Source organism: Microtus oregoni, unplaced genomic scaffold, assembly GCF_018167655.1.
Source record: "Microtus oregoni isolate MIOR12 unplaced genomic scaffold, Mior012 000012F_ref0000307, whole genome shotgun sequence".
Taxonomy (NCBI): domain Eukaryota; kingdom Metazoa; phylum Chordata; class Mammalia; order Rodentia; family Cricetidae; genus Microtus; species Microtus oregoni.
This window is the reverse complement of record NW_024543071.1, coordinates 18,607,210-18,866,901: the sequence shown is the minus strand read 5'-3', so window position 1 is coordinate 18,866,901 and position 259,692 is coordinate 18,607,210. Positions and strand designations below refer to the sequence as shown.

Below are 259,692 nucleotides of genomic sequence, written 5' to 3'. Positions count from 1 at the left end.
TGGGACCAGAATTTAAATATTAAACAATATTTTAATATTTCATTGTTTAATATTTAATATTAAATATTAAACAATGAAAAGGTTTTAGCTAATTACCCCTGAGAAAGTCAGAAAGGGCCAGCTCTGCGGGAGGCTGAGAGCTGGCAGGAGAGGTTGCTTGGAGGTAGGTGTGAGGTGCAGGTTGCCCCTGTGATCCGAGCTAGGCTGGGTGCTGGGCACTGCACACATTGTGTTAGTGCTGGTGACAAGCCCAAGTAGGCACTGTTTTCCTCACAGTAAGATGGTAGTGCCCAGCAACAGTGGGGTAAGCCAGCCCCACCTCCCACAGACCTCCTACAAACTTCAGACAAAGCATGTACCTCTGTCTTGTGTCCTTATGGTCATCATCTTTTTGCTTCCTCTTTTAAGCCAGAAGATAATTTTAAATCATTTTTCAGAGCAGAGTGTCAAAGAGAGCCAGTGTAGTTTGAAACAATTGATGCCTTCTTCTTGACAGGTGACTGTCACTGCTCAGAAAGGCTGGCTATCGGGTGTAGTCACAGATGTGAGAAAATGAGTTTTGCCCTTTCTGTTTCCTGGAGGTGCGAATGAGAACAGGCGAGGGAAGCTGTCTTTAAATGCAGTTCCACTTAGAGAGCAAAGTCACCAGGGTTCGACAGGATATGGTGGCAGTGTCACCGTTGAGTCCATGGTACAGAGAATTCAAAGTCGGATGACAGCTTGCTCTTTGTGGAATTGGCCACATGCCAATTTGATCTTGGGCTTCCAGGAGCAGGGGACAGATAGCCAGGTGACAGTCCTGGCACCTGGCAGGGCATTCCACATGCCAGTTTGATCTTGGGCTTCCAGGAGCGGGGGACAGATAGCCAGGTGACAGTCCTGCAGGTCTGCAGGCCTGGCTCCAGCTCGGCTCCAGTTGAGGCTTCTGTGGTCTGGTGTGTTGATGCCTTTGGGAAATCTTGGCAGACCTGGAACAGACAGGCCATGACTTTGGGGTCTTCTGTAGCCTTTGGGGCTGAAGCCAAATGAAGCCCTGTTTTCATTCTCGTTTCAGAGGTCTGTGTTTCCACATTTGGCTCTGTTCATGGGCCACTTTGCCAGGCAGCGTGCCTCGTCAGTAGCTCAGCTAGTAGCTCATTTTAGTGTCCCACAGCTCCACGGGTTCATCGAATTGGTGGGTGTTTTAAATGGGTAAATAGAGGCACCGGGAGGTTAAATAACCTACCCAACATGGAATGGGGATTGCGCTGCAGGTGTTCTTAGCAGCTTTGGCCAAGAAGCGTGGGTAAAGGTCACATTCTGGGCGGCTCCCTCACATTCTGGTCCCCACTCTCTAAAGAGCTAACCACTGCGCTAACAGGAAGGGTCTGCCCACCAAGCACTGCCGGTGCCCTTCAGTCCCTAGCAGAACAGAGGTGACCTTGTGATGGGAGCCCCTACCTTCCCCAGCACCCAGTGACCCCGCCTCCTGCCAGCAACACCCCAGCAGCACATTCCATTCCCTGGCACTGCTGGTGGCTGGGATTCTGGGTTCATTTGGCCGCAAGCCTTCTTGGGGCTCCAGCACAGCCTGCTGTCTGGGCTGGGACACTGGGCTCCCGCCACACACATTCCAGCAGCAAACACCCCCCACATGAGATTACCCAAGGAGTGAACTTTAGCCAGGATTCCAGCAGGCTGTATAGTTGTGGGATGTGAGCTTGCTTTGTGGAGACCTGAGGCTGGATTACAGTAGGGGTGGGTGGGACCCTCCGGGTGGGTGGGACCCGCTGGCTCCTCTCCCTCTGTCCAGGCCCTTGGCAGTGTCATCAGAGCAACTTCTGGTCTGCACAGTTGTCACAGTTGTTTGTGCCCATAACCGATCTCAGACCCACCTCTACAGAAGGTAGAAGGTAATAAATAGTGGGTTTTTTCTTTTGTTTATTTGGTTTGTTTTCTTTTTTGAGACAAGGTCTCTCTGTGTAACAGCCCTGGCTGTCCTGGAACTAGCTCTGTAGACCAGGCTGGCCTTGAACTCACAGAGATCCCCCTGCCTCTGCCTTCTGAGTGCTGGGATTAAAGATGTGCGCCACCATCACCTGGCTTAGTCCTCAGACTTGTAAACTATAGGCTGTGGCTCCATGTGGCGCCCTGCAACTGCATGCAGGGTTGTGGAAAGTTTGGTAACAGCAAAAGGTTTTTGACGCTGAGCAACCAAAAATTAACTCAAAATCAAACTTGTAAATGAAGATGGAGGTGGCTCTGGAGCACTGTCCTGCCCTGCACTACACAGCATGCGCCCTGTGTGCTGTGCGGCCCCTTGTGCCACACAGCCGTGGAATGACGTCTAGTTCCTGCTCTTACAGGAACATAATGGTTTACAGAAAACAAGGACTTAATATTTGATCCTTCAGTGTGTGACTATCAAATTAATATGTCTTTGGATTGCATTAGGTTGGAATATTTGATTTTAGAAATTAGTGTTTGGGGGCTGGTGAGATGGTTCACCAGGTCAAAGCCCTAGCCACATAGGCTGGGCACCTGAATTTGATCCCTGGAACCAATGTTAAAAAGTCAGATGTGCATCTGTAATCTTAGCACTTCTAGGAGGTAGGAGGAGAGAGGAGAATTGCCCTGGAGCACACAGCAGCCTGGCATGAACCAGAGACCCTTCCTCAACAAGGCTGAAGGAGAGAACCAATTCTCTGGCCTCCACATATACCGTAGCACAAGTAACAATTTAAAAAGAAGACAATCACTAATATCAGTTTCTTAAAAATTGTTTAGTGGATTTTGGTTTGGATCATAAATCAGAATAGAATTTCAAACAATTTATGAAATGTCTTTAAACATAACTTCTGCCATTTTGTGCTGTGTGTGTGTATGCAGAACAGCATTCTCAGCATTGGTTATAAAATCAAAAGTGACCATCTCAGAAAGTGCTGTTCATCCTACTAACAGCCAAGGTTTAATTTCTTATGTAAATGCAAGCACATTTGTTCCATTAGTGAGCAGATTTGCTTTCATCCTTAATAAGCGGTGTGTGTATGCCAAAGGATTATTTTGAAATAGATTTATGGCTTATAAGTAAATGTTTGGTTTATATGCCCATTTTACATATCTGCCTGGAAGCAGCACACATTTCTTTAGTGTTTAAGAAGTCCTAGGTAAAGCAAGTGGTGATGTTCCATTCCTTTAATCTCAGCACTTGGGAGGCAGAGGCAGGAGGATCTCTGTGAGTTTGAGGCCGGCCTGGTCTTCAGGACAGTCAGGGCTACACAGAGAAACCCTGTCTTGAAAAAATAAAGTCCTGGGTAATGGTTAGGATTTTGGGGTCCAATCTAGCACCACCATGTATGTTGTGCTACTGGAACATGGACCTTAAGTAACTGTAGTCACTGTTACTAAAATATGTTACCACTTGCTGGTGGTGACACACACCTTTAATCACAGCACCTGGGGGCAGAGGCAGGTGGATCTCTCTGAGTTTGTGGCCAGGTTAGTCTACATAGTGGAGTTCTGGGCCAGTTGGGGCTATTTTGTGAGATCTGATCTCAAAATTGCTGCTGGAGGGTTTGCATTAGAATGCAGAAGTGTGGGGTTTAGAGTGTTGGCAGCTCTTTCAGAGGTCCAGAGTTCAATTCCAGCAACCACATGGTGGCTCACAACCATCTGTAATGAGATCTGGTGCCCTTTTCCGGTGTGCAGGTGTATATGCAGATAGAGCACCATATACATAAAAACATCTTAAAAATGCAAAACTGCTTTGAGTAGTGCCTGCTACTCACCATGACCTTGGCGACAGTAGGTATCTTTCCTCAATATTGGCTTATATGCCACCTAGGGGGTATATTTTTTATAGTAAACAAACCTCCAAATATAGTTTCCATAATTCTGGCTTTTAGGTAAGAATTATGCTTTTCTCTGCCTTCTTGTCAGTCATGTATCTCAGTTGAATAAAGAATCAGGGGGCTGGAGAGATGGCTCAGTGGTTAGGAGTGCTGACTTCCCTGCCAGAAGACCCAGGTTCAACTCCCAGGACCCACATGGTAGCTCACAACTACCTGTAACCCTAGTTCTAGGGGAACCAAATCTCTCATACAAACATGCGTGCAGGCAAAGCACCCATGAAAATGAAATAAAAATAAATAAAAAGAATTAGGAATTTTACTGAGCATCTATTATGTGCAGGCATTGTTGGGTTAATAAAAATATGAATACCCACTAACGACCATCTACATCTGTGCGTTACATCCAGGCGTCTGTCATGCACCTGACAACACTCTGCCACCCTGGGGAGGAGGCCGTGTACTCATTGTCACCTGGCCAGAACTGGACTGCCTTTCCCTCCCCCACCCTGAGTGTGTGGGCTCCTGTTTTGTAGGAGAACTTCGTGTATTCAGGTGAAAACTTGACTTCCTCTGCGCCCTTGCAAGTAGGTCATATGACTTCTGGCCTGGCATGGGAATGGAAGTCTACCAGCTGGGCCTGCTTGCCTGCTGCTCTCCTGCTCCGGAGGGATGGAGGCTCCTGACTTAGCGCTATGCCTTGCTGTCTGAAAGAGGATGGGAATTGGGAAGAGAACTGTGTGTGATGCCTAGAGCCTTAGACAGCCCCGATGTACACCTGTCTGCCTCAATGATGTGGGATTTCCCTCTGTATGCTGTGATTACCATTGATAAATAAAGGAACTGCTTTGGGCCTATAGCAGAGCTATAGGGGAACAGAGCTAGGTGGGGAAAACTAAGCTGAATGCTGGCAGAAAGAAGGGTGGAGTCAGAGAGAAGCCATGTAGCCTCGCTGGAAACAGACGCTGGAACTTTTCCTGGTAAGCCACAGCCACGTGGTAATTCACAGATTAATGGAGTTGGGTTAAATTAATATGTATGGCTAGCTAATAAGAAGCTAGAGCTAATGGGCCAAGCAGTGATTTAAATAATACAGTTTCTGTGTGATTATTTCGGGGCTAAGTGGCCAGGAACTAACTAGTGGCATCCATACTGTGTGGAGAGGTCCTATGTGCCTGGGGAATTTAGTTCTAGTCATGCATCAGACTTTGCTGGTCCTTGAGTCCAGGGGTGAGATCCTGTCCACTGGGAGGAAAATCATTGCAACCAACAGGTAAAGAAAACTGGCCTGGGCCTTGCAGAAGCTCCCTGGTCTTGGGGAGAATTTCTCTCCATTCCAGAAGAGAGTCTAGGCAGGGAAGAACAGAATAGGTGGGGCACAGGGCCAGGTCCCTTTTTTGGAGTGGTGGGGAGAGCCTTCCTGAGCTCCCTGGAATGGGCTGAGGGAGCCCTCTCCGACCACAGAGCTCAGCATTGTACTTCAGCCAGAGGTGGCCAGAGTCCTGTGTGCTTGGTGGAAAAATAATCTCGCCTGGTGGACGAAAGAAGTGCCTGTAAATATTTGGTTAGAGCAGGAGGCTGGGAGACAAGGGGCAGATTCAGGGATCTGGGCATGCTGGGCAGGGTTTGGGCAGGGTGGGTGGCAGCAGCCTTCTCTCACTGAGGAGGCACAATTAGGCCTCTGCTGCCTGGGCACAGGCCACCTGACTGCCCAGAGGTGATTTATGGACAAGCGGTCAGGCCACCTGCTAGTGACGCCCCTGTGGAGGGCATTTCATCTGGCCCACCTTAGTTCCTGCCAGTGGCCTTTCTGGCCATGCTACCACCTCTGTTTTCCCAGGTGACATCTTCCCTAGGGAGTACACTTCCAGAGCTGGCAGAGTCCTCCTTCCCTGGGTGGTCAGTGCATTAAGAGGAGCAGCAGGCCTCGACTACTTCTGGTGGGAAAGGCTCTCAGGGTGCCTGCTCCCTGCTCTGTGGACATCTGTCTGATCTTTTCACATCTGCTGAGGGACCCCACCTGACCCCACAGTGAGCTCCTTCCAGATGCTGGCCGTTTGCATGACAGTGACTGCTCACCTCTAAGCGTTCTCCCATCCGGAGCTTGGACCTTAAAGTTGCTGTGTGGACCCCAGGCCCCCCCCCCCCCCCCCCACTTAGGTTTCTTTGTCCTGGCAATAGCTCCCAGATCCCACATGCCACTAGGTGACAAAACCCTGTTTTTTTTTTTGGTCCTGTTTACATTGCGTGAGAATGGGGCCCAGTGTTTGTTAACCGCTCTGTAGATGGCCTAAGGTTTATGTGTCAAAATGCAGATTCTTGGGTTTGATCCCCAGTAATATTCTAAAAATAACAAAGCAGTTTCCATTACAGCAAGTTTGGGTGGAGCCCAAGTGTCCAAATTCCCAAGAGAGTACTCTCTCTCTGAATGGCAGGCATTCTTTAGCCCTCTGAGATTCTGTGTTTTCAGCTAGTTCCTGGGTAACAGGTGCTGCTGGCCCCGGGCATGCTTAGAGAAGTGTCAATCTAAAGTATCTGTCACCTGTATGTCAGGACCAGTGCCCAGGAGTATCTGGGAACCCCAGGAGAGAAGTGACATTGTTACCTGTGGCCTTCTTAGACCCTTCTGACCAGGAACTGCCGAGTAGGACTGTCTTCTGACTGTGGGATCAGGTTGGGAAGCTTGGCACTTCTGCCCCTCCTTAGGGACAAAAGGGTGGTCATCTCTGTTCCTTACTTAGTGGTTGGGAGGTGAGGGTGACCTTGCCCTTGTGTCCTTGGGGAACATTGCCTTTCTTAGACTTTCCAAGGAGGTCAGTGGCTTAGGATGGGCCCTCGCTCAAAGTCATCTGAACCTCCCTAGCCCCGGCCTCTTCAGAGCTATTGGATAAAGAAATTACCTGATACAAAACAACAATTTTATTTTATTTAATTAAAAACTTAAGAAAAATATTAAGAACCAAACCTGTAATTTAAAACCAGTGGTCTCATAGCAGTAGCAATAATTTATTGTCGGGTTTGGGACAGAAGGTGTGGGGTGCTGAGGCGAGAGCCGGAGGCAAGCTCGTGGGGCAACGCCTGAAGCTGCTGAGCTGCACTCCTGTCCAGCAGGGCTCCAGAGGAGGAGTGGGTGTGGCTGGAGGACCTGGAGGCCTGTGGTGACACATAAAGGGCCTGTGGGGGGGAAGCTGTCCCCTCAGGTCCCTCTGTTCTTCCTGGAAACTTCCTCCCCAGGCTGCAGGAGGCCCTGCATCCTTCCTTCACATTTTTCTCCTCTCCCTGCTTTCTGGGCTTTCCCCAGAAGAGAAAGTCCCTCCCTTGAGAGTGGGAGCCCCCAATAGACCCCAGGATCCCAGGACTCTTAAGTCAAGGAGGGAGCCTGAGCAAGTAGTAGCTGCACGAAGCTACCTTTGCCAGGGGCTGGGTTAGCCTGGGAGTTGGGGTGGGGCCAGGTGGGCAGGGACAGAGGGCAAGGCACAGATGCCTGGCTAGGGCAAGGAGGACTGTCCTTCAGTGGGGTTCAGCTGCCCCATAGAAAAAAGGGTAGTAGAGCGAACAGGGGTAGGAGAACATGAACTTGACCGCAAACTTCATTTCCTTGTTCTTCTTGTCCCAGCGGTAGATGGCCACAAGCAGCAGCTGCCCCTCCACTTTGCGGCCCATGACCAGGAAGCTGCCGGCGAGGCTGTCCAGCTGTGGGCAGGGGCAGCCGGCGCCGTTCTTCATGTGCAGGACCAGCTTCTTGGTGTCCTTGCGCTTTAAAGGACCTGCCTTGAGCAGTTTCTTCTTCTTCTGGGCTCCAATCAACTTCCGGTCCCCATTGTCTATCTTGATCTCCTTAATGCGCATCTTGACCACTGTGGAAAGGAGGGCAAGGGGTGGTCTGGAAAGTGTCGCCTTTGCTGGGGATAGCAGGAGCCCTAAGTCGATACCAGGACACTCTTGGGGAGCCTGTTGAGGTGTAGGGCTTGGACGGCAGGACTCATGAGGTTACATCCATGTTTTTGAAACTCCTGTGGGCTGGCCTTGTGTGGACATTGTGGCCAGGTTTTTTGCTTCAAAGGACAGTAGGGCGACATAGGCATGAGAAGGGTGTGTTCTGCCTGAGTTCTGGAGCCCAAATCCCATTAAGACCACCCAGCTTCAGAACCAGAGTGCTCATAACACTCATGCCGGGGGGAGGGTCTTCAGAGATGGGGTCCCCTCTCGGGGTGGCAGCTGCCCATCTGGAGAACGTCTTTGTGATGCAGGGTTACTGGTTTCTGCTATCCTTTGGGGGTGTTCTGATAGGATTTCTAGGAGTGTGTGTGTGTGTGTGTGTGTGTGTGTGTGTGTGTGTGTGAGAGAGAGAGAGAGAGAGAGAGAGAGAGAGAGAGAGAGGAGTGTGGGCACAGAATGTATGTTGTGTGTCTGTGTGGAAGTCTGTTGTGGTATGTGTAGGAGTGTGAGTGAATGTTTAGGGTAGGGAGGTAAAGTCCAGGCCTGTGGCTTGAGTCACCATCCAGGTCACTCACAAGTGGCCATAGAGACCCAATACAGCTAAGGTCAGGAATCCTGGCTGAGGGCCTTCTAGCCAGCTTCACGCTCCTGCAGCTAGTCTCCATCTCTCAAGAAGCCAGAGAATAACTCTGCCCACTCAGAAAGGGAATTGGCCTAAAACCTCTTCTCCTTTTTCCCTCCCTGCCCTGCCCTCTGCAGTTAGAATAGCATTTTCTTTCCAAAGAGGCTACCAACATAAAGACTCTCTAAGTCAGGATTTCATCATTGCTCTTTCTCCTATTTTTATAGATGAGGAGGCTAGGACACAAAACAGAACGAACTTTGCAAAGATCACATGCAGAAATCTGTGGCTCACAGTGAGCTTGGTCCTAACTGGCTTAGTTCAGTTGTCCCAGGATAGGAAGGGTCCAAGATGAAGCAATGGGGGAAAGTTGGTCACAACCCATCTTGGCCAGAGGAACACTGGGTATTCAGAAGAGATTCCAGCAGACAGGGGACTCTCCTATCCTGGGGTCCTGTGTCCTGTGAGGGTCCCATCCATCTCTGGCTAAGCTTGCATCCCTTAAAAAGGCCAGCCCAGCCATGGAGGCCTCTCTCAGCTCTCTCAACATGGGGTTGGCTCTGAACCAGGTTGCTGGGGGCGGTGTCGGGGCTGTGGTCCTGAGAGCCCATACTCACCAAAGTCGCTGGAGCACATCTGTTCCATGAGGCCATCAGCACTGTCCTCCATCTCACACTGGGCACAGATCTTGGTCACTGAAGAGAGAGAGAGGAGAGTGGGTGGAATCCCAAACAGCCGGAACGGCACAGTCTCCTTCAACAACCTCCCTCCTCACAAAAGCTGCTCTGTGATTCCTACCCAGACATGGGGTGGTGGCAATGATTGAGTGGCTGCGACAATTCTAGAGATCGTAGAGTGTAGGGACAGTATGGCGAGGGGAGCATTGTTTCCCCATGGCAGCGGCCGCCAGACCATGCACTGTGTTCTGAATTTTATCCCTTCTAATACTCGGCTTGTGAAGTGGATGCTGCCTTACTTACAGCGAAGGAACAAGGTAATGAGTAATGAAGTAATGAAGGTAGCAAAGCTTAGGGCTCATGGCTGTGGTCCTGCTCTATGGCCAGGGCTGATGTGTTGTGGAGGTCAGGCACGTGGGCGGTCAGCAGAGCAAAACAGCAGTAATTTAGAATTTCTCAAAGAAAGCCCACTCAACTTGTTTTTACATGAAGCATCTGAATGTCATCTGTCGGTCACACACACACCTTTCTACAGCCTTTCTATTGTCCAGCCCTGCCCCCATCAGACCTCTGTTTGTGTTCCCTTTTGTGCCTGCCTCCAGGTGAGCAAGCCTCTCAGGGAGAGAGGGTCCGTGGTGTAGCAAGGCAGGGCTAGGCCGGGTTCTGAGCCTAAGATTCCTGATTTCTCGGGCTGTTCTTGTTTGGGCTCCAAAGAACCCGTAAAAGGAACCTGTGGGGACTTCTGGGGACTGTGGATTTCTGGCTCTATTCCTGCTTGCCTGCGACTTTCAGCCTCCAGCACAGGGACTTTCCTCTCCCAGAACTCCATGGAGAGGGAAAAGGAGGAGAGAGAGCATTCTAGGACTAAGCAGTGAACATAAGCTTTGAGAGATGGGGTGCAGGGGTGTGAGGAGGGGCCCAGCTGCTTTTTGGGGAGTAGAGAGAGAAGGAAAAGGGGAATGGAGCTTTGCTTGTTCCAGCCCTGGGGTCTCATGGAAGCTCTTGCTCTGCTATGCTAGCTGCCCAGGCAAAGATTGCCTGCTGGGTGTCACCCAAGGTGGAGTGTTAGGGACCTAGGCCAGTTTGGAAGGGGACCTGCATTCTTGGAGAAAGGAGGAGGAGGTGTGGCCTCCAACCTTGGGGCAGTTTTGAGAACCAGCACAGTGAAAGAGCAGCTGAGATCAAGCAGAAATCAGTCACGATGGCAGCAATGGCACCAAGGTGCCGGCGGGAGGCAGGACTTGGGAGCTCAAGGGTCTGGGGATTTACTGTCAGGGAGAAGAGGCTCAGAAAAGTTAAGTACCCCAAAGATACCCAGACTAGGAACTGGAGAAGTTGGGGTTCCAGGCATAGAAACGAAGGGTTCTCAGCTCTTCCCTAACCACCCGCCTCTTCCCAGTTCCCATATTGTCGGGGAGAAGTGCTTGTCTGGGCGCTCCTGCAGTTCAGGTCAAAGACACCGTCTAGCGAGCGACCACAAGCATTGTATAGACGAGGAAGGCAATAAAGCATTTATGGGGTCGCCCCCAGAACACCCAGGGATTCAGCAGTTTGGGGAAGCGGGCATGCTGTGAGCTGCACGAGGCACTGGTCAGAGTGGGGAGAGAACAAGCCAGGAGATATCCAGAGCCTCAAGTTCATTCAGGTGGGAAGGAGAATTGAGACAATTACTGAGCACGGGACATATGTGGTGTGTGCGTGCGCGCGCTGTGTGTAAGGGCTTGGCACCTATCCGGGCGTGCAAATAAGGGTTTGTGGAGCGGCATCTGTCGGTTCCCAGGTTGCTGCCCGCGGGACCATCTGGGTGCGCGGGGCGGCAGCGGCGCTATACCTGGAGGCGCGGTGGCAGGCAGGTGCCCGAATTGTACCGCGATGCAGAGGTCGTTGTCCAGGGGGAACTTGTGGCAGTGCAGCATCTCGGGCCAGGGGAAGCCGTAGGCCTCCATGAGCGGTGCGCAGCCGGCGCGCACGGCCTCGCATAGCGAGCGGCACGGGTAGATGGGTCGGTCTAGGCAGACGGGCGCGAAGAGCGAGCAGAGGAAGACCTGGGTGTCCGAGTGGCAGCGCTTGGCCAGCAGCGGCAGCCAGCTGCTCGCCTGCTGCTTTACCTCGGCTAGGCTCTCGTGCTCTAGCAGGTTGGGCAGCCGCATGCGCTTGTAACCCACCGTGTGGCAGAGTGGCAGATCGGCCGGAATGTCGAGGCATTGCGGTGGCTTGGAGTAGGAACGGCCGTGCAGCGGCTCCGCCTGCCAGCCATAGTAGTCGTACTCCTGGCCTCGAGCCGGAGCCCCATGCAGTGCCCCGAGCAGCAGCACCAGGGCGGCCGTCCGCGCGCCCCCCACCGCCCTCATGGCTGGATGTCGCCGCCCGCCCCGACGGCTCGGTGCTCGTTACCGGGTTGCCCCGTGTGCTCCCCGGCCGGGATGGTCCCTGCAGTCGTCCCCGCTGTTCGGGTCGTCCAAGTAGGTGGCAGCCTCTGCTCCGCTCTGCTGCCGGAGTGATCCAGGCACCTCCCACCTCGGGGCTCCAGCCCAGACCTCGCTGTGCCCTAGCCAATCTGCAGTCGTTGGTCCCCCCCACCCCACTCTCGCCCGGGGTTGGCGGACCTGGGAGGAACCCTGGAATCCCTCCCTCCGTGTTCCTATCCGGTTCCCGCCCCGCCCCACTGTGCGACCCCGGCCGGTCAACTATTCCCCTGCCGCAGCCCAGACCCATTCCTTGTACCTCTTCCTGGGGCTTGGCATTTTCCTCACCCTTGGCCTCTTCTCCATCCTTCTTATCTCTCTCCGCCACAGTCTCTCCTGTTCCTTTTCTCACTCACTTCACCTGCTTATCTCTCCGCCTGGGCCTTTCCCTGCTCGGCTCTGGTTTCGCTTCTCCAACACCTCCATTGCTCTTCTCTGATACTGAAGTCTTTTGACCATCCAAACCCTCCTGGCCAGTCGGGCAGAGCTTCATCCTGAGGTCTTCAACTATCCACTGAGTTTCTGCCCAGAGCCAGGCACCTTGCAGGCTAGTGGGATAGCAGACCCAGTTATGGCGGTCAAGGGGGTGGGGTGACGGGAATTTTGGCTTCTATTTAATGGGCTCCTACAAAGTGCCATGGACACCGCGGCACACTGCAGAACCTTACCAAGGCCTCTTTCTAATGAAAATTCGCATCCAGTGGGTGCTAACTGTGCCTGGAGACTGCTGTAGGCACATTTCATAAACTAGCTCATTTAATTCCCACGGTAACGCTGTTAGGAGGGCAGGTACCATTATCACCACCACTTTACAGATAAAGACACGGAAGCTGAGGGCAGGCAAGGAATTAGAGCTGGCCATTGGATCTGGGTAGTCTGGTTTCAGAGTCAGAGCACAGAAACAAGCAAGAGGCCTGGATTCTGAGGGTTCAGAGCAGTGGAGGTAATTGTCCCAGGGACGCACAGCTCAGTGCTGAAGAAGGCAGCCTTTGAATTCAAGCGTTAGACTCCAAAGAAGAGGGAGGGCTTCACTGTTGTTTGTGAAGATTAGAGGCCAACCTGGGGCAGGAAACACCACGGGTGAAGGGAGACAGCAGACATCAGAAGGGTGACATCCAGAACCCCACACTCGGTGTCCTTTCTCTTGTCAGTCTGGGTCCTGTCTTCTGTGGCTTTCCTGTGAGAAGAACTGGAGAGGTGGCTTGTGGGAGCAGACTCTGTGGGTCTCCCTTGGTCTCTGGCCTCCCCTCTGGGGAGGAGCCTCTAAGAGGGCTTGGATAGCGGGAGTGGGATGGGGTGGAGCGGGGTGGGGGGAAGCAGAATTGGGAGAAGGGGGCCTGGTTCGACCGGAAGGAGTGCTTCTCCTCAGTTCTCCTCACCTTTTCTCGCTGCTCCTCAGTATTTCCAGGGCTCCTGGCTTCCAATCGGTCTGCCCATGGAGTGGTTGTGGAGAGAGGTGGGGGCCATGCCTTAGTACCCCCAACACATAGAGAGCGCCTGCTATGTGCCAGATATCGGTGAGGTGCAAAGGGCTCTGTCCTGGATATAGCTGATGCAGCTGTGAGAACAAGACACCAGCCAGATAGGGCCGAGCCCACGGTGGGACACGATGCCTCTGATGTGCTGGTTGAGGCAGTTGAGCCAGCTGGGAGCTTCCCTTCCCTTCCTCCCTGCATGTGCAGCACCGAGAGGCCCTGTAGACGACCATTTGGAGGGTGAAGGACTGGGCACCACGGAGCCAAGCCGTGGAGGGCAGTAATGTGCCTGCATTAGAAAGCCAGCTTGGAATTCTGGTCCTCCTCCCCACCTACCCGTGTGACCTGGGGCAAATAAGAGGGATTCTGACCTTCAGTATCCTCCATAAAGTGGATAAACCTCCACTGAAGTTATTGTGATGGGCAAGGATGCAGCGCCTACAAGCACAGAGCAACTGGGGATGTCAGACACCCCCAGAAACGAGCCTTTGCGTTGTTCTGAGCATCCCCTGAGACACCTTGGACAGGACTTGATGTGAGCTCTGAGAACGGCACAGCTCCCTCTGTGATCCACTCCCTGCCTCATCTCTGGCCTGGCCATCTTGTGGTCATCTTGTATGCCATAGGGTAGGTGTGGTTGTGGACACTCACAGTGGCCTTGGGCCTCCCAGGTGGTGTGTAAGGTGTTGGCTCCTGGGCCTCCTGGTTTGGTTGAGCTGTTTTTGGCACTGTTATGGATGACCTGGACAGAGGTGGGCATTGTTCCTCTGGCTGGTTATGTAAGGCCAACCCATGGCCAGAAAGCAAGCCTGTCTAGGCCTGGCAGCTCAGGTTCCACAGGGCAGTGGAGCTGGGTTGGGAGCCTCATTGAAGAGGGACATGCGCCTACTTTACCTGGTGGCTCTGATGTGGGGAGGCCCAAGGCTCCCTGCCATGGGTCTATGATGAGAGCAAGGGGGAGCCCTTTTCAAGGGATGGAGCCGGAGTGCCCTGGACTGCTCAAGGCAGCCTCTTTCTGTGGGCAGCCCTTCCCCTGGCTCTGTGGCTGGGCGATCAAGGCTGCCTTCTGATGTGGCGCTTCTCCTTGATGAATTGAGCCCAGGGCCTAGGCAGCTGGATCCAACACCTGGCACACTTGGCATCTGTCCATCCTGGGATGTATGCAGCCTGTCTGGGTTCATGCTCTTCAGCTGGTAGAGGAGACCACTTGTTCAAAAGGGCAAAATTCCGTGTAGATAATTCCTGCACCCAAGATGCTTCTAGTTATATTTTTTAATAAACTTCTACAGTTTTCTACATTTTTATGTTTTATTTCAACAGATCTCAAAATTGCAAGCCTTTTCAGAGGGTGTACAAAGTCGAAACTGTACATAATTTAAAAGTCAATTTATGGTACAAGATAAATCAATGGATTTTAGGGCAATGGAATAAAGCATTTATTAACAGCTTTCAGATTACATATTACTATAATGAACATATAGCCCATATGTCATTTTTGGGGTGCAATCAAAGAAGATATCCATAATTATCTGCAAAGGCCATTAAAACACTGCTTCCTTTTCCAACTACATTTCTGTGTGAGGCCAAATTTTCATCATATAGTTCAGCCAAAACACATGTGGCAACAAATTGGATGCAGAAGCCGACAGAAGAGTCCAGCTGGCCTCTATTAGCCTGTACATTAAGGGATTTACAAACTCTAAAATAGTGCCTCTCTTCCCAGGGCATTGTGAGTTTTTCCTCTCATTTGAAGAAACATGATTATCTTCATGAAGTTTGCCTATGTTAGCATACAATGATTTATTTATTTTTTAAAGATTTATTTATTTATTATGCATACAGTATTCTGTCTGCATGTATGCCTGCATTTGAAGAGGGCATAAATCCCACTGTAGATGGTTGTGAGCCACCACGTGGTTGCTGGGAATTGAACTCAGGACCTCTGGAAGAATAGTCTTAACCCCTGAGCATCATCTCTCCAGTCCACACAATGATTTATTAACTGAATTAATGAATTTAATTTTTTCTTATCTTAAACTTCAAGTTCTGTAAATCACCCTTTGGGATTCTAAATTGATTAACTGACTATATTATCAGTTGATAATAGGCTCACAGGGGCCGGACTGGCCTTGAACTGGCCATGTAGTAAAGAAGATCGTGAACCTTTTGTCCTCCTGCCACCACCCCCTAAGTGATGGATTTACAGCATGTGCCACGATCCCCAGTTTGGGATTGAAAATGTATGTGCTTAGAGGGGTTCAGAGAAAAAAGTGTTTAAGATCTGTTGTAGCATGGTTAATAAAAACCCAGAAACAGAAATTGGGGTTTAACCTGAAGGTCAGAAAAGCAAAAGAGCCAGCCACTGGCTCTTACCTCTCCCTCAGTCTGAAATGGTGATCCTGCCTCCAGGAATCTCAGGATGAGACTGAGAGCTGTCTCTGGCCTTTACAACCCTGCATCACCCACTGGGGTGTTGTCTTTGTACAGCTGCTGTTCCGTGTGACTAATAGAACCAACAGTGCTGCCAGGACCCGCTGTGCTCCACCCCCATTATCAATAAGAGGAAAACAGAACTGGGTCTTTTGACTCCAGCTCAGCGCATGTCCCCTTACACCCCAGGCTTTCAATTCTGTCCACTGCAAAGCCAGTGTCCATCCAGAGCATCCCAGCTAGGCAGGCCCTTCGACAGAACAGCCCTTGTCTTGGTGAACAGTTTGGGCAGACCTGCTTGTGATTCCTGGGCATGCTAAGAGCAGGAGAATGACACAGAGGAACCTGAGATGGGCTCCCTGGTCACCGCGTCCAGTGGTCCTGGAGGGGTAGCTTCCCCAGAGAGGTAATCAAATGTCTCAGTGAAGAGCAGGCACTCTGAGGCTGGAGTGAGTTCTGATTCAGCAACACCACTTGACTTCGGGTGAATCACTTTATCCTCCTGTTTCATTATCTGTAAAATGGGGATATTAATTTTTACAGTATTACTGAGAAGGTTAATTTTAACTTTTTAAGATGTCTCATGTAGGCTTCAAAGTCTTGAATGTCAAACTCCTGTCTTTACCTCCAAAGTGCTGTGATCGTAGGCATATGCTGGGTCACTCAGCTTTTAGACTTAATTTTAAAAATTGCTTAGAGCAGTGCCCATAGTAGGCGCCGTCTACACAGCCGTTCGTGGTTGAGCATTGGCATGCCAGTGGCACTGAGAGAGTAGCACCAAAATCTGTTGTTCTTTGTTCCTAAATTTCTCTTCTATCCATCCAGGCCTCCTCTTTCCCCTGCCTCCCCCACCTTTTTGGTCTCTTGAGCTCACCATGTGGCTTGGGCTGACTCAGCATCCCGAGTGCTGGGATTCTAGGCATATGACCAGTGCCTGGACACGCTCTCCTCCTTCTCCTCTCCCCCGACCACGTTCTGCATCCGCTCAGTCTCACCATATTTTACTTGCTGGAGGGGAAACACTGGGCTCTCCACTCAGTTCAAGACCCTCTGGAGTGTAGCTCCAGCCTGGCCATCTCTCTGGTGGGCTCTCTAGAATCCTGAGGTGCACTTTGCAATGGGCATTCCCTCGATGGTCCGGTCATCGTGTTTTTGTATTTTTGGTCACTTTCTGGCTTTCCTTCACACACTGAAAGTTCCACTAAGGCAAAATCATTCATTTCTCCTGCGTCTGGGTCCCTGTCAGTCACACAGTAGGCCCTCAGTAAATGTGGTGTGGATGGCTGACTGAATGGGTGCAGTCAGGAAGTGCTAAACCAAGGAGTCTTTGGACCAGAAAGCTCCAAACTGGGGTCTAGAATAATCCTGAGCCCTGTTAGTTCTCCTGGGAAGCACAAGGAAGACCAGGAGAGTCGCATGGTGACTGTGGAAGCAGCAGGTGGGGACCAAGTGGAGTGGAGGAAGTTGAGGGGTGTGCAGGCTGCCTGCCTCTCACGTGTGGAGAGTCTGGGAAAACCCCTGTACTCAGCCTGGCTTCTCTTCACGCTTCCTTTCATGAAGAATTTTGTTTAAGCCTGGTGGTGGTGGTGCATACCTTTAATCTCAGGAGACAAAGACAGCAGATCTCTGTGTCTACAAGGCCAGCCTGGTCTACAGAGTGAGTTCCAGGACAGCCAAAAGAAACCCTGTCTCAAAAAACCAAAAAACAATAATTTTATTTAGATTTATTTTATTTTATTTGAGTGTTTTGTCTGCATATGTGTATGTATGTGTATATGTGTGTGCATGCATGTGTGTTTGTATGTGCATATGCATATGTGTATGCAGGTGTGTATATGCATGCATGCATGTGTGCATGTGTGTATGTTTGTGCTTATGCATGTGCATATGTGTGCATGTATGCATGTATGTGTGTAATCATGTCTGTATGTGTGTATATATGTGTGCATGTGTGTATGCATGTGTGTGTGTGGAATCATGTGTGTATGTGTGTGTATGTATATGTGTATGCATGTGTGTATGTGTGTGGAATCATGTGTGTATGTGTGTGTGTGTATATGTGTATGCATGTGTGTAGTGCATGTGTGTATGTGTACCCTCTTCATGCCTGGTGCCTAGGGATGCTAGAGAGGGCAGTAGATCCTCTGGAGCTAGAGTTATAGGCAGTTGTGAGCCACCTGATATGGGTTCTAGGAATCAAACTTGGGTCCTCTGCAAGAGAAGTATGCATTCTTAATCACAGAGCAATCTCTGCAGGCCACTGCTTCCTCTCTTGAATGCAGTTTAAATGGAAGTTTCTGTCCCACCTGATTCTATAGTCATTCAGTCCCAAAGAAATACACAGAGGTTTATATTAATTATAAACTGTTTGGCCTATTAGCTCAGGCTTATTATTAACTAGCTCTTACAATTTAAATTAACACATAATTCCTGTCTATGTTTAGCCATGTGACTTGGTACCTTACTCATTGAGGCATTCTCCTCTTGCTTTCTCTGCGTCTGGCTGGTGACTGCAGACTGAGACTTTCCTCCTCCTAGAATTCTCTTAGTCTTGTTGCCCCACCTATACTTCCTGCCTGGATACTGACCAATCAGTATTTTATTAAACCAGTACAAGTGACAAATCTTTACAGGGTAAAAGAGCATTATCCTACAGCAACTAGGCAGCTGGCATTATGCTCTGTACTTTCCCTATATGTCCTCATTATATACTTTCCCTATATATTATTTAATTATCTCAATAGCACTGAGAGAAAGATATTATCCCCATTTTATATGAGGAAACAAGCTCAGAGAAGATAAGTAACATTTTCAGAGTCACACAGCTGAGAAAGAGTACTAGGACTCAAACCCAGGGCTTCCTGGTCTGTGGATTCCCGGATGTATGAGAAAAGTTGCTGGAGGATTGATGGAGGAAGGTCATTGGCTAATAAAGGCACTGCCCTGGCCCATTTTATTGGTTAGAGGATAGGTGGGAGGAGAAAACAGAACAAAATGCTGGGAGGAAGAGGAAGTGAGCTCAGAGACTCCACAGCTCTGCTCTCCGGAGCAGACGCCTCAGCAGAGACGCCATGCCCCGCTCCCTGGCAGACACATGCCATGAAGCTGCGACCCAGGATGGACTAGGCTAGAATCTCAACGGTAAGCGCACCTTGGGGTGCTACATACAGATGATTAGAAATGGGCTAAATTAATATGTGAGAATTAGCCTAGAAGAGAATGGGCCAAGCAGTGATTAAATCAATACAGTTTCCGTGTAATTATTTCGGGGCATAAGCTAGCCGGGCAGGCGGCTGGGGTGTTGGGGACGCAGCCCCGCTGCCGTCCTTATTACTTCAGAGGATGTCCTATCTTGTTGAGTCAAGCTGCCTTGCAGAAGCGGGCCAGAGGGTAGCAGACACCTCAAGGAAACCCAACTTGCTATAGCTGAGGTGGTTTGGCTTCCTGATCTTAGCAGTGCACAGTCTGTCTAGAAGGCAGGAGGCCATCGATGAAGAATACATGAACTTGTGATCGTGGTGTAGAATCACTTCCTGGTTGGGAGGAAAGCTGCTAAGAGTTGCCTCTGTGGGAAGGGGAGCAAGTGTGGGCACAGAATCTAAGACCCCTCTCCTTCCAGGCTTTGTTTCTATTGCTTCCAGGCTGTGGGAACTTGGACAAGACCCAATTCCCTGTGCGTTGGTTTCTCTATCAGCAAAACTGATGGGGAGAATTTCTCCGAAGGTTTGTAGACAACTGCTCTGGTGTTAGGTACCAAGGCCTCTGCACAGTCGCAAGCGCAGGGTCTCCTTTCCTAGCCCCAGACACGTGACGTGGGTTGCTGGGGGCCCCACATCTCCACTGTTGCAGTTGAGAGTAATTCTTGATTCTGTCCTGACCACAAGCATCTCTGGAGGCAGGACTGAAAGCTACCAGCCATTCTCCACAACTCCCCAAATCAACACAGACACAGAACGGCTCATTTGCCTGTAAATAAAACAGCGATTTCTGTGATTGGAGCTAAATGACATGCTGTCGGGGCTACAGCTCCTTCCCAGGCTCACAGAAATCAGCTGGCAGCCCTGAGGCAGGGCAGGGGGAAGTGGCTGGCTTTGCAAGGGACAGCAGGTCAGAGGCTCTGGGGGCCCCTTGGTGCTCCGGGTGCAGGAGAGGAAGTCAGCACCCCTGGGAGGGACCTAGGGGCAGGACTGTGGAGGGCAAACCCAGGGCAATAGTGTTTGGGGTTGGGACCAGCTGGGGGAATCCTGGGTAGACAATGGCCTCATTAAGGAGAGGGCGCAGGCAGGCAGGAGCTGGGCATGGCCACAGCAAGGGGGAGAATGGGGGGCACTGAGCCTCCTCTTGCTGGCCCAGCCAATGGAGCAATTGTCCTCTGGTAGAAGGGAGCTGGGGTCCAAGCCTGGGAATGGCTGGAAAGTTGCCCTTGGGGCAACTGAAGCGCTCCTTGCCCCTTTGCTGGCCTGGAATGACTCCTCAGCTGGTGGCAGAGAGTTCAAACCTCAGCAGGGGTTGCCGGGCCTGACGGGTTCAGGGTGTGGGTCCCCACATGAGGCTTTCTGGAAAGGGACTCCCAATTCTTAATGGCCCTTTTCTGGGGAACCTGGAACTGTTCAGGGTGGTATCTGGCCTGACCTTGCTGGCTTCTGTGGCTCTCGTGTGGGACTCTACCCTGCTGCTCTGGGCTGGTGGGTCACTTGCAAAGTGGCAGTTGAGCTGGCAAAGCTTCTCAGCTGGGTGGGTAGGTCACTCCTGCCTGGGTGAGGTGGGGGTGTGTGTGGTCATCAGGATGCCTGGGCTACCCCTTTGAACTTAGTGGACAACATCCTGCAGATCCTGTGTGACCGGAGGTTTCCTGTCCCAAATGCGGACAGAACTCCTGCTGAGATGTATCAAGAGCCCAGGGCTTCTCACCAAGTGACAGAGGTGGCATGGCAGAATTCAGTAGAGAAGAGAGGGGCAAGATAATTAGGGCTGGCACTGAGCCCCAAAGTCCCTCCCAGCTGTGAACCCTGCCCCGGGGGGACACCCAGGGCTTTTTTGTAGCCGGAATGGTACACTGGATGGTTCCGGATGCTCTGATTGGCTAGGCATCTGTTCTGACAGGTCAGTGTTGATTCTGATGGACAGATCGGCTGGGATTGGCCTGGGGCTACTTTGTATTAGCTCCTAGTTCTTACTCCTGGCTTTACCTTTTGTTCCATTCTAAGAGAGGTGGTGGGCAGATCAGGTGTGAAGATTAACTTCCTGCAGCTCTGAACTGTTGCTGGTTTTCTGGCCCTCCAACATGGCTGATTCAGGCACACATCGTAGAAGGGAGAGATTTTATTTTCAAGCTACACAACAAGTGGCCACTGTGGAGAGAAGCTGATCGGAACATACACTGATCCCTGGGCCACTTGCAGAGATCCCAACTCAACACCCGTCACTCGTAGGTACTGGGATACAGTGGGCCTTGGACCAGGGTGAGAAACGCTGGTCTTGGAGGTGTTTTGTGTGCATTGCATGTGTGGGACCAGAGGTCAAACCCGGGGCCCTGTAGAGGCAAATGCTCCACTGCCGAGCTCTGCAGCCCATGACTATCTCGGGAAGGCTTGTGGCTGGTCCTCTGCTCTGCACCACCTCCTCTGCTGGGCACAGCCTCGCTCCAACCTCCTGCTCATGGGCCTTCTTTGGGATAAAGTCAGAACTCTTCTTTGTGGAAGGTTTCATAGAGCCTGGCCTCTCTCCCTTGCCCTGGTCTCTTGTCTCTTGTCTTCGGCGGTTTAGGTGATTTCACAACCCTCTTATTTGCCCAGTCCCCAGCTCAGTGCCCTGATGGATGACAGGGTCAGGGGACAGTGTGTGCCCCACATTAAGTGTTCCATCATCTAAGTGACTAGGCACACAGCGGGGAGGTGTTATCACCTTCCTCCTGTGCGGAAGATAGGAAGACAGAGGTGAAGTGGTCGCACAGTAGGGAGGCTCCAGATGGACGTCCCTCTATGGCTCCTCATTCTGGCCCCTCCCCTCGTTGAGCCTGGTCAGCATTAGGAGAGCCGTCTCTCCCACTAGTGAGGGCATTACGGGGGGTTCTGCTTCAGGAGAGAGTCCCATGAGACAGCTATTGGGGTCCTAGTGAGGATGACTCATAGTAACAAAGGGTTTGGGAGTTGCAGACATTGGTTCCATCCTCAGCACCAGGGAGGCTTCTGCGAACACTCCCTAGTTTGCATTTGAGGACACCGAGGCTGGAGGTTAGCTTCCTCCCATTCGCCCAGTCGGTCTGAGATGGCGAGGTCCAGAACAAAGCGCTGATTCTTTTGCTCTGACATTCTGTCCTTTCCTCACCGCCCCGTGAGTCCAGTGGGCCAAAGTCAGGGAAGCTCAAAGGGCTGGACGGGTCCCTCGGCAGTCCACCAAGGAGGGCTTGTGAAATCAGATTGGGGTTTGCTGGAGACAAGGAGGTTGGTGCCTTGCTGACCTGGCTCAGTGATGAGGCAGCTGGGGTCAGGAAGAGGCGCATTCTTTCCCCTTAGCTCATCATCCAGCCTCTGGCTTCCTGGAATTTCTGTTTGGGTTCCAAATTACTTGGCAATGAGTTCTTTTCCCCACAGGTCCTGCACACAGGAACCGAGCACCCGTGCACTTCCAAACCACACCCTTTCACACCCTTTCCTAAAGAGCTGGCTGAGAGCAGCCTAGGAGGCCAGTGATCGCCTCGGATCTGGTAACAGTTTTCTGAGGAAGGCAGAAAGGACGAGGGCTTCTGTGCCCTAAGACCCAGGGTAAGAGCAGCCACTTTCTGTGCTACTTCAGAGCGCTGTGTCTCCTCTCCCAGGTAGTCTCTCAGCTCTTCAAGGCAAATGTAAAGGCACCCTGGTGAGTGGCTTCACTGAGATCATGTCTGAGGAGATGGTGGATCACTTTAATTGATTAGTGGGAGATCAAGTTTGCCAGAGATTGTGAGTGGAATCTCAGCAGTGGTGAAAACATTCTCTCCTGCCACTCCAAGTCAGTGGTCACCAGCCACGTGTGTCTGGGGCTACAGCCACTCCAAGTCAGTGGTCACCAGCCACATGTGTCTGGGGCTACAGCCACTCCAAGTCAGTGGTCACCAGCCACGTGTGTCTGGGGCTATAGCCACTCCAAGTCAATGGCCACCAACCACTTGTGTCTGGGGCTACAGCCACTTCAAGTCAGTGGTCACCAGTCACGTGTGTCTGGGGCTACAGTCACTCCAAGTCAATGGTCACCAGCCATGTGTGTCTGGGGCTATAGCCACTCCAAGTCAGTGACTTCCAACCACGTGTGTCTGGGGCTACAGCCACTTCAAGTCAGTGGTCACCAGCCATGTGTGTCTGGGGCTATAGCCACTCCAAGTCAGTGACTTCCAACCACGTGTGTCTGGGACTACAGCCACTCCAAGTCGGTGGTCACCAACCATGTCTCTGGGGCTACAGCCACTCCAAGTCGGTGGTCACCAACCACGTCTCTGGGGCTACAGCCACTCCAAGTCAGTGGTCACCAACCACGTGTGTCTGGGGCTATTGAGTTTTAATGTAATTGTGTTTTAGGGAGATGAGAATCATCTAACACAATCTAACCATTTTAAATTTCTTTTACCTTTATCTTTATTTTATGTGAATGGGTGTTCTGCCAACATATGCGTCTATACCTCAAATTGTGTTTGATCCCCTGGGACTGGAGTTACAGTTGTGAGCTAACCACGTGGGCGCTGGAAGAACAGCCAGTGCTTTCAACCCCTGAACCCTCTCTCTAGTTCCGTAGCCATTTTAAAATGAGCAGCCCAGTCTAGGATTCTCACAGGATACACAGCCATCAGCCATCTCTTCGACCTAGTTGTGACCCTGTTGTCAACTTCAAAAGAAACCCTGCCCACTGAGAGTTTCCCATTTTCTCCCACCCAGATCTGGCAGCTGCTTTGACACTTCCTGTATCTATGGCTTTGCCTGGCTGGCTATGCCTCATACAAATGTTCGTCAGTGTGACTTGCCCGACTGGCTTCTTTCTCTTAACTTGATGCTATGAAGTTTGTTCATGTTATAGCATGTGTTAGTCCTCTCTTCTTTCTTTAATGATGGCTGGTGGTTATTGTATCGCACAACAGAAAGGCTGATATTCTTTAAGACAAGAGAGGGAGCGGGCCTCCCTGTGCTGACTGTTCCCTGAGGGGACTCCATGGGACAGTAGAAAGATCTAGAGAATTAAAAGACTAAAAATGGCGCCTGGGCACCCCTCCAAAGAAGTCCAGAGCTTTGCCTGGTGACAGGCATATCGGTCATGTGTGGAAGTCTTACTGAGGCCCAGCACTGGGCTTTGTATGATGTATGTTGTTCTTTTTTAAAAATGCTGCAAGATCCCCGCGGCAGTAGGCAGCAGAAATGCTGTAGGCAGACAGTGGGGCCCTGGGAGCATCCAGTCCCAGGAAGAGACGGCTGCTGGTCCCAGAGCAGTGGTGGCGGGCCATGTGACAGCAGGCAGTGGGCCCCAGGCAGAGACGGCTGCTGGTCCCTGAGCAATGGCTGGTTCCAGGCAGGGAGGCACATGGCGGGCGGGCAGAAGACAGAAACATGGATAGACAGGACATGCAGGGTGAGGTTGAATGTTTATTTAGGGGGTTATGGAGGAGGAAGGGTGAAGAGGGGGACAGAGAGAGAGGGAGAGAGAGAGAGAGAGAGAGAGAAGAGGAGAAAGAGACAGAGAAGGGGGGAAGCAGAGAAGTGGGGAGAGAGGCAGAAACTAAGCTGTCTCTCCGAGAGGAAGATGGAAAAGAGAGCAAGCTCAGGCCGGAAGCTGAAGATCAGCCTGCTTCAGCGGATGGGGAGGGGAATGGGTGTGGCTTGTCTCTTAAAGGGACCAAAACCATAACAATGTAACTATTTAATACTGGCAGAGCTACTTAAAATACTTTTAATTATGTATACTTATGGATACTATATGATTTGTTATTATATAAGTCTTTCTGAGACAGGGTTTTCCTATGTAGCCCAGGCTGGACCCAAGCTCAAAGCCTTCCCAGGAGCTGGGACTATAGGCGCATACGGACACATTCAGCGTCACAGAGATCTGTAGCTAGAGCTTCCTTCCCATCCCTGCTTCACAGAGCAGGAGGGAGACTGAGTCTCAGAGTGCTGAAGTAACTCAGTAGCTCACGTAGCAGGTACATGGCCGGCCTATGATCCTGAGTCTGGCTCTTGCTGAGGCCAGGGATCTTCATCAGAGTGTGCGCCCCTCCACAAAGGGAAACCAATTAGGGACTCAGTCCCCTCCCCCTAGCTTGAGGCAGGGTTTCCCAGCTCCGCATCCTGACAACCTTTCTGTACTCTGATGGGACCTGGGCTCCTTGGAGAGATAGGAGGGGTGGCTCACGGGCTAGGGAGTCTTCTCTATCTCTTTCCCATTGTTTATCAGTGACTAACCTGGCTGTGCCCTCGGAGGTCCCCACTATTAATTGATCCGGGAAGGGGCTCTGTTAATTGCTGACTCAGAATAAACAGGGCTCGGAGAAATGGGGCTGATAGCAGAGCGAGTCCCTCAGCAGCACTGCCCTTTGCCCTCTGGGAAAGGGTGGTGGGAAGGGTGACAGACAGCAAGTGGGAGGTGTGCTCCTGGGAATGGCTTTGGGGTGGGGGATGGGAACTGGCTTCGTGAGACTCCAAAGAGTTACTCTGTATGTCCTTCTGGGAATACCATCTGGCTGGGCTCCCCGTGTGCCATAGCCCGTCAAAGGCTTTGACATGTCAGCCAGCACGGCTCTGACATTCACCTCTTCTCCTCCTCCCTGTATCTGTCTACTCTTCCTTCCTGCCTTTTCTACATCTTTGCGTTTTCCTTTCAAATCTTCTCCCCCTTGGGCCGTTCATGCATTTTTCTGTCTTCTCATTAAGTCAACTATTCTTTTTGTGTTCAATTTATTCGCCCGAAAGCCCGTGTTTTCCTTGTAACCCTCCGCTGTCTTCATTAATCACCATTGTCTTCTCCGTCTTCATCTTTCCTTCCACTGCAGAGTGACCATGTGCTAGGGAAGAGGATGATGGGGTCCTTCAGCCAACCCAGCCATGGGGTTCTGAGCCTGGGTCCTACACAGTCCTGACTGAGTTAACAGTCTGACCTCACACAGGATATACACTTGCTCAAGGTTAAAGTATAAAACTTTATTCCTTTAGAATAGAGACCAAAACTGTCCTAACAGGACACTTTAGTCCTCGTAGCCACCCACCTGGGCCATGAGTGACCTCAGAATGTCTTGGGCAGAGCAGAATGCTCAGCCATCTTTCCTTGGCCCCAGCCTTGATGATTCTGGCCTCTTTGTCTCCAAAGCCAAGACTGGATTTGGGGGTGGGTTACTGAGCAGAGCACACTTCAACATCCGGCCCTTGGTGTCTGACCTTCCTTTGTTACCTCAGAGCCCACACTCCCACATAACGAGAGTTGTCATGTGTGAGAGGATTTGCTACAGCCTCCCCCAGACAGACCCTCACCCCTTAGCCTCAGGTTATTCGGTAAAGTAACACAGAAAGCAAGTCTGTGATAAGATGACTTCCAGGTTCTGAACTCTGTCTGCAGGTGAGGCAAGAAGCTGCGGGAAACAGGCGGGTTCCTGGTCACTCTCTTGGCTAAATGTATGCGGTTTCTTCAAGAAGGAGCAGCGGCAGCAAGAATGATGGAGCCCTTATGAAGAGCCAGACATAGTCCTGGTGCCTAGCCAGTACAGGTGGAAGTGCAAGAGGCCCCTGGGCACAGAGGCCTTTGGGGATCCTAACCTCCTGCTTCTGCCCCACTCCCACCCAATGGCGCTCTCAGGTGCTGTCTGGTTGATTGTATTCACCTGCCTGCTGCCACCCCTACTCCTGAACTGCTCTCCTGGGAGATAAGATAATCGCAGCCCATTAATCAAGGTGGTCTGGCACATTACAGGTGCAGATAAGCCCACTCCCGGACTGGCTTCCAGGGCTGGGCCAGTGGAGGTAGCTGGGGAGTTTGGCCTCAAATTCCAATTATCAAGTGTGTGGAGGTGGGGGTAGAGTCTGCCACGGGCATTGGGATGGTGATATGTTGGGAAAGGCAGGTTAATTGAGAGTCCGGAGATCTGACTGTCCTTGCTCTGTGTCTTTAGATACACAACACCTCTCTGGGCCTCTGTTTCCACCTGTGAAAGAAAGGGAGGAGGGGACAGGGACCGCATGAAAGGTCCTTGGAGTCTGAAGATGCTCTGTGGCCAGCATAGGGTGGTGAGGAGTGGACTCACTTGTTGTAGGAATAGGGACAGAGGGTTTGTGTGGGGGGAGGGCCTGCCTTGGCTAAGGGACAATGTATTGGATGGGATTTATTTTCCTGTCATGGGAAGGGGGTGGATGGTGGCCATACAGGTTGTGTGACAGTGTGACGGGGTAGAGAATGAATAGGTGGGTCGTTGTACACTTTGGAGTCATGTAGCAACCTAGTTAGGTTCTGGATAATGGAGTTTGATAAGGCCCCAGTTCCGCTACTTTTCCTGCACAGACCTTGAGTGGGTCACCCAGCCTCTGTCCTTTTAATTTTCCCTTTTAGGATTATATGAGGATGGTGACAGACTATGGTCTGGCAGGTTGTACCAGGAAGACCAATGCAGCATCCTCAGCGCCATGCCTGGCAGGCTGCGGGCAGCAGGTGGCAGGTGCTCAATAAACACTAGTTTAAAATGCTTTTTATTAATTCTTTCCTTCTTGGCATGGTTCAGGGGACCTGGGCACCCTCAGGTGTGTATTCTGTGGGGCCAGGACTATGCTAGCCCCCCGAACAATTGCTGACCAGAGGGTGCTAAGTTTAAAGTGTATTAGTCACTATTTTTTAAAACTTAGTCTCATGACCTCATCGGTTGTAGTGGTCAGGAGTTCATGAGCAGCTTAGTGGGGTCGTTCTGACTCAAGATCTCTCATGAGGTCAAGGTCAACATGCATGTCAGGGCTGTAATCATCCCAAGGCTTCCTTGAGGCTGGATGTTCTGATTTCAAGCTCAGTTATGAGGCCCTTGATCAGAGAACACGTAAACACCTCATATCCTCCAGAGCATGGGAGGAAGTGAGTGTGGACGGACTGTGGTCCTCTCTGCTTGCTCTGGGGTTGCCAAGCAGCACTAGAGACCCATCACTAAGTCCAGCTCACCCCAGGGCAGGGTACCTTTCTGCACCCAGATGCTGCTCTGTGCTAGAATGGGCATATATTGTCTTTAACCTCACACCTGAGTCAGGAGGGCTACTTTTCTTTTGCCAGTGAGACTTGGTGGTTCAGAGACGGTGAGGGATCTGCCCAAGGCCACCCAGCAGGGATAGCTGAGGTAGTGTCCGGTCCTTAGGGCTTGCCTTATTTGCCCTAGGCTGTTCCCACCCCAGCTGAGCCACATGTAAGGCATCTTGGCTCTGAAAGACACAGGACCAGCTGAGAAAGCGTGCGTCTCCCTTGGTTATGGAATTAGAAATAATAGATGAGGCTCAGGGCAAGTGGCCCGAGGGAGCTGTGCTTTCTCTGATGCCATCACTTTCTGCAGGACGGCTGCCCAGTAAGATGAGGACAGTATGGCGGCATGCATGCTACCTGTTATTATCGGGATGGGACTAGTTGGTGCCAGGGTTGGCTGCCTGTCCTTGGAGGACTCTGTTTTCTTGGCAAAAGCAGTGTCTCCTTTTTAATCTGGTTTCTAGCATTTTTTTTTTTTAAATTTTCGAGACAGCGTTTCTCTGTAGCTTTTTGGTTCCTGTCCTGGAACTAGCTCTGTAGACCAGGCTGGCCCCGAACTCACAGAGATCCGCCTGCCTCTGCCTCCCGAGTGCTGGGATTAAAGGCGTGCGCCACCACCGCCCAGTTCCTTTTCAATCTGGGATCTCCCAGTCAGGCTTTGCTCAGCTAAGAAGACTCCGTGGCCAATCTTATGGTTAAAGGCTGGGACCAAAAGTCTCAGGACAGGAGGTCCCTGACTGGGGTGGGGTTCAGGCCAGACTCCTTTCCTCCCTCACTGCTCATCGTCTTGTCTCTTCCTAGGTTCAGGAGGTGCTTCAGGAGCTCCCTGTCATAGCCTTCTGCGGCTGCCTTCCCAGAGGGCTACTATTGGATGTTCAAGCACTTCCCAGTTTTGCCACCAGAGGGAGCAGCTGCTGTATCTGGGAACTGGGAGATTCCCAGCTAGGGTGCTCTTGTCCTGGAAGCTCTTCAGCCCAGATACTGGCTGGACTGGGGGTAATATATATATTACCACGTTGGTTGCAGAGATTTCACTCAGACCATTCTCCTGAGAGGCAATGCCCTTACCCGCTGAGCCATCTTTCTGCCCTGATTTTTTTTTTTCAGACTGGGTCTCAGGCATACTAGGCTGGCCTTGAACACACTAGGCAGCTGAGACTGACTGAACGTTTGGTCCTGCAGTTACTAACACGTGCCACCATCTTGGTTTTATGTGGTGTTAGGAATGGGACTCTGGGCTTCATTTATGCTAGGCAAGCCCTGGACTCTGAACCTTATCACCAGCCCCAGAGTAGGGGTGATTTGGAACACAGCATTCAGGTGGAGACAGCATCCTTGAAAAGATCAGTTTCTGTTCCCTGGAGACAAGACCATGGGAAAGGAGGGGATGGTGGAGCTTCCAGGCTTGGGGACCTCATGTCTCTGCCCGTGCCTTCTGTGGATCCTGAGGAGAGACAGGAGCCATCAGGTTCACTCCTTTATCCCCTCGGCAAACATCACGGAGCGTCCACTATTGCCAGGTTTGTGTCGCATGGGAGTACATGGTGTGTTCTCACAGGGCTGTGGTCCTCACTGGACCTGTGCAGGGGTGATACGTGAAACGGGGCTTCATTGCAAGTGGAATGGAGGAGGTGAAGGACTGAGAGAGTCGGACAGGGCACCTGGGTCTCTACTTGCTCACTCTCTTGGGGTTTCTACTGCAGTGAAGGGACACGATGACCACGGCAACTCTTATCAAGGAAAACACTGAACTGAGGTGGTGGCTTGCAGTTTAGAGGTTCAGTCCATTATCATCATGGCAGGGAGCATGGCGGTGTGCAGGCAGACATGGTGCTGGTGAGAGTCCTACATCTTGCAAGCAACAGGAAGTCGATTGAGACCCTGGATGGAACCCTGAGCATAGGAAATCTCAAGGCCTGCCCCCACAGTGACACACTTCCTCCAACAAGGCCATACCCACTTGAATAAAGCCACACCTCCGCATAGTGCTATGAGCTTATGGGGGCCCGATTACATTCAAACTGCCACACTCACCTAGAAGGCCTGAGGAGACTGAGCTGGAGCCAGGCAGTGAGTGTGTGGGTGGGAATGGTCTAATCCCCAAAACCCTGTTCAGAGCAGGCTCCCCTTGTGACCCCAGATGCTGGTGATAGCAATAGCAGAGGGGCTGGGGGCACTTACAATACCTGCAAATCCACTGGAGGTCCTGGAGGAGCAGGCCAACGCTGTCACTTAATCAACTGTGTGACAGAATCAAAGGGATTCAGCTCTACTTTTACTTGTAAGTTTTTTTTTTTTAAGACAAAGTCTCACGTAGCCCAGGCTGGCCCCCAACTCAATATGTAGCAGAAGATGACCTTGTGTTCTGATTCCCCTGCCTCCACCTCCCCAGTGCTAGGATTACAGGTGTGTATAACACATCTGATGTATGCATTTCTGGGGACTGAACCAAGGGCTTCATTGTGCTAGGTAAACCTACCATCTGTCCTACGTACAGCCTCAGGCCTCTGAATCTATTCTTAAACCCAGGAGCATGTTGTGCTGTAGTTAGGGACACAGACTGCACCTAAGTCAGTTGAGTGGTCTGAACACACTCTAGGTGCGCTCAGGGGAAGCAAGCAGGAGGCCTTTCGATAAGTGAAGGAATAAGCCACAGCGTATTCACACCGAGGAATACCGATCTGCCAGACAAAACGAAAAGGGATTATTAAACCATGGCGAATCATGGAAGAAACCTAAACACCTCAGCGAGATAAGCAGAAACCAAAAGGCTGCATACCGGAAAAGGCGAAGCCGTGGAGAAGAAAACAGCTGTGACACTGGTGGGGGTGTGGAGGGTGAAAGGGCGGGGCATGGTTATGTTAGGGCCGTGAAACCATTCCGTAGACATGGTTAAGGTGGACACGTGTCACCGTGTATTTGTCAAAACTCAGACTACAAGATTAGAGGGCAGAGCCCTGATGTGAACTTCAGCTTTAAGCTACAGTGCATCGATACTGGGCTGTGAATGGTGTTTGCTATAGTTAGGGACACAGACTGCAGCTGAGTTCAGCGGAGTGGTTCTGAGCACACTGGGCAAGGACTGGTCCTGGATCGTGAACTGCTAACGACAGCCACACTGAAGCAAGATGCAGGTAGAGGGGCAAGTAGGAGCATTCAGGTTTCCTATAAACACAGATTCCCAAAGACATCTTTTTTTGTTTTAAAACGCCCCGTGTAACTAAGACCCTACATGCCAACGGCTGTCCCAGAAAACCCAGGAGCCTTGGAATTAACTGTCACAAAGACTATGGTGCTCGTTAAAGGCTGGGTGTGGGAAGGCGTGAAAAGCTGGTGTGGAAGCTCGGCAGCAAGTGCACTTGTTCAGAGTGGACCCGTGAAGGGCTTTTCAGGCAAGGGACATTTCGGCGGCAAGCTAATTCAGCGGTGACAAGAGAACCTGACTGATTTCTGGATTGTTTCTAAAACTCACTGCCAGGCACTGGGGATGTCGCTCAGTCAGTAGCCAGCTTGTCTACCACGGGCTTGGTCCCCAGTGCTAGGCGTGAGAGTGTTTATCTGTAATTTTAACATTCAGGAAGCAGAGGAAGGAGGGTCAGAGGTTCAAGGTTAAAGGGTGAGTTTGAGGCTGGCTGAGTTACGCGAGACTTTGTGGTAAGAGAACTGGGACTGGAGAGTTTGCTCAGCAGTTAAAAGTACTGGCTGCTTTTTCAGAGGTCCTGACTTTGACTCCCAACACCCACATGGTGGCTGGCCCACAGCTGTCTGTAGCTTTCTTTGTTCCAGGGGACCCCATGCTGTCTTCTAGACTCCATGGACACTAGACGCACATGTGGTACAGAAACATACATATAGGTAAAACACTCATGTGCATAAAAAACCCTGCTGGTGTTCTCCCATTGGCTGTTCCAGGACGGGCCGCTTCACTGTCCCGGACCCACTCCCTCCAATATCTTCCCTCAGTGTGCCAAGGAGCACTGAAGCTCATCTCTCAAGACCTTGTTAATGTCTCCTGTGTCCTAACATTTCCTACATCTTTACAATTCTTTTTAAAATTAAAAAACTTAAATTGATTTTCTTATTTTTGGGGAGATGGCTCATGGCTAAGAGTGCATACAGTTCTTGCAGAGGAACTGAGTTTGGTTCCCAGTGCTCACAGTGGTGGCTTTACAACCGCTGATGACTTTAGGTCTCGGGAATCTGATGCCCCCTTCTGGCCCATGTGGGCATCACACACACACACACACACACACACACAATACACACACACAACACACTCAGAGGTTTAAAAAATTTTTTTTAAAAAAAGAGTATTTTTTTTGTCCATACTAAAACTGAACAGGAAGTACAGAGGCTTCCATGTGTCTCACCCCCTCCGTGCCACTCTGTGTCCCATGACAGAGCGGTGCATCTGTTCCAACTGAAGACCTGAGTTGTGTCTCATTAGCATTCAAGTCCATAGTCTACACAAGGGTCATTTCGTGTTGTCTATTCTATGGGCTTGGACAAACAGATAAGGCTGTGTCCCCACACCACGACAACATGCAGAATGCTCACTGTCCTTTAAATCCTGCTCCACTATTTTCCCTATCTGCCCGTAGCCCTGGCAATGCTGGTCTTCTCTGTGAGTTTGTCTTTTTTCAGAAGTTGATTTTGCTGGAACCATACAGCGAAGTAGCCTTTTAAAAGGCCGCTTATGGGCCCTGGCCCATAGTGGTGCACGCCTTCAATCCCAAAACTTGGGAGGCAGATGCAGGCTGATCTCTGTGAGTTCTTAGCAAGTCTGGTCTATATAGCAAGTTCCAGATATACCAGGGATACATACTAAAAGCCTGTTTCAAAACATGAGTAAACAAAAGAGCTATTTATTATTACTGCATTATTTTATTATTATGTATTTACATTTATATTATTATTGTGTTCACGTGTGAGTACCACAGCACTTATGTGAAGGCCAGAGGCATCTCTCAGATGCTGCTCTTTTTCTACACTGTGGGACCCAGGGGTGGGACAAGCAGCATCTGTGAGAGTCTCCAGTTCTGTTAGCGCTTTCAACCTGGACTTAGTTATTTGAGTGCAGTAATCTTAGTTGTTTTTATGATTTATACCTGAGAACAGCAGCGTTTACCTTGTTATCTGTTGCATTTTACTTCATAAACAGGGTCTTATGTAGCCCAGGCTAGCCTCAATTCGTTATGTAGGAGAGGATAACCTTGACATTCTTCTGGTCTTGCCTCTACCTTGGGAGTGTAGGGATTTACAGGTGTGCATCACCTTATGTAGTGTTGGGGATCAAATTCAGGGCTCTGTTCTGTGTATGCTAGGCAAGTAGTCTACCAACTGAGCTACCCCAGCCCCATATATTGTTTCTTATCTCAGAGTTCGGAATAATATCTTATACCTAGGGTTCAGGGAATTCAGAGAATATTTTTATTCTCTTCAGCTGTGGTCCAATCTCAGGACTGGCTCGTTCAGAGTAAGAATTCAGAGGGCAGGTTTGTGCTCTGGATGGCTGGGTTAGGGCATGGATTCCCTTGCTCACCCTGCCCCCATTCACACACACAGGCTCAGCTCCATGCAGAGTGGGTATGCAGCATCTTTAAGTCACAAGCTGTGGCGCTTTCCTGCTCTCCCTCCAGCCCCGAAGGGACCCCAAATCTAGCCCTATTCTAATGTCTGTTTCCAAGGTCAGCAAATGTCCTTGAGATGGATGAAAACAGCGCTACAGCTCCGTGTTCTTTGCCCAGGTCTAGGAAGGTCTCAGCAGCTTGTGGTTTCCTACATGCTCAAGACGATTTTTGGTTCCTTTTCCTTTCGCTGTCCTCAGTGGAGAAGTGGCCTGAATTCCCTTGTCTGACTGTGTTTCTGGGCGGCATGAACAACTGTGGCCACATTCTCCCGAGGCTGCAGGAGGCTTGCTTTTATCAGGAGGGTCCATGTTCTCTAAGGACAAGGCTGAGCCAGGTTTGGCCACTGCACACTCACTCTATTGGTCCTAGCTGCCTTCTTGTCACAAGCGGTGACAGCCCAGGAGTGGGAGGTTTCGTCTCAGTGTGTCCGTCGCCCTGGGTGAGGAAGTTCCTTCCTGGCTAAGCCTTCAGCCTTCATGTCTTTAAATAGTTTACATGCAACGTGGGATGAAGAAATGTGCTCTCCGAAGATTATCTCCTAAAACGATCCCTGTGAAAATCCGCATCACGTGACCTGGCATATTTAGATACTCACAAATGTTTGGTGACTATTAGTCCAAAGCAGTTACATGGCTCCACCGATTTGGTTGTAAATATTAGAGAAGTCCCCAGGTGACAGAAGCTATGGAGGTCTCCCTGCCCCCCCATTCCTCTGAGGAGGCGTTCAGGGCTGGGTAGTGACTATGTGGTTCTCCTGCCACCTTGTTTTCCCTCCACCCTTGGTGCTCTGCCTCCCCATTCCAGACGCTACCCATGCTGCACCTGTGTTTTAGGCAGCCGCGGGAAGAAGGGAAAGGCCACTGCCCTCCCACACATGGAGACACTTTAGCGATCCTACACAGCGTGCCCACTTAATCTCATGGGTCAGCTCTTACACAGAGCTCACACAGGGCTGCCAGGGAAGCAGAGAATGGTATCTCTAAACCAAGCCGCACTGGGCAGTTCGTAGGATTCTTTTTCTAAGGAAAAGGGACATTGGCAGCGAATCGATTGAAACCCCTTTTCTCATTGGACTTCAGTTTCTCATCTATAGCCATTGGCGGAGGGTTCTATTGTTGAGGGGCACTTGCTTGACTGTGCAGTACTGTCCTATGCCATATGGGATACTTGCTGTCCCTGGATCTGCCTATTAAATAATTGTCACATCTATAGGCATTGTGATCACCCCAGGGGGCCCAGCATCACTCTTGTCCTGCTGGCCCTAGGTGACAATACTTCTCCCTGTTGAGAAGCTGTGGGCAAAGTGATCCTTGGGTCCTGCACTAGTGGCATTCCATGCTGCTCTTGATTCCGTGTTGCCTGGGTAACATACGGGTGAGGGTAGGGCAGTGGATGGGAATGCAGTGTCTACCTACATGGGTCCTCCCTGGAGTCAGAGGGGTAAGAAATCATTGTGTAGGTAAAGAACAGGACATCAGTGGACCTCTTAGTGGTCAGAGAGAGAGAAAGGATGGAAGGAAGAGGCCAAGACAGATAGGAATTCAGGACAGCTGGTCTTAACATAGCCTCCCCTGCTCCTCCCTAAGGTCCTTCACTGTGCCCCTGGTACCAGGAACAGAGAGGGAAGCTGGCAATACTAGCCTTCATCTGTCAAGATGCCTTCATTAGAGGCTCCCATATCCATTGGCAGGACCTCATCAGTGGGGCCCACCTGACCTTTGGGGTGGCAGATACTCTACCTGGCAGACCTGATCAAAGAACTGGGACCAGAAAGCTCTAGACCTGGGCCAGTGCCCAGGGGCTCTGCCTCCTCTCCTGCAGGTCTCAGCCCCTACCAGGGTGGGGATCATGCTGTACATACTCCATGGGTACTAATGAAGCTGGGGAGGACAAGTAAGTCACGCGAGTCACACTGCCTGGATCCAAAACACGTCTTAATGGTGTGAACAAGGGGCACATGCTTTGACCTTCCTGTCTTGTTTGTTGGCCCTTCTGCAAAATGGAGATAATAATAGACCATTTTCATGGGGTCACTGTGAGCTGTAAATAGGATACCCTGGTAGGCTGTGATGAACAGTGCCTGATACACAGTTCTGGCATACGCTGGCTTTCAGGAAATGCTGGCCACCAACTTCCCCTCTTTGTTCTGGTCTCTGGAGATTCTGTGCATGTAATGTGGCTTTCAGGGCTTCTGGAGCTTGCCTGAGATTCCACAGCCAGCCAGCATGGACAAGCAAAGTTCCAGTTCACCACCTCAGGATGAAAACTTGGGTGCCCAGGGAGGAAGGGAACAGCCTAGGGTGGGTGCTCTGCCCAGAGCAGCTGGGATCTCTAGGCCACGAGAGTGATAGAGTTGGTGGAGGGGAAACAGCTTCCCATGCTGAAGGCTTCAGAAAGTCTCCCGAGGCTAGCGAGCAGGCAGGATGAGGGTGCGAGTGCCCTGTGAGGACGGCAGAGTGGGATGGGTTGGAGGGTGGTCCAGCCGAAGCCACATAGCAAGCAAAGTCAAGTGGGACTCCACTCAGAGAGGACACATGCCTCAACTGTGTCACCATAGGTTGGGAATTCAGAGACACCTTGCTGCCACCTGCCCCAGTGTCAACACAGATACCCACACAGACACGAACCTACTTGGGTAGATCCCAGCTTTCCTTTAGACATAAAGATTAGTGCTGGCCGCTGGAGGGACAAGGCGCCTCAGCCTCAGGTGAACTATTCCTGGGGGCAATTCAGGGCAGGGAGTGGGATGAGATGTGGTGGGGTGGGGGTTTAGAAGGTCAACATCAGGCTCCTTAGGGTCAGCCAGCAGCTCACTGTCTAGACACGCTTGCTGCAGGGGAACTCATACACAGTGAGGATGAAGTGGGCTTTCTCTTCCAAGCACACAGCAAGGCTGACATAGTTGCTGTTGAAGATCGCTCATCCCCTCCATGGGACCTCATCTTGTCTGCCCTCATTCAGTGAGCACCGAGTGTGCAGAGGGAGAGGAAGGACCGTGGCTGGGAACAATGGGGGGATTTTGGCTGACATCTTGAATCTGGGGTTAGGAGACCCAGTGCTGGTTCTCGAATGCATTCTTGCTGAGTATATTTAAGTAGCATGATCATAGCAGCGCTCATTAGATGTCAGTGTATACTGAGTGTGAATTAGTGATGACAATAACCTCCTTTTACAGTGCTACTAAAGTACCAGGCATTCAAGTAGTGTCTGCAGGTTCTTTCGTGCTCCCCGTTGACCATCTGAGGAAAGCTCTTCGTATCTCATTTGGAGAAGGGACGCCGCGCTGTGAAAAGGGCTGACGTGTTCGGTTATCCCGCAGGTCTGCAAGGGAGGCTGGGACCGAGTTCTGCACGTTGGCTCTCTACCACCTCTCTGCTCATTGGTGTTATGGTAGTTTTATCATTATTCTTATCTAGGTTATGGCACAGAGTAATGTCACAAGTGTTTCAAGCTCACTCACTAATCCATGAGAAGCCTGTGTTCTGCACTGGCTACTCTTCTGCAGACCAGAGATAGAGCAGTGGGCAGCAGGGTTCGTGCTCTGGGAGCTAGACCACGGCGCGGAGTCAGAGAGACAAACAACCACCAGATCCAAGGATAAACAAGTCTAGGGGTTCTAAGAGTGTCCCGTGTTGGCAGGAAGAGGAGAGGGGTGGATGGGCCACAGTTGGCTCCACATGGAAGCCATGAGCCATCTAATCTGGCGATGAGTGTAGTAGATGCCGGTAGATATCAACCCTGCAGGCGAGGGCTGGAGAGGTGTCACAGGGAATGAAAGGGGGGGGGTATCACAAGTGATAGAATCAGGTGGGGCCCAGGCCGGGAGTCTCGTGGGCACTGTCAGGAAGCTCGGATTCTATTCCCAGGGCAGTGGGAGCTGATGGCGTGACTGTGTTGGTGGGCACTAGAGTGACGGTGGCTAAAACAAACAAGAGCTTGTTTTCCTCACTTGAGAAGAGGGGAACTGCATGACTGTGAGATCTGGCTCAGTGGCCTGGTGGCTTTGCAACTGTCCTCTGGGCTTTCCGCTTGTGCTGCATGTGGTTAAGGCAGCTGTCGGTATCATGTGTCTACTCCAAGGCATCTTCTGCTTGTCTCTTCTCAGCTACCGTAGCTAACCACTCTGCAAGGATGCCTGGCAGAGGAAGCGAGTGTGGGAGCGAGGCTTTCAGAGGGAAAGCAGGGCTGGAGGGAAGGGAGACGACGGTGGGGTACACACTCTGGTAAGCCGTCTGCCTGCAGCTAGGCTCTCCGGTTTCTTCTCTGTCCCTTCTGTGCCTGCCTGATTAAGTTGGCACTTGGCAAACTGGCCCACGGACAAAAATCCAGTTACCACCTGGATTTGTGTGGTTTGAGAGCTAAGAACAGTTCTCACATTTTAAATGCAGCAGGCGAAACAAGACTAGCTAGGACATTTGTTCATTTTGCTTTGGGCCTGTAAAATCTAGAGTATTTACTCTCTCTGACCCTTTGTGGATAAGTCGGCTGGCCCCTGGCCTGCATTAATTGCTTTGGCTCAGACTGAAGGAGACAGTGTGTTCAAGTGTGAAGCCCTCCTCGTCACCGCTGACCTACTTATCTAGCGTTTTAAGTACCTGCGTGTTGTCGGACACAGGAGCGTACCACCCACTGTTCGCTGGCCCTTTGTAGGACTCAGCCGGGTACAATCCAGTCAGCTGAGCGGGTGAAACTGATTAATGCTATCAGGGCACTGTTTACTGGAACAAGTGATTTATTTAAGCACCTAAATTTTAAATGGTGCCTATGTTTCTCGGGAAGCCATCTGGCTCAGAAAATTACCTATTATAAATGCATGTAATAAATCCATTCTTTTGAACCCAAAGGAAAGTATCTGAGTTTTCTATGAAAAAAAAATATCAGTTTCTTCTCATCCTTGCTAAATACATGTTGTGTAAATAATTAAAAACAATGGTTTGAATGGATGTTAAATAATCTGTTTGCCAAAAATGCAATCAGGGCTCTTATTTTCACAATTAATCATAGGAAAAAAAAAATCTTCCTTGCCGGCTTCTCTCTAGAGAGGGCCTGTCTCCGCTCCTAAATGATCCTGGTTCTACAGTACTGGCTCAGGCCTGTGTGCTCAGGGGTTTTTCCAGGATGGGAGCAGGAGACGTTTGTCCTCAGGGCTTTCAATTGTTAGAACTTTTTTTGGGGTGTCCTGTGCTTTCTCATTTACTACTGGGGTGCTCTGGGGTGGTTTTCTTTTCTTTTTTTTTAAATTTTTTAATTTATTTATTTATTAAAGATTTCTGTCTCTTCCCCGCCACCACCTCCCATTTCCTTCCCCCTCCCCCAATTAAGTCCCTCCCCCTCAGCCCAAAAAACAATCAGGGTTCCCTGTCCTGTGGGAAGTCCAAGGAACCCCCACCTCCATCCAGGTCTAGTAAGTTGAGCATCCAAACTGCCTAGGCTCCCACAAAGTCAGTGTGTGCAGTAGGATCAGAAACCCATTGCCATTGTTCTTGAGTTCTCAGTAGTCCTCATTGTCCGCTATGTTCAGAGAGTCCGGTTTTTTCCCAGGCTTTTCCAGACCCAGGCCAGCTGGTCTTGGTGAGTTCCCAGTAGAACATCCCCATTGTCTAAGTGTGTGGGTGCACCCCTCATGGTCCTGAGTTCCTTGCTCGTGCTCTCTCTCCTTCTGCTCCTGATTTGGACCTTGAGATTTCAGTCCTGTGCTCCAATGTGGGTCTCTGTCTCTGTCTCCTTTCATCGCTTGCTGAAGGTTAATATTCAGGAGGATGCCTATATGTTTTTCTTTGGGTTCTCCTTATTTAGCTTCTCTAGGATCACTAATTATAGGCTCAATGTCCTTGGTTTATGGCTAGAAACCAAATATGAGTGAGTACATCCCATGTTCCTCTTTTTGGGTCTGGCTTACCTCACTCAGGATAGTGTTTTCTATTTCCATCCATTTGTATGCAAAATTCAAGAAGTCCTTGTTTCTTACTGCTGAGTAGTACTCTAATATGTATATATTCCATACTTTCTTCATCCATTCTTCCATTGAAGGGCATCTAGGTTGTTTCCAGGTTCTGGCTATCACAAACAATGCTGCTATGAACATCGTAGAGCATATACTTTTGTTGTATGATAAGGCCTCTCTTGGGTATATTCCCAAGAGTGGTATTTCTGGGTCCAGGGGTAAGTTGATCCCGAATTTCCTGAGAAACCGCCATACTGCTTTCCAAAGTGGTTGCACAAGTTTGCATTCCCACCAGCAATGGATGAGTGTCCCCCTTTCTCTACAACCTCTCCAACAAAGGCTATCATTGGTGTTTTTTATTTTAGCCATTCTGACAGGTGTAAGATAGTATCTTAAAGTTGTCTTGATTTGCATTTCCCTGATCGCTAAGGAAGTTGAGCATGACCTTAAGTGTCTTTTGGCCATTTGAAGTTCTTCTGTTGAGAATTCTCTGTTCAGCTCAATGCCCCATTTTATAATTGGGTTGATTAGAGTTTTACGGTCTAGTTTCTTGAGTTCTTTATATATTTTGGAGATCAGACCTTTGTCAGTTGCGGGGTTGGTGAAGATCTTCTCCCAGTAAGTGGGTTGCCTTTGTGTCTTAGTGACAGTGTCCTTTGCTTTAGAGAAGCTTCTCAGTCTCAGGAGGTCCCATTTATTCAATGAGGTCCTTAATGTCTGTGCTGCTGGGGTTGTACGTAAGAAGTGGTCTCCTGTGCCCATGTGTTGTAGAGTACTTCCCACTTTCTCTTCTATCAGGTTCAGTGTGTTCGGACTGATATTGAGGTCTTTAATTCTGGGGTGGTTTTCATGCTGTTCCCAGAGCCCCCTACTCGTAGATGCTCCAGATTCTAACTCAGCTCACTTAGGGACCAGGAGCTATATATCCTAGGAAGTAGTCAGCTTTGGTTCTGTTGCCAAGATCCAGCTGTCTGTCTCTGCAGAGGCTTTGGGTGCAGGATCTGCTGGGGGGAAAGGTGACTGGGAGGGTAGGCTGGGGCTTCATTCTGAGGGGCTTTGGATGCTCTCCCTAGAGGGATCCTCATTCTCAAGAGCCCATGACTGTGGGGGCACTCTAGGGTGTGGCATTCACAAATTCTTCAAGCCAAGCGGTATCCCCTATAGCTAAGTCCTGTACCTGGGATCCTGGCACCCCATGACTCTCTCCGAAGCTGTCTCTGTGCTGGAGAGGAGCACCCCGACTTCATGCCATGTCACCTGCCTGTCTAAAGATCACATTGAATAGCTTCCCTCCTTCAGGTTGCCTGTGCCACACCTCCTAATTTAGGAGCAGAATCCATCAGCACCTGCTTCATGCTCTATCTGGGCACGTCAAGCACCAGGGCAAATCCTTGAAGCCACCTCGGCATCGGTTTGCAGAGATGTTTGCACTTGCTCTGGGCATGCAATAGGTGTGCAAAGACTTGTCAATCAGCCAGCGCTATTTTAGGAGAATGAGGGTCACAGGGTCCCTTCTTGTCTTTGAATGCTACTGTGCGAACACGGGGTTTGTTAAGGCCTCTTATGGTCATGTTGGGTAAAGCCAAAGTCATGTCAGAGAAGACAACCCAGCTCTGATTTTGTTGAACCACCGAATTAACACAATCTGGAAGTCTCTTGCCTCTACACTTTGTCTTTTTTCTTAAAATAAAGTTTTTGCTTTACTTATGAAATATTATTGCTGATGCCCACATGCATGTGTGTATGATGTGGGGGTGGTGGCGTACTGCCCTGTGCTCTTGTGCAGGTCAGAAGATAACTTTCTCAATTCTCTCCTCCACCTTTATGTGGGTTCTGGGACTGAACCCAGGTTGTCAGGTTTGTGCCATCCTGTGGCAAGTGATGAGCCACCTCACTGCCCCCCCCCACTTCTTACAAGAAGTAATAAGTGTGCTTTTTGATGTGAGTGGTTTCTAGCAGCTCTAAGAATGCCCTACATGCCTGTGGTCCTTAAAGAGCTCCCAAGGTCACTGGAGAGGGAAGGAGTACCCCCAGGTATCACGAGGTCACCACATGGCAATGGTGGACAGTTTGGCATCAACCACTTGACATGGTTGTACTGTTCTGGAAAAGAGAGCGGGGTCAGCAGTAGGAAGGGGAGACCCTAGTGTGGGCACATGGAGAAGGCAGGCTGTCAAAGGCCCATGGGTGATTTTTCCTGAGACACGAATCATTGGCAGGAGCCCGGCTGCAGTGATGCTTCTACCATGTGTCCTGAGCCAGCGGAAACACTCTCTTTTCTCTGTGTGTTCAGGCTAGCAGACAGCGACGGACTCTGGCAAAGGCTTTTCTTTAGGAGGGGAGGGAGATGCATGCTATCCATGCATGAGGACCCAGAACTCATGGAAAGAGTCGGTCATGGTGGTCTGTCACTATAACCCCAGCCTTGGGAGAGGGGAAGGGCAGAGACAGATAGATCCCTAAAGTTCTCTGGCTGGCCAGCTTAACTGAATGGATAAGCCCTGGGCTCAGTGAGACACTCCTTCTTAAGTGGTGGAGGGGCTGGAGAAATGGCACCGCTGTGTAGTGCTCTTGCAGAGGATGCGTTTGGTCACCGGTACCTATGTCAGGCAGCTCACAAATGCCTATAAGCCTAGCTCCAAGGGACCTGACACCCTCTTCTGGCCTGTGTGTGTGTATATACATATACATAATTCAAAATAAAAATTAATATTTTAAAAAAGGTAGATAGTGATCAAAGAAAGATTTCACATCTGCCTTAGGCCTCTGCACACACGAGTACTCAAATCATATACATATATACATTCACACACACGTGGACATATGTATTCACACACACGTGGACATATGTATCCACACATGCACAGAGATGCACACACATACACACACAAGTACTAAGTGTATAAGCACATACACATGCGCACACACATATGTATACATACATGCATAGAGATATATACACATATATACACACAAATACACGCTTTCTTTTGGCTGCTTCTTGCTTGTGCTATGCTATGTGGTTTTTGGTTTCGGGGTTCAGCTCTACCCCAGGACACAGACTTCTGCCTTCGTACTGATCCTGAGCTGAGCCAGAGTCTGTAAATCCTGGCTGTGAATTTGGACTCCCTGGTCTTGCGGCTCTAGGGAGGCTGCTTGCACACTGGGAGGACAAACCCTCTCTGCTGATAGATCCGGTCCAGGAGGCGTGAACTGGGCTTCTCCCGTCTCTGCCCCCACAGCATGCCGGCAAGAGTAGGAACATGCTTCAGGCCCGCTGTAAGTGAGAGTGGAGACTGAAGCTTTGCGTCTGATCTTTAATTCATGGGATTTCACACATGCTAGCTTGAGCAGGTTACACAGAGGAAAGCATGCCTAGATCTGTCAGGGCCGCCCTGGAACCAGCGCGCACTCTACAGCTGCAAACGGCGGCTAGGTCTTCATAGCGCCTTGGTGTTTACAGTGTTTTCTTCTCCTCCCTGACTGTCATCTCCGTCCTCCTCTCCCTCTTCCTGTACGAGGAGGCCAGAAGTCCATGCGGAATGTCTTCCTCTGTCACTTTCCACTTTGTTCAAAATTAATTATTTAATTCTGTGTGTATGTGTGTTGTGGTGTGCTTGTGGTGGTCAGAGGATGACTTGCTCGACTCAGCTCCTACATTCCACCATTTGGCTTTCAGGCTGGGCTTGGCCAGCATCTTTACCCACTGGGCTATATCACTGGCCTACCTTTTGAGACAGGTTATCTCACTGAACCTTGAGCTTATGACTTTAGCTTGGCTGGCTGGCCCAGGCCAGAAAGCCACAGGGATCTGCCTGTTTCTAGCTCCTCAGTGTTGGGATTGTAGATTTGTACCATTCTGCTGGCTTCTCACATGGGCTCTGTGGATCCAAATCCAGGTCCTCAGGCTTGAGTGGCAAGGGCTTTATTGACTGAGTCATTTCCCAAATCTATCTTCATCATCTTGACTTGTGGATCTGCAGAAGGGTCCTTCCTCTCCTTTCAACACTGCTTTCTTCTCTGTCTATCCAGACGAAATTTACATAAAGTCCAGAAATCTTTAAATGTACCGTAAAATTTAGGACTCTTTCTATAAGTAGACATCTATGTGAACACCATCACGGTTAGGATGAGGAACATTTCTATTGCTCTGGAAGCTTCCTCAAGACGCTTCTCATCAGCTCCCAGTCCCTGCCTCCCATCAGCCCAGCTTGTCCCAGGAAATCTTCACGTGGTGTGGCCTCACACCGCACGAGCCTCACTTCTCTCCTGACTGGTTTCAGACCTGTTAACATCATCATATTCTCTCGGTGGACCAGGCTTCTCCCTGCTGCACATCACCGGTAACAGTCTGTTTCTGCTCTCCAAGAGGGGCCAAGCCCTTAGCTGTGGCTCTGCTGGCAGAAGTTAAGCCTCGGAAACCAGATGGAACCTTTCCCCCAGGCTGGCTCTGCTAGCTCTTGTTAGTAGAGGAGTTCTTGAGGAGCTGGAACAGGCGGAAGCATGCACCAAGGCTGAGAAGTGGCCTGACAGAGACCAAACAGAGGGATGTAGGGACAAAGTGGATCAAACTGGAGACTCAAGAGAGTCTGTGGTGAATCTAGTGCTCATAGACCGTCCAGGGTAAACCTGGTGCTCTAGACTACCCAGGGTAAATCTGGTGCTCTAGATTGTCCAGGATTCTGGAAGTCCCTGACCAGGGGTGCTTGAGTCAGGCATTACCTTTGACTTCCACTGTGAGTGGGGGAGGTGATACCTGAGGCAGGACTCGGACCTTGCTGACTGACCAGGCTGGCCTCAGGTACAGTCATCCTTCCCCACAAACTGTCCCACTCACCTGCTAGCTGGCAGCATGTTCCCAGCTTTGGGGAAGCCCCCTGGCCCAAGAATGACAGAGCCTCTCCTGTTCCAAGAGGCTCAGTATCCAGACTAGATTGCAACAGAAGCTGCGGGCAAGTTCCCCGGGTGCTGCCAAAACCACGCAGGTACAAGTCTAACCCAGAGGAGTCGGGGCTTAGAAATTAGGGCCAAATATAAACTGTGTTTCTAGGGCAAAGCCGAGGACCTGATTCCACCACCTGCTTTCCTGCCAGAGCCTCGTTCTGAGCGCCTCCCCTTGGCATACCTCCACCAGGCAAAAGGCACGAGAAACACCTTCTCCAGCCTTCCAGCCCCTGCACCTGGAGGAAAGGTCATGGGTGCCTTTGCCAAGGCTCATCATCTCCTGGAGTCTTTGAACTGCTACCCAGGCAGGGGGCCAACTCCTGGGTGGGACAGTGGCAGCTGGCAGGTAAGAGCCATCTTGTCTCCTTCTCAGCCAGGTGGCTTGACAGTTGCTGGGCTCTGGCCAGGAGGCTGGCATCACGGCTCTGGGCGGGGACATAGGACTTGGGGACTCGTATGAAGGGGAAGTACTTTCCCGAGTCGGCTTGGCAAGACAGGTTGGGGGGTTTGGACCATGGCTGTTGGGACTTCAGCTATGAGACACATGAGAAAGGGGGGTTCCAGGGCAGGGTCTACAGAGTGGACGTACATAGGAAGTCCTATTACCCTCTCTGTGTGTGTCTCTGTCTCTCTATGCGGTGCTGGAGATCAAACCCAAGGCCCACCATGTACAGCCAATGAACTGTGCCCCCAGTTCCAGGAGGCCCTTATTGGGGTGATACAGCGAACACAGGTCGTAAAGTGACCCTGAAAACGAAAGCCTCCTTGAGAGCAGACTGCAGAGGGAGCAGAATCCACGAGCCCCTGAGCCCCTGGGCGCTGGCTGCTGCCTGGGCCTCACAGAGGTGCTGGGACTGCAGGCGGAGGAGAGGGTGGAGCATAGAGGACGTCTGCAGACACTCAGAGAAGACCCTACATTCTTGGCTGGACCACACATGGGAGGGCCTAGGCAGCTTTAAAATATCCTCATGGCCCTGTTCTAAACACTGAGATCTCGAGGAAGTATTCCAGGGTGCAGGCTAGAATCTGGGGTTTATTGAAGTTGCCTGGGGATTTGAATGCACAGTGGTAGTTGCAAACTTCTAGTCTTTTTTTTTTAAATAAAATCTTTATTTATCTTAATGTGTGTGAATATTTGCCTGCATCACATGCACAGGAGGCCAGAAGAGGGTGTTGGATGCTCTGGAACTGGAGAATAGGCACTACTGTGAGCCACAGTGTGGGTACTAGGAGCTGAATCTGTTTAAAGAAAGAAATTGGGCAGAACAACACACACACACACACACACACACACACTGTATTTTGGTAATATTCATCAGTTTTCCTTTTCTTGTACCTCTTCCTTTTTCTTCGTAGCCCCCCATTCTACTCTCATGGAGATTTTTGTTTAAATGACCCAGTGAGTTTTATTAGGGTCACCTACAGGAGCGTGGTTGAGGTTAATTGAAGAGTGGAAACTTTGCCAGAGACTACAAGAATCCTCAGGGAGGACTAGGGTCTCATGAGCCCCCGACCCCATAACCCCCACAACACCCCGGAGTGTTGTGTTTGGGGAGGCAATCTGTGCAGGTAATCATGGCTACTATGGCTTGAAGGATGCTGTAGTCATGTCCCGCCTGGAAGCCAGCATCCCTACCACTCCCCTGCCCTTCCTCCAACTCTTACATTCTTTTGGTTCTCCTGTTCCGTGATGTTCTCTGAGCCGTGAAGGGGGTGATATAAGCTGCCCCTTTATGACTGAGCTGAGCATTCAACCAACCAAGGGTCTTTCTAAGGCCAGCTGCCTTAGTGTGAGAGGAGACCTCCTCTTTGCAAATAAACCAACGTGTACTCCCGCAAATGTGTTCTCACACACGTGTGCATACATGCCACAATTCTACCAATGAGGTTATTATAAAAATGGAAGATCTTCATGAAGGGACAGACACAGGAGACTGTTCACTCAGTACACTGGAGAGTGGCTGATGGAGAGAACCGGCAGGGAGCCAACTCAGGCATCCTTGACAGATCCTAGCATCCAGGCAGATAACAAACTACACAAGAACAGACCACAGCGCTTCTGAAGATATATATATATGGAGACAGAGACAGAGGCAGAGACAGAGACAGAGACAGTAAGGCGAGCTTAAGAGAGTGCTTAGTTTGGCATAACAGTTAAATTATGAGAAATAATTGTCAAGCTGACTTCTAAAGCAGGTGACACTGCTGAGAGGCTGTTTGCTGTGGTAGTGAAAGTCTGTCTTATTTTTGCTGGTGTGGGCTTTTGCTCTCACAGGGAGGTTCCTGCAGGAGCAAGGGGGCAGGAGGAGAACACTGGGTTTGGCTGGGACACCAGATCTAGTTCCTTCTGACTACTTCCAAGCTGCTCAGCCCTGGCTAAGGGACTTCGTTTCTGAGTCCTGGTGTCCTCATATGCATGTCGGCCGGGGGTGGGGTGGGGTGTCAGGGCTTCTCTAGCTGTGAATGAGGAGGAATGGAACTGGACTTGCCTGCTATCTGGCAACATTTGGAAAACAAATAGACAACATTCTTGGAGTAATGGTTTTGAAGATGCAGAACCCAAGTGTTAGGATTCAAGGTTCTGGACCTCAGAGTGTTATGATTGTCTCTGATTACTGCTTGTCACAGAGAAGGAAACAGGCCAGGATGGAAATGGAAGGGTACCACTGTGATGTTTTACACACTGTGAAGTGTGCACCATCACTTGAGGGTAGGCAGTGAAAGAAAGTGGTGCAGACGAGAAACTTGAAAGTGGGAAGTAAGTAGTCAGCTGGTGAAGACCATTGGAAGCAGCCTACAAGGAGCAGAAAGGGGACTAGAAACAGAAAATAATCAGATAATGTCACACCTAAACACGCAGTGATCTTATCAGACGGAAGGAGTTTGAACAGTTATAGATGGAGAAATGAGTTAATGATTCACCACCTTGCAGAAACATCTATTGTGACACAAATATGCTCCAGGTAACCCATGAAGGAAGATACTGTCACCAACATTAGTCAAGAAGATGATGGAGAAGCGGAATGCACGTCAAAGTCTATTTTAGAACAAAGGGGATTAGCTGCTAGGTCTAGATCTCTCAGCTCTGGTCCATGGCCATACTGTAGAAAGCATCAGTCCATGCCTTGTGGGATTTGGGAGAGTCCCAAGTGTGGTAATACCTAGGAAATGGCCCCAGATGGTAAGCCAGAAGGTGTAATTGGATCTTAATAATTAAAAGTGGAATCTCTGAACCCTTGTGAAGAACCAGGTTGTTAGGCCTGGACTGTATTGTTATCAGGAAAAATTAAAGAAAGAAGAGATGTCACTATGGTTGGTTGTCACGGTGGCATTCAAGATGTCAGCCAAGAGCTTCCAAGTCACCGGCAGGGATTGAATTTGCCACAGACAACCAAAGGTGGGAAGGTAAACTTTGCTAGAAGAACGAGCCATAGGTTGTGAGAGGGCTCAGTGGGTAGATACTTGCAGTGCGAGTTTGAAGATGAGCGTAGATCCGCAGGACCCACATAGAGGCATGGTGCACTGGCATCTGTCTGTAACCTTTTAGCTGACAGGTGGGCAAGACAGGTGGATCCCGGGGGCTCTCTGGCTAGCCAGCCTTGCCAAAACAGCGAGCTGCAGGGTCAGTGAGAAACCCTGTCTTAAAAATTAAGGTGGAGAACAGCAATAGAAGGCACTAAAAGTCAACCTCTGGCCTCCACACATGCATTCATGGATGAACACACATGCACACACATGTGCATAACACACACATACACATGTTTAAAATTTTTCACATCACTCAGAATACCTTATACCCTTTTGTTGTTGTTTTTGAGACAGGGTTTCTCTGGGTAGCCTCGGCTGTCTTGGAACTCATTCTGTAGATCAGGCTGGCCTCAAACTTATAGAGACCTGCTTCCCTCCTGAGTGCTGGGATTAGAGTTATGTGCCACTGCCTCCTAGATATCTATACCCTTTCAATGATCACTCTTTTTCTCCTTTTAGCCCCTGGCAGTCTAATCTGCTTTCCCTTTTAGTGAATTTACCTTTTAAGGTTTTTTAAAAATTAATGAATTAATTTGTATTTTTTAATTGAACATTTAAAAAAATGTCTTAAAAGTAATTTATCCGGATGTGGTAGAACATGACTATAATCCCACACTCAGAGGTGGAAGTAGAGAATTGCAATTTTGAGTTCAGCCTGAGTGATCTAGTGAAATTCTGGTTCACGTATGATTGGGATGATGTCCATCTGTATATGTGTTGCTCTTATTAATTGATGAATAAAGCTGTTTATAAATGTTTGTTTTCATTTAAAGGGGGTTGATTATAAATTATTAATGATCACAGTCAATTTCTTTTAAAAATGTAAGGAGGATATGATGTGGATATGAATACTTTGCATTGGTATGGATCTTGTTCTATTGATACAAATTTAAGGTCAATTTTGTTATATGTATGTTTTTACTCTTGTTTAAGGTATTATGTTTATACAATTCATTTAAAAATGTAATGTATATTAAAATTAAGGATTTATAGATGATCATAATAGTCAGACTTGTAGTCACATTAGTTAGGCTTTCTAGATATGCAGAGATATATTTCAGTTAGATAGATAACCTTCAACACTTCAAGACGTACAGAATATGGCATTTAAATGTTTTAAGAACTTTGACTTTTTTTTAACAGTGAGACATGTCTGCTTCTGCCAGTACCAATTACTTCAGAGAGGTTGATGGGCATTGAAGAAACTCGTTGTAGAATTTGCCTTCAATGTGACAAGGTTAGCCGTTTAGGCAAGAAACCGTTCTTGTTTGGACTGCTTTATGGTATGCTGTATGAACTGGACATGCAGGACCCACACAAAAGTGACTGCTGAACTTTTCAAAAGATGAGATGGTCTTTCAGGGTTCCTGCTTCATGAAAGAGTCTGCCAGACATTCTGCAGGACACAGAAGAAAGCAATTGTCAGTACAAGGCAGAGCAGATCTTCACATTTCCTGCTTCATGCAAAAGTCTGCTGGATACTATGGGTCTGCAGGCTGAAGATGGATGCCCCAATATTACAGAAGAACTTTGGGTGACTGTCCAGGTAGCAAGATGTCTCTGTCAAGTCTAGAGTTTTGCTTACAATGCACTTCCTGTTTACTTAGGTAATATTATATCCTTCTGGGGTTTTTGAAGTGTTGAAGACAGATAGTTTTATAGTTTTCTTTAGTTATGATAAAGGATAAATTAGGTATAAAACTTTAGACTCACAAAGATAGAATAGATGTTAGAGTATTTTCTTTAATTTGCCAAATGTAAATGGACTAAATATTATAACTATAATGCTTGCTGGATAACTGTTTTGTATATGTAATTTTACTATGTTAAAGTTAAAAACCTTCCTTTTTATTTATACTGAAAAAGGGAGATAATGTGGGATGTCCTTCTGTATTTGTGCTCCTTTTATTGGATAATGAATGAAGCTGTTTTGGCCAATGGCTTAGCAGAATAAAGACAGGTGGGAAATCTTAACAGAGATTAGAGAGAAAGTAGGTGGAGCCTCAGAGAGGACATGAAGGAAAGTAGGTGGAGCCACAGAGAGGACATGAAGGAAAGTAGGCGGAGCCACAGAGAGGACATGAAGGAAAGTAGGTGGAGCCACAGAGAAGACATGAAGGAGAAAGACACTGGAAACCTTACCCGGTTAGCCACAGCCTCGTGGTGATACACAGATTCATAGAAATGATTTAATTTAAGATATAAGAGCTAGGTAGGAATATGCCTGTGTCATTGGCCAAGCAGGGTTGTAATTAATGTAGTTTCTGTGTGATTATTCGGGTCTGGGTGGCCAGGAAACAGTCTGCTCACAAACAAAACCAGAGCTGAAACTCTGGGTGGAGGACTTCGTTGTAACTCTGTGGTGGAGGGCTTGCCTAGCATCACAGGTCCTAGATTAGACTCCTAGTACTGTGAAAGTGGCGAAGTTTTAATTAAAAAATTCTGAAACTGGTGCTGGAGAGATGACTCAGTAGTTAAGAGCACTGGCTGCTCTTCCAGAGGACCCATGTTCAATTCCCAGCACCTACATGGCAGCTCACACCTGTCTGTAACTCCAGTTCCAGGGGATCTGACACCTTCACACCAAAGTACATAAAACAAAGTTAAATAAATTATTTTAAAAATTAAAATTCTAATATATATGTATATGCACATGATTATTATAACAATTCAGATAAGAAATCTCTAGGGAAAAAGTCTTTTATTTGTTCCCTCTTCCCTCCCCAAGGCTGACTCATGTTTATGCTTTAGTGAGTGCATTTAAAAAATTTGCAGCATAGTCAAGGTGGTGCAGTGGCGCGTGCCTTTAATCCCAGCGCATCTCATACACCAAGTCAAAGCGGAAAACACAAATTTATTGCAATTAAACTGCTAGTGACCGATCAGGGCCACAGAACAGACTCGGGAGCTGAACTGCGGCCCTCCCCACCCCACAGAACATTACAGCGCTACCCCCAAACCACACACATCTGTGCCAAGTTACATTTTTCACCAATCAGGATTAGGGATAGGGGACTTTCCTAGGCACGCTTCCCTGTGTGCTCCACTTATCTCGTTCCCATTGACTGGTTTATTCAACCGTGACAGACGACTGGCCTCTCCTCCCCCCACAGTCATGTCTCCGCTTGCCTGCCAGGATGTCAGTTACCCATGCATATGTCTCTCTCTGCCAAGCAGGAGGCCAGTTACCCAGGCAGGTCTTGGGAATTTAAACTTTATTTGACTCCTATTTAACATGGAAGTTTTATTCAAAATGACTTCCGTTTGCTTCTTTCTTACATTGGGAAGCGGAAGCAGGTAGAATCCCTGTAAGTTCCAGGACAGCAAGGACTGTGTAGATAGACCCCGTCTCAAAAAAAACAAATAAGAAAAATTAAAATTTTAAATATTTATTTATTTTTCTGCAGTACTAGGGGCTCAATGTAGGGCCTCTTGTGCTAGACAGGTGCTCTACCACTGAGCTACATCCCTGTCCACTCCTTTTCTGGGCTTCAATATCGTTTTGAATATTTTCCCATACATATGTCACACTGTGCACATCATCTTGCTTTGAAACCCTTCTGCCCATGTCTTATGAGTTTCTGTTTTTCCAGACCATTTCACAGCCAGGCTCATGGTCCTCACGCTCAGATCTGTCTGTGTTCCATGTGATAATGTGTGTCGGTCCCAGCCTCAGACTGGATATAGCGTGGGATAATGAATAAAGTACATTATAATTTTTCTTTTGTCTGCATCGACAGATTCTTTATAAAATGGACATGAACTACTTTTATAAGAAAAAAGAAAGCAGGCTGGAATGGAGGGACTGCAAGCTCTGTGCCCAGCCTGTTCCTTAATTTAGTACTTGCTTCATTCTTCCTCCTGCATAATGAATTGTTTATGTATTTGCCTTCCTTGGGGGCGGTTGGGCCCCCTGCTTATTCATCTCCCTGTCCTCCCCACCTCTTCCCACAGAGCTGAGCCCAGGGCCAGGCATACAGCAGGTTAGTGGAGTGGCAGGCCGCCCCTCTAGCTTGTATGGAGGCTAAAAAGGACAGGGTGGTCTTAGAGACCCTTATTTCAAGCTCACAAAAGGGTGGGTGTAGAGTATACTCATGAATCTAGAGTCCTGATCCCAGAGGCAGGCCTAGGGTGGTCACACTCTCTGCCCGGATATGGGGGTCTGATCTCCCTGGGATGATAGTGTGAACACAGGTGTATTTGTTCCTGGTGGTTTCAGTGGGTGGTGGTGGTGGTGGTGGTGGTGGTGGTGGTGGTGGTGGTGGTGATGGTGGTGGTGGTGGGGGGATGGTGGTGGTGGTGGGGATGGTGGTGGGGATGGTAGTGGGGATGGTGGTGGTGGTGGTGGTTGGTATGGTGGTGGTGGTGGTTGGTATGGTGGTGGTGGGGGGGATGGTGGTGGTGGTGGGGGATGGTGGTGGTGGTGGTGGGGGATGGTGGTGGTGGTGGGGATGGTGGTGGTGGTAGGGGGGGATGGTGGTGGTGGTGGTGGTGGGGATGGTGGTGGTGGGGGGATGGTGGTGGTAGTGGTGGGAATGGTGGTAGGGGGGATGGTGGTGGTGGTGGGGGGATGGTGGGGGGATGGTGGTGGGGGCATGGTGGTGGTGGGTAATGGTGGTGGGGTGGTGGTGGTGGTGGTAGGGATGGTGGTGGTGGTAGGGATGGTGATGGTGGGGGGGATGGTGGGGGGGATGGTGGGGGGATGGTGATGGTGGGGGGATGGTGGGGGGGATGGTGGTGGTGGTGGGAATGGTGGTGGTGGGGGATGGTGATGGGGGATGGTGGTGGTGGGGATTGTGGTGGTGGGGGGATGGTAGTGGTGGTGGGGATGGTGGGGATGGTGGGGATGGGGGTGGTGGTGGTGGTGATGGTGGTGGGGGGAATGGTGGGGGGGATGGTGGTGGTGGCAGGCAGCATCCAGCTGAGGAAGTAATTAGCACCAGGAGAGGGAAGGAAGCAGTTATGCTGGGGGCCCTGGCTCCCTTTCTGGAGAGCTATAAATATGCTGGTCTCTGGGAGGTGGAGAGCTGTACACTCAGGAATCAAGGTGCGAACTGCCAGGGTGGGGAATTGGGGTGCAGGCTACCTTCGTGGCAGGTCTGTCAGTCTGGGTGGGGAAACCACCACCAGGGAAATGGTACTACTCAGGAAACGGGCCTGAGATCTGTGCCTAGGAAGGTGTCTGGCTAAGAGGCTCCTCTCCCCCAGCCTGGGGCTTCCCATCTGTCCCCATAATGCCTGTCAGGACTCATGTTCCTGCTGGCCTCAGATTGCTATTGGGGGCATGAAGATGGCTGAGCAACACAGGTCCCAAGCTCCTACCTGCCTTTCTGCAAGGAGCAGGCTGCTGGGGTTGGTGGGAGACCAGAAATTTACCCTAATTATAGCATTTCCTTTGAACATTCCCTGAGGTGCTGGGCAGCGTGGGCCTGACTCATCGGAAAACATGTTATAAATAACCCAGCAGGGTGGGGTGGCAGGGGCTGGCCACCCGGAGCTTGCCTTTAAACACCCAGGCTTGCTGGCTGTCTTCCACAGAGTGCATGTACCCTGGTGGTGGTGAGGGTGCTGGCAGGAGCTTTGTCAGTCCTGGAAGAGGCTCTAGAGCAGGCCAGGTCCTCTCAGCCATGTGTCAACACCATAGCTCTCTGTTGGGAACCCCAGGGCTCCCTAGCCAGGCAAACATATCATAGGTGGTTCTCTGGGTGGCCTAGAATGACTCTTTTCTGTGAGGTCTCAGAACCTCACTGGTAAGAGGAGAGGGCAGAGTGTGGTGAACAGCAAAGCCCTGTCAGGTGATAGAGTTTGAGTCTCCTTGGCAGGTACAGAGTGACGTTCCTAAATTAGCCTCCAGGGTACTTACTGCCTGAGTTGTATGGGAGGCATATTTTAACAAGGCTCAGCTGGTCAGTTGGTCTATTGTTTGGGATGTTTGCAGACCCAGCGATACCGGAGGGAGGTGCATGAGGACTCTCCAGAGTACAGCGGCCAAGTGTTGCCCTTTAGAACACCCCCAAGACACCCCTGGGGTGGGATTGGTCACTGGTGTGGTGAGGACACTGCATTTACACTGTCTCTAGCTCTTTCTGAACTCACGGGGGAGGTACAGTCTGGGCCAGTGTCACGCGCCCATGCCACACCGCAGAGGGGAAGTGGAACAGCATTGAACTTGGGTCTGGTGACCCTAACCGCACAGGAATCTCTCAGTACCACACTCCTCCCTTATAGATATCAGTCTCCAATTTTTATTTAGTTCTTTTTCAAGACGGGGTCTCGTTGCATAGGTCAGGATGATCTAGAATTCAGTGTGTAGCCCAGGCTGGTCACCAGCTCACGATCTTCCTGCCTTGGTCTCCTGAGTGCCAGGATTACCACACCTGACTCGTGAGTGTCACTCTTTGAAAGTGTGTGAGCCGGGCGGTGGTGGCACACGCCTTTAATCCCAGCACTCGGGAGGCAGAGGCAGGCGGATCTCTGTGACTTCGAGACCAGCCTGGTCTACAAGAGCTAGTGCCAGGACAGGCTCCAAAACCACAGAGAAACCCTGTCTCGAAAAAAACCAAAAAAAAAAAAAAAAAAAAAAAAAAAAAGAAAGTGTGTGGCACCTATGTACCCAATGCTCTGAGTGTGTCTGCCCAAGGTAGGGGCACACACACAAATGTACCTGAAGGAAGTATGAATTAGGATAAAATTGCACTAGGGAAATTTGAGAAAAACCTAAAATAATCCAACGGGATCAGCAGGATTTGAACCTGAGATTTACCTGAACCAATTGTGTGCAATCAATTGCTGGGGAAACTGAGCCAAATATGCGCTGGCCTCAGCCTTCAGCTCCTGTTGTGTGGGAGGCCGGCCATGGGATGGATGCATTGCCTCTCATTTCTGGGGTGGGCTGCTATTGTGGGGAGCTATTGGAGAGGAGCCCCAGGTAACAGAGCTCCAACGCCCTCTCAGAAGATGGGTTGAGATCTAAGAGTTGGGGGTGCATATCTATAAAAAGCTTCCAGGACTGGAAAGATGAGTTGGGAAAAGAGAACAGTTCTCTGAGAGGGTGGGGGTAGGTGAAAGGAAGTGGGAGAGAAGCTATGTGGCTGGACAGCTGAGCAGGTTGGATAGGGGAGGCTGGATATGTGTGTTTCTTTCTGAGCTTCACTGAGTCTGTTTCCTTAGTTGGACAGTGGGAAGAAGAAGCTCGCCTCTCTGTGGGGCTATGGAATTTAGTCCGGATCGCAGCAGTAAGCAGGAGCAAGGCACCGTCACAACAGTGTGCTGCTATTGAATATATGGGTTCCTAGTTTCCTTCAGTCTGTTCCCAACACCGTAGCAGGTGGGAGTGTCACACGCGGTGGGTAACGTCCCTTTGCTCACAGGTCTCGGGGTGACCTTGTAACAGTCCCCGCATCGGCTGCAGCTGTTTTTTTTTGCTCCGTTCCATCCACACTGACCTCCGGGCTACACCTTGAACTCTTCCTGTCTTGGGGCCTTTCACTTGCCGTTCCCTTTGTCTCTGGCCATGCTGTTTAAAATCATAAACAAACTTCCGCTTGTGACTGACACACCTCATCCCGGTTCCTGCTTTCTCTTCCTTCTCAGCATTTCTCACGTTTTAATACATTATATATTTTATTTTTCAATCGCTTGTTTCTCAACACTAGGATAAAAGGTCCATGAGGGTAGGACTTTCTCTTTTCTGTCTCTCTGTATACTTATCACCGACCTCAAAGTTGGAGTTCAGGGATGTGTGCTGTTGATTTTTTAATTATTTCTGGAGCCCAGAGGAGAGGCTGAACCAGCTTTTTTTCTGCTGCACAAGGTTGGCCCTGTGTCCAGGGCCTTAAGGTATCTCCGTTGCTTCTGGAGGGCATTTCCTCCAGGCCCCCCATCACCACAGGAGCTGCGGGGAGCTGAAGGGAGCTGTGGGCAGCAAGCTGACAGCCTCCTGCTCTGCAGGTATTCCTGAAGATTTCAAAACATAGCCCCTTCATTCCCTTCCAAGCTCCATGAGCCCTCGGGGTGGTGCCTGGCAGCCTGTGCTCCATCTCATTCCTGAGGAATTTCCCCAGATCCCAAAGCATCTGGGGGCCCGGGAGTCTCCTGCCTGGGTGGCCTGACAAAGCTGAGGGAGCAGGGCTGCAGCAAGGCCGCCTCTCCAGCTGGATCTCGAGGGGAGCACTTAGGCCAAGCCTCCCGCATTATGCACCCTACCTCTGGAGCTGTTCTTTCCAGACCTCTGGGTTATGTCCAGGGCAAAGCACAGTCCTGTGGTCCCCCTGACTGCTGGCCAGAAAAGCACCACCCAGAGTCACCGGTGTCCTGGAGATCCCTTGCCTTCCAAGAGCTCCGGTCAAGCCCCCAAAGCCACACCCCAATGCATATTATCTGTCCTGCTTCCCAAGTCCTGTGTCCTCTCTGGAAGTTTTTAGAGACCCAATGCTTTGTTCTAAGGTGTGGCCAGTTGGCCTATGGGGGAAGGATTTGGAGAAACTAGCTGGGGGTGGGGTCGGGAGATTTGCTGAATTCATGAGCCAGAACTGGATCCTAAATACACTGCTTCGTTTAATCACCCAGTAACTCGGTCGCTCGCCTGTAAAATGGGTACAGTCAAGGTGCCACCTCCTAGGAGTAAGTGAGACACCATGTCTGAAGCCCTTAACTGGGCCTGGAACAGAGTAAGTGCCCAGCAAATGGAAGGAGCAGTGGTATGCGAGCCTTGGCTTCTCCTGAGAGCTGAGCCATCGTCTAGCTGCCCAGGCCTGTCTAAAGCACCGCAGGCAAAGGAATCTGCCAGAGGCACGAGGCAAGAGCCCCTCTCCCCAGGCCTGGCTTCTCTGGAGCTCTATGGCTCTTTGTGAAGAGTCTTGTCCTTCAGTCTGTCCGTTCCTTCTCACCAATCAGGGCCCTGGTGAAGTGGATCACCCTGGAACCCCAGGAGGGGATCCCTGCCCATCGTACTGGGTAAGCCCTTAGTTGGTGGGGGGACACTCAGCTTTTCTGGCTTCCTAGAGACTGCTCAAGGATTCTGAGTTCCTGCTGTCCTGGGTATAAACTGCTCTAGGAAGGGAGTCATTCAGATGAGTATGAGGAGAATCTGCAGACTGAGAGTGGGACCTGGGGCAGCCTCTAGGGTTGTGAGGCTTGTATTCTGTTAGTAGCAGACGATGCAAGGCCCAGAGAGGCCTTGGGACCACAAAGCTAGTTAGAACGTAAGCCAGATCTTGAACCTGGGTTCCTGCTGCTCACCTGTGGGTCCTCCCATGGTTCCTTCCTCACTAGTGTGCTCGTAATGTCAGGACTAGCCCGACCCTCACTTCCTGTTGCTGGGTTTTGACCTATTCTCGACTAGTTAGACAAGTCCCAGGAGAAGATAAAGTTGCCTTTGATTCCAAATGAGCCCATGGCAGCAATACTACATGGCCTGTGCCCACTCTGTCCCTGGCAATCACATTCTCTCCAGCTTTGCTGTCCAAACACCATCCTCATCCTTGAGGGTGCTCTCCCATCCCTCCCAGAGAAGGCAGGCTGTGAGCTCTTCCCTGTGCCCCAGTTAACATTTTGATTTTGCTGCTTTGGGGATCCAAACTGTTTACGTCTTAGAGGATGGCAGAAGGGCCACCACCTCCTTAGAGAAGTTCAGAAGTCAGGTCAGTCTCAGAGGTCACAGGGAGTGGGGAATTGGGGTCACCTCTGTTCCCAGCTGAGTTTTCAGAGCAGGCCTGTCTACTGCTGAGCCTTTGCGGGCTGGCTGTTATCCTCCTGGCAGGTAGGCCTTGCTGGCTGGCCATTGTCCTCCCAGAAGGTAGGCCTCGCTTCTCTCCTTCACCTTCCTGTCAGCCGCACTCTGTCTACACAGAAACCTGCCAGAGAAGAGCTTATCTCTGGAATCTTAAAAGAAACCTTTCTTTTTTCAGTATTAGGGATGGAACCCAGATCCTTCCACATGCTGAGAAAGTGCTCTGCGTGTGAGCGTTAATAGATACTGTTGACCTAGGGGTGGCTCTCTCAGCAAGCCCCTTACACAGGCTCCTAAGCAGAAGCTTATCTGCAGGAGATGAGGCTGGAAACAGGCTCTGGCCCTGCACCAAGGGGCCCGCTGTCCAGTGAATCAGCAAAAGACTACAATTTGGTTGGTTTCCACTGCCTTGAAAGCAAAGGAGGGGAGGATGCAGGCCCTCATGGCCGGGTTTTCCTGCTGAGCCTTCTGTCTCCCAGAGCGTCCACAGCACCACAAGGCTGTGTTAGCTGCATTGGAATGCCACCTACTCCATGCCCACATGGAAATATAGAAAATGGCACCTCAGAGCCTATTGAAGCCCTGGGATTCTATGGCTCCAACTCTATCCCCCTTCTAATACAGATGGAATCCCAACAAGATCACTATGTGTCTCCGTTCAGGGTTTAGAGCCGAGACCTAATGTGTTTTCCATTTACCCGCACTCTGGCATGCACTGACAGGGGTTATTGCATTTGCTCCCCCATGTACCTTACAGCATCAGTGCTGTCACCATTTCCCAGATGCAGGACTCGAGGTCGCAGGCTCCCGAACCTCACACCCACAGCCTCATGCCATAAGGCTGGCAGCTGGGAAGGAGTCGGCTCTCTGATTGAAAGCCTGTTTGAAAGACCACCATACTACCCCACCACCAAGTACTTCTGGCCAATACTTGGCCCCAGCCTTTTGGAATGAGGCTGTATGTTCAGTCTCTGGATCTGGCTCATAGCGGGCTTAAGTGCCACCAGGCTGGCACCTACTTCTTCCTTTAGAACTGTGTCCAAACTCAGAGCTTTCCCTGGGAGGAAATGGTTCCTACCACTAAGCCTAAAATTCCCAGGGATTCATTTTGTTCCATTTCACATAATTCTATCCTCATCATCCCAAATGCACCTTCTCCCTCGGAGGGCTTCACACCCTTGAAGGTCTTGGATGCAATTATCTGATCCCATTTAACTTGGCAGAAGCCAGAGTGTGAACCTTTCATCTGCTGTAATTATTCCATTCCCCCTGTCCACACATTGTTTCAGATAGTTCATCCTTGAACATCCTCCAATTTGGGGGTATCTTTCTGGAACGGTGGCTGCCAAGAAGCTAATGGAAAGATCTCCTTAGGAGTGGGGGTGGAGGTGCATGCTCCCACTGAGGGGAGCCATGACCTGTCAGCAACAGGGCTGCCTGGAAGGCCTTCCTTCCTGTATTCATGGCTGTCTGGATATCAGGCTGAAGGTGAAGAGGGTTATGTGCCCGACTGGGCACAGAAGAGGTGGGTAGGGGTTCTAAGCTGGGACTCGGGTGGAATCTGTCCACCTGTCTTCATATTTATCTGCCTTTTGCAAGCTGAGTTCAGATTTTTATTTATTCCATCAAGTTAATCAGCGCTTGCCACATGCCTGACTAGAGAGCTTTGCGATGCTCTGTTGAGGGACATTCTAGGATGCGATGCTCTGGGGAAGAGCGAAGAGCTTGTGGAGAACTCAGAACAGCTTAGTAACATGGGTAGTCAAAGCCGGGGCAGGGCAAGGGGCAGAGCTCAAGCAAGGAGAACAGCAAAGGGCCGTGAGTGAAGTGGAGAGGCCAAGAAAGGCCTCCTAGAAAGTGACATTAATGTTGAGACCTGGAAGTAGGCAAGGCACTCCAGGAAAAGATATGCAGTTTCTGGGATAGAGGAAGGATGTTAGAAGCCCTGGGTGGGAGAGTCTATTGGGTGGGATATGAGGAGGTCATTGTGCTTTCGTTGAGGTTGGGGGTTCACGGTCTGAGACCTGAGTGAGCTATTTGGTTCAGCTCTTGCCTTCTCGCTATTGGAAAGGAGGCATCAGTGCCCATTTCTGAACTAAGCAGGAAGCCTCAGTGAGAGCGACCAAAATGGTTGAGCCTGGATCACTAGGATGGGCTTCAGGGTCTTTTTCCTTCTTCTCACATTTTTATATTTAATTTTTATTGATTTTTATTGAGCTCTGCATTTTTCTCTGCTTCCCTCCCTGCCTCTCCTCCCCTTCTACCCTCCCCCAAGGTCCCCATGTTTCCAATTTACTCAGGAGATCTTGTCTTTTTCTACTTTCTATTTCCCATGTAGATTAGATCTATGTAAGTCTCTCTTAGTATCCTCATTGTTGTCTAAGTTCTCTGGGATTGTGGTTTGTAGGTTGGTTTTTTTTTTTTTTTGCTTTATGTTTAAAAACCACCTATGGGTGAGTACATGTGATAATTGTTTTTCTGTGTCTCCTTCTTTTCACTTTTAACACCCCAAGGAGAAGCATCTAGATCCCCTGGCTCTGCCTCCATCCACCATTGCTCCTTTCCCCAAATGTGGAGCTCCCTCAGTCCACTGGAACCAGATAAAACCAGTCAGACTTCAGTCAACCTGGTCTGTAGCTTCTGGGCTCTGCAGATTTTAGACGGTGCAGGAGAAAGTGTTTATAACTTTAAAATAGACTGCACCTGTCCTCATCCCACTTTGATGTTCTATGTTCTTTCTTTTAATTATTGTAATTATTTTTTCCATGAGTACAAAGGATATGTCTGGGCTATGCAAACTATAAGGAATAAGAATGTAACAAAAGCCTTTGGGCCCACACTGGCTTAAAGAGGTTTTTTTCCTATTTGGAGTCCCAAGAACACTTGTCCCTGTTGGCAGAGCTTCTCTGTGTTTTGGCAGTCATTCCTAAATAACCATGATTAATTACAAATGCTTAGCCAATAGCTCAGGCTAATTACTAGCTAACTCTTACATTTTAAATTACCCATATTTCTTATCTGTCTTCTTTCAACATGGCACCTTCATCTTGCTTTTCTCTGCATCTCTTGAGATTCCACTCTTCTTCCCAGCATCCTCTGCATCTTGCTGTCCTGCCTATACCTCTTACCTACCTACTGGCCAGTCAGCTCTTTTTTAAAACAATCAGAGGGTGCTTTGGCAAAGACACATCTTCACAGTGTGCAAAATGATTATTCTATAACATGTCCCCAAGCTCGCTAATCATTTTCTGGAATGTGGTGTGTGTGTGTGTGTGTGTGTGTGTGTGTGTGGTGTGGTTTTCCTTGCATTGGTAATTTTAAACTCATGTTAATTTTTTTTTATCTAAGTAGCATATTGTTTTAGCTTTTGCATTGTGGAATTTTATATATTAACCACACTGGATAAGCTCTGCCAGTTTGCCTTTTCTGAACAGTGTCTTCTGGAACTAATGCAATGCACGTTGCTGCTGCTATGGTGTGATCCCCAGTGACTTCACTATTCACAGTCCAGTCTCGAGATATTTTGGTTGTTTCCAGCTTTATTATTCTTTTACAGGGTGTTGCTGTGAATATTCCCATCTATAACTGGACGCACATATGCAAGGCTGTGAATCTAAAAGGGGAATTTGGGCTATGGCTGGTTTTCCAAAATGGCTGAGGCAGCTGATGTGCCCATCAGCCAATGGAACAAAAATGTCCCCATCGCCTCCCAGTGTCTGCCTTGTGCGTCCTTTGAATTGTTTGTTGATCCAGAGACTGTGGCTCATTGTGCTTCCTGAAGCAGCACCTTTTGGGTTTTGGTTTGGTTTTATTTTGTTCTGTTGAGACAGGGTCTCCCTATGTAGCCTAGGTTGAACTCCCCATCCTCTGTCTCCTTCTTGATTACAGGCGTGAGCCACCAGAAATGAGTTTCTGGCTCTGCTGAGGTGAAAAAGCACTACCTTCTCTTTGGAATCCGTTTCCTTGAGCTGGGGAGAGAGCTGAGTGTGAGAGGAGCTTGCCAGTCTTCTAAGTGCCACAGCTTGGTTTTCAGAATCTGTTTCTAGGCTCTCCTTTTTGCTCACAGTAGAGAAAGAGACAATCCGCTCTTCCCTCCAGCAGGGGCCCTGCCCACTCTTCTCTCCAGCATGGGTCCTGCCTCTCTCTTTATGGACCTCACTCCCTCGTCCCTTCTTCTGTATCATCTTCAGTGTTTTGGTCCTCACACTTCATATCCAAATAGCATGGCAGATAGTGTTGGTCACATACCCAGTCTGGCTGTTTTCAACCTTTTTTTCGTGTCTCCCTTCCGTTCTAGAGTTTGATAGTGTGTCCTGGCTTCATTGGTACTAGGCATGGGCAATGAAACAAGCAATGTCTGATAGGAAGCTCCTGGGAAAGATTAATTCCCTGAGAAAAGGAACTACTCTCTTCCTTCCTGCTGTCGATGCTTGTAAATTGTGGCATTTGCCGCAGCAGCAGCTGGATTGCAACTCTGCGTGGGAGAAGCCAATTGTTCAGGATTTGGTAGAAAAAGGATGGAAAAATCCTGGGTTCTTGGGGACACTAGTGAGCCACTGGGCTAATTTTGGAAGCACCACCCTCCAGACTTCTTATGTTAGTTAAATGTCTGCTCCGCAAATGGTGTTAATAGGACAATCTATTTGCAGCCCAAATGCCCTGACTGGTGGAGTTCCTCTCTCTCTCTCTCTCTCTCTCTCTCTCTCTCTCTCTCTCTCTCTCTCTGTTATTCTGTTTACCTGTTTCCTCTCCTCTTTCTCCTAATTGCTCTCTCTCTAGACTTCACAATATAATCCCTACCAATTCAGTTGCTCTTGAACTTCCCTTGAGATCTGTCTCTGTTTTTCTGCCCCCCTCCTGGGGGATTTATCTTTCAGCTTCTGTCACTGTCCTGGGCTCAGGGTCCAGCTGCCAATCGATTTCTTCTTACTCCTCACCTTCCTCCTCCTTTGCCAAACACCTGCGATAGGCCAGGAGCCAGAGCTGGCTCTCCCCAGAGCTCCTGTGAGTTATCTGTTCCTGATGGAGCTCCAGTGACTTAGGGAACATTGTGCCCGCATTACTTAAGTGAAGCTGGGCTTGTAGAGGTTAACTGACGGCCATCTAACTAGAGGGTAGCACAGGTCAGGCTCACACAGAGGCATCATGTGCCCATCACTCAAAAGCCAGCCCCTCTCACAGTTCTGCTGACCCTTCTACAATGACCCATTTTCATGGCGTTAGCTATAGCAGGAACACCTGAGTTTCAGCGATGCTCTCACAGGTGTGTCGTTTTTTCTTTTTCTTTTCTTTTTAAAGATCTATTTATTTATTATGTATACAACATTCTGCCTCGATGTATGCCCGCACTCCAGAGGAGGGCGCCAGATCTCATTACAGATGGTTGCGAGCCACCATGTGGTTGCTGGGAATTGAACTCAGGACCTCTGGAAGAGCAGCCAGTGCTCTTAACCTCTGAGCCATCTCTCCAGCCCCCTTTCTTTTCTTTTTAGTCTCGTATGTGGAACACATAACATGAACCAGATCTGACTGGAACTTACACAGTAGCCTGGATGAAGAGAGGTGACAGTTTTTGGTGATGGACGCTCTGGGGAAGGAAGACAGGGAGGAGTGATGCGTGTGAGGTAGAGAGCCGGCGCTGGCTGGTGTAGAGGAGAGAAGGCGCTGGCTGGTGTAGAGCGGGCGCTGGCTGGCGGAACATGGAATGCCATGGAGATGTTCCAGTGCAGGCCCTCCTTATGACCTGGTCAGTGACTAGAAATTCCGAAACCACATGACAGGGGTCAGAAAGCTCTGTCTGTGGGCAGGGTGACTGAAGAAAGGCTTTGGCTTGGCAGACTTTGACAACGGCTACAAGGTGGGAGTTCTAGTGTTGACACAGCCATCTCCCTTTCCCGTCTAGGCAACGGGAACCCTGTCCTGTTCTGTAGAAAACAGAAAAAGGTTCCCAAAGTTAATACATGAAGAAGTAGCACCATGAATCTATATCTATCATCTGCTAGCTTAAAGATGAGTATTTGAGTGTTTGTAGAATTTTAAATGGAAATCCTTGAAAGAGTGAAACAGTCTTTTCTTCTGGTTATAGGGTGGAAAGATGTGAGAAAGAGTGGGTCGGACCTCTTACCGTTTCCCCCAAAGCCTTCTGCATGTTTGGGTTTTCTTTTCTTTTCTTTCTTTTCTTTTTCTTTTGAGACAGTGTTTCTCTATGTAACCCTGGTTGTCTTGGAATTTACTCTGTAGACCAGGCTGACCTTGAACTCAGAGAACTGTCAGCCACTGCTTCAAGAGTGCTGGAATTAAAGGTGGTCTCCACCACTGCCTGGTTTAAACATTTGGATTGTTAAAGAAGTGTGTTCGTGTTATGTCAGTGATTAAAAAGGACTGTTCTACAGAGCCTCGGTGGGGAGTGATACCTTGGCAGCTCTGGCAAGGATGAGGGGGTGAGAGTGCGGGGTGGGGTAGGAGAGCAAATGAGTCGTATCTCCCTTTATCCAAATCCACCTCTTTTGTTTTTTTTTTCATAGATCTTTTATGTGAGATTGTGTATGAACAAAGGGTTATTCAGTTAAAGTTGCTTTGAACTGCACAAGCCCTGCTGGTTCTTGAAATTGACAGTGTTTTAAAATCACATTTTACCCTTCCTGCCCATGCTTTTGCTTCCTGAGAGCTTGCCCTTCATGTAGTCAAGTCTCTCCCAGTGGCTGTGGTTTGCAGGGGTGGCTGAGTTTGCAGCCAGTCTACTTGATGTGGACAGAAGGCCCTGCTGTCAATCACTCAAGACTGACTCTCTGTCAGGAGTCTCCAGCACGGTGGCTGTTGTAATGACGGGCAGATGCTTTGACCAATAGCTTCTGGTGCTCCCCTAGTCTCTGTGTGTCCTGCTGAGGGCTATAAACTCTACTCGAAGACCTTCCCTTCCCACTCTACTTCCTGGAGGAGAAGGGAGGGGGTATAAAAGGAGACAACCCCACTCGGGCTTAGTCACCTCCTAGTGACTCCACGTGCAGACATATGTCATGGTCTGCCTCCTCCGGCGCTATTTTTAGGGCGGTCCCCTCATTCATGTTTCTGGAGACTTTATAGTTGCCCTTGTCTCTGCTTGGCTGCTGCTTTATCCAGTCTGCAGTTCTAGAGACTCTGAGTCCCCAGGTACTAAGTGAGTATTCTTAGCTTCTGCTGCCGTCTGGAAGTCTGATGCTAACCATTGAAGGAACTGCTCAAATTCCACACACCTTTATGGGCTCCACCCACCCATCAGGCTTTCTTTGTCTTCATGTTAGCATTTATCACAGACCCTGGTTTTCTCCATCTTTGTTTGGCAGCAGGGTCTCTTGCAGACCAGGTTGGCTTTGAACTTGGTACGTACCTGAGGCTGACCTTGAACTCCCACCCCACCTCTCAAGTGCTGGGAGTAAAGGTATGCACTCTTGTCTTCTTAGTCTGTTTTTGCTGCTATAGACACATCACAGACAGGGTAAGTTACAAAGAAAAGATGCTGATTTTGGAACATAGTTCTAGTCTGAGGTGGAGGTGTCTTTGCTGGCAAGGTCTTGTGGCAGCGGAGTATCGTGTAGTGAGAGATAGGGATGTGGAGAGGCCTTGTCCGACTGGTTTTATGGCAGATCCATTCTTTTTTCAATTATTTATTTTTATTTCATGTGCACTTGTGTTTTACCTGCATGTATATCTGTGTGAAAGTGTCAGATCCCCTGGAACTGGAGTTACAAATAGTTGTGAGCTGCCATGTGGGTGCTGAGAATTGAACCTGGATATTCTGGAAGAACAGTCAGTGCTCTTAACTGAGGAGCCATCTCTCCAACCCTGGGCAGATCTTAAGATAACTCACTAGCCCATTAATCCATTATTTTGTTACATGCATGAGCCTTAACAACCTTTTAAATTCCCACTTGGTCTTCTTAATACAATGGGGATTAAATATCAACATAGTTTTTTGGTGTTTGTGTATTTTAGGTATGTGCATATGCGTGTATGAATAGGTGTGTATAGGTGTACATGTGTGTCCTGTCTACCTTATTCCCTTGAGACAGATTGTTTCACTGAATCTGGGCTCGTCATTTTCCTCTAAGCTTGTGGCTAGCAAGCCCCGGTGATTCTCCATCTCTACTCCCACCCCCAATGCTGCAGTTACAGATGTGTGCAGCCATGCTTGGCTTTTGATGCTGGTGCTGGGGTTTTGAACACAGGTCCTCATGCTCATGCAGTGTGTGAGTAAGCAAGCGCCTTACCCATTGTGCCATCTCTCCAGCTCCTCACCATGCATTTTAGAGGGAAAAAAACATAGTCAACACCATACCCTTGGTCATCACTGATGAAATTCGGTGCTCATGTAGGGGTGGGGAACACCCCAAGGCCATCTTTCTGGCTGGTGGGTAGTAAATGCTCAACCTGCTGACTGGGAGAACTGACGCTTGACCGTGTCTATCTTTTCTGTGCTTTAGGAAGTCCTGCTGGGCCAGGAAGAAGTGTCACTGACATTCCGTGGGATAGCCACATAAATCTTTCCCCGTTTTCTTTTCAAAGGCTTGATTTGGAAGTCAGGTAAGATCTAGAGAAAGCTTCCTGTACTTAGTGGCTTCTAGTTGGAAGGGAGAATGATCACATGACTTCACAGTAAATAACAGAGCCAGAGGCTACATCCCATGCCATCTGGCTCCAGAGACACTGATTCGTACCACACACTTCCTCCCAGTCTCTGGTGCTTCTGCGCGATGACACCCCTAAGACTTTCCAGGCCACAATTTCCCCTCAAGCACTCATGCAGTAGCTCTCCTCCCAGGCCCATCTTTCCTCCCCTTTCTCCCCTGCCCCATGTTTGCCAGCGCGTTCCCTGGCTCCTCTGCCATCTCCTCTGCAGGACTTGTTTTTCCTCTCATCTCTTTCCAGATCTTTCAGTTGGTTTCTCTTTCTGGCCACGCTCCTCCTTTTGGAGACTTTCCAACGCAGTCGCAGATTGGAAGATGATAACAGTGAATTAGTTAGTAGCTTGTCTTTGATGTTATTTTGTGGGTGAACTCATTAATTTATGACAAAAACATCAAAGACCCAGGCTCCTGCATGGGACGGGGCTGTCTCAAGGCATCTGGATGATAACGATTAGTCAGATTAAATCTCAAGGCCTCTATGCCTCTAGAGTTGCAGCCCAGACAACTGGAGTGTGGGAACATTCCATCCTACAGTGTCTTATCCTAGTCTGAGTTAGCATGATGTGATGCTGTCTTCCTGATAGGCCTTCCGTTCTGATGCCTCCAAGCCTTGAGGGCTATCAAGGCTGTTAGACCTACACTACAGGCAAAGCAAAGAAGTGGGCTGAGGCTGGTAAGGTCTCTTCTTGCTAAAAAAGTTAGATGTTGAAAGGGACCTCCTGTGCTTGCATCCCTCAAGGCCTTGGTGTCCTAGTCCTACAGTGTCACTTGAAAGTACTCCTAGGAGCGAGGCAGCATCACACACCAGCTCTCCATCCACCTGTAGGTCGGATGGACTTGTTGCCGTAAGTTCTTTACAGTAGAATATCTGATCAGCTTGTACCTGTGGTCACTGGCCTGGGTCCTTCGCCACCAGTGGTAGAAAGTTGACTGCTCCCTACAGTCCCGCCCCCTGCATCATCCCTTCGTTTCTCTCTCTGCTGGTCCTGCCAGGTGTAGTGACTCATCAGGTCTTTAATCTCAGCATCCCGGAGGCAGAGGCAGGATGATCTTTGTGAGTTCAAAGTTTGGTCTAGGTAGAATGAGCCAGCCAGGATATATAGTGAGACCTTGTCAAAAAAAAAGGGGGGGGGAGGAAAGGTAGGTTTGCTGCTGAAATTGCCTGCTCTTCTTCTCTGAGCCCTTAATGTTCGATGCTTCCCTCTCCACCTGACTTCCGGTCAGTGCCCATCAAGTTCTAGTGTCGGCATCTTCAAGAAGACCTTCCTGGGCTTCTCTCAGACAACCATGCTACTTTCAAGTTTGTTACTTCCCGTCCTCCATTCTAACTCCCAAACTCACTCTAATTAAGAACACACCATTTCCTACAGGTAGCTCTTTGAAAGGTCACCAGAGGTTTCTCTGATGCCAAGCCAACGGTCAGGCCTCACTGCTTCTCTTGGGTTTGGTGGGAGCAACATTGGGCAGTGGTGAGTAAGGCTTCCTCCCCAGCCTTCTCTGCTGGCATCCAGGGTGTCTTTCTCTCACGTCTTGGACTCACCGTGTCTATCTTTTCTGTGCTTTAGGAAGTCCTGCTGGGCCAGGAAGAAGTGTCACTGACATTCCGTGGGGTATCCACAGAAATCTTTTTAGTCTTTTCTGTCCTGTAGCCTAGAAGTGGTCAGGATTAGTTCTTGACAGATTTTCTGGCTATACTTCCTCCTTAAATGAGTTTAGCTAGTCTATTGTATTTTTAGGGGTTGTGGAGGAGGTTGAGACAAGTTTTCTCTATTATGTACCTCTGTCTGTCATGAATCTTACTGTGCAGACAAGGCTGGCCTTGAACTGACAGAGATCCCCGGTCTAGAAGTTTTCTAACTCTTACCCCTCTCCTAACTCCTAAATGTCTTCCCATCCAGTCTATATTATGTACATCAAACTTCAGATCTAATTCAGCAAACACAAACTGCACCCCCTATCTTCAGGGCTTATTCGGCCCCTACTTTCCCCTCTGTCTCTTCAGCAGGTGGATGCACTTCTCTTCAGGATGACTCAGGTCTCCACACTGGGATGATTTTGGACTCATTCTGATCATACATTTAAAGCTCTGCACACACTGCCACCACATGACCTTTGATTGCGTCTGGAAAGACCACTCACTACTTCCGGTGTCCTGGGCTACCCTAAGCTGTCTCGTCTATCTCCACTCCTTGAATGAACTAATTTAATTGATCTCAAAACTTTCAAACTTGCCTCTCCTATAACCCCAGCATCCAAAACAAAATATAAAAGACTTAAATAATGCCATGTCTTTACCCTAAACTTTATACAACTTGCTAGCTCACTCCCTTGACCATGCTCCAAAGTTCTTAGCAGGACCTTTAAGGTCTTAAAAAAACCTAGGTACTTTCCACTTAAAAAAAATTCCTATCTTCCTTTTCCTTGCTCTCTGTTCTATGGACACTATTTTGAAGCTATTTTTAGGCACCTAGGCTCACTCCTTTTCAGGGCTCGAACTCTGTCTTTTCTGCCATGTTGCTCTTTTTTTAGGTGTGTATATTCCTAGGTGTGTATATTTCTCTCTTTTTTTCCCCAGACCTCTGCCCAAATTTGACCTTAGTAAGAAAGTTTCCCCTGACTGTTCCTTCAGAAATAACCTCCCTCTGTCACTAGGTCCATATCACAACTCACTTTACATTCTAGCAATGACCACAAGTGTGCACTGAACTTATTTTCTCACATGTTGTAAGTAAGAACAGCCTGTGCATTTAGTCATTGCCATATCCCAAGTCTGTACAGTCTAGTACTCAACAAAGATACGATGAATGGATTTGTTGAATGGCTTCCTTCTAGCCACTGGGTAAACAGGATGGTTTCCAGATGATTGCCAAGTTAATATGACAGAAGTCAAGCGAGAGAGATCGTGAGGACATGGACACCACAGGATGGGCTCGCTTGTTAGCAGGGACCATCATGGGATTTGCAGCTAGTACTGGTTTGTACATTAATGCCAAAACACTCTTAGAGCTATAAGGTAGACCAGAATATCCGCATTTAGCTACTTTTGGCATGTCACGTATCCTTAGAGACCCAGTGTGCTCTTAGGAAAAATTGGTAGATGGCGATGTTGGTCCTCTGCCAGCTTATGGTCTGCAAAGGAGGCAGGGTACTTAGGGGACAGGCCACACACGGCCTCAAGAGCTTGACTGCCTTTGTCTAAATCCTTCTCCTAGGAGACCTAGGGCATCTGATTCGGTTTCTCCCTGTGCAGAGTGGAAATGGAAGATTACTATAATGTGGATGGGGCTGGGGAGAGGGCTCAGTAGGTAAGGTGTTTGCTGTGCAAGCCCAAAGAATGGAGTTCATATCTCCAAGGTCTATGTAAAAAAAGCCAGATGTGGCATCCCCAATGCTCATATCACTGGTGAGATGGGCTAGCTGGCCTAGTGTTTGCAATGGCAAACAAAAAACCCTATGGAAAGTGAGGACCCTCAAGTTTGCCTTCTGACCTCTTCACAGGCTCTGTGGCATCAACTCACAACACAAATTTACCACACACACACATACACACACACACACACACACAGAAAGAGAGAGAGGCAGAGAGAGAGACAGACAGACAGACAGAGACAGAGAGAGACTTAAACATTTTTAAAAGAACGTTTAACTCACAGGGGTTACAAAATAAATATGCAGTGTAGAACATATCATCTGGTACACAGTAAGTGAGCCATAATGTTTGTTATTAAAAATAGAAAGTTCTGGAGGAATTGCTATTAATATCTCTTTTGGGCAACCAACTGTTCTAAAATAGCAGGGTTACTATGGAATTTTAAAAGAGATGATAATGATATTGTGATTAGATAGGAGGATGTTATTTTGTTTTTTGAGACAAGGTCTCATGAATCCCTGCCTGCCTTAGCATCCTGAGTGCTGAGATTAAAGGCATGTACCATCACACCAACATGCCTATGAAAGTGATCTTCACCCGAAGGATTGAATGCTGAAATTCTTAAGGAAAATAAAAAAAATTTATTATTTTCTAATAAAATAATAATCTAGTCAGATTATATATATCCTTGCTTCTATTTCTATCAGTGAAGCAAACAAATCAAATATAAAAATACTATTCTGGAAGCAGATAGTATAGTTTGTGACCCCCTCCCAAACGCTCCTGTATGTTTGGAAATTTTACAATAAAAATATGAAGGAAGAAGGAAGAACCCTTACTATAGGCTAGTGAAGGTCAATAAGTACATTCTGCAGAAAGAGAACCATAAACTCAGAAGGCAAGACAGTCAGTCACTCAACGCTGGAGGTCAGGAAGCCTGAACTGGAATCAGGTCTTCTGGCTGGCTCCCCCATGCGTGTGGCTGCTTCTGCTGACCTGTGGCAGCCATGTTATAGAGAGTGGTACCCAGCTTCCCTTGGAGACAGACCTGGGGCTATTATAGGTGTGTTCAAGGGCATCTATGTTGGGGCTTCCTTACTGCTTATTAAGTAGATAAGCCATTTGATTGGAAGGCCTGAGGCCAGATCACCACTTTGGACAGTGGGCATGCCGGTTTGGCACTCTGCTTGTGGTTTTCGACTAGTGGTGGTAATGGGGGTAATGTTGGAGTGTGTTTAAACTCTGGAATGGCAGAGTGGAGAGAGATGAGTAAGGTGTGGGGCCTAGGGCCAGGAGGAACACCAAGAAAGGCTGGCTTCCATCTAGAGCTCCTTGAAAGAAGGGACTCCAGGGAAAAGCTGGGGATGAAATATGTGCATGTATTTAAAAAAAAACAAAAACGACCCTCTGTGTTCTACAGCATTTCCCTCTTGCTAAAGTGGAAAGCAGAAAAAAGAGGGGGAAATGTCCACGTAAGGCCAAGTGGTGCTTGGGGAGTGCATAGAGATGAACCAGGCTAAGAGAGAGAGAGAGAGAGAGAGAGAGAGAGAGAGAGAGAGAGAGAGAGAGAGAGAGAGGAGGAGGAGGCAGCCTGGGGTAGGGTGGAGGAGGGGTTAGAATCTGATATTGGGGGAGTTTGGAAAGGTTGAGGCCGGTCGGGACCTCCGTTCCTGCAGGCTGGAGTGTGTTGCGGCAGAGTCCAGCCTCTCTCTTCCGCCTCTGGAAGTCCCGGGAGGCGGTGATAGCTTGCACCGAGCTCTAGGCTCTTCTGCAGTGGGAGGGCAGGCAGGAGAGGCGGGGCGCTGGGCGGGGTCGGGACGGGGCTGGGCGGGAGAGGAGCCGGTGACCACGGGCGGGGCTCCTCTCCGGCGGGTGCCGGAGTCTGGGGGCCGCGGCTTCCCCCTCCCCGCCCGCCGAGGCACTGGCCCCTCCTTCCCCCGCCGCCCCCGTACCCGCCGCTGCTGCGCTGTCAACCGGGCCGTTGCTTGCAGGAGCCCTGGCAGCAGGCGATCGGGCGGTGAGGAGCCTAGGGCGCGGCCTCGCCTCCCCGGCCCGGCTCCCGCAGCAGCACCGTGGACAGCACAGACACCCTCTCCGGGACCCTGCTGCCCGCAAAAGCACGCCTCGGGCTTCGGAGATCTCATCAGCACCGAGGACAGCACCCAGGCCCTTGCTGGCCTCGGCCAGCCCACCCGCTCTCCGAGTCAGCACCGCGGACAGCCCCTCGGGACCAGACCTCGAGTCACCTAGGAGTGGTCAACACCCTCTGAAGATGGCCACTGAGGTAGGTTGACAGCACCCTAGCCCGCAGTCAATGCCGCAGGGAATGATTCCCCACTAGGGGCAGACTGGGAGCAAGGAGAAGGCGGAGGCGGGTGGGGGTAGGGGGTGTTTCCCGGGTTCATGGGGGCCAGGTAGGGAGTAGCAGGGCAGAAGAACAGGACTTTGGGTAGTGGTCCCCTCACCTCTGGCATGTCAATCTTGCCCATGCCATCCTGAGCCCTGGAGAGTCCACATGTTACCAATAGCACCAAGTCCCAGCTTAGGTTGGGATTTCCCCTTCTGAACACAGGGTTCTGATTCCCTGGAGGGTTGGAAATCCCTGTACGCTTGTGTAAGGGGAGGGAGGGTGGCCTACTGCTGTTGTTGCTATGCGGCACAGTATTCTGCTTCTAACCCAAAATACTTGACTAAGGAAGACAGACCTTCCTCTATATCCGCATTTCCTTAGGAGGAGGGCATGGACAAAGGCATCCTCAGGCCCAGGACCCAAGTGGTTGGTTTTAAGAACTTCCTGCACCAGCCCCCACTTTTGAGAATCACCATGCCTTGCTTTCCTTCTCTGCTTGAGTTGCTGGTCCCAGAGTGCCCACATTTGCCTGTGTGTGGAGACGGCTGCCTTCTTCACGGTGTGCCTAAGGACCAAGGGACCTGTTAGCTAAGGGCAAACTCTCTTTGCAATGCTTAAGAAATCAGGATTTTTGTCTCTGCTCCTAGGGGTTATCCCTCTCCCTCATTTTGTGCTAGAGATGTGAGCTCTTTGCACATGCTAAAGCTGACATATGGAAAGAAGGATCATTGGCTTGGTCCTCACACAGATGCTAATAGCGGAGCTGAAAGTTTCTCTGAATTTTCAGAGTGTAACACCGCACACTGGGTCTCCCCAGTTCTGCTACTGTCTTCTTTTGTGGTGTCTCCCCATTCCCAGCCTAGCTGGAATGCTGCCAAGGAGGAAATCAAAGGCCTGTGGATGATCCTGTGCAGTGCCTCTGGGCTTCCTGGTGAGTGGCGAGGTAGCTGTCCCAAGTGCTGTTGCCATTATTCCACTGAGTCTCCCGCTGTTGCTTGGCTTTGTTTGCATTCTGATGTTATACAGGTTAGCTAGGAGGGACTCACGCTCTCCCAGACCCCCATGTGCAGGCCATGTGCAGGCAAGCCTGCCTTCTAGAGGAATGCAGAGTGCTTCAGAAGTAGCACAGAGATGGAGAAAAATGTGAAGGAGCCAAGGGGCTGCTTGCCTCCCAGACAGGCCTGCCGGACTGCAGCAGCAGTTGCTAGTGAGGTCTGATGGATCTGGAGAGGCCAGGCTCTTTTAGTGTCTCTTTCCTACAGGTCTGCCGTGGCCCATTCGTTCTGCCCACAGGTTCAAAGCTCCTGGCTGAGGTCAGGTTTCCAGGAAGCTGTTGGTAGGCTTGATGACTCTCCCCTGGGAGAGGCTTGCTCATAATGCCTCTGTGGATACAGCACTGTGGCACACAGAACGCCTTTGAGTGTTTGAGCAGCTCTGTGAAGTGGGCAAGGATGGTGTTATTATGTGCAATTAGCAGATGAGATGACTGAGGCATGGAAGCTTGCTTCAGCCTGGAGAAGGCGTCAAAGGCTTCAGCTGCCCATTTTACAGATGATGCGACTGCACGCCGAGAAAGTAATTCATCTTGCCTCCTTGACTTTTTTTTTTGCTTTGCAACCAGGATAACATATCCAGTTAGCCAGTATGATGCTTGCTAGAGAAGAGTGCTGGGGTCTTGGGAAGGGGCTTTGAGTTAGGAGCTATGGTATGTCAAGAAGAGCTAGAGCAATGGTTCTCAACATGTGGGTCACAACCCCTTTAAGACCATTGGAAATATCAGACATTTGCATCACGATCCATAACAGAAGCAAAGCTACAGTTATGAAGTGGCAACGAAAATAATGATATGGTTGGGAGTCACCACAGCACTAGGAACTGTGTTAAAGGGTTGCAGCTTTAGGAAGGTTGAGAAGCACTGAGCCAGAGACACTTAGGTTCCCTGACTGGCCTGGCTGGTCATCTTGAGGACAGAGGGACAGAAGAATATTTAGGATGAACGGGAAAAGTTTTCAGTCTCACAGCTCGGTCTTGGCTGGACCCGGCTAGCTGTACTGAGGAAAGAAACTCAGGCTCTGCCAGGGCACAGGGTGTATGGTGTTGGGGCTAGGGTGAGTCATCCCCTAGGCTGTTTTTCACTATTAGGACTGGATTGAGATTACCAGGAAAAACCTGCTGGGGAAAGGAAAACCTCACTTCAAGTTTCCATGGTCATTTCCTTAGCATCCAAAGAGGGAGCTGAGCTCCAGGGGAAGACTCGACAGGAGCGTGTGGGGAGAAATATGGAGAGGAGAAGAGGGGAGGGGAAATGGCTTTACATGGAAATGATCTTTTTTGCTTTCTAATTTCTGTTTAGAAGTTAGCATTAGGGGAGGGATGTGTGTGAGGGGGAGGAAGGTTCTTGAGTGAGGCCCTGACCTCATTTGGAGATCTTTCCTGAGTCCATTTCCTGAGCAACAGGCCTTTGTGAATGTGTGTCTGCCCAGGAAGCAGTCCAAATGGCCAAGAGCAACTGGCAAGTATCTTTTGTTGGAGGGGCTTCTCGAAGTGGGTTTTGGCACATCAGAGATGTTCTAAGTGCACCCAAGTAGCATTACCCAGGCGGGATATGTGGAGGTCTGATCTCTGAGTCACTGGCTTGAGCTTGAGTGTAGTAGGCTGAGAGGAAGGGTGGCCCTGTGCCCAGTTTCCCACCCTCAGGGCCTACCTGGCTGCCAGTGACTCCCAGCCCAGCCCAGTGTTGGATCATCATATAGATCCCATGATTTATGAGCTCACCTCACCTGCACCTTAAGGAATGAGATGGTTTTAAGTGAGGATGGATCTGTGGACCAGCTGGGGCCTCCTGTTTGTCTTGGGCATACCCGACCCAGGAGCTCATTGCTTTCCAGAGATTGCTCCGTACCGGCCCAGCCTGAAGGACTGCCAGGTGTATAGGGACACACTACGTCACCTGCTGTCTACCATCTCTAGTATGTCCTTCAATGGCAGTGGCCAGCTGGCTCTCTGGCACAGGTCAAAAGCTCTCTTATTAGCCACAGGCTGGATCCAGCCCACTGTTTTGCCTTTGGAAATGTTTATGTTCACCACTCCTGATAAGGCTTCTTTGAAGTCAGAGATGGGAGGGGTGATGATTACAGGTTCCAGTTTAGCGTCTTTGAAGAAATGGGGGCCAGAGAAGAGCAGACTTTTCAAGGATCCTGTGGCCCGAGATCAGGCAGATTATCTTCCATAGATGGAGAGGACCAGGAGACGCTTTTTTGCCTACAATCTTACTCTACACCGACTGTGCCAGAGCCTGTGGTATGTGGGCCATGTAGGACTGGCACACCAAGGTGCTTCCATGTGAATGTGTCTCATCTCCTCTATAGACTCCTCACCGCCTGACATACATTCTCCAGGGGCGGAAGCGGATGCCTGGTCACTTGTAGCCATGACAGGCTCTCAGGTTTAGGATACTGCTGTGGGTAGGGAGGGTGCTGGTCCCTCCCACTCCAAGAACTTGAGAGTGAATAAATCAGTCAAGAGGAAATAGGTCTGTATTACGTGAGACAGCACCTAATGTCTTAATAATGGAGGATTACTCCCTTCTCAGTAAAGTCCTGAATGGGAGGCTCCCGATCAAGAGGCAGATGTCCTTCAAGGGGTCATTCAGGGACCCAGGCCCTTTCCTGTTGCAGTCTTCAATACCTGGTTCCTCTGGTTTTGGGAGAAGGGAGGAGTTTCAGGTCTGTATGAGTCAAATAGGATATTCATCAATTTCACTCGCTTTGTGCAGCACGTGCCCACTCCAACTTGCAAGGAGGCCTTGGAAAGAATTTTGTTGTATTCCTAGGAGAAAGAAGTAACAGCCAGTCACTAAGAGACACACTGTCATGGCTCATAGTATCGCCTACATCTATGTATACACAGGTGTATGTGTAGGCTCAGACAAAGGATGTTGCCTCTGGCCGGAAGCCAAGTCCAGGTCAGACTGCTTGAAACATTGTTTCTGCCTTTTTTCCTTGCTCACCACCACCTTTTGTGGTTTAGCACTGTTTTATTTTAGTCCCGAACTATGACAAAAGGAATCCCTTCCAGCGGGTCCCTTAGGCTTACCTACTGCTACAAAAGTGTCAGAATGAGCCTTGCAGAGCTGAACGAATCCATAGCTGGCTCCTGTACTCTGGTTTTGGAAGGGCAGGGAAGGTCACAGTCCTTTTCCTGTCTCATGAAAATGCATTACAGCGAAACCATAACCAGATGGAGCAGAGGCATTGATGAGAGAGTTAGTTATATTACCCAAACATGTTGATTCTTTCAAAATTATCCTAAGATCCTAGTAGATATTAAAAGGGGCATCCCCCCACCCCCCGAGACAGGGTTTCTCTGTGTTTAACAGCTCTTGCTGTCCTGGAACTTGCTCTGTAGACTATGCTGGCCTCGAACTCTTGAACTTGCAGAGATCCAGCTGCCTCTGCCTCCCAAGTGTGGAGATTAAAGGTGTGCATCACCATGCTCAGCTAAAAGGGAACCTTTTCAAAGAAGATCCTGGCTAGTGGAGTCAAGAAATATTAAAACTGGAGGAGCACTTAGATGCTTTTTAATTCATGCCCAAAACTTTGAGATCAAAGCTCCTGCTTGAAGCAAAGTTTACCTTACTTTAGAATAGCCTAGGTAATGTTCTTGGATTGCTTCATTTCTAAGACCTTGAAGACCAATCATCCAGTCCTTCTGTCTTGTCAACCCTTCTCTACTCATCCCTCAGCTTTTTGTTGTCTCCACCTGCAGTCCTTCCTGTTGGCAGAGACCCGTCCTATTTGTGATCTCACCCTTGACTGCAGTACATCTTCATTTCCCACTGATTGTATCTGCTCTGCAAACCAGCTTGCTAAACACTGCCTCAAACCACTGGAGCAGATCACGATCTGCTGTCTTCATTACTCCCTTTCCCAGGGTCACCCTTTCCTCCCCTTTCGACTTCTGGTCAACCTCCCCCATAGGACTCAGTACAGTCTCCAGGAAGCCTCTGTGAATAAGCATTTCTGGGTAACTGTGACTTTGTTTCAGCCATCCATCACGGTCTAATTCATTACACATTTACTCGTCTTCCTCCCTGGAGCCCATAGACAGACTTTTGCTCAGCATCCGGAGAGCCTGGCACTAGCAGGGACTCAATAAATAAGAGTCGAGTGACTGAACGGATTCGGCTTAATTACACAGGACGAACTGGCTGTTTCTTCACTCTGCCTTCAGGGCCTGGTCTCCATGTGGCTCCAGTGCTGGGCGTATTTCACCAATGAGGTGTTTATTCCCAGTGCGAGCAACTGAGGCTGGAGAGGTAGAAGAAGAAAGAGACCTTGTTCTTTTGCAGAATAGAGCCCACTCCCCTCAAGTGCTAGGTCAGATTGTATGGACAGACAAAAGTCATCCCAGTCCTTCTTATCAAGAAAACCTTTTACTTCAGCTTTTGGCCCCAGTTCACTTTACACTGTTACCTCTCGGGAAATAGCCATTCCTGGGTCCTTTTCTGGGGGTAAGAAAACTAATGTGGGTGTTTCCTGACCTTTCAGAACTTGGCCTGGACCTCAGTATCCCTTGGAGTTCACGAACACATAAAGGTTTCCTCTCTTCCACGTGCCTCACTCCCCAGGCTGGAAGGGTCTAAGGTTTCCATATTGGTCGGTGCTGAGTTCTCCAAGGACAGGGCTGGCTGCCATTGCACCTTGCTAGAACTCATTTCTGTTATGATTGATGGCTCTGAGTGTCTCATTTTGGCCCAGCTTTCCTCCTGCTACTTTTGCAGACTGGTGATGACCTCAGACAGCTTCTCATGTAAACTGCACCGGGCCTGATTCTCAAGGCCCCTCATGGAGCCTGGCGTGTGCCGGGATTCATCAATCCCTTCGTATCAGTACAGGGAGACAATGGTCTCCTGAGTGTGTGCCTCCCGCCCATCTCCTCAGGTCCACAATCTCCAGGAGCTCCGGCGAAGCGCATCGCTGGCCACGAAGGTTTTTATCCAGAGAGACTACAGCGACGGTACCACCTGTCAGTTCCAGACCAAGTTCCCCCCAGAGCTGGATAGCCGGGTAAGGACACCTTTTCTAAACACGAGCTCTACTTCCATGGTGGCACGGGGTGTTCTTAGAACGTATTTTTTTCTCTAGTCTTCTGTGACAAACAGTACCACAAATGCATAATTTAGCCACCCTGAATGGAAGAATGATAAATCCACTGCAGTCTTGCATCTCCACACAGAAAATTCTCTGAAAAACAAAACAAAACAAAACAAAACAAAAAAAAACAACTCAGACTTGTTCCAGTCCAGCAGCTCAAATTACCCTTGCATGGGAATCCTCTAGAAAACTTGTTAAACAAATGTAAATTCCCGAGTCCTAGTGTGTTAGACTGGGTGTCAACAGACTTGCTGACTCAGTTGCGGACCTGTGGCTTAGGAATCCCCACTTGTTGACAACTGTCCATAACCTTGGCTTGCACACTAGAATGTTCTGGGCAGCTGAAAAAAATCTCAGTGCACCCCAAAGCACTTTTGTCAGAGTCTCTGGGAGTAGGCATTGTTTTACATCTTAATTTGCAAATTAACTTTTAAGTTAACTAAAAATTATTATTTAAATTATAATTATTCACACTTCAATCTTTAATGAGGAATTCTCAGGTGAGCAAGAATTGAGTGGTCCCTAGATCCTGCTTGGGTAGTAGCTTGCTGTCTAGTGTGGCGTCTCTTCCCACTCTTGACTGGATTGGGGCCACTTATGAGCTTTGGGAAGTGGGGGACAGACAAGGCATCTGCTTGGGAAGGGAGAGTGACAGTAGTGCTTGCTGCTCTGACCTACCCTCCCCTTCCCAGACTGTTTCAGTCCTCACCTCTTGAGGTTGAGATTTGGGTGTAGTGTTGGTTTTAAAAACTGTCCACATGGTGTTAGCGTGCAGTCCGCACCGAGCACTACTGCTAAGCCCTTGTTTCAGAATTGTGCCCTGTGGCTGACAGGGTCAGCACCACCAGAGAACTCAGACACCATGCGAGGTTCCCAGCCTATCTCAGAGCTCCCAAATATGAACGTGTTTTAACCAGATCATTACGTTGCACCACACACACAGCTTCAGAAGCAGAAGTGTCCTTCAGGGCTAGAAACAGGAAGTGACTCACCCAAGTTTTTAGAAGGTACTGGAAGAGCCAGGTGTCTGCCTTCTCTACTTTCCCACTGGCTTCTGATGTTCATACTGACGCAAACGCATCCTTAGCAGGTGTGGATGAAAGTAGATACCATGTGGTCAGCTATGGCAGGGAAGCTTAGAGACGCAGAGGATGAGCTGGGGGCTGCTTTCATCTGTCTTATAAAGAGTGAGGAGGGGGCCTGATGTTCCATCTTCATCTGCTGGTGGCGTCTAAGGTGGTCAGCCAAGGGTTGTGATCGCCTCTCTTCCCGAGGGTGTACAGTCCCTACCAGGGGCTGCCTTAGAGCTGATTTTGGGTTGAAGGATGGCAGAGACCCAGTGCTGCTCTGTGTTGTAGACCAGGCTGATGTGAGGAGGTTTGAAAGGTGGGGCACGGCTGGTCTTTGCTGACTGAATCCCCAAGACCTCTCAGAAAACCATAAGCATCCCATTCTCAAGAAAGCACGTCTGCCCTTTACAGGGAGTTAACAGTGGTAGGGACTGGGAGGTCAGAGGTGAGGCCTCAGGGTTCTCGTGGTCTCAGGGGCAGAGCCATCCTCACCTGTCAGAGAGTGGAGGTGGCAAGAATGCTTTTGGGCTCATGTGAGAGTTCATAAAAGGCTGGTGTGTAGTTCTTAGTGTTTCCTGTTGTTATGGTTACAGGTCAGCTTCCTGTATGCACACATACACACACACAGACAGAGACAGACAGACAGACACACACACACACAGACAGACACACACATAGACATAGACACACACAGACACAGACACACACACACACACAGTCGCTGGTGTTAGTAACTTCTTAGCTGGGAGGAAAAGTGCTCCAGGAGTGGCTCTCCAGAGCTCCCTCTGTCGGTCACAAGCAGCTGGAACACTTTCCAAATCTGGAGATTCTGCTTGTGGGAATTTGTTGTTGAGCTCTGGCACAACCATTACAGTGAGAACTGATGTCACCAGAATACTTGTCTGAGCTTCTGCATGAAACATCCGTGAAAGTGGGTCTCAACCCATAGGATTTTGTGTGTGTGTGTGTGTGTGTGTGTGTGTGTGTGTGGGGTCAGCTGATCTTTTCACAGATGTTGCAAATCAGATATCCTGCACATTAACATTATTCTGAATATTTTAAGGTTTGTAACAGTAGCAACATTGAGGTTATGAAGTAGCAACAAAAATTTTATGGTTGGGGTCACCAGAGCATGAGGACCGTACTAAAGGGTTGTAGAGTTTGGAAGGTGGAGAAAGAACCACTGATCTAGGACATCGTGAGTCTCCTGTTCCCAAGGAAGGCCAACAGTCCTGCTTGTTCCCATCCCATGGATGAGGAAACCCACACAGCACGGGCAAGCCACTACTGCAGGGCCACACATCTAGCTCAGGGGATAAGTCTCAACTGGACTCCTGGGGGTCTCTCCCCTGGGCTCTGTGTGCTCTGCCTGCAGCTTCCTGTTCATGTCCGTTTGCCAGTATTTCAGCACCTCCCACTCATGCGGCACCAGTGCTCTTATCCGTGGCCCGACTGCGATTGTCCCCACTTTGGGGAGGCTAATAGTCTACCTCTCTCCCTCCAGATCGAGAGGCAGCTCTTTGAAGAGACCGTGAAGACCCTCAATGGTTTTTATGCAGAGGCTGAGAAGATTGGGGGCAGCTCCTACCTGGAGGGCTGCCTGGCCTGCGCCACAGCCTACTTCATCTTCCTCTGCATGGAGACGCACTATGAGAAGGTGGTGCTTCCCCATCTCCCCTCCTCCAGCTCCATTGCCACAGACTCATCCTTATGGACCCCTCTTTCTGCAGGTTCTCAAGAAGATCTCCCGTTACATCCAGGAGCAGAATGAGAAGGTCTTTGCGCCTCGAGGGCTCCTGCTCACGGATCCTGTGGAACGTGGGATGAGGGTTGTATCCTTCTGGGATCTTCTGTGTGAGGGCACAGAGCTATCTATGCAGTGGGGCCCTTGAGGATGTTACTAGGAAATAAGAGCCTTGCTAGGGTCCTTCCAGGGTTCCACACATCACTGGTCATAGGTGCCCCTCCCCTTTCAGTTATTGGAGCCGCTTGTGAGTTTCGGGCTTTATAGTTATTGCACTGCATGCAACTAGAGCTTAATATAAGACAGCCAACATGTGAAGGCTTTGAAAACTACAATCTCAGATGATTTTCATCGCATGCCCAGGAGTTGGGCCCATCTTACCCTCGTGTCTGTACCAGGACCAACCCTGAAGGGAAACTGGCTGTCCCTCACCCTCAAGCAGCAGATTGTTAAGTCAGGATTCAAGCCCAGGCTCTCTTATCCTGCAAGGCTGTCTGCTCCTCAGAGAATCTGCAAGACTTCGGTAATCTCATTTAATATTCCGTGTTGAGCCCCACCACCCCCTGAACACAGATGAGAAGAATGAATTCCAGGATGGGGATGCTCCTCTGGGGTGGCTGTCTTAGTGACAGGCTGGCAGGGGCTGGATGACAGTTCTGATGACCCCATTTGGAACCGTTGTTCAGGGGAACAGTGCCCCTTTCAGTAGTCTAGAAACACACATTTGCCCATGCTTTTTTTTCTGCTGGGCCCTTGTGTTGCGCTTAGCACCCAGATACTCCATTAATTTACACAGGAGTCCCAAGGCTCTGTTAGAGTCGCCAGTTTGCAAATGTGAAGGGAGTGGCCTAACTTGGGTGGGCCAGTAGCTATCAGCAAGTGGAACTGCTTGTGTTTAACACCATTTCCCGGCGCACCTGTGACTTGGGATCCCATAATGCATTTCGAGGAAGACCAAACTCGACATGGGATCCCATTGTGCACTCAGCCCCGTGTTCTCTCAGTAAGAGTTAGCTGAGGTTTGGAGAGGATTGGGACTTCAGGCCTTCTGGTCTCTGTTATTGGGCATAGCGGGCTTCAGTTACAGGCCTCATGCTGGGTCTGTACGCCCTTTCCCAATCAACAGCTGGGTGCTCGCAGCTCCTTAACCATCGTCCCAGATCGAGATTTCCATCTATGAGGACCGGTGCAGCAGCGGCAGCTCCAGTAGTGGCAGTAGCAGTGGCAGCGGCAGCAGCAGCGCTGGCGGTGGCGGGGCGGGGGCTCGGTGACTGGCCGAGAGTCCCCGCAGGGAGGTGTATGGCCGGAGCGAGGGGCTGGCAGATCTGCGGAGGCTGCGTTACCAGAGTACCCGCTTCTGAGTCTTTCTCTGGGCCCACCCTGCCTTGTGGAGCGGGAGGGAGGGTGATTACCCGGTGTCCCGTGTTCACAGTCCTTTGCCCGTTGGCAGGATCTTCCCCTTTCTGACCCTGGACTTTACTTTCTCCCATGGGGATGGTCCGGGTCATCAGAGCCAGGCCTTCCTTGGGAAGTCTGAGGGCGGGGGGAGGGGGGAAGCCAGCTTGGATGAACCCTCTCTTCCTGGCCTTCTAACCCCACTCTAAGGAGGACCCGGAGAATCCCCCCTCCCCTGCATGATCCTTCACCCTCAAAGCCCCTGTCTACCTGGATTCTGCTCCCCGGGCTCTAAGGCCCAACACCACCATGGGGCTTGTCAATGATTCCACCTCCTCTTTTGAGATCTGGGGAGATGGGTACCCTGGGAGCTATCCAGCTTCTCCTAGTCGGAGGCTTTCCTGTCCTTCACTCAGAGCAGAAAGTCCTCTCAGCCTTGCCAAGAAGCACCCAACTCCGAGACTTTGCACCCCACCAGGAGCTGGTTATGGGTGTTCTGCCTGGGACTCTGAGGGAGGGGGGTTTCCACTGGGGTATGGTAAAACCCTGTGGATGAACGCAGCTGGACAGCGCCTGAACTCCCGGACTGGAGCCAATTTGTGTATTACGTGTATACTGTGTGCTCAAATGTATGTGAGTTTATGGGTGTGAAGCATGTGCTCGTGTGCGTTATACAAGTGTATGAATGCGGGTGTATGTGTGTGACTGCACAAGTGAGTGTGAGTGGGTGTGTGCACATGTGTGTGTGTGAGAGAGAGAAAGCATGTGTGTAGAGAGAGACCACTCTGTGTGTTCTCTTTGGCTGCTGGGCTAATGATTACCATGTCCTGCCCTGTCCTGTCACACAATGGTCTGCAGCAGGAGGTGGGTCCCTCCTGGACTTCTACAAGTCGGTGTCCTAAAGCTGGGCTGCTGCTGGACTGTTGCTCCTGGCCTTTCTCCCATCTCTGGCTCTATTGTGCACATTCTGATGGAGAAGAGCTGGGATCCTAGGGGAGCAGAGCCAACGTTTGGGTGGTTTTTGGTGCCCTTCTTCCAGCCCCTGTGACATAGTGGGGCCACAGATGCTGCAAATTCAGCCTGCCTAAGTGTCAGAGCCCCGAAGTCCTGCAGGCGAGGCTCCCTGGACATTCAAGGCAGTGTGCCTTGCAAGGGAAGAAGGGCTGACCAGCCAATGGTGCTGTGGCTCTCATGGGGAGCGAGTAAGGGGCATCCTGGGGCCTGAATAGGGACAGGAAACAGGCTGCCTACCTCAGCGGACAGGAGGTGCTAGAACTGGACAGGAGACACCAGCCACTATAGTAGCTTTCTAGAGCAGAGAGGGCCTTGTTCTCTGCTGGCCACAGCAGCAGCGTGTGATGTCAGGAGACTACGCAGAGAGATGGAGAGGGCTGGCCAAGCCCCTGAAGCCTCAGGGAGCCTGAGCCTGCAAGCCCTGGTTCAATGAACCCCTTCTTCCCATGCTTCAGCCCCCATCCCCGGCCCAATTCCTGGCAGAAGCCTGTGCCCTCCCTAACCTGCTGTATGACCTTGGGACACTGACATTGAGAAGGTTGAGAAGAGGCAAAATGAAGACCTTTCGTTTTATTCTTTTTCCAATAAAAAGGACTTGCCAGCTTGAGGCTCCATGCTATTTCCACTAGTCCATGGTGATGGGCTTAGTTCTGCATCCCAGCTCATGCAGAGATGCTTGGCTGAGTGTGTACAGGAGAAAAAGCAGATGACACAGGACTGATGATCTCTCTCTCTCTCTCTCTCTCTCTCTCTCTCTCTCTCTCTCTGGAGCTTGTGGGTCAGTGGGGAGGTGGACATCCTGCCTTTACCACTCCTTAATCCTTGGTGGATTTGTGGCTTTGTCTGGAGACAGTAGGCTCAGATGAAAGCTAAGCCAAAAGTAATTGATCAGTGAGTTAGGTAGGGCCTGTTTCTTGAGATTTTACTCTAGGTCAGGCACAGTCTGGGTCAAATCACATGGGCCATTTGTTACTGAAGGCTAGAATGGACTGGCAGGGTGGCTCAGCTGTTAAAGTACGTGCCACGCAGGCCTGACGACCTAGGTTTGAGCCCTGGAACCCAAGTAAAGGTGGAAGGAGAGAACCAACTCCACAAAATTGTCCTTTGATCTCTACACATGTGCACCATGGAACATGCACAACTCCCCATCATATGCGTACAGTAATTTTAGGGAAAGATTAGAAAGCAGATATTAGAAATTGGCATAGCTCTGTCTTGGAAATCATAAAACTAAGCATTTATTAACCACCTACGGAATACCAGATACTTTACTAAAACCATATTCTAGGGATAAGAGGGATTTAAAGATTAGCTGAGTCTTCTCAAAAGTCTCAGGAGGTTGAGTAATGTGTTCCTGGTCAGAGAGGTGGTGGGTGAGTTAAAACAGGATTTCCTCCCAGATAGGAAGTTGCCTGGGGTTGTGGCGGGGCTGGACCACACAGATCTTCTGGACAGAATCTGATCCAGAGAGGACCTCATTAGGTCACAGGGACCACAGCTCTGGTCCTGGGGTTGGGGCCAAAGCGGAGGTGGTCTCTGGGTGGTGTGGACTAGAGCTCCAGGTAGCTCAGAAGTTTCTGCTTGCTGCTTCGAAGGGACACCTGGCTCTGCACCTGAGCCCTGGGGAGCCTGGACCTTTGCCTCTGCTTAGTCTTGGCATGTGAGTGAGTGGGTTAGGAGCTGCCCCGGTGGCAGGGAGGGTCGTGCTGGAGTTCTGCCTGGGTGGGAAGTTTGCTGTAGCCTAAACTTGAACCTCAGCCAAGCTATTTAGTGAAGAAGCCACAAAGAAAGAAGACTGGGGATTTACGAATTGGCGAAAATTCACCCAACACCCCGCTCCCAGGGCTTGCCTGGCTGAGAGGCTTTCAGCTCTCCCACGTTTAAATGGCAATGGTCACGGTGATAAACAGTGATAACTGTGCTGGAGAGATGGCTCAGCAGTAAAGAGCACTCCTAGAGGACCTGCGTTCAGTCCTCAGCACCCACATGGCTGCTCACAACTCTAACTCTATCCCCAGGGGACCCAACACCTTCTTCTGGCCTCCTCTGGCACTAGGCACACACAGTACATAGATATATGTGCAGGTAAACACACACACATACTTAAAGAAAATCTTTTTTAAAAGGAAGAAAAACGGTAGCTAGCATATGCCTAACGTTTATTGTTTGTCGGGTCCTAGCTAGGCTCAGCCACAACCTCCTTCATGCTTAGGCCTCCTAGTGAGCTTTCCACGGTGTGAACGTCTATCCCCATCTTACAGATGAGGCACATGCACGGAAGTTCAACTGCCCCAGTTTACACAGGAAGTAGCAGAGCTTGGTTTTAAGAAGAAACCTGCAAACTGCAGAAAGGGTCTGGGGTACATTCAACTCTAAAGGCCCCCTAGTTACCCAGAGACTGGAGCTGCAGATTCCCAGGGAAAGACCTGGGGCTGTTTGGGTCTGGGTTCTGAAGCAGGCCTGGCATCTCCGTGCCCCAGTAGCGCAGGATTCTGAGTGGGCTGTGCTTACAGGCATGTGGAACCCCCAGGGACAGCCCAGTGAATGGCAGCGGAGGCCTGACGGTGCAGATCTGATAAAGTGTGGCTTTCTCTGCTGCCTCTGTTCTTAAAGCCAAACAAAGCTTGTTCCCTCTGGCTGGCTGCAGCCATATCACTATTTCCCCCTTAACAACCAGACACAAGACCCCAAAGGACAGGTTATTCCTGGTTCCATTTGAAGGGGACAACCATCCTGGCACACCCCATGCACGCTTTTGGTGCATGGTCTTTCCTTGCTGTATGCTTTGGCTTTCTTCTGTTGGTTAAAGACTGACTTCTTCGCTTTAGTTAAAGATAGGGAGGGCCCTTGTGACAAGAGGACCACGGAGTTTATAGAAGTTCGAGGTGCCGCCAAGTGGTGGGATCACGTACTGCACCCAAGAGCCAAAAGGCTGCAGAAAAGCTACAAAACTTCCTCAGCCACCTTAGCTAAACCAGCAGCTGTTGCTTGCGGCTTCTATAGGTGTGGGTCAAGGGAGGCAGCCACTCTTTCCCTCCGCAGCCGGTTTCAGCTGCTTTGGGAACTGCTGGTCTGGGCACTCCTCTCATATCCCGTGTGGTCCCTGTAGGAAGCACCCTCACCTTGCCTTTGCCTTCTATTCCCCTCAAGGACAAGCTGCTGAAGATGTGGCCCCAAACACGACCAAAACTTTGAGCTCTGGCTTACAGGAAGCCTCAGTTTCCCCGGCCATCAAATAGGAAAACGCTTTACACGATTATTCAGACCCAAGCCTGAGACCTGGATTAAAAACACTGGCTCCACAAACGCAATCAGACACAGCCTGGAACAGATTCAAAGACAGACACAGTTGTCTATGAAGAAAGAACTGACATGGCTGTTCCTCGCTTGAGGGGGGTGGAGGAGAGGGGGTCTGGGAACTCTTGGGCTCCCACTCTTCTGCCTCGGGGCCGGAGAGCTGGTAGCATAGGGATCTCACCTCTTAGAAATTCACTGTACTGCACACACGAGATCTATGCATGTTTCTCTGTTTTATTGAATTAACCAAAGAAGTTTATTGGCTCCAAGATAGGAAGAGAAAGCACAACAGTGGGATTCATGTTTTATTGAAGATCTATTAATATGCTTCATGTCAAACCAGACAATTGCAACTCAGCATGACCTATGTATACACACGTGTGCATGGCTCCCGTTTGCTGTGGGTTGTGGATATATACAAAAGTATTTGTTATGCTGAGAGCAAGGCTGTGAAAAGAGAAGGTCCCTGGTGCCTAAGAAAACCTCACTATGGTCTCACTATGTAGCTCTGGCCATCCCGGAACTCACTCTGTAGACCAGGCTGGCCTTAAACACTCAGAGATCCACCTGCCTTTGCCTCCTGAGTGCTGGGATTAAAGGTGTGCGCCACCACCGCCCAGCTACCAGTCCTTCACTTAACCTCTACCTCCAAATCCTGCACTTATGAGTATAATCAGTGCCTTTATCGGGGAGACACAATCCATAGCTCTCAGCAGATTCTCAAAGTACATAGGACCAACCTCAAAAGGTTAAGGATAACTGGTTTTGAAGAATCAGAAAATGGCTAGAAATACGCCTTGTGTGAAATAGGTGGTCTGTAATGTCTCTCTTCTGGCTTTCAGAGTGTGGCCTTTGAGGGTTCCCACATGTCTCTTCTCAGGTGACTCTTAGGAGGCTCTATTTTTCCAGGCAGAGCCAAGGGCAGAGTACGTTGTGCTTGCAGCTCTTCTTTCAAGAGGTCCTTCAAAGGACCTGTCATTTCAGCATCTGCAGGATGCAGGATGCAGGGCATAGCATCCTGGGGTAGCACCAGGGCTTGCTTTTGAATCAGGGACGATAGAGGAGATGAACCACTGTGAAGGTATCAGAGGGTGGCCCCATCCAGGGACCTCCCACCCTGACCCCCAGCCATTCCCTTAGCTTCCTTGGGTCTACGCTTGCTCCTTTGTAAATCAGCAGCTATACAAGAATGCATCGTTGTGATCGTTGTGAACGGTAATTGGTTTCCTCATTGTGAGACGCGAATGTTATTATGGAGGTGACACTGGGACCTCACTATGCAATGAGCTGGTGACACAGGTTTCAGATACTCACGTGGAATGAACGGATATTTATCCAAGGCTTCAGTGATTCACTCCCTCATACATGCAGGAATATTCCTGAGCCTCATTACTCCGCTTGCTTTTCTAACACTCCGGTGGGTGTTGTACTCGGGATCTGATTTTATACACGAGGAAACCGATGTTCCAGGTTGTTATGGAGCTTGGTGAGAGCCCACAGCTGAACTACTCAGAGCGAAGATTCCAATCTAAGTCCCCGACTCCGAGCCCTGCTGCATTCTACCTTAGCATGCCATGGTCAGGTACGCGATGCCATTCTACCTGGGCTGACTCGTAAAGACAGATTCCAGGCCCAGGGTAAAGCACATGGGCAAACGCATACACAGAAAAAAATTAGTTTTGGAGCGGGATGGAGGTGCTCGTTATTTTGGAGTAATTCAAGTTATTGATTTCTGTAATGGAAAAGTGATTGGGGACCAGCTACCACCTGAGAGCAGTGTTGCTCGATGCCTGGGAAGGAGGAAACATTACACATATCTTACAAGGCCTCATATATAGTGAAGTTCCCTTCCCTGCTACCCCCAATTAGTCAGTAAACCTTTCAAGTGTGGGCATCATGTCTGACTCAGGCCTGCTTCTCCCCTCTCCGCCTCAGGTGCCTGTCACAATGCCTCGCCTCTGGCACTGAATGGGAGACACAGCCCATCTCTGGCTGGCGGGAAGAGGGAGAAGATGCAGCTTGTGCAATCTGAAGGCCCCTGGGCACTGGGCTGCTGAGAAGCCGTGCAGATAGATACAATTGAACTGCAAATGGCCACCAAATAACTCAATTAAAGGTAGAGGCAAGGGTCTGGCCTCTCCCGTGCTGGCAACAGCTCTCAATAAGGTCACCCTGGCTGTGTTCTTGTGGCTGTCTTCATGATCTTCTGGGAGAGAGGGAGAGGAAAAATACATTCTGCCTCGACTCAGTCATCACTCATATTGCCTGAATGTCAGGACTTCAAGCAGGAAAAATCCTTTCGGACTGTCATGGTTTCTTTCTGGGGGGCGGGTGTGTGTCTGGAATTCTAGGCCTAGGTCTTAAGAGGGTACAGCACCATGGGATGAATGGATGGATGGATGGAAGGATGGACGGAGGAAAGGTGGATTGACAGATATGTGGTTGGATACAGAGAAGACGGCTTCAGGGAGATGACTGATGGATCAGAACGGAGTGAGAGGGCTGTGGGCCGGAGATGGATGTTTGCAGACCCTGGAGAGGCAGGAGAATGGATGAGTACTGATTGGCCCTGTGCTCCCCTGAGCTGTTCAAAACACAGGCCTGGACTCTTCAAAGCAAAGACTCAGTGTTTAGCCCATTCCCCAATGAAGTCAGCATTTGTAACTGAGTGACGGATGGGTCTTGCTGGGAAGGAGTCTTACAGGTCTAGTGTGGCTTGGTTAATGACTTATGGATTGTTGTAAAATCAGGGCCTGCGAGAAGTGAAACCAGGAGTTGGAGGGCTTGGGACAGATTTTATAACCAGCCCCACATTCCATCGGTCGGTTGTTGTGCCAACCTGGAGGGAGCCTCGCTGCCCTTCCTCAGGGCTGTTACTCCCGCCTTTGTCTGTGGATGAAGAACCCGAGGCTCAGAGGGGAAATGCCTTGCTTCATTTCAGAGTGTGGAGGTGGACCGCCTGGCATGAACCCGAGGCTTTGATCCCAGAGTCTCTTAGTGAGGGGAGAATTTCAAGGATAGATGGGTAGAAGGGTCACTGGGTCTTATGCTAGGTCTCTAGAGTAACATGGCATCTGGCACATGGGAAACCTTCGGCATGGGCTGAGGTACTGTGACTTTCTAATGATTGTGTTCTGGAGACAGTCCCAAAGCCCTCTCTCTCTCTCTCTCTCTCTCTCTCTCTCTCTCTCTCTCTCTCTCTCTCTCTCCTGTTATCTACCTGGAACAGCAGGGTTGAGTTGCACATCTGATTTGCACATCTGGTTTGCACGCCCAGTTTGCCTTCCTCCATTTGGTTTGTGCCTGTTCCCTTGCCATGCAGGAGCATCCGGGAGCTAGGGTGTGTTTCTCCTTCCCCAGCAGCTCCACAGAAGGAAGGAAGTCGGCTCTTAGCTTGGAGAGGCATCCAACCGCTCTGAGGTAGGATTCTTTGTGGTTGCTCTGGGGAGGGCCATACAGAGGGGCTATCTTTAGGGGAACGACTGGCTGCAGTCGGGTTTTCTTCTTTCCCACAGGCTGGGGCGGCAGTATGGCACCCGGGTTCTGAGCAGGGCTTCCTAGGAAGTGATGGCATTCTCCTCACTGGCTCCTTACTCTCGGTCTCACGGTGCCTCCTGGCGTGGGAACCTTTTATCTTGGGTGCTTGCAGGATGGCGTGCAGGACTCTTTTTTTTCTGCCTCTTGATGGGAGGGCCCAGCACTACCCACTTACTCCCCAAACTGTGGCCACATGCTTCTGATACACTGGAGCTTTCTGGGAAAGGAAGTGGGGAGTGGCCTGGCCTGAGCTCTTCGAAAGAGCCATGGGCAGTGTGGCCCAGAGCTGGAGGACTACCAAACAGCAGAGTCTGTGGTCCTTGGCCTCTCTGCAAAGAACAGGGCAGGACTAGATGACTTCTCGGGTGCCTCAGCACCAAACGCTTGCGGAGTCTCTTAGTGTTGATGGAGTATGTCTAGAAAAGTCCGTGGCTCTCAGAAACCTCTGCCCTGTGTGGCACAGTTGACTTCATGCCCGCTCTGCTTCATTTACCTTATTGTATGACTGTTCTCTTTGGGAATGATGCTGTGTGAGCACTATGCCGAACCTGGCATACCTTAGGACCGGGGAGGTAGGCTTTGCCCCTTGATGGCCGTTTGTGGTCCTGCAATCTCTTTCTCACTAACCTGCGAGCATCCTGGGGTAAGCCATATCCAAATCTCCACTTGCACACCACTGGGTGTTCTAGGTGGGGAAGCATGGGAGTTTTGGCATCAGATAGAACCTGGCTCCATCATCGATTTTGGTATTTATTAATAATCAGATCTCTAATTTATTGGAGGCATACTCCATGCCAGGCACTGTGCCAAGTTTAATACAATAACTGAGGTATTGGTTAGTGCTAAAATTCAAGTTTAATAAATAACTGTCAACTTCATACCCATTTTACAGACAAGAAACTGCGGTTCAAGAATACTCCACCTACTTTAAATTTTTTTCAAATGCCTTCCCTTCCCCTCCAGAGGTTGAACACTCTGGCCCACCTTACTTAAAACAACAGCTTGCCTCTACCCAGGAACTCACAAATAGCCTTCATGCCATTCATCTTCCCTGACACACTTGGCATTCTCTAGTGCACAAGAACTCCCTCCCCATTGCCCCCTACCTGTGTTTATGTGAACATGCCTTGCCGTATGTCCCCTGTTGTCGTCACAGATGAATATCTGAAGCCACCAGAATCATGCACAGCACTTGGTGGGTGTGCAGTTGAATACAAGTGAACAATTGGTTACATGACTCCCTCAGGCGCACATTTCCTGGAGATTGGCAGCACAAGGCTGGAGAACCCAGGCTGCGGAGTAGAGAGTCTGGGGTCTCCTCAGCGAGCTGTGACTTTGTGTACCTTCCTCCTCCTGAGCCTCAGTTTCCTTGGTAATGGAGTAGGCTAGTAGAATTTGCCTTGTGGGATGGTGTGAGGATTGATGGAGACATGCATGTAAAGTTCTTGGCATATAGTGAGCATTCCGTAAATGTTAGCTTCTCACCCGAGGAGGTTCTTGTCTCTTCTTGCTTCTCATCCTTGGATGGCCTTCTCTCCGATCTCTTCACTGCTCAACAGCAGTGCTTAAGAGGACAGAGCTGCTAAGGGTGAGGGACAATGGGATTATCTCTCCTGTCAACTAGCCCGAGCTATCCTTCTTTCTCCTTCCAGGATGTGCTGTTGCCAAGGAGACACAACATCAGCCCCTGGCAGGTTTCTGACTCCCTGTGGCTTGGCCACTAGCTTCACAAAAGGAATGAGACACTGGTGACCGTAGGCAGGGAGGTAAGGGGAGGGACTTGACTGTCCTCCTGGGCTGGACGTCTGGTAGAGTCTGGAATCTCTGGTACTTGGAGATAATGAAGTGCTCTTTCTCTGCCTCCATGTGGTTCTTGGAGGCTGTGATGGAGTTCTTGCTCGGTCCAGCAGCATTGGCCAGGATGTGATGCCCAAGCCCTGGGAGGGGGCCATAGCAGCCAGAGTGACTCATAATCCAACTCCTGGCCCTCAGAATGGCACCTTCCCAGAGTAGGGCCAGCGACTGTGGCGATAGAGGTGGCCTGGTGTGGGGTTCTCCACGTTGCACTGGAGAAAGTGCCAAGCTGGCCTGATGAGGATGCTCTCCACATGGGTGTGGCCTGCTCTTCCTTCAGGCTTTGGTGTGACCTTGGTACGACTTCTCCAGATCTCAGCTCTCTGGGGACTCTTTCTCCCTTCCCACCTGACCCTGACTCTGGGAAACATGTGGCTTTTGCACAAACCAGTTGGCTACCTGGACCAAGTGGGTAGGCATGGCAGGTAAGCCTGCAGGTGGGAGAGTCAGACTGCCTGGGATGCCATCCCACCTTTGCCTGTCCCAGCTGTGTGAGCCTAAGGAAACACTTAACTTATCCGAGTAACTGGGATAATTATAGCACTTTCCCCTAGGGATTGCTGCAAGGATTAAGCGAGTTGGCTCTTGTAAAGAGTTTATATCTGCCCCAGACACATGGAGCTAACTCACTGAAAGCTCTTATTTCATTCTGAGGGGAGACATTCCTGGAGGAGGCTTCACAGACAGAATAAAAGTGGTAGTATTATTGCAGTTATTATTTTGGGGGGTTCTCTTGAAAAAAAATGGGGCCTGGCTTAGTTGGAGGACATCATGAGTTATTCACTTGCCCTGAAGGTCTTGTCTATTTTTTAATTTTTACAAATTCCACCATAAACTAAAAAAGATATCAGGAACCTAGGTGGGCCTATGGGATGGAAGAAAGATAGATGAGTGTATGTGTGAGTGTGTGTATGTGTGCTCAATATAAGAAAAATAGGTGTGTGTGTGTGTGTGTGTGTGTGTGTGTGTGTGCGCGTGTGTGCGCTCTCAGATACTCAGAAGGGGACAGTGAGGATTCAGATGCCATGAGTCTCAGGAAGAGGAACCAGAAGGGAAGATGGGGATGGGGGATGGGGGGTGGGAGTGCTGGTCTGGCCAACATATCTGTGGCTGACAATGCCCAGGCAGCAAAGGTCTGGAGCCAGAGGTACCTGGTTCGAATACCTGGATTCCTGGCAAGTGGTGGGCCCTGGGCTTGGGGGCAGGCCAAGTAGAGTTTAGCCTTGTTTTCTTTTTCCCACTGAAATCATCTTGGGTGTAGAAGGCTTGACCTTCTCACTGGAGGGAGCTTGTCATCTTTCTCACAAGAATACCCACGAGGGTCTCAATAAACACTTGCTGAATGAACATGTGGATGAATGAATGGATGGAGTTTGTTTCTGCGTGCGGTAACCCGTGAATCTAGTTAGACTTTTAAGAAAGCCCCCCTCCCACCCTGATGCTTGGCTTTTCCATCTGGCTAGAGGGAAGGCAGTGTGTGTGGGGCGTATCAACCGTGTTATCTTTACTCACCATTATAAACCTAGAGCCTTGCTCAGGCCCTATTGTAGAGCAGGGGTTCAGACAATAGCTCCTGAATGCATGTACCCCATGGGATACCTTCTAACTCTGCATTCCCTTAACAGCTAGGGAGCCTGGGACGCCCCTTTGTGACTCATCTGACCTGCCCACAAGGTAGAGCGACCTGAAACGCAGTGTGCCAGGCAGTTCAGGCAGCCGCTGAAGTTAGCTGGCACTCGGAAGCTCCTGGTGTCCTTGGCAGGCTGCCTCACTAGCTTTTCCGACCCCCACCTCCATTGCTCACGCTTTTGTGTGGGGGCAGTCAATGGAGCGTGTTATCTTGTTATTTCCTACAGTCGCTGCCTTTGCAGCCAGTCTGCGAGGCCGAGGGCCTTCCTCATCTCTATATCTTAGATCCGCTTGCTCATTTCTGAGAAGGCGGCAGCTTCTGGGGAGAACATGGAAACGTCTAAGCAGCGAGTGCGTGCCACTCACCCTCAACAAGAGGTGGGAAAGGTCCGCAGGCCTGGCATGGGGACCAGCTGGCTCTGTGACCTTGGGCAGGGCGACCTCAATCACTTCATCTCTCTGAGGCTCATGTCTGGGCCCTTTCAGATCTTTAATTCTCTGTCGATACGCAGGGATGGCACCGGTGGAAGTGGAGTGATTTTTAAGTTGTTATGTGCTTCCCAGGGAAATTGTAGCGGTTTTCATTTTAAAACTTTTCATTTAAGCTCTGGTTCCGAGTGTAAAAACAGCACGAGCTACAAGGAATTCATATTTTGTGATTTATTGGGAGTATTATTACGGTATCAGAAACGGGTAGTTTTTTGCTAAATATGTTTTTAAAAGGCTTGCTGCATTCTTAAGCATGATTTTATTATATCTTCAAGCGACTTTTTCCCCCCATGAAGAATATATCTGTGATTTACAATGTGCCCTCACTACCAGAGCTGGTGGAGAGAGAGCATGTGCTGTGGTATTACATCACCCCAAAGGGTGCTCTGGCTACAGGCGCTTCCAGGTTCCTAAGCATACTGCAAAAGCTGGGTGGTTAGGTTCTTTCTGAAAACCAGGACTGTTGGAGATTAGCCACACCTATGTACGGTGGCACAGGGAGGAGCTGGGGAGGAAAGGAGGTGAATGGATACACTGACCCAACTCTCTTGCCACTTATGAAAAGGGAATGGAGACCCAGAGTGGAGAAGCGAATGCCCCCAAGTGAGCCGCCGAGGACACTGCTCCTGGGTCTGCCCTTCGCCCACCCCACACTCCTTGCCTGGTCCTCCAAGTGCAATGCTGTTTCACACGGCTGGTGCCAGGACCTGGTGCTCCCCTTAGGTTGTGGCTTGTTTTCACGTCCCTCTTGGTGGAAGTGGCCCAGTGAATTCAGCTTTCCAACCAGCATGTTCTGGCTCAGGCGCCCTGCCCCCACTAGCTAGGCGCTAATATGTAGCCGAGAGTTTATTGACATAATTTCTCCAGAAAAGAGGCTGGAAGACTTGGCACGTTCAAACTTAAGCATTTTTATCAAGAGCCCCAAAGGGCCACCCTTCCCCTTCCCATCACCACCACCAACGCAATAAGGCTTTCATAATCATAGGAAATCAGGTTGTACAAAGCAGCAACAGCACAGGCCAAAGGAGCAGGCACATGATACATCACTGAATCAACTGAGCAAGCAACCGCCTGGGAGCCATCTTTGTTAAGGGCAAAATAAGAAGCTCACAAAGATACAGAAATGACTGGACTGTCCTGGTTCTTCGGAAGGAACGAGGGATGGGGTAGAGGAGACACTTTCCTTTTCTGTTTTCTCAGAAAACATGCAAAGAAAGGCTTCACAAACAACTAGGGTCACGCCAGCATTTCCCAAACTTCCCTTCTCAAAGATGGCCACCCCCACTGTCCACTTGAAGGAGCACGTGGCAGAATCTATTGGGTGTGGAGAGAGGTAGGCAGCAGGAGAGATATAGTTTTCCACAAAGGTTGTGAGTTTTGTTTTTTTTTCCTTTATTGATGGAATTTAAAGTGCATATAACTGAAGGTAAAGTCCAAGGCCTAGCGAAAGATATGAGGCTTGAGAGAGAGGCTCAGAGATTCTAAAGGCAGCCGAAGAATACCCACCTAAAAAGGCCACTTGAGCTGCAAAAAACGAAAGGGTGGGGAGGTAGAAAACGGGGGAAGAGAAGAGGGTTGGTTGGGAGGAAGGAGGTAAGACAAACACCAGTTCAGAAATTCTGCCAAAGGTCACTTGGATGAGCTTCCACCCCAGCTACGAGAACACCGGCTGACCTCCAGGCCAGAACACTTGCCTCAGGAGATGTGAGGGGAGTGAGAACCACAGGACCAGGACCCAGCACCCCGGGGCCCTTCAGTGGAGCAGAAGTGAGGGAGCCTCTCCAAGCCTGACACGGTCTCCCCTGGAGAGTGAACGTGACTCTAGGAGCCTCTATCAGTCCAGGGGGAAGCAGGGGCTAAGGACCATGGTCTGGAGCCCACCCGGAGAGCCCTGCACTCCCAGGGACAAGGCATGTTTTCTTTGCTACGGAATGTGGCCAGAGTTCCACTCACCCACACAGGCGGTGCCATCTTCATTGGGCTCATAACCCCGATTGCATCTCTTATTGGTCCGGCACCTGTAGCTCCCATAGGTGTTGACACACACGGGCTTGTCTCGAGGGCATACGAACGGGAACTGGATGCATTCGTTGGTGTCTGCAAGGGAAGGAGAGCCAATCACCAGGGAGAGGTGGGCAGTGTGTCCTTCCTTAGGATCTGTCTGTCCGCCTGACCTGTGATCCCGGGTATGTCCCTTTTCCTTGCTGGGCCTGTTTCTCCACGTCAGTGCTCCTCCTGTCCTTGAGTCCTGCATATTGGGAGCGCTCAGGCTCGGTCCTGGGTCCTTTCTATAGATCACACTTTTTCTAGATAAACTCTTTAAATGTGGACGACTGTAAACTTCCTGCCTCCAGCCATAACCTCTCCTTTGGGCTCCACGCTTGTGAATCCAATCACCAATGGCCTCCATGGCAGTTCCACCTGGATGTCTAATACACACCTCAGACTGATCATTTCCAAAATGGAACTCTGATTTCCCTCAGCCCCTAAGCCTCTTCTGTCCCCTCTCCATCTTCCACAGTTCTGTCAATGCCACCACCAACTGCTCAGCCACACCAGCAGAAATCAGACTTATCTCCCCAGCCTCCCGTTTCCTCACCCCACGATGCAATTTACTCTGCCCCGAAGCAGGCCTCTCATCTGTCCACCTTCCTCACTGCCACCACCCTATGCCCAACCCCCACGGTCTCTTGCCTGGATGTCTGCAGCGGCTGCCTTACTGGCTTTCCTGGCTTCCAGGCTTCCCTTCAATCCAGCCTGCAATTCAGCAGCCAGAGTGATCTTTTCAAAACGTGAATCCCATCAGGTCACTCTCCTACTTAGCTCCCAAGGACCTAAGAACAAAGTCCAGACTCCTTCTGGAATCCTCAAGTCCCCCCTTGACCTGTGCTACCCTCTACCTCATTTTAACCATAACACCACCTCTGACATCTCTGTGACGAGCTTGTGCCCTTGGCCTGTGTTCTCCCCTCAGCTCCTTCTGGGGCAGGTACTTCTAATCCTTACGAGCCCCTCACCAGTGGCTCTTTACAGACTTCTCTACTGAGACAGTCCCTGTGCTGCACCTAGCTGACAGGGTCCCTAAACCACTTTCTAACACCACGGAGTCCTGTGTCTGAGGTCTGACCCCTCCACCAGGATGAGAACCCCTCAGGTAAGGAACTAGACTGCATCCCCAGAGCCGGACACGGTGCTTTAGTACCATGTAGGGGACCTTCTGGGTGACAGAAAGGAAGAGCTGCCGGGCCAGTGATCTCAAAGGGTCCTCTCAGCATGTAGAAAAGACTCCAAAGTTTTATGTGCCTGTGCTGTGCATTCTCATGTGACCAGAGTGGCACACGGGCAGTATGGGGGAGTCACGTCTTCCCCTAGGCACCCATACTTCATTCTGTAGTCCTGTGCCCAGGCAGTATTCTCCACGGGCGCCCTGACCCCTCTTTCTGTGGCTGTCCTACTCATCGTCCCCCAGGTTCCAGATTGACCCCGATTTCTCTGTCTGCCACCTGGGATCTACCCCAGATGATTAACACTCCCTTTGGCGCCTCCCAGCGCATGTCATCCCTGGCCCACATATATGGTCGTCAGCTGTTTGTATGCAGGCCACTCTGTTTCCTGGCTGTGAGCTCCACAAGAGTGGGCTGTGTCTATTTTCTCTGGGTCTGAGGAAGAAAGAATCCACGCCCAAAGTCCTCGTTACAAATCAAGACGTAAGGCTTTGGGTTGGACATCTTATGGACCCTGGGTTGCTAGATGGCCCCCCCCTCATAGCGTAATTGGGAGACTTGAGAAAGTCATGAGACCCTCACTGACCTGGCATCTGGAAGCTACCAGCCTTCCCTGTACTGTACCCGGCTGCAGTCTCCTGTCTACACGGTGATCACAGTCCACACCCTGTTGTGCCCGAATGCCTCCTACAGTTAGCTCCCCCTCCATGGGTCTGTCAGCCTCCTGGCTGACTGCTCCTCAGTCTGGCCATAGAATGTTTCTGCTCTGCTTCTGGCAGGGTGAGGCTTATCCATCGCTGTCTGAGTGTCTGTGTGGCAGCGTGTGCCATCCGCAGGTTTGTTCTCCTGCTATTCATGGCAGGCAGGGACTGCCAATGCCCAGCAGCGGAATGAGTCAGCCTGCAGTTGTTAAAGTCACTCTCACCTCGGTGAGGTATAGGGTGACTGTCTTGGCAACTGGATCTCTAAGGACCGATGGCACCTTCCTCTCCCTATCTCTCTAGCCACTGTCTGTGTCTCGGGCCTTGGTAGGTCAGCCTGAGAGTCCCCAGGAAGATCCCAGCCTCTGCCCCGTCCTCTGATGCCTATAGGCGACTCACCCGTGCAATGGCCATTGTCCTGCTGGGAGAATCCTTGTCCGCACTGCAAGGTGGCAGAAGCAGAGACACTTGTGAGTTGAGAGACCTCATCTCAGGTCCTTGTCACAGCCACACGGTAGCTGTCTGTCACTGCTCTTAGCCTGAGCCTGAGGGCAGCCCCTCCTCCCTCCCTCTTATTCTGCCTTACACTAATGGATATGTTGTTGAGGCGGAGGGCAGAGCATGTCATTCAAACTCTCCCTGCACCTGACACAGACCTGAAGCTGGACCAGGACCGTACCCTCAAGGATCCTAGTTTATGGTCTGAGCCTCATCCAAGGACAATAGGAGGTCTCTTCAGGTATTCAGGAAAGACAAGGGCAGCAGGAGACTAGGGATTGGTTCTCAACCCACTGCACAACTGGCTATGTAGCTTTAGCTGGCCTTGGCTTTGCTTTCTGGGCCTCTGGTTTCTTCCCCTGTGAAATGGGTGCAAACCCCGCTGCCCTGCCAACCCTCCAGAATTCTGTGAGAAGCTGAAGAGGTGTGGGTACGGCAGGTTGTAAAACTACAAGTGGAGCCTTCATCTCTCCCATTCTAGAGAGCGAGTCTACAGATTCACCCCTAGGATAATGGGTGGTGGTGCTGCCCCCCCCTCATATATATATATTTGACTCTGAGGCCCAGAGGTCTTGGCCCACCTCTAGTGGGGCTGTGTCCTGAAGTTTGTCCTCATCCCGGGGATAGAGGATCTCCAACACTGAGTTCATCTCCCCGCTGGCCACACTGCGGCTGACCATCTTGCCGTCTGGCCATGTCACCTCCACGCTGCTGGCTTCATCCCTTCCTGTTGGAGGAAGGAGAGGGGTCAGGAGCAGAGGAGAGAGGGCCTCTTGGAGTACTAGCAGAAGCATGCTAACAGAGAGAGTGGCTAATGCACTCTTTCCAGGGCCGCGGGGAGGAGTAAGATAGATTTGAGGAAGCTCCTCCTCGGGGCCAGACCGTCCAATCGACCACTCTGCAGTGATGGAGTTGGCCTTGTCCAGCTCACTAGCCAGTGGCCACATGCAGGATGGGAGTGACTGAAGAACTGAATTTAACATTTTACTTAATTGAAATTAATTTACAACTCAACAGCCACATGATGCTAGTGGTGGCTGTATTGGAGAACTTTTATTCTAGCCAACAGGTCAGGCAGCAGGAGGCTGAATTCAGGGAGCTGTAAGGCTTGATGGTAAGCAGGATAGCTTTAGAGCCAGGGGTTCAAATCCTGGCTGTCACTTGCTTGATAAGCTGCAGGAACATGATGAGGGCCAGGTGGCTGGGAGTCCTGGGGACAAGTCCTAGCTCTGCAGCTAACTCGCTGTGCCCTTCTGAACATGCCTCTGATATTTCTATTGATGGAGCTCTGCTAGGAGCCAAGCCTTTTTTTTTTTTTTTTTTTAAGTCACTGGGAATGTCCCCTCATGGGTTTCCCTCTCCATCTGGGAGGCAAGCAAACAGACAAACAAATAAATCATGTTAGATAGTGCCAAGCTTTGTGATGAAAAGACCCAGAGACTGGCCAAGGTCCTGTTCAGTGGTCCGGGACAAACTCCTGGGGAGGAGCTCTTGAGCTGAGCTGTAAGACCCAGGAAAGATGGGGTAGAGAAAGGCTGCTCTGCGGATCTGTGATCCTTACAGAAGATACCCAGGAAGCCCGGACAGTGTCCCTTGTGAGTTCGCCACGCACATCCTGAGAGCAGCATGCTGTAACAATGGCAAAAACTGGGCTGGGAAGATTGGTCAGGTGTTCAGGCACTGTCTAGGTGTGCCCAGCTCCTGCCTAAGGAAGCAGGCTAGCCTGTGGCAAGATCTGGCTAAAAGTAATGATGTGGGGGTGGGGGTTGATCGCCCTCACCTGTGGGCCGTTCTCAGGTTACCAGGGAAGGCAGGCAGTGCTTGGCAGTTGTGGGCGGAGCCCCGCTCCTCCCATAGATCCACTGGGTGGACCGCCCCAAGTTTCTGTCTAGTCAGAGGGGGCTGCTCAGGGGCCTGACTGCTGAGTGCCACCCCTACTCCTAGAGCAGGGGTGGGAGAGAGACTGAAGAGGGCCAAGTATAGATTTTCTGTTTTGAAGCCAAATCGTGAGGCCCACGAATCTGGCGTTTTTAGGGTGTGCAGGGCCCAAATTAAGTGGCTCATGAGAAAAGCAAACGTTTTCCATTAAAAAAAGGAGACAAAAGCAAGTGTTTCTCACCTATGCTGACAGAACAGCTCCATGAATACATTTTACAGCCTGACTGAAGCCACAAATAACTCAAAGACTTGAGGAATATTCATAGACTCAAATTTGCAGCCCCCATGGGGCACGTGGCTCTGGACCAGGTTCTCTCTCCCTGAATACGGGGGAGGGGCTGTTAGATGAGTAAGCCATCCTTTCTGGGACTCTTTGTCTGAAACTTAGGGGTGCAGGCTCAAAGCCCCATTGTCCAGAGAAGCCCAATGTTTCCCCCCTTGAGTCTGAATACTGCCCCACTGATGACTCCTGGCTGCATCAGCTCTTACACAGGTCAGTAGTAACAGTGAACACTGACAGCATGCCCAGACCAGACCAAATGCTTCATGGTGTGAACAAACCAGCTCCCCCCGTGTGAAAGGTGTTGTCTACACAATCTTCATCTTGGAGAACACTGAGACCTGGAGAGGCTAGGGAAATCACCCAGTCACTCACCTAAGGCCTGTGTGACCCCAGAGCCCCTGTCTGCTCCACTTTTGTTATACTGCCCTTCCCGTAATGCTGGGCAGGGATCTAGGATTCAGCATTGAATGAAAAGGACCCAAGCAAGTGGGACAGAGCTGGTTGCTATGGGATTAATGAGCAAGGTGAGGTCATAACAAGTGAGGGAGGGGCTGTGATGGGACTGGTCCACTCGGTGGGGACGGTGGGGATGGTGGGGAATGGTTTTCTGGGGCAGAGAAGAGAAGCACTCAAGGCAGGGGAGTGAGCTTGGTGAGGCCACCGGTGTGAAAGCACAAGTTATGTTTGAAGATGCAGAAGTTCCAGGTTGGGGAAGCAGACTGGAAGGATGCTATTGGGTGGGGTGTGGGGAGGCAGGAACCTAGGGGAGCCCTTTGGAGACTTTGCACCTGCAAGGTGGGCATTTCAGGCCCATTCTCTGGATTTAATCACTGAGGCTTGGCAAGGTAGGAGGTGACTTGGGGACATCTGAGCTAGTGCTGAAACCCAGACTCGGGTCCTTGGATAGGTAGCTAGATTCCTTGGCTCCAGGCTGCTGGCTAGGTGTCTCCAGTATTCCCAAGGCTGTGCAACTGCAGGGCCTGGCTCCCTGCCTCTGAGGTGAGGTAGCCACACTGCCAGGCTTCTGTACCGGGACAGTTCTGTCTGTGCGGGAGGGCCATTATCCAGCAGAGGTGTAGGTCAGGAACAGCAGGGAGTGGACTCTGGCAGCTTTGAAAGGACAAAGGCCAGGGAGCTGCGTGGCACCGTGCTTTTCAGAATTACAAGCAAAGCAGATGGTGGGAATCCAGTTGGTGGAATATTTTTGCACTTCAATAAAGCCATTTTTATGTGGGCCACTGAATTTTCCTTCCCTAAATGAGCACCAGCCGGTTTGGAGGCAGCTCTGAGTCACTTGTAAACAATTAACTGAAGGGGAGGAGTGTGGGGGTGGGGGCGGGGTGGTATCCATGCGTGGGGTTGGGAGAGCTTGAGTGGGTGACCCCAGTGGGGGCACTGGGGGCCAAGTGGGTTAGCAGTCCTTGTTTTTACCTGCTGGGTTTGGCTGTACACTTGTTTAGCCCACTGGTACGCAGGAGATGCAGCGGCAGCCCTGGGGGGCTGGGTGGGCAGTATTCAGCACCAAGAACAGAAAGGGTTATTTATGAAGCCAGCAGGTGGTCTGCACCCAGGAGGGGTAGGGCAGCTGCGCAGGAATGGCACAGTGTGGTTAGGGTTCCTCGGAGTGAGGGCAGGGTCTGCTGAGGAGGAGCAAGACTCATAAAGCCCTGCATAGCTGAGTGGGTCCTCAGGGGACCCCTGGAGAACAGGGCTAGGAAAGTTCCTGAGGTTTTTGCTTCCCGGTGCAACACAGCTCAGGTTTCTAGGGAGGGAGGTGAGGAAACACATACGGGTCTGACTGTCTGTCTGTCCTTATAGCTCTTGCACCATCTTAGTAAGGCCTGGAGCATTCAGAGAGGCAACTGCAGGCAGGTGTGCCTCAGCCAGTGCAGTCTGGAGTCTGATGCGCCCTGTGTGGACGGGAAGGAGTATGCACACACGTTCACACCAGCTCCCCACACCTTGCAGCAACATCAGAGAGAAGCAGCGGGGAGTGATTCATGGAGCGAGAACCACCAGGGAGCAGGGTTGCTGAGCTTGGGCTGGAAGTGTACGCCATGAGGGATTCTTGCAACCCCCTCACCTCCAGATCTGGGCCCCTGGACACAGCCTCACCCCCTACTGTGCTTCTTGGCCCCACAGAACCCCAGGGCAGATCTCTCTTGAACATGTGACCTAGACAGCCCCCTTTGCACCTCCAACTGCACAGACCTGAAAACAATCTAGCTGTCCATCAACAGGGGACTTGGTAAATAAATTATGAATGCCGCCACACAGCGAAATACTCTGTGGCTCTGGAGGAAAATAAAAGAGATGCGCATAGACTTGGAGGCATGGCCCGGCTTTTACTGTGCAGGGGAGGAAAAGAGCAAGCGGGGGAAATGCCATCATTTTTGTTTTGTTTTTTTAAAGAAACAAAGCTAAGTAGTGTGTGCATCTTAAATGCGTTCCTGTGTGTACTGCATGGGGTGAAGGCTGATTAGGAGCTTGGCCTCCTAGCTGGAAACTGCTGCTTGTCCCTCTTCCTCCCCACTCCTAACTCCCTTCCCCTGCTTGGCGTTTTCTTTCTTTGTGGCACCTAATACAATCTTCACATAGTCTATTTCGCCTGTCTATTCCGCTCATCATGTCTCCCGTGCTGCCCTTCCCACTGGAATGCAGAGGTGCTCAAGGCAAGGCCCTTGATGCAGATACTGCCGGGGGGCTAGTAGGTGTTCAGTGAGCGTGGACTGGATGGAGTCAAATGGCGCCAGAGTGAATGAGGAAATGTTTGTTTGTTGTTTTGTCCTTTACTTAACATTCCAAGCACTGTGATGAGATCGAGGGTGATTTTTACTTCTTTTTATGATTTGTTGTATTGTCTCGCTTTCCTATAATCAATACACATTGTTCTCACAATCAAGAGAAATGTTTGAGAAGTGTTTTAAGAGGACTCGAAGAACGTGAGCCGTGGGGCTGCTGCCCTGCACACATCCTCTCTCGCCTCAGCTCTGGCTCCCCTGGATCTGCCCGGACACCCCCTCTGTCCATCAGGCCCTGTCTAGCCTCCCTTGGAGACTTCCCCAGCTCCCGCTTTCCAAGCACTGTTCCCATCCCTCCAACTGAGTACTCCCACCACTGGGTCTTGGTTCATGCTAGCCTGGCCTCTGGAATGTTCTCAGCCCTGCCTCCCCCATGTCGTGCCCCCCCTCCCTCCGCGCGCTTCTAAGTTCCTACTATTTTGCTAGCTCTCCTCCTAGTCACCTCCTCACTTGGCAAAGCTGTCCAGGGCAAGGATGATTTCCCTTGCTCCCTCTTCTCAAGGCTCCACGTTAGTGCAGGATGCATGGGGACAGGCCTGCATGAGACTTCCTTGGTTTATCCGCAGCCTGGCAGCAGCATTTCTTCCAGTCTCCTTCCCCACATCTCTGCCTCTCTTGCCTTCTGCTTCTGTCCTGTTTCTCTTCCTTTGCTTGTTTTCCTCAGTCATCCCCGACACTTGGTTTCCCCACTGTCTCCCTCTCTGCCCTCTCTGTGCTCTGTCCTGTTGCTGGCTCCCCATAAGTTAGGAAGGACAACTATGCTTAGCCCATTAAGATCCTGCTGGGATCCTAAGGGGCCCTGAAGAGGCAGGGATGGAGTTAGCCTGGCCCACTGTTTGGGTTTCTGGTCTGGTCCACGGAGCTGCTCTGTGGTCACTGTTGATCTCAGGCAACTAGCAAGGGTCTGTTCCTGAGACTAGGCGTCTTTCTAGTGTCCCCCTGGAAAGGGAGCCTCCAAAAGAGGAGCCCGATAGGGGCAGGGTGGGGACCCTTACAGCAATTTGGTTTAAACCAACAGCAAATCCCATTGAAGGCTGCTATCAGGAGGGTCCCCTGACCAGATGCAGTGTGTGCTACATTGGGTGTTAGTTTACTCCTGAGCACCCTGAATCTCATCAAATGACCCTGCATGCTGCCTAGTTGAGGAAGCAGGCTCTTCTCCTGGTGGTGACAGATTCTGGAGAGGAAAGAACCCAGAGATGCCCCCTAATACACAAAATAGCAGAGACAGTCCACAGGATGTGGGGCCAGACGGCCTCAGCCCAGCTCTGCTGCTCTATTCTGGGAGCCTCAATTTCCTTTTCTGTTCAGCGGGGCTGACATCTAGCTTGATAAACATTTCAACTTTGAAACCACAGTGGCCACCTTGGTGCTTGAATGGCTTTTCGGGATACCCATAAGCTGAAGGGATACTCGCATCAGGAAGAAAGAGACAGAGAAACCCTGGGAGGAGTCACCAAGCCCAGCAACTCAGTTTCCAAGGAGGGCTCCAAAGCCAGCCAATCCCCACCTGGAGCTGTGAATTGGTCAGTGTGTTAAAACATCACCTCAGCGTTCTGGCCTGTAATGTAGAGACTGTGGTTCATAATTCATCAAGTTCCCAGGAGAACTGATGAAGAATTTGGGCAGAGCCCTGCACGCTGGAAGCATACTGTAGGTGTCGGCTACTGTTAATTTGCAAGAGGGAGAACTCCATGTTTAAAAGTCAGCTTGTACCCTTAGGGCCAGTGTAGCAAATGGCTGCTCTAGGAGTGACAGATGCCCCAGGCTCAGGCTCACCCCATCCAAACCAGGGAACAGGCTCATATAACTAGGCTCTGGGTCCCCTAAATATTTATTGCTTCTTTCTCAGACTACATAAATATTATGTGTTCCCTATAAAAACCAGAATGCGCACACATATACTAGAACATATGGTAGAAAATACAAACCACATTTTCAGGCAGGCCTGAGTTTGAATCCCACCTCTGCCATTTGAGAATCATGAGCTCATGGCAGGCTTCCCTTAACATTTGGATCCAGTTTCCAATTTGCAAGATGGAGATAGCAATGCCCACCTGAGGGTACTCGTGAGGATGAGTTCATGAGAACTGGGTGCACAGCACTGTGTCCAGCATATGCTAAGTTCCTGTAGTAATTTCGTCACTCAGATGGGATGGTTTACGCTCTTGGCATTTCTTTCCTTAGTTTTTTTTTTCTTTGTGCAATACGATGTGTGCTTAATATTAATGCTTCTAAATATTTATTGATTAGAGAACATACTGTCTAATCTTTTTATATTAAAATCATATCACCTCACAAGGCAATAGCACACAGGAAAGCATCTGGTGAAAGCTGGGCAATCTTTGGCTCAAATGCTTTGACTTGTGGTCCACCTCTTCCTCAATGCTCCGCTGTCTTTTCCCCATTAATTGTAATCCCTGCATGCTCCCTGACGAATTTTCACATCTCCCTATAACCTCCACATTTTAAAAAAAAAAACAGCTTATTTTGATATAACTGGAGAGCTAGCAGGGTTGTGAAGACAGCGTGAAGGAATCCATGTAGGTAGCTGTCCCAGTGCCTATGGCTTCACGTATGTAGCTGCCAGTGCCTATGGCTTCATGTAGGTGGCTGCCCCAGTGCCTATGGCTTGCTTCATGGTCATACCACATGGAAATCATGGGAACCTTGCCATGGGAACAGGTGTGTGAACAGTTCTTTGTCATGAATCACACATTAGATTCGTGTAGCCACTGCCACTGAGACACTCACTGCCCATCGCTGTGGAGATGCCCCTCATGGTTTACCTGCCCTTCAGTGCCTCCAACCTGAACTGCCCATCTTCAGCTCTATGACGTGGTCATTTGGGGAAGGTGACTTTGACAATGAGACTTCTTATTGCTAAATCATATTCTGCAGCATCAACAAGGCAAGTGTCCTTTGCTTCTGTTTTTGTTTTGTGATACAGGGTTCCTCTGGGTAGCCCTGGCTGTCCCAGAACTCACTCTGTAGACCAGGCTGGCCTTGCACTCAGAGATCCGCCTGCCTCGTCCCCTGAGTGCCGGATTAAAGGTATGCACCACTGCCACCACACAGCACAGCTTTTCTTTTATAAAAGAATCTACCAAGCAGTCAGGCCAGTGAGATGACTCAGCAGGTAGAGGCACTTGCCACGCAAGCCTGGTGACCTGAGTTCAAGCCCTGGGACCCACATAAAGGTGGAAGAGACAATTAACTCCATAACATGTCCTCTGACCCCCACATGCATGAATGCCCCCCCCCACACAAAGAATAAACACACAACTAAAACTATGATTGACCATGCCATTTTCAGGATGGGAGCGTATGCCCCACAGCAGCAAGAGAGCCAGCTTCTCCTGTGTCTGGAGGCTGCCTAGCCCCTAGCAGCATTTTTTTGGGGTATTCTAAGAGGTGGGTAGTATAGCTCAGAGGCACCAGGGGCATGCTGTTGGTTTGCTTCTGGGGCGTGTGGAGACTGCAGTTTTTAAACATAAAAGCAGGGTTTTTTTTTTTTTTTTTGAATCCCGTCCTCCACTAAGATCCAGCCTTCACCCTTAGGGTGACTTTGTGCCCATTGAAAACTCAGGGCTCTAAGCCTTCCATCCAAGGAAGTCATCAGCACCCTAAATACTGAGCTAGCTAAATCAGGTCAGGGGGCAGCTGCCCTGGACATATTCGGTGGAGATCAGTGTGTGAACAAGTCTATGGCCTGGGCAGAAGGAGAATTATGTACTCTGACCCCGAGGTGAGCTAAATCCACAAAGGCCCTGGGGTGGGGGCTCCTGCAGGCGAGGGGCGACCTTCCCCCCATTCCTTTCTTCTGAGCATAGACTCACAGTCAGCATTCCCTGTGATGCCATAGAGAAGCCGAATCTCACCGCACATGGCAAGACACATTGCAGAATCTGCTACCATTCCCATGGACCCCGACTCACCCAGGCCAAAATGTGCCACAGGCTCCATCTCACACAGGTAACCGGAGCCCCCATCAATGATCCGTAGGTGCGCCCCGCTCTTCTTGGTGTAGAGTACAACCTTGGCACCCCTGGCGAAGGCCCCAAACCGGGTACGGGGCACCACACGTAACCAGTTGTTGCTGAAGCCCTGGGGGAAGGAAGGTGGTGAGCATCAGTCAGGTTGGCATAGAGCAGGGTGGGAGGGAAGAGGAGGAGGAGAAGAGAAGGAGGAGGGGAGAAGGAGGAGAGGAATGTGGGCTGCAGGAAGGGGGAGGCCAAACGATTGTGGGGCAAGGTTTAAGGCCAAGAAGTTCCCGTGGCAGAAGGCAGAGGGCTGAGCAGGGGATTCTCTTGGATGTGGTACTTCCGGCTGGGAACATATGGGCTTCCGGTCCGAGGCTTTTCAGTTCCCATTTCCCATCATGCTGGCTAGCAAGCCCAGGTTCCTTGTCTTCATGGGCCACTGAGAGCACACCAGGATGGGAGCTAAGGGCCCTGAGATGGTTGCACACCTGATTTCCCCGGAAGACAGATAGTGGCTGAGCCATGGACTCTCCATGTGACAAGATGAGGTCCAGCATGCCATCTCCATCGAAGTCGGTCACCACGCCACCTACAAACAACGCAGATTTCACCTCTAGCCATTAGCCCAGCCACTAGACTAAGGGGGAGGAGGGGCTCCCTGGTGTGGTGACTATAACCATGAGTATGAAAGACAAAAAGAGAAAACAAACAGGCTGGGGCAGGAACAGGGCTGCAGGCCCATCTCTCTCCTGTCCATCATCCAGCTCAAGACAGGAATTCACAGACAAGCTTTCCTTCCTTTCCCTGAATGTCATGGATGGGATGGGTCTAAGCTACGATCTGCTTTTCTTGTGGTTTGAATGATATACCTCTTTATTTACACAGTGGTTTTTGTTTCTGTTTTTCAGCTTCTCTAGTGTTTGTATAGGCATGGTCTATTTTTGGTTCTCTCTACAACCCAAAGACGTGAGAAAGGCAGACGCTCTCATTTTGTGGAAAACAAAACCCAGAAAACAAAGTAACTACAGACCTGGGTCCCAGGATTCCCAGTCAAGTGCTCTTTATCTGGCTGATTGCCAGGAGGGGAGGGGTCAGACCCATGATGTCTGCCAGGGAACAGAGGGGACTCATCCCTCAACCCTCCCATCTCTACACAGCAAGGCATGGCCAGAGAAACAGCAGCCTCCCCATGAACCCTGCTTCTCCCCAGCAGGCCTGGGGACAGAAGGAGGGGTGGTCTCCTTCCCTGACTCCTGCCTTTAGGCCCATGGCTCTCCTCCATTCCCATCCTCCTCTGGGATCTCTGGGTGGCAGGTACACCCTGGCTGCCTGACTTCTTGCTCCTCCCTGCCCGAGGGTATGGGTTGTGCTGAGCTGGGTGGCCTTACCTGTACCTCGTCCCTCGGGTTCTAGGGCGTCACCAGGATTGAGCTCCTCGATGAGGGGGTCTCCATGCTCCCTGCGGATAACACTGTAGAAAAGACAGACTTGGTCCAACAGGGCCCTGTGGGCTCCCTAGACCTACTGGCCCAGCCTTCGGTTCTGTCCCTTGAGTATCCCCAACGCTGTGCTCTGATGTCCACGGACTTTCTCTCTCTCACAGCCTCTGACTTCACTACGGCTGTTCCCTTCTTGCGCTTTAATTTATGTGGGTAAACATTGATTTTTCCTTCTCTAATAGATGAATTATAGACAGCCTGGGCGGGGCAGGTGATGGATGGAGGAGGGCAGAGGCGCAGCTACCTTCAACTGATCTTCACGCTCCTCCAAAGGATGCTGGGTTCCATAGCTCCATCTGTTGCTGAGGGATTAACTCTCTGCAGGTTCTCCCGCCTCAGCCTACTTGCCAGCTTGCCCTCCACCTGTCCTGAAAGTCATCCCTGATGCCTCTGCTGTCTTTATTGCTCTCCTGTCCTTTATCACTTTCTGTCCATGGTAACACTGCCCAGGGCATCTTATCTTTCAAGCCGGTCTATGAGCTCGCTGTACGCTGGGACCTTGTGTTAGCCATCTTGGCTTCTCCCACAGCACTGAACACAGGGCCTATCTCCCAAGTCAGCTCCAAGCACAAGTCTGTGGGGGAGTTGGAGTGAATTCCTGAGGCAAATAGGAAGGGTCCCTTTAGGTTGTGAGAGCCTTTCTGTGTATTTGGAATACTCCGTCTTGTCCCTGAGCACTTCTGAGACTCTTCCCATGTCTTGCCCTCTCCATATGAAGAGGTATGTGGCTGACAGCGGTGTGAGCTTTCCTCCCTAGTTTCCCTCACTTGTTGGATTCTGTAGCTGTGGATGGATGAGGAGCCTGGGGCAGGGGGAACTTGTACTCCTCCTAACCATACGGTCTGCTCAAACCACACTGTGTCCTCAAAGCTGGAGCCTGTGGTGACTGGATGCGGACTGCCACAGACGTTCAGGCACTTGCAGGGCTGTAAGGATGCCCGTGACACATCCTCCATTCACCTAGGGCATCTAGGTTGAGCACGCCCATGTGTACACATGGGTGGCACACAGTGTACCTGGGAAGGGTGCTGTGCTCACGCACACATGCATGTGCTAGAGGTGAGACTCTTTGGCTTGTAGATGCACACTGTCCTGTTGACTATTTGTGGGCTACAGGCTCTGCTGCAGCTGGATAGACGCAGAGGGTGACAAAGGGAAGAGGGAAATGGCCAGACTGGCATTTCAGCAGGTTGCTATGCTGGACTAGAGGCCAGGGGAGGGCTGTGGTGGGCACAAAAAGCCCCACAAGACCAGAAAGTGGCACTGAACTTGAGACCAGACCAGAGGTATTTAGATGCTTATGTGGGAGGCAGCCCATGCCCCACTAGGCCTGGGAGAGTCCATGCTTGCATGGCCATCACGGACTCCTATCACTGGGGCGTGTATCTGGTTTGGGTGAAACACTGATTGAAGCATCATTAAAGGACCATGAGGCTTTGGGTCCCCAGTGCCCAGGCATGTTGCAGGAGAGACAAAGCTCCAGGGACTGGTCCCTTCAGTGATGGTAACAAGCTGGCACAGTACAGGGCAAGTGAGGGTTAAACTTTCAAGCTGCCAGCTGAGCAGCCGTCCAGCTGCAGCCCTTAAGCTGTGTGCTCAGGACTCAGCCATCTGCCTCTGGGACTTGAGGCCCAGCTGTGTACCTAGACAGTGGCTTCTGTTGCCCCTGAGTGGAAGCAAACTTTGCCCCAGGGGGTGACCATGTGGCGACTGCCCACTGACAATCCAGGGCCAACCATTCTTGGGCAGCATGGGAGCTGGGAGGTTGGAACAGGCCAGGAAGGTGGACAGGCAGAAAGGTCCCTGGGTTCTTGGGCTACAGAACTAGAGCCCTAGCCAAGTCGCTGCTCAGGGCCCTGGCAAGTGACACTTTATTAGCCAGAGAAGGAAGGCAGCATCTCTGTTAACGAGCAATTGATCTTCTGCAATTAATCTAGAAGTTGTGAATAAGCTTTTTGCAAGGCACCTAATTAGTAAATCTGGTGCCTTCAGGGGGTGATTACATCCAGTCAGGATTGATGCTTGGTTAATAATTATATTTTAAAACATGCTTAGTCACAGCTTGCGCCTTTTATTAATAGTTGAGCACCCCCTGAGAGAGGGAATAGGGACATGGAGGGCCAAGCAGGTGACCTGACCTATTTCCTGGCTCCAGGACCTTTGCTCCACCTTCTCTCCTCACCCAGCATGTCTTAGCGACATCCCAGACCACGTGAGGTTTGTCCCCATAGTGCTTTTCAAATATCTGTGTGGTAAGAGTGGCTGTGTGCCTGCTGCTCTCGCTAGGCACTCGGAATCCTGGGCCTCCACCCTTGAGGCTTGGCCTGGACGTCTGAACACAGCCCTTGGGAGATTCCTCCAGTCCCCTCAAGATGTGTCACCCTGGAAATTTGTCCCTTTCTCTTTAGAAATGGTGCTCAGATGCTAGGGGACTCAGATTTTCTCTCCGTTCTCCACCTTAACTGTTGAGGAATGATCTTTGTGTACACTGTGAAGATGTGTCGCTCGGATTGGTTTAATAAACAGCTGAATGACCTATAGCTAGGCAGAATTTTTGGGGCCGAGAGGACACTGGGAAGATGATAGGTGGGGTTTCCAGGAGATGCAGAGGGAGCAAGACATGCTGAAGGATAGGCAAAGCCATGAGCCATGGGGCAATACGTAGATTAATAAAAATGGGTTAATTTAAGTTGTAAGAGTTAGTTAGCAACAAGCCTAATTTTATATATTATATAATAACCGAGCTTTTATAATTTATAATAAGTTTCTGTGTCATTAGTGGGGAGCCAGAAGTCCCGATGAAAAGGTCCAACTACACTTAGCCATCTCTTCCAGTGTTCCCCAAAAATGCTCTACAGAATATCCAGTCTCTGAGAAACATCTCTGAAAGATGTGTCCTGGGGCCAAATCTATTTGAGCACTCAGTCTATCTTTTGGAATGGTGGAATACTCAGTGGTTCTGTTACAGGTGCTCAGAAATCTCCAGTAAACAAGCCAGATCCCCTTTGCTTAGTCCAGGTTTACCCAACAGACTTGACCCTGGAAGCCTTTCTGAGGCTGTGGGAGTTGTTCTACCTCGTGGGGATGGAGCTGGGGTCTCTCTGGACCATAGCCTCACTACCCACTTTCCAGCCACAGCGAGGGCTGACAGCTAACTCAGGGTTCTCTCTCTATCTTGCTTGGTTTCTGTCCTCCCCTTCGCTCTCTTTCTTAATCAAGGACTATCCCCTCCTTGGCACAGCCTCTCTGACCCTTGGACTTCAGCCCCCGTGGCCTGGATACAGTACCGGAAGAGGCGATTGGCTGCCGAGCTGCGGTAGGCGATGTTGTTGAAGAAGACTTCCAGTTCTTGGTCGTTGTCGAAGTCTGCAACAATGACAGTTCGGACTGGGGAGGGCATAGAGAACTTGGGCGAGGCAATGTCCTGGAGGAGAGAGTGCTGAGGGTCAGAAGAAAGGAGGGTGGAAACAAGCCCACAACCCTCTACTGTGTGACTATGCGCGGAGGAAACTCAGCACCTCTGTTATGTCCCCTCTCTTATGACCTGGAGTGGTGACCCTTGGGATGGCACAAACTTCAGACTGCCTGCAGATCACAGAAGGTGGAGTAACAGCTGCAGCTCACACCAGCTCACGCAGGGAGCTCTGAGATGGTTCCTGGTCCCAACCACACTCAGCCCTCCTGCCAGTCTCGAGCGGCCTGACGTCAGCGGTCCACATTACAGATGGGATAACTGAGTCTTGAAGGGGGGTGATTGCTAACGATGGGGCCAGAGCCAGAGCCACATACTAAAGATTCTGGCCTTCCTTCTCGAGTGCTGAACCAGAAGCTGGGAAGGCCCTAGGAACCACCTGCTTTTGACTCCAGCCTCAGCACTGGCTTGACCTTCGGGGGAGGTCACTCAGCACTTGGGCTGCATCTCACTGGGGGGAAGGCAGCAGCCTACATTGTGAGGCCTGCCATGTCAGGCGCACATTACAGAGTGGCCAGGAGACAGATCACTGGCAGTCTGTGATGCCTCAACCTTGTCACCGGCTCCCCATGAAAAGCCAAACCTGTAAGCTGTGCCCCTCATTGCTCCTACTTCCTCATTTTGATTCTTGGGAGTCTTCGGATTTTATTTGAGACACGATTTGAAGGAGTGTCATTATCATTTCCCCAGGACTTCTGGGGAGACTCTGGACCCAAGACAGCCAAGCTGGGAACCCTCCCCGCAAGCGCTGGCAGTCTTGAGAGGACCTGGCACAGGGTCCTAGGTGTGGGATTTGCCTCTGAAATGGAAGAAGAGCTGTGCAGATGGCCTTTTGTTTCTGTGCAGAATACTCCCATTGTGTATAAGTTGTCCCTTGAAGACATTCAGTGGCTGTCCAAATTTCACTGTGTAGGTGAAGAGAGTTGGGAAGGGCTGAGCTGGTTCTCTGGGAGCCCCTGTCCTTGGACCAGGCCCTGCCCTCCTCTCCTTCTATAGCCTGCTTTGGAACCACAGAAAGGAGCTTTCTTGGCTCAGCTGCAGAGACGCTTGCTCCTGGAGTCAGGAGAGGGTGACAGTCCTCATCAGCACCGTAATGAGGTTGATTAAGAGCCTGGCTGGCTGGTCAGGGTGGGATGAGCAGGGTCTTCAGAGCTGGGGAACAAGGAGACCTGAGGATCTCTAACTCATTACTGCTCCATCGATCCTGTAAAAATGGAAACTTACACAGCCCCCCTGGGCTTGCCCCTCTGCATGCCTGGGTTTCCAGATAATCTATGTAAAGCTCTTATCAGGGATCCTGGTACGTGGGTGGCACGTGATAAATGGGACATTTGTTGTTATTGTTATTGTGCAGCTCAGGGGCCTCAGAAGGCCAGCATGTTCTCTAACCTCAGCACAGGACATCTGAAGCCTTTGTACTGTAAGCCACGAAGTTGATAATTTTATAATGGGGGCTGTCCTGTGTATTGTGCAGTGTCTGCAGCAACCTTGCTGGCTTTTGTCCTTCCCAGGTCAGGCAGGACAGTTTAAAATGTTCCCAGACATTGTCAAATATCCCAGGACAGGGAGGGCAAAATCATTTCTTCTGTGTGTTGTAATAGGAGCGGCAGGCTACGTTTCTGGTGCCCGGCCGCCCGCATGGCTAGCTTATGCCCCGAAATAATTACACGGAAACTGTATTCATTTAAACATTGCTTGGCCCATTAGTTTTAGTCTCTTACTGGCTAGCTCTTACATATTGATCTAACCCATTTCTAATAATCTATGTAGCCCATGAGGTGGCTTACCAGGGAAGATCTTAACCTGTGTTTGTCTGGAGTGGGAGAATCATGGTGATTCCTGACTCAGCTTTTTTCTCTCAGCATTTTGTTCTGTTTACTCCACACACCTAAGGGTTGGCCTATCAAATGGGCCTAGGCAGTTTCTTTATTAATTAACCAATGAAAGCAACAGATTAGAAAGAAATCACTCCCACATCATCTGTGAGTCTGTGCTAGAACGCGGGACAGAGAGGGAACTTGCTCAGATTCCAGGATCAATGTCCTAAGTTCTAGGCAAGAGTCCTCTTCTTCAGATGGTCTAGAGTCTCAGCAGGGAAGGGAGCACGGAGACCACTTTGGGTGGGGCCTCTTCATGGTCACATAGAGTTTGGAGATCCTGGATAATTCTCTGTGTTCACAAAGTTGGAATACTATAACCTTCCATTTTCTATGATGATGATGATGATTATTTACCAAGTCCTAATCTGGCTTCTCGATATTGGCTTCATCAAATCCATACTCTGTCATCTGTTGGGAAAGACCCAAACTCAGGCACATCACTGTTACCCAGCAGCCCTCGGGGAGAACACTTGTCATTATATTCTGCCCACAGCTCAGGCAGCAGGACAAGGGTGTGTGTGTGGTTATCCTACCCTTTATTTGACTTTAGGGATAACCAGGGAGCTCCCTGGCCTCAACTTCTTTCCTCTCCCATCATTCTACCATGGACCCCAGTTAGCAGCTACTGGTGGGGTGTCCCGGGAGACCCAAGGAACAGTAGTTGCCAAAGAGTGAATTTCTCTGACAGGGTTCCTGCGGGATGCCTTGGAGACTCCTCTTTCTCTGTAGCCATTGTTCTCTGAAAGCCTGCACCTGGCTGAGGTTGGTGTCCTTGACCCTGCATGTCGCCTTTCTTGGGATCCCACCCCCAGCTCTGGAGAGGCCCATGGAGGCACAAAGCAGGTTTCTATCTCTTATGGTCTGCCCAGATGCCATGCAGTACCTGGCTGTTCTTACCCTAAAGCGGACCTTCCCGTGAGCACTCATCTGCAGATAGAGGCGGTGTGGGCCATTCCAGTTGCCATAGACGATGTCCACTTTGCCGTCACGGTTGAAGTCTGCCAGGGCCACACCTCGCCCATGTTGGTGAGGGTCATCTACACCTGGGGAGGAGAGGCAGGAGCTCCAGGGTGCTATCCCTGGTGTATCCCATAAACATTCGCCTCCAGCAACAAGAAGTGATCTCTTACAGTCCCTGTTCTTCTGGGAAGATGGGGAGGCCCAGCGGAATTCAGATGTTCTCATGGGAACAGGAAGTAGCACAGCCATCCCCTTGCATGCTACCTGGACTTGGCTCAGGGCATCATGGTCCAGGAGAAGGAGAGTGATGGGCATTCTGGGGGACCAAAGCCTTTCCCACCACTGTCACATGGCCACAGGGAGACATTGAATTGATCTCGTCCCTCTTTGCTTAACTCTTGCAAGGGTTCACCAGTACTTCGGGTCAAGTTCAAATATCTGCCCAGGGATGGCAGGCTCTGACTTACGGGGCCCTTATCTGTCTTTGTTGTGTTGTACTGACTCTTGACTAGCTAAGCTCTGGTTACCATAGTCTTTCTATTCTCTGAGTGAACCAAGTTCTTCCTATGTTTCAGTTCTTTGCTCTGGTGTGTCTTCTTCAGACGACTCCCTGGCCCCTGGAAACCTAACCTCTTAGGGAGCTTCCATGGCCTATGCCCACAACACAAGCCAGGTTCAGGAAAACAAACACTCCATGGTTTTTTGTTTGTTTGTTTTTTTGAGCAGGGTTTCTGTGTAGCCCTGGCTGTTCTGGAATTCACTTTGTAGATCAAGCTGGCCTCGAACTCACAGAGATTCACCTGCCTCTGCCTCTGCCTCTCTAGTGCTGGGATTAAAGGTGTGTGCCATCACCACCTGGCTCATGTTTTCTTGAATATGTAAACTCCAGGTTTACACACACACACACACACACACACACACACACAGACCCACATACATATACACAGAACCTGATGTGAAAGTTGAAAGAGGCTTATGAAGGAGGAGGCCTAAAGGTGCAGAGAGAAGAGGATAGGAAAAGGCAATAGAATATCTGTGACATGAAGGCAGAAAGGGACAATTTGGAGGTGAGGGGACAGCAAGGATGATGATGGGGCGGGCAGCGTGGAGGTGACTAAGAACAAAGCATGAATGAAGACATCACAGTAAAACCATTGCTTTCTACATTAACTAAAAGAATTAATAAAGAAGACAAAAATGCAGTTCCGACAGAAGCCCCTCCCACCCGCCCTCCTCCTCATCTTTCTAATCTTCCCCTTCCTGGTGCTAGCCTTTGGGGGCCCCACTCTCCCCGGTGGGTCCCGTGTGCCTCAGGTCTACCTCAGTGCCTGTGGTTGCGTGGCAGCGCTCAGTAAGTACTTGCTGAATGAATGAAGAGACATAAATAATTTGACAGCAGGCAACGTGGGGATGCAAGTGACAGCAGAGGAAACAGAGCAACCGTGACAGAGAACCCACAGAGGACCTGGGAGCACAGGAAGGGAGGTGCCTGGCTGCTCACTTTCGCCATCCACCGAGGAGCCCATGCTAGGAGAAGGAAGTAGGGACAGCCTGGGCATAGAGGCAGATCTGCCTGCTCCTGGCCCAGGTGCAAACCTAAGTAAAGGTGACACTTCCAAAGGACAAAGAACTGCAGGTTGCCCTGGGTACAGGGTGGTAGAACAATAGAACAGAGGCCGTGGGCAGACTCCAGACTGCTGCAAACAGGGTGATCCTGAGAATGGGGGTCAGGAGAAGGCAGGGGTGGGGACTCTGAGAGCCTTGGAAGCAAGGTGTTATTATGGGGGGGGGGGAGCCCCGGGGCTGAGCAGTGATGGGAGAGGAAGCAGCCACTCAGATGGAGAGGGTGGGGTTGAAGGGAAAGGGGACAGTCCCCAAACCCTAGGGCTGACGGTCCATTGCATTCTCTGCAAACTCCCTCTCCTAAGTGTCGGGTCGGTGGCCTTCTGAGCTGGCCCGTTTCTCTCCTATCTGTGAGGCACCTTGACAAGGAGCTGGTTCCTTTTCACGGGACTAAGCAGTGCCAGGCTGCATTTCACAGCAGCATCTGTTTGGGTGATGAATGCCCCCTTGACATGTCTTGTTAAACCCCTGCAATCACTTTGACTTTCAATTACGGGCCTCGCACCTCGCATCTCCTCCTGCCTGATACCTTCTCCCACTCCAACTTGTTCGCTCACCTCTGCTTCCATCTCCTTAACACCTCATCAAACGCTTTCAGTTTTCTGTGCTACCTCCTTCCCTTCATTCCGTGATTTCTCAGCGGCGAGATCGGCTGCTGCCAAGTACAACTCAAGCAGGGGATGGGTGCAGAGGGCAGAGGACCACACCCTACTATGCCAGGGAAGGAGAGACGCTGGGCTTGGGTGCAGGATGACAGGCAACCAGCTGGGGTAGGTGGTGATTCAGCTGGGATGGGAGGTCAGGAGGCACCCATGGGGAGACTCCTGAGCAGGAAGATGGACGGGGAGACACTCTTGTATCAGAGAGAAGGGATGGGCTCGTGCTTGGGCTTAGATGCTGCTGTCTGCAGAGCTGGTGGGACATAAGATCTACGGGTTCAGATCCGCAGTCATCTTTCTTGTGCTCCAAGGAAGAGATGCATCGAAACTGTCATTCTTTCTCAATATGGGAGGGAATGAGGGCTGAGGGAGGGGCTGAAGGGCACCCCACATCCACAACCTTTTCATAAACTATTCATTCTGTCATCACCTGGGTGCCAAGAGAGGACAGTACAAGTCCCTGTCCCTGTAGATCACACAAGAACAATCACAAGGGCAAAGCAGGAACCTGAGAGGCAGGCACCTGCCAGGGGGAGTGGAAGCAGAGGAGGAAGGCAGGAAAATGCTTCTCAAAGGTGACTGGGCAGGATGTTGAAGGGCACGTGGGAGTTCCTCAGAGAACAGGGAGGGCAGTCCACAAAAGGAATGGTACAAGCAAAGGTCCTGAGGTTGATGGGTGACAACCACAGGCAGGAAGGGGAGCAGGGTTGGAAGCTGTGATGATGGGCCGATTTGCATTTGATCCTGCTCCTTATTAGAGCTGGTCATGTAGATGTTTGTTTTCTTTCTAACTGTGGGGCGGTCTCGGCCTTATTCAGGCAGGCATTCCTAGCTCTCAGCAGTAGTCAGACACTTAGCAAAGCTTCTTGACATGGTGGTTGGTGGTGTACATCTTTAATCTCAGCACTTGAGAGGCAGAGACAAGTGGATCTCTGAGTTAGAGACCAGCTTGGACTATAGACCAAGTTCCAGGACAGCTAGGGCTACACAGAGAAACACTGTGTTGAAAAAAAAAACCCAAACTGAACCAATAATAAACAAAACAACCAACCATCCCCACCAAACAAAACAAAATGAAAAAAAATCAAAACAACAAAACTAATTTTAACAATGGCTGGTCTACTTTGTGGCCCATGCCATGAAAGCAAGCCCATTCCCAATGCTGCCTAGATGACCACAAATCAGAGGCTGGACAGCCCAGAGATCTAGAGTAGAAAAAATGAATAAAATGATTCCTAGTGATATTCTGTTATACTCATAGACTGGCGCTATACCAGATGTCATCAGAGAGGCTTCCTCTAGTAGCTGATGGGAGCAGACGCAGAGACCCATAGTCAAACATTAGGTTCAGAGAGATCCCAAATTGGAGCTCTCCATTGGGTCCCTTCCCTTGGAGCTTGGTGAATCCTGCGGAAGAGGAGGCAGGTGGAAAAGTGTAGGAGCCAGAGGGGTAAGGACATCAGGAGAACACAGTCCATACAACCCACTAAGCAGGGCTCAAATAGGGATCACGGAGACTGAAGCGGCAATCACTGAGCAGTATGGATCTACCCTAGGTCCTCTGCAAGTATGTTATGAATGCTAGCTTGGTGTTTTGTGGGACTCCTTACAGTGGAGGAGGGGTGTCTCTGACTCTTTTCCTGCCACTGGGACCCCTTGTCATCTGGGTTGCCTCGCACAGCCCTGATAGGAGGTTTGTGCCTAGTCTGATTGTAACTTGTTATGCTGTGTTTGAGTAATATCCCTGGGAGGCCTGCTCTTTTCTGACGGGGAACAGAGGGGTGGTAGATCTGGGGGAGAGGGGAGGGATGTGGGGGAGATGAGAAGAATGGAGGGAGGGGAAACTGCAGTCAGGATGAAGTTTAAAAAAAGAAAATTGTTGTTGGATTAAACTGAATGTTTATGATAAAAGAGGGAGTGGGCAAAGGTGCGTACAGTCAAGACTCTTGACCCGATTTCAAGCCCCAAGAACCACGTGGTAGAAGAATGGCTTTTGTAACTTGTCATTAGACCTCTAATTGAGTGCCTTAGCACACACATCCACACATGTACACACAGTTACGTAAAATGTTAAAAAAAAAAAAAGGAAGATAAATGGGGAGAGGCCAAGTCGTGGAGGGAAAGCTTCAAGAATTGTGCTAGGAAACAAAAGCAGACTCAGAGGTTCATAGGCCAGTGCCATCTGGGCACAGGCAGGGCCTGCCAGGGGCAGGAGCCTCCCTGCTTCATCAGCAAACACCCTTGTGGCTTGAGGGTGGCAGAAAAACCCACAGTCCCCTAGGCCCAGGGACGTCTGGGGCCCAGGAGAGGTCCGCACTTACCAGCGCCAGCTGCAGCATCCACAAAGGTGCCATTGCCTTGATTGTGGAAGAGGAAGTTGGGTCCGTTCTCATTGTCACAGAAGATATCCGAGGCGCTGTTGCTGAGAATGGGGCCCACGCTGACACCCCGGCCCGCTAGGAGAGGAGGTACGCCCACAGTGAGTGCCAAGCGCCCAGCCCTGCCCCGCCACCGGAAGGACTGGAAGGCTGAGGACCCAGGTAAACTGCTTTAAGGAAAAGCTGAGCGATCTGAACTTTGGGATGCTTCCCTGAGCTGGACAGAACTCGGCTCCCAATCTCCCTAACTCTGTTGGCACCGAGGCCGGAGAGGAGCTGGGCGGGGTCACTTTGTGCCAAACGCTTCCTCCCGTGTCCCAGGAACGCAGGGTGTGGTCACCACACACACCAGTCGAATCACAACACATCTAAACCCAGCTCTGCCCCTGCGAGCACTCTCCTGTCACGGGACCCTCAGCAGTGCCTCAGTCCCAAATAATCCCGTCCAAACCTATGCATGTGTTCTTGGGTTAAGAATCTGAGGAAGTCAGCCCTGCCTGGCTGTTTGTCTCAGCTGTAGGCCCAAAGATGCTTATTTGGCTGATACACTGAGCAGTTTTGCTCCCTGGTAGTGAACTGGCCTAACAGATTATGGTGCATCCATATGGTGGATCATTCCGCAGCTACTGAAAGGACTGTGTAGATCCATATGCACTGACTTGGAGGAGTGCCTATGATGGTTTAAAAAAAAAGTATCTTGGCAAGTAACGGTATTGTGTGATCTTACATTTATTAAAAAAAGGTGGGAAATTCTTGGTATTTCAGAATATATGTGTGTCTAAGCTAGTTAGAATTTGGAGAAAAGTGGAGAAGGTCACACACTAACTAGCTGCATCAGGACCGACCAGGGAAAGGAGAGCGATGGTAGTTGGCCTTTTCTTTGACTGTGTCCCCATTTGTTTGGCTAGAGGCAAGTCTCGCTTTTGTAATTTGAGAGGAGACTCTCCAATGGAATATATATATATATATATATTATATATATATATGTTGTTGTTGTTTCTCTTTTGTTTGCTTTTTAAGACAGGGTTTCTCTGTGTAGCCCTGGCTGTCCTGGAACTTGCTCTGTAGACCAGGCTGGCCTTGAATTCACAGAGATCCTCCTGCCTCTACCTCCCAAGTGCTTGGATTGAAGGTGTGTGCCACCACCTGGCTTACATTTTTTTTTTTTAAAAAAAGACACAGATCAAGCCAGCTCTACATTAGGCTTTGAGGACTATATCAATTTTGAGCTCCCCATATGAAGAAGTCCAACCTTAATGCATCCTGAAACAAAGTAACCCAAACCAGAGGGCTTCAACTAGAGCCTTTGTTTGCTGATCCTCACCTGCTCCCGGGAAAACCCTTGCACCTGGAAAGCCTTACCAGCCACGGCCCCTGGATTCTGGAAAACTATAGCCCTACAAGGAGTGGTTGCAGATTCTTACAAGAGGCTGACTATAGACAACTTGTTATCCACTAAATGTCAGTTTTTTCTTATGTTAAATGGGGATTTTCTGAGTTGCCCTTTTCAGTCTTTATAAAAATCATACAAGTGAGAAATAATGATGGGTCAAAAGTGTCCAACAGGAGGGAGGGAAAACGAATCCCTATACTCTCTTGGGGCAAATATAAATTAGTACAACTCCAAAGCAGTATGGTATACCCTCAGAAAAATAAAAAAGAAATACTGCTACCATATGACGCAGCAATTTTGTGGCTGGGCGTACACCCTCCATGGAAAATAAAGTCAGTAGGGCCCATTATTTCTGCACTCCTGTGTCCACTCCAGGACTATTCACTGGTGTCGATGTGAAACCACCCTAAGCATCCGTCAGAAGACCTAATAAAGAAGTGTTACCAGCCTTACGAAAGAAGAAGATCCTCTCATTTGTGGCCATATAGATGAACCTGGAGGACAACATGCCAAACGGAGCTGAGACACAGAAGCAGCGTTTCCCTAAGCTGTGGAGTCTAGAGAGTCAAGCTACAGAAGCAGGGGCGCAGAGTGAAGTTGCAGAGGTCTGGGTGAAGGGGGAAGATGGTGAAGGGCTGACAATGACAAAAGGGAAGGGTTGAGCAGGGGGCTAAGTCGAGAGAGAGGCTATTGTACGACATGATGTGTACCGTTAGTACCACATGCTGCTCTTGCTGGTCAAGATGGTGGGTTTTAAGTGACCTCGCCACAAGTAGAAAGTAATGTGTCTCAGTCCAGCTATTGCACAGGGCATTTATATTTCAGAACATCATGGTGTGTATGATAAATAAGAAGTTTCTGGAAGTTTATTTTAAAAACATGAGGCAAGAGAGAAGGAGGCTTTGTGACGCTTATAGTCTTGGTGTGCAACCAGGCCCGTAGACCGGCAGTTGGGCTTCTCAGAAGTGCAAAATCTCAGGCCCCACGGAGTCCTGCATGCTGACAAGACCACTGCGTGGTTTGTATGACTAAAGGACAAGACATATTGTTGCAAGGAACTGGCTATCATGACAAGAGAAAATCTGGAGCTGGAATTTTTAAGTAAATGCCAACTTTGGCAGAGCCATGTGACAATGGCCAGGCCCTTGGCCACCCACCTCTGGATGGATCCAGGGGTTTGTGAAGTGACTGAACTCATCTGAGAAGAGGGGTCTCAGGCTCCTGTGGTCCTTCATCCTGGGAGATGCTCCCTGACAAAGTACGGGGCTTTGTTCCAGGACAGAGCTGGGCAGGGCTCCATAGTGCCTTTATCTCTTTCATTATCTGCTAACGCTTGTTGGGCTTTTGTGTCCTGGAATTTTTCTTCCCAGGTAATCAGATTACATCTCAAAGGAAGAGTCCAGTCTTGTGAAAATGAGCAACGAAATCCCCATCACCCCTGGTGTTCCTCCTTCCAGGAGGTATCACACAGAATGAAGACCATAAAGGAGGGTGGTGACTTCCTGGTCACTTTCCATAGCCAGTAGGGTGGATGCTGAGACATAACCTAGTCACCGCCTCTGCCAGCTAAAAAGAGGAGCCGGAAACTCCAGCCCAGGGAAGGGCTTCCAGGAAATTCCAGGTGGGACTCAGGACTTGCCACCATGCAGCTCAGTCCTTCTCTCTCTGTGGCGTCCTCCAGTTTCCTTTCTGCCTCTGGCTCCCAAGCTGTGACACATTCCCTTCATTTTCTACAAAGCAGGTTATTTCCCTTTTGGACAAATTTCTAAATCTTTCTAATTAACTAATTGGGTTGGGTTGAAGCCTTGCACCATTTGTAACCTGTAATTACTAGAAAATTGCCATGGTAACCACACTACTAATTAGCAGCAATTTATTGCCATAGCAACCGGACCATAACAGAGATATTACCCACAACTCCTTCTTGGCAAGTTGGTCACACAGTTGGGGAGTAGGTGAGCCCACAGTTTAGGGATCCAGGCTTTTGGGGCTCATCTCTATAAGCTTTAGGATAGGGTCCAAACTGGGATCTAAGGCAGAGCAGCCAGGCGCTGCACCCCTCGCTGATGCCACAAGGGAAACTCTCAAAACCAACGGAAACCTCCCCTTCAGACTGCCCTTCCATGCCTCCTCTGTGGTCCATGGCTCCTCTCTGGGGGTCAGTGGCAAAGGCAGCAGCCAGTCTCCCAGGACCCGTTTCTCCTTTTCTTCCTGCTTTGTGACACCCACCCTCCCTTCCTCTCCAAAGGTTTAGCATAAACCATATCATACAGGGCTACCCAGACAGTGGCTAGGGACATCTTGTTTAGTCTTGCAGAGCAACATCATGATGGAGTCAACTCCACCCTTGTCAATGACTTCTTCGCTGTGTGAAGCCAGCACCCCCTCCCCCAGACACAGGGTCCCCCAGATGAGCCTGTAGTGGTGAAATGCCAGCCCTCAGCACTGGTGTTCCGCCAAATCCAAGGTTGAGCTATGTGACCTTGGGCATACCGCTTAACCTTTCCCAGCTTCTGTCTTCTCATCTATGAAATAAACTGGTAATAATAATAGCTCCTTCTCTGGGGCGTCATAAATATTAAGTGGGATGAATTTTGGAAGGTATCTTGGAAAATGTCAGGTGCCACATAGTCATTAGCTGGGACTATTTACCACCTGCTGAGTGACTAATATCACTTTATTTTTGCCCAGCACTTCAAGCTTCAAAGGCCCCTTTGTTATGCTGTGGGGCGTTGAATGATTCCGTCTCCCCTTCCTTCCCAAGGACATGTGCCACTCCGAAGTCTGTCAGAGAGGCTGGGAGTTCCAGGGTTAATGGCCCTCTGAGGTCTCCACTTCCCCTTGCCACATTTCAGGCTTCCCTGTTTGCTCATCGGACCCAATCCGTATGGGGAAGCCTTGGCTATTCTCAATACCTGCTCCTCCAGACCTCTGACCCCTGGCACTTGGACAGTGCAGGCTCCAGTGTGATTCTGCACAGGGGTTCATCTCCCAGCTCTGAGGGGCTGGATGGAGAGGGAAGGGCAGAGGCTGTGGATGGATAGTACATTCCGAACTGTTCCAACTATGGACTGCTGACCCAGGAATGGAGCAGCAGACTGGGATCCAGTTTCTGAGGAATGGCCTTTGAGTTATTTCCTGGGCCATTCTCTTCCTTTGGAACTTTGGAAGGAGACCTCTAGGTACCAGTCACTGGCATTGCAAAATGCAGGGGTGGGGGCAATGAGAAGACTCTTAAGTGTCTACTTTTCAACAAATGCATCCTCCAAACTGGACCAAAGGATAAACATATTGGAAGCAGTTTCTCGTCCCATATCTCACTGCAGTGGAGGCTCAGGGGCTCCTCACTGGAAGGGTATGGACCTGTGACATTCCCCTACTGGAATCTCGTAGTGTTCTTATGGACACCAAGGCCCATAGGCTGCCAAGAACATCCAAGATATCATAAGAGTTGGTCTAAGATGCTGGAAAACGTGTGAGGCAGAGGGATGAAGGGTGTGAGCTGGAGAAGAAGGCAACAGGTAGGATGGTAATGGGGTCCCCCTTTGTAAGTGTGTTTCAAATGGAGGCACTGATGCTGTGTCGGTGTGGGGAGAGCCTGCTGATGCCAGACAAGGCTGGACTGTGAGGCTTTGGGAAGTGGTACTGTCGGACAAGGACACTCACTCAGCTCAGGTCTCTCCAGCCCGTGGTTCCAAACTGGTCACCAGAGGCTATAGGAAGAAGGACCAGCATCGAGGGGCCAAGCAGAAGCTGCATGAGGCCAGCGTGGGTAAAGGACTGGAAGGAAGAGCCGGTGGCTCTGACCTGTATGCTGGGTAAGGGCACACACATCTCGCGTTAAGTTTCATGACACCTGGAGGTGTGTCTCCTCAGCACCACTTTCTCAACTGAGAAATAATGAATTGCATATGTTTATCACATACAACATGTTTTGTAGAATGTATATGCTATGCAGTGACTAAAACGAGCTAATTAACATATGCATCATCTTGCATATTTAGTTTTTGATTCTGTGAACCTTTAGAATCTATTGTCTTGGTGTCATGCAGGAATACAATGTATTGTTATTAACCATGGTCACCATAGTGTACAGTAGAACTCTTGGATGCACTTGTCCAATGGAATGAAAATGTTATTTATTTTAGCTAATACCTCTTCAATGTCCCCAATTCCCTCCACTTTCCAGGTGAGGAAACTGAGGCTTACATAGAAGCAACCACAGTTGACCAGTGTTAGGGTCCCAACTCAAACCCTTATGCTATCTCCTCAGCTTGATTCTGATACTTCTCAGGCTCCCTTTCAACAGAAAGGGGATTGGTACTGGCACCTTGGGGGGTGTAGCCGGGTGCAGCTGTCTCTTGAGACAGCTGAGAAAAATGTGTGTAAAAATTAAAATTTTAGTTTATCACACATCTGTTCACCTCAAAACAAGGGCAGACCTCTCTAACCTCCACCAAACGCACCTGACACCTTAGGAATGGTCTCCCTGTACCCTGAACTTTGGGAACTCCTCTAGGGACCCCTCTGGAGCTCCTGGACCTGGCTGTCACTCTAGCCTTGCCTGGTCCTAGCTGCTAGATCTGGCTGAGCTACTACTGGAAGGGCTGCCACCCACCTGGGACCCAGGGAGGCTCCTCAGCCCCCACCCGGAGGCACCAGTCATGCTACTGATGGGAATCTGCCAGAAGGGCTCAGCTGGGCTTTGGGCCTCTCCGTCTCCTCCAATAATGACTTCCTATAAATCAGATCTGCCCTCCGCTTTGTTCCACACTGCTCCCAGCCAACGGCAGAACTCTCCACCCAACATCATAAATCCCCCTTCATTTTCTTTCCAAATTTCCTTTAAGGCTTCTTTAATCACCACCTTGCAGCCTAGGCAGATGCTCCCTCAAAGGGTGAGGCCTGAACACAGAGGTCCTGGAGAAAGGGAAGAGTCTGGGCAAGCCTGTGTGCAGTGGAAAGGGGGACGGAAAGCTGGACTCGATTCGGGGAGGGGGTGAAGATGCCTATGTGGCGTCCAAACCTGAGGACACAGCCTTCAGGCCTCCATGTCAGGTAGGCTGGTTCTCTCAGTTCCATTCCTGAGTTTAGCTTGAGGCGCCCAGGAGATGTCCGGCAGAGGACCCAGGTGCCACTGTCAGAGCCACAGGGCAGGTGTGGGTCTGTGTGACATGTTTGCAGGCATTCCCCGCGTTTTTTCATTCTCCAAAACACAGTGAAGGTGGAATTTGTGTTGGGAGAGGTCATGGCTTCCTGTGGCTCCCTAGGCAGGCAGGAGGGCGCAGGTGGGAGGTGCAAATGGCAGGCTGCTCCCTTTAGCCTCTCTGCTAGCTGGCTGGGTCAAGGTGCCTGGAGACATACCCTGGGACTTCGTGACTTCTCCCTCTCTCCTATGCCAAGCCCTCTGCAGGATGGAAGCCACTTCTCAGGGTTCCCACACACCTCAGCTCCCAGCACTTTCTGGACCCCAGAGGTCTCTGGGTTGGAGAGGTTGGGGCTTGGAGTGTTCAGAGAGGCACAAAGGGACAGCAGGCTCTCTATTGCTGTTACTCCGTCCTGGCAGCCCCTGGTTCAGATGCCCTCCAGGGGCCCTCGGTCCCCTGAGAGCAGGCATTTCAGCCGCTAGATGGCACTGTGACCCAGCAGAGTGGCAGTGGATGCCAGAATTGATGGTGTCTGGAGAGAGCTCCCCTCCCCCTCCTGCACAGCATAACAACCTGTGTATGGTTTGTGTGCCATTGGCCCCCGCCACTACAGCCTGCTGTCCTGAGTACCCCGGGCCAGACAGCTGCTTCAGCCTGACAACCTGGGTACACAGTTCAGGGCCTATCTGCCAATGTGTGCCCAGTGGGTGAGGGGCCTTCCCTTTACCAGCTTGGAGCAGGATGCTCAAGTTGGAGGTCATTAAAAAGGCCAGCTGCTTGTGGCTGGTTTGAGCATCAGGAGCTAGGGAAAAGTGCTGCTTTTCTATAAATCTCCTAAGTGACCTTGGGTGAGTCCTTTCTGCTCTTTGGACCTAGTTTGATCCCTTGGCAAATGGGAGGACCTCCCAGGCCACATGGTTGCTCCAGAAAACGGGGGTTGTGTGGCTTGGCTGCAGAGGCCCTGGATCCCTGAAGCACATCTGGCCCCCGCTTGCTTCTCTCCAGCCTGCTTAGGCCTTGCTGATTCCTCCTGGCTTCTCAGACCCCTTCCACTGTTCTGGCGAGGAGCACTGGCCACCTGCCCAGAGTCTTAGCCATTGGGCTGGGCTCAGCATAGTAGCCCTTACATTTGGGGTTCATTCTTAAGGCTCCAGGGAGCACTCAGGGGCTATTTTCCGGCCAGATGTCCGTGTGTCATTAACCGAGTGACAAGTGGGGGTTGAAGGATAGTGTTGGGGGGCTGAGGAAGGCGGGCAGACAGAACTGTAACCTGGCGGGCCAAATTGGTTCTTGCCAGCCAAATGGCTTTCTGGAAGTCTGTAGAACTGCTCTTATGTGTCCTCTGGGCATGCCAGCTGCCCTGGCCTCCTCCATGCCTCCACAGAAGCTGCTGCCCGAAGCTGCTGCCCGTGCCTTGGGTTGCCCTATCCTTCCAGCATGGCCGGCACAGTTGGCTGGGGCTCTCATTGCATCTCTGTTCCTCAGCTGTCTTTGCTTGGCCCCCCTTTCTCCCTCCTGGGTTCTGTGCCAGCCCAGCCAGCGTGAACAATGCCCCCTTCATGCTCCAGCCTCCTGAATTCTTCCATTCTGTGTGGAATGCACTCTCCCGGTCCTTGCCTCCCTTCCGTCTCATCATTTTCAAGTGTTTCATCCCCCAGCCCACACCCCTCCCTCTCCTGCAAGATCAAGGCACTTAATTGCCAAGCCAGCCCAGTACACAGAACTGGGAGCTTCCTCAGAAAAATTGACTGTACCAATCTAGGCTGAAGCGCCTCATGTTTATTCTCCTTCCCAGGGAAACGTGGTTTATTACTGACACTCAGCCTTTCTGAGGCGCGTTCACGCCCAGGGCTCTCAGGCACTCTGATGGGGCTTGAGCCACGCAGACTACTTTATTGTCTAGTCATCTGCCCCCACGAAATTTGTCAGATAGATCAGTATTAATCTCCGTCTTTGACGGAGGTGGCAAGTTGGATGGGTTAGGGCACCATCAACTCCTAGCAGGTCAGGATAACCTTTCCTGGGTGGAGCTTTGAGAGCTGCTACCAGCCAAGTGTCTGGAGGAAAGGTGATGCCCACACGATGCCCCATGCCCACTTTCCATCTCCACGCTTCCAGCTCAGCCCGGCTGCAGCTTGGGTGGTGTCTGGAGGATAACTTGGAACAGATGTATGGGGAAGGCTAGCTAACGGGAGAATTTCTACACCCAACTGCAGGGCGGGTATGAAGGAGGGTGAGTTGTTATGCACAGCCCTGGCTTCCTGATTTTTTGGCACCGAAAACAGGAACTGGATGGCTCTGCCATCAACAGCCTATTGGCAGATTATCAGAGTTTAGTCAGCATCCCTGCTGGAATTAGAAAAACAGCCTTCCCTAGAAAGAGCTCCTGTCAGAAGCTCTGACAATAACCCCCATCCAGAAACCGGAGGGGGGAGCGCACCTTCCATAAAAAGTGCTGGAGAGGGTTTGGAACAAGAACACAATTCTTTGAACTCAGTTATCCGAGACGGGACCCAGCCGAAGCTTAGGGACTTAGCGCTCAATTCCTGGCCGCTTATGTGTAAGTAAATAATTTCATCTGCTGTTGGGCAATAAAGAAAGCTTTAAATCTCGGTTCTTGTGATCTGTCAGTTTTCTCCAACGCAATCTGCTCACTCATCGCTGGGGTTAGAGCAGGGGAGGGGGCAAGAGGTTGCGGGGACAGGATGGCATGGTGTTCTTTTCTTTTCAGGTGTTGGCAAGCCCCTCTGCCTGTTGTACGGTGCTCCCCAGCCCCCCAAGCTCACACTTGTCAGGCATCTCACCTCCCCTTGGAGGAGCAGCATTTGTGGTGGGAGGGAATGATGGCTTCACCTCTGCTCAGTGATTATAAACCTTCTCTGTCCTGGTTGCTGATAAACTAGACACAGCTCTGCAGGGCCTAAGACCCCAGTCCCAGCCCCTCCACTCCAAAACATCAATAAAGTCTGCATACCTGTGTACTTGCTGACCCCTGCCTCAGCCGCCACATTCCTGAGTGCCAGGATTCCCCGGGACAGGTCACTGGCCTCAGGGTCCATTTCAATGAGCGCATCGGGCCCCACATCACCATAGGCATAGTTAGCGATATAGATAGAGTATCGTCCGGAGCCCTGAGGAGGAATGGGAGGAAGGAGGGTGAGAAGCCCCATCTTAGCCCTGGCTTCCCTGCCAGTTTTTCCTGCCCTAGGGACCATAGCTTTGTCAGTGGGTTGAAGTCTGTGTGGGCTACAACCCCAAGAGGTGCTCATGACAAAGGCTGTGTTGTGAATTGGTGCTCACTTCCCGAGCCAGACAACAAAGCAGCCTTGCTTGTTCTATCCTGTTCCAGAAGAACATATCTCTCCCTCTCCCCCACAACCACCTTTTTATAGACAATTTTCTAATGTGCCTCCCTCCAGCTGAGCTCGCTCCAGCTGCCAGCCAGGGTAGCTGCTCAATAAATATTTGCTGATTGATTGATCTACCAGTTCCCATTATTCTCCGTCTCTCGCTCCCATTCAAGCCCACTCCAGCCGAGATGACAAGCAAATTCCTGAGCCTGCTCCTTCTCCTCCTTGCAGGAAAGGCGCAGATCCATGAGGTCTTCCATCCTCCTTCCTTTCCTGTCTCCCCGTATTTCTAGGAAGAGATAGTTCACTGGTTCGGCCTTTATAATCCTACCCCCTTTCTTTGTCTTTGTATCTCAGAGAAGCCCCGGGCACTGGCGTCTCCTTCAGCGGCCATTCTCTTCAGTAGTCTAAACCCTGCTGATAAAAGATTCCTTTCTGCCCGTTATTAGAATGGCGTTATTTCTCTGGTGGATGTCTCCTCCTTCCCAGGAGATACACAGTTTCCAAATCTGTCCCCAGCCTCCATATTATCTTTTTATTTTCATCACCTCCCTCCGGAAGTTATTCCTCAAGCCCTCACTGTTTATGAAGTGTTCTTTGATAAATTCTGAGCTCCCTGTCCCTGTCCTTAGGTGGCTTAGAGTCTAGTGTGGGCGGCCAGCCAGAGAGAAAAGAGAAGCAGCGGAGCCTCAGGTGGCAAGCGGATGCTGTCATCCTATTGACCTCTGCTTGTTTATTCTCCCATCCCGAGGCAGCGTGACCAGGACCATCCTGATCACTCACTTCACACCTATTTTTGGACCATTTTCTTTGGTGGTGGGGAAGCTGACCCAGAGACACTCAAGCAAGGGTGACTTGGTGGGTGGGGACATGGAAGGAGCTTAGAGTCTCCAGGGGACACAGAGGTGTCAAAAGCACACAGGTGCATGGCAGATGCAGGCATAGGGTTTCCTGGCTGCTCAGAAGAGAGGCTCGCAGTCTGGAGGCGGGAGTGTCACTATGGGAACTTTAGAAAAGATTTTTCTAAGAGGGGTCCCAGCCAGTGAGGCGGAGGGAAAGACCTTTGTGGGCAGAGACAGGAAAATGGTGCATGCACAGAAAGCTTGACTGCTGGTCCGGTTTGCCAGAGGTAAAACACAAAGCAGGAAGGAGTAGGAGATGAAGTTGGAGACTTCACCTTTGGCGCCCCTTCTCTTTGGGTTATCCGAGTCTCAATCTGTTATCTGTCAATCAGTGCTTTATAGGTCCCATTACTCAGAGTGGTCCCTGGGTCAGCACCCCAATGCCGTTTGGGAGCCAGTTTCAGAACTGTGGAATCTCACGGCCCACCCCAGACCTGTTTAACAAGAACCTGTAGTTCAGTAAGACCCCCACAGGACACTTAGGCAAAAGCGAAGTGTGGGGTGCTTTACAATCCACTGGCGTCTCAATAGCGGAACCTTTGAAAGGTTCTCACTCTCATCCATCCCAGGAGCTCCATATGCGTTTGTGCAGGGTCTGGACGAAGCGAGAAAGAAAAGGGCCAAACGGAAAAGTGCACCATGGTGAACCATTCCTGACCCCACCAGCTGCTAGCACGCTCATCGACAAATGGGCAATTAAGCCCACATGGGCTTGAATGCACTCTGCCGCAAATTAGAAGATTTATAAAATTCAGTTATACCTAGATCCTTACTTCAATTTACCTGGGTGATAAGACAGATAAGCATAGACAGGCGTGTTATAGGTGTAGACGATTGTGGAAATTCACACGCGAGCCTGACCACAGTAATTCTAAGAGGGGAGATGACACCAGGCATGGGAGCTGTCTCTGGATGCAGGGTCTAGTACAGGGCACAGGAGAGGAGGTGTTTCTGGTTGTTGGATCTAGTGCAGGGCACAGGAGAGGAGGTGTTTCTGGTTGTTGGGTCTACACCAGGGCACAGGAGGTGTCTCTGGATGCTGGGTCTACGTCAGGGCACAGGAGGTGTTTCTGGATGCTGGATCTACACCAGGGCACAGGAGGTGTTCCTGGATGCTGGGTCTAATGCAGGGCACAGGAGAGGAGGTGTTTCTGGTTGTTGGGTCTACACAGGCAGTATTTATGGATGCTGGATCCAGCGCTAACATCAGAATCACCTGGAAAGCTTGTTGCCACAGACTCCGGGCCCCATTCCCGGAGATTCTGACTCAAGACATATGGAAAGAACCTGGAGGATGTGCGTATCTAACAGACTTCCAGGTGATGCAGAGGCTATTGCTCAGTGGTCCAGTGGGTGCCCAGCATGAATAAGGCCCTCGGTTCAAAGCCCAGAAGTACTAGGAAAAGGGCAAGGGAAACAGATTCCCAGGCTATGTTGCTGCTGCTGCCTAGTGACTCCCGACTCTAAAACACACCAGTCAGAGGCATTAGCCAAGTCTGGTCTAGCCTCAGGCCCTGGATGACTCTTCAGTCTTGGGCACATCCATCAAGGGCTGTAGGCTGCCTCTTGTGTGTGCTAAATGGGGAGCAGACTCCCCCTGCTTCCTGGCAGCGTGATTGAGAAGATGAAATGAGACGACGTCTTTGAGAAGATAAAAATGCTATGTAAACATGAGGCATAACCGTTATTGACCAGGGGACGCTTCTTGTAAGAGGTCAGCATCGAGCTCCATCCAGGAAGGTGAGTGTGTGCGGTGAGGCAGCTGGGGCTAAAGGGCAGGATGGTGCTCCAGGTTTGGAACTGGCATGAGTAAGGGGTGTGTGGCTGGGCTGGGGTCATACTCACCTCAGCACACATCACAACCTTTCATAGGTCCCCCTGAACTGAACTGTGTCTTTGAACCTTACCCCCGGGCGTTTCTGATTGAGGTGGTCTGGAGGCCAGCGCATGCAGAGTCCAGAGGAGGAAGTCGTGTGTCCTGTTCTATCACTGCCTACCATAATCTCCTGAGACAGGAGCTAGGTTGGTGGCCGGTAAGTCCCGTAGATCCTCCTGCCTCTAACCCCACAGCGCCAGGATTACAAGTGCTTGCAGAACCATGCCTGGGTTTTTAATATGGCTTCTGGGGATTTGAACTCAGGTCCTAAAGCTTGGGCAGCAAGCACTCTTACCTGCCAAGTCATCTCTGAACCTTCCTTCCTGACAGTAGGTATGCCAACAATAGTCTGGGGACCACACTTTCAGAACAACTGACCCGCCAGGGCAAACACCCCTAGGTGCGGGCTGTGGGGCCAAGCCTCGCTTACTGTCTATCTATTATCACGGTACCCAGAGCCAGGGTAGCGGAGGGATGAAGAGGTGTGTGCTGTTTCCAGGCAGGCAGAGTTCAATTCCCAGTTGTTTTTGCCATTTATTGTGTGACCAAGGTCAAGTTATTTAATTGCTCCAAGCCTTCATTTCCATATCTGTAGAAGGTGATAATGGTAGCTTGTACCTCGTAGGCTTATTGTAAAGATTCTGGACGAGGAGGAGTCCGGTGCAAGGGACTTCAAGCTTGGTTAGTTGCCCGAGCATGAGCTGCTTTTGTCTTTTGTCCTTTGCCATTGCTCTGGCGTTTTCTCTGCCACGCTGCATTCCTGTCTTCTGGTTTCCACCCTGGCCTGGACCTCTCTCAGCTCGCTCCTCACAAGGTGGTGGCTGCACTCAGAAAGCACCTTTCCCCCCCGTGGTGACCCACCGAAAGAATTTTGTCCAGTTCTCCAAGGTCTGGGAGGATGGAGTGAGGCCGGGTGGGGAGCAGGCAGCTTCTGAACATCACCCACTGTGCTGAGGTGCTGGCCCCTTTCCCTTTGCCTCGCTTTGGTCCTGTGGTTAAAGCCGTTGTGTGGATGACCTTGCTGGGACGTAGACAGCAGCTCTGTGATTGACCTCTAGCTCCTCCTTCCAGTTCTGGGGGAACTTCCTACTTAGGCCAGTGTGGGAGGCTTAGTACTGACCCAGGGAGGCGGGAAGCAGGAGGCGGGTAGACAAGATCCCCAGCTGTGACCAGACCTGACACTCAAGGTCCTGCACACTCTCAGGGCTGTTCAGGCCCGCCTCATTGTCCCCTCCCACCAGGCAGGAGTCCAGGTGGCACTGATTCAGGTCAGGACTAAATGTGGCTTCACAGCCCAGCTTGTTAAGAAATAAATATTTATACCTGGCACCTGCCTTCTCTCAAGGCTTGGAGGCCCCTGCTGCGAACATTCACACTGAATCCCCAAAGCCTCTGTGCCATCTCAATCTGAAGTTGGAACCCACCCCTTCAGCCCCAGAACTGGGGCCAAAGATGCTCTGTGGAACAGGGCAGCAGCTGGGACGCTGGTGATTGTTGTTATAGAGCCAAGCAGGTAGGTGACAGGAGGGACAAATCCCTTCCTCAGAAGCCTCTGTCTCACAGGGACTTAGAGCTCTGGCTCAGGTCACGGCTGGCCACTTCTTTCCCGACTTCTATTCAGCCAAGCCTCCCCATGTTTAGGGCTGGACACCTCTGGGTAGGATGTACGAGGAAAGTGTTGGTGGAGCCATTGTTTGAACTACGGATCTAGAACATTCAGGTAACCCTGCCTCGACCACTTCTGCACTCACCTGTTGCACCTTCAACATCCCATAAATATGTCCAGGAGGTCACGTGACTCAGGGCCTGCCTCACGGAGGCAATGCATGTTGAATGAATGAGTGAGCACCCCATTTAGTATTGGACCCGGTTCCATGTCCTAGGCATGTCACCGATCTATTCTGGGTCCCCAGTTAAGCCTTTGCTCCAAACTGAGCCTCAGCCTTTCCCTGAGAATCCGATATTCATGATGCTGCTGCCCTGTGTTGCTTGCACATGGGTCACTGGGAGGGTTGCACAAGAGAAGGATGTGAAAGATATATTTTCACTTGCCCCACAAGCCTGGGCTCCTAGTAATTTGCTTCCACTGTGTGGGACGTTGGCAGCTACTAAGGTGGTACAGCCCTGGGCTCTGTCCTCAAGGTGGCTGTCACTATTCGGGGAGGGGTGTCTACCTGATGAGTCCTCTCCTGGCTCTCACATCCAGGGTTCCTCTGCTTCCTCCCAGGCCCGCAGGTGCCCCTGCACTCACCGTCCTGTCCACACAGGCCACGGAGCGTCCGGCAAAGAGGCTGGCCACTCCACGGGCCACATTGACGTCGTCACTTAGGACATCCTCCCACCGGTTATTACGGAACTTGAACAACTTGTCTGTGTATGTGGCCACACCTGGAGAGAGGGAGAGAGAGAGGTGGGTGGACAGTGGGCAGGGGACCAGGAGTTTCTGTCTCCTGGCATTACCATAAGGTGGCTGGGGCCAGAGGTCAGGTGGTTCCATGCACGGAGGCCCTCTGCAGGTAAGGTTCCTTTCTGCTTCCAGTTGTGAACTTGACTCTGGCTGCCCCCAGGAGAGAGCCTCAGGCTGGGGGAAGACAGTGTGGAGCAGTGATTATAAGCCTGAGGTTTAGAATCAGTGAGCAAAAGTTCCAATCTCAGACATAGATTCTAGACTTTGGGCAGGTTCTCCGCATCTCTAAACCTCACTTTTCTTATCTGTAAAATGGGGATGACAGTAACCCCATTCAGGTTCCCTATGAGGAATGACGGAGATGCTGAACTTTAAATGATTGGCACAGTGTCCCCTAAAGGTAGCTACTGTTAGGCAGAAATGATTTCCCTATTTTAGAGATGAGCTACTTGCAAGATCCACACTTCATGGGCTTGGTAGTCAGTGATTCTGGGAGAGAGGATGTAAAAGCAAGTGTGTTGGCATGAGTGTGTGAATTCACTGCAAGCATGAGAATGGGTAAGTGTGCAAGACTGGGGTGTACAAGTGAGATGAGTGAAAGCGGGTGTTCAGGTGAGCTTAAGTCAGTGTGAGCGTGAGAGCATGTGCAGTTGAGTGTGTGAGGACGCACAGGAGCAACGGTGCCCCGGTGGGAGACTGAGAATGGATGTGTATGAGGGTGTGTGGGGGAGTGTAGATGCATGTGTGAACACGTGCAGGTGGAACACTGTGTACACAGCCCACCAGGTGGCTCCCAGCACACCCACGTGAGGGACCAGGGAGGGTCACTAATAGACGTGCAGTGTTTTCAGGTGGGGGTTCTGAAGAGCCACAGACACAGGCTTGCACAAAGCTGATGTGTCTTGGGAGGGACACTGGTGTGTGTTGTGTGTGTATGTGCATGTGTTGCGTTTGTACGTGTGTGTATGTTCTGTGTGTGTATGGGTGTGTATGTTGTGTATGTGTGTTATGTTCTGTGTGTGTATGTGTGTTGTGTATGTGTGTGGTGTTTATATGTGTGTATGTGTGTGTGTGTATGTGTGTGTTGAATATGTATGTTCTCTGTGTGTATGTTCTGTGTGTGTGTTGTGTGTTTATGTTGCACATGTATGTGTTGTGTGTGTATGTTCTCTCTATGTATGTGTGTTGTGTGTGTATGGGTGGTGTGAGTATGTTATGTATGTGTGTGTACATGTGTGAGCGTGCATGCATGCGTGTGAAGTCTAAGGTTCCTTTCCTGGCCTCACTTTCCTCATCTGAGAACGACAGGTGACAGCTGTCCTCACTCACAGCGTCACTCTGGCACTAGTGAGAAGACACACATGCGGTCAGGTCACAGATCAGACAGGATGAGAGAGCACAGTGACAGCTTCACACCCCTGCAGGGACAGAGCCCTCACTGAACTCCCTGGGGAGCCCAATGTGTTTAGAAACCTAGATTCTGACTTCAGCTTCTAGGAAGGAAACATGGTACGAACACTGTTGATTACATAACACCCCCAGCAGGGACTGGGGGCGGCACCCCATAATTAAACACATTAATATTTCTGCAGTGAAACATGAATATTCACATTAAGGGGGATAAATAAGGCTTATAAATAGCTCACATCAGCTCAGGACAGGGTTTGTTATCTAGTGAATTTTCCACAAACTTCCACAAGGTGCTGGAGGCTTCCAGAGTGTTCTGGATTTCAGGTCTATGGAAAATGGCTTAGACTGTGGCTGCCATCACTGTGATATGTGAGGCAGCAGGAAACTTGCCGTTGCTTCTAGATGCCCGGGGTCTCTAAAGGTGGCCCCTGCAGGTCTCCGGCCTTCCTTAGCTGAGAGCAACCCTTGTCCATCTCATTCCCACTGGGGCCCACTTAACTTTCCTACCCACATTCTGAAATGACACCACAGGTGTTCCACCAAAACTTGGGCAGGGCAAGCCTGGTTTGCAGGGCAGCCTGGAGCAAGAATTCCATGAGCCTCCATGTTTGGGAAAGATTGTATACTTGCCCAACCTTGGAAGCCTCTCAATAGATATCAACTAATTAAAACTTCAAAATGATTGCAAAAAATTGTCTGCTTAATTTTATTGAGCCCAGTGTCTCCCAGATGTCCTTGGTCTTGGAACCCTTCTTTGGAGACTGCCCAGTAGCTAAACTGGCTCTGGCTTCGCAGGTCACCATTTAGGGTGCTCAAGTCTGAGCAGGCTTTAGGCTTGTAGTCAGGAGTTTGGGTATCTTGTATTGTTGGTCCGTCCCTCTCACTGGTCCTGTGTGGCTTCTGGGCTCACCAGAGAGGCCCAGAAGAATAAACTAATTAAGGTAAAATGTGAACAGCGATGTGGAGCCTTGTAGATCATAAAGGGGAACGGCAAAATCAATGGCAGCCCCTCTGCAGGCAGAGGCCTGGAGGCCTGGGCGACAGGAGGGTTGGGAGCCCCGTGATTTAGGAAGAGCAAACGCGCTGGCAGCTGCAACCTGGGTAATTAGGTGTGTCAGGAAGACAGATAAACAGCAAGCTGTGTGGGTCGATGGCACAGGCAATAAACACCCGGCACTGGCCCCCGGCCCAAGTTGGTGCTGAAGTGGGCCTTACCTCCTGGCTCCTTGTAGCTGCACTTTGCCCCAGGGCCCCACACCAAAGCAGGCTAGTACTCAGAAAGAGGAGAGGTTGTCAGTAGCATGATCAAAAGATGCAAAGATGCTCTCCTGAGTCCCTGGAGGAGAACAGAAAGGATGGGGCCCTGGAAAAGGACGTCCAGGGGCAGGGAGGGAATCTCTGGAGGTCAACATCATAGAGGTAAGTCTGGGAACTCTTAGGCAGGAAGGTTACCACCAAACAGCTGGTGGCTGCGTGACAGCCAGCAACGTCTTGGCGAGCCGTGCACTCTTAGCTATGAAATGGGAAGATGGGAATGGCTACCTCTCAGTCAGGCTCTTCTGTGCAGATGTCTGCAAAGTGCTTCCAATAATACCAGATACAAGATAAGTTCCATACACAGTAAGATCATCTCTGTCCACTGCTTCCCTGTCCTCCTGGGAATTATAGCATATGACCAGGTCAGTCCTCAGCAAACCACATCCCAGGAGTCAACCGTGGACATTAAGTTTCAAATGCCTCTCAAGGCTCAGTCAGTGGAGAGCCAGCAGAGCGGTGATGGCCCCAGGGGAGAGAACTAGTTCAGTCATAGGATGTGTTTAAAAAGAATGAACTCAGGCTCACAGGGGCCCTGGTAGAATTCCTGACCTCTTCTTCCTCACTCTACCCCAGAATGAAGAGGGAAACTCTGCAGGGCTCCTCTGCCAGCATCCTTCGCCTCCTCCAGCATCTCCCCAAGAAGACTCAGGACACACAGGCAAATTGGGGCTCGGGAATCAGCTCCTTTGCCTGAAGTTGCACAGCTGCTGCCGGATGGCAATGCCCAGCTCCAAACTGGCACAAGGTGGCACAGCCCTCTCACTCAGTGTTACAAGGCTAGCGGGTCCTTAGCTAAGACCACGGCGATGAACTCCAGAATCCAAGATCCGTGTGCGTTTGTGTGTGTGATGCATGTGTAGGTCAGAGGGCAACCGGGCCTCAGTCCTCAGGGGCTGTTCACCTTGAGATGGGTTTTTTTTTCTTCTGGCTTGGAGCATGCCTAGTGGGCCAGGCTGTCTGTCCAGTGAGCCAGCCCCAGGGATCTGCTTGTCTCTGCTTTCCTGGTGTTGGGATAAGAAGTGTGCTATGGAGCCTGACTTATTTATGTGGCTTCTGGGGATTGAACTCAGAAGTACTCTACTGATTCATCACCCCAGTCCCCAATTTTTGTTTTTGAAAACATTGTCTCATATAGCCTAGGCTATCCTCAAAATTCACCGTGTAGCTAAGGATGGCCCAGAACTCCTGATCTTGCCTCCTCAGTGCTGAGACCACAGGCAGATGTCACAACACCTGGATTTCCCACTCTCTGTGGTGCAGCCCTGGCAGCCTCTCTCCAGGCATGCTGCTCATTGGCCACGCGGGATGAGGCACAATACAGGCTGGCCAGGGAGTGAACAGTTTCTGAACTCATCTTTGAAATGGGGCCAGGCTGGGACAGCTGAGAACCAGGACTCCGGATCTAAGGGAAAATAGGCTGGGGATCCAGAGGATCCATTTCAGGGTCTGAGGAAAGGGTGGAGACTCAGAAATAAATGAGATGACATCCATTAAACTACACCTTGGGCTTCACAGGGCACAGGGAGCTCCTGGAGATGGCAGTGCGGGTTCTGAGCTAGCAGGTGTGGGGGAAAGCTTGCGAGAACTTGCGCTTTTTTCTGAGTTTCCAGCTGGTTCCAAAGCTGCCATGCCAGCGTCACACCCCGGGGAGTGAGGTGCAGGGTCTCTGGGTGCAGCTGCAGTCAGCCTGGCTGAAGGAGCTGCCGGCCAGGGCTGCATCTCTAGAGAGCAGATGGCCCATCTGCTGTGTAGGCAGGGGAGGCTGGAAGTGCAGCCGGCCCAGAGCTTCTTTCTTCCCTCTAGTGTGGTAACTGACACCTTGTCTCCTCTCCGGGAGGTTACGAGTGTCCCTGTAAAAGGCCCCTGCAGGTGTGACACAGCTTACGAACTGCCAAGTCAGAATCCCAGTGTGTAAAAGTGAAAGTTTTCTCCATCACAAAACCCACTCTGAGCAAAGACAAAAGAAAAATGACAAACCGGAGGACTTGAATGTAACGTGAGTCTCAGACAAAGGGCTAATTTTCCTAATTTATAAAGAGGTGTTCCAAATCAATAAGAAAAAGACCAATAGTCAATAGGAAAAAAATGGGCAAAGGCTAGGAGAGGACAAGAGAGTCAAATATGTAAAAATATTCTCGGCCTCACTCATTTAAGAAAAATGAAAATTAAAGCTACACTTGGAAATCAATTTTTTCCTATCAGATTGGCAAATACTGAAAACAAAATTGATGAAACACGGTGTTGGTAAGCTCTGGAATGTGTGTGCTCACTGGACACGGGAGCAGTGTGGCAAGCGCTGTCCCCAGGGAAGGCAATCTCGCACTCTGAGCTCCACGTGTATATTCTTTTGACACAGTCACTGTGTTCCTGAACGCTTATCTTACAAATATCTGCGCAATCATGGGAAATGGTGGAGCGTACAAACTCATTCATTAAGTGACATTCTCTGTAAGGAGAAAGGAACTTCCAGCAATCTCAGTGTCCCCCATAGAGGAGTGACAAATCTATACACGGGAGTACTATGCAGCCCTCCAAGAGAGTGAGCGCCTTCTGTATGTTGTGAAGTAATATCCGAAGTATGCTGAAAACAAACAGCAGAAGTATGAGCAGGGCATGCTGTGTGCATACGAGAGGGGAAAGTCTATGAAGCAGAGCTGGGGTTCAATAGAGACATTTTAATATAGGGTTAAGCATAAGGGTTGAAATAGAGGTCCTCAAGGGAAGACAAGACACACCCCAAGAACATGGTTGAGAACTTTTCAAAGAGGAGTCACAGAACAGGGAGATTCTCCTGGACATGGACTGCAATGGTGTCTGCCCTGCACACAAAAGTGCTATGTTCATCACTGAATGAGTGAAAAGAAAATAAGCCCTCGGTTCACAGTTGATGCTGACCCACCTATCAGCGTGCTCCCCGTCAGGGCCAGGTGGTGAAGTGGCCAAGGGGAGTCAGGGTGGGAAATCCATGGGGAGGAATCTGCCCAAGAACTGAAGGAGGTCCCGGACTCTGGCTGCCTCTTGTCCCCTCCTTGTTCTGTGCACACAACCTGGCTGACCCTTTTCCAGGTCAGTTCAGCACAAGTGGGTTTCCAGGCCTTGCCCTTCTTGGGAGGGTGGTTAGTTCTCTTCTCCTGTTCCCTCTCCAATTCCCAAGCCTTGAGCCATGCCCAGCTGGGACCCCCATTTACCACAGCATCATCCCGTGCTGCCAGGGTTGTTTGGCAAATGCAATGCAAACCAGATTCTCTTCACCCTTTACTCCAGCTGTCCACTCAAGAGTCTCTATTTGATGCACCTCTTTGGGTTCTGGAGTACAACAGGGAGTAAGACAAAGCAGGAGAGCTGGACAGAGCTAGCACACAACCCACTTCCAGACAAGAGTCAGCGGCAGGAAGGCAGATAAACCAGTTAAAGAAAGGAGGGCATGACTTGAGATCAGGTGCTCAGAGAGACCTTATTTGAAGCGTGAGCCCTGGGATATCAGCAGGAAAAGCAAGTTTGAACTTCAGGCAAAGCTGTAGTGAGTGGGAGAAAGGGGAAAAGGGTGGCCCAGCAATCTGGCTGCACCGGGAAGGGTGGCAGGTAACCCGAAAGGACCTTGAATATGGTCTGCAGAGTCGCTGAAGGCAGGAGGGTTTGTAAGGTCCATACGGTTTCTGTTCTATAGAAGAGGGAAGACAGAAGGGTCAAGATCTCATCTAAGGTCACCCTGGACTGACTCCCAGAGGGCGTTGCAAGGTCCCAGGCACCTCCACTGACTTCGCTGCTAACACCCTAAAATCTGGCTGAGGGAGAGACACTGTCAGCACCCCAAAGGCCATGTGACTTCACTGGCTGGCTAAGGCTCCCAAGGAAGCTCTCATGACCGCCACAGAGGGCAGGGTGGTAATGGCTGAGTGCTGTCTGGGCTGGACCCCAGGAGTGCTGACAAGCACAAACGTCCCTGCTTCATGCCACCCCCTGTTGATGAATCAATGGCTCACTCAACTACAAAATTAACTCAAACCCACAGACATCCCTCAAACCCACAGAAGGTCACCAGGAGGTGCGCACTCAGGGCTGAGGCTGCTGGGCACTGTTGTCCTCGCCCCTGCCCCTCCGGGTGGCCTGGGGCCTCTCTCCCGGAGCCAGGTCTTTTGGCTCCCCCGACATCTCTTTTGGCTTTCCTCTTCTTAGGCAGTGGCTTGCTCACCTTTTCTTCCCGAGACTTATTTATTCAATTTTAATTAAGCTCCCGGGATAGTAAAGGCCTGGCTGGGCCACTGGGAGTCACACAGTAACCAATATAGAGGTTTTCTCTCGTGGGCCTTGGAAATTAGGGACTGGGAAAGGATGTCAGGGGCTGCGAGAGACTGGGCTGTACCGGGAAAAAGCACAGACCTCTGGAAGAGTGACTTCTGTGTTCCACACATTGAGGCATCCTCAGTGCCTAGAACAAGGCTGACACACAGTAGGTGGTCACTAGCAATTTGTCCAGGAAATGAGTACATCAATGGGAGACACTCATTGTTTGGCTGAACGCAGAATTGGCATGGTTCCCAGGGAGTGACCATCGTCTTGGGCTGCGGTGAGGATTGAGAGTTGAGTGTCACAGTATGATAATGGGGTCCTAGCCTGCTTCCAGCCTTCTTGGCTGTGGCACCACAGCTGGAGGCTACCACACCCCCTTCCCTAGGAAGCTGCACAGAGCCTTTCTCTGCTCTCGGATTCACAGCGAGCACTCTAAGAGCATGGCGGGGCTGCTGCCTTGGAGACGGCCCTAGGGTCTCCTCCAGGTGCTGTGACTTGGGGGAGGCTGTCCCCTTCTCTGGCATCCTGCCAGCAGAGTCCAGTTAGGGCGGTCATCCCTGTTCCTGCTTCCTAGCCATCCAGGGCCTTCCTGGGGACTCGTCCCTTCTGCAGGCATCCTAGGCTCTGCTCTTTTCCTGACCTTGCCCCACATTAAAGAGTGGATCAGCCCATCAATTAATCGCGCCCTAATCCAATCTCGGCTTGGTGGAGAGAGGGCAGTAAATCCAGCTGGGTAATCATGCCCTGATATTTGTGTTGGGATAATTACCATCTCTCAGGCCTCACTCGGTGGCACGAGGAGATGAAAACCCATAAAACACCACTCGGGGCTGTGGCTCGTTGTTTCTTGGCGGCACAAGACTGGCTACCAGCCAGCCAGCCCGCCCACCCCAGCCCCTGGCACAAGGCCTCAACCTCTTCACCTCTCATTCTTGCAACTGGCTGAATTCAAACTCCAGGGACAGCCTGGGCTGGATGCGGGATTGGGACTGGCAGCTGGGGAAAGTCTGTGTGTGGGGGTGAGGGGTGCTGGGGGCGGGCAGGGTCCCATATGAGCCTGGCACTTTGCAGCCTCCCGGACCTTGGAGAGCCCAGGACAGCGCTTGTTTGTGGAAACATGAAGGACAGATTAGAGCAAGTCTGCCGCCATCTGGAAGGGGCCCGTGCATACCCAGCCTTACCTCCAGGGGGCACTGTGGTGGAGGATGCTCTAGGATGTTAACTAACAGCCCTACAGGAGTGGGTTTATTAGTGAGTCCAGTTTAGGTCTGAGTAAATGTGGGTCAAGGGTAGGGGTGATCTGCAGTCCCAAGAATATAGCCCCTAACTTATGAGATGCTGTGTGTACACTATAGCCAGGCTCCCTAGGGAAGGAGGGTTGAGAAGAGCTATAGTGTCTCGATGCGAGAGACACTGGGTGGGACCCTGGGTTTGAATCCTGGGACTTGAAGGTTGCCAGGTTTCGGTGAGTGAGCTATACCCTTAGCATCCAATTTCTTCAGTATAAGACTACTAATGCATTCCTAACTGTGCTCTGAGGGTGGGATTGGCGAGGGGGGGGGCAGGGCGTTCTTTATATGAACTACCACTAGGCTGATGGACATCAGTTTCCCTGCCATCTCTGGGCTGTCTGCACCGGGTAGCCCAGGAGCAGTCAGGAACACTAGGCTCACCCGAGACCTGGGGAGCCAGAATTCATTAACACAGACCCTCAGGGAGCAGGGATGCAGGTGGCAGAGTGAAAGGAGCTGGAGGAGGCTCCGAGAACTCAAGGTCAGCCTCCCTCAGGGTTGCAGCCCCATCACCTCCCTGACACCCAGAGGCTCCGTCTGGCACACAGGAATCTGTGGGAGAAATTCTTGCAGTGGTCTAAAGGGAAGAGGCAGATGCTAGAAGGACCGCAAAGCATTTGAGAAAGGCCTAGGGTAGCATGGGAATGACCCAGGGACACTATTGATTTCAGAGGTAACCTAAGGGAGTGGGGATGAGATGGAGGACCAGACAGAAGTGGTGGGATGGCAGGAGGGGAAGAGAGGAGGAGGGCAGGAAGGCGGGGAGGAGGATGTCTTAGGCTGCAGGAGAAAAGGGTGGCCAGTCTTTTTCATGCCCTTCTGCCCCTGCCCAGGGAACCGAGGATGAAAATCCAGTCTCCATCACAGGAGATTGAAGGGCCATCCTGGGGTCTCTGCCCAGCACAGGGAGATCCTGGAGGCAGCAGAGAGTGGCCTGAGCAAGGACTGTCAGAGAAAGGAAGATGTAATCGGGGCAGGAAGGGGACCGACAAACTGACCCTCACCTGAGAAGGCGTTATTGGTGTTGAGAAAGTAGATCTCCTCACGGCCATCCCCATCGATGTCACAGGCTGTGACCCCAATGGCGTTCCCCTGCCGGTCCCTCAACGCGTAGTAGGGCGAGCTGCGCTCATCCACCGCAATGTTGACTAGCCGCTTCTGGGCTCGATTGTACTTCAAAACCAGGTTGGGGCCGTTGTACCTGGAGAAGGAACAGGGAGAGGATTTTGAGGGTGAGTGGCTGGGTCCACTCAGCTCACTGGAGCAGGGCAATGGGCTCAAAGTCTATTGCAACGCAGAGTAACTTGGCCCCAGGAAGGAGTCTTGCACCAGGAAGCCCTGGACCAGAAAGAAACTGAGGCTAGAGAAAGTGGATCAGAGCCATGTAGAACACAGTTCAAGGAGCAGGCTGGTTGAGGGGAGTGGGCAGCTAGGCGCAATCCCTAAACTAAGGGCCCGGCTGAAGAAAAATCTCCCTGACATTTACCTTGTGTATTTCAACGTAAAAGGAAATTTCCCACTAATGACTCCATTAACTTAAACAACAACCTGACATCTAACGAAAAACAAAACCAAAGCAAACAACAACAAAAAAACCAACCCAGGTGAGTCTGGCATGGGAAGCCATGCTGCTGGTCACTCACTTCACAGAGGAGAAACAGATGCGGACCGTAAGAGAAACTGCAGCTCAGAGAGAGAGGCTTCCTGAGGGCTAGCAGTATCCCGTGAGGGTGCCTGAGCCCGGACATCGTTCTGCTCTTCCAAGAGCACCCTTGTGAGTGGTCCCTGGAGGAGCCTCTGTCACCGAGAGTTGAGGCAACTGTCTGCTAGTAGGAAACACAATCTCTACAGCACTTGGGGTGAGGCTACCAGTGCACCTGGGGGTTACCAGCAAACCTACTGGATCTTTTGCCAGGGAACTGGGACAAGAGTTGAAACTGCCTGTCTCTCCTGAACCCAAGCGGCCTCCTTGTCACGCCAAAGGCCGCGTGTCTGTCTTAGGGACTTTGCCCTCGCTGCACTCTCCAGGTGGGATGCTGGTCCAGACAGCCACACAGCTGGCTTTCTCCCCCCCCTCCTTCAAGTCCTCCTCATATCTGTGCCATTTACTCTTTCTCCACGGTCCCCCATCTAGCCCCACAGCTCTCCTAGGGTCTGTCTTCTTGCCCCCCTCCCCTGCTCGCTCTGGTTCCACCGGAACGTTGGCTCCATCAGAGTAGAACCCTTCCTCCATGTTGTGCCCATGGCAGGCGCTCAGGAAATATTTGTTGAGTGAAATCTCTGAGCTCGCACCCACGTCCTGTGTGCTGTGGGATTTCATTCGGCCCATAGCCTTTTGGGCACCAGCCTGTTAGGGCGTGGTCTGAAGCACTATATATGGACTGATAAGCACAGATGGGAAGCATGCTCGCTCTCAAGGGTGAGGCTGGAGTTCTGTTCACGGCTTCCAGCGCCCACAGAGCAGAGGACCGCGGCTCTTTACTCTTATTGTGAGGTCTTTCCCAAGTATTTGTTATCCTTTATTCTGGGTTTTAGTGGACTTCCTTAATCGTGTTTACGCCTGTGGGCTCAAGTGTTCCACAGTCAATGTCTTCCTATTACCTTTCCAACTGTGGAAATTGAGGATACCCAAGATTTTCCCAGGCAGCACGGCCAAACACGATGGTCCTGCTTCCCTAACAGGGACCTGCCAGGGTCTCCAGAGCAACCCACATACTCCATTCACCAGGACCTGCCCGCTGGCCTGTGTTTGCTGTTGAGTGCGCCCACCCTGAGCCAAGTACAGTGCTGGCTTAAATGACCCAGGGAGGGTGGACAGCTCACCTAGGTATCGGGAGAAATCTTAGTACTGAAACAGATCCAGCCTGGCCTTCTCCTTTGCCACCAGAAGAACAGTGAAGTATGGGGGATGCTGGTGACTGGCCAAGAGACTTCTGGCACCCACAGAGTGAAAGGGGAGATGGAGCTCAGGGGGGCTGAGTCAGCGTCCAGCGATGGGAGGGTGCGCCTTAGACACCTTGATGAAGTGTGTCTGAGAGCCGAGCATCAAGGGCGCAATGTTACCTTTAGAGACAGGTCGAGGGTAGGAGAGACAAAAGGCTCTGGCTCTGGCACCGTCAGCAGCTGGCTCCGACCCCCAGGGACGTGACTTTTTAGTGTTAAATACGAGTCCTGAAAGTCCCAGGCCCTCCTCTCTTCTGTCACACTACGCCTGCCTTATCAGACCATGGTGCTCATCTGGTGTTGGCCTCGCTAAGAACACAGTCATTCATTGTCTTGCTCGAGCTCCACACAACCCAGAACGAAAAAGGTAGGGTGTGTTTCTGAAAAAGAAACTGAGGGTCAGAGAGGCCAAGTGGGGTTCAAGGTCGCACGACCTGTAAGTAGCCTTGGGGCTTCTCTCTTCAGGGCAGGAAATCTATGTTCTTTCCCTGCTGCCGGATGCAGGGACAGATGACATGCCACCGCTCAGTCCTGTGCATGTCTGTTTATCATCTCAGATAGTGGCTCTCAGGAATGCACATGAACTTCAAGTAAGCGTTGAAGGTAACAAGCACCGTACGCTGCAACCGCACTTAACAGTTTGCAGAGTGCTTTCCGCCCTGTGATCTCTTCTGCCTCACGGAGGCCGTAACTCTGCCGTAGTTCGGGTGGTGGCTTGGGCTCTAGACTCTGCTGATCTCTTCTGAAGGATGGAAACTGGACCAAAGGAGGAGACCACGAGTGTGACTCTGGGGTCATGCGTCTAGTCCCGTCCTTGCACATTAGACCAGAGCATTTCCACGTGGATGCTCTTTATCTTACGCCTCACCTTCCAGGAACGGTGAGAGAGTGACCCCCAAGCAGGAGTAGGGCAGCCTGCAAGATCTGTGGGCCCAGGGGTCTGACTAGCCTTACAAGATGGGCAAAGCCGGTGTCCTCCCAGGGTATGGTGGGGGCAGTCTCCACATAGCTGGTACCCTCTTTACCCCGCTGCCTCTTGGGTATTCCAGCTGTTTGCCATGCCCTGGAGTCACCTGCCGGGAAGGGAGGGAACATGGCCTCCCCACATGTTGGAAGCTAGCCTTTTTAATCCCAAATCTGCTTGGCTGGGGTGGGCTCCTTGATCCTATGAAGTGACCCTTGCACATCTCTTCTTGGAAAATCATGGGGTGCTAGTCTCAGGGTGCCTACTATGGGGAATTGTGGGGAGAAGTAGACAGGTTAGGTCAGCCTTGACCTACATGGGGCATGGGAAGATGTCTGGCAGTCTGGTCACATCTCCCCGGGAATTATGGGCATGGAGTCTGTTCTGAGGTGGGGTTCTGAGCAATCACAGGGCAAGGCTGGGTTGGGGCAGTGCTCCCAGGGGCCAGTCTTTCCCTCCATCAGGCCACCCTGGGCTGGCCCTGGAGCACCAACAGCTGTTGTTTCATGGCTCCCACCCCCCAGGAAAGGCCCCCACCCCTCTTCTCCAGAGAGCCGCTGTTGCAGCTTGCTTCCTCACCAGCCCCTGAAGATGCGCTGCCCTTTCCAGCTGCGCCCATCTTTGTTCAGCTGCAGTCGCTTGCTCCATGGGGAATGTCCTCCCACCCTCCTAGCCCCTTCCTGTGTTGAGTCTTCCCTACCAGCCGGACTAGATGTGACCTTCTCTCTTCCGGATACCTGCAGTGTCTTGTCTTGGCTTGCTCTTGAGAGGGCAGAGGTGTCTGTTCCCCATCCCTCCCCTCATTAAGAGCGAACTGCTGGTGTCCAGGCGGCTGTGCATCTCTGCGTGCGTGATGCCTAGAGCATACTGCAGCAGAAGGTGCTCATAAACAGAACACAGAGATCCGGGGTCAGTGGAGAGGGGACAGAGGGATGGGGAGTGAGGTGGGGAGAGGAGGTGAGCGGTGGGGATGGGAAGGTGAGGGGTGAGCGATGAAACGTGAGGGAATGAGAGGTGGGGGTGTAAGGATGAAAGTGATGGTGTGTGTGGTTAGAAGGGTGGTGAGAGATGAGGGGGTGAGGGGTGGAGATGGAGGGTCAGGGTAAGATGGGAGGGGGTAAGAGAAGGGAAGTGAGGGGACCGAACGTGTGAGTGGAGGTAAGGTAGTAATGGGGATCAAGGTGTGTGTGTGTGTGTGTGTGTGTGTGTGTGTGTGTGTGTGTACGCATGAGAGGCGAGGGAGGGGACTAAAGTTGTGTGTCCCTGACTATGTATGGAGATGAGGGCATGAAAGTGGATGTGCAAAGGTGAGGGCGTGAGGGGTAAGGTGAGGAGTGAAGCAGGAAGGAACACATCAAAGCTACGCTGGGCAGCCTTCTGAGAGCAATCTTCATTTGCAAAATCTGTGCCAAGCACTTTTAAATCCCACGGCATCTTCATGACAAGCTGGGGCTGCTGGTCCTATCCGCAACGCCATTTTACAGATGTGAACGTTAGAGGAAGAGGGAATTATCCACAGTCCCCACCCTGAGGAACCTGGGCACATCATGGCCATTTCATGTTTTCTTTCTCTGACACTTGCTGGAGAGAATCGGGTATTTGTAGAAGTCCAAGGGGCTTTGAAGCAGTTAAACAGAGCCGGGCAAAGGCAGCTATGGTGTCTAATATCAAGGCTGTGCCAGCCGTGGTTAGACCAGCTTAGCCTTGGGGGTGCATCCTGGCTCTGCCCTTGGGCTTGTCACTCAGTTCCTCTAGGTTTTCAGCTTCCTCATCTGTCTCGGTGCTGCTCACACCTCAAAGGACAGCCTTGAGGAGTGTCAGGGTGTGTGTGACAACACTTGGTAAACTGTAAATTGTTACACAATTGTAAGATCACATCATTTAAAAAAAATCACAACAAACCCGAGGCAGGACCTTTCTCTCACCAGCAGTCAAGTAGCTGGTTTCTCAACACTTACGATTTCTCAATCCCCAAACATCCCAACCTTGGCTGTTCTGCCTCCGTGTGTAGATTTCTTTCTTAGTACCCCGTATTGCTAAAGTTCTCAACAGATCTGTCTTTATAGGTGGTCTCTACTTTCCCATCATGCATGTCATCCTCCCATCCAACCTTGGTCCATAAGGCTGCTCTAGTTAGCGTCACTGGTGGCTCTCATGTGGCCAGATGGAGGGAGACCTTTTCTGTTCTTACCACCTTTGTCCTCTTGATGAGTGGCATTGTGGCCACCCCCAACTGACCTCCACTCTCCCATAGGACAGCCACCTCAACGGACTTTATGCCACTTTATGCTGTCTTATTTTCTTCTCTCTTCAGCCCCCTCCCCCCCACTGTTGGGTACATTTCCTATTCCTACCCTCTGGTTGCTGGAGTCTCCAAGCCTGGCCTTTAGTTCTGTTGTCTTCTCTCTCTTTTTACGAGCTGATCATATCCATTCCCGTGACTGACAACACCTAGATTCATATCTCCAACTCAGGCTCAGACTCATATATTTGACTGCCTACCTGACATCTCCTCTCATGCGCCGGAGATGGAACACGTCCAAAATGGAGCTATTGATTACTCCATCTCTCCCTCTCCTAAACGGGGATCCAGGCACTAAAAACAGAAGCCTGGCATCAGCCTCGGAACTCCCCCCTTCGTCTTCCCATCAAGTCCATCAGCCTATCTCCTCATCTCTACCTCCCAAAATACCTCAGCTTTATTCCTTGCTTTCCTTCCCGACTGGTTGCCACCATCCCTGGGGTCGGGGTGGGGCTCTGTTTCCTCACTTGCTCCACTGATCTGATCTCCTCCTACCACAGTCAAAGGCAACTTTTTTAAAAAAAATATTTATTTATTTAATATGTATACAATATTCTGTCTGTGTGTGTGCCTACAGGCCAGAAGAGGGCACCATACCCCATTACAGATGGTTGTGAGCCACCATGTGGTTGCTGGGAATTGAACTCAGGACCTTTGGAAGAGCAGGCAAAGCTCTTAACCTCTGAGCCATCTCTCCAGCCCCCGCCAAAGGCACCTTATAAACATGTAAGTCAGGTCGTGCCAGTTGCCCACTCAAAACTTGGGTAGTTGTTGTGGTTTGAGTCTGAAATGTCCCTCACAGGTTCATGTGTTCAAACTCTTGTTTCTCAGCAGGTGGCTCTGTTTTCAGAGGCTGTGGGACCTTTGGGGTGGGAGGCATGGCTGTTGGAGGTGGAAGTGGGTCTTTGAGGATTAATCCAGGATTTCTTTCTGGTCTTATTTTCTGCAACCCCATCCACTGAAATGTGAATAAGATGCTGGGCAGTGGTGGCACACTGTTAATCCCAGCACTCGGGAGGCAGAGGCAGGCGGATCTCTGTGAGTTCGAGACCAGCCTGGTCTACAAGAGCTAGTTCCAGGACAGGCTCAAAAGCTACAGAGAAACCCTGTCTCGAAAAACCAAAAAAAAAAAAAAAAGTGACCAAGCCTTAGCCGTTCTCTCCTGCACCGTAAAGTTGCTCCACTCTGTCGTCTCTTCCATGACAGACTTTATTCTCTGATACCATGGCCAAAATGAAATTTTCTTCCCCTAAGTTGCTACTGTCAGGCATTTTATCAATGGTGAGAAAAGCAACCAATCCAGCGGCTTTCCCTGTGCCCAGGCCCCTTTACTGCTGATGCTCTCTGCCTAAGACACTCTCATTTTGCTTCCTCCTGCTGCGCTCCACAGCTGGCTCATCTCTTTTAGGTCTCATCTTAAAAGGCAACTCCTCAGAGAGATCACCCTTTCTCTGTCTCCCACCCCTGCACCCTCCTTCCTGTAGTTATACCCATTTTCTTATCTATTGCTTGTTTCTCCCAGTAGACCGTGAGAGTCAAGAGGGCAGGACACGTCTATTTTCAGAGTAGACAGAGGGAAGGGGCTAGGGAAGGCACCAGATTATCTCCTTATGGCTGAACAAAAAGCACACTGTGCACAGGCTCCTGGTTTGTCTTTGACCCTTCTGTTTTGGTAATTCCCCAAACATACGTACAAACAGAGCAGCGACAGAGAAGATGTGGACAGCTGATAGCCTGGGTAGAGGTAAGAAAGAATAACCAAATATTACAGAAGGAGACAGAAGATCTATTTTTTTTGTTGCTGTTTTGTGACCTGTGTGAGGGGGAAAATCACTTAGAAAGTCACCCAGATGGAGAAGAAAATGCATGCAACCCTAACTATTTACCGTGTGCCAGGTACTAGGCTAAATAATTTACACGTCTTATCTGTTTTTATATAATAGAAATATTTTTAGACTTGAAAGGTATGTAACATATCTATTTTGAGAATTTAGAACAGAAAACTTTTTTTTTTTAAAAAAAAATCTACCTGACATTAGTCAAGAGAGAAGCAGGGGCCCTGGCATGGTGATGCACACCTTTAATCCTAGCCCTTGGGAGGCAGAGGCAGGAAGATCTCTACAAGTCGGAGTTCAGCCTGGTTTACAGAATGAGCTTCAGGACAGTCAGAGTTATATAGAGAGACTGTTGTTTCAAAATACAAAACAGACAAACAAACAAGAAAAGTGGAGGGAGGGGGGAGGAGAAGAGAAGGGTATGCACACACAGAGGTTGAATCCTGGAGACGACGCCACAAAGATGGATGTGAAAGTCAACGAGCCTATAAACAGAAACACACACGGAAACACAGATGAAGGGGTGGGACTCAGACAAGCAGAGATACATGGAGAAGGGGAATCAGTCAACCTCTAGACTAGAGAGATGCAAAGTGCGATGATTAATTAGGCCTGACTGTCAACTTGATTGGATTTAGAGTCACCATGAAAATAAGCCTCTGGGCCTTCCTATGAAGGAGTTTCTAGACTGGGTTAGCTGAGGTAAGACGCCCCACCCTAACTGTGGGTGGCACCATTCAAGGCGCAGCCCTGAACTGAATAAAAAGATGCAAATGAGCAGAGCACCAGCATCATTTTTCTTTCTTCCTGACTTTGAAGCAGCTGCCGGAAGCTCCTACCGCTATGACTCCTCCACTGTGGTGGGCTGAGCTCAAACTGGGAGCCAGATAACTCTCCCTTAGGGTTCCGTGTCAGGTACTTTGTCAAAGCAATGATGGTGATTAACATTTTTATTTATTTTATTTTATGTGTCTGTTTTGTTTGCATGTATGAATGTACACTGCGTGCATGCCTGGTGCTCAAGGAGGCTAGAAGGGGGGCATCCGATCCTGTGGAACGGAAGTGACAGATGGTTGAGAGCCACCATGTGGGTGATGGGAACTGAACCTGGTCCTCTGCAAGAATAGGAAGTTCTCTTAAGCACTGAGCCATCTCTCTGGTCTCTTGAAACAACGATGGAGCTAAGTAATATAGCATGTCACCAGGAGGCTAAGACATTGCCACAGGGACGCAGTCCCATCTGGTGACTACTTTAGACACTTCCTGTAAACATGTTTTAAATATGTGTTGCATTTTCATGACTATGGGTATAAAAGGAATATTTTATTCTTGGTTCCCATCAATACACCCAGTTATAGGTTAAAAGAAGTGAGTTTCTGATAAAAAGTGACTAGCTAACCATTAGGAAAAAACCTGAAAGACAAACTATCTTTTTGGTACTTGTAACATGAACGGGGGCTAGCTTGTTTTTGGAGTTTTTTTTTTTTTTAATTATTTATTTATTATGTATACAGCATTCTGTCTGCATGTATGCCTGCAGGCCAGAAGAGGGCACCAGATCTTATTACAGATGGTTGTGAGCCACCATGCGGTTGCTGGGAATTGATCTCAGGACCTCCGGAAGAGCAGTCAGTGCTCTCAACCTCTGAGCCATCTCTCCAGCCCCGTTTTTGGAGTTTTTTGTCCTGCCTGGTACCCCCAGCTGTTTAGCCCCAAAGAAAATCACACATAGATCTCTATAAGTTATAAAGCTAATTGGCCCATTATCTCTAGCCTCTCACTGGCTAACTCTCACATCTTGATTAACCCATTTTTCTGATCTATGTTAGCCATGTGGCTCAGTACCTTTTTCAGTGAGGCAGATCACATCCTGCTGCTTTGGTGGTCTGGGCAGGAGTGGGAGGAATCAACTTCCTCCTTCCCAGAATTCTCCTGTTCTCATTACCTCATTTCTATTTCCTGTCTGGTTTTCCTGCCTATACTTCCTGCCGGGCCAATCAGCGTTTATTTAAAACATGATTGACATAATACAGACAATTCCCCCGCACCAGGTCCTGAGCAGTAATTAGCAAACTATGGCCTAAAAAACAATGTGTGACCACCTGCCTGCTTTTGTAATAAAGTTTTATTGGAACACAAGCATGCAAATTCATGTATCATGTATAGCTGCTTTGAGCAAAAGATGGGACTGGGTAGTTGCAACAGGGGCTGCATGGCTTAAAAACTGAAAATATCATCTGGCTCTTTGCAGAAAGAAAACCCTGTCAGCCCTGGTCAGAAAGGTTAGCTGTATATACTATCACATATATAACTTCTTATATATATGATTATATATATTGATTTCTTTCAAAAACTTAATGGCTTAAAGATGATGTAAAATTCATCTTTATATAATAATTATATATATCTTGAGTCTGGTATGGCTTTATGATTTGCCTGGGTAGTCAAAACATGATCAAAGTAAAGATGGGTCAGTTCTGGTCTTAACCTTTCAGAGGTCTGTTGGCTTCCTTCTGTCTCTGAGGAAAGATGGCTACCATGTAAAAAAATCTGATGTTCATAATATATACATATATGTGATATCACATGTAGGATTTTATATATATATAAATGTATAAATGTATATATGTATATATATATCCCTTGTATATTACCATCATAATTAAAAACCCAAAAAATTTAAGTAAGGTTTATTAAAAAATTAATTTGGGGTTTGGCATTTGGATTTACATCGACAACAGGACAGTGAGGTCCATGTCATGATGCTGTGTCCCAGGACGGAGACTGTAGCATAAGAACTTTGGCAGAACGAGACTGTATAGAGCAGCTAGGAAGGAGAGTTGATTTTTGTAGATGACCTCTTTGGGACCAACAATGAGCATGTACATGAGCCCTTTAAGAGAGGCACATGATAGAAGGGATGTGGCAGGTGGTCTCCGCAGGCGGCCATGACTATTTCCTAGCTCCTTAGCATGCACACGTCACTCCATCCATCAATGGCCGAAGCCTATTCTTCATCCTCTTGAGTGGGGGATGGCTTTGTGATTTGCCTGGATGGGCAAAGTATGATAAAAAGTGCTGTTTGGCTGGTTCTGGTCTTAGCCTTTCGGAGGCCCATCAGCTTTGATTTGTCTCTGGCAAAGCTGGTTACCATATAAGAAATATCTGATGGTCACGAAACTATCAGGAGCTGCAGAAGTCAGTCAGCCCCGTGGACTAGTGGTGAAGCTGCAGGCAGGTAAGGAAAGACTCCTCAGGCCTTCAGCCCAGCCTGCTGAAGCTGGAAGCTGCAGAGTGAAGATACGCTGGCATTGTGTAGAACAGAAAAACTACCTCAGCAGGTTCTAGACCGGATTCCTGATGCATGGGATGGGAGGAATTATAAATCATCTTTAAGCCACTAAGTTTTTGGAAAGAAATCAGATAACGATGAGCTATCGTCTCAGACCGAAGGGAAAGAAAAATGTATCCCTGGAAAGTAGGAGAAAGGATTACCCATAAATCAGTGGAGTTCGCTAGGCGAACCATTTGAATTCACAACCAGCATGTCTGTCCAGTGGAAGTCTGGATACAGTTGGCTGGTAGCTGGGTCTCAGGATATCTGATCGTCTGTCCAGAGCCCGCAGACGGAAGGTAACAAGGAACACAGGAGCCAGGCAAGGCAGTGCATGCCTGTAATCCCGGTGTGTGGGAAGCTGAGGCAGGAGGAACACCAGCTGGAGGCCGGCTTGGGTTACTCTGTCTCAAAAAAAAAAACAAACAAACAAAGCCCCCAAGAACAATCCGTCTCCCACAGGGATTCCAGACACCACCCATGTCTGGGTCCCTGCTTTCTTCCTAGCGGCTTATAGTGTGGGTATGAAATACTTCTCATATGCTCATGGGTTTGAAGCCTTGGTCTCCAGTTGATGGCACTGGTTTGGAAGGCTGAGATGTGTAACTTAGTTAGAAGAAGAAGTGATCTGCCAGGGACAGGCCTCTCATGCTGGCCCAAGCTTTCCTCTTCATGTTCTGCTACTGTGTGGACAAGCTGTCTTGCCAGCTCCCACTGCCATGGCCCAAACTGTTGCGGCGGCCATGCCTGCCCCTCTGTGCTGGACCACACCCTCTGAAACTGCGGGCCAAGGATGTGCTCTCCTCCGGAGCTGCTTCTCTCGTATGGGACCACAGGGATGAGAGAAGTGACTAAACACAGCTATAGCTAAATGTTTCCCTTTTTTAAAATGCACATTTTGAGCACAGATGATCTCTTTGGAAATGTACGTAATGCTCCTTTCCGCTTTTCTCATATTTAATTTGTTGAAAGCCACTGACGTTAAATAGGATCTGAAAACATAAGGGAAGGGCATTCAGACAGCAGATTCCCAGATTGCATTCCGGAACAGGATCTGTGTGGAGACTGAGATTCACTGTGAGAGGGTGGGGGCTTCAGGGATGGGAAGTTGCTGGGTGTGTCCAGGCTCTGGGCAGGGAAGCCAGCTCAGCCGGCAAATGGTATCCAGAAAGAAATGGCCAAGCTGATTTGATCTTGATTTAAGAGTGGGTCAGGGTGAAGAAGACCTCGGGAAGACAATGCTCTATTGAAAACAGTAACTAAGATCAAGGAAAAAGCCCTTCTGTCCTGAGGGGTGGACCATTCTCCAAGAAAGGGATGTGTGGTACTAGAAGGTGAGGCTATTCAGCAGTCACGAGTGTCTGTGTTCTGTAAAAACTCCACATGGGTTGATTGATGTGTGTCTCATTCCAAAAAAGCTCTGTGCTCAGCATGCGCATGGTGCCCTTGGAATTTCCTGTATTTTGATTTGCACAGAAGCACCTGGAAGGCAGAGACCCTCACTGGCATTTCTGTCTCCCACTGTTCCTCAGACTGAGCAGGTGTGTTCGCTCACATTTACTGGATAGACAGCGATGGTGAAGATGAACAAGACCATGACTCTATTCCCCAATGTATTTCCAGGAAAAGAGGGAGACGGAGAGGCAGGCATTGCAGAAGCTATCAAAGCAGGGATTCAGGGACCAGACGGAAGCCGCTAGTCGGGGCTCTTTGATTGTGTGTGTGACAAACACTCAAGCTGACTAGCTGAGGAATTTCTAGGCACAGATTCCGAACTGTAGGGCCAGCAAGGGTGTAAGCTAGACCTGCAGCTGACTGGAGTGAGGGTTAGCAGCCAGGAACCGCAGGGCTTTATCCTCTTCCCCTCTTCCTCCTCTCACTGCTGGCCTCATTCTCTCACCCCATCCTTCTGTTCAAAAGGCTTGAGCAGTGACAGCGTCCTAGCCTCCTATATGAGCTCCAGTCTCATCTTGAATAGAAGACATTTTCTTTTTTTCCCCTTTTCTTTTATTTATTTATTTTTTTGATAGACTATTTAGTTATTACTTTATTTATTATTAGTGTACATATGTGATGTGTGAGCAGAGTTTGCACATGCCATGATGGGCATGTAGAGGGCAAAGGACAATTTTTTTGGGAAGCCAGTTCTCTCCTTTCACCTTGCTGAAGCAGGGCATTTCTTACTTCGGCCTTACTGTGGGCTCCAGGATAACTGGCCCATATGCTTCCAGGTGATTCTCCTGCCTCTGCCTTCCAGCTTGCTATAGGCATGCTAGGATTAACAGATGCAATCCACTGTGTCCATTTCTTTAAAAATATTTATCTTTATTTTATGTGTATAAGTATGTTGTCTGCCTGTATATATGTCCACCATGTGTGTGCCTGGAGCCTCTTACATAAAGAACATGTAAGATTCACTGAAACTGGATTTGCAGACAATCGTGAGATACCATGTGGGAACTGGGAATCAAACTCAGGTCCTATGAAAAAAATAAGTTCATTTAACCACTGAGCCATTACTCTTGCCCATCCTTTTCTTTCTTTCTTTCTTTCTTTCTTTCTTTCTTTCTTTCTTTTTTAAAACATGGGTTCTGGTACTCAATCTCATGTCAATAGGCTTTGTAGAGCAAATTTTCACCCACTGAGCCATATTGCTGACCCACGATGCTTCCATTCTTAAGTTCCAGCAGGACAAACTTCAGAGAAGAACTATGATTGGCTCAGTTGGGTTTGTGTGGCAAAGTCAGAGCCAGGAGATGGGAGCCTGTGATTGACAACTTTCAACTAGAAACTGTGTGCCGTTGAGAAGAGAAGTGTCTGGAAAGATGAAGAATGTGTCTCTAGGTGACAGTGACTCATCTAGTCTGTTTTGGAAACATACTCCTCAAGGCGTCCTGAAGGAAGGCAGAGCCTCGCTGGCTCCACTGCATCCCTGTGTCCTCAGAGACCTCGCGACTCTTCCACCTTCCTCCAGATACTGGAGGAGGTCAGCCCCAAGCATGGAGCAACAGTCTGTCTCACTTTGTTCTGGAAATGGGTCTTGTTTTAGATTTCCTTGCAGGATCCTCAGGCATGTGTCCAGAGGGCAGATCTGGGCTATAGACACCGAGTCAGTAGCCATGAGACCAACAGAGAGACTACTTTCTTGGGATTTAGGGAGACCATTAACTGCTTCGTAATAAAGTATTTTAAATACTTACTCAAGTTTTATGGCATGCTATAACTACCCAGGATCTGCCACTTCGAACTGTTGGCCTCTATCAGTTAAGGAGGTATGCCCATTTAGGTCACAATGGTGGGCACACGGCCTGTAGATGGTTCCTTTTCTTTTTGGAGCAGAAATGATGAGTCAACCATTGACATCATGCCACCCCCCTGCATTGGGATCCCATTTCTAGGCTGGGCCCACTGCTAGGTACCATGAAGGATATCTATGGCCTTTGATGTAAGTCTCTGCCCAAGGTCTCAGTCTGGTTTGTCTAAATAGGTGACCCACATCTCTAGTGTTCAGAAGACGGAAAGGCCACTTACACTGGAAATAAAGACGTCATCAAAGTGCATTTGACCTATAAATTGAAGCCTGCATGGGATTTTAATAAGAGATGTATAAACAAAGATTTGTAGAAGAAATGGTGCCGGCTAAGAAACAGATCTGGGAATAGGAAAGTTGTTTAGGGAGCTGGGTAGGCTGGCTGGACAACATAACAGTGTGTGTGAGATGGTGGTAGAAATAACAGACAGCAACACGCATGGAAGCTAGGTTGGGGGCACCTGCAGCATTCCACCGAGGCTTCGGCTCTTTGGTAGAAAACGGAGGCTTCTAAGAAGAGTATACCATTATCCCACAGTGCTATATCAGAAAGCATTGTCTGCTGATGATATACATGCAGAGTTAGCCAAAGGAGAGAATTAAAACAGTGCAAGCCAAGTATGTTGGATTAAACATGTAATACCAATACTTGGGAGGTCGAGGAAGAAGGATGGTCATAAATCTGAGGCCAACCAGGGCCTACATGATGAGTTCCAGGCAAGCCTGAGCATTATAATTCCATGTGGTTCTGCAGAATGCTTCCAAAAGGCTCTTCTGGGCTCACTGAGATTTCTGTTTCTTGCGAGCAAATGATTTCTGAGACAGAAAAGATTAGACATCCCCCCCTCCCCCAAGAAATCAAGATTTAAAGCAAGAGGTGTAGTCACCAGTGATAAATACTTTAGGATCAAAAATGCCAATGATTGGGCCAGCATATGAGTTTGGGAATTTAGAAGCCATGAGTGACCTTTAAGATGGCTTTTTCCTGAGACAGGTCACAGGGGACTTCTTGAGGCTGCAGTGTAGACAATTCATTGAGGATAAAGGGCTCAGAAAGGCCCAGAACATGGCCAGGAGACACAGAGTGATCCAGTGTCTCACTATGCTCCGAGTTCTGGACATGTGTGTGGCAGTGGATTGCCAGGACGCCTGGGCAAGGTGAGGAGGAAGCAGAAGAAACAGGCATCAAGTGCGTTAATTTGCTGGTCCTGAAACTGTGAGGAAAGAAGCCAATATGGGTAAGGTGTGAGGGAGCGATCAAAAAGTGATACCTGAAGACCTCGGTCTCCTCATTGGCCAATGGGTGAGATTTCTCTTTGAGAAGAGGGAATGGCAGCTAGCTTGAGGAAGGGAGACCTGGGACAGTGAATAAGACATGATCTCAGAGGGGGACGTTGGACCACTGGAGTAACGGTCAGCTACAGCGCATCAGGTATGGACTTCAGCCCCACTAAGATGACTGACTCTATCCTGGAGAGGGGAAGCCCACGTAGGGGAGCCAGAGCAAGATGGGCTCTGTGGAGGTACCACCAAGTGACAGGGAGAGCACTGGACTTGGTGACACAAAATACAGGCTGATAGAGCTGAGGAACTCAGAATGGAAGGGAAACAGCCTGAGGCAGCTCCCCAGTTATGTGGGGGCTCTTTCCACCCACCAATGTCCAGCCTCAGCACCTTGTAAAATGAGAATACCAACGCCTGCTTGCATGCTGGGCAGGTGTGCTTTGGACCTCCAAGACGGTTGTACTGCCTTGTGGCCCAGAGCACATGCTTGGTAGACACTGGTTAGCAAGACCATCTTCTGACCAACACATAATGATAGCCCAATAAATATTTCTGAAAGGCTGAATTATTATTATTACCAGGCTAGCCTTGAGCACAGGAGACTGAGCTCCACAGTGTTCTGGACCATATTTTATTTTTCTAACCCCAAATACAGGCTTGATAAACATCCTGCTTATATGCATTGCATGAGGATTCATTTTCCTCATCTACAAAGCGGGGCTAATAATATTTGGTCTACCTCAAGGTCAAATGAAATAATACATGTAAACAATGATACAGCCATTGGTTTTTATACACACAGACACACACACACACACACACACACACACACACACACACCCCTTTTGTCTACAGCAGAGGCAGTTGCTTGAGCCCTTCCAGGAGCTCTGTCTCTTCTACCAAGCTCAACAGAAGAGGACAGATAGGATCTGTGGGCTGTAAGAATGCCCTGGTTAAGAGAGAAGATAGGCATTGTTGAGGACCTGGTCAGCAGGTGGCTAAGGTTTTCTCTCCCAGGGTGGAATCTGGGTCTGGGCATAGACTGGAGATGGACAGGGGCTGCTGTAAGCCAGCCTGTTCCGATGTCTGCACTGGACAAGCAAAGAGATACAAAGTCAGAGGCTTTCATAAGAGCCAATGAGTGTACAAGTTTTGGTAAAGAGTAGGGCCGACAATGCAAAGACAAGGATTAGTTAAGCTTATGTTAATTATAGCTCAGCAGGGAACTGCAATGGCCATCTTCAGATCAGAAAGCGCCTGCCTTCGGGCTTGGGGCTCTGTCAACCAAGGTCCTGGACCACAAGCTAGCTTGATGAAATTCCCCCATGATGACCTATTTGGGATTTGTAATATAAATTACCGTTCAAGTCCCCAGTGTCTGTCAAGACACACGGACCACACTGCATTGGACTCCATCTTCCTTCACTTGCTGGAATCTCTATAAGCTCTGTCCATACTTGTGCGCATCTGTTTGCTCGCCTTCCCTGGCTACCCCATCTCAATAGGGAAATCAAGTTCCTGCTAGTGTTCCCTCTCATGCTGCAGCTAATGGGGTACGCCTGGCTGTGTCTTGAGAAATAATGGCTGGAGGAAGCAGCGAAAGCCTTCTAGTTGCTATGGAGTGTTAACTGATGAATTCAGCTCTTCATTTTGATTGGGAGGAAATAGTTCTAGAAGAGACTCTCGCTTTAAAAAAAATATAGAGCTGCCAACAACGAAATGTGTTCATTCCGAGGGGTCTTTGTTGCCAAGCTGGCTTCAATTCCCTTAGCCATGCATTAACACTAATCAGAATCTGGCTGTTGGAGAAAATGTGCATTAAAGTTTAGGGGGAGGAAATGTTGTGTGTTAAGTATTAGGGAGAAAGTACCAAATTGGACCCAGAGACTTATTTCTTGAAAGTGCTTGCTATATAAAAAATTACCTACCTGACTGGCAGTTAAGATAAACAGCTATGCTAATTACAAATAAAAGGTACAAGACTATAATCTAAGATATTAGGTCAACAGGCATTTTATGATTGGAATCCTCCATTCAGAATAAAAGCCTCACTAGGTCTGGCTGAGCTTTCCTAACTGTACAAAGTGGATATGCACCACCTAACGTGTAGGTGTGGGGACTGGAGGCATCATTTAGGAAAATGTTAAAGATATAATGGGGAGGGGAATCCCAGCTCCTTAAATAAGAGTCTATATTTTAACAAGGGTGTTCATGTGCACATCAAAATTGCAGAGGAGCGGCTGAAGAGATAGCTCAGTTGGTAAATAAAGGCTTGCAGTGCAAGCACGAAGACCCGAATTCAATACCTAGAACTCTTAAAAGGCTGGGTATGTGACATGCTTGTAATCATAGCGTCAGGGAGACAGAGACAGAAAAACTGCTGGGACTTGCTGGACAGCCAGCCCAGAATAATGAGCGAGAGCCAAGGAGAGACCCTGTTTCAAAGCAACAAGGTGGAGATGACACTTGGGGTTGAGCTCCGGTTGCTCCCCCCCTACATGCATCCACACAAATGTGACCTATACATACATACTCACACATGAAAACACACAGATTAAAAAAAAATAGTTGAAAAAAATTAGGAGGGCTGATATGGATCAGTGTACCTCAGAGAAGAGACTACAGACGATTACATTCGAAATTCCCAGGAACTAGGAATGTAAATCCCAGAGCAAGTGCCAGTCAGCCAGCAGCGGACTCTGTTTGGAACCCAGGTGACTTTCACATTCATCAAAAGGTGAGCCCATCTCCAGTCCTTCCCATCTCCTTTAAGAACCAGCTTACACGGGTATTCCCAGGCCAGCGTTAAGAGGACCCGGATGGAGCTTGTCTCGGCCGTTTAGGCATTTATAGCAGCAACGCTGCAGTTGAACACATTGGAAACAAGCTGTGTGTGGCGTGAATAGCCAGAAGGATAGTATTGATTAATTCACTGTGCACAATGGACTTGAGCTTCCCTCCCACACTTGTGAATATACGTCCTCCCTGAGGGTAGAGGACAACAGATGCATTGTCTCCATCCTTCCCAGTCCTGGAGAGCAGCAAATTCCCACTTGGATCCACTATTTTTTCCTCTGAGTCACTGGATGGAGCCCAGGCTGAGAGCAGACACCCTGGTGTCCCCACTCTCGGCAGACAGCAGCCCTGTGACTTATTTCACGAGCCTTTTCCTCTTTGTACCCACCAACCCTTTCAAGGACCGTGTGGACCTGTGCTTTGAAACTATCCCCACATCCAGATGCCATGGTTCAGTAAGGGTCAGATCAAGCCTGGGCATCTGCAAGCGCTCTGCCCTTTGGGACGGCACATGCATTCTTCTCCTTGTGATGTGTGCGTTTAGTTCCTTTGGAAAGAAAAGGATTTGGACTACAGCACTCGTTTAGAGATAAGAGAAACCAGCCGGCATCGTTTGAAATTCAGTGTGTGACAAGCAGAGACGGGACAGCATAGAACAGAATCCTCCTGGACGTCTCTGATGATTTGTAGCCTCAACAAATGGCCAGAAGCAGCAGGCCCCCAACAGTGGCCCTTCAGTGGGATGGCGTCTATTGTGGGATGGCTCATCCTGGCCCTGAGGTTCGACTTTCAGAACCAGAGGCACCTGCTATCCTCACCCCCTGAAGGCCCAGGCAGGCCCTGGCATATCACTTAGCTTTCCCACACTGATGGCTTGGTTCTCTCAGCAAGAAAGCTGAACCATCATTTACCTCCCTACCTTAAATGTCAAACTAAGCCTGAGGTTAGTCATGTGCCCAAATCTCACAGCTAGGAAGTGGCAGGCTGGTGCTTGGATTTGGTTCCTTCAGCTCTCAATTCCAGCTTCTTCCCCCAAGCCACCATGTCTTCTTTTCTCCCTGCTCTGAAAACTAACATTTTAACTAGATCAGGGATTCCTTTTGGCAGAGCTTTCTCCACATTATACCGGTGGGTGCAGAGGGAGCACGTGATACCCGCTCAGCAGGTGCGGTCCACCCCCACCCAAAAATACCCACAAAAGCCGAGTTATGACTTTTTTACGGTGTGCCTCCGGCAAATTCTCTGGAGGTGTAGCTGAAAAATCGGAGCCAGATGGCTGTTGTGGAGAAGTCCCCAGTCCCCACAGCTCGGAGACCAGGCAGGCGCCTTGGGAAGGGATCTCTGCGGCCGAGGAATACCAACTACGCTCTGGACCTCAGTCCTCTGCAGCTCCTGGCTGTAATGTAACAGCACAGTTCTAACCTGGCACTGCCCCCACTCCCCAAAAAGGCTGCTAGGGCGTTTCTCAGGAGAGGACCTGTGGCAGGCACAGTGTCTAGGAGGCCTTGCTGCTCACCTGGAGAGTCCCCCGCGGGCCCGGATGGAGATGGTGATAAAGCGGTCTGTGTGACAGCGCAAATAAGGCTCCTGTCCATACCATCATTAGACTCCACAGATAAATGCGGCCCTGTTGTCAGAAATGACAATCTGGGTGTTACAAATAACCGACTTGCCATCGTGATTGCTGGGGCTGAGACTGGAAGGAAAGTGGAAGACCTGAGCTTCTAGAAGTTCCGAGGGTCGCCAGAGAGCAGAGGCGGGTGGGTCCCTGCCTGACCTTGCTTGCCGTGGGAAGGAGTAAGTAGGCACCCTTGATGCTAGTATTTCAAGAGCACTGGCACATTCCCTGTGCACGCCTCTTCATGTGGAGAAGTCATACAGAGCCTAGGGTTGGGCCACACGGAAGCAGGGACTGGTACTAATCTGCTGGCCACTGTAACCAAAGACCACAATGGCTCAACACAGAAATGTTTCCTCTCACCACTCTGATGACCAGATTCTGACAGTAAAGGGGCTGACCATGCGGTATTCCCTACCAAGGCTGTGCCTGTTCCCAGTCCCCACCCCACCCTGTTTTGGTGGCTGTAGGGTTGCTTGGCTTACGGAAACATCTTCCCAAGGTCATGAGCTCTGTCACACTTTTGCTCCATAAGGTAAAGTGAATGGGCTGCATGGACCAGGAAGTGGACGGAGATTTGGGTGGTTACCAACCACCAACTCTGGACGAACACTGATTTCCTAGAAAATGTATTGGTGAGGCTCCTAATAGCAGCAGCTGGGTAGGAGACGCGGCTGCACAGGCTTGTTGGGTTTTCCTGGCACTTAGTGAGTCACTCTTCTCCTTTCCTCAATCAGGAACAAGCCCCAAAGGTCCACACTCCTCCTACTCTGTGTTCTGTGCACCCGTAAGACTCCCAGATGCTCCTCTGGACCCCAGGCCCCGAGGAAGATGAGATGGGCTCTAGGTCCTGGACCAGCATCCATCACAGTATCTCCTCCAGAGCCCAGGCCCCGAGGAAGATGAGATGGGCTCTAGGTCCTGGACCAGCATCCATCACAGTATCTCCTCCAGAGCCCAGGGCCCGACGAAGATGAGATGGGCTCTAGGTCCTGGACCAGCATCCATCACAGCAGCTCCTCCAGAGCCCAGGCCCCGAGGAAGATGAGATGGGCTCTAGGTCCTGGACCAGCATCCATCACAGTATCTCCTCCAGAGCCCAGGGCCCGACGAAGATGAGATGGGCTCTAGGTCCTGGACCAGCATCCACCACAACAGCTCCATACCCCTGATTTGTTTGTAAGATTTTCTTTCTGTTCCAAAGAATTTTACCGAGAGACTGAGGTCTGCAAAGCACAGTTCTCTGTACCCCACTACTCGAGGCTGTTGGGGCAGGAGCCCCATCTCTGCAGGCAGAACACTGAGCTTGGATCTCCTCACTGTCCTTTTCCCCTTCCATGTCCTTGAGCAAGTCACTTGACATCTCTGAGCATCCTGTTCCTCAACAGTGTAATGGGATATCAATAATCACCATCTCGCAGGGCTCTTGGGGGAAGTGGGTGAGACAATGCACCTATAATGCTTAAAACACACTCGGCAAAGAATGGACGTCATTTCCCCCCTGTCTTCACTGTGCATGCCCCCACTGCTCAGCTCCCATGATACTCCATCTGGAACTTCTGGGAAGTGATAAGATGTTCATCCAGAACAGGTGTCCAGCTGTTTCCCTCGCTACAGCCTCCAGAAGAGACGGCTGGCAGCCCTGGGCGACGATGTGCAACGCCACTCTCCCTAGCTCACAGATGAGGGTTCTGCCATCCAGACAGTTACCCAGAGGGTCCCCCATTATATGCATGGGTGTGTAGTGATGTATCCAAGCTGCAGCCAAGGTCTCCAACAGGATCCCCCCAAAGGCTGTGATGGAGACATGTGACTTTCTGAACATCTTTGATAACTGCAGATGTTTATTTACGCACATCTGTGGGCTTCTAGTGACCTTGTAATAGGTCGCTGCAAGGACAGTAGCCAAGCACCACTCACCAGAAGGGGCCACCCACCCAAGTGGCAAAGAGTTGCAAGCATGCTTCTGCGAAGGACCCCCAATTACCCTTGCTTCCAGATTAGATTCAACCCATGAGCTCCAGGAGGCAGGCTGACTGACACCGAACCCTCCGCTCTACTCCCAAACAGCTGCTTGGAGCACAGATTCTGATTGAGTTTTAGAATGCATCATAATGACAGCTTAGCATGTATTGACTGCTTACTGCCTGCCAGGCATCGGGCTGAGAACTTCATATGCATGTTCTCACATTCCCCCAAATGAACCTATTATCCTTTTTTACAGATGAGGTATAGGAGCTCAAGCGACTTCCAGAAGGTCATTTAGCTACAAAGTGACAGTGCGTGGCTCTGGCTGGGATTTGCATTTCTCTGGAGGCTGTGCACCTCATCCACGCAGAGTTCCTCTCTAGAGCTCGTGGGAAAGGATTGTGACTGACTCAGCTTTACATCTTTTTTCCTCTTTTGGGGGTGGGGGAAGGGGTCAGGGCTTTATCCTCACCATTAATCATCAGTGTACTAAATAGCAAAAGTAGTACTTACAACAAAACTACAAAGCCCACCATCACTACCACCACAACACAAAGGAAACTTTGTGTCCGATTCCATGGTTAGGCTCCTTAAAAGGACAAAGCTAATAGGATCTCTACATTTTGCTCAGAGACACAGTGGTGTGCCAGGGTGGTAGAAATGAGCTCCAATGGAGGAATCCCACGGGAAGAACTGGGTACTCAATTCTAAGGGGAGAGGGGAGAGGAGAGAGGTATCTATCTGGGAGACACCCACAAAAAGCAATGTGTTTGCTCATTCCTTCTTTTCTTTCTGTTTGAGACACAGTCTCTTTAGGTAGTCCTGGCTGTCCTGAAATGTGCAATGTAGATCAGGCTGGCCCCAAACTCACAGAGATCTACCTGTCTGCTTCCTTTCCACACACTGGGATTAAAGGCTTACATCACCACACTGGGCCCCAAAAGGCAATGTTTCAAAAATGTCTTGGGACAAGAAAGTATGTAGTATCTGTGGTTGTGTGTGTGTATGTGTACTGTATGTACTGTATGTGTGTGTGTACCGTGTGTACTGTATGTGTGTATGCATACCGTGTGTACTGTATGTGTGTATGTATACCGTGTGTACTGTATGTGTGTATGTATACCGTGTGTACTGTATGTGTGTATGTATACCATGTGTACTGTATGTGTTAGAATTCTTAGAAGCAGGAGAGAGATAACAGAGGAGCTGCAGAAAGGGGTGATGAGGAATGATTCTTCCACTGTGGCCCTGAGAAAGTCGGATTCCTCCTCCTGCTGCTGCTGCTGCTGCAGCGACACCAGCAGCATCAACAGCTGTTGCAACAGCAGTGGCTGATAATTCATGCAGACCTACTATGAGCCACTGGCTTCTACCTGAATTAACTCATCTAATTTTCGCACGTGGTAGGGTAGGAGTCATTCATTATTCGTCTTTGATTTACAGATGAGGAAGCAAGGCTCGGCACGGTCCGATAACCGGGTAACGTGATGAGGGTGCACAGCTGAAAGGGAGCCCAGTTCAAACCACCACAGCTTTCTTGCTTTTCCTATCACCCGGGTGTTACCTGCCTCGGTCTTCTGCAGGCGATGCATTTTTGATGCAGGGAGGGCTGACCCCGGCGTTGTCTGTGTCTACTACGTTAGACTAAAACAGGCACTCTGTCTGCCTCTAGGAGTATGCGTTTGGTGGGTGAGTTATCAAAGGCCCAGTGAGTGTACATAGGTGTGATGGTGGGCTGAGACACCAGAAGTGGTAATGGTTACCATTTCCTATGCCAACTAGAGGTGGATTTGAAGTCTGGGGTCCCAGGGCAGGTCCCCTAAAGTCCCCCCTGTGTCTACAGCACCCTCAAGGTTACAAGGCCCTTCCTCACCTCCTCCACCCCCTGTCGGGACGTTGTTGCCATCCTAGTAGAAGAGAGTCCTCTGGAAGCAGGATGTCCACTGCAGGGTCATTTTTACCAGAAACCTCTGGCTCTCTCAGCCTCACTGAATTTTAGGTGAAGGATGCAGCTCCAAACAGAACTGGGTGTTCTGTACCTTCTCAAGCTGCGGAGAAGATGAGCCCATCACTTGCCAGTTGGCAAAGGAAGGGGACAATTTCTTCTCCCACAAAGATATTTCAGGGCATTTACAGAGAGCGAGGGAAAGAGGAAAGGCGTTCAGTAACGTTAGAAATTAGCCACCTTTAGAAACTGTCCCTGTTTCGACGGCTCAATGTGCAGCCCCAACACACACTTGGGGGGTGGGCTACAGCAGGCCTTTATTTAAAAATATATCTCATTCTTTTGGAACAGTTTAGGTTCACAGCAAAACTGAGCAGGAAGGCCATAGATCCTTGTCTGTCGCCCCCCAGCCCCAGCCTCTGTCATCCCATCCGTGGCACATTTGTTACAACCATGAGACTACACTGGCATGCCATTACCAGTCAGAGCCCAGGGTTTGCTCTTGGTGTTGCATGTACTGTTTCTTCTGAGAGGGCAAGAAAGGGTGACTGGCTGGTAGCCATCAGGTAGGGCAAAGCCTAGGCTGGTACTCAGCCCTAGTCCCTATCAGTTGGTACACCCACATTTTCTTTGCTAAAAATACAATGTCTTGGTCTTGGGGGCAGCGGATAACAACAGAGAGGGGCAGGAGAGATCTGCTAGGAAACCAACAGAAATACGGCCAATGGACTCCGAAAAGCTATGACTGCCTCCCCGCTACTGCTGTGAGTGGTCTGTCCGGCAGTTGATTTGCATTCTTAAAGACGCTGAGGTGAGTGGGGGAAACTCAGAAGTCTGAGGACAGCAGAACTCTCTACTTAGGTACATGAAGAGAGTGTCAAAGAGCAGCAAGCCTCTAGAGGTGACATGAAGTCTGGGGAAGACGGCCCTAAGAAGAATGCAGCTGTTACACTTGTGAACTCCGGCGGTAGATATCTGTACAAGACCTACACAAGATGAAGCTCTCCCAAATTTCCACACAGCCCAGGGAGGAGCTACTGGCAGTCGATAGGGCTGGGGAGGAAAATCGTTCTTCTTTGAGGGTGTGGCCAGTGGTAGGTTTCCCACCCTTGAGTGGATAGCTCTGCATCCATGTACATATGGGCCGTGCTGACAGGGCTTAGTGAGCCATCAAAAAATAAAGAAGTTGGGAGATAGAGAGGTGTAGGGTAAATCTGGAGGGAGCTGAAGGGAGAAATAGGGTGTTTATGATTACATTTCATTATATACATGTGAAATTCTCCAGGAATAATAAAGATGTGTGTGATGTTGGGAGCCTGTGGCCAGGTGTTTCTAAGACCACTCCAGGTCCAGGGATTTTCTGAGAGGCCACTCAAGACTCAGCCTAGAATCCCACTCATTGCTAAGATGTGTTGAAAAGATGCAAAGCAAAATGAGCAAAGAGAAAAGGCACGCGGGTGAGCCTGAGGTTACCAGGCACCCGCTTCCAAGCGTCCTCTCCCCGCAGAGCACACAGACAGCGCTTAATTTCCCCAGCAACGAGTTGTGACAACATGTGTGAAATGCTGTCCGCCAGGAAAGCTCATTAGAGACACGGTGCCTGGGGTTTTTATGGGGGGCTGGTCCCACAGGCACCCTGAGCCTAGCACATACCAAGAAGACTGTCTCCCAGAAGGAAAGCGAACCTTCAACATAAACCACAGTGTTTATATCAGCAGCTTAGTTAGGCACAGTGAGCCAAGCATATCTGTTCTGGGGATGGTGGGAAACCGCCTCAAATCCAAGTTCCCAGATACCAGCCAAAGGCCAACCTTGCTGACTGGTCTTTCTAAGAACAGCAGTCTCGGGCCTGCTGCGGCATGTTCTGCACAGCCTACTTGGCTGCTTGGCACATAGCAAGGCTCAACCATCTTCAGCTTTTATTGTCACAATGTCATACACTCAGGTCTATCTCTGCAGCAAGGAGAATCCATCATATCGTCTCTACTATGCCCCAAGTCAAAGGAGGTACCCAGTCGGAGAACGGAGAACAGGTGCCTCGATATACGTTCAGGTGTGCTACCTGCATCTCTAGCACATTTTCATGATGGCTTCCGTGCACACAAGCATGTATCTGAGGTAATAGGAGCGCTCACACAAGCTTGCCCTTTCTAATGTTGAACTGCTATTCTTTAGACTCAGATTTAGTTTGCCATTTTCCATTTTGATGGCCACGCCTTCCAAGTCCAGCTGAGTCACTGGTGCAAATAGGTTCAACGAGGAACGGCTCTAGTTTGAGCGCTCTTTCTAGCTCATAAATCAACCTCTGGGACAGGATTCTAGCTAAGAGAAAGATCATTTGTGCTTATAGGCCAACATATTCAGTGTGATGAAGTATGGAAAGACTGTTAACTGCTTCACTAAAATTAAAGTAAACAAGAGCATTCTGCCAGCCCACTAGCCAGATGCCATCTCACAGGAAACAAAGGAGTGGAGAGTAGATTAGCCTTGGCTGCCCAGTGCTTGCTGCAATGACACTACACGGAGCCCTAACCCTTTAGAAGCCATTAGTTTGAAGCCACTGACTGTTCTTTAATCTTTCTGTCTGTTCCCCACTGCCCTGCTTGAAATACTTTGCCTGTTGTCTTTTTGACTGTCTCATTTTTCTGGTCTCGCCGTAGGTTATTAGGAGCACAGTTGCACCTTGTTTTGGAGTTTTTTTTTCTTTTTTTAGATGGCCAGGTGTGCCCCTCCTCTGTTTTCAGCTGTGCTTCCTGGTAGGCAGGATGGAAAAGATGGAGGGCATGAGGAACTGTAAGCTCTGCCTTCACTCTCTCGCTCATACTGTGTTCCACCGCACAACCACCTCCCCCACTTTTCATTCCCTCTGAAAACAGGTAGAATAACAACACTGAGACGCAAGACTTGAACAATTAGTGGAAATTCCATGAGAGGTCTACATTCCTAGGTTATTTCTATGCCGATGAACCAATGTATACATTTTAGCTATCTAAACTTTTCTGTATATGTATGGAATCAGACAAACAGTATCTTAAGTATTAAAAAATATGAATAAGCTGTCTGGGTCTCAGGTAGGGGAGAACAGAGAGAAGGGACTTTGCATGTAAGGTAAAGCACAAGATCATGTGGAAATTATTAACATCTGTGAGGACTTCTAGGTCCAAAGCCCAACTGCACTAGAAGTACCCAGCTCTTCCTCCTCCCCCTGTGGTGATGGGAATTCTCATGGCTGAGGAGGTAGCTCAGGTAGCAGAATACTCTTCTAGTGGACATGAAGCCCTGGGTTTAGTCCCCAGCACCATATAAAACTGGGCATGCGGGTGTGTTGTAGTCATACGTTGGGCGCCGCCATCTGTCATAGCCACATGTTGGGGTGACATCTGCCGGGGTCCAGCTTCTGTGGATTTGTACATTCCAGGGGAGGGGTGTGTGGATTAGACATGTTAGGTTGAATAGACAGAGAAACAAAAAAGATACAGAGACATAGGAGAGTACCTGGAGGACAACTCAGTGAATGTACCCATATGATCTTTAAATAGCCCAATCCAAAAATGGGGAAGAAAGCAAAAGACTTTTTTTTTTTAAAAAAAAAAAATCATGATACAAGGAACAAAGTGATTACCATCTTAATACCCAAAACATCAAGTAACCATACCCTAGGTCAAGAAATCTTTGTTAGCAGCCACACCTTAAGTTAAATCTTCCATCAATATCCTTAAGGAGCAAGAATAGGCTTAAACTCTCTGACCATTGGTCAAGGTGGAACGGATCCGCTTCTATGGGCCCCCACACTAGTGCACACCTGTAATCCCAGGATTTGCTCAAACTACATACAAAGTAGGTTCTAATACTGTCTGGGCTATATGAGACTCTATTTCAAAGACAAAACAAAGTAATTGCAGAAATAGAAAAGAAAAGAAATAGAGAAAAGGAAGAGAGAATCCTGTTTCAGCAGGGATACCAATGTTCTAGATATTGAAACTGCCTTCCTTTGAGATAAAGGTCTGCTCCAGGCTGCAATATAATCTTAAAGATGCTGGTTAATTTCCCTACTCAGTGCTCATGTGTTCTTTATTTCCATCATCATGTCTTATGGCCACCATCTTCGGTAGCATCACTCAAAAGACAGAGGGCACTTTCCAGAAAGTCACGGAACATCACTGAGCTTGGGAGAATGCCCCTTTCCGGATGTGGCATCTTTATGTTTGCTGTTTCCGATGCTGGACAGTACACTGGCTTCATATCACAGGGTCTGGGTCTTGCTGTCCACTCTCTAAGTGAACTCCCTAGGCCAGAGAAAGGGAGGAGAAGGTCGGTGTCTTCAAGGCAGCATGCCCCAGCAAAGTGGAAGTGGCAGATCATAGCCAACTTCCTAGGAGAACTTTCTGCTGCATGGAAAAGAGGACACTGCACCAGTAGGAAAAACCAAGAACCATTTTTCAAAGCTAGCAGCTGTAAAGGAATTAACGTAGATCGCCATTTAGTGCACGCACGCTCATTCCTCCCTCAGAGAGCTTCACGGTCATTATTAAAGGACACATCTCAGAGCATAATATTATTAGGCTATTGATTGGTGTTTGTTTCGATGTTTAATTCAGTAACAACTTGGGTTGTGGGGAGCTCTAAATGAAACGGATGCTCCAAAGACCTGCATAAATGTTCTAATTTTCTCTTGGGCTTCACAAGAGATTTGGCCATGCCATGGGGATGGGGACTCCAGGGTCACGAGTTTCTATTCAGGGGCTACCTGAAGAGCTGGGTTCTGTGGCCTTGCAATGCAGAAAACAGAAAAGACAGAGAGTCGCACATGAATCCAAACAACATACAACGCTCTCTGTCACCACGCAGTAAATGATCCGGGACCAAAATTCAATACACACTTGGGGCACTCTTGCGGAACGGTACCTGCGCATCTTGGTGCTATCAGTACCCCCAGGAGAAGAGAAGAGAAGGGGGAGGAAAAGGGGGGGGGGAGAGAGAAGCTTTCTCTGGACAAGCATGGAGAAGAAAGAGACTACCCCAGGAAGCCAGTCCCAGCTGCACCATAGGACCAATTCCAAATGTATGGTCAGGCCCACACTATAATACCTCCTGCTTTGTCCACAGGACCCTAAAGGCATGTGGGATACTCAGGGACAGGCACACTTGGAGCTCAGTCTAAGAGGCAGCTGAGCTCTGGAGTCCATTCTACCCTGAAGCCTTGCTTAGCACTGGTGTTGGTTCCTCTCATGTCTATGGCTGCCCCAGGCATCTGTGGTCTGGACAAGAGATTCTCAAAGTGGGGTCCATGATTGGGTATAAGCATTGTGTTAAGCTTGTTACACATCCACATTTCTCATCTGGGACTTCTAGAACCAGAAGGTCTAAAGACAAAACTGTCTAGTCGAGAAGTCCAGGGTGGACCCTGAGAAACGTGAATTTGAAACAAGCTCTTGGAGCACTCCTGATACACAGTCAGCTTGGAGAACCATTGGTCTGACCAATCACAGCAGCGAGCAATGGTCTCTTTCCCTCATCTCAGCCCCTCCCGTCACGGACACTCATCGTACTTTGATGCTGGCCCAGCATGTCACATAGTAGGTGTACAGTAAATACTACAGACTGAGTAAGTGAGGTGACCTTTCCTTTAAAAAACTAGCAGCTACTGGTGACCTGTGAAAATAGAGCTGGGCTGGGCTTGGTGACAGGCTGCAAGGGCCGCAGCTGAGGTGGGACAATGGGGAGTCTAAAGCTGGTGTGGGCTGTATAATGAGCTCAAGGCCAGAGTGAGCAACTTAGTGTGATAACTGCCTCAAAATAGAACATAACGAAAGAACTGGGGATAGAGCTAAGTGATGGAGCAAGAGCCTAGTATATGAGGCCCGAGGCACTGAAAAAAAAAGACAGTTCTCAATATAGTAGGATAATATTCGTCTGATTATTATCTGTTTATTGTTGGCACTACTTTTTCTAGTACCTAGGCCAGTAGTTCTCAATCTTCCTAACATCACGACTTCTCAAGCTGTGATGACTCCAACCATAAAATTAGGTTCGTCGCTACTTCATAACTGTAATTTTGCTACTGTTATGAATCGTAATGTAAACATCTGCTATGCAGGCTATCTAATGTGCGCCCTCTGTGAAAGGGTCATGACCCACAGGTTGAGAACCACTGACCTAGCATCACTAGGGCATTTTTCCTCACTCCAAGCAGTTTGGTAAACATTGGGAACTTTTTCTTTTCAATCTCTATGAGTAGGTAGCTTCTCTTTGGAGATGAAGACATAGAAGCTCAGGGAGGCTGTGCTGTGCAAATCTGCCCCGGAACACACGGATGTTGTATGAATAATGAACTGAGATTCAAATCCAGGTGTGTGCCTCCAGGGCTCATGCAGTCCTTTTGTTTTGGCTTTATTCATTACTTGTGTGTATGGGTCTATATGTGTATGTGTGCATATGTACAGTGTGAGTACGCATGTGTCATGGAATGCACGTACGTGTGGAGGCCAGAGGACAACTTTGGAGAGTCAATTCTCACCTTCTCCTGTGGGATCTGGGCTCAGACTCAAGTGGCCAAGCTGGGCCATCTCACTGTCCCTGTCCTTTCAAGCCCAGATCTCGATGCTCCTACTGTACCCTTTTCACTCCCTGAGCCTCTCAGGGTTCGACTGTCTGGCCTAGGTTAGTCCCTCTTGTCAGCATGCCCTTCCTGTTCTCCTGTCTGGAGAATTGACATTCAGAGTATCTCTGTTTCAGACTCATGGCAGAAACAAAACAAAACAAACAAACAAAATCCCGTTGCTAGTCAGACTAGTAACCTGGTATTGTGTATGCGCTCCAGGCTTAGGGAATCTCTCAGACCTCAAGTTACTGTGTCTCTTGCATCAGACTTAAGGGTACATGAGAAATGTAGATCCCACGCTGTGCTCTCCCAGCCCCAGTTCTAACACAGCAGGCTTGGATGCTGGTGATACCTCTTTCCCAAGCACTCCATCCCCACTGATGAGTCTGCACAGAAAGGTTTTCGAAGCGCTGCTCCAGGGCCTGTGCTGGTCTTGCACCAGTTGCCTGCAGAGGATGGATGCACAGGGCTGCGGCTTGACAGACCATTGGAGAATGGATGAATGAACCCTTTTCTCTGGAAAGGATTGAGGTGGGGTGGGGTGTCCCATAAAATACTCATAAGAGAAAAGAAACCACAGTACAAACAGCCTTCCCAGATGTGGCACCAGCTGTTGGCACGTAAGCAGCAAGCCTGAGTGTGAATAGAAGACACATGTTCCCCGCCACAAAAACTTGACGTATTGACTTTGGCAAGCCTTGTGGACCATGCCGTGCTGATAATGTTATTAACGCTGAATGTATTTGCCTGACCTTATCAGGCTATATAAAGAGCGCAGGTGTCTAATTGAGTTCGGATGCCAGCACCTCTAACTCCTTTTTCGGTAACGACCGAGCCCATCATTTGCCCTGGCGCTCCTGAAATGATCATCTTTAAAACCAGAGACAGTTGGCCATTAGCATTTGCAAGGCGCTTGCTTGTCGTGATTTGTGGCGGGAGGAATCTGGTGTTCGGAGATGGAAGCTGTTGCATCCCTCTTGGCCTGACCCCAGCCCACCTGGCAGGAGTCCTGCTCTGTCCCCACATCGCACTTGCCATCGGGCTCCTCCCTTCACCTTTGTCCACTGAGTAGTCACACAGATGACTCGGGAGGGGACCCTAATGCCCCCACCTATCAAACGGGCAGATGACATAGAGTTGAGAGAGGAAGCCAACAATGGGTATCAGAGCTGATGCTCAAAAGGACCCATGAGTCAGGAGTGGGTTTTGACAGGCTGATAGAGGCCTTCTACTGGGACTCAGGACAAACACTAAAACAATTGGAAATAGTAAATGTTCATATTGAACCTACTAGGTGACGCAAATGTGTGCACATATGGGCTCATTAAATCCCCAAATCTGCAGTCCACCATTATCCTCATTTTAGAGATGACGAAACTGAGGCAAAAGCAGGTAAGCACCCACTAGGACAATAAACATTGGACTGAACTGCTTTTCAATTCTATTCAAGTCAATTCTGTTTAGTTCCAAGTCCTCCCTTTCACTGTGGCTGCCAACAGTACTCAAACACTTCCAGTGTTGGAGTGCTCACTCTTTCCAGAAAATTCCTTTCTCCCCTTTCTTTCCCCACCCCTCTCTTTCTTTTCTCTCCTCTTTAGTCCTCCTTTCTCCCAGCCACTCTCTCCTTTAATTCCTGCTAACTTGACTCAGAGTATTGTGTTTGATTCCGGCACCTCAGTGACTCTAGGTGGGCAGATTCAGGTTACACAGGAGCGCCGATCAGTGAGAACCACTAAAGCAGGCCTCAGAGGATCTGGTGAAGTAGCTGGAAAGCCCCGACTTGGAAACTGGAAGACAGACGAGGCAAAGAAAAGGGGAATCTGAAGGCTGCCTCAGGGGAAGCATCCTTGAAGGACACCGGGCTGGCCAGTTGTTACAGTTCGGAACTTAAGTGTCCTCCAAAGTCCTGTGTTTTGAAGCCATGGTCTCAGGAGAGGCAGTTTTGAGAGTTAATGGAATCACTAGGGGGTGGAGTCTAGCAGATGTTTAGGTCCTTGGGAGTTTGTCCTTGAAGGGGCTTGTGAGACTTAGGCTGCCTTCTTGTTACCCCACCTCCCGGCTGATGAGGTGAGTGGCTTTGTTTGCTATCTGACCCCAGCATACACAAAGACCCAAGCGACAGGGCCAGTCAATTATGAATAGAACCAAAGTGTGAGGCACATAAGCCTTACCTCATTGTAAGTTGATTATCTTGATTATTTACTATAGGAATGGAAGCTGAGGAACACAGCTGACCCCAGGGCACTTCTCCATTTTTATAAAGCAGGACCAGACTCAAGACCTGCATGTAGGTAAGGAAGGCTGATTTTCTTTTTCAAATAATTTCTTTTTAGATTATGATAGTCTTAGATTTATAGAAAACACATTACAGAGGATTCCCATATGTCATATTCAGTTTCCCTTATCACTAATATCTTACATCAGTATGCTACATTTTTCATAATTACTGAACCAATAGGGAGCTACTATTGTTGGTTAATAGTTAGAATTTATTCATATTTCCCTAGGATGCACCCAGTGTCCTCAGGATCCCATCAGGGCATTGTATCACACCACATTTAGATGCCAGGTCTTCTTATTGCCCCTTCACTGTCACAGGTGGTCACCATCCCTGGTTCTGATGAGCTAGCCAGTTTTGGCTGGTACTGGTCAGGCCTTTTTTTTGGAATGCCTCTTGATGTTTATCTCACAGGTAGATTGGTAGTAATGGGTTGGAAGACGGTGACCACAGAGATAACCTGTCATTTTCATCACTCCATGTCTGAGAGCTCATGACTTAATTTTGTGGATGTTAACCTTGATCACTTGGTGGAGCTGGCGTCTGTTGAGTTTCCCCGTGGTGTAGACAAACCGCCCCCTCAATGTCACACTCTGAGGGAAGTCACTGGGCAGAGCCTACATGCAAGGATCAGAGGGTCGGTGCTTCATTTGCTCAGAGGGGAAGCAGCCGCATGAGTCACTTTGAAGTCTTCTATGGGAGAGATTTATCTATCTTTTCCCATGTATTTATCTATGCAATCATTTATTTATATCAGCCGAGTTCCGTTGATATTTATTTTACACTTCAGGGTATAATCCAATACTTCATTTAGGTTGCTAAGCAGAGTGCTCCAGCGTCAGCTCTTGGGAGTCCTTTGGGTATCTTTGGTTCCTCTGTGATGCTGTGTCTCCTTGACACACTCCTTCTGTGTAGATCTTAAGTACTTCCTTATATTGTTACTTCCATATGCTGCTGGCTCATCTCATGTGTTTCTTATTATAGTTCTAGACTCAGTCATCTCTCCAAGGATCCCTAGTTCTTTTATTGGAGAATAGTATGATAAGCCAAGATCTGATGTTCTTGGTGCTATTGGGGTGTCAGTTGCTTTTAGGGTCTCTGAGATGACATAGTAAGGAACTACACATATGTATACTAACCCACGCTTATGCACATCTAAATATTCCTAAAGGTAGCCATCTGTAGCAGCAGGTTGCTTGTTGGTTCCTGGCCACTTTGCCCCAAAATAACCACATAGAAACTGTATTACTTAAATCATTGCTTGGCCCATTAGCTCTAACTTCTTATTGGCTAACTCTTACATTTTAATTTAATCCATTTCTATTAATCTGTGTATTGCCGCGTGGCTGTGGCTTACCAGCAAGATTCTAACCAGTGTCTGTCTCCTGCAGCTCCACGGTTTCTCTCTAGCCTTGCCTTTCTTTCTCCCAGCATTCAGTTTAGTTTTCCCTGCCTACCTAAGTTCTGCTCTGCTATAGGCCCAAAGCAGTTTCTTTATTCATTTGTGGTAATCACAGCATACAGAGGGAAATCTCACATCAGCCATCTGTACTTATACTAGGCCAAATGTGAGCTCACATGGATGTCTCCAACTCCACTACCCCATGATCAGTCTACTGTAGGAGAGAATTCTAACCAGCATGAAAGGGAATTCTGCTAAGTTGGTGCTGGTTGCCTCTAGAAGTAGTGAGTCCTCTATAACTAAGAATATTCAAGAAGGTCAGGGGGAAAGGGAAGAGATGGTGGGCAGAACTGGGGAGGCAAGTTCAGTTTAACTGTGTTCTCAGTCCTACCAGCCCTCTAAAGGTTGCAGTAGACGTACTATATAAGGAAAGGAACATATACACCATCCTTGTCTTGCCAGGAGGATTCACGGTTTTCTAATTTCAAATATCTAAGATCTGTGCAAGGAGAAAGAACTGGCACTTGGGGGAAATGAAGGAAGCACCGCCAACAGGTAGAAAATTTACAGCATTTGTAATCCAGAGAAGAGAAAACAGGCTTAAAATATAAATGACGCTCAAAAAGGTTTAAATTCACAGATGACAGCCAGAATGGATTATGGAAGGGGAATGCTGCCGGCTGCTGGGAGGGATGCTTGCAAGGGTGCTGGTGTCTGAGGAGTTAACTCTGCTATCTCGCTTGGTAAGAGTCTTGGGTATGCACAGGCAGAGGGACAATTCCCTGTGCTCACTGCTGCAGCTTAGAGGGGACGGCCGAGACATCAGGGAAAGAAACATGGGATAGACAGTCCTGAGCATAGAGAGGCCAGGTCCCCCAGGAAGGCTACACGTGTCAGAAACCGGGCCACTCTGCACAAGACAGGACACCCATCACCCAGTGGTTCTCCCTGAGAAAGCCTTGCCCACAAATCACAGCCAGAGGAAAGAATAAAGATGGAGGACAGAGAACTCACCAGGGTGCACACTAAAAACGCAGGCTGCGGAAGCAGAGAAGACAGCTCTGCCATTAACGTGCTTGTCTTGTGAGCATGAAGACCTGAGCTTGATCCTCAGGGCCCACACAAAACTTCCGGGTGTTGTGATATGTGTTTGTATACCTGGTTCTGGAGAACAGGAGACAGAAGGACTCCCAGAGCTCACTGGCCTGACAGCCTAGCATGATTGGTGAGCTCTAGGCTAACAAGAGGCCTGTCTCACAGAAGGTGGATGGTGTTCTTGAAGAAGGGGCCCAGTGTGCATCCTTATTCACATGAACACGCACATGCATGTACACACACACACACACGAAACATTCAGCTGTGGATCGCTGGGAGGTGAGGAATCCAGTTTTTGTTTTTAACATCATCTCCCTAGGTGACACTGATACCAGAATTTCTCAACCACATGTGGAATACCAATGGTCGTTTTAATGTTAGAATTTGCCTGGAAAGTCTCAGTTGACGTGGATGCGGGTCGCTCTGGAAACTTTAGAGAAGTCCCCTCACAACCCCCAGTGTCAAAAGCATTCTGGATTGGGTAACAAATTATGCGGCTGTTCTTAGCATGGGTGTGTATCTATGCTACAGGGAGACATCATGTCCTGGTGGGCCCTGCTCAGCTACTTAATACTACTAGATCCAATCTGAAAGATAGTATTATTGAAGGTGAGTGTTCTCACTGAGGCAGGAGAAGGTTCGAGAATCTCCTGGGCTCAGGGGTCTTGGGGACTAGGGAAAATAAACAGACAGAGCTTCCCAGGTGTTTGATGCCCTTTCTTCCTGTAGTTCCTTAACAGTTAGGGGAGGGAGCTGGCAGAGAGGCACGGGGATGCCACTGCAGCCCCCACCCTCTGATGGGCCTCTCCCTCCCTTTCTCTTTCTTTCTCCCAAGACTGCGTTTTCCCCTGCCAGTATCAAAGGGCTGCTGATGTGCTCCGCCCTGTTGGTGATGAGTCTTGAGATTAAAGAGTTGGCTGATCTTTGGTCAAATGTAACCATGGAAATCTGAGACATTAACCATTGCCTGCTGGGGAAGCCCTGATAGGAAGCACTCAGGATTTTTCTGTGCAGAAGAAATGGGATAAATGGATGGGTCTACGAAGCCACTGATCTGAAACGAAAGGTCTGATCGCATTTTTTCTCCTCACCCATGACACTCCCAGCCTGGTACCCTTTAGTGTTCTCAAACCACGCAGAGTCCAAATCTCTCCTAATATTGGCAGCTGGCTCAGTCCCTGGGCAACTATCTCTGCTCTTCTATGCAGTCCCACTCCTTGGTGACCTCACACAGTATCAAGGCTTTAAATACCAGCTATACACTGACAACTCCTAAATTTATATCTCTACCCCAGACCTCTTCCCTGAACTCCAGACTCATATATCCAGCTGCCTACCCGACATCGCTCCTGAATGTTTAATAGACATTTCAAACTTAACTTGTCAACAACTGAGCTCCCAACCGCCCATCTGGATCCACTCCTGCTGTCTTTCCTTCTTCAACTTCTGACTTCCAGGTGCTCAGGCCAAAACCTTGAAGTCTTTTCTCAGCGCCCCCTCCCCCCGCCACCCCGCTGCAACCCATAAGCAAGTACTGTCCAGCCTGCCTTACAGTGTACACTGGCTATTTCCCGCACACTGGGTCTGTTACCATTTCCATCAGAATCACCGAGAGAACTCCCCAACAGGTCCCTCAGCTGGCTTTCCTCGCCTTCCTTCAGCCTATTTTCTTTCTTTCTTTTCAATTAAAACATATTTATTTATTTTCTGTGTATGAGTGGTTTTGGTTTCCCTGGAACTGTCATGTGGCTGCTGGGAATTGAGCCTAGGTCCTCTGTGGGAGCAAGTGCTCTTAACCATTGAGCCATCTCTCCACCACCCCTTCCGTCTATTTCCAGCCTGAAAATCAGGATGGTGACTTTAAAGTGGGTCACTGCGGGCTCAAGATCCCTCCCCTCCAGCCTTTTTCTCACCAAAAGAAGGAAGCCCAAGTCTGAGCAACCTGCACCGCTAAGGTTTGTCCCCTCTGAGACTCACGCCTTTGTGGTAGGGTGGGGAGGTACAGTCATTAAATGGATTACTTCCTTCCTCCTAGTCATTAGGAGAGCGGCTGTCTGCACCCTGCCCTGTGCTGGCCTCTTCCTCTTGCATTGTGCCCTCTTGCCTTTCTGCTTTCTGTCATGAGCCCTCACCAGATGAAGCTGTCCAATATTGGACTCCCAGTCTCCATGTAGTGAACAAAAAGGAGCCTCTTGTCTTTATCAAGTGCCTCGTCGCAAGTATTTTGTGAGAGCAGTGGAAACTGACGAAAAAGTTGTCCCCAGAACCAACATGATCTGAGGTCCTCCCATTCTCCCTCATCCCTACCGTCTCACTGGGTTCAGCTTGAGACAGCCCCTGTGTTCCTGCCTCCAGGCCTCTATTAGGGATGTGACGATTTCTTCAGACACTCTCTGAGAATAACCATAGGTTTCCTTCCTCCCTTTTTTTCTTCTTTTTAGGGGGACTTTCTCAAATTCCTCTGGGGATACCCACTCCAACTACTTCCTCTCTATTAACTCCTGAGCATGCACACCATCTAGCACATCGCATGGGTTGTTTAATGTCTCTCTTCCTTACTAGGATACAGCCTCCAAGAGGACAAAGCGCTTATCTGACAGTTCGAAGCAGTGACTCCTTTGCCTAGACAGTGCCTGGGACAGACAGGAGGCACCGCAAAAATATTGGTGATCGTTTCCCTAATCATTCATCTATAAAGAGGGCATCTAAAGCAATAAGGAAAACACTACATCTTCGATAGAAGAGTGTTCAGAGGACATAAAAAGACAATTTATAAAAAGGACACTCACTGCAGCTAATGGGTGTATATATATGTATATGTGTGCATATAGTCACCTTCATTAGGAATACTCAAAGAAGTGCATATTAAAACAACATCATGCTATATTCTAGTAACCAAATAACAAAAATAACCAAATCATATTGAATGCTGACATGCGCACCTAAACAATAAAAGTGGTACAGTCCTGTAAAAAACTTTGCCAAACATTTTTACAAAGCAAGTTGGAGCCCAAACTTTTTCATACCTTTTGATTGATGACTAGCAATCTATTCTAGAGAGCCAAAAGCCAGACAAAAGCTTGTGATAGACACGTGAAGGAACAGAACGTGCTGTACACACCAGTGGAGTCTTAGCCTTAAAGAGGAAGGAGGTGGGAGCACTCACCACAACCCGGATGGGCTCCGAGGACATTGAGTAAAGCGAAGTAAGCCAGTCACAAAAGGGGGACTACTATATAAGTACACACATCACAGGTACCTGGAATAGTCAAATTCATACCGAGGGGAATGGTGTCCTCAGGGGCTGGGGCAAGGGAAGCGATAAGCCATCAATTAACCACAGTGGTTTCACTTTGCTAAGATGGAAAGGGCTCAGCAGATGGCGGTGGTGATGGTGGCTCGGGAGAATGTACTCGATGCCCCCAAACTGAATGCTTACAAGTGGTTATGATGATAAACTTTATGATGTGTATCTTACCACAGTTTATAAAAAAAAAAGCCACCAGATTGGGCACAGCCACACTTAAGCCCATCAACAGCTTACGACAAAGCTCAGAGAAAGCATAATATACGGTTCTCAAAGATGAATCGTATTCCATAGTCAATGATTAGCTTGTAGGATACATTTACCTCTGGGTAAAATATGAAAAACAACAAAAAATTTATGTACACCATTATGCACATTGTACACAAAGATAGAAAAAAAAAGCCTTCCGTTGAAAGGAAGTGATTGTGCAAACTGCAGTATCCATGTGATGGGGTGTTACACAGCTATTAAAAACCACTGCAGGGTGGGGAAATAGCTCAGAGGGAAAACGCTTGTGGCACAGGACTTTTAGACACGATGTCTTCCTCAGTCAACCCCTGGTCTCTATAGGCACACGAGTATGCACGTGGGGTGTACACACACATGTGCCTATACACGTGAACATGCATATACACACAGACATACAAAAAACCCTATCTTTATACATACACTTTTATAACCTGGAGAATTCTGGGGTATGATTGCAAGTAAAGCAAGACAGGAACTGTGAAGTATGACGAGAATTCAAGTTCAGAAAACGTACACAGCCTAATTTAATCAATTCTAAGACGCAGATCCCGTTCCCATCACCACATTTTCCGCCCACCCAAAAGGGGACTGTCTGTCTCTGGTAGAAAGGCTTGTATCAAGCCCAATTGCACATTCTTAGTGGCACAAAAACTTAGGCTCTGCTCCCAAATGAGGGTGTCTTTTGATTTAATGAAAGCATAGAGAAAAAAAAAAGGCTAACGGAAGTAATATGACAAAATATGAACAGTAATTATGTGTTTGTGTTTCCCTATAATTATCTATATTTTAAAGAGAATCCTATAATGAGCTTCTATGACTTTTAAAAACAGAAAAAATCTGGTATGTTAAAAAATTCTTCAAGGCTGTTCGTCTCCTGACAGGGTGAAGCGGCAGCTCCTCAGCCCCTGTAGCTCCCGTTCACGCCTGATTTTTGGTACCGTCTTTCTCCTACCCCTTCCCCACATACTCCAAAGGATTATCACTGAGTCTCCTAGGCCGCCATCTCTGTGAGAGCATGCTTCCCTGTACCCACCACACCTCCCTGTGCCTCCCTTTCTGCCTGGTGAATTCTCCCTTAGCTTTCAACAGCCCTTCTCTAAATCATCCCTTCCAAGGAGACTCCCTTCTCTTCTCACCTGCTGAGCTAGTCTCTATATAGGTTTTGCAGGTCTGCTCTCTACTTCCCCCACCAAGTCACCTCCCGGCCTGGCCTTGAAAAGGTTGAAAATGGTGAAAACAACTTGCTTCTCTCCTGGCCCAGACTCTCCCTCCCTGACCAACACCTTGCTGTCTGGTTTAATAAGTATTTCTCAGCTCTTGTTCTCGGAACCTTCTAAGGCATCATTTTCTCCATCCTGAGCTCCTTTTGGTCTGCTGCAGCAGTGACTTTTCTAGACTGTTCTGTTCTTTGAGAGCTCTTTCTTTTGAGGACTTCTAGGAGTGAGCAGAGCAGAATAGCTGCAGCCAGAAGAGGGCACCAGACCTCATTACAGATGGATGTGAGCCACCATGTGGTTGCTGGGAATTGAACTCAGGACCTTTGGAAGAGCAGGCAATGCTCTTAACCTCTGAGCCATCTCCCCAGCCCGACCCAAGATCTTCCTAATCATTACCACTGAATCTTCCTTTGGGAAGTCACTTCCTTGGTCTCAGGGCTCTTATTCAGAGGTCAGCAGACCTGTAGATAGGACTTCAGGGTTCGTGAATTACCCCTCCCCCCCCCCACACACACACATAAGTTCCAGAATGACAAGGTACTTATTGCCTGGAGAGACAGCCATATGGCTGTCCCATAAAGCCATTCCCAGGCTGGAAAGACGGATGGACAGTGCAGACTGTCTGATGACCCAAGTCCACTCCTTAGAACCATGTAAAGAAGGAAAGAACTAACAAACATTACAAAATTATTCTCTGATCCTACTTCCCCGGCAAAAAATAACGTTTAAAAAAATTGACAATTCTCCTCCCCCCACAAGGTTACAAATGTCCTCCCTGAATCTTTTCTAGTGACCTCATCACTTGACTTTAAGATGCCATCAGGTTATGGTGGTACCCGGCTTTAGTACCAGCACTTGGGTGACAAAGGGGATCTCTGAGTTCAAGCCAGGGCTATACAGAGAAAACCTTTCTCTGAAAACAAAACAACGTCCTCCCCGCCAAAAATGTAATACAAATTATTGCTTCTGTTTTAAATCTCTCTTTGAGGAGCTTCGAAGCCATGGGGCACTGTGTGAAACATGCAGGAGATATTTTTTGCACGGAGGAGGTGTTTCTCTTAAGTCTCACTCAGTCAGTTCTGCCTATACGTGAGGAAGAGAAGTAGTCTTTAAGACGCCCAGGAAGCCGGTACCAGTGTGTGGCAGAAAGGAATGAGCCAGAGCTGCCACAAAGCAGGACCTGCCAGCAGCTCCCGCCAGGCACCCCCTGCTGGGTAACAGGCGACTAACTTTGTTGTACATTTCTAGTCACAACACCAGAGTCTGCTCTTCCCGTGCTCAGCACCTCTGGTGAACGCTCCCGGCTGCAAGGTCACCTCCCTACAACTCAGAAAAACAGCAGACAACATTGCTTAGAGCACCTGAATAGAATTCTGACTCCAGGGCTGGCACCTCGACCTCTTTCAACACTTTCCAATTTCCTCAAAAATAAAGGAAAAAAAAATATTCATCTAGAGGGGGAGAGATCGCTCTGGAAGAAATGTTTGAATTGTATTCTTCTTGAGGTCGCCAGAGCAGCTTAACTCCTTGAAGATAAAAAAAAAGTGCATTTCATTCCTAATTCTTTGGAGTCCGGTGGCACTTCTTACCCCACCCGGCTTTATCCCTTCCCTTGGTCTGGGGTCGCTACTGCTCAGGAGCTGCGGGCAGGACTCAGGAGCCAGGCTGCCCTGGGCTACCTCCCATACGGGATCAGGGAGCAGGAGCTGCGATCCTAAGGCCGGCATTTACACTCCCTGCTCAGAGATAGGAAAAAAGACCCTTTTCTTCTGCTTGATATATTTAGTAACGACCTTAAAGAGTCTGCGAGGCTGAATGAATTGGTGCATCTCGCTGCATTGGAAGCAGCTGCCACAGCTCAGACAGGAGGAGGGAGAGGCTGGAGGGGAAGAGGGGAAGGCGGCGGGGCGGGAGCCGTTAGGGAGAAAGAGAGCGGGAGGCCGGGAGAGAAGCGAGGGAGAGAAGGTGGAGACGGTGGGGAGGAAGCCAAGATGAGGCGCTGGAAGCGCTGGGTCTGGCCGGGCTGCTGTGTGCGGAGCTGAGCCCCTGGCTGTCTGGGCGGCGGGCTGCCTGGGATCGATTCCCAGTGACTGTGAAGGGTCAGTCCGGGGTGGGGTGGGGGTGGGGGTGAAGGTGGGGGCGGCGGTGGCCAGAGTCTACCGTTAAATCTGGCTAAATGGCAGCACTTAAGAGCCCTGTGAAGGAATCCAATTTGCTCACAAGGATCGTCTACAAATTTATATGTCGGCATTTAACACAAAATGCGCCTGGACCAATCCCAGAGCAGAGGGGAACCTGGCCTGGCTCATGGATCCGCCTCGCCATCCCGTGCCAGTCACTGAGTGGGGGTAGGGGAGGGGGAGGCCAGCGCCTGCCCCCACATGCCTGTTGACTGCAGGGTTTGAAAGGCTTGGGACCCCCTAGGTCTGCTGTGCCCAGATGTTGAGATTTCCATGTAGGAGATGAAGGGGGCTGGAAGAGCCCTCTTTTCTCTTTTTTCAAGAGGGTGGGAATTGGGGGAAGGGATAACTGAAAAATTCGAGTTTGGCACTCAAAAAGAGGAAGCAGATGAACGCCTAGAACTTTGGCCCCCGTGGGGATGAAATCCCAGCTCCACAGACATGACTTCGCCTCATACCACCATTGCGATCAACACTGTTAGCCATATATCTTTGACATGTGTATAGATAGACCCTTCCTCCAGGCCTGCAAGCCTCCTGAAGCCAGGTCATGACTGGATTTGCAGCCACTACTCACAGAGGCCCTGTCTAAATGTCACACTCTCATACCTAGACAGAGAAACACAGGGCAGAGCTTGCTCAAAGACTGGCAGGCAACAGACCAGTATGCTGCCTCTTGGGACTGTGTGGGGTCTCAAGCCCTGAAGCCAGTGAAGAAAAAGGAACGGGATCCCTGATGTATGTGGGTCCTCTGTAACACAATTTACATCAAAGACCCCTAAAAGGGCACTGAGGCAGGAGCCCAAAGACACAGAGGGAGAGACAGGCTGGGTTGGCCTCTGAGAGCCCCTAAGACTCTCAGGAGTGGGGAGCTGCAGCCTGAGGAGCCTGGGCGGGCTCTCCCAAGCTCCTAGAGGCAGGCTGCTGCTGCTCACTCTCATCCAGGGCTCCACTGATTAGGTGGCTCAAAAGCCCTCGGAGAGGAATAAACAAACATCTTCAGCAGGTCCTCGGTGCTTACTCTGCTTCTAACAAAGCTCAACAGAGCTGATTAGCAACTTAAACATGAGGGAGAGAGAAAAGAAAACCAAATGTCTGTACAGAGAGGCGGAGCCCTTTCACAGTTAGCAGTTGCGGCACTGGCTCCAGGACACCTAAGTTCAGATCCCAGCTTCCTACATGGTATCGAGAACACGCAGGTGAGGACCTGTCATGATGACAAGTAGCCTGCCAAAGGGCTGAGAGAACCTGTTACGGAAGATGCCAGAGCGGAGGCCATTTATGAATTAGCTTGGGCCCTCTTAGTTGTCAGGGGCCCATTCGGTCCCTGGGACAGCTTACCTGGCTTTCCTGGCCTTCTCTGGTCTCATGTGTACCATTTCACACACAGAAGCACCCACATCACGGAGTGAACAGATTATCAGATGAGCTAACCCTTGCAGAGCACTTAAGACAATGCCTGAGACACAGCGGAGCTTAATCCTCAATGATAGCTGTTAGTTTCACTAAACATGCTCATTGCTAGGTTCAAATTCTATCTGTTCTGTGGGCAAACCAGGGGATCACGCCAGACTCTCCAGTTAGAAGCAATTTCCCCTCTCACCCAGCCCCCAGCCTCACTCCCATGACGTGCATGTAATGGGGAGTTTATCGCATTGTATTCTTTGCGCTAGATATTGGTGGATATGTCCGTGGGCTCAACGATAACAGATTCTCATCCCCTTGAATCAGGACTACACCTTATACATCTTTGTTTCTTCCTGAGTGGCTGGCAAAGTTCCTTCCTACAGCTCAATAAGTGTTTGTTGAGTTGAATACAATGCAGGCGCACAGAGCCTGGCGCAGTCGTTTTTGTTCATTTAGGCCCGGGGATCATCTTTACTGAAAAAAGCCCAAGCTGGATGCTCTCTCAGCGCCTCAGAATCTTTGCTGGACTTTCAGGATGTCGTAGGAAAGGGAGGCATGCTTGCCAAGCGGTTCTAAGCACTTGGTATTCACCTGTTGTCTGCTGGCAAATTAGCACTGGGCTCGCCTGGAATGCATGGCTATGGTTTGAACAGCTGGACCAGGTGGGCCCTGACAGCTAAGAGGGCTCAAGGTAATTGATAAAGGTCCTCCGCTCGGGCATCTTCCGTGACAGGCTCTCTAAGTCCTTTGGCAGGCTGCTTATCATGACAGGGGCTGAACTGTGTGCTTGGGATACTACAGCTGCAGAGGGGAACCACGGCTCTAGGTTTACTGTCTGGCTATAAGCAAAAGAGGGGGAAAGAGGAGAGTCGTAACTGCATGTCAGTGGGTATTTTTTGAGATTGGGGTGGGGGTACCATGAAATGCCACCCCGAATCAAGTGGCGTTCGTCTTTTTCCGTCTCTAGGTAGCAATGACTAGTGTGGTGATGTATCTGTTGTTGAATAACAATCTATCATAGCAGTTCTCCTGGGTTCCAATAGGACCCCGTGCCTGCAGGACCAGACTGGAGAGGGGTGGCAGCTCTGAAACCCTGAGAGGAACAAGATCTGGTTGGCCAGAAACTGGAAGGCAGCTAGGTCACCCCTGGAAACACAACCAAGAAGAGAAACGCTGGTTTCATGGAGTTGGTTTTTGCTATCAAAACTGAAACCTAAAATAACTCAACAAGTTCCCTATTGGAATTGATGAGCCCCTCCTGAGCGTAAATCAGAATGGCAGGGAACCAATACACTGCCATCATCAGTATGTATGGCCTGATCCAGGCTGCGCCTAAGACAAAGGAAGATTTTTACACCAGCCTGGGCTCCAGCCTTTGCAGTGTGCCTGAGGGGGAGGGGCAGTCCCTGCTGCCTCCTGCGGGGGCATTTTATCAGTGTCTGAGGGTTGAGAGATGCTAATTCCAAGGACATAGTCTAGCTGGTCAAGTATCCAGAATATGAATAATCCCCATCCTCACCCCCCATTCTGACCGAACAGCCAAGGTCAGCATCCATGATGACCTAAGATCTTTTTACTCAATGTGCGATCCATGGACGAGAGGGAGCTTGCCAAACATTCAGAATCTCAAGTCCTGCCACAGACCCTAGAGACAGAATCTACCTTTAAATCAAGTGCCTAGTGATCTGTGTACACAGGAAGCTGGATAAACCATGATGTAAACTCCACCATTATCATTCCCAGCCCTGTCCCTTCAGCTCTCAGCTTGCCCACCCTCCTTCTATACAAAAGCCAGCATCTTCCCAGGGGCCATCAGGTTGATGAAAGCAACGGTATCATTGTAAGAGCTCTGCCACTTGCTAGTAAGTTTGACTGGATACAGGGAGCTCATCCTCAGGCACCACAGATGAGGATGGTACCCACTCCTTTTACATCAGGGACTGCAATAATGGATGTGAAGAGCCTCGCAGAGCTTAGGAGCACGTGACTGTGGTGTACACATCAAACTCCGCTTGCTCCCTGCTCTTGCCCTGAGAATCACTGCACAAGCTGCGCACTCTGCCCTGTGACTTTTGGTCATCTTTGACGCCCTCATTATTTTTAAGGACCCAGTTGCAATCATCTTGTGTGTGGAGGTGGGGTTCTCTTCTCTCGGTCCTTCAGGGCCTACATCATTTTAGCATTCAGGTCTCAGCTCCACCGCACTCCACTTAAGAAGGCCTTCCTGCCCCTCAGAACCTAAAGCTGTAATCTCTGTTTCTTACCCCAATCTCCCCATCTTCACGTCACCATATCTACACCCTTAAACCACTTGTCACTGGGGGACTTCTGAGAGCTGCTTGGTGAGAGGGTCTGGTGTGGTGGCCTGCCATCTTTCACCAGCCATGAGGACACTACTAGGTAACTGCGGACATCGCATATGCTCTCAGGAACTGTCACTGGAGTCTGGGGTATGACTGGGAAGAAGCTCATAGGTGTGGGTGCTTTAGGGGTGTTTCCTGCAATCAGTGTGGCCACAGGGTCTTACAGAAAGCTCCCTCTTCCTACCGACCTCACCCTTCTGGTGAGAACACCAGCATAACAAAAGGAGGTCTCCTCCCCGTAGCATCAGCCCCCCACCCTCATCCTAAGGTGTCAGAGCAGGAAGAAATGGAGTCCTGCCATCTGTTTTAACAAGCTCTCTGCGCGGTTCTGATACACCCTGTGGTGTGAGAACATTGTGGTGAGAGACAGGAGCATCCCTTGTTCCTCCAGCCCTATCCTTCCAACACCTTAATTGCCCTGGAGCTTCCCTCAGAGTTCAGTCAGAAGCTAGGGCTGTAGGGAAAGCAAGGACTGCTGTCACACCCTGCTGGCTGCTTGGCTTTACCCGCTTGTCTCTCCACGTCCCCCTCCAATTGCAGGGCTGGAAGTGGGAGACAGCTGGCCGGCACCGACTGATTCTTCTTTTCCCAGTGTTTTTGTAGAGTAAGTCAGGCTGATTTAATTTTAATCAGCCGAAGCAACAGAGCGGTGGCTCTCTACACGAAGCACCTGGAAAGCTCAAAGATACCGAAACCCGGGTCCCCTTCCAGCACGATTAAATCAGAATGTCCCAAGGTGGAGCCGGGCACCGGTAGCTCTTAAATGCTCCCCTGACAATTCTAACTTGCAGCTAGGGCTGAATGCCACCGACAGCACTAATGTTGTTCTCTCCCACCAGCTTGGCAGAGAAGAACCACCAGGGACTTGGTAAGATCACCAGCGCCAGCCCCACCCAACTGCCTGGGCAGAGAGGCTCCAAAGCTCGGGGGCTGTGGCTTTAGCAAACACCCATTCCTGTCTTCTTTTGATCAAACTTGGGACACACTGATTCAATGGTCTGGGCTCTAACTTTGCAAATTCATGAGACATAGCGAGTGAAGCCGGTTTCCCTATCTATGAAACGGAGGGACTAAGTACAGCTCTTGGGACGGTGACTACATGCGAAAGTTGATGCAAAGTGCTTGGCATGAGGTTGGGTACATAGCACAGGGACTTGGTGGCCACAGGTTGCCACTCAACCCTCACATAAGATAGGTTCCAGGAAGCTGATTTTGTGTCAGTTTGGGATAGAGATTTGGGTCTTGCTTCCCTTTAAACCCCTGACTGTGTGTACCATTTGCTTCGAGCCCCTAGTGCTATATGCTTCACCCTAAGGGCTTCATGCCTGCCCACTTAAGAGGGGTTTTAATCCTCTCTTACTGCTGTGATGAAGTCTTGGGGTTTCTCACATAGAGTACAGCCACGGGGACCTGGGGAATAATGGTGGGGTAAAGATAGTGAAGAACAGCTACTGACATTGAAGGAAATCAAACTGGATGTAAAGACAGCTCAGACCACATCACGCCTTCATCACGGCAGAGCTGGACACCTTCACTTAGGAGGTCAGGAACTGAGGCATCTATACATAAAGACAAAGATAAGGTGCAAAGAAGAGACCCCCGCCCCCCAAGACTCTAAGGTATCTAGTTGTCCCTCAACATTTTAAGACATACAGATTTAAGTACCATTCGTAGATGACAGAGTCAGCAGTTCCCTCTTACTCTTGGACAGTGAGCTATTAATGTTTTACAATGTTGGGAACCATGAGTGTGTAGCTGAGCTCTGGGAAGAGACTTTCGGATACCCCAGTTAGGACCATTACCAAGGAACACATTTATAAATCTGTCTTGTGACATCAGACAAAGTGCTGCAGCCTCCCTCTGACTCCCGACAAGGTACAGAAAACTCCCAAAGCAGCTGAGAAAACACAGTGCCTACAGCCAACAGAGTTTCTGCTAAAATTCCCCAGATCAGACAAAGAGAAACCTGGTGGTTCTTCCTGGTCCAATCCTGAGCGTCTCAAACTCTGAGGCCAAACAATTGTGGGTAACTCTTTGATCTCTGTGACTATGATAAGTTTTTCTATACTATAGAAGAATATATGGCGACTTAATCTTGATTGCCAACATCTGGGTGTGTTTTCAAACCTGTTTCTGGAGCTGCTTCGATCATGACGGTTTTGGTGTCATCAATTTAATCCACTGGTAGATCTAAAACTTGGAAAGACCACTGAGAAGTGTTGGGATCATGGAAAATGGGCCTCCTTGGGGGTAGTGTGCGACCGGGTTGTGCCCTTGAAGAGCCCTGGCCTCTTCTTTTTACTCCTCTTCATTTCCTAGCTGTGCAGGAGCTGCCATTCCTTTTCCTTCATGATGGCCTGTCTTTCCTTAGCCCAAAGCAATGGAACCGTCCAAGTATGGGCTAGGACCTCTGAAACCATCAACTACAATAAAGCTGCCTTCCTATAAAAGAGCTTCTCTCGGGTGTTTGCCACAACAAAGAAAAGTTTGACTGATGCACATGCCTTGCAAATTAAACACACACACACACACACACACACACACACACACACACAAACCAGAAAAGCATAAATAAAAATTACCTCTAAATCAACCACCTGGAAAACTTTGTAATATTTTGATATATTTCCTTCTAGTCCTTTCTATGCACATTTAAATGTTTTACAATGTTGGGAACCATACTAGTGAAATTTTATATTATACTTTTTTCCTTTAGTTATGATATCATAAATTTTTTTCTCATGCCCTTAAATATTCTCTAAAGAGAATTTTAGCAACTGTATAGTATTTCATCCCATGGGTGTTCTGCAATTTACATAAACGTTTTGTTATTAATGGATATTAAAGTTGCTCCTAGTTTTTTTTTTTACTATTACAAAAAGGTGAAACAAAGCGTCCTCCACATAAATTTTTGACCACGTAGCTCTCTTTCTCTGAGACAGATGAGAAGAATTATAGAGTCAAAGAATCTGCATACATTTAATCCTTTCTCATTTTTTTCTTTTAAAAATTGGTTTCCTTATTTTTATGTCCCACTGTTAGAACACTGCATCTTTACCAACACTGAGCAGCCCAGTCTGCCTAAATTTTCAACAGTTTTATGACTGAAAATTAAAGTCCGATTTTATGCCACATTTTAAAGATTCTTAGCTGAAACTGTATATATTCTGTGCATCTTAACTTGTGAATTATTTGTTGCAATTATTTTAAGAATTCATATGTAAAAGTCAATAGCACATGCCATGTTCCAGGAAAGCCCTGCCCGTGAGTGGCCTTCTTTCTCATCCCACTGGGACATTAAGTCATCCAGACTCAGGCTTATAAATGGCTACGTTCACCTCTTGCCAGTGGCAAGAAAAGCTCAGGAACGATAATCTTGTTCTTTTCTCTTTCCCTTATCTGATTTCATGAAAGTGCCAACTCACTGGGATGCTAGTCACTGCTGGAAGAGTCTCATCACTACAAAGCCCACCCCAAAGTGCAAACAGTTATTTTTCTCTACTGTGCTTTGTGGGCAGAAATCTTTGGTAATGTATACATTTTCAGACCTTTCAAGGTCAACACAAAAGTTAAACAAGGTTGGATCTCATTCCAATGCTCCTTGACATCTCTTTTGCTGATGGTAAGTTATGTTGCTAACCATCTTCCAGCAAGAAGTTAAATCAGTCGATGGACAGTAAATCTCTGCCGACTCTGGGGGAGAAGTAAAACCCACTCTGATCTAATCAAATCTAATCATCAAGCTCAAAAATGCGGCTGCGGCGGCTTTAATTTCAGTAACAGATCTTCACACAACTGTCAACATCATTACCAAAACACATCAGAAAATTGGATGAAAGCGCAACACGTAGACAATCATAATCCCCGTCATCAATCTCTAAAAGGCCCCAGTTGACAATTCAGATTAGGAGGTGAGCCTCCAGGGGACACACTTTGGAACACAACTTCACAAGAATAACATTAACTCCAGAAACACCTCGATTTTGTGAACTTGGTCACTGGACAATTGAGGATCAGGAATGAAAAGAAAATCCCAACACTTGAACAAAGTTTATAATCTAGCCTCTTTGTTGTGAGGTGACAGAGCACAGTCAGCTGTGGGTTGAAGGAAGTTGGAAGTTGTTGCCCATGAAAAGCTTCTCAAATACACAGAGTGGATGAAGAAATGACAGAATTCAAAAGCACTGAGCACTGGGCAGGCGATGGCATTTCTATTGGGTACACCATGTAGGTGTTTCATTCTAGAATCCAGAGAGGCATCAGCTATCTTATCACAGCGAAAGAGCATGCTCAGAAAAATGTCAAAACCCATGTGTTTAAGACTAAGTGCCAAACAAATATAAAATGTGCCAAAGAGCAAAGGCGATGGCACCCGGGAGAGAGCCCACCGTTGGATTGTCTCCTCAGTCAACAGGGAGGCTCTGGGGAACTGGAGGTGAAAGTCTATCAGAGGCCCCCCGATTCACACTTGCGAAGCACTGTAGCACCGTTTCAGGCCAGGCACTGGCCTTCCATTCAAGAACATAGGTTAAATAATTTGTCCAAGGTCAGACAGACAGATAGTTAAAATCAAGTCATCCACAGAGAAACTAGCATTTCAATTTTTTATGACAAGAGATAGAAAAGGAATGTTGGACAAAAATGAGTTACAGAACAAATAAATAATCCAAGACTGTCTCAGAGCCTGCCAAACGCAGAAAGAGTCTTCTTCCTTTCGTTGGGCTGAGCCTTTGATCACGAGCAGACGGAAATGGCGAGACATCCAGAGACAGAAGTCAATTGTGAAAGCTCACTTCCCCTTTGTTTCTTTATCAAAAGACACATCAAGAGTGACCACCTTTCTTCTGCCCGCAGCCAGAAGGTAGAATTCTTCAACTCTCAGAATGGCACAGGACTTTGCACTCAACAATGGCATAGGAGGAAACGACAGAGGATATATCTATTCCTCCGTCTGGTGGTGTGTAGGGACAGCCAGGAGACCATGTCAAGGTGTGGGTGGGTAGTAGGTTCCACTTGCTGGAATGTTTCAGTGGGCATCATTCAAATATATAAATATATACATATATGTGTGTGATATGTGTATACACAAATATATATTCAGATATATTTGTGTGTATATATACACACACACAACATATATACATAAACACATTCTCAGTCTCTCTCTCTCTCTCTCTCTCCCTCTTCCTTTCCTTTTCTCTCTCTCTCCTTCTCCTTCCTCTGTCTCCCTCTTATTTTGGGAAGCTTAATGTCAAGTCTTTCCCCAGTCTAAGAGAAACTTAAAAAGGCAAGGAAGCATGCTGCCAACAATATCAGGAGCTTTAAAGCAGGGTTTGCCAGCGGATGTTCCACGTTCTCCTAATTCAGATTTGCAGCTCATCCTTGGGCAGGGGATATACATTCTGCTTAAGAACAACAGATAATGGCCGCTGCCTGTTAACCTTTATCTGCTTCCCATGTGAAGAGGAACGTCCTTATGTGGCCGTGGGTTAGGGGATGGGATGCGGAAGGGTCTCAGGCTGCACATGGGAGATTTTCCAAGGGCTCATTAAAAAGCCAAACATCTAATTGTTAGACTTTGGAACATGACTCTACCAGGCTGTGTCTTCTTGATAATGAGATGGGCTATTCAGTAAATATATCAGAATGTGTCCATCCAAATGAACATCTCTCCTCCTAGGCTGTCATCAGAGACGCCGGATATTTATCCCAAGACTGTGACCATTGTTTCAGACACTTTGGGGGCTCCCTGGAGAACCTTCTTCAAATCGATGCCACATTATTTGGAATAAGCACAATAGTGGCAGATTTTCATCCTGCGATGCTGGATTTTATTTTTGGAAACAGTCAAGAGGCTTTTTGGCATCTGTAGCCAAGCCCAGTGAATAACCAGCTGATAGAGCTGGTAATGTTATTCTGGGTCCAAATCGAAGCATGGTTAATATGGTGCCATGTTCTGGTATGGTGTGGAAACAGGCTCCCAAGGTCATTTTGGATGAAGATGCCCTGTACTGCTGGACCAGGGACATGGCCTTGCCGGAGCCCCTATCAAGAGGACAGTACAAATTTGGGCGGGCAATGCTTGCTGGGTTCTTTGGTTGTTAAGCAACAGAAGACTCTGCCTAACTCAGGTGACAAAGACTTAGCCTTGTAGGTTATGGGGTAGCTTCTGCTTCAAAGCGGAAGTCAAAGGAAAAGGCTCAGGTCAGCTGCAGAAGAATCAAGAATCCCATGACAGAAGAGCTCAGAAGCTGCAGCTAAAACGATGAAATTCCAAACTATCCCTCCATGAGGGAATTGTTCAGTCCAAAAACCAGACTTGGGGGAGGGGGGACCTTCCAATGGATGAGCTTAGGATCTGTGTCCACCTCTTGGCTCTATCCCTCAGCATCTGATGGGAGACCCCCAAGAGATCCTCTTGGCTGCTGTTGAGTGAAGGCAATAGTCCTTGATTGCCACTTATCCCAAACTGCCCACATAAAAGGAGAAGAATGGAAAAGGGGGGGAGCATTTAAGAGAAGAGAGTAAATGGAAATGAGAAAAAGGAAAGAAAGAAAATAGGAACCACAGATAAGTCCTGTTATTCTTCCCAGTACTGTATAACGTTATGTAAAATGTTACACTTTGCTCTCCTGTCAACATTGTTCTCATGTTGTGAATTACACTGGCCTCATTAGCCATCTCCAGTTACATGAGCTGACGGAGTCTTTCCTCTCTATCCTGCAGCTCTTAAAAAATACATTGGTCTGTGGTTTGCCTTTTCTCCAGGAGGAAGCAGACCCTGATCCTTTTCTTTAGCGCACTCATGGAAGCAGGGACCAGCTCTGTTCTTTTCATCTTCCTAATGAAGAGCACGGGGCTCCCTGTGTCTCTGTGTACCTCTGCCACAGCCACATTTGGCAGCTGTACTGTGTGTCTGTCATTGAGGAGGAGCTGGGGCGTGAGTGACAACAGCACCTTGTCAGCCAGATGTGTTCTTGTTTTTGCAAAGTGCCAAAGTACTTATGAACACCAAATGTGTGTGTGTGTGTTCTCAAGGAACCCAGTCACCAGCCTGTTCAGATGAAAACCCTTCTCTAACCCCCGTACACAGAGCGGAACGTCAAGTGCATGGACCAAGCCTGCCTGGCACTCAAAGGAGATGTATTTTTATTTTTAGTTTCTGCTAACTGAGAGATCTTTGGGGAATTCATTTGACCTCAGTGTCCCTGGGTGGTAAGGAACAGAAGCCATAGTTCTGTTCACAGTTTCCCAATTTTACTCTCTGGGAAGCTAGAACACCGAAAAGGGGCCATAGGAGCAATCCAACAGTCTCTTACTTGCTGCTTACAGGGCCTCTGAGAGCCACTGTGGGGCTGGACTCCGGGAAGGAGGCAGTGGGCTGGGAGGAGTGATACTCAGTGAGATCCTCTGGGTGTAAGCTACAGAAACCAACTGATTGCCTTTTAGAATCTGACTGGCAGGCATACGGGGGGAGCTCTGCTTCAAAGGGAAGGTCCCGCTCAAAGCCTCTTGAGATGGCTGCTTGGAGTGGACCGCATGAGGGTGTGGGAGCTTTGGCTTAGAAGTAGTAGGCCAGAACCTTACTTCCAAGGATCCTTTTCTCAATCTATAAAGCTGGGCTATGACCTTCTGTCAGCGGCGTGGCCTATCCGAGGTGATACAAGGTGAGACACTGAGCGTCATGGCAGCCACTCAGTGAATGCCAGCTTGGAGACACCCATGTTACCTAGAGCAGTGCTTTCTAGACGTTGAGATCTTATGGACCACACACTTCTGAGCACTTACACACGGCTGCCTACTGTCCAACTAAGGACAATTGCAAACAAAAGAACTGCCACACATTACCGATGACAATATGACTGTTAAAACACTCTTTAATACTCCCCCAAAGCAAGATGGATACGATTTTAGAATTGAGAAACAGAATTGGAGTAGAGCATTTCTTTCAGCATCATGAAAACAATTACATTATCTTTATTTAGGTTATTTTGCTACAAAACAGGAACCTCATTCCAGGTCAGCCTAGATAAGGAACAACAATTGGGAACCAGGGTCCCAAGCAAGCCATGGTCCCCTCACAGCTCTGGTTTTTTACTCACCACGTGATCTGCAGCATAAGACTAGGCTCTCAGGTGCTTCACTTTCCTCCTTCATGGACCAGAAACAGCAGGGCACCCCTCGTCAGTGAGAGCGTGTGTGCAGGACACAGCGTGGAGTCTGGTACACGGCAGGAGCTCACCAAGTGCTAATTACCGGGACCTCCCAAGTTTGAATGAAGACTGGGTCACCTCTAAGTTCTAGCTGGGACTGTCGTATGGACGCTTAGACTTAAAACAAGCTTTCGTTCTCATGAACCTATCATGATGTTGCTTAAACAACAACAACAAAACCCGAAAAAATGTCAAGGCAGGGTTGCCAACGCCATTCACATAACTTCAAAATATTTGTACTGGAAAGGAATACGTGAAACGTTCTCATACAGGTACAATGGCTATATGTACAGCCTCATAAATTCTACATTTGTGAGAACGGACCCTGGTAGCACCTTTGTCCCAGCAGTAGGCCCTGGTTGACTCTGGTCTAAGCCAGGGTTCTCACGGATGACATACTCAGAGATACCAATTTCGCTTGTCTTTCTTCTCCATTGTTTTCCCCAGTCTGGGCTCATGAGGAGCCTTATCCCCAACCTCAATGCATAATTCTGAGCATGCGGATTTGGAAAAGCTAGCTGGTGTCTTCTGTGCCTCACTGGCTCTCAATAGGTTTCTAAAGGACTAAAATGGAGGGCTAGAGGGAAGATAAATGGCTGCTGAAGTGGATGATTTAACTGGAGGATTCCAAGGCAACCGAGGAAGAGCAGGGCATCGTGCTGGAGGCCCCTGCAGGTGGTGATGTAGGCATGCCAGCACAGGATCTTGGAGGGTTTCCTGTAAAGTGTACATATATCTGTGATGTCTGCATGCAACAGTGTGCAGCCTGATTCTCTACAGAAACTCAGATCTCCCAGGCACCTGTTTCCAGCGCTGAATCCAGGACTAGGCCAGCAGCAGATGCTCAGCGAACGCAGAAGTGACTGTACACACCATGACTGGGTGTCTGCTCGTCACTTCCTTTTGATTTAGGGACACAATCCTTCGCATTTGGGGAGCCACCCTTCCCTTTTCCTAGCCATACAGTTCCTTGAACCCCCTGGGACAGGCACGTGACCAGTCACAGTCTTTTTCTTGTAATTGGAGCTTTCTCACTGGTGTTCAGCCTGGAAGATTTATGCCCAGAATTACTGGCAGTTTTGGTGCCAGAATCACAGAGAAAGATACTCTGAAATAATTAAGCTGACAAGCAAGGCATAGATACAGGGACAAGAGGCAGAAACAACAAGAGCTATCCCGGCTGTGGTTGGTATCTGCTTCCTGTCAGTCCTGATGTCGCCCTCATGTCCCTCTGACTGCTTTCATAGGCTCAGCTGATAAGTCTGCCTTACATGAGATGCCTCTGTCCATCTCCATAAGATCTGCTTGGCACCTTTGAAAGGGAGAATGAGATAACAAAAGGTTACTTTCTACTACAACTAGAAGTTCTAACCAATTCCACTTATTAAAGATGAGATGAACAGAAGGCAGCAATCAGATACTGGCTTACAGGCAAGACTGAAAGAGCTCAGGATGCGTGGTGGGGGAGTAGGCAACAATGGTCACGCTGATGAAGAACATCTGAAGACTTCCCAGATGTTGAGCACAGAGTCTAGTAGTGTGTGTGTGTGCGCGTACACACACACACACACGCACATGTAAAAGCCAGGGGACAACTCCGAGTGTCATTCCTCAGAAGCTGCCCATCTTGACTTTTGAGGTAGCATCTCTTACTAGACTGGAGCTTGCCAAATAGGTTAGGCAGGCTGGCCGGCAAGCCCCAGAGATCTGCATGTCCCTGCCCAGTGCTGGGATTACACCAGACCTGGCTTTTTAAGATAGGTTCTAGGGATCAAATTCATGCTTGCACGGCAAGCACTTTTAGCAACTGAGCTATCCTCCAGTCCTTGCATGCATTCTGCTTGATGGCTGTCCTGGGTGATTTTATGTGTCGCCCTCAGGAGGCCATGGACTACCCAAGTCAACATTGCTTCTTGTTGTATCTGTGAAGTGTTACCGAATAAAATTAGTATTTGAAGGGTGTTCTTTCTGCTGTGTTAAGGATTGAACCCCACGGCCTTGTGCATGCTAGGTAAAGGTTTCATCACTAAGCTATTTCTGCAGACTTCCTTTTATTTTCCGTTTAGAGAGGGGTCTTATTATACTGGCCAGGCTGGCCTTGAACTTGTGATCCTCTCTCAGCCTCTCAAGTAGCTGGGATTACAGGTATTAGCCACTACACTGGTTGGTTGAAATTAGCTCTTGAATCTGTAGAATGCAGCAGAAAAAGCCCCATCATTGGAACCACTGAGGTCCTGAGCAGAATCTAACAGGAAAATAGGAGTTTTTCTCCTGTCCTGTCTGTTACCGAGCTGGGACCCCTTATCACAGATCTTCCTATCTGATGATCTACATCACCATTTCTCCTGGTTCTCGGGCCCAGCACCCCCCCCCCCCAGGGTTCCTTAAGCCTCCAGCTTGCAGATAAAAGATGGCAGGAGTAGGTTCCATAATCTCCCCAACTTCTTGCCCCCCTCCCTGCCTCTCATTTCCTTTCTCCTACTGCTGACCTCAGTACAGCTGCTACAAAATGCTATGACATAGGTTAGGAATTATTGTCTCTGCAGATGGGGGAACAAAAACTCAGAGAAGTTAGAGAGTATGTTCCAAGGCCTCCCATCTTGGGGAGAAGCAGCCAGCTGGAGCAGTTCCGTGAGACTGAATTTCCTTCCTGCGCCTTTGTCCGTTTCTCCTTTTCTCACCCCCCGACTCCGAAATTTTCTCATCTTTTATGTCTAGCTTAGGTCTCCCATCGCCTCTTCTGTCAGCGACCTTTCCTGGCTGCTCTTGATCCCATTTTCATGACAGCCCCAAAAGCATGTATTTCGAGACTGTGGTTTTCAACTCTTTTCAAGTATGAAGATACCTTTTAATATTAAAACAAAAACTCCAAATAATGGTAGCTCCGCGCATAGGTATTGATAAAATGCCCACACACAGATGGCTCCTCAGATGCCTTATAATAACTCTGTGACCTCTAGGTTGGCATTCACTACTTTAAAATATATGGGGGAATCCATACAGCCATCACTCTTCCTGCTATCTGCTTGGCTTGTTACAATATAGAAAAGGCTCATAAGCGCTATTTCAGAGCTCTCTTTTGCTCGCTGTCTGCCTTAAGGCTACTAATTTCTTCTGAAATGTGGTCTTTTTGTCCCTTCTTTAATATGCTTAATTATTTAAGAAGCCATGAACTATGATACTTGCATTTTATATATCACCTCTTGATTATTCAGGGGCTGATTAATTCATGGATTGCCCAAGTCATGTCCTCCTCCTCCGTATCCCCATTTTGTTTTATCATTCTATTTCTTATTAGCGTTTTTAAGTCAGAATGGACAGTGGGAGTGAGAAATGATTCTGGATACAAATGATGAATTCTGATGAAGGATTTGGTTGGAGGAAGGTGAAATTATTTCCCAAAGTAAGAATTTCTTTAATTCATCAGGCATATTGATTCTCTCTGAGCTCTGTGAAGGCAGGGGTTGCTCTTGTTCACTACCAACCTCCAGGGCTCAGCAAGGTGCCGGGCACATGGTAGCTTAATAAAAAAAAAAGGTAAAATGAATGAATAAGAGCTGGCTAATATAATAGGGCCAAATAAACTTTCTCCCCTGTGAGACATTGATTTATAGGACACCAAGTAAAATGCAAGATATCTTATTTTAGGGTTGCCTGTCTGCAGACAACACAGAATAACAATGTTTAAAGGACAGCGTTAAAAATTAACAACAGGAATATACAGTTCTATTAGAAAACACAATACATGTTATCCTTCTGCCAATGGAAGAGGGGACAGAGAGGTGGTGAAGCTGCTAAGGGAGGGGTCAGTGCAACCAAATTCCTCCTCTTACAGTAGCGCTAAATAGACATATTCTCCCAGACACATTAAGACCTGAGCACTCCGTATGTGTCAGGTGCCGTCCTGGGCACCCTGCGTGCCTTATCTCATTTGTCTCCTCCACGATGTTGGAAGCAGTATTATCTGATAACCATTGGAAAGTTTCCAGTATGACTAGAAATTTTCATAAGCTCTCCAGCTTTTTGAAACAGGAATGAACTTGTCTTCTTTTTTGCTTCCCGGTTTTAAAATTAAAGATTTATTTTCTCATGAAATGTTAGATGTGTTTGAAAGATTAATTTATATTTTACATATCGCTCTGGAAGCTCAGACATACCTGGTCTCTCCCTAGCTCTCGCCTTTTGGTGTTGAGGAATTTTCTCGAAGGGAAACTTTTATAATGAGATTTCCCAAACTTTTCCGTCTCTCTGACTTATGGGAGCAAAGCTGTTTGCCTTGGGGATGCATGGTTTCTAGGCATCCCTGGCTCTGGTGCTGTCCAGGACCCTGGTGCTGAAATTTAACTAACGCCTTCCCAGGTCAGTCACAAGGAACAATGACTGACAGGAGTTGGAAGCATGCCCCTGGGTGTGGCAACACCTTCCCAAAACAGCGAAGCAACTTGTGAAGGCTCCTGGAGGAATCGGAAACAGCCCACCTTACTTGGAGGAGGAAAAGAAAATGCTAGTGCTCTCCCCCTCTCCGGTCTGCTCCTTCTCTCATACCTTGCTTTAGGTTGGAGAGAAAGGTAATGATAATAGTTTATTGATAATAGGTATTCCTAAAAAGGAAAAGAATACCAAGACTAATGATGGAAAATGGTATAGCATTTCCTCAGGAAGTTAAAAATACGACCCAGTGATCCCACAACTAGGCTTGTATCCAAAGGGAGAACAGGTGTATGTCAAAGAGGTTTCCTCACCCTGTACCCATTGCAGTACTTTTCACAGGAGCCAAGGTCTGGAGCACACTCATATCTAAGTGTCCACCAATTGGATAGATAAAGAAAGTGTGAAATAAGCAAGGAATGGAATATTTGGGGTTTTAAGACAAAAAAGACAATCCTGTAATTTGTGACATCATGGATAAGTCTGGAAGACATTATGCCAAATGACGTGAGGCACAGAGACAAATGCCAATTGTGCCCACTCACATAGTGAATTTAAGGCTACTAATTCTTAGCGCATAGATGCAGAAAGTAAAAAGGCAGTTACCAAGACCTGGGGCCACAGGCAGGGAGAACTGGGAACACCATGGTGACAGGACACACAATCTAAGTTAGGAGGGGCTAGTTTAAGTGATCTATTATGTGTCATGGGGCTTACATCAGAAAACAATATACTATGCTCCTGAAAATTGTCGGAAGAGCGCGGGCTGCAACTGGCCTCACCACACGAAGGAAGTATGTGAGGTAATGCATGTGTGAACAAGCTTAGCCGAGTCATTCACAAGGGGGCAGGAACCACTCTCATTCAAACCTCCAGGGCTCAGCAAGCATGGCAAAGCGAGCATGTGCACAGCAGACGCAGGCCATTTTACGTTTTCAGTTCTGCACACACACAGCCGGGAAGTGGTTCATTCTGGAGAGTTTTACTACAAAGAGAGGAACTAGAAACAACCAGGGCTGGAGGCTCGGGGACACTGCCAGTCCCTTGGGATTACTCAGTTAACAAGTAATTATTGTTGTTTAATGAAAAGGAAAGGAATACAGAGACCCTGGCTGCAACTGCAAAAGATCAAATCCAAAACATCAGAGAGAAATTCCACAGAGGGGAGAAAAATCCACAATACAACTTCAAGTGAAATTCTGTATTTCTGAGAAGCTGGAGTATCTATCTACTGGGGACACGAACCCCCTAAGTGTATTGAGCAAGGATGAATATTTTCTCTCAAACACTTGACTTCCCCTGTTATTTCCAGACATGACTTATCTCTCCAGTGACCATGACGATTTATGGGACAGGATCATATTCTTGTATTTGCAAGAGAACCAGGCACACAGCTATGCACACGATAGGTAGGCAGAGAATTTGTTTACCCAGTTGATTGATGTTGCTCTCAAGGCGAAGGCCCTTGAATCAATCACTTCTGAGTGTAGCTAATGTTTATTATTTTCATTAGTTCCCTTACTCAAGAGCCTCCATCCATCCACAAGACCCCTGCCTATTTCATTTCACTGAACGCTGACTATGTCCTAGGTGCTGTAGGCACACAGACGAAAAACATAAACTTCCTGTCTTTAAGAGCCTGCAATTATAGAGAGAATTATTTATTGCATGTATCATAATATATAAAGAATGTTTACTGATTAATTATATAACATCATATTTTGGCTTAGCTTCTTTTAAAATCTGGTCCTACTAGCAAAAACCCATGTTTCAGAAACATTAGTTACCATTAACCTATTGTATAGCATGGTTTTTAATAGTTAAAAACAATGTATTATGTTCCTGAAACATATATACACATGTGCATACATATATATGAAGACAGACAGATTCCTAAGACTCTTCACTATGACTGAACAGTCACAGTTTCTCCTTCGGGGCTAGAGTTATGCTCTGGTCTGCAACACAGCACCTGATAAGGGGCTTGCTCTGGCTTGCCCTTGTCTGATTTCTATCATGGATTTGGTATTAGATGATAAAAGTAGCTCTAGAATAACAGGAAGGTGAGGAAGATGTACTGAGAGTGTGCAAAGGTGCTTCAAATCTGAAGCAGAGTTAAGGGAGACACATAGGTCTGGACACCTAGGGACAGGAACCATGGCCGTGATGGCCACCACATTCTCTCTGAGTGTTTTCATTCTTTCGGGTTCTTCCATGAGTCAAGGAGCAGAGTTGGTGGTAGTTCTGGCATGTACTTATATGTATGTATAACTCATAACCTGTGAGCAAAAGGAGAGCTTTTTTCTTAGAGTCAAGAGAGAGAAACTGGGTGGAGACATTGATTGGGCAGCCTTAGGTAACAGGGAACCTTAGTAAACTCCCAGTGGACAATGGGTTGACAGCCCCCACAGGATCCTGGGACTGGAAGTTTTCTAAAGGATGAGGACTTTTTGTCACAGAAGCTATAAAGTGCTGTGGAGTCCATGCACCAGATTCTGCCACCGTGCTCTGAGCAAGGAGCTCCCCGGTCCCATCCTGCCCCCCAACCAAAGCAATGCCGCTCTCCAACAGTGCTTCCCACAAGTGGGATCTTCGTTAGCCTGTTCATCTTTCCACTCATGAACAGCATACAGAATGACTACAACATCAGTATATGTCAGAGAGCTGACTCTGTGACTTCATAGGCTATAAACAGCCCAGAAACAGCATGGGAAGATGGCTGCTGGGAGTGGGCCTTGATGTGCATGGCCACATGCTCTGTTCTTGGCTTGCAAAGTCAACAGCAGTGACACAGGCTGGTATCATCTGTCCTAGCAACAGACTCTGATCGTGACTGTTCTGTTTTCTTTCAGAGAAGTACAATCTAAGGATCTGGTCTGGTTACATGAGTGTACAGGGCTCACTGAACATGCCTACACACACACACACACGCACAGGCATGTGCACACTCACTCACACATACACACACTCACATACACTCATACACACACTCACACACACAACACACACTTACATTCACACACTCACGCACTTCCTTGTCTATGTTACACACCTGAGTCTTCCATGCTGCAGGGCTCTCTCTGTATGAGGAATGACTTTGAGCATCTCTGAGAAGCTAAAGAAGGTGAATCTTAAATATGACTTCCTCAGCTCCACAAGCTACCCTTTATATCTCCTGAGTGTCATTGAAGCTTTGGGGATCCCAAGTCTGTCGGGAGTTCCAGACCCCTGTTTACATTTGTGTTGAGAATACTGAAGAATCCTCCCAGGACAGGACAAGAATGAAACAGATTTTAATAGACACAGAAACTTAAGGGGAATCTCTAAAAGTACCCATACTCATGGATGGAGACTGGAAAACAAGTTGGAAAGAGGACCCCAAAGCACCATGGATTATATTACTAAATTTTGATTTGGCAGCAAGGTGTCCAGGAAGGTAGAACATCAGAATCCTACACTAAGCCAGGGCCTGTGGAAAGAACCAGTGTTCCCAGGTCAATAGGACCTGTGGTCCTCAACGGAGGTAGACAGAAAGCCTCTCCTGGCAAAGGCGCACTTAGTTTAGATCTGTACAGCTCCTATATTCTAAGACCAAGCAAATGTAATTAGAAGGCAAGCTGCCATGAATAGGCAGAATTAAAACCAACCACAAACACATTTAATCCCTAAACATTATAGATAACAGAACTGTCAAATATAGAATATAATCACGTGAGAAATATTCCAAGGGAAACAGGCAGAAACTCATAAAAGCAGGGAGCAGTAAACACCATCAGGAATTATTAGTGAGATTTGAAAAGGACAGCATGAAACTCTTAGAAACAAACAAACAAAAAAAGTTTGAAATTAAAACTCAGTGGTAGCTCAGATGCAACTGAATGAAAAAATCATTGAACTGGAAGGAATACTTGGGAAATCACTCAAAGGTAGCAGCACAGAGAGGCAGGAAATGAAATACTACGAGAAAGGTTATGGATTTGGAAGGCAGACCGGAGGCCTAACATGTCCAAGTGAAGTTCTAGAAAGACAGGGTAGAGAAGAGAACACGGGAACGCTTTCCAAGATGAAGGCAGAGAACTATTTGGAACTGACTTGAATCTTCAGATGCAAAAGCACAAACTTTTTTTTTTTTTAATCTTAAATTTTTCAAAAGAGACTTTGGCTATGGAGATGGCTCAGCGGATGAAAGCACTTGCTGAAGAAACATGGGGACTCAAGTTTAGATCTGGAGCACCTATGTGAAAGGTGGGCATGGCAGCACATGGCTGTGATGCCAACAAGGGGCTGGTGACATGCAGATCTCAAGCTGAGCGGCTAGCTAGTCGAGTCTGTGGTCTTTGGGTTCAATGAGAGACGCTGTTTCAAAATAATAATAATAATAATTTCTTATTAATGATAACAATAATAATAATTATTAATGATAATAAGAATGTGGAGAGTGATGAAGGAAGGCATTTTGTCATCCTCTTTCCTCCATCCTCTGACCACCTGCACATATGAACATTTCCATACCACACACTCCCAAAAAAAGATTCATGTTTCTACATGTGGTTGTGAAACTATAAAATGCAATAAAGGAAGGAAAAAGCAAGCAGCATATCACCTAGGAGAAAATGTCATTACTAGAAACAGGTATCCAAAGTAAATGATGGCAACTGGAAGACAGTGAGAAAATTACCGTTGGTCTGAAAAACATCTTTCCAGAACGGAGACACAATAAAGATATTTTTGGAGTCAGCAAAACCTGGGCGTTTACCAGCTTCTGGCACTCGGGAAAGAACATCCAAAGGGGGTAATACCGGGGAAAGGGGGAGAATAATCCCAGAAGGCCTTTCTGAGATGCAAGCGGGATGATGGACAAATAAAAAGTGAGAATTACTGTAACTAAAAAACATGACTCTTATGTAATAATAACAGCATTAATAATCACGGTAATGGGCAGGGTTAATAAGGAGCAGACTAAAGCACTCTCCCATGCTAAGAGGGCACACAGACAGAGTGCACGAAGGCCCTGCATTGTTCCAGAAGGAGGTTGGGATAATTTTAGAGCCTGCACAGTTAAAATGTATCATAAAACTTCAAACTAAACCACAAATAAAACAGAAGTAGAGGATATTGACCCCAAATCAATAGGCAAAAATGAAAGATTTAAAAAAACAACAACAAGAACCTCTGTTATTGTCAATTTTTAAAAGGCCTTTAATAAATAAAACATTTTTAAAAACAGTCTTACTGTATAGCTCAGGGTAGCTTCAAACTCAGGCCAATCCTCTTGCCTCAGCTTTCTGGGTGCTGAGATTACAGGCACGCAAGCATCACCTCACCTAGCTATGGTAGTTCAAAAAGAAAAGAAAAACAGCTCTAAAAAACATGGAAATGAACAAATAACAGAAACAAGTCCCGAAGCCTAAACAGCTTGATGCTCCCATTATATAGAAGAAGACTAAATTCATAAGAGACAATTCGATGTGACCAGTTTAAAAACCCAAGCCAGAAGTACCTGCCCCGGATAAGAAACACACAAAAACCCCACATAAAGTCTATAAAATGTGCACAGTCAAAGTGTGAAGCGCAGTGTACTTGGTGATATAGTTTTCTCTCACTACGACAACGGAGGGAAGCAACTGACGGGAAAGTTATTAGGGCTCACAGCTTCAGAAGTTTCAGGGGTCCACCTGTTGCTCCTGGGCCTGCAGGGAGGCAGCACACCATGGGGGAAGCGTGGTCAAACCAGACCTGTTGACTTATGGCTGAGACATGAAGAAGAAGAGGGAAGACGAGGAAGCTGGAAGCCCCACCATCTGCTTTAGGGACACGTCCCCAGTTACACGTCTCAAAGTTCCCATTACCTCCAAAAAGTGCCAAGCTTAGAGCAAGTGTTTAACACAGGGGCTGTAGGGGACATTGGACTTCCACACAAGGGAACCTGGCATACACTAACCAAAAGAAAATTCAACAGCTATACTGTTAGGCCAAATGTGCAGTTTAGAGATGGATGAAGAAGTCACTTCATAACGATGGATCCACTCACCAGGAAAACACGAGGATTGCAAACTTGCACCTAATAAATTCACACCAGCATATAGAACACAAAATTAACAGACTCAGAAAACAAAATGGACCACCACAGTAGAACACTACAAAACAAGTTTCTCCATTATTAATAAAAGCAGGAAAGGGTTTGATAAAGATTATGATTGGGCAACCCACAAACTGGCAATCCGATGGAGTTGTAGAGAATGGTGCTTGTATCTTTCACTACCCCATGACCCTGAGATCTCAGGAGCTCAGTTTCCTCATCTGCAAAGTGGGGACAGTTCTGTGTGGTTTGTTTTGTTTGTTTGGTTGGTTTTGTTTTTGTTTTTTTTTCGAGACAGGGTTTCTCTGTAACTTTGAAGCCTGTCCTGAAACTAGCTCTTATAGACCAATCTGGTCTTGAACTCACAGAGATCCGCCTGCTTCTGCCTCCCAAGTGCTGGGATTAAAGGCCTGTGTCACCACCGCCCAGGCTGTGTGGTGTTTTAGTCCAGTCTGAGGCCTCATTTGGCAATAAGGCTCAGAGCTATTTCATGTATCTTTAGAAAGTAAGAGCTGCCAATTCAATACAAGCTGCCAATTAGAAGTCACACGCCAGTTTTGGAGATATTACGAAGAATGTAACTTGGAGTCGATGACATGCTGTGCCTTGTGTGGGCCGCTGTGGTGGCTAAAACAGGAAGAAATTCCCTGTCGTGTCTGCTTTGCCTTCAAAACTGGTTTACAGGAAGGTACCAGCAAGCCAGGGAGAGCATGCTTGAATTCAGAAGGAGGCATGCTTGTTTCTGGGGGCTTTGAATCTTTGTGTATTTAGAAAGCAGTAAAACTACCTGCTTCCCAGGTCAGGGGTTCTTCAGAGAAGGGGTGTACAAAGACAGCCCCAGAGAGGAAGGCTGGGTCAGAGGCCTCCTGCGCCCAAGTGAGCCTGGAAGGCCCGTGATGCAGGGCTGCCAATGGCCATTGCGGTTCTCCTCTGCCTTGCAATGGAGCTGGGGTACTAAGAAGACCCTCGGCTGCCAGTAAACCATTAAAAATGGGGGAGAAGAGACGCTTCAAGGCAAGTGATGGGAGGCACTGACTTTCTGAATGGATGAAAAATTCAGGTTACTAAAAGTAGCCTTGCCGTTTGCGGCAGAGGCAATTTTAGTGTCTTAATTATATTACTATTTTTGAATGGCTTTTTATAAAAACTCTTTATTTCTTTGCAAAAATCAGGGTTTTTTTAATTGTTGTTAACATGCCTCTTAAAAATAAATTTTAAAACAAATAAATGACAACAAGTACGTGTGACTATCTTTGACCTGAGAGGCCTATGTCCTCTCATCAGAGACCCTCGGGCTACCTATCCTCTGCCCCTCAGATGCTTCATAAGCCTCTGGAGGACCTCTGACCTCCAGGGGTGCCTGTAGCTCTTGGATGGTGACCTCCAGGGGTGCTGTGTCTCATGAGTGACACTGGCTACTTGGGATCCTTCCCAGTTCCCAGTTCGAGTGCCCTGAGTGTGTTTGTCCCATTAAGGACAGTGAGTTCATTACCCCTGAATCCCTTCTCTGCCCCCAGCCAATTGGAGCACCAGGAACCAATCAGCGAGATAGGGTGAGGTAATCTGAAGGCCTTCAAGAAACAAAGTGGTTTTGGGGCTCCACAGGTAGGAAACCCCCAGAACCCACATAAAGGTGGAAGGGGAGAAACGACTCCAAAAGCTGTCCTCTGACCGCCATGGTGGCCGGGATGGTATGCATGCCCCTACCTCGAATAGTAAATAGTTTTTTAATTAAAAAAAAAAAAGAAGCTCTTTCAAAACCATACGTTCCCATGACAGGTACCTGACACTGATTTTGAGAGGCGCGTTTGTTGGAGAGATACATTCCTATTGTTGTGAAATTATAAAGATATCACTGTTAAAATTCTCTGAGGTAATGGCTGACACCTCTTTGAAAAATGATACCAAGCACTTGACCTTTTACCCACTGTATTTGGTTCCTGTGGCTGCTGTGACAAATGACCCCAAACCTAATGGCTTAAAGCAGAACAAATTATCTTACCATTGTGTGTATTAGACAGTCCATGTTGGTCTCACTGGGCCAAAATGAAGTGTTGGCAAGGCTGTTGCCTTCCAGGGATGCTCGGCGATGCTCCTTCACTTCCTGTTCCTCAGTAGCACCTATGTTCCTGGCTCTTGGCCCTTCCCTCTACCTCCAGGACCGGGAGGGGAGGCCGAACCATTCCTACATGGGATTACTCTCACCTCCTCTTCTACCTCCCATTTTCCGGTTTAGAAACATTGTAATTACGTGGGAGTAACTTCCCCATCTAAAGGTCATTAAGGTGATCACATCTGCAAAGAGCCTCTGCCATGTAAGAAAACATATTAATAGGTTCTGAGGTTTGGAGCACAGGTCTCTTCGGATGGCTGTTGCTTGGCCTTCTGTAACTCCTTCTGTCCTTTCTGCGGCTGTGCCTGGGGATAGAGGCCAGGGTCTTCTGATGGTTAACAGAGTCTGTCATCTGTCCTTGTTTGTGGTTGCCCAGGCCTGCAGAGCAGGAGGCATGCATGAAGCAATGAGATATTTCTGGAAAGCCTGCCACACACTGCTGAAAGCTCTTCTTAGGGAAGTTAAGAATGGGGTAGAAAAGGCTCCTGCTCCAACAGGATCTTCTGGCATTCAGCAGCAGAGGCCGACCAGGCTACACCACAGCTGAAGACTCAGCACCCGTGATCATTCTTCCGTGATATTGATGACAATGAGTCTCAGGGTTAAGGGTGACCCATTTAAAAAATACTTTTCTTTCCCCCTCAGGGGAGGTTTTAGAGGAAGTCCTCTTTGCTGTTTGAATTAGAAAGTATTGAAGTCCCTCTGCCTGGGTTTTAGCAGCAGCAGCTTCTGCTGGTGGAGAATAGCCTCTTTCTTTCTTGTAACTGTTAAATCTAAATTGATAAAGTTCAGATCCTGGGTGGTTGTACATGTAATAGGGGCTCGAAGAGGTGTTGAACTAAATAATCCCCAAGCTTACTTTTTGCTTACAGCCTACGAATAAATAGAGGAAGATCGAAACCAGAGGCAGTTTGGTGATAACCATTAAACCTTAAAACATACATTTCCATAAGCCAGCATTGTTGCTTCTTCTTGGTATCTACCACAGAGAAAAGTTTGTGTATCACTATAAGGATGATATGCAGTGTATCAATGCCTGTCATGGTTAGAGATGAAAAACAACTTGTAGCCCACTCGAAAAAAAAAACCAAAACGAGGAAATGTATATGTACGTCTGCACTTAACAACTTTTTTAAAGATACATGCATGTGTTTGAACTTGTTACACAGTGAAAAACAAGTGTGACAATATGTATTACAGTGACTGCTCCCAAAATGATGTATGTGTTTTCATATATATGGAATTGATATCTATCCATCCATCTATAACACATTGATTACTATCTAGAAACAACCTAGAAACCATCGTTCCTCTGAGAGTAACTAGGATAGGCTTCGAGTAGGGGGCAAGAGTTGGAGAAGATGGATTTTATCTTTATCTATATTGTCTGATTTTCTCTGCAATGAAATACATTTAAGTGTAATTAAAAGAGAAACATACTTTGCCTTAGAAAAAGAAACTGGGGACAGGTGGCAGCTCAGCTGATCAAATGCTTGCCACACAAGTACGAGGATCTGAGTTTGGGTTCTCGGAACCCACAGCAGCAGGATCTGTAACTCCAGCTCCTGAGTGGGGGAGCACGTAGATTCCTGGAGCTTACTGGCCAGTTGGCCTGGCCAAAACAGTGACAGCCAGATTCAGTGAAGACCTGGTCTCAAAACTAAATAAATAGGATGGGAACAATCAAAGAAGACACTTCATACGACCCCCTCACCTCTGCATGCTCACGTCAGACATGTCCGAGTACACTTGGATGCAACGACATATACAAACAGTACACCACACACACATACACAGAAACCCAGTGGAGTGACACCATCAAAACTGTTGACCAAATCTAGGAAAGTGTTGGTATTACTTTTGTGTATATATACTAATGCTTATGTGTGTGCAGGTCCAGATGTGTGTGCAAGTGCATACGTGTCAGAATGTATTTGAGGTCAAAACAGTCTCCACCATTCTCCTCAGGCACCACGCACCCTGTTTTTGAGACTGAGTCTCTCACTGGCCTAGAACCCAAAATGTAGGCTAGGTCGGTCCGTCAGTGAGCCCCGAAGATCTGCCTGTCTCTGCCTCCCCAGCTCTGGGCTCACGAGCATTTCCACAATGCCAGCACTTTTTGCCTGGGTTTTGGAAATCAGACGCAGAGCCTCATGCTTCAAGACAAGGACTTTACCAGTTGGCCTGTCTAACCAGCCCTGAAATAGTATTATTAAAAAAAAGGGGGGGAATCGAAAGTTCAAACATGCTTATTCCTGTTTTGTTAAAAGCATGTGTAGCTGTGTGTACATCTGTATACATTTAGACATGCGTTTTAACATAGTACATAAATCTAAATGCATTTCTATGCACACGGAACCTATTATTTATGGCAGCTGTCTATTCCTAGCATGTATATGTATGCACAGCAACCACACATATCTGCCTACCGTTATAATACCATGGTAAGTGCTGATTTGGTTAAATCATAGATAAATATCCCATTCTTTTTCATTGCTCCTATTATTTTTAATGGTATCTTCTATATGATCATGATTAATCAGGTAATTGAATACAGTTTGCCTTTTAAATAATTCAATTAGCTTTAGTAAATTAAAAAAGTTTCCTGACATAGTTGCAAAATTGAGAGGGAAAAAAAACAAAACGCGGCTTCACAATCTGCAGCATCCTTTAAATGAAATCCTCCCGAGTGTGAAGAACATGCTAAGGTTTTGCCAAATGAATGCTCTTTGTGTAGAAAAACTGATCTAAATCATGGTTTAAACTTTACAACCACCACAGTCTCGCCACTGGAGCCAACTCCTGCTGGAAACTGAGAGGGCAGAGGGGTTATCTCAGAGCTACAGGGATAGCCCTTACAGCGATGCTGTTGTAAGGGATTGCGCGGCACTGACACCAACAGGAATCCCTCTCCAGACCCTGTGAGACTGGAGATTGGGTGTTTAGTTCCACTGAGAAAAGGGGAAGCCACTGGGCTTTCCATTTGCCCAGGGAACAGTCCCGAAGACCCTCAATGTCCGTGCGTGTACTGCCTTCTCTGGGGGTGATCAAATCCTCCCCTCACCCGGCAGGGAGGCAGCTATCTGCAGACCTCAATCACGCACCTGCCGGTTAGCAGATAAGCCCTCCATATGCGCAGGCACTCGCCCAGCTGTGGCGGAGGAGCGGTGAGCCGCCCCTTCCCTCCCCCATCCCCACAGAACAAAGGGCGGTCATTTTCTGCTCCTCCCAGAGTCAGAAGCACGCACACGCCTTCCATCACAATTAACTCGAGAATCCGAAACACAACACAAACCCACCCGCGACATGTGCAAAATCAATGCTGTCAATAGCCAGAACGAGGATACTGAAAAAGCAAAGCAAAACAAACCTATTCAAAGAGTAAATACTCAAAGTAACAGGGCTCTGGTCAGACACACAAGGTCAACAAATCCAAGGCAACTTCAAGTTCTAGTTGCCTTACAGACCAAAGAGCTGGTCATTATCCCAGGGGTTGCAAAAGTAAACGCATCCAGGCATCAGCTCATAAAAAGATCTGTACGATAATGGGTGGGCCTGCCACCACCAGGACCCAGGTGCCCCAGGTAAAGGCATTCCAAATCAATTTTTAGAAATACCAACTCCCGCAACAGGCTTCTTAAACAGAAAGCCTACAATCAGACAGAGCAGAAAGCAGAATGTAATACGGGTACAGGGCAGATGAAAGGGTAAGAGTCTAAATCAGAGCCGCTGCCAAGGAGTCAGCAGGATGAGAGGCAGGGCAAGGATCCTGACTGTCTTTACGTGAAAAAATGGTGGCTTTGTGTCTTCAAGGCAGCCACGAAACAAAAGCGAAAGGAAATGGCCTATTAAGCTCTTCTGTGAGGGATTCAGATTAGTCAAATCGCTTCTGATTTAAGTATCAGAGCTGGGCTGCAGAAGGATCAGATTCCCTTGGATGGCGCTTAGGCTCAGTACACGGAGAATCCACACTCAACAGGACTGGCCTTGTTGGGAGGCAAGAGGTGGACCAAATGACCTCTCAAGGTCCCGATTTAAATACGCCTGTGTAGTCAACTCTTGGTTATCCAGCCCAAAAGAGAAGACAATGACAAATCATCCTGAGCTGAAGATAATAAAAGTTGTATTTGCCTTTGGAATGGATGTGGGTACTTAAATTAGAATGTGTCTTTCTGATGCTCCAAGAATTCACAATTCTTTGCAACAGCCACAAAGAAGCCCTGACCTGGAGCTGGGAGGGTGCCCGATTTCTCCATTTTTACTTCTCCTATTCCTCCTGTGAGTCTTTTTCCTTTGGGTGAGCAACAGATAAGTCTTTCAGGATGGCACACAGAAGCTCCGGCTAGGCAGTAGCTGCCTGGGAGAGAGGCAGAGAGTGAGGGGCCTAGACTGTATGATCCAGGCCTTGTTTCCAAAGGGTAATTCCCTCAGCCTACCGGATCCAGGCCTGTGGCAAGCTGGACATGGCGTATCACCTACTCTACAATGACTATTAGTGACAGCCTAGTTTCTCAGCCTTAGAGGACACAAAAGCGAAGTTCTTGAGCTCAGTGGAAGAAACAAGGTCTTGGGAAGAGGAAGATGAAATGTACAGTCATTGCTCAGAGGGAAGACGCTGGATGCTCGCAACTCCCTGCACACGGAAGGATGTGTGGAATGGAGATGCCGAGAAGCCATATTTAAGCTGGGGCTTGGGGATGCAACCCAATGGGTGTATGGGGGCACGGGCGCTACCTTTGACCTAGTAAAAACAGAGACACTGATATCTGTACCATCACACGTTTTTCCCCTTTCCAGACCATGTCAGGATGAGCCTGGGGGCAAAAGTCTTCCTGTTACCTGCTGGTTTTGCAGCGGGAAGATGAACCAGGAGCAGGGTGTGCAGGCTGGACTACTGTGTCAGCATGCCTCGGAGAGAGGGGCCAGAGAAGAGGCAGAATGAAAGGAAACCAGAGAGGCCCTTGCACCTGTCCCGGTGGAGTGCCTTGCTCTTCAAGGCATATTTCATCCCCCCGTGGGGACCACAGGAGGACAACAAAGGTCTCCTGAAGTGGCCGTGCAGAGCGGGTACAGGGTGGAGGGAACACTGGACAGATATGGGGGACATGAGATACTGAGGCCAGAGGCAACCTCTCTGTGGAGACAGTGAGAAACTTCCTATCTGTGGAGCCTGGCAGCACTTATCAGGAGTCCCCAAAGGGAAAGGAGGGTGGGGAGACTTTCTGTTCACAGTGCGGGCCTTAATATGTTCTTTCCCATATTAACTTGTAAGACTGCGAGTTCACACCAGGGTCTTATTTGAACAGAGAACATGCCCATGATGCTTAGGGGTGGGGAGGGTCAGGAGGGAAGGGCTGTTCTCCGGCGTTCTCTGTCATCTGGCCCCAGGGTCCATAGGGGAAGACTGGGCTCACCTATCAGGAGTCAACCAGAGCATCTCAGGCCAGCACGGGGCTCTGGGGATTACACTGGGTGTGGCTCAGCTTCTCCCGCCTTCAGCTTCAGGGGACAATGGGGCATTGCAGGCAGGGCACAGGTGAGCCACAAGGCTCCCCACCTCACCACAGGAGAAGAGAAGCCCTGGGGCCCTCCATATTTGCACTGTTCTATCATTTTCTGCTCTTTAAGCAGAACTGAGCTGCCTGCTTGAAATGCGGCTGTTTGATCAGAATTAGAAATTCAGTTCCCCGAACTGGGCATGACGGGGCATGTCTGTCAGCCCAGTACCAAGGTATTGCAGGCTTTGGGCCAGCCCAGGGTACACAGCAAAACACTGTGTCTGAAAAAGGTGGGAAAGAGGGAATTCAGTTCTCTGACCAAATTGGCCATACTTCAAGTCTTCATTGTCACATGTGCCTAATAAACACCACACTGGGAAACACCACCTAGCAAGCATCCAGAAGGCCTAGCACCGAGTGGCTCACATCTTCTCAGGGAATGAGGAAAAAAAAATTCCCTTTAAAACTAACTTTTCTATATGTCTTCATCGCCGATCCTGAGCTCGATCCTGTTAGGTGGGTAGGGTAGCGCTCAGTGCCTCTATTTTACAGATGAAGAGCAAAGAGTTGGAGCACAAAGATTGGCAGCTCTTGGGTCGAATATGGCAAAACCTAAAACCAGCTCTTCACTGTGAGTTGTGACATACATGCCTGTAATCCTAGCACTGGGGAGGTGGAGGTAAGAGGAGCTAAGGGCTAGCCTCAGCTACATGGCAAGTTCAAGACTAGCCTGGAATACTTGAGACCCTTTCACAAAATGTTTAAACCCAATGGTCTGTCTCTAAGACCCACACTTTTTACTGATGAATATGACGGCTACAGATACCATCACCCATTAGGTACTTTGTTCTGCGTTACCAAAAAAAAGCTCAGACCTCCTAGAATTAGGCAGAAGCCCCTGCAATGCTTTTATTACTGACTGATGTTTGATGAAGTGATGACTGAGCTTTGTATGGTATAGCTTGTTAACTCTAGGATACCTTAGGAGTCAAATCCTGACCCATCCATCCATTTAACTATTTACGCCACACAAACAAAGCTAATTATTGTCTTTTGTTTGATTTTCTGAGGCAGAGTCTCTAGCGCTCCTCAAGTGCTGGAATCCCAGGTGTGTACCACCAATATGTGGCGGGGGTGGGGGGTGGGGACTGAACCCCGAGTGTCATGCACGGTGGACAAGCATCTCCAGCTAAGCTCCCTTCCCTACTTCCATCCTTTTCAGTTCTTCGCCTCTGAAGGGGGATGCTAGTATTGTCGGGAGGATAAAGGAGATGAATGTGAAATACGATGTATAGAGCCTGGCACACTGATGCTCCATAAATAACAATTATCCGTGGTGATTGGCAGAACTTACAATGCACTATCATGTGCAATGGCCTAGCGAGGCTTCAGGACAAGTCTTTACAGCGATCCCTCCCTTCCAGGCGATGTATGGGAATCTCAAGGTCATGCAACTAGAAAGCTGTACACCTAGGGCACCATCTCAAGCCATCTAAAGTCTCTGCTTCTCTAGCGACAACACAATGTTCCTTTTTCGGAGGAGGAGGAGAAGGAGGAACAAGAACAGCAGCACGCAGCATGCCTAGCCAGGGGAGGCTTCACTGTCCCTCTTGATTTCCGGCTTCACTCTTCTCTGAAATGGGTAATTAACGTTTCCTTAGGCTTATGTAAAGTGCCATGAGAGTCAGTGAGCATGCAGCAACCCCTTCTACGGACTAACACTTTTATGTCCTGCCCGTGTAGAACCTCGCTGGGGAGGAAGTAATACCGTCATGACCAAGGAGGCTGATATGTGATAAGAAGCCGTCTTGAAAAGCCTGCAGATTCTATGGCTTTCTTTGAAGCTGCCATGTGTCTCAAGCCCCTGCTGTAGCAAAGGGCAAAGCCATGGCACCCCAGAACTGCAGCTCAGCCCGCCAGGCTGGTGCTGACCACAAAGGACAGCAGAGCCCAATGAGAACAGGCATTGGTCACTGCACGGTGTTTTGCAGTTACTGTCACGCAACTGTATCACGGCAAAAGCTGATTAATATATCTGTCAAACCCAGGGTGGGAGGCACTTACCCTGCCACGACGATCTCAAAGTCCCCATCGTGGTCCACATCCGTCACTGCCACCCCGTAGTTGAGCTGGGTGGGGTTGCTGTCATAGTCTGGGGGCAGAACGGAGTTGGTGACTGCAGTGAACATGGGCTCAGCCCTCTGGGATCCCCCAGCGAGAGGCAGAAGCCACAGTGGCAGCAGGAGCAAAGACATCCTGAACATCTGAAAGCGAAAGTTACAAACTTTACTGAAAGGTTCCAGAGCCAAGCAGCCAGGCAAATTCAGCCCCAGGGAGGCCGTGGGGGCATTCTCCCCTACCTCCGGGACTGTAGGACCTCTGGGTTTTAGAAATGCCACCTCTGCTATCCTGCGTAAAACTACAACTTGCGTCTGCCCCAGTGGGGCCCTGGGTTTTCTCTTCTTCTGCAGCACTTACCACTGCACTACACGCAACAGGATTTACTACGCATCACACTTAGTTACTGCCGGCTGCCCTCTGCTGCAGTACAAGATCCACTTTGGCATGGATATTTGTTTTATTTATCTGATATGCACCAAGCTAAGGACAAGGTGCAGTGAGCAGTCTGTACGTATTTGAGGAAGGGATGAAGGAAAGAGAGAAGGAAGGATCTCCGATACTCTGGGAGGATAAAGAAGAGATCTCAATGCAGAGGTGGGGGCAAGACCCCCACAGGTTGCTGGACCTAGAGTAACAACAGAGGTGGTGAAGGATGGCTCTCCTGTGGGACATACCCCAGAGATAGTCTGGCAGGTTCCCCAAGCCGAGATTCCTCCCAAGGGTTGGTGGTCACTGCCTCCAGACGAAGAGGCAGTGAAGGGATGCATTCCAGCGAGGTCTGGCGGGTAGCACATCATTCACTTGGAGAAATTAAACCATTGCATGCTTGTTTTATTATAAATTAATTATGTATAATGCATTGTATAATTCATTATAATATCTCTAACATAACTCAGGGTGTTGCCAAGCTGCCTGGGGCCATGGGAGCCAGTGGCACTCACCCAGAAGACAGCCGAGAATGGCTGGGGCGGTAGAAGAACCCCACCTGCTCTGAGCTAGAGCAGAAGGCATTTTGAATGCTGGAGATAGCACCACTCTAAGTCTCTGCCGTAGGCAGAGCACTGGACCTCACAGAATGTCCCAGAGACTCTCTTGGAATTCCAGAAAGCCTGTGCAGGTCTAACCCACTAGGAAAGCGCTACCCTCCTGCCTTCAGAAGGCAGCAAAGCTCCTCCTGCTAGAACTTGGCTGCTTGCTTGTCAGCGCATCTGGCAGCAGCGAACAAGGCTGAGCCGGACTGACATCTTAATGAGGGAAGAGCAAAGGAGATCTGAAGACTGTCTCCCCGTATGGAGACAGATGCTCTTGCCAGCAAATGAGCTTGTGCTCCGGGTCAAGGGCCCAGAGGCCAAAACGGGGGGTCCAAGCAATGCCTTTAGATCCAAACAAAATCCAAAACCTCCCTGATGTCTTGCTGTAGAGAAATGCAAGGACAGAGTTCCATCGCAGGGCAGAAACTATGTAGGATCCATCCTTAAAGGAGGTGCATGTAGTGTGTTCAAAGTGCACGAATTCAGAGTCATGGTATCAAAGGAGGTCATTCCAAATTCAGAGTACTCTAGCTAAGACAGTGTCTTTCTACCGGGATGTCAACTCACTAAAGACAACACGTTATCACAGTTCTTCAACTTTGCAGGAGATTTGGTTGGAGAAGGAAACCCACAGCCATCTTTATAAGTAGCCATGGGGTAGATAAAGAGTATTTAATAGGCAGGGTGGACATGAGATGTAGCATGGGCCTGAAGGTTACTGGACTTTTATTTTATTTTATTGATAGTATGACCTCTATTGAAGAGACAATAGTGAGCTCCAACTTGAAAACCAAACCAGCCTTTTTCTTTTGGGTCACCAGCCATCTCCCAAATCATGACACACAGACTTATTATAAATTTCGAATGCTTGATCTTAGCTTGGCTCTTATTTTAATCTGTTTCTCTTTATCTATGTTTTGCCTTGGGGCTTTTTACCTATCTCTCTCTCTCTTCCTCTCTTCCTCTCTTTCTTTCTTCTTTCTTTCTTTCTTTCTTTCTTTCTTTCTTTCTTTCTTTCTATCTTACTCCCCTGCTGTTTCTATGTCTGGCTGGCAGCTGCCTGGCTGCTGGCCCTAGGTGGGTCCCTCTCTTTCTCCCTCGTTCTCTCTGCCTCTCTTCTTGAGCCTAGATTTCTCCTCCTATTTGTTCTCTCTTCCCACCAGTCCCGCCTATCCCTCTCTCTGCCTCCCTAGTGGCCATTTAGTTTTTTATTAGATGAATCAGGTACCTTAAGCAGGCAAGGTGAAAGAGCAACACATCTTTCGTAATTAAACAAATGCATCATAAACAAATGTAACACACCTTTGCACGGCTAAAGAAATATCCCACAGCATAAACAAACACATGTAACACATCTTTACATAGTTAAAAACAATTTCCACAACAAAAGATATATCTAGTTGGACTGGCAGTGGCTGGGTTGAGCTTACAACTCCTGCAAGGAGAATTGCCTTCTAGAAGCCCTTCAGTTCCTCTCAGGCTTTACAGCTCTAATTTGGATCACACAGCAGGGGTCAGACCCTAGGAGGGCAATGGGTTGATTGACCTCAGCATTGAAGATCTTTTTTTTTTTTTTTTTTGGTTTTTTGAGACAGGGTTTCTCTGTGGTTTTGGAGCCTGTCCTGGAACTAGCTCTTGTAGACCAGGCTGGTCTCGAACTCACAGAGATCCTTCTGCCTCTGCCTCCCGAGTGCTGGGATTAAAGGCATGTGCCACCACCGCCCGGCTAGCATTGGAGATCTTGACAAGTTCCAGTATCACAGGTTCCAGCTCTCTCCTTTGAAGTGCAGGTTTTGGAAGAGACCTCTAAGGAGCCTTTTTGGCTCCAAAATTCTATGATGGTAGAAAAGAATATTTTTAAAGGAGATATTCAGAAGCCTCCGCCCCATGTCCTGCAACTGCTTCTGCAAACCTTGTATCAGTCTGCATGGCTCCTTCCCAAGGACATTAAACCCACTTTAAAGAAAACAGCTATTTTTATATCCTCCAGTACTTCCCTCCAGGGTGGAGAGGAGTAGACTGTTAATAACGTAGATCCCAAACTTTCTGAGCAAAGTGGACCAGTGAGTGGATCACTTCACGTAGAGGGATATGCTGGAGAGCCAGGCTTAGAGTTTGTGTCCTTTGGTTTAATTCCTCTGCCATTCCAAAGGTACCCCATACAGCCACCACTGGGGTGCTCAGAACCAGCTTTGGGAAGTGAGGTGGTTAAGTACTGGGCTATCCTGATGGTGGATCAGCAAACAGTGGTAGCTATTGAGGAGCTATAGCAACTAACTTTTCTCAGGACTTGGGTGAAGGCTGCCATGCTCCTCTAGATGCTGGCTCCTCAGAGGAGTTCAGAGCAGCAGAAGGATCACTTAGGAGTCTATTAGAAATGCAGAATGTTGGGTGCCACCCCAGACTTAATGAATCAGAATATCTATTCTAACAAGGTTTAGGGTGATTTGCATGTATGTTAAAATTTAAGGAACATTGCACAATCTTGGCTATATTGAAATCACTTGGGGAGCTTTAGAAAATCTCCGCGCCTGACAACGATTTCTTAGATAAGACACCAGGAGCACAGAAGACAAAAGGAAAATTAGATAAGATGGGTTATATCAAAATTAGAAACTTCTGTATGTCAAAGAACACCACCCAAAGAATGAAAAGTCAACCACAGAGGAAGTGTAAATATTTGCCAATCATACACATCTGATAAGATATTGATAGCCATAGTATATCAATAAAACACACCTATAACACAGTAACAAAAAAAAAAAAGAAAGAAAAAGAAAAACCCTGACTCAAAGTGGATACAGGACCTGGACAGACACTTCTCAGAGATATGCACATGGCCAACAAAAGCATGAAACTCCACTAATTATATAGCAAATGTCGATCAAAACACAATGACATACTTCACTCTTACTGGGACAACTACAGCAATAATAAAATTCCATAAGATAACAGACGATGGTGAGGATGTGAAGGGCCTGGGACCCTGTGCATTGCTGGCATGAGGGGAATGGAACAGTGGTGTTAGAAGACGGTATGGTGGCTCCTCAAAAACCTCATGATAGAATGATCTAGAAATTCCACTTCTGACTGTGTACCCCCAAACTAAAAGAAGAAAGATTTTTAAAAACTTGTTTGCATTTATTTTATGCTGAGCTATCTTTTTCTTCTGTGCACCCCCCTTCTGACTTAGCAACAATTCGTTCCTTTTCTGTGAGAAGAGTCTCCGTGTGGCAGGGGAGCTCATGCATGGGCTAACGAGTTCTGGAGGTCTGGTGGCCCGCCTTGGGTGCTCTGTTCACCCAGACATGTTGAATGGCTACAGAATCCACATCTAACCTCTCAAATTCGGCATTTTTAAGCCTGTGCAGCAGAACTCAGCTCTCTTTTTCGGGCCATCAGCCTTGTCCATAGTCACCGTGTGGCCGGGCATACCGACTTCACCGTTGAAGCTCTGGATGATTCTCACTGTTTGTGTGGAGTGTCTTTCAGATGCTTGATGACTTTGGGATATACGCACACCCTGATTCAGGTCTGGGCAGTTTAACAGGTGTCCCTAAACAGAACACAAAGATGTGGACCTCTCGATGTGTATGACTTTGTGGCGTTTTCTGCACCAAGGGAGTAACGAACTCCTTTCACAGGTCACCTGAGGCTGCTTATTAGAAGAGTGAGAGCAAGGGATTCTGGGAGCGTTCAGGAGACATAGATATCTGCGTATCTAGGTACATAGCAGCAGTAGTAATCCCAACAGTCAGAAGATGAGAGCCACCCAAGTGTCTGTGAACATATAAAGAAGACATGGCACATACCAACAGTAGGATGTTATTCAGCAAGGCAGTTCTGGCGCATGCTACAGTGTGGATAAACCCTGAAGATATTTTAGCAGGTAAAGTAAGTAAGTCGTAGGAGGACAAACTGTGAGATTCCATTTGTTTGAGGGACCAGGAGGAGCCGGACACATGACAGAAGGTAGATGCCATGGAGAAGAAGCAGGGGGAACTAGCGTTTGATGACGATAGAGTTTCGGAAGACGAAAGGGTTCTTTCTGCAGAGGGACGGTGTGATGGCAGGGCAACACCTTGAGGGGGCTCTGTGCCCCTGACCTGGATTTTTGGTTGTGAATAAATGGTGAATTTTATGTCCTGGATATTTTATCACAGGTTAGGAAGTGAAGATGCATGAATCTTATCTCGAGACCTTCTGACTTAATTGGCCTAGGATGGAACCTGGGCATAAGAGTTTTAGAAGTTACCATGTGAATTTAATAAGCTGGAAAGTTTGAGAAACACTGCTCCACATTAGTGCTTCATCCCTCTGTCTTTAAAGTGTCCACGAATCAGCTGGCGGTCTTGTTAACATGCAGACTCTGGCTCAATAACTCTGCCACAGTACCCGAGATTCTGTATTTCTAGCAGGCTCCCCAGCGGCTTCCATGACGCTGGTCTATAAACCACACATTGAATAGTAAGGTTCTATGCCGCGGCTCTCAGAGTGGTGAAACCAAGCAATGTACTCCACTGAAGGTCTGGGCTTGATTCAAGAACCTTCTCCTTTGCCTAGATCTGAGGAGTAAAATCTACCACAGGGCAATACAATCCCCAGGATGACCCGGGCTCAGTTCATCTGTATGTAGACAAGGCATCAGCTGTCTTCGCTCATGGTAAAATTACATAACTGGTCGGAAGCAAGAAGGATCTCAACTCTGATGTCTGCACAGAGGTAAGAAGAGGGGAAGGGGTCAGGTCAAGGAGACGAGAGGCAGATGCTATCGAAGGGCAGAACCCAGAGAAAACGGGGGTAGGGAAGGTAGAGACTTGTGCCAATGAGCTCCCATCACAGGAGGTGTGTTATTACTATTATTAAACGAAGGAAAGGAGGAAGGAATACATTCGCGTGGTAAGATGTATCCACAGCAGAAACGGCTTGCAGCTTGTCACAGGTGTCTAAAAGCTGTTCTTCCTCCAAAGCAGCGCTTCTCAAACTTCAATGTGCTTGACAATCACCAGAGTCCATGCTGGGGCAGGCTCTGGACCAGGCAGTCTGCATGTTTGATGAGGCAATGTCCAAGCCCCTGGCCTACAGACTTCACCTCCAGCAGCAGGGCTCCCAGCCAGTGATGCCCAACCCTGCTGCCCCTGGGAACACTGTGCCGAGACGTGTGCTGCTCGGTGTGATTTCACTGGTCTAGGGTCACGTCTGGATGCTCTGCCTTTTTAGGACCTGTCCGGCTGATGCCGGCGGGCAGTCCGAGATGAGAAGTGCTGCCCCAGACTCACGGTCCCTTGGTGAGAGTGCTCACTGCCACCTGATTTGAAGTGAAAAATGTTTCTCCTCCTGAAATTCATCATTGGCTTGCTGAAGTATGTGAAGAAAATCCATTTAGTTGAAGAGTGTCAATGGAGGTAGAAGATATGAAGTTTGTGGAAGAAAGCAGAACAGGCTGATCCTGCCTGAGGGAGAAGGGCAGGGGGGCCAGAGTGACCTCACGTTGGATATAGCTTGCTCAGGAGTCTCCTGTTACACTACTGGGAACTCTGAATCCTTTGGGGGAAATGTAGATAAGTAAAAACAGATCAGAAATTGGGTTAAGAAGGGCGTTTTTGTTTTCTTAGGTGCTTGGATATCGACCATCTGCTAGGCCTTGTTCTGGTACTGTGCCTGGTACTCACCAGCGGGAGCAGTACTCAGATGGGGCCCAGGGCACTGCAGAGTATTACTGTACACAATACTAGTACTCTAGTACACAGCAGACAGTACATCTGCTAGAGATATATGAGTTCCTTGAACCAAAGATGAACAAGACCCAGTTCTTCCCCCAGGGAGCTCGGCAAACAGGCAGTGAATGAAGTATGCCGTCTGGTGTCAAGGCCATCTGCGGCTCTCCAGGGGCAGAGCCGATCAGAGGAGGAGCTGAACTCAAAGGCAGAACAAACTTTGGCAGAGGGGTACTGGGCCAGAGTGCATGGTGTCTTGGCAGGGAAGAGCAGTTCTGCACGGTGGTTGTGGGATAAAGACAAGAAAGGTTAGTTAGACGGTGGTGGCCCATGCCTTTAATCCCAGCACTCGGGACAGAGGCAGGCAGACTCTGTGAGTCTGTGAGTTCGAGGTCAGCCTGGTCTACAGGAGCTGGTTCCAGGATAGGCTCAAAGCTACAGCAAAACCCTGTCTCGAAAACCAAAAAAGAAAAGAAAAGAAAGGTCTCCGTGAGGACCCCAAGGGCCCCTGGGTTTGTGTTTGGGGCTCTGGGAAGAATAGCATCACCAGAATAACTTCCTTAAAATGCTCCATAAGCGAACTTTTCAACAGTCCTCAGCGAGATGGAGAGAGGGAAACAAAGCTCATAGTCAGCGACCCGGATCTGGACGCGAAGCCCAGCACAGACCAGCTAGACCTTGGCGTGTTCTTCCAACTTGCTGACCTTGGATGTCCTTGTCTGTAATGTGGGGTCACTTGATCCACGGTGATGAAAGGTTAAGTGAGCCACAGGGGAGGTCTGGCAGGAAGCCAGGTGGAGAGCAGCTTGGTGGCCCACAGTAAAGGTGGGGAGTCTTCAGACGCTGGCTCTCGGTCACAGGCAGAGAAATCAGTTTTCTCAGTTTTCTGTGGCCTCGGGACTTTCCTGAATTGGGTCTGAAAACTGGTATCTAAGCAACCTGGCTTCTCTGCAGTGGGGTCAGGCAGCTGTGGGAGAGGCTTCCAAGGGCAATTTCCAGGGCTCGCAGTTCTTCTGCAATTATCCAAAGTGCAAGGACACACCCCATGCTCTCACAAAGGCAAGAGGCCCAAATGGTGGAAACAGGCAGAGAAAGCAGACCCTTTCAGACACTTGTCAGACAGCTGAGCTGAGAGGGAGAGGGGACATGGCAGCTGCAGGAACATTCTGCCCCTCACAGACTGGCCCATCTGATCCTCAGAGACCCACAAAAGAGCTTTGGGAATAAAAACACCACTGGAGAAGAGCTGACAGAGCAGCCCTGGCAACACTTCCTGTAGACCCAAAATGAACCTGGCCTTGAGTGGGGCACAGAGGTTTCACCATTTGTTGTATGGGGTGAGGGGTGCTGGGAAGGAGGGACCACAGAGAGACCCGTGTGATACCCTCAGCGAGCTGGGAGTGTTCCCAAGGGGGACACTGCCTGCGCTGGACTTCAGAGGATGTAAAAAGAGAACGGAACAAAGAGAGGCTGAGGAGGAGGGAAGGACAAGCAGTGCAGGAAGCAGACATCTGCAAAGGTCAGGGGGACCCAGCTGTCACCCTGCCCTGCCCTGGGTTGCCTGGATTACGATGTGGGAGGCAGTGCTCACTCCCCACTCCTGGACCTTGTCTGGAGGCCCTGCCATTAGAGAGGTGCTCCTCAGTGGGGATGTCAATGTCTCAAAACATTTGAGTAGTAAAACCAGGGAAGCAGTTGCTAATGGTATCCTGTGGGTACAGGTCAGAGATACTGCTGTATGTCCTTCAGAGCACAGGACAAAAGCATCTAGTCCTCAGTGTCAATTGTGGTGATGGCGAGAAAGCCCACACTGTAACAGTGTCCCATCCCCCATCAAACTGGACCTTTTGAAAGACTCTGCTTGGGGAGTCCTCTGGACCTGGTCCCTGTGAAGGCAACTTGCACCGCACTGAGCAGGCAAGCTAGCCTGCTCTACCCAAGGGAACCTGCATTGGACAGGGGCAGGGCACCAGTAAGGCAGCACCTACAAATTAGCTGCATAGGTGACAACAGTGGCATTTCATTCCATCTGTTGAAGCTGTCTCCAGCTTCCACTGGTACCCAGCTAGGTAGGGAAGTAAGATGTTATTCACTGAATCTCTCCAAAACTAACACCATCATTAAGGTTGCAATTCTGGTACCCTGGTGGTTCTTGTTGCTTCATTCTTCATGACCCCTAGGTCATGGGTCAAGTCTCCTTGCAGATCCCTCAGGGCTCCCAGCGTCTGCATCCTGACCAATGGGCGATTCTCCTCTTCATCCTCCATTCCTGCTGACTCCTCTCCTCTTACCCTCTCCACTGCTTTCCTCTCTGCCTCAGAGCTGGGACTCTTCCTGTGCCAAAGCAAACCGAGGGAGCCAAAGTGGACAGTAATACTGATGGCAGCATGTACCTCTGGCTATGCCATGCTCTTGCCGTTCACAGAGGTGACTCATTTACTCCTCACTGGAAGCCTGGGAGTTAGTGTCCCCATGTTGCGGACATGGAAGCTTGAGCCCAGAAGGGTTAAGTAACTTTCCCGGGGTTATATATTACCACACAGTGGGCCCATGATTTGCATTTAAGCAGACTAGCTTCAGGATCAATATTCCTAGACACCACACGACATGGTTTCCTTCACTTCACCAAACTTGCCTTAAATCAAGTAAAATAGGGACAGAAGGCAAGGAGAGACACAATGGAGAGTTAACTACAGGGACAGGGTGGGGATGTGTCTCAGGCCGGGGAGACAGTAGCATGGTGGAGGTTCAGGGTTCTGTAGCACAGTGGGGTCTGCATGGTGGTGGCAGGGCATGTGGAGGAAGGATGCTGGGAAGCAGGCCTACAGAGACTAGAGGGCTTATGGGGGCCAGGTCCAAAGGGTGAAGGGGGTCCCAAGATGGACAACATGGGGAAACAATAGAGTAGGGCTGGAGATGTGGCTCAGAGGAGAGTACTTGCCTGGGATGCACCACATCCTGGCTCCCATTCCTAACACTTGGGAGAAAATTACAGGGCAAGAAAATTTTAACATGAAAGTAGGCAGGAGACCAAGAGAGGGCTAATTAAGAGGGGAATATCAGGGCTACTGATACTTGCTCATTTGTTCATTCATTCATTCATTCAGGATTTTTTTTTTTATGAAATTGCTATATGCTCTGTACTGGTCACCAGGAAAACACTGAGAACAAGAGAAAACCCTTGTGTCATGGATTGTACATTCTAATAACAACGTCTCCACTCTAATCCCTCTGCTGCTCCCCTGCATGGCCAGCAACTCTAGACCTCACACACACACACACACACACACACACACACGCACGCACGCACGCACACTCGCGCACACACCCCTCACCCAAGAGGCATATATCCTATGTATCTTTCCTCCCTTTGTGGAAGTAGGGATGGAGCCCAAGGCCTTGTACGTGCTTGGCAAACACTCGTTCCCTGTGGTCCTGTCCTGTGCGTTGTCCCCAGCATCAGTAAAAAGCACTGCTTGCTCCCATAAAGAAAATGCTCTAAACAGTGTCTGATACAGAACAAGAGAAGAAAGCTAGGTCTTTTCCAGAAAACTGGCAAAAGAAAGCCTAAGAGACCCAGGCTAGGAAGTATCACAGAGTGTACTCTGCTAAAGAGACAGTGTTTGTAAAAGAGATGCATGGGGGGCTGGAGAGATGGCTCAATGATTAAGAGCACTGGTTGCTCTTCCAGAGGACCCAGGTTCAAGTCCCAGCACCCACATGGCCGCTCACATCTATAACTTCAGTTCCCTAGGATCTGACACCTTCACACCAATGCACATAAAATAAAGTTAAAATAATTAAAAAAAAAAGAGCTGCATGGAGACTACTGGCCTTAAACCCACGGCAGGGTAGGATCTTACTAAAGATTACCAGTGGCTCGTCCTTCCTGGACTGTAAAATGGAAGACAGGCTTGTAAACTGTGGCGAGAGTGGACTGATGTGAATACATGTTTAACTTCTGAGCATGGCCATTCGGCATAGCAAACGCCCACACAGGGTAGGCGACGCTAACAGTAATCACACTATTACTGCTAGTAATAGATGCTTGCCGCCTGAACAAATGCATCTCAGGAGAAGGGACCAGGCACACAGGTGCCCCTTCCAGGAGCAGCTGTCAAATGTTGAGTGGAATGCTCTGGACTGTAAGACTTTGAGGAATAGGCTTGCCTCTGTTACTAATTTGTCTGGGGACCCCAGAGGAGTTCTTTGGCTCCTTAAACACTGCTTTCCAAACGCAGGAGCCCTCAATACACTTAGATACACACACTCATTCTTCAAACACACAGAAGAAGCCTACCTACCAGGTCAGAAATGACAAGTCAGACATAGTCCCTGGACTCAAGGAGCTGGGTGTGCACACAGCCTCATGGGTTAAGTTCAGAGCAGCAACAGGTATAAGAGCTAGAGGAAGCTGGTAGGAGAGAGGGGCTAACTAGTGAGGTGGGTGGGGAGGTCATAGAGGGGAGGGTCTCTGCAGCAAGTGAATTGGGATTGCAGGTGGCAGAGACCTATGGATCAGAAGCATGCATGTGAGACGGATCCATGCATGCTGCAAATGCAATTGCTACTCCCAGAATGCAGAGTCTGGACACAGGGTGGAGGGAGATGGGAAGGGAGAGGAAGTGGAGAATATGGCATTATGTGGAGGCTGCAGCTGGGGTCTGCCAGAGCCTGCGATGCCAAGAGAAGGAGCCTGGAGTCACACCGTGGGCAGGTTTTGAAGTAAGGCCAAGACATGATCAGACTTGCATTTTTCAAAAGGGCACTCAGCTTTGGGGCAGCCGTGAGCAGGACGTTGACTGTGTTTCTGAGTAGTGTCCCTGAGGAGATCTGAACAGCCTGGGGTGGGGTGGGCCACTGGATGACCTCCAAAGTTCTTTCCAGACCTAAGTGTCTATGGGTCAGTATTTTTTTTTTCCGCCGAAATCATTTAAAATGCATTAGTGAACCTTGCTATTTAAGAGCCTCCTCTCGGGAAGGGTTGTGTGAAACAATGATTCATTCCCTGGTTTGTCTGCAGCGGAAATCCAAATTTTCATCTGTTCCATGGGCCCAAAAGCAGGGTAAGACTGCTTGAAGGGAAGCATCACTGAAGCTAGTGGGGTGGGGGAGGGGAGCTGAGGGAGAAGCAGCTGTGGATGGTAACAAGGAAAGGAAACAGCCTTGCTCCAGGCTCACAACAGCTGACCAACACCCTACCGGGTGGACCTTGCACAGGGTTCACGAAGCCTGCTGATCCACAGGGGTCTGGAGGTATGCATGGCCCTGATACCAAATGCTAACTTTGAGGAAGAGGTAGCATGGAAGCAGGCCTCACTGACTGAGTATAGTTTGGAGATCCACCTTAATGCCAGAAGCCATCTCGGCATTACTGAGCATGACCACCTCCACCCCCCCCCCTTGACATTTTTTTTCACTCGGCGCTTGATGAGCTCAGCAATCCATCAGGTGCTGTCCTAGGTGCTGAATCTGTACCTGAGCACGAATGATGCTCCATCTGTCCACAGGGCTGCCAGGGCAGCATCTCCATGGGCAAAAGCATCTTGGGACTATGGAGTATAACAGAAACTTCTCTTAGAGGCCAGGGTGAAAACTGAGCTCACTTCAAAGAGAAGGGGCCTAGCGGCAGGGGAAAGAGCTTTGACCCAGCTTAGATAGCTGACTTCCTGAGATCTAGGGCTCAGGGCCCCCAGTGCATTCAGGCAGGGGTAGCAAAGCCTTATTCTCCAATACAGGCAGCCAGGGGTGTAACCTTAGTCCTCTGAGGAAGTCCTAAGTGACTCTCTTCTCCAATCCTGATGCGGGGAGCGAACCACTATCCAGCCTTATGTGGAGAACATGAGGGGAGCTGTTACTGCCTAGCCTATAAGAGCTTTGCAGCTGAGCTACAAGGGAAAATCCAGGCACCCAGGCTTGTGCCTCTCCCGAGAGCTCCAGTGAGCTTTGCCGGACAAGGTGGCTCATTTAAGACCGATGCGACAGAGGAAGCTAGGAGGCTCAAGCCAGAATCCCCCACTGAAGTAGCAGCTTGAGCCAGAAGGAAACTGGTGTAAGAAAGGATAAAGGTCCCTGTGGTCCCTCCTCTGGTCACCAGGACAGTCCCCTAGCTCAGCAGGGATTCCATGACCTTGTCAGCAGGCTTGTGCCGTGCAAACAAAGATAAGAGTAACTGGAAACATCAGTAAGGGTCATTTTACACTCTCTGCTCTCTCCATTCTTCTGTGGCTAATTAAAGCAATATGTCAAAACGTCCCTTGGAAGAGATCTTTAAGAATATGTCTGTTAAGTAAACAAGGTTTTACTAATTAATGCCCCGCCTTCCATCCCTCACTGAACTGCCCTATAGAACTTCCGAGTGCCAGCTGCCCCAGCAGAAATGGTGGCAGGGAAGTCACAGTCTCCCCTGCCCCAGGGAATGGGGACAAATCCAGTTGCCTGTCATTTGTGGAGCTATCAGTTTTTCCTCCGGATGTTGATCAGATTTCCTGGGCTGGAACCAACTCACAGGGCCAGGAGACTGGAATTTTTCCAAGAAGTAAGCGTTTGTTTCACACAAAGTCTACACGATTTCTTTCAAGGAAAAATTTTAGCCTTTTTTTGTGTGTGTTTTTGTTTTTAGGTGCTTGCATTTTTGAAGGGCAAATCTTTGGACTTTTCACAAGCCATAAGGATTCTGATCATGCCTTTGGTCAAGACCACTCCCTACCACAGGTGAACACGAAGCGGGCATAGGGCTCTAGGAGCAATTGGCTCAATGTTATACCATGAGTCAGCATCACAGAAACAGAACTTTCCAAACCCCCAAATTGGTAATAATAGCAGTATTAATAATAGTCTCCTTGTAGTTTTCTAAGTGTTTTCACAGCTCATATTTATTCTCCATGACAACTTTGAGGAGAGTTCGGGTAAATCAGTCTCAAAGAAGCAGATGTAAGTTCCAGACTAGCTCTGCCATCCACTTGCTGGAGGACTCTGCCTGGCTCTCTCTCCACTCTGGATCTCAGTGTCCTCAGCTACAACAGAACTGGGTTACAATATTTCCAAATCTCTGCCACCTGTGTGTGCTGCTGTGCTCCAGTCTTGGTCCCATTGACATCTGGGGCCCCACACGGGGCTTCCCTCTGCTCTGAAGAATGTTTAGTAGCATCCTGGTTTCTCTCCCACAAGATGACGCTTGTAGCACCCTTTCCTCCAACTGTGACAATACAGATTATCTCTAGATACCGCCAAAAGTGACCTCTCCAGGCACTGCTTGGGGGCTTCAGTGAGGCCAAGAATGCGAGTAGCTTGGTGGAGCAAAGGTCTTTCTACCATTTCCTCTTTTCTAACCTATTCGCACCTTTTTGTAAATGTTTCAAAGCCAATCTCACAGTCCTCTGCTACGTCTTATTTCTTAAACGCCGTAAGTGGTCCTGAGTGTGTTCCATGTGATAATAAACCAATTGATTTCATACTTTCTCCTAAGGAGAGTTCACAGGTTTATGCCCCCTAAGCAACCAGCCAGACTCTTCAGAAATCCAGAGCGGAGTCCAGGCTGGCCTGGAAGCCTATCTGCAGCCTGCAGGAGGCTCAGTGAGCATGGGTTTGTCAGCACTCTTAAATCACTGGGCTCTGAGGAAGGCTTCTCCCAGCAGAAAGATCCTTCCCCAGGAATCAATAGCTCAGGGCCTTCCATCACATTCAGAATTATCCGGGGACCTGTAAAATTTCTTTTCCCCAAGCATGGCCGAACCCCAGCTGTGGGTCAGAGAAGAAGGCAAGGGGGAATACCTGCCAGTCAGACTGTGTTCATCACTCTCCACGTCACCATGACCAGAAGCTGATGTGCAAGCTCCACACTTGGCCTTAGCGATAGGGGAAAAAGATCCCATGCGGTTCCCAGTGATCCAGCACTAATAGCCCCTTCTGAATGACTAGCTCTCTGCATCACACCTAAGGAGATGAATCCCAAAGACCATTTCCTCCACCTCTGCTCCCCTACCCTCACAGGAGGATCTGACACTCTTCCTATACTGAGCGTAATCATACTACTCCAAGCTTATCTAGAACCAGACCAAGACTGAGAACATGGAGGATGTTTCTCCACTTAAATCAAGGTGACCGACGAGGTTCTCAAGTACCAGTTCTTAGAATCCCAACTAAAGAGAGGGGCTGTGGCTCTCTGGTGGCCTACACTATCCTCCCCCCCCCCTTGTATAGATGAAGACCTATCTTGTCTGCGTGCCCGGAGAGATGAACAATTGTAAGTATTTTCCTTGACAACAAGCATCCATGGTGTGAATCTTAGGGGCAAGGAAGGGTTATGCTTTTCAGAATTCTGGATTGACAGTAGGTTTCTTCATGAAGACAGGCCACCAAGTCTGCCAATGCTCCACAAAGAACCCCATGAGGTTGATATGGTATGTCAAGAAAGTAGGTGGTAGCAGAAAACAGAGGGTCAGCTATGGGCCCCCCAGATCCACAGAAGGGCACCAGGAATGAGAGCATCGTCTTAGGTGCCCCAGGTGCCAAAAGAGGAGGGATTTATTGAGCCCTGAGCCTCGAATACTCTGACCTTGAGTTGGGAGCAGTAAGGATGGAGGGCATTGGGAGATATTCTTTGGAAATTCTCTAGTTCACCCAGGATCTGAGTTTGAGAGGTTCTCTCAACAGAGGTTTGACTGCTGGACAGAGCGACCCTGTTCCAGCATGTTTTAGAGGGCGTCTAAACCTTGATTTACGTTCTAAGACTATCTGGGGATGGCCTGAGCATTTAAAGTTCCATTACATGGAGTTGCTTAGCTTTTGCCTAAAGACTACTTAGAACAGCAGGACAAGACTGTGGGGGAAGGAGAAAGGATAACTTGGAATTTTTACAACTTGCATGTGTTTATTGTGAGAACTTTTATCTTCTCTTGCTTCCTTGCAAAGAAAATTTCCCTAAATTTACTAAAGCTATTAGTATACCCAAGCCTGGCCTGTCAGTAATTACCAGTGCCTACTGTGTAGAGAACATATGTCCATTTTCACAGCACAAGAGAAGCAGGTCACTAGAGTGGAGAAAGCTCCAAACAGGGAACTAGCAATTGTGGGGTTTGTCCCCATCTCTTCCACCAAACAGCCAGGTGACCTTGGGCAAGACACTTGTTTTACTTCAGCTGTATTATCTGTAAATACAGTGTAGTTGGGAGTGTTCAGGCTGGGCGAGGTGGACTAGATGCCCCTGCCCAGGCTCCTTTCTCCTAGTCTTGATATTCTTGGGTCCCCACAATTCAAAGAATACATGGATACTAAACAGAAAACAATAATCTCAGAGAGCAGGTGGACCTATGTACCAGTTCTGTCTCCCAGGGATATAGTACCTTACCCACCCCACTGCATCTGGGGCTACAGGACTAGCCGGAGTCCACAAAACACGTGGTAGAAGGGCCCCACTCACCACAGTCCTTAACCACAATGGGTGATTGTTGGGGGTTGTGGCCTGAGCTTGCTTAAAGCATTACTATGGCCAGTGAAGGGTAAGAAGCAAGAAAGTCACTAGTTCTGAGCGAGGTGCTTTTGGCGCCCCCTACTGGATACCAAGGAGCCTGTTGCACCTCTAAGCTTCCTGACTTGGCAGGCAGCAAGGAAGCTTGAGGACCAACTCAGGTGATCTCAAGCTGTGTAACAGAACTACTTCCTGGTTGGTGGTCCATTCTCTCTAAAAGAGTCTATGTTTCACTCCCCCGCATTACACAAGACATTGGTCTACTCATTCACACCGGCTGCACTGTGTAACCAAACAAACATCCCAGTGCCAAATAATAAACGCCAGGGTTCAGAACACCAAGTGCAGGCAGCCCAGATGGAGAAAGGAAGAAGGAGCAACAAGCAGGTATCTCACTGCTCAAATCCCTAGCAGAAAGAAGGTCTTGGGAAATGCAGCAGAGACATGTTGACTGCAGGCAAAGGAATGGTGCTAGGGAGGTGGGGTGGGCATGGAGGTAACCCTCATATAAAATCATTGGGCTAAGACAGGTATCCAAGGAGTTGAACACCCCGCTCCCCATAGATATAGGTTGGGGTATGGTGAAGGATACAACATCAACCCATCAGCCTCAATCTTCTCCAGAGTCCATCAGCACCTACTGGAAACTAAAACGTGTAATCTTGACCCTCTAGGTCAGCCAGCACCAAAAACTAACCTCCCTTCATTGCCTACTAAATTGCTTAGAACCTGCCCCCAGAAGGGGTTTTTTAACCAAGACAGAAAGAGAGAGAAAACGGCTTCCTTGAAGACTGTATTGGGACAACTGCCATATTTCCACTTTCCACCCTCCACTTCTCTTCTCTGCGCCCAAGAATGAGGGGAACTATTCAAGCCTCTGGATTACTCAGTGGGAGTATTTCCTGTCCCAAGTTATCGTGGTTTCAAAACTGGCCTGATGGCTTTTCCCCAGGAGTTCTTGCCGGGCTCAAGACAGCACCAAAGAGCTGTCCCCTACTCTGGGAATCTTTGCTTTCTTTTCCACCTGGCTTCATCTGCAAAGTCCTGTGCACCTATCCCAGAAGATATCTCAAGTGCCACTCGTGAATGCTGCCAGGAGGGCTGAAGCTTCCTTCTGGGAGGCACAGAAGCCACGGTAGGTTAACCCACCCAATAGCAGCAGTATACATTAGTCATTCGAAGAGAAAACCCCCACCTACACCCCTAGGGAAGCTCCCGTCCCGATTGGGATGACTTTGGATTCTTTAGTTGGTTTCTGCAGAAGCGGGACTAACCCGGGCTCTCAACTACTGTACTGCAAAAGAAGCACGCTGCATTGCTGGACTTGCCCCCAAGCCTGCCTGTCGCCCCACCAAAGCCCCTATGTGCTTCCATGAGATCAAAGGGGACCCTATGGTTCCCCTAGAATACCGTAAAGAGCTTGCCAGAAACAGCCCTAACCAGAAAGCTAGACCACACCTCGGTCCAGCAAAGGAGGCTGGTAGCTACACCGTGCACCGGGCTGGCTCCGGGAGCACTCTGCCACTCAGCGCTGTGCAGGGGAGACAGCTCGGCTTCCCCGGAGAAGAGCTATGCCCCCCGGGGATCTTCCCCCAACCTGGAAACATTGGCAGGCAGCCGAGGCCAGTAGCTTCGTCGGCCCCAAGCTGAGCTTGCCTGGCTGGGTGACTGCCCCCTGTACCCCCTAAACAGCCTTCACCTGCTCTACCCCCTCCTAGCCCCCTTCTCAAACCGCTGACCTCCATCCACTGTGCCCCTAACACGTTCTCTGCCAACTGCGGGATGTCACCCCCACACCTCTGCTCCCATCTCTTCCACCACCTCCAGCCCAGCTCCCACCTCGCCCCCAGCCCGCGGGGAGGATCTGCGCGCCAATCGAGTCCCGCGCCTCTTGGCAAGTTGGGAGCAGTGCCGCCGCCTCCGCGGTCCTGGTCTTCCCAGGTCCCCAGCTGCACCCCTGCCACCCCTCGGGGCGTACAGGGAGGGGCGTTGGACTGGAGAAACTTTCTCGGCCGGAAGGGGTGGGGGCTCCGGGAGCCGATACTCACGCCCGGGTCTGCGCTCGGAGTCATCCTCTGGCTCTCTCAGCCCCACCGCCTGGGGGCGTCGGAGAGCTGGGGCTCGATGCCGCCTCTGCCGCCGGCGCCGCCGCCTTGCAGCGCCCAGCCCTGGTCCCGGGCTGGCCTCGAGCCTCCCGCCCCGACGCCGCGCGCTCGCTTTATACAACTCCACTCGAGCGCGCCCGGGCTTATGTAAAGGCTGGCGGAGGCCCGCAGCCAATGGCGCGGCAGCTGGAGCCGGGGCCCAAGCTTGGGGGGCGCACGCGCGGCCAATCGCGGCCCGGGGAGCCCGGGGAGCCGGGTGGGGGAAGGGGCGCCTCCCCGCGCTGATTTAGGAGCCGGGATTGCGGTGGCAGCAGCCGGCAGCCAGGCTGGCCCGGCGCGGCGGGCACTGGGGTGGGCGGCGGCGCGGGCGGCGGCGAGGGCGGGTGCCCCCCGTGCTCTGCCGCGCCCCGTCGCCGCGCCGCGTAACCTTCAGAAGGCAGCGGGGCCTGGCGAGTGGGGAGAGGGCGCCTTGGAGGGACACTGGGGATCGGGAGGGCGGGAAGCAGATGCCCCTAGGGAGGTAGCGCGGATAAGGTAGTCCAAATGGGGGGAGGGGAGGCCGGCGAGCCCCAGGACCCCGCAGCCACCCTGCGCGCAGGGCGGGAGTGGCGGCAGCGCTGCCTTCTCTCTGCCTCCCAGATAGCGATCTGTCGTCTTCGGGGCCCGGCCGAAGCGGCCACGCGAGCCACGCCGATGGCGAGATTTCTCGCTGCGGAGCGAGCTCCGAGTCGATCTTTATCCAGCCTGGGGACGTGTCCGAGCGCCTCTCCGGGACTGCTCAGTATGGGGAACAGAGCTTCACCACGGTCCCAGCGGGCGGGGAGCAGGCGAGCACGGCTCGGTGGTCAGCCGCAGCGGCCCAGGCGACTGCGGGCAGCGTCTGCTCCCCAACATCCGCCCCCCCCCCACGGGCAGAATCCCCACCCCACCTAGCTCGCGCTCCAGCAGCACCCATGAGCTTTGCTCACAGGAACTGTTTGTTCTCTCTCCATTGCCACTAGCTGGCTCAGCTGGGTGCGATGGCTTTGGTCTTTCTGACCCAAGGGTAGTAGTGGGAGGGCGACTGAGACGGAGAAGAGTGACTTGGTCAACAGCACCCCAAATACTGGTGTCTGGGGCAAGAAGCTGGCTTAGCTCAACAATGACAGGTTCCTTCTTTTACTCCCACAATAGAACCAAGCACATAGTAGGTACTCCGCAAGTACTTAGTGAATTTTGACCTATGAATAAGCCTGTGGGTTTCTGAGAGTCAGACACAGGTCTTCGGAGGAGGAGGATCTGGGTATCTACTGGCCGAGGGAGAAGGAGCTGAGACTGTTTACTCAGCTCCAGGGGCTTTTGAGACCACTATGGACTAACTAGCCTGCTTTCTGTGTTTGACTCTTAAAATGACTCCGATGAGGATTCTGCTATAGAGGGCCTTGCCAACCAGATCCTGTCTGGACTCGGTTACCCCCCCCCCCCCAATACTGAGCAGAGCTGTCAGCCCTGTTTGAAGGTATTTGTGCTCTCCTCTTAAAAGCTGTAGCTAAGCATAGACAAAGCTGGTCTCTCTGGGCTGCTGAGGAGCTCAGGTTCTTAACCCTGAGCGGCGGGGAACCTTTGAGAACCTGGCAAAAGTTACTAAAGTCTTTTTCTGGAAAAGTTGGCAGACATTTACATGTGAGTGGCTTTTGAATACAATTTCAGGATCTTTAGGAATTCTGAGCCTTTGGGTGCTCTGTCCATTATCCACCTGTTTCTCCGGGGTTTATAATTATCCTCTAGAGATCAGAGAGCGTTCTGAACCCTGGGAGAAGCCGATGAATGTGTGGATGTGCTTCTCAGGAAGATGCTCTCACATACACAAGGGGGTGTGAGAATTGTTAGAACTTAATCCAAGGCTCCACATTCACATTCTTCATCCAGCAGCAAGTAGACTCCCTCCCAAGGGCACTTCTGGTCCTGGGCTCTCTCCAAAAGGACAGCAGAAGGCTCTGCACTCTGATGGATGACACCATCAGAGGACATCTGTATCATGTGGCTGTGGTCCTGGCACTTGAGAGACTGTCTCCACACTTGTTCTCTGCGCCTTAGTCCCTATCACCCTCTTTACGTGGAAACAAGTAGCAGGTTGTCAGATCCTGTCTAATCGGCGAGGGTTCCTTAGCCAGAAACTCCAACTCAGGGAGACAGCAAGCGACTGGTAATTAACCAGTCTCACTCAATCCCAAGCATCTGAGCACACCTTTCTTGATTTCGTTCTCACCTCTCTTTCCCTCTCTGCCTGGGAAGCTGTGAGCCACAGCCACAGCTGTGGAGCCTCACCTTACCTAAACCTGACAGATTTAGTAACCAGTGAGGTAATTATGAGCATTAGCCATCCAGATGTGAATAGGTTGTCGGTGCAAAACAACTTCATAATGATCTCGCATTTCCCACAGCTAGGCAGGTAAGGAGATAGCTGGGCAGAGGTGCGGGGAAGGACAGAGAAATGGAAGTGACAGGTGTCCTACTCAGGGAGTCCTTCAAGAAATGAGCTGGGCAGCTCTGGTTCTAGAATTTCTCATTCTTTTAATGCTGTCCATGTTTGGAAGCCAGGGTGTTTTAGAATTCAGAGAGGTGTCAAGCTTGTTGCGCCATCATGTGAGGTCTGGAGTCACATCTGAAAGTCAGACACATTCATATTTCCACAGTGAGATGCCGGGGCTTCTAGAGTGAGCATGAGGGTAAAGTGGTTTTGTGTTCGTTTAGGGCAGCATTTGTCTCCAGATGAGCTGAAGCACCAAACTAGCAAAGCCCCAAAGAAATCCCAAATATTTTTGACACTTGGGGATTTTGGACACTTGAAACTGCAGACAGGGACTGTGTTTAAGATTGCTGGTTCCCAAAGAAATGAATTCTTTGTGGGAATTGCGGGAGCAGCAACAGTGAATGGGAAACCGCACACTGTGACAGGCATTTCAGAGATGTGAGGAAGAAACCCCCTTCTCAAAGCCAGGCACTTCTCTGTGTGGCCCTCTTTTCTCAGGGAGTGGAGACATGTACCACAGTCAACAGCATGCTGTGAGTGACGGGAGGGCAGAATGGGCTTTTGTCTGGAGTGGAAATACACAGGGATTCTTTCTTGTAGAGATGCTTGAGCCCCTGGTGGACAGTTTGTTTTAGGGGTGTAACTGTGGCAGACACAGAGAGGAGTCTTCCCAGCGGCCAGTGTTAGCTCAGAACACCTGGAGGACAGCTACAGGCAAACTCTTCCAGGCAGGGTGTCGGCCAGAAAGATGGGCAAAAAACAGGGAGATGCTATTGAGTCCTGGGGACAGCTAGGTGTCAAGAGCAGAGCTGCTTGGGACGGAGGAGAAGCCTGGGACAATTGGAGGAGGCATCTGGTCACAGTGTTCATCTGTGCTTAGGTCCTCGGTGCTCACCTAGCTATGTGTGGAATATGCTTTGGGCGTTCCTCCATGTTGTGGTTGAAATGGCTCTGCAACCCAAGGGGCTGGATGAGAGTCTGAGGCAGGGAGCAAGATGGAGACAGGACCCTGTTCCAGTTGCTTAGCCACAGAGGCTCCCCCTCCCCCATGTCATGGGGCTCTTTGGAGCTCAAAGTCAGCAGTAAGTTTCACATTGAATTTTAAGTTAGTCTGCTGGCCTGTAACCTAGGCCATAGCACCTGCGAAATATCCTTTTCTTCCAGCAGAGTTCTACTTGGTACCTGCGGGTTTAGTAATTGGAGCTCTATGTCATTCTCTCTTTCTGGTCCTCAGGTTAAGGATTCTGAGATCCTTTCCTTCCTGTGGCCGACCGGGTCTTTGCCACCTGCTGCCCCACGTTTTTGACATCAACTTCCTTCTCACCTTCCGTGAACTTCCTCATGCCAGCTTTCTTTGACATCCTCCAGCTTGGCCTCATCTCCTCTGCCGTCAGCTGCCAGGAACTCCTCTCTCTTGTGGTACTTTGGAGGTCAGATCTTGCTCCAGGCTCCAGCCCCTTTCAGTCTGGAGTCTTCAACTTCCAACCCAGCCAGATTTCTGGCCAACATGAGCTCGTGATCCTGGTTTAAAGAAGAAAGGCATCCGTTTGTGGAAGCCCATCCTCATCCTCACCAAACACCAGGAGAGCTTCTGGGCTGGGGGCACCTTTGCCAGTTTCACCCAGCAGGAGGAGAGAGAAGGTGGAAAGTGAACAGGAGAGGAAGGGAAAGGAGGAGAGAGAGGAGAAGAATCAGAATAGAGAAAGGAAAGAGGGACTCCAGCCGAGGGAAGAGGATGTTTGAAGTCTTTTTCCAATGTCTAAACTGGGCGAGACTTGTGAGCAGCAAAGGGTCAAGCGTTGAAGATGAAAAGGAGACCCAGTGGGTGTGTGAGTGAGAGGAGGGGGCATAGGAAAAAGAGAGGGGGAGGACAGAGCTGATTCTGCGTGAAGGGCTGAACGCAGGAGAACAAAAGACCGATGTCACCTCACAGAGGAACCTGTATTTGATATTCACATCGGTTACTTTCTGGTTACTCTGCCCTGGGCTCTCTAACCGGGAGCTGTTGAGTACCTTTTGGTTCCTCTCTGATTTGTCCTGAAACCCCATCCTCTACTTGGCACAGATAGGATGAATTGTGGAGAAGTTCTGTCCTGGGCTATGAGGTTGGTGTGGTGTGTGTGTGTGTGTGTGTGTGTGTGTGTGTGTGTGTGTGTATGGAAATGTGTTATAGCCTGCCAGGTGCAAGGTCAAATAAGGTTATAAGAGCTTTGAAAAGGGACATGTCAGGTGATGTGTGCACAGAACTCAGCAGAGCTCCTGGCACGTAGTGGGTGTGCCATAAATGACAGCATCCATCTTCTTCCATTCTCTTCCTCTGCTCTCCGTGCCCACGAGTCCCTTCCTCCTGCCTTTTCTTCCTGGGGAAGATGCTCAGTTTCCTCCCTTTCTCCTCAGCCTTTAAGTGTACAGTATTCTCATTTTTCCAGATCAGGGGCTGTAGGTCTTTCAGCCTTCATATATTCCTATCCCAATCTGCTATAACCCTTTAATTTAAATGACACTTTACAGAATAAGACAGTCCTCATTAATGCGTACCTGTGACAAGGACACATAAACAAAAGCTCAGAGAGGGGACGTGCCTTGCCCAGAAAAGCACAGCTAATGAAAGATAGCTGGAATGAAAATTTGGTCTCTCGAGTCCAGATCAGTACATCCTGCACTGTCCAGAGTTGAGTAAGTAATTGATTATTTCATGGTGCTATTCTTGAGGGTAGAGACCTGGGTTTCTATTTCCCATAAACATCTTCAGGGCCTGGCCCACAACAGGCTCTCAATCAGTGTCAGTCGGTTCACGTCTAGGGACTCAAGGGAGCCCTGGCCACCCTTGCTCAGCCTTTTCCCTACACGGCCACTTCTGCCTGGATGCTACCCCCTCAGGCCTCAGAGTGGCAGCCCACATCCTGGTAGCCAGCCTGTGCACACTGTAGGGGATAGCTGCCCAGGAGCCCAGCCCCTGGTCCACGTTCTGGCAAGGCAGGAGAAAATCAGGAGGCATTAGATTTGTTTATGTATAGCTCAGACAGGTAGAAAATAGAAGCAACTCCGCTCTCATTGCGACAGAAAGGAGCCAAGACTTCGTGAAAAGCAGGCTTTCTTCTCCCTGAGAGTTGAGATGTTAGAACAAGACTTCCTGCAGAGGTTGTAGAAATGGCTCCCCTGGAGGTCTTTAAGAGCTGGAGAGTGACTGGCTTTCTAGCTGGATGTAGGCATGAAGGCAATCACAAGTGTGGGACCAGGACGCAGGCAGCTGGAGGAAGACTCAGCATGCACCAGTCCTGACCCAGCATCTCCAGGGCTGAGGTTAGAACTGAAAGGTGAGTGGTAGGGCAGAGAAGGCCAGGGAGGAGTAGCAGACCTAGTGAGGCAGGTCAGAGGTTCAAACAGCAAGAGTCTCCTAACAGACTGCCGGGTTCCTGGTGCACACAGCCCAGGCTGGTCATTGATGTGAGTGGCTGGTGCCCTGGGGGAGGCAGCATAAGGACAGAGCACACATTCTGGGCCCTAGGGTTGACTGGACCTTCAGGGACAAAGATCACTTTTTTTTTTTTTGCAGAGGAGATGCAAAAACTAGCCTTTAAAAATGTTAAGCACAGGCCACTGAACCTATAGAGTGACCTGGGTAGTGGTATGCATGCAACCCTAGCACCAGAGAAGCTGGGGCAGGAAGATAAACTCAAGGCTAGCCTGAGCTACACGGTAAGATCCTGCCTCAAAAACAAACACAGAAGGAATCCCAAATAAGCCCGTGGATTGGTCTTGCATAGTCTCCTTAAGCATGAACACACTTCAGGAGCACAAACTACCTCAGGTAAGAGTGCCACAGCCTCCTGGGGGCCTCATTTTCACCAAATTTACTTCTACTATGTGTGTGGGGTGAGCAGGATGTGTGATGGGTAAAAACTAAAATATGTAAGTACACAAAACTAATAAATGTAAGTGCACCATGCAGGTGCATATGAAATTGTGTAAGCAGGTGACAGACAAAGCATGGTCCTCGAACAGAGTGACCCCTAGATCAAGGTGGGGATATGCTAGTCTTCCCAGTCCAGAGCACTTTTTGCAGGAAGTTGCTTCAGAGCTGCTCTCATGGATACAAAGCCACATCCCAGTAGCCCATGTGGTTATTCTTCAAGTACCTGCACACCTGTGTGTCAGGCACGATGCTTTATGACAAACATGAGGATGTTTATATTTTTTCTGTGGCTGAGATGAGGAAATGGGCTCTGAAGGACCGCCAAAATCCTCACATGGCTAGGCTGGGCTCCCTTTTGCCAGGTGTTGTCCCTTCCCCCATGCAGGCTTTTTTTTTTTTTCCCCGTGCTGGGCCGTCCACCCCCACGCTTATTCCTTCCGTTCAGCAATTACCCAGCACCCATGCCCCACCTCACCCTCCCCAGGGACTCCCTGGCAGGAGGGGCAGGTTGCCGGCAAATGGGAAAGTCAGGATCATCATCAGATGTACCGGTGCCTGCCTGCCTTTTCTGGTGCCCACTTTTACAAGTAAGGACATCAGCACGGAGTCACCAGCATCCCCAGGTCAGGAGGCAGAGCATCCAATTCCAAAGCCGGCCAGTGGAGTTCCAGCTCAGTGCATCGCCCAGGGTCGCCTGGAAAGTAACCAATTCGGTGAATGGCCTAGGATGGATTGCTCACCAGTAAGCATCTATCCAGGGCTTGTTAGGTGCAAGCTCCGTTAGGCCACGGGGGAACAAAGATAAATAAGACCTCTCTGCCTTCAAGGAGCTTACAGCACAGCGGGGAATTGATGCCCAAATCGTGCTGAGAAAGAGATAAAGACTAACAACAGGCTGGGGAGGTGAAACTCAGGACTCTCCTTTTGCATTTTGCAACCTCCTGCCAGCAGGGGCGCTGTGAAACAGGTCCTGCTTCTAGTAACTTGTTCCCCTTCTCACCCTCAGTCGTCTGTTCTTTCCCTGCGGCTCCCCACAGTCACCTCAACCAAAAGCCAGCCCAGCCTGGGTCACCAGTTGACCCTTCCCTTGCAGAGCGTGGTAGCCCTGAGAGGCTCCTGGGCACACACTCGTCTGCTTTAATGCTTTAATTTGCCCCACAGCCCTGTGATTCTGCTGTTGTATCCATTTCACAGAATAATAATAATAATAATAATAATAATACTGACTAAAGGAAGCCGCACGTAAATAGAAAAGCTGGGAAAGTCCATCCATCCCACTGTAGCTGTTGCACACATAGTCTCTACCGTGGGCCTTGTGACCACCTGGTGTGTTGATCCGGAAGCTGATATCTAGGAAGGCTGAGGTTCCGCTCTGCTGGTTTGTAGTGCAGCTGAAGCTAAGGCCCAGGTCTGACACGGGGCTCGTCTTCATCCTGGAGCATTCACTTTGGAAACCACACAGGCCTTGCTGTAACTTTCCATCCACCTGTTTCGTAGGAGCCTTGGGTCACACTTTTCTGCTGTGTGAAAACAATGGCAGAACAAGTCTTGACCACACTATCCAGAAAAGCTCAAAAGACCGCCACCTGGTGGCTTTCTGGGTGGTGACTAGGGACCTGGGCTGGTGCTGTGACCTTCGGTGTAAGAAAGTGACTTTATGGAGCCCCCACAGTGCCAGGTGCTGTGCCAACCACTTGGCCTGGCTCCTCTCATTCATTCTTCACACTCAGTACATGAACTTGGCCCCATTACAGCATCTTTCCCATTTCAAAGGCAAGGACACTGAGGCTCAGTGGCTAAAGGGCCTCCTCAAGGCCATGCGTCCTAGGGTCCCCAAACTAGCATTCCAGTCCAGGTTCTGACAACTGATCCGCCATCTTCTCACCCTCACGTCCCCCTCCTGACTCTCCAGGCCTCACAGCCTCAGGCCCTCACACCTCTTTTGTCTCTCCCCTACCTGCCGCAGCCCTGACCTCTTTGCATTCATTAGTCCCTCTATCTGCAACATTGTCTCAGGTTCACTAGTCTCTCTATCTGCAACATTGTCTCAGGTTCACTAGTCTCTCTATCTGCAACATTGTCTCAGGTTCACTAGTCCCTCTATCTGCAACATTGTCTCAGGTTCACTAGTCCCTCTATCTGCAACATTGTCTCAGGTCTGCCCATTCCCATCACTCGGCACACTCCTCATCTAGGCCGCTCCCTTAAAGAGGCTATTCCACCCAGGCTTCCAAGATGCCCACTGTCCAGTCAGCCAACTGCGTTAGCTTCTTAGGGCTTAATGTTCTCAGAAGTTGTGGATTTTGCCTTCCCTGGGGCAGGTCAGCTGAGATCAGGGAATGCCTATCCTTGGAGACTCCATTCACTGGATGCAGGATTGGAAGGCAGAGGCAGGAGAGAAGAGGCCCCATGACCTCTTCTTATCCATTTGTCTCTAGGGCCTTCCCAGGCCCCCTGTGGTTTCCCATCACCCTTGATCCCCCTCCTATCCCAACCCCCCACCACTGATGCCTCCAGGGCCAGTCATGAACTCTATCAGAGTCAAGGCTTGGTTCAGTGTGGTGGGAGAGCTACATAGAAAATCTAAGTGAGGTGAAAAAGGATAGGCTCACATTTGGTATCCAGGTTTGATGTAGTTTTAGTGCCTGGGCTTTTTGGTGGGGTTTGTTGTTAATTCTGGTAATTAGCTTGTATCCTACCAACATCGCTCTTGGTCATTTAGAAGGGGGCTTAATTGGTCATTCAGGCCTGGACCCTCTTCTGTTCTCCAACTTTATTACTTCCTCTACCATGTTCAGAACCTGGAAAGGTAGATTAGCATTTTGGGATTATAAACTGCCTGTTCTCACTCACCCACACTTGGACAGGCTCCAGGAGCCAGACTCTGGCTCTCATTGGAATTTAGAGTCCAGCTCTTATACAGAGAAGGCAAGCCCAGGCTCAGTGTCTGGGACCTGCTGGTAGGAGGGGCATACTGCAGGCTTGCACAGTGAGTCGGTGGCCATGTGGCCACGACAGGAGGAGGTAATAGGCATCACGGCCAAACCCATGCCATTGCGAGCGTGAACAAAGGCAGGAGAACTGGGCTGCCAGCTGAGCCATGGTGAGGTGTCGAGTGAGCCTCCCACCCTCTCATTAGACCTACCATTGTACTGTGTTTCTTCCTGATTCTGGGGAAAATCAGCAGAGCCGTGTGATGGCTAACTCCCGGCAGTGCTGTTATTCCAGGCCTTTCTCTGGGAGTGGGTATGAGAAAAGACTTGAGGAAAGGAGGTTGTTGTCCACCGAGCAGGATCCCGCTGGCCTCAGGTGCTGAGCTGGGCACATGGCCACGTGTCTTCCCAGCAGCTGCACTGGGGGCCTCTGGCTGTCGGGAGAGGAAATGAGGGTGAGCACACACAGCCAGAGCGCCTGGAGAGGAGCAGGCCAGTGTTCTCTCATTTATCACAGGCAGCTGGCACCTAACCCCTTTCCTACCCTCTGCTCCAGAAAGCCTTGTCCCTCACTATGGCTGTCCCTTCCCGTGGAGCACCAGTTCAATCCTCACAGTGACTTAGATAGGGCAGCTTAGCTGGGGATCAGATTGGTTGGTTTGGTCCAGACTGCCACCGGCTTCCTTGTTAGACAGTTCAGAGGCAAAAGCTGACCTTGGTGTAAGTAATGGGCAGTGGGACCTGTGTCACAGACTGGCCCTATGGGACAGCATAAATCTGTAACTACAGCATCCACTGTCTACCGAGAGCTGCATGTGTGCGGAAGCCAACAGCAACAGCAGCAAAAGCAGCAGGAACAACTGGCTGGGCTCCAGGCACAGTGACACTCCTGTCTGCGCTGTCTACACGGGGAGTGAAAAGAATACTTAACCTTTTTTTTCCTGGCTATAGAGGCTGGGTCTCCTGCTCCTGAAACAATGAGACACATACCCCAAGGCTGAGCTACCAAAATGGACAGGCATCTTATGCTGGGAAGATAGTAACTCACCAGACAAGACAAGAGGCTGTATTTTTCTCAGTGAAAAACTAGACAACATGACCTGGCCCATTGGTTCCTGGGCAGAACCTTGTAGGATCAGGAGCAACTGTCAATACTGCTCTCAGGGCGACCTTCTACTTCTTGGTGCCTTTCTGTTTCACACTCTCTGATTATCGTGTTACTGTCTGGCTACCCAAGACCCTCCCACAAAGGTTTATCACTCAGACCCATCTCCCTCCAGAGTATCCCACGCTCCAAAACTGTCACTTCATATCGACACCCAAACTGACTCTTTTTAGGCTACATCATCCTTTCCTCATTTGGGGGAAATTTTAACAGCTGATTGGTACAATTCACACTAAGATGTGAGTGACTGACAGCCACCTGCAGTGACAGATGTCTTCCTTTTTAAAGATGCTAGCTGATGTCTTACTCCCAGGATCTCAGCTGCCAGGCTCGGTGGGGCTATGCCCTGTGGAACTCAGTAGAGAGAGGCCACCCTCCGCAAGGGACTGTTTTCCACAGGGAGGGGTTTTATCTGATCTTGCTGGTCTCTGAACAGAGCCCACGGGATAGAGAGAGCCCATCCAGCACCTTTCCCGTTGGCATCACCTCACCTTTCAGAACCCCCTCTTCAGTGAGAAACCATTTTAATAAGGCTGTAATTTTGTTACAGAAGTTTGTAATTAAATATCCTTAAAAGAAATGAGGTTGCGGGTCCCTATCTCCCAATTTATCATAGACTTAATGCCCCAAGTTACACACTGTTTAATTAAGAATGTATTCCCGTTGTAACTGCATGCAGCTTCCTGGTCTTGGAGATAGGCAAGGCTTGGAATTTATCATGAAGGGTGCTCTCTGTTCTTGTTGTCCTGTTTACCGAGAGATCCAAACTGAGGGTAGCCTTCCTGCTCAGAACCGGTGGGCTCTTCCTCACCTCAACCCCGCAGAGCCTCTCTCTTCAGCAAACCCAACCTTCAGTCCTTCAGAATCTGAAGCACAGTATTAGCGTCTTCATTTAAGGAACCAACATGCTCCCCCTGCTGGCTGAGGGCAGCCAACACACCTGTGTGCTGGAAAACCATAACCTTGTCTTTGGTTTCCCCAGTAACCATGCTTATAGAGCACCTACTGTGTGCTAGGAAACCATGGTAGTATCACCTACTATGTGCTACGCGCAATGCTAAGGGATATAAGAAGGACCAGGCCCCTTTCCCCAAAGAACTCAGAGTCTGATAGGAGAGACAGGATGTACATACACATACCCAATGGGCTAAGATCTGCTAATTACAGGATCACAGAGGATGGAGAAATTACTTCTTCCATAGAGGCAAGAGGGACTTTGCGGGGAGGCTAGCATCTGACCTGCATCTTGGAACTGCTATGTTTTATTTATTTATTTATTTAAGTTTTTCGAGACAGGGTTTCTCTGTGGTTTTGGAGCCTGTCCTGGAACTAGCTCTTGTAGACCAGGCTGGTCTCGAACTCACAGAGATCCACCTGCCTCTGCCTCCCAAGTGCTGGGATTAAAGGAGTGAGCCACCACCGCCCGGTCCAACTGCTAGGTTTTAAAAAAATTTACCAGGGAGAGGATGGTCAGATAGGAAGATGCTGAAGACTCCTGTGCACAAGACAGAAAAGAGCTTCAGCAATGTGATGGTGGTAAGGGCCGGATCAGAACCTAGAACCCACATTTTCTCTTGCTAGCTCTCACTCACTCAGAATTATAGGCCGAGAGGGCGGGGGCTGGGGAGGGAAATGCAGATGTCTGGGAAATGGAGGAAGGAGCTCGCGTTGCTGCAAGAAATCTAATCCCACTTACTGAGGAAGTGAAATGGTCTGCTTAATTTAATTTCCTAATTAGATGGAAGTTCTGTAGAAAGCTTGCTTTGTTAGAAATGTGGAATTTTAAAAAACTTCCTACAATGTTTTATGCCGCTTTCCTGCCTTAGTAAGTGAAGCAAAGGCACCCGTTCAGTCACTGATAACCCTGGGTCTTGCCATGTCTCACAGTGCAGCAGTGGAGAGTAGACACACAGCCCACAACACAGAGCGCACAACCTCAGCAGCCCTCACACACACCGTCGGCAGTGGATTTACACACGGCAGGTTTCTTCATCATCGTCCACAATATTTAGATTTCTTTATCGGGGTGGATAAGAGCATTCTGGTCAAGCCAGGGACCTGGTTCACTGTGCCCCAGGCAGTTGAGGCTTTTTGAATTGTTTTGGGAGACCCTCCAAAGCCTCAGGAAGTGCTACCCATTCCCAGAACTCTGCTGGGAGGCTGGACTTTGCCAGGAACCCACGGATACTTGGAGGTGGTTTGTGAAGGAGCAGGCAGGGTGTTCTGCTGACACTGACTGGATCATGCACATGCCCCTACTAGGGTGCCCCTCCCCAGGAAATTATAAGACAGTAACAAAACTGGTCTGGATTGGGTGTCAGCTTGGATATGGAGGCTAGTCTGCTGGGTGGTTCCTAGTGATTCCTGTCTTTGAGAGTCATGTCCTGTGTAGGCGATCATCTATACAGAGATGGTCCATGACCAGTAGATACACCAGATGTGACAGGGTGCTGGTCCTAGGTTTGGGTTCCATCTTTGGAAGTGTCTGTCTTACAGATCTCCTGGTCTGGGGAAAGCCTACTATCACTTTGTGAGCCTCACATAGAGAGACCCAAGGGACAAGGACCCAAGAAACCAGCCACCAGCCATGGACATGAGCCTCAAAGCAGAGCTCTCAGTCTTTTCAAGTGGCAGCGGCCCTGTTGATATTGAGTGCCACTTCAAGGGAATCTGAATTGGAACCACCTGGCTCAACTGTTCCCAGAGTCCTGACCCCTGAAAACTGGAGGCAGGGAATGGAGATGGAAAGGGACTAGGATGAACCAAAGTAGACAACCAGATCTCTTAGTTAGAGTCCTCCTTAGGGCGAGGGACTCTCGGGCACTCTCCCTAACGCAATGGCAGCATACTCTTGCATCCTGAGATTTTAACTCCAGAGGTAACCATGACACTTAGCCAGAATGGTTCCCTCATTAACAAATAGGAAAGGTAGGGCCAAAAGGGCGTGGCCTTGTGCGCAGACATGTTGAGGCACGACTCAGCGCTCTTGATTTGGGGCTCAGCTTTGCATCCCCCATTCCTATTCCCAGACCTTACATGGGTCCTCAACTCACTACCAATTCATTTATTGATTGTAGAGTCCCTACTATGTGCTTGGAGCTGTGCCAGGTCCAGAGCAAGGAAGGGGCTCCGAATATACTTGGGAACTATGGGAAAAGTATCTCTCATTGAAATAACGCCGGCAAGAGGTGGAGACTGGATGAAACAATGAATCAGGAGATGGGCGTTAGTGCTTTATCTGACACATAAGTCCCAGGATGAAACAATGAATCAGGAGATGTGTGTCAGTGCTTGCTCTGAACACACAAGTCCCAGATTCCTTCGTCATTCTTTGGGAATGAACCTTCCAGGCCAGTATCCAACATGAAGACTAAGACACAAGTTTAAGTGCTCGTGAGATGGCTCAGCTGGTAAAGCCTGGTGACATGAGTTCAGTCCCTGGAACCCACGTGGTGAAGGAGAGAACCGACTCCCGCAAATTATCATCTGACTTCTTCATGTGTAGTGTAGCACACTCAGGCAAACACACACACACACACACACACACACACACACACACACACACACCACACAAATAAATATGACAATTTAAAAAATTTGTTTATTTTTACATACCAATCTCCCATTCCCTCTCCCTCCTATCTTTCTGCTGCCCCCTTCCCTACATCCTATCTCCTATCTGCTCCTCAGAGAAGGTAAGGCCTCCCATGGGAAATCAACTAAGTCTGTCCCAACATCTTATTGAGGCAGGACCAAGCCCCTCCCCCACCCCTGTGCCTAGGTGAGTAAGTGACTCCATAGAGAATGGGCTCCACGAAGTCAGTTCATGCATTAGAGTTAGATCCTGGTCCCACTGCCAGTGGCCTCATGTACTGCCCAATCCCCGCCCCCCCATTGTCACCGGCATTCAGGGGGCCTAGTTCAGTCCTATGCAGGTTTCCCAGCTGTCAGTCCAGAGCCCGTGAGTTCCCACTAGCTCGGGTCAGCTGATTCTGTGGGTTTCCTCATCATGGTCTTGACCCCTTTATTCATATTATTGTTCCTTTCTCAGGTTGTTTATTCTCTGGGAGGTTGGTCCAGTGTTTAGTTGTGGATCTCTGCATCTTCTTCCATCTGTTTCTGGAAGAAGGTTCTATCTTCTCTGTGGCTGTAGACTATAGGCTGGTTATCCTTTGTCTTATGCCTGGTATCCACTTATGAGTGAGTACATACCATGTTTGTCTTTCTGTGTCTGGGTTGCCTCACTTAGGATGTTTTTTTCTAGTTCCATCTATTTGCCTGCAAATTTCAAGATGTCGTTTTTTTTTTACCACTGAGTAGTACTCCATTGTGCAAATGTACCACTTGTTTTTTTTTGTTTTTTTTTTTTATCCATTCTTTGGTTGAGGTGCATCTAAGTTGTTTCCAGGTTCTTACTATTACAAATAACGTTGCTATGAACATAGTTGAGCAAATGTCCTTGTGATGTGAGTGTGCCTCCTTTGGGTATTTGCCCAAAAGTGGTATTGCTGGGTCTTGAGGTAGATTGATTCTTAATTTTCTAAGAAATTGCCATACTGATTTCCACAGCAAATTTGCACTCCCACCAGAAATGCATGAGTCTTCCCCTTACTCCACATCCTCCCCAGCATAAGCTGTCATTAGTGTTTTTGATCTTAGCCATTCTGATTGGTGTAAGATGGGATCTCAGATACCATCTTGTTTTGATTTGCACTTCCCTGATGACTAAGCATGTTGAGCATTTCTTTAAGTGTCTTTTGGCCATTTGAGATTCTTCTGTTGAGAATTCTCTGTTTAGATCTGAACTCCATTTATCAATTTGGATTATTGGTAATTTGATGTCTAGTTTCTTAGGATCAGAATTATGGAGATACTTCACTGGGTAAATGCTTGCGAGGCAAACTTGAAGAACTGGGTTCAGAAGATCTATGCCACATCTATAACCCTTGCACTGAGAAAGGGGCACTGGAGCTGAAGCAGTAAGCTCTGGGTTCAGTGAGAAACCTGGCCCCCAAATAAGGTGATAAGCAATAGAGGAAGACACTCAATATTGATCTCTGGCCTCAGCAGGCAGGGGCATGCACACACATGGGGGCAGCACCACAGTATTGCTGGGAAGGCAAATGTGGAGGCACTGTAGAGGAAAATTGATCTTTTTGAGTATTAGGCATGCTCTATGCACCCCTTCAACGTATACGGAACACTTTATGTTCAATAGTCAGGGTTTCCTGATATGTTAGGAGTTCATTTGTGAGTGGGCCATGACTCAATAGGCCAAGTACATTATCTAACTTGCTACTTTACATGAGAAAATGAGCATAAGGAAGGGCCCATCTCACAGCGAGTTGCAGTAAATGAGACCTGGTCCCTGCAGCAGAGTGAGTGCTGGCTTACAGGAAGTACACAGAACCCGAGGAAACACAGTGCTTCAGGATGTCCCATGCTGGTATTTATTTTCTTTTAATATCTCTCAGGGACAGACAGAGTGGCTCGGACAACCAATTCTGTGTTCAGAGCCAGGCTAGCAGGCACCAAAGGATACCTCCTAAGAAGGGGCAATTAGAGAAACCGACAGATAGCGCGGAGAGTTAGGCTATGTAGTAGAGCCCCAAACAGTTGACTTCACAGTGATCTCTGGCTGGACCCAGGGGCTCAAGGGGCTCTTCTCCTACATGGTGACAGTTTATACACAAGTTGGCCTTGGGCTACTGTGTTATCAACCAGTTCATCACGATGTGGAGGAGCTAGGTCTTAGTGCCAGTCACTTGGGCACAGTCACATCTTGTTATTTAGTAGCGCCATCTTAGGCCACTAGAGAGCCTCTTTTCCTGACCATGAAATGGGGATCCTGATGGCCTTTCATACCACAGGCTCGTCTCGAGGATCAAACAAGCAAATTTTGCAGAGCGTCCAAACCAGAAGACAACAGTGTAAAAAGTGCTGTATAAACATACAGCAACTAAGGACAGCAAACCAACAACTATATTCCTTCAGGTTTTGGCTTCTGTCTATACTTTAAAAATGGTGAGATTTTAGTTAGACATGGCAGCACACACTTCTAATCCCAGCACTGCAGAGACAGAGGCAGAAAGATAGCTCCAAGTTCAAGGTTAGCCTGCCCTACAAACTATCAGGCCAATCAGAGGTACATAGTAAGACCCTATTTCAAAAAAAAAAGTTAGCTGATTTAAAAATCAACTCCACTGAAATATAAACTTGCCACAGTCGTATGTACCACCTGATGTGAGAATATGCTTAGCCATGATCATACAGTGGCTAGTTTTACGCATGGTGTGTAAGTGAACATCAGGATGGGTGGCTTGTGACAGACACGTACTTCTTAATCACTAGCTCAATCAGGGTGCAGAAGTTTCACCCTGGGTTCCCATCCCAGGCAGCCCCTTCATTTCCAGTCCCAGCTCAGGTGACCCTGGTCTTTGTCACCAAAGGTAGGGAGGACACAGTTCTGTCAGTAAGCAGCTGTCAGGCAGCCATACTATAGGTACATATTTATATATTTATTATATGATCTGACTACTGTCCCCCACAGGTCCTGCCATCACTTTGTCAGACACACTAGGAAAGATTATTTTTTAAAGACAAAAACAAATGCAAGAAAATTATTAAACAAAAGGATGACTCATAAATAATTGGTAAAGGAGATGTGAAAATATTTGTTTAATTCGTGAAGGCTTTTTTTGTCAGTTTGGCATTATGCCAAAAGAAAATTTTACACCAGATAAACATAAATATCAGTAGACAGAGAGGAACCACTGAACACACTGGACACAAGATTTCTCATAATCTTCAGGAGCATCTTCAACCCTGCCACAGCCCAGATCTGGCCACACATCTCACGATTCAGAGCTGTGCCGGTGAGGTCTTGGGTGCCCACTCAGTATGTAGGAAGGCAATCAGAGCTCTCCAAGACCCAAGGCCTTGGCAGGAGAGGGTCCCTCCAGCTGGCTGAGTCCACGCTGGCCTTTGGCATAGAAAGGGCCAAGCTTGAATTTGGCGGGCAAAGAGCTGGCTCAGGTTAGCGCGGCAGCTGTGTTTGCGAAATGCTTCGTGTCCATGAAGCACCGTAAGCATTGCAGGACTTAGGGCATCCCATGTCCTTAGAGGACAAGGCTGCTCCAAAGCAAATTGAATAAGTATACTGTAAAATGTCAGCTAGTTATTAGGCTGCATCTACTGCTATTGCTACTACTACTAGGGTGGCCAGCCAAGCAGCTTGCCCGGGACACATCAATCTTAGCCTTGATAGACTGCTCCCTTTCCTTCTGGGCAAATTAGGAGCTCTAGTCACCCAGGGCCTATGATTAATCTTTAAGTTCCCAGGCTAGCTTTCACATACCATGGAATTAGCCAGATCAGGCTGCCATAGTAAATACCACATATTGGGCATCTAAATAGCAGATGCACAGCTCTGGGTGCAAAGGTCAAGGTTCTTGTTAGGTCCCTGGTGAGGTCTTTTTTCCTGGGACTTGTCAATATGGTTTCCTTGGTGTGCCCTCACACGGCCTTTCTCCTGTGTTCACAGGAGGAAAGTGACTTCTGGTGTCTCCTCCTCTTACAAGGCAGAGTAGGATTCACCTCTGTGACTTCACTGTAACATCAATTCCTTCTGAAAATGCTTCATCTCCAAAGTAGTTACGTGTGCATTTTGAGAGGTTACAAACATTCAGTCTTACCCACTACCACCTGATGGAGGAAGGTCATTGGTTAAAAAATAAAGAAACTGCTTGGCTGGCCCTCATAGGTTAAAACATAGGTGGGAGGAGTAAACAGAACAGAATGCTGGGAGGAAGAGGAAGTGAGCTCAGACTCGACAGCTCTCCTCTCGGGGGCAGACGCCTCAGAGAGACGCCATGCCACGCTCCCGGGCAGACACATGCGATGAAGCTCCGACCCAGGATGGACATAGGCTAGAATCTTCCCGGTAAGACCGGTGCTTACAGATTATTAGAGATGGGTTGATCGGGATATCAGGATTAGCCAGTAAAGGCTAGAGCTAAAGGGCCAAGCAGTGTTTAAATGAATACAATTTGTGTGTTGTTATTTCGGGGCATAAGCTAGCAGGCGGCCGGGGTGCTGGGGACGCAGCCCCGCCGCTCCTATTACTACAACCACCCATGTGTCCATCACCACCATCATCTCAACTGTGGCTTTGGCCTTCGCTGCCCCTGCCCCTGGATGGTTCCCACACAGGCAGGTATGCCCTGCCATCACATCCTGCCATGGCCTACCGTTTAGTTCTTAGCATTTTGCTGCTCATGAGCAAAGTTCTAGCACCTAGAACACCCCTTTACCGAAGCCGCACATTTATATGAGCCAGATCTAGAGTCCCAGAAAAGAATGTTCTGGTCCTCACAGCCCCAACTTTCCCTTTTCCTGGCTTTGCTCTGACAATGTCCATCTCACCAGCAAGAAGCCCACCAGCTACACAAACATGGGGACTTGTGAAAGCTAATGAGGGTCAGGTTGCCAGCCCTCCTGGAGGTCACTGTCACCCAGAGCCATACCCCAGAGCCCCCATGCTGGCCTCTTCCTGTCGCCGGGACATCATTAGAAATGTTAATTATTAATTATCACTAAAAGCCCTTTTTGCTGCCTTGCTGTTCTCCAGTGTTCTTGCTGGTGCTATCTCTCTTTTCCACCTTTCTTTCTGTAACTGGATCCTGGTTCCTGGGTTTCTCATTTTCCTTCTAGGCCTCCTCCTCTGCTTACCTCTCAACTATAGCCTGGGAACCAGGGGGAAACATTTGGACACAGCCTTTTGCCAGAACACCTACTTCTTTCTCTCAAAGTAGGGAGGACCCAAGGGCCCAAGGACACACAAACAGGGAAGAAGCTGGGCAGGAGCTGGGTGCTAACGTTCTCAATAACTCCCATTCCTTCCACCTTCTTTGTAGCACAGATGCTAAGGCATCTTTAGGGACACACACAATGTCCCTTTGGTGTGTGTGTGTTTGTTACTTTTGACCCTGACTTTTCCTACAAAAATGCCCCTACGTCCATTAAGGTACCAAAATGTCCTTGCATCCAATCATGATACAGACCTCCACTGTTGATGAAAAACAAGATCCCAGAAGAATCAGGAAACAGCTCAGAATCACAACTGTGTGACCTGATCACCTTGCTTTTTCTTGGGCCACATGATTTGGTGGAAGGAGTTGAGAGCCCTGGGTTTGAATTCTTGTTTTGCTGTGTGCTTGCTATGTCAACTCAGACAAATTAAATGGGCACTCTGAGCCTCATTATTAAAACATGGCAATAAATTTTCCCTCTTTGGGATATCGGGAAATTTAATGAGATTATGATCTTGCCTGCTTCAAAGTAGGTATTTAATACACATTTGAGTCTTAGCCATAAAAAAGAAACAAAATCTTGTTCTTTCTATGTGACAGAGCTGAGGAGCTGAACTTGTAGACACTTGCCATGTGCCAGGCACTACTCTACATGTATTATACATACTAATTCTACTAACCCATTTAATCCTTGTGATAACTTTCAACAGAGACCCTATTATTATTATTTATTATGGCCATTTAGTAATGAGTATTATAACAATTGCTCCTGAAATAGACGAGTCAAATAACGAAATGTTAAATAACTGGCCCGAGGTCATACGCTAGTAAAGAGAGCTGGGGAGCTCTAGGATGGTTTGGCACCTAGAACTTTCATTCAGTAATACAGCTACCTATCAGATGTAGCTGGTGGTACCAAAATGTTCCTTGACAGTAGTTAGAGAAGTCCACATCTGACTGTAACAACAAAAGAGATGTAAAATGACTCACCAATGCTTTATATTGATGGCATATTTGATATATTGGATATATACTGAAGTTATAAAATTAATCTCATCCACTTCTTTAGTGTATTTGTGTGAGTATATGTGTCTGTCTCGTGTGAGTGTGTATTTGTGTGTCTGTGTGTATGTGTGTGTTGTTTTTAATTAAATCCAGGACTTCACACATTGCCAGGCAAACACTCTTTTATACCCTCATCTTTCTTTGTCCCATTTCAATGCTGATTGCTAGAAAGCTTTTGTTTAGTGGTGGATCATGCACTTGGAATACACAAGGTCCTGGTCCAATCTTCAGCATTGAAAAAGAAAGAAAGAAGGAAAATTAAGTAACGTTGGGCTTACATTGTATGTTCATTGGACTACATGGCCTAAACCCTTTCTTGTAACCCCTGGCACATTGTCACCAGCAGTGAGGATGTGTGGAGACTGACGTGCTCAGTTGTGTTTGATGTAATGGCAAAATCGCTGCTAGGTCTGAAATGCTGCCTCTCGGGATTCTATGATTCTATCACGTCACTATTAGAGGTTCCTTCTTACCATACACATACTTCTCCAGGACCATCCAGGAAAGCCCTTGGGAGACCAAGGCTTTGACCTTGAGTGTTTGTCCCTCCCCACCACCCAGCCTAGAGGAGGGAGTGAAAGATAAGAGGGTTTGTCCCTGGTGAGTTTGCTTCCCAGTTCCACTTCAGAAAGTAGGATAGTTCCATCAACTCCAGCTGACATCCCAGCCAGCATCATCAAGGCCTGGCAGAGGGGGAGACAGGCAGAGGGAGAGCCTTGGGCTCACTCTCAGGGTCGCCAGGACCAGCTCTGCCTGGGCACCTCAGGTCCTTGTTGTGGGTACTTTTTCCAATGACAGAGTAATACCTCTGTGTGCCCACTGTAGGGCAGTTCAACTTTTTTTTAAAATAAGGCTCTTATTTTATATTGGATCTTTTTATAGGGAGCTCAAATACCCAAAATAACTCCGAGTTCTATTTTCTGGAACTGTTTCTCAAAGTTGCAGCAAACATGAAAAGGAGTTCAGTGTTCCTAAGACTTGCTGAATCAAACCCTCAGGGGAATGGTCAGAAACCCCCAGTCTTGATGTCACCAGTGCCTGAGTTCAGGTGTGATCAGATGTGGCATACACTGTCAGTAGCTTTTCCTGAAAAGTGGCCAATTTCCCCCAATCATTTGCTTCTTAAATTGGGATGTGCCTCCTGTGGCTTCCCCTCCAGCTGTGACTTGCTCTCACCTGCTTCCTGGACTCTTTCTGAACTGCAAGGGAAGGGTGTGGCATTGCTGGCACACAATGACACTATGCATACCTGTACCCCATCTGTCCCCGCCCAGGGACATCAGTAATTCTGCAAGGCAGGAGAGCAAGGACTGAATCAGCCATTAACTAACACTGTGGCTTGCTATGTGGTCAGCAGTGAGCTCAGGACCTATGGCTATTCTCTCACTCACCTCCCACTTCTCGTCTCAGGAATCTGTGGACTGTGGACTCATTACTGGCTTGTTTTATTAATGAAGGTGCTGAGCAGAGAGGTTGGGTAACCTGCTCAAGGTCACTCAGTTGGCAAACAACACGTCAGAGCGAGGCTGTGAGCAAGTAGGTAGCTCCATTCTTGGTGGACATCTCATTTCCAGGATGATGAGAGGTGACTTCAGGGACCTGGATGATCCTGTCCAAGGACCTCAAAAGACAATCAGGCTTCCCTTCTAGGAAAGGACTCCAGATACACAGAACACTGGAAACCAGACAGGGAAAAAAACACCCTCTGACCCCGTCCCCAGGACAGAGTTCCAGTGAGCTATGATGAAGCCTTTGGGGAACTCCGCCTCCGTCAGGAATAGCCTAGAACTAAAGCCAGCTGACAAGCTTGCTTTGCTGACTTCGATACCAACACATCTACCCAGTTCTTGACTTTGACCATTTCAACTTGAGGGGGGGACCACACTGTCCGATAAGAAGCAAACGAGAACACGGAAGATCAGGAGCACAGCAGTGAGGTATAGCTGTGTGTTTCCCACACCAGGCTCCAGCCCCGCTAAGACGCCAGCTGAGCAAATAGGACAAGAAGCTGTGACGCTTCTCCAGCCAGCAAACTTTACAGGAGGCCAAATCATCATGAGCAGCATGACTCGGATTGTTGTGACAACGACAAGCCGTTGTTAGTTCTTTGCTTTCTAGCAGGAACAGGGCAGAGAGAGTCTAACACTGGGATCTCTGGTGGGAATGTGGTGGGCACGTGAACCTTATGTGTCACGTGGGTCCAGCAGAGGAACCCAGGTGGATATGGCAGGTGAACGTGTCCATAAGGAGGCCTACTTTGGTTCCCGTGTGGTGGCTCATTGTGTATTTGCAGGAGGCTTCATATTCTCTTTGATTTAGTCTGTCTAGACCATAGCTCTCCACTCTCTCCAGACTGCTTCAGAGGCACGGCTTAGCTCTGCATTGTCTGCTTGCCGTTCCCAGAACATGTTCTTCCCCCTCCTCTTTTTCTGTGTGTCTGTGTACATGTATGAGTGTTCATGTGTGTGTGTGTGTGCATCGTGGTGGGGGCATATGTGCATGTGTGTGAGGTGTACATGCATGTCATAGGACAGCCTTTATTTTCCCGACACAGGGTCCCTCACTGGGCTGGACCTATTCTGCTCCAGCAAATGCTAGGGGTCTGCCATCTCCTGCTCTCTGGCATTGGTTACCAGCATGCGACATGTGCTTCTTTTCATATCGGTGCCGGGGTCAAATTCAAGTCCTCCTGCTGCACAGCAAGAGCTTTACCAGCTGGGCTGCCCCCTCAGTCCTGTGCTCCTCTCTAATCTTCTTCCTCTGTCACATCCAGGGTGAGCATGGCACTTCAAACAGGACTGACCAGTTCTGAGCACACGGGCCATGTGACGGTCTAGACCAG

General features: G+C 49.2%; 3 protein-coding genes across 3 annotated transcripts; 1 reads left to right on the top strand and 2 right to left on the bottom strand.

Annotated features, from left to right (window-relative positions):
- Window positions 1-6,832: 6,832 nt before the first annotated feature.
- Window positions 6,833-11,513, bottom strand: Sfrp5 (secreted frizzled related protein 5). The gene is made up of 3 exons (XM_041661913.1): window positions 10,897-11,513; window positions 9,006-9,083; window positions 6,833-7,684 (listed from the first exon to the last, which is right to left on the bottom strand). The coding sequence occupies exons 1-3, from the start codon at window positions 11,414-11,416 to the stop codon at window positions 7,338-7,340; spliced, it is 945 nt and encodes a 314-aa protein (XP_041517847.1). The 5' UTR covers window positions 11,417-11,513; the 3' UTR covers window positions 6,833-7,337.
- A 59,760-nt stretch (window positions 11,514-71,273) lies between these two features.
- Golga7b (golgin A7 family member B) lies at window positions 71,274-83,791 on the top strand. Its single transcript, XM_041660675.1, has 5 exons — window positions 71,274-71,744; window positions 77,753-77,878; window positions 80,540-80,692; window positions 80,766-80,867; window positions 81,940-83,791. Exons 1-5 carry the CDS (start codon window positions 71,733-71,735, stop codon window positions 82,048-82,050), a joined length of 504 nt encoding a protein of 167 aa, XP_041516609.1. The 5' UTR covers window positions 71,274-71,732; the 3' UTR covers window positions 82,051-83,791.
- Window positions 83,792-94,267: 10,476 nt separating this feature from the next.
- Crtac1 (cartilage acidic protein 1) lies at window positions 94,268-237,325 on the bottom strand. The gene is made up of 15 exons (XM_041660677.1): window positions 236,393-237,325; window positions 218,071-218,270; window positions 144,282-144,478; window positions 134,813-134,949; window positions 129,408-129,564; window positions 119,837-119,971; window positions 115,171-115,316; window positions 112,209-112,345; window positions 108,811-108,893; window positions 107,911-108,011; window positions 107,378-107,546; window positions 98,999-99,144; window positions 98,319-98,361; window positions 95,948-96,091; window positions 94,268-95,518 (listed from the first exon to the last, which is right to left on the bottom strand). The coding sequence occupies exons 1-15, from the start codon at window positions 236,414-236,416 to the stop codon at window positions 95,400-95,402; spliced, it is 1,938 nt and encodes a 645-aa protein (XP_041516611.1). The 5' UTR covers window positions 236,417-237,325; the 3' UTR covers window positions 94,268-95,399.
- Window positions 237,326-259,692: the final 22,367 nt, after the last annotated feature.

Coding starts and splice junctions, on each gene's coding strand:
- Sfrp5 (XM_041661913.1), bottom strand. CDS start 11,416: ATGAGGGCGGTGGGGGGCGCGCGGACGGCCGCCCTGGTGCTGCTGCTC. Junction 9,084..10,896: donor GCCTGCCACCGCGCCTCCAG/GTATAGCGCCGC, acceptor CTCTCTCTTCAG/TGACCAAGATCTGTGCCCAG. Junction 7,685..9,005: donor GATGTGCTCCAGCGACTTTG/GTGAGTATGGGC, acceptor TCCTTTCCACAG/TGGTCAAGATGCGCATTAAG.
- Crtac1 (XM_041660677.1), bottom strand. CDS start 236,416: ATGACTCCGAGCGCAGACCCGGGC. Junction 119,972..129,407: donor AGGGGTCAGCAAGTACACAG/GTATGCAGACTT, acceptor CTCCTCTCCTAG/CGGGCCGGGGTGTCAGCGTG. Junction 98,362..98,998: donor AGGACACAGCCCCACTAGAG/GTGGGCCAAGAC, acceptor GCCACCTTGCAG/TGCGGACAAGGATTCTCCCA.
- Golga7b (XM_041660675.1), top strand. Junction 80,693..80,765: donor TGGAGACGCACTATGAGAAG/GTGGTGCTTCCC, acceptor CTCTTTCTGCAG/GTTCTCAAGAAGATCTCCCG. Junction 80,868..81,939: donor TGGAACGTGGGATGAGGGTT/GTATCCTTCTGG, acceptor CCATCGTCCCAG/ATCGAGATTTCCATCTATGA.